At 45.4% G+C, this 277,685-nt stretch overlaps 16 protein-coding genes, 2 non-coding genes and 2 pseudogenes across 56 annotated transcripts; 12 read left to right on the top strand and 8 right to left on the bottom strand.

Moving 5' to 3' along the window:
* Nucleotides 1-14,045: 14,045 nt before the first annotated feature.
* On the bottom strand, nt 14,046-15,746 carry PVRIG (PVR related immunoglobulin domain containing). Its single transcript, XM_036310905.1, is given in 6 exon segments — nt 14,046-14,610; nt 14,712-14,769; nt 14,861-14,984; nt 15,068-15,415; nt 15,499-15,565; nt 15,567-15,746. Coding segments are annotated over 6 exon segments (972 nt in total). The 5' UTR covers nt 15,627-15,746; the 3' UTR covers nt 14,046-14,295.
* Nucleotides 15,747-23,175: 7,429 nt separating this feature from the next.
* Nucleotides 23,176-48,188, bottom strand: STAG3 (stromal antigen 3). Its single transcript, XM_036309564.1, has 33 exons — nt 47,973-48,188; nt 46,306-46,408; nt 45,593-45,709; nt 41,656-41,752; nt 40,631-40,707; nt 39,903-40,107; nt 39,329-39,480; nt 36,682-36,755; nt 35,742-35,865; nt 35,163-35,261; nt 34,870-34,949; nt 34,435-34,542; nt 34,059-34,173; nt 33,800-33,905; nt 33,507-33,610; nt 33,170-33,262; nt 32,955-33,044; nt 32,304-32,504; nt 32,114-32,184; nt 31,923-32,010; nt 31,335-31,415; nt 31,160-31,252; nt 30,849-31,017; nt 30,589-30,725; nt 29,740-29,841; nt 28,881-29,029; nt 28,506-28,634; nt 28,249-28,406; nt 25,722-25,896; nt 25,341-25,442; nt 24,947-25,031; nt 23,812-23,871; nt 23,176-23,569 (listed from the first exon to the last, which is right to left on the bottom strand). The coding sequence occupies exons 1-33, from the start codon at nt 48,143-48,145 to the stop codon at nt 23,561-23,563; spliced, it is 3,726 nt and encodes a 1,241-aa protein (XP_036165457.1). The 5' UTR covers nt 48,146-48,188; the 3' UTR covers nt 23,176-23,560.
* Nucleotides 48,189-49,645: 1,457 nt separating this feature from the next.
* GPC2 (glypican 2) lies at nt 49,646-56,086 on the top strand. The gene is made up of 10 exons (XM_036311047.1): nt 49,646-49,955; nt 50,607-50,765; nt 51,078-51,400; nt 52,433-52,513; nt 53,208-53,370; nt 53,608-53,738; nt 53,969-54,121; nt 54,211-54,350; nt 54,447-54,622; nt 55,262-56,086. The coding sequence occupies exons 1-10, from the start codon at nt 49,790-49,792 to the stop codon at nt 55,492-55,494; spliced, it is 1,725 nt and encodes a 574-aa protein (XP_036166940.1). The 5' UTR covers nt 49,646-49,789; the 3' UTR covers nt 55,495-56,086.
* A 630-nt stretch (nt 56,087-56,716) lies between these two features.
* On the top strand, nt 56,717-62,363 carry GAL3ST4 (galactose-3-O-sulfotransferase 4). 3 transcript variants are annotated; one of them, XM_036309364.1, is made up of 4 exons: nt 56,717-56,841; nt 57,930-58,218; nt 58,406-58,709; nt 60,910-62,363. In XM_036309364.1, the coding sequence occupies exons 2-4, from the start codon at nt 58,094-58,096 to the stop codon at nt 61,939-61,941; spliced, it is 1,461 nt and encodes a 486-aa protein (XP_036165257.1). In that variant the 5' UTR covers nt 56,717-56,841; nt 57,930-58,093; the 3' UTR covers nt 61,942-62,363. The 3 variants fall into 3 exon arrangements, with proteins under 3 accessions (XP_036165257.1, XP_036165255.1, XP_036165258.1); XM_036309362.1 differs by having other exon boundaries at nt 56,729-56,841; nt 57,590-58,218; XM_036309365.1 differs by having other exon boundaries at nt 56,741-56,841; nt 58,117-58,218.
* Nucleotides 62,364-62,573: 210 nt separating this feature from the next.
* Nucleotides 62,574-67,259, top strand: TRAPPC14 (trafficking protein particle complex 14). Its single transcript, XM_036309361.1, has 11 exons — nt 62,574-63,123; nt 63,300-63,395; nt 63,499-63,628; nt 63,755-63,841; nt 63,995-64,115; nt 64,221-64,368; nt 64,965-65,047; nt 65,135-65,298; nt 65,821-65,975; nt 66,221-66,414; nt 66,527-67,259. The coding sequence occupies exons 1-11, from the start codon at nt 62,731-62,733 to the stop codon at nt 66,678-66,680; spliced, it is 1,725 nt and encodes a 574-aa protein (XP_036165254.1). The 5' UTR covers nt 62,574-62,730; the 3' UTR covers nt 66,681-67,259.
* A 245-nt stretch (nt 67,260-67,504) lies between these two features.
* Nucleotides 67,505-71,227, bottom strand: LAMTOR4 (late endosomal/lysosomal adaptor, MAPK and MTOR activator 4). 2 transcript variants are annotated; one of them, XM_036309367.1, is made up of 4 exons: nt 71,079-71,227; nt 70,071-70,151; nt 68,184-68,301; nt 67,505-67,836 (listed from the first exon to the last, which is right to left on the bottom strand). In XM_036309367.1, exons 1-4 carry the CDS (start codon nt 71,079-71,081, stop codon nt 67,790-67,792), a joined length of 249 nt encoding a protein of 82 aa, XP_036165260.1. In that variant the 5' UTR covers nt 71,082-71,227; the 3' UTR covers nt 67,505-67,789. The 2 variants fall into 2 exon arrangements, with proteins under 2 accessions (XP_036165260.1, XP_036165259.1); XM_036309366.1 differs by having other exon boundaries at nt 67,505-67,819; nt 71,079-71,226.
* A 2,429-nt stretch (nt 71,228-73,656) lies between these two features.
* Nucleotides 73,657-78,469, top strand: LOC118656536 (annotated as a pseudogene).
* Nucleotides 78,470-93,658: 15,189 nt separating this feature from the next.
* LOC118656064 (NXPE family member 3-like) lies at nt 93,659-158,648 on the top strand. 8 transcript variants are annotated; one of them, XM_036308810.1, is made up of 7 exons: nt 117,736-117,929; nt 118,103-118,202; nt 118,363-118,527; nt 131,832-132,574; nt 139,110-139,189; nt 139,541-139,753; nt 157,941-158,648. In XM_036308810.1, exons 4-7 carry the CDS (start codon nt 131,847-131,849, stop codon nt 158,471-158,473), a joined length of 1,554 nt encoding a protein of 517 aa, XP_036164703.1. In that variant the 5' UTR covers nt 117,736-117,929; nt 118,103-118,202; nt 118,363-118,527; nt 131,832-131,846; the 3' UTR covers nt 158,474-158,648. The 8 variants fall into 8 exon arrangements, with proteins under 8 accessions (XP_036164701.1, XP_036164700.1, XP_036164702.1 ...); XM_036308811.1 differs by lacking the exon at nt 117,736-117,929 and adding an exon at nt 118,018-118,033; XM_036308808.1 differs by lacking the exons at nt 118,103-118,202; nt 118,363-118,527 and adding an exon at nt 93,659-93,806 and having other exon boundaries at nt 117,822-117,929.
* LOC118657137 lies at nt 96,114-96,217 on the bottom strand. Its single transcript, XR_004967875.1, has one exon. It is a non-coding gene; the product is annotated as a U6 spliceosomal RNA (small nuclear RNA).
* A 1,263-nt stretch (nt 158,649-159,911) lies between the features above and the next one.
* Nucleotides 159,912-186,201, top strand: LOC118656063 (NXPE family member 3-like). The gene is made up of 7 exons (XM_036308806.1): nt 159,912-160,295; nt 160,925-161,033; nt 169,076-169,190; nt 177,079-177,803; nt 182,836-182,909; nt 183,017-183,229; nt 185,267-186,201. Exons 2-7 carry the CDS (start codon nt 160,990-160,992, stop codon nt 185,797-185,799), a joined length of 1,704 nt encoding a protein of 567 aa, XP_036164699.1. The 5' UTR covers nt 159,912-160,295; nt 160,925-160,989; the 3' UTR covers nt 185,800-186,201.
* Nucleotides 186,202-188,908: 2,707 nt separating this feature from the next.
* LOC118657101 lies at nt 188,909-190,027 on the top strand (annotated as a pseudogene).
* A 5,279-nt stretch (nt 190,028-195,306) lies between these two features.
* On the top strand, nt 195,307-202,440 carry LOC118656894 (paired immunoglobulin-like type 2 receptor beta). Of its 8 annotated transcripts, none has more exons than XR_004967749.1 (7): nt 195,309-195,624; nt 195,911-196,318; nt 198,209-198,385; nt 199,684-199,809; nt 200,324-200,481; nt 201,538-201,587; nt 202,026-202,440. XR_004967749.1 is itself a non-coding variant. In XM_036310668.1 (6 exons), the coding sequence occupies exons 1-5, from the start codon at nt 195,561-195,563 to the stop codon at nt 200,457-200,459; spliced, it is 783 nt and encodes a 260-aa protein (XP_036166561.1). In that variant the 5' UTR covers nt 195,310-195,560; the 3' UTR covers nt 200,460-200,481; nt 202,026-202,044. The 8 variants fall into 8 exon arrangements, 3 of the variants coding, with proteins under 3 accessions (XP_036166561.1, XP_036166563.1, XP_036166564.1); XR_004967750.1 differs by having other exon boundaries at nt 195,310-195,624; nt 200,452-200,481; XM_036310668.1 differs by lacking the exon at nt 201,538-201,587 and having other exon boundaries at nt 195,310-195,624; nt 200,452-200,481; nt 202,026-202,044.
* A 12,331-nt stretch (nt 202,441-214,771) lies between these two features.
* MBLAC1 (metallo-beta-lactamase domain containing 1) lies at nt 214,772-216,661 on the bottom strand. Its single transcript, XM_036307858.1, has one exon. It carries the CDS (start codon nt 215,942-215,944, stop codon nt 215,036-215,038), a length of 909 nt encoding a protein of 302 aa, XP_036163751.1. The 5' UTR covers nt 215,945-216,661; the 3' UTR covers nt 214,772-215,035.
* Nucleotides 216,662-216,811: 150 nt separating this feature from the next.
* On the bottom strand, nt 216,812-221,213 carry CNPY4 (canopy FGF signaling regulator 4). The gene is made up of 6 exons (XM_036307859.1): nt 220,946-221,213; nt 218,630-218,756; nt 218,438-218,534; nt 218,092-218,214; nt 217,478-217,595; nt 216,812-217,385 (listed from the first exon to the last, which is right to left on the bottom strand). The coding sequence occupies exons 1-6, from the start codon at nt 221,061-221,063 to the stop codon at nt 217,234-217,236; spliced, it is 735 nt and encodes a 244-aa protein (XP_036163752.1). The 5' UTR covers nt 221,064-221,213; the 3' UTR covers nt 216,812-217,233.
* Nucleotides 221,214-221,217: 4 nt separating this feature from the next.
* On the top strand, nt 221,218-229,618 carry TAF6 (TATA-box binding protein associated factor 6). 7 transcript variants are annotated; one of them, XM_036307848.1, is made up of 16 exons: nt 221,479-221,493; nt 223,837-224,566; nt 224,695-224,910; nt 225,008-225,094; nt 225,201-225,354; nt 225,563-225,619; nt 225,720-225,839; nt 226,060-226,205; nt 226,312-226,389; nt 226,521-226,622; nt 226,729-226,911; nt 227,183-227,257; nt 227,377-227,502; nt 228,095-228,268; nt 228,535-228,732; nt 228,999-229,618. In XM_036307848.1, the coding sequence occupies exons 2-16, from the start codon at nt 224,495-224,497 to the stop codon at nt 229,380-229,382; spliced, it is 2,172 nt and encodes a 723-aa protein (XP_036163741.1). In that variant the 5' UTR covers nt 221,479-221,493; nt 223,837-224,494; the 3' UTR covers nt 229,383-229,618. The 7 variants fall into 7 exon arrangements, with proteins under 7 accessions (XP_036163744.1, XP_036163742.1, XP_036163745.1 ...); XM_036307851.1 differs by lacking the exons at nt 221,479-221,493; nt 223,837-224,566 and adding an exon at nt 221,218-221,361; XM_036307849.1 differs by lacking the exon at nt 223,837-224,566 and having other exon boundaries at nt 221,418-221,493.
* On the bottom strand, nt 229,595-233,625 carry AP4M1 (adaptor related protein complex 4 subunit mu 1). 2 transcript variants are annotated; one of them, XM_036307854.1, is made up of 15 exons: nt 233,426-233,625; nt 233,236-233,324; nt 232,761-232,867; nt 232,588-232,684; nt 232,347-232,457; nt 232,179-232,259; nt 231,899-231,961; nt 231,733-231,799; nt 231,573-231,626; nt 231,340-231,446; nt 231,145-231,239; nt 230,762-230,806; nt 230,468-230,518; nt 230,218-230,329; nt 229,595-230,038 (listed from the first exon to the last, which is right to left on the bottom strand). In XM_036307854.1, exons 1-15 carry the CDS (start codon nt 233,481-233,483, stop codon nt 229,814-229,816), a joined length of 1,362 nt encoding a protein of 453 aa, XP_036163747.1. In that variant the 5' UTR covers nt 233,484-233,625; the 3' UTR covers nt 229,595-229,813. The 2 variants fall into 2 exon arrangements, with proteins under 2 accessions (XP_036163747.1, XP_036163749.1); XM_036307856.1 differs by lacking the exon at nt 230,762-230,806.
* A 130-nt stretch (nt 233,626-233,755) lies between these two features.
* On the top strand, nt 233,756-241,461 carry MCM7 (minichromosome maintenance complex component 7). 5 transcript variants are annotated; one of them, XM_036307844.1, is made up of 15 exons: nt 233,756-233,909; nt 235,082-235,161; nt 235,483-235,647; nt 235,783-235,907; nt 235,982-236,162; nt 236,454-236,591; nt 236,904-237,053; nt 237,235-237,349; nt 237,423-237,554; nt 237,877-237,960; nt 238,243-238,636; nt 238,906-238,989; nt 239,892-240,060; nt 240,801-240,910; nt 241,079-241,461. In XM_036307844.1, exons 1-15 carry the CDS (start codon nt 233,879-233,881, stop codon nt 241,278-241,280), a joined length of 2,160 nt encoding a protein of 719 aa, XP_036163737.1. In that variant the 5' UTR covers nt 233,756-233,878; the 3' UTR covers nt 241,281-241,461. The 5 variants fall into 5 exon arrangements, with proteins under 5 accessions (XP_036163737.1, XP_036163735.1, XP_036163736.1 ...); XM_036307842.1 differs by lacking the exon at nt 233,756-233,909 and adding an exon at nt 234,406-234,424; XM_036307846.1 differs by lacking the exon at nt 233,756-233,909 and adding an exon at nt 234,437-234,497.
* LOC118657230 lies at nt 237,568-237,635 on the top strand. Its single transcript, XR_004967943.1, has one exon. It is a non-coding gene; the product is annotated as a small nucleolar RNA SNORD77 (small nucleolar RNA).
* A 631-nt stretch (nt 241,462-242,092) lies between the features above and the next one.
* Nucleotides 242,093-244,981, bottom strand: COPS6 (COP9 signalosome subunit 6). Its single transcript, XM_036307857.1, has 10 exons — nt 244,879-244,981; nt 244,546-244,671; nt 244,230-244,361; nt 243,818-243,906; nt 243,662-243,724; nt 243,323-243,370; nt 243,132-243,246; nt 242,949-243,041; nt 242,769-242,869; nt 242,093-242,630 (listed from the first exon to the last, which is right to left on the bottom strand). The coding sequence occupies exons 1-10, from the start codon at nt 244,943-244,945 to the stop codon at nt 242,490-242,492; spliced, it is 975 nt and encodes a 324-aa protein (XP_036163750.1). The 5' UTR covers nt 244,946-244,981; the 3' UTR covers nt 242,093-242,489.
* Nucleotides 244,982-252,623: 7,642 nt separating this feature from the next.
* On the top strand, nt 252,624-263,779 carry ZNF3 (zinc finger protein 3). Of its 11 annotated transcripts, none has more exons than XM_036309946.1 (7): nt 252,736-252,866; nt 253,267-253,381; nt 254,003-254,105; nt 258,457-258,574; nt 259,252-259,343; nt 259,615-259,741; nt 261,604-263,779. In XM_036309946.1, exons 4-7 carry the CDS (start codon nt 258,520-258,522, stop codon nt 262,671-262,673), a joined length of 1,344 nt encoding a protein of 447 aa, XP_036165839.1. In that variant the 5' UTR covers nt 252,736-252,866; nt 253,267-253,381; nt 254,003-254,105; nt 258,457-258,519; the 3' UTR covers nt 262,674-263,779. The 11 variants fall into 11 exon arrangements, with proteins under 11 accessions (XP_036165840.1, XP_036165834.1, XP_036165835.1 ...); XM_036309939.1 differs by having other exon boundaries at nt 258,436-258,574; XM_036309947.1 differs by lacking the exons at nt 252,736-252,866; nt 253,267-253,381 and adding an exon at nt 252,624-252,688.
* The last annotated feature ends 13,906 nt before the right edge of the window (nt 263,780-277,685 follow it).

Here is a 277,685-nt window from a genome sequence, read left to right as displayed (position 1 = left end):
TGTCATGTGCATATTATTTAATTTAATAATGGCTGTGTTTGACAACAGGCTCACCATAGTCTTCTATGTCAGCAAGGGCATATCCCCCAGAGCTTTATGGCAGTTGGGCCCAGTCCCCTTGGGGCAGGCTGTGGGGAAAAGCACTCCGTGGGGTCAGAAGGGTGTTAGTGATGAGATCCCTCATTACAGGTTAGGAGTGTCACTGGTGTTGAGTTGTATGAGTTATTTTTTAAAACATTTTTTTTTTTATTGATTTCAAAGGGAGAAAGGGAGAGGGAGAGAGATATAGACACATCAATGATGAGAGAGAATCATTGATCAGCTGCATCCTGCACTCCTTCCACCGGGGATTAAGCCCGCAACCCCGGCATGTGCTCTGACCAGGAATTGAACCATGACCTCCTGGTTCATGGGACTCTCAACCACTGAGCCACATTGACCAGGTTGTCTAAGTAAGTTTTTTATACATTTTGGATATTAACCCCTTGTTGGGGCTGCTGTTTGCAAAGATCTTCCATACAGTTGGTTGCCTTTTTGTTTTGATGGTGATTTTTTTGCTATGCAGAAACTTTTTAGTTTAATATAGTCCCATCCATTTGTTTTTGCCTTTACTTCCCTTGCCTTTAGTATCCTTCAATGGATGATTGGATAAGGAAGATGTTGTACATATCTATATATATAAAAGCCTAAGCGACCGAATGACCGAATGATTGGTCGACTGGTCGCTATGATGCACACTGACCACCAGGGGGCAGACACTCAATGCAGGAGCTGCCCCCTGGTGTTCAGTGCGCTCCCACAGCCAACCTCCCATGGCCGGCCAACCTCCTGCAGTCTCTCCCCACTGCCCCCCTGGCTGCCCCCTATTGGCCCCTATGGGGACTGGGCAAGACGGCCCCAATTGGCCCCCAATCGCCGGCCAAGCCAAGGAACCCCATCCATGCATGGATTCGTGCACCAGGCCTCTAGTATATACAATAGAATACTACTCAGCCATAAAAAAAGATGAAATGCTTCCCCTTGTGACAATATGGGTGGATCCTGAGAATATGCTAAACGAAACAAATCAGACAAAAAAGTAAAGAACTGTATGATTTCACACATATGTGGAATATAAAACTGAAAGCAACAAATGAACAAACAAGACAAACAAAAACTCATAGACACAGGCAACAGTATGGTGGTTACCAGAAGGAAAGGGAAGTGGGTAGGTAGCAAAGGGTAATGGGCTCAAATATATCGTGATGGGAGAAGATTTGACTTTGGGTGGTAGGCACACAATGCAATATATATGATGTATCATAGATGATATACACTTGAAATCTATATCATCTTACTAACCAATGACACCCTAATAAATTTAATGAACAACAACAACAAAAGACTTACTAGAGCCTAGGGTCAGGATAGGACCCCTCTTTCCTGACTCTAGGGATGGTGCAGATCCCAGTGCCTGTTAGGACCCCTCCCTGCACAGATCTCTCCCCTCCTCTGTGTCTGGATTCTGGTAACTACCCCCTAGGCCGTGAGGCGGAAGAGCAGACTTGTTGGACTGGTCTTGGGCCACCATAGTGTCTCTTCGAATGTTCCCGCACCCTGCCCACCCCTTCCTTTATAACGATCCCCCTTCTTAGGATGTCTTCTAATTGCCTTTGTCTGGGAGAGCCAGGCACACAGTCAGGGCCTGCCCTGCTTCCAGACTGGATAAAGGCCAGTGGAGTGTGAATTCGATGTTGGCAAAAGTGTGGTGGATACAAAGGGAAACGGGTTCAGCGGCCCTTTGTTTTTTTTTTTATTCCAGAAAACCCAGCTATAGGAGAGGAGAGCCACCATGCAGCCTGGGAAATTAGACAGGAAGAAAAGGGGTTTATAGTCAACCGGAGAAATTGTGTATTATATTTTTTCACTCTTGGACCTGAGGTGCATGGGATAAAATAATCTGCTGTAACAAACAACCACCCATGCCCGTGTTTAATACGATGCAAGTTCAGTCCTGGGTTGTACAACATTCCAGTGTGGCTTTCCTGGTCCAGGGCTTCTTGAGCATCTCTCTTCCAATTGGTGATTCAAGGACCCAGGCTCCTTCTGCTTTGCAGCTTCATGTCCTTTAGTTCCGTAGGGAAATGGGGATACAGATAGCGTGGAGGATTGCACACAGGGGCTAGGTCACTTCCTCTGGAGGTAAAATGGATCACTTCCTCTCACACTGCACTGGCCGAAAATCCATTGTCCGACCCCACCTATCTGTAAGAGAGGCTAGGAAATGTATTTAGATGTGGAACCAGGAACAGGGTGAGGCAAGGGAGGCACTCACCTCAGACTGAAGCCATAAAACAGTGGTCGGCAAACTCATTAGTCAACAGAGCCAAATATCAACAGTACAACGATCGAAATTTCTTTTGAGAGCCAAATTTTTTAAACTTAGACTATATAGGTAGGTACATTGTTATTAACTTAATTAGGGTACTCCTAAGCTGGCCTTTGCTAAAAATGTCCTCAATCTGAGGTGTCGACCTCATCGAACGTACCCCCACTTCTTCTAACACCACTTCTTCAAAATAGACTCACCCAGGCCGAAAACCAACTTCTGTGCGTGGGCCACGAAGTTTCAATTGCACTGTACGTGCCCGCCTGCATGTGGTATTTTGGGGAAGAGCCACACTCAAGGGGCCAAAGAGCCACATGTGGCTCGTGAGCCGCGGTTTGCCGACCACTGCCATAAGGGGAAGGCAAAAACTCAGTAGATTATTTTAAAGTATTATTAACAAGTTTGCCCTTTTTAAAGCCAGCAAGGTAAAATTATAATAAATTCTGATTTTGTTATAAATAAAATATTTAAACTTAAAATAGTGTTGTGAGTTTTAACTTCCTTTTCAATTTTCAACACTTTTTTCCAGCTCTTTAATGTTCTGTTAAAAATTAACCATTAGCCCTAGCTGGTTTGGCTCAGTGGATAGAGTATCACCCTGCGGACTGAAGGGTCCTGGATTTGATTCCGGTCAAGGACACATGCCTGGGTTGCAGGCTGGATCCCCAGTAGGGGATGTGCAGGGGCAGCTGATCAATGATTCTCTCTCATCATTGATGTTTCTATCTCTCTTTCCCTCTTCCTTCCTCTCTGAAATCAATAAACATATATATTTTTAAAAATTAGCCATTAAAGAATACATGAAAGCATGGACATAGGGGAACCACACTTTTGTGTGTCTGGTAGAAAAAGAATCCAGGCTTTGAGGAACACATAACAGTCTCTGCCAAATCCCCACACTTTGTTGTTCATCATTTTTTGTTTGTTTGTTTTGTTAATCCTCACCCAAGAATTGATTTTTTTAGAGAGAGTGAAGGGAGGGAGGGAGAGTGTGAAACATCCGTGTGAGAAATGTGAGAGAGGCACATCGATTGGTTGCCTCCTGCATGTGCTGCAACTCAGATGGGCAATCAAACCTGCAATCCAGGTACGTGCCCTTGACTGAACCCACAACCCTTCCATGCATGGGCGGATGCTTTAACTACTGAGAAAAACTGGCCAGAACCTTTCTTCTTTAAAAATTAATGCCTTTAAGACAGGACATTTTTCTCTGCATACAGCTTTCTTTGTGTCCCAAGATTTTGGTATGATATGTTTTCCTTCTTATTAAGTGGTTTATTACTTCCCTTTTAATTATTTTTTTGACTCAAGAGTTATTTAAGAATGTGTCTCCACCCCGGCCAGTGTGGCTCAGTGATTGAGTGTTGACCCCCAAAGGGGTCACAACCCACAGGTTGAGAACCGCTGCTCTATGCTGTCTCAAAGGGTAAGTGAGTCTTCTTTTTTACTGCTGCATAGTATCCCACGGTATAAATGTATCACAGCTTTTTTATCCACTCATCTACTGATGGGCACTTGGGCTGTTTCCAGATCTTAGCTATGGTAAATTGTGCTGCTATGAAGATAGGGGTGCGTACATTCTTTCTGATTGGTGTCAAACTTCCTCCTTTTAAATACAGAAAGTCAGGGTTTTAGTTTTCTCACCTACTTCTTATTATGCACTTCCTGTGACTGCATCGTCCTCTTGGGGGGAAGCAGTGGGAGGAAAGGCAGTGAGGGGATTTCCCCTACTTTTTCAACCATAAGCGCTCCCTTTGCCAGTTCTTATGGTCAGAGAGAAGGATTTTTTCTTTCTCCTAGTTTTTCTGTCACTGTGGTCATGCCTGTTGCTGATACTGCTATGCTGCCACTATTGTTGTTACATGGAGTTCGGGGTGTAGACTCTCCCTGTGGGTTCTTGTCCTACGAAGTTTGAAGAATAAAATTCGCGGACTAAAAGATTTTTAAGCAACCATTGCAGAAGTTTATTGTAAGTTTATACAGACTCTCCCTGGGGACCTGGCTGGTTTGGCACAGTGAATGGAGCAGCGGCCTGTGGACCAAACGGTCCCGGATTTGATTCTGGTCAAGGACACGTACCTTGGTTGCAGGCTCCTCCCCAGCCTGGGCCCTGGTCAAGGCACATGCAGGAGGCAACCAGTAGATGTATTTTTCTCACATTGATGTTTCTGTCTTTTCCTCTCTTCCACTCCCTAAAAATCAATGGGAAAATATCCTCAGGTAAGGATTGACATCAGAAAACCAGACTCTCCCTGGGGAGGTGTCCCAAAGGAGACACCCCCCCCCCAGGGAGGGGTCCTCAAATGGGAAAAATCTGCTCTCTCTCTCTAATGCGAAAAGAATCAGTTCAATTCCGAGTTTGTTCTTCCAATATCTTCTTTTATTTCTTTAAACATATTTCTTTAAACATATTATTTTGTGATATATGCCACATAATTTTAACATCTGCAGTTAATTGTTTCTGCTATTCTCTTGCCTATGATCACTTGTTTTATTGTGCTTGATAATTATTTAATTGCTATTTCATCTTGCTTGGAATTTAAACTGTGAAATTCTTTGCAGCCTAGATTTAAGTGCCTTTCTCCAGAGGGGATCTGTGTTTATGTATATTTTCCAGGTGCAGGTGTGATATCCTTTGAGAATCACATTAAATGACATTGTTGGCTTTGTATTTTTCAAGCCTGATAGGCACTGTGAATTCTGGCCTAAACCCTTGAGAGTGTGTTGACTGGTTAGGGATGCTCTTGGGATATATTTTTCATTCTTTCAATTCTATTACCTCCTCTTCTTTTTCTTCTAGCTCCCTATCTGAGGGTCTAGTGTTTTAAGGGTCCTGGCTTTGTGCAGAGGTCTCATCTGATCTACAGCTTGCTCTGGCCTGGTTTGCCTTTTATCACTGAGGATTTTGAGGCCCATTAAAATCTTTATGTTTTGGACAGCCACTTGGCTGGAGGTCAAACCCTCCCTGGTATTAGCTACAACAATCAAGGCTTAACTACAAGACTGCGCACAAAGACCACTAGGGGGTGCACCAAGAAAGCATAACAAAATGCGGAGACAAAGAAACAGGACAAAATTGTCAATGGAAGATATAGAGTTCAGAACCACACTTTTAAGGTCTCTCAAGAACTGTTTAGAAGCCGCCGATAAACTTAATGAGATCTACAAGAAAACTAATGAGATCCTCGATGTTATGATGGGGAACCAACTAGAAATTAAGCATACACGGACTGAAATAACGAATATTATACAGACTCCCAACAGCAGACCAGAGGAGCGCAAGAATCAAGTCAATGATTTGAAATTCGAGGAAGCAAAAAACACCCAACCGGAAAAGCAAAATGAAAAAAGAATCCAAAAATGCGAGGATAGTGTAAGGAGCCTCTGGGACAGCTTCAAGCGTACCAACATCAGAATTATAGGGGTGCCAGAAGATGAGAGAGAGCAAGATATTGAAAACCTATTTGAAGAAATAATGACAGAAAACTTCCCCCACCTGGTGAAAGAAATGGACTTACAGGTCCAAGAAGCGCGGAGAACCCCAAACAAAAGGAATCCAAAGAGGACCACACCAAGACACATCATAATTAAAATGCCAAGAGCAAAAGACAAAGAGAGAATCTTAAAAGCAGCAAGAGAAAGAAACTCAGTTACCTACAAGGGAATACCCATATGACTGTCAGCTGATTTCTCAACAGAAACTTTGCAGGCCAGAAGGGAGTGGCAAGAAATATTCAAAGTGATGAATACCAAGAACCTACAACCAAGATTACTTTATCCAGCAAAGCTATCATTCAGAATTGAAGGTCAGATAAAGAGCTTCACAGATAAGGAAAAGCTAAAGGAGTTCATCACCACCAAACCAGGATTATATGAAATGCTGAAAGGTATCCTTTAAGAGGAGGAAGAGGAAGAAAAAGGTAAAGATACAAATTATGAACAACAAATATGCATCTATCAACAAGTGAATCTAAGAATCAAGTGAATAAATAATCTGATGAACAGAATGAACTGGTGATTATAATAGAATCAGGGACATAGAAAGGGAATGGACTGACTATTCTTGGGGGGGAAAGGGGTGTGGGAGATGCGGGAAGAGACTGGACAAAAATCGTGCACCTATGGATGAGGACAGTGGGTGGGGAGTGAGGGCGGAGGGTGGGGCGGGAACTGGGAGGAGGGTAGTTATGGGGGGAAAAAAGAGGAACAAATGTAACAATCTGAACAATAAAGATTTAATTTAAAAAAATTGAAAAAAAATAAAAAATAAATAAAATCTTTATGTTTTGGTTCCTAGGGATTGGTTGATGGATGCAAGGTATATTCCAGGATACATTTATTTGCAACTTGCCTTTTACTCTTGTGATATTGTGATTGACAAGAAATATAGATTCTGCCCATGAATGTGGCTTCTCCTGCATGCTGAAGGAGGTCAGCATCCTCAGTATATCAGGGAGAAGCATTGCAGTGAGTTTGGAACTACATGAGGCTGCATCAGCACTGACAGAAGTTTGGTTTCCTGAGGACCCACTAGGGAGGCACTACTAAGGGAGGAAAAGGTAACCAGGGAGACTCTGCCACTGGGCTCCACAGGACATCTACTACATAAAGCCACTCTACCGAGACTGGGAGACACAGCAGCTCTACCTAATACATAAAATAAAAACAGGAAGGCAGCCAGAATGAGGAGACAAAGAAACATGTCCCAACTGAAATAACAGAACAAAACTCCAGAAAAAGAACTAAATAAAATGAATACAAGCAATCTATCAGATGCAGAGTTCAAAACACTGGTATTAAGAATGCTCAATTAACTTAAGGAGAGAATAGATGAACTCATTTATGATCTATTAATATAGATAGAAAGCACAAAATGGAGATAGAAAGCATAAAAAAGAGCCAGTCAGAAATGAAGAATATATTAGAGGAAGTCAATAGTAGATTAGATTAAGCAGAGGATTGAATCAGCAAGTTGGAAGACAAACACCCAATGCAAACTGCAAAAAGAAAAAAATAATCCAAAAAATGAGTATAGTTTAAGAGGCCTCTGGGGCAACATGGAGCATACCAACATCTGCATCATAGGGGTACTGGAAAGGGAAGAGCAAGGGACTGAAAACCTGTTTGAAGAAATAATGACAGAACACTTCCCTAACCTGGCGAAGGACATTGACAGAAAAGTCCATGAAATGAAGATAGTTCCAAACAAGATGAACCCAAAGAGGCCCATACCAAGACACATCATAATTAAAATGCCAAAGACTAAAGGCAAAGAGAGAATCTTAAAAGCAGCAAGAGAAAAGCAGGTAGTTGCTTACAAGGAAGCTCCCATAAAACTGTCAGCTGATTTCTCAACAGAAACATTTCAGGCCAGAAAGTATTGGCATGAAATGTCCAAAGTGATGAAAAGCAAGGACTTACAACCAAGATTACTCTACCAGCAAATATACCATTAATAATCAAAGGATAGATAAAGAGCTTCCTAGCAAAAAAAAAAAAAAAAAAAAAAAAAAAAAGCTAAAGGAGTTTATTACCATCAAACTAGTATTACAAGCAATGTTAATGGGCCTGTTTTAAGAAAGAAAAAAAAAAAGATAAAAATGGCAACAACTACATACCTATCAATAATTACTTTGAATGTAAATGGATTAAATGCTCCAATCGAAAGACACAGGATGGCTGAATGGGTAACAAAACAAGACTCATACATATGCTGCCTATAAGAGACCCACTTCAGAGCATTTGAGATCTTGCTCCCTGGCATATATCCTCAGTTTGGCTGAAATAAATTCATAAAAATTCAGAGAGAGAGAGAGAGAGAGAGAGAGAGAGAGAGAGAGAGAGAGACTGACTCACTTCAGAATGAAAGATACACATAGACTGAAAGTAAAGGGATGGAAAGATTTTTCATGCAAGTGGAAACAAAAAAATAGCTGTGGTAGCAATACTTATATCAGACAAAATAGACTTTAAAACAAAGGCTATAAGAAGAGACAAAGAAGGACCCAGCAATTCCACTTCTGGGTATTTATCCAAAGAAATCCAAAACACTAATTAAAAAAAATATATGCATCTCTATGTTCATTGCACCATTGTTTTTACCATGGCCAAGATATGGAAACAATCTAAGTATCCAATGATAGATGAATGGATAAAGAAGAGGTGGCACATATATATAATGGAATATTAGCCATAAAAAAGAATGACATGCTGCCATCAGCAACAACATGAATGGACCCGGAGGGTATTATAAGTGAAATGGGTCTGAGAGGGAAGGACAATGCCATGTGATTTCACTTATATGTGGAATCTAAAAAACAAAACAAATTAACAAACAGAAACATTTCATTCATATATTCAAAAAGCATTTTGATGATTACCATATGGAAGGGGGTTAGAAGAATGGGTGATAAAAGGGAAGGGATTAAGATGTGAAAGTTGCCTGTACTCTTAATAAAACACTAACGAGGATGTAAGGTACAGCTTGGGGAATATAGTCAATAATATTGGCATAACTACATATGGTGTCAGATGGGTATGAGATTTACCAGGGTGGTCACTTCATAAGTTACATAAATGTCTAATCAATGTGTTGTACCCCTGAAACTAATATAATATTGTATATCAACTGTAATTGAAAAATAAAATTTTATTTTAAAAAATAAGTTTAAAAAGTATGCATTTGGTCATTCAAACAAGCAAAATATATTTGGTCTTCATCCACAGTTCTTGGCTCACATCTCCTCAAACCCTTGGAATTCTTTACCTGTATATAAATTTTGAATCCAATAGTATGAGTCCTCCAACTTTGCTCTTTTTCAAAATTGTTTTAGTATTTTTAGGTACTCTTGTTTTTCCTGTGAGTTTTACAATCTGCTGGTCAATTTCTACAAAGAAACCTACTTAAATTTTGATTAAGAAGCCTTTGATTCTGTAGATATATTTGGGGATAATTGGCCTCTTAACAATGAGCCTTATAATCTATAAACATGATATAGCTCTCTATTTATGTGTAACTTTTGACTTCTCTTATCAATATCCTATATAATAAAAGCCTAATATGCTAAGTATCTGGTCGTCTGGTCGTCTGTTCAACCAATCAAAGCATAGTATGATAATGATATGCTATGGCCTCTCAACTGCTTGCTATGATGTGCCCTGACCACCAGAGGGCAGACACTCCAACTGATAGGTTAGCTTGCTGCTGGGGTCTGGCCAATCGGGACTGAGCAAGACAGGCTGGACATGCCCAGGAGCCCTCCCGTGGTCCCTCCCGAGCTGGCCAACCTCCCATATCCCTCCCAGTCCCCTATTGTGCACCGGTGGGGTCCCTCGGCCTGGCCTGCGTCCTCTAGAAATCCAGGACCCTTTGGGGGATGTCAGAGAGCCAGTTTTGGCCTGATCCCGCAGGTCAGGCTGAGGGATCCCACTGGTGCACGAATTCATACACTGGGCCTCTAGTTTCATATAAATATCTTGCACCTTCCTAAGACAAGGCCTGAGCTCTGAGGAGACATCGACATGCCCCCACCTCATCTGTATCTCAGGCATCTCGACTTAAGCTGTCTCTTAATTGGCTCCTTGATTGTCACCCATTCCCTGGAATATGCCCCTATCAATCTTCCATTTCAGTGAATTTCTTCTACCTAAATGTTCAAGCTGAAAAACTGGGCATCACCCTTGAGAGCATCCTGATCCCTCTCCCAGCAGCCAGGAACAACTCTGCCTCCAAAACATATTTTGAATTCACCCACTTCTTTCCATCTATACATTCTACCATCCTTGACTCGGGTACCATCTCCCACCTGGATGATTGCAGTAGCTTCCCAATTGTTCCTCCTCCCACTTTTCTGCCCTGCCTCCCACACAGGCATTTCCTACCCAGATTGGTCTTAAAAAAAAAGTAATTAATAATAATAATAATAATAATAATAATAATAATAATAATGTAAATTGATCATTTTACTGCTCTGTTTAAAACCCACCCAGGTTTTTATAATAATGCTCTTACAATAAAATCATGATCCCTTCCGTAGGCTTTGCCTGCTGCTCGCACTCACCTTGTGTCAAACGCACTGAGCTGCTTTGGGTCCTGCAATGCTGAGCTCTTTTCAGCTTCGGGGCCTTTGCTCGTCTTTCCCTGCCTGGAATGGTCTCCTCACAATCTTTGCCTAGACAGCTCCCACTTACCCTCAGGTTTTATTTTAAATGTCTACACGGAGAGGTCCCATTATTCCTTTTCATAGCACCCTGATCTTCTGCCAATTGTAATGTTTGTCTGTTTATTTACCAAACAGCGCAGTTTCCAGGTGAGCTAGCCGACCCATTTCACAGATGCCGAATGAAGCTGTTGAAGGGCCCAGCTGTGGGAATTCCAGATGGCACAGCTGCATCACCAGATTTGAAATTGGAGGGTCTCCCCTGACCAGCCTGGACCCACAGATCTAGAATCTTGTGTATTTGTGTGTCTCCTCCCGTAAGAACTGGCATTGGGGCCACCGCCTGTGGTTTCTCTCCGGGGTCTGGGAGAGGTCCAAACCAGGCGACTCTGAGCTCAACTCTGTCCCTTTTAGCCCCGACCTCCTCCTAGCCGGGAAGTCTTCTCCTGCATTTTGCTGGCTGAGTCCTCAGACGCCCCTTTCTCTGATTTCTTCTCTCCAGGCCCCAGACCCATGCCATTCACTGTCGCAGTCTCCTGGCCACCTCAGCTCGAGCTGGATGGGCGCCCCGAAGGGGCAAGGGGTGAGGTCACCACGTGCCCAGGGTCTGCAGCGCACCCTGCACCACGAGGATCCGCCGACACACAGGGGCCTGAGGTCGCATCCCGGGCGGGTGGTCTTGGCATCCAGGTCCCAGCTCCCCTTCTGGGCCTGGGGCTCCCCCGCAGGTCTCCAGAGGGGCCTGTGGGCGGGGAAGGCGGCTGCTGGGCGCCACCTGGGGTTCCGGACCGGCGCTGGCAGCTGAGGGCTCAGAGCTGAGAGCAGCAGGGACCGCAGGGACCACACGAGCAGTGGGTGGGTGAACGGGGTGGGGGAGGGGGCACTAAAGGGAGCTGAGGCGAGGGGCAGGGGGTAAGCTCCCGGGACGGTGCCGGGACCTGGGGGAGGGCTGTGGCGGGGGGTGGGGTGGGGTGGGGGGAAGGAGCCCGAGAGCAGCTGGGGTTGGACCACGGAAAAAGGGCTCGGAGACCGCTGAGGGGCGGGGGCTCAGGGCCGCGCGGCTGGACCGCACTGAGGGCGCTGGGGTTGGAGGAGCAGCGGACCTCGGTGCGCACGGTCACCCGCTGCTGGGCAAGGGCGGGGCTGCGAGACCGGCTGCGGAGGGGGTGGGGATCGCGGTGGCCAGTGGGACACAGCTCTGCCAACCCCCAGACGCCTCCCAGGATCCCGTTCTCTTGGGCAGAGCGCGCATCTTCGCAGAAGGACCCCCCAGGTGCCCTCGAGGGCAGCCGCGCGGGTGGGCGCCTCCAGCGGTGCCAGCGGGGCCCGGCTCACATCCCGCAGGCCGGACTGCAAGGGTCCCTGTCAGTCGCTCTGCACAGCCCCGCGTCCCCCCGCCTCCCACCCCCCCCCCCAGCCCCCCGCAACCCCCGCCCCATCCCTCCTCAGCTGTCCAGGCTCCGTGTCTGCTGGGTTTATTGAAAATACCTACTACCCCTTGGGGCTGTGTAAGTCCTGAACCAGACACTCCGGGCCAAGTTGCTTGGTACTTGGCCCTGGTGTACAGTCTTCACTCCCGTCAGCCTTATCACCCTCATATGTGCCAGGGGAGCACAGTGAGCCTCCGGGAGGTTAGCTAAGCCCACAGGCCCTGGGGTTCAAACCCAGGTCAGTTCCAAGAGCGAGCCTTGGATTATGGCCGAGGGCACCTCCTGGATGCCTGTCTGTGGAGGCGCTGGGGCTGATCCAGGCCTGTCCCCTGGAGCCGGTCCTCTCTCTCTCTGGGGCCTTGATTTCCACATTTGTTCTCCCAGACTGGGTCTGAGAAGGGAGCCTGCGCTGCTGACCCCCGGCTGTGTCCAGCGACAGCCCCACGATGTAGGGCCACGTGGTTCTCCCAGCTGGTCCCTTCAGCGCCGCTGGGTCTGCACTTGGGGTGGACAGTGGGGGGCAAGCCAGCTGTGAAGACTTCCTGGGTCCGCAGGGTTTGGGTTCTACGTGCCACCGGGAGCAGGCTGGCTGTGGCCTCCTGAGCGTGTTTGTGGAAGTCAGGCTCAGGCTGAGGACCTCTCCCCCAACGCAATTTTAGGCAAGTGGTCTGGCTGGGAGCTGGGCTGGGGACTGGGGTCCCTCAGAGCTCCCCTGTTCCATGAACATTCCCTTCCTGCAAGCCTCACTGCCCCCCAAACCTCCGTCCCTGCTCCCAACATGATCCCGAGATTGCTGGGCCCTGAGCTACTCCCTCCCTCACTGACATCTCTCTCACCTCCTCGGGGACCTCTGCCGCAACCCCACCTTTCTCCCTCAAATCCCAGCCCTGCAGGGACCACTGAGCCGGCTAGACCAGTGCTGAGGGCTTCTCCGAGGAGGAGGAGGAGGAGGAGGAGGAGGAGGAGGAGGAGGAGGAGGACTTGCTGAGGGAGACAGGCCCAATGACCCCTTCCCACCCCCTCACTCTGTCAGGTCCATCCTCCTCCTAGTGCAGTGTGGAGCTGGTGGCTAGGCGGGCCTGGCTTCTGGGAAGGCCACTTCCCTGCATGTCTGGAAGAGTACGCTGGTTGCTAGAAAATTTCGTGGTTGGACACAGCCTCTGGGCAGGCTCCTCCCTGAGCCAGACAGGGGCAGAGGGGTGGCTCCTAGCCTGCCAGCGCGCACTACCTGGGATTCCCACATGCGAGACCAAGGAAGAGGCCGAGCGAGGTGTCCCCGCCGCCCTCGGAACTAGTATTCACCCTGGTTGGGGTGTAGGCTGAGCCTGGCTCCAGGACTACATTGTGCCCCTGCCTCCCAGGAATCTGCCACATTCCCGTGGAGCCTCTTGGCTTCCAGAGCTCTCGCACCACGTTGTCTCATGTGGCCAACGTGATGAGGCCAGGCTGCTGGGCCTGTTGACGGAAGGAGCGCCCCCTCCTGGATGGGAAGGTTAGTGGGTGGGGAGGGTGTGTTCAGTCCCTGTGTCGAAGGGGCCTGTCTGCCAGGGGCCAGTGGCGAGTAGTCCTGGTGCCCTAGTAGCAGGAGAGGAGCAAGAGGGAGCTACTGTGGGCAGATAGGAGATGAGCCCCTTGCCTCTGAGTATCAACTCTGGAGGGGGAGGAGAGGGGAGGAAAAGGGGGAAGGGGAGGGGAGGGCGGAGAGGGGAGGGTATCAGGGCTTCATCCCCAGGCCATCTCAGGGAGCCCTGTTGTAGGGACACCAGGTCAGACCACAGGGTCTTTTCGCAGGCTGAAGCCCCAGAGCCCTTGTGCTGTCCTAGGACATGGTGGGATGTGAACATGGACTGTCCTGGCTGGGCCATCAGACACCTCAGCAAGGTCTGCAGGGCCAGGAGCCACCAGCCTGACAGGGCTTCCCCAGCCCCAGGAAACTCCTATCTGGTGTGGGGGTGGGGGTAGGGGAGAGATCTCCCGTACCCAGGGCCTCCTCCCTCTGTTTCTAACCTGGCTCCTGCCTCCCAGGGGTTGAAACTGCCTCTAACCTCTTCTGCTCCCAAAGAAGAAAAGGCCCAACCAAGACCCCGGTCAAATAAACCATTTTTTGTTGACGTAGTTATTGACATCACCTGGGAGGGCTGGGGACTTGAAAGCAGGAAACAACCTGGGATGGGTTTTGTCACCTCTCATACACACACTGGCCACATCCGCAGCAAGTGGGCCCTGGCTGGGTATGTGTGGACTTATTAGAGGCTTAATAAGAGGCGCAAACACCAATGGAAGGGGCCCCAGAGGCCTGGGAGGGGAGGAAGGTGGAGTGAACTTGGGGGCCCTCTCATTAAATTCCTAAACGCCCCTCCATGGCTCTGGGCCCCAGAGGGTCAGGGAAAGGGATGAGGTTGGAACAGATGTGGGGGGGCCTCTCTTCTGCCTGAACATAGAGTCCATTCTCAACGGAGATGAAACTGTTGCGAGCAGAGGCTGGCAGAGGTGCCCAAGGGGCAGGATGCTGTGCAGTGTGGTTGGGGATCGGCTCCCACCTGGACAATGGCTGGGGTGGAAGGACCGTGTCCATAGCTGCCTGGCAGAAGTGGTTGGTGGAGATGGTGGCGTAGGGGATGTGGAGAGAGGCCAGGGAGGCTTGGCTGGCTGCCTGCAGGGATAGCAGAGAAAAAGGCCCAAGTGAGGTTTCACCCCAGGCCCCCAGCTCCAGCCCACTCAGGTCCCTGCTCCAAAGAGATCCCTGATCCTCACCGTTGCTTGTGTCTGTGTCGGGGGGCTGCTGAGGGCTGGCTGAAGCTTCGTGACAGACCTGGGAGAGAGTCAGGAGGGTCAGACACAAGCAGACGGCTAGCCCAATGATGTGAGGGTTTAGACTGGGCCCGGCGGGGGCTGGGTCTCACCAGTGCCTCTGCCGATGCAGCAGGTGGAGGAGGTAGACACAGCCAAAGAGGAGGACCCCTGAGATTCCCCAAATCCCGGCCAGGTCAGCCCGCAGAATAGGGGCTGAAGCAGGGGCAGGGAGCCCTGTGCACAAAGAGAGACATACCAGATCCCCGGCTGATGCCCCGAGTTCCTCCCTGCCCTCCCTGAGCCCTCATCAGCCCCACCTTGCTCTGTGACGAGGAGGTTCCCACAGGCCTCCTGGGAGCCCTCGGGGAAGGAAGTAAACTTGCAGCAGAAGGTAGTGTTGGGACCAAGGCTTCTCTCCTCAGACCCTCCCAGGGTAAGGGAGACGCTGGTTCTGGTTTCCCAGTGGGCCTGGTGGGCAGGAGGCCACTGCTGAGTGCCGAGTTCTGGGTGCAATACAGCCAGCTTGGTCCCTCCAGCACCATCAGCCCCCACGCAGCTCACAGTCACCAAAGAGATAGTGTCAGATCCCAGGAATCCACAGCGAACAGTGAGGGACAGGGGCTTGGTGGCCTCCATCTGAACTTGCACCCACACCTCCGGTGTCCCTGTGGAACACAGACATAGGAAGGCCCGGGCTGGGTCTCCACGGCATCCCCATGGCCGCTGCTTCTCTCCAGCCCCCACTCACCGGCAGTGATGCAGAGTGTCAGCAGTGCCAGGAGCAGGACCAGGGCCCGGGGCCTGCCCATGGCTCCCCTCTGGCCCAGGCTCAGGGGGCTGTCGTGTAGGGGACGGCACCTGTGCTTCCGCTCTCATGGCAGGAAGTTTTCATGTGTGAGCAGGCCCAGGAGCAGCTGGGCTCAGCGCTCTCCGCAACCCAACTCCACTTCCTTCTCTCGGTCCACCTCAGCTGGTGAACTCAGGGCCGTGGACCCCCTCCCTCGGGACAATTAAAGTGACAGTGACAAGGTTTTTTCTATCCCCATTCTGTGCTTCAGTATGAGCAGGGCAGGCGGCTCAGGTTCCTTTCACAGCCCTGGCTGTGGGTAACAACCTACTCCAGGCCTTGGGGAAGGGCACAGGCTGGGGTGGGGTGGGGGTGGGGGTGGTGTGGGGTGGGGGTGGGGAGGGGAGAACACTGCAAAGGGACCTGAAAAGAATCTCATTTCCTCAGAAGGGAGGGGCCCCAGTTTCTCCTTAGGAAGAAGGCTCTGACCCAGACCCTCCCCAGCTAAGGGGTAGGAATTGTGGAGGAAAATGGGAAGAGGAAGACCTTTAAGCAGGAAAGCCAGCCGGGGCTACCTAAGAGCCCAGCCCACCCAACCCATCGCTTATCCACTGAGGACACCCGAAGTGCGTTTCCACACTGTCTATATACCAACCCATCCCACGTTTAAATCTCCAGCCCAGACCTCCCTCTCCCCTAACTTCACAAACGAGCCCCAAACTGAACCCTGCTCCATTTGCAGCCTCCCCCACCCACAGCTGAGGATTACTGACTTCCAACTGCTCAAGTCAAAAGCATAGTCATCTGTGACTCCTCTTACTTCTCCAGCCCATCAGGAAATCCCGAGGGCTTCGACCACCTGACACACCACTCCTGCTGCCATCTCCCTGACTCAGGCCATCTTTTTCCACAGTGTCCCCCCCAAATTGCTTCTCTGTTTATGTTCATTTACAGAAATCTGCTGTATAAGCAGTGACAAGTGATAAAAATGATTGCATCCTGTCTTGTGCTGAGCTTGACTCTAGAATGAAAGTACTTTGGTGAGCACAGGGCTACAGCCAACAGGGTTGTTGAGGACTCTCTTGTCCAGTGTGTGGTAAGACGTGAGCTCAGCCGGTGTGACTCAGTGGTTGAACGTCAACCTATGAACCTATAAGTCACGGTTGATTCCTGGTCAGGGCACATGCCCACTTTGCAGGCTCCATCCCCAGTATGGGATGTGCAGGAGGCACCTGATCAATGATTCTCTCTCATCACTGATGTTTCTATCTCTCTCTCTCTCCCCCTTGCTCTCTAAAACCAATAATATATATATATATATATTTTAAAAGAAAGAAATGAGACGGCCATGCTCAGGGCTGTTGTCATCTTTCTGAGGCCTGGTTTGCCCACCTGCCTGATTCAGCATGTTTAATCCTGTGATGTTAGCCATAAATCAAGTCAGTCTTTTGGGTAAACTCTGTCACCCCATCCACACCTAAGCGCCTAGCTCAGGAGGGCCCCAGACTGCTCCCGGCCCCGTTAGCATTCTCTCAAACCTTTGACCTTCTCTCAGGCTCAGTCTCCTAACCTGACTTAGACCTGCTCTCACCACTTCCTCCACTACTGCTCCCTTGACCGGGTGGGAGACCTGTGCAAAGCTGATTCACTTTAAGGTGGCCCAGCCCAGTGTGGGTGCAGAGCACTGAGGCACCTGGCCTGCCAGCCTCAGCCTCCCTAGCCTGGAAGATTCTTGTCTCCCACCCTCTGAAATCCTCCCCATTTTGCAAGGCCCAACTCAAATTCTACCGCCTCCAGGAAGCTGTCCCTGAAGGAACATCTCTTTCTTGGACAAACATCTTTCAGATGGCAGGCTCTTGTGGTGGCTCCTTTATTCAACCCCACATAGTCTAAGAACATAAGGGGGGGTTGATACTTGGTGATCGATGGATTAAAAGCCATGGTACAAAGCTAACTACTCACCAACATTTTCCATTTTTTTCCATCTGTAAGCCACAATGTCCCCTCAGTAAGTTCTCATTGTGTAAGATTCAAACAATATAGACTAGAAAACATCAAAATTATCCATCAGCCTGTTCATTCCCATTCCCCTCTCCATTTTAATTTTCACGAAGTTAAAACTGTCAATCTTTTATCATTTCTAAATATTATGTACTACTTAGAAAGGCCAAATTGTAAAAATAATTTTAGCTTTTTTATTCTTGCCTGCGAGGGTTTATTTTTAGCCCATAAAGAAGTTTAACTTGGGGTGGTGGGGGGCTGTAAAATAGGGTAACATTTAGGCGGAAAGGCAGATGTCCCCAAACCACTTATTGAATAGTCTCTTGCCCCACTGTTTCTTAATGCTTATCTTGATCATAAATTCATTCAAGTGGACCTACTTCTGGATTCTCTTTCCAAGATATTCCCCCTTCTTATTCCTGCTTCATTATCACATGGCCCTGCTTCATTATCACATGGCCCTATGTAGAATGCTTTTATGTTGTGATATATGTTAGGGCCCTTGTCCTCTTCAGAACTTTCTTGGCTATCCCGAACACTCTTGAGTTTTGAGCTCTGGTGATGCAAAAGGTCATTAAGCCTAGCAACATAAGCCCTGAGTCATCAGCCTGCTTTGTTGGCCTCATCCCTCTTGGGCTGGAGACACAGCTTAGGTAACACAAGTCTGGTAGCCACTTCTTGCTCTAATCCTTCTTGGTGAAATCCCTTCAGCCACAACCCAAGTCCAGTTGCAGTGAAAACAGCCCTTGTGGTCAGTGTCTAGAATGAGGCTCAGGAGGGTTTGAATTAGAGCTACGATTTCCCAGCTCTGCAAGCTTAGACAAAGCGATTTAACCTCCCAGGAAAGTAATCTCCTCACAGGAAATCATACTGTGCTTCACAGTGTAACTGAGAGGAGTATGCAGTTAAGTAGGTGTAGCACTTTGTTCATGCCTGGCTGTAGCCCTGAGTATTGGTGACCATCTTTTCATATGAGACAATCCTCATTTGAGTTTGTACAGTGAGACTCATAGCTGCTCCATTTTATTTTTACATTATTTTAAATGTTGTGAAAAGGTCACTTATGTTCTTGCATCAAAGTAATATAAAAACTAAGAGGTAACATCTGAGTGTATATTATGTGCTAAATTTGTTGTGAGCGATTCACACTTACAATCATCTTATGAGGGAATAACTTGCCCAGGGCCACGAGGCTAATATACCATGAAGCTAGAACTCGACAAAAATTTTGGCTCCAGAACCCACAATATTAACAACCATGCTAAGCTGCCTTTCCCACACATAGTTTAAAAATTTTAACTGGATTACAAGGTTTTTGAAAAAAACAAAAACAAACAAACAAAAAGCAGTTCTCCTCCCCATCAGTGGGGAACCTATGCAAAGGTCCTAGATTTGGCAGCTTCCCCATCCTCTGATGTGAGAGGCTATTGCAACCACACAAATGCTTCATTTTTCGGCATTCCACTACACCACTCAGTCCAATTGCTGGCTCTAGTCTACCTTATCAAATTAAATATATCTTCCTTCAAGTTTCCCAGGATTCTAGGCTCATCTGCCCACTGGAGGTCTTCTTTAGTTTCCTGGAATTTATTTTTGGTGGGTTTGTCGCTCTTCTATTTCTCTGCTCCGTTCTGACCATTCTTTAGTGCCTATTTCTCCAGCTATTCCAACTCAACACACAGGGTGTTCTGTGCTTCAGACTCTTTTTGTGTATTCTGTCCAGGATTGCAATGTCCAACCCTATCCCCAGGGAAGCAACTATGGAGCTCAAGGAAGAATTGATGTCTATGTATGAAAATAAACGTTCCCCTATCCCACCACCTTATCCTCTTATGTCATCCAAACACATTCTTCTTTCATCCTGTAACCTCTGGAGTCAGTGTTGTTTGGAGTTCAAAGGATGGTAACTTACTGTTAGCTGAAGGCTTTTCTCAGCAATCTGGAAAAAAACAACCCTTCACTTTATAATTTAGGAGAGAATACCAACAACTCACCTTCTGGCAGAGTTCATGGTCACAATATGAGTTGAAAAAGCCTTTATTCAGTTGTAAGCTAACAGGCAATGCAGTAGTGATACTCTCCTGAAAAGCACTGCTTGGTGTCACTTATCAACCCAGACCAGCTTCAGCCTGTGCAGGGTCCTCCACCCCTGCTGCCTGAGCTGGCCTCAGCCCAGTTCCAGCCTGGCCTGGGCCTAACCAATTGGAGCTGCTGCTCATGAAGCCCACAGCTCTGCCTCTGCTGGCAAGGAGCTGACTGGCACAAAATCCTTCAAACTGTGGTCGTCAAGGTGGGGTGTGTTTACCTCGGGTGATATACAAAATACCCATCCACTGGTATCATGCAGAAAAAATGATCAACATTTCTAATTTTTTAAGATAAATGAAATTAACTTTTATTACTATTAAGTGACACCCTCACTGGGATCCAAATGTCATGGGTCACCTCTAATAAGATCAGCATTCTACAGTAAGAGAGGCAAACCCACAGCCTATTATGATGGACTGCAATTTATGTGCTATAGTATGTAGTGGTTCTGTGGTCCCAAACAATGTGTATCCCCTCTAAGAGCGCTGTTATTTGTACTTGGAAATCATTTTCTGACCTGTTACAAGTCTTCCAAATAAAGAATTTCAGTGGATTTTGGCTCATTTATTATTTCATTATTATTGTTTTTAATCCTCACCCAAGGTCATTTTTTCCATTACTTTTTTTTTTAGAGAGAGAGTGGAAGAGAGGTGGGGGGGGGGGGGGGTGGAGAAAGAGAGAGAAAGAGAGAGAGAGCGCGAAACATCAATGTGAGAGAGAGAATGTCCGAGGATTAAACCTACAACCCAGATATGTGCTCTTGAATGGGAATTGAAGCCATGAACCTTCAGTGCATGGGCTGATGCTCTAATCACTGAGCACTCTGGCCAGGGCTTGGCTCACCTATTAAAACAGTAAATGCAGCCAAAGAAGCACCAATTCCATTTGGATTTCCAAGTTTTTGAGATGTACTCTTCAGTTATGAAGGTCATTAAAACTATCAAAATAAACTTCAGCTAGAATCAGAAATGTTAAGCTATTATTTAAAAAATGTTTCTCACTTTGCTCTCACTATGATGTTTTTAGCACATAAAGGTATTTTGTACTGTTAACCAATAAAATATTTAGAAACATTTACTTCATCACTGAATCATCCATTATATTTTTAATCTATAAGTAAAACAAGTAGTAAATATTTATATAATATATACAAAATTTTAACTGATAAAGATGCCCAAATATTTGGATACTTAAGACTCTAAGGTTCTGTTTCAGTTACGAGCTCCACATAACAAACCACCCAAACTTAATGGTGTAAGCACCACCCTTTCATCATGCTCAAGGATTCTATGGGTCAGGAATTTGGAAAAGACAGAAAGGTGTCTTGTCTCTGGCCTGTGATGCCTGGGGCCTCAGCTCGAAGACAAAAGCTGGGTGTTGGAATCATTTGATTCACATGTGAACACCTCTGGTGCTTGATGCTGAAAGTGGTTTGGGACCTCAGCTAGAGCTGCTGATTTAACACTTACACGTGGCCTTTCCATGTGGCTGCTTGGGACTTTCTCACAGCACAGTAACCAAGTTCCAAGAGTGATTATCTCAAGAAATAGGGCGTGGAAGCTGCCTGTTTCTTTAAGGCCTGGGTTTGGAAATTGGCACAGCATCATCTACCACATTCTATTAAGCCAGGGGTGGGCAAACTTTTTGACTCGAGGGCCACAATTGATTCTTAAACTGGACCGGAGGGCCGGAACAAAAGCATGGATGGAGTGTTTGTGTGAACTAATATAAATTCAAAGTAAACATCATTACATAAAAGGGTACGGTCTTTTTTTTTTTTTTAGTTTTATTCATTTCAAACGGGCCGGATCCGGCCCGTGGGCCATAGTTTGCCCACGGCTGTATTAAGTAATCATGGATCCAATATTCAAGGGGAGAGGACCTAGAACCCTGCCTATCAATAGTGGTAAAGGATTTGGGGAGCATGGTATACCACACAGATCCAAAGGCTGGAGCTCAATCCATTACAGTGGGCTCTCTAGCTGTATACATATTTCCACATTTACAGAGCTTTCAAGTTACTCTTTTGATCTTGTGAAGTACCCTCAGCTTGGGTGGTATTTAAATAACTCAGGAATCTTTCCCCTCCTGGATCCTTAGTGATCTCTATATCATCAACTCAGTTTTCCCACTCTGTTCCCAGATCCCATAGAAAAGGCTCCTTTCCCTGGAGCTGTTCCAACTGAACACAGGCTAAAGATCTCTGAATGTGTCAAGTGCTCCCCCCACTCTGCCCTCAGGTTACTGGTAGGCTCTCTTTCCAAAGGAGACTCAAAAACCCAATTTCCAGCTTCTATCTGGGAGGGAGAGTAGGGGGAAGGAAAGGGGAAGATGGAAGAAATGGGTTTAGCTGAGTGACCTGATCACAGGAAGTCATGGTTCCTTTGCAGAGACCACTAGCTGGATGGCAGTCTTCAGCCTAGGAGACCACAGTGAGAACTTGAAATTAAAGCAGATGCCCAGGACAGGGAAGAACTGGAAATCATATCTAAAAGGGGAGATTGGCCCAACTGGCGTGGCTCAGTGGTTGAGCATCAACCTATGAACCAGGAGGTCACAGTTTGATTCCTGGTCAGGGCACATGCCTGGGGTTGCGGGCTCGATCCCCAGTGGAGCTGTGCAGGAGGCAGCCAATCAATGATTCTCTCTCACCACTGATGTTTCTCTCTCTCTCCCTCTCCCAACCTCTCTGAAATCAATAAAAGTATATTTTTAAAAATAAATAAATAAGCATAAAAATAAAAGCAGAGACTGAAGGGTTTCTTAAACCACAGAAGAAAATAGGCAAGTACAAAGTGACAGTGTCTTCATATATTTGATTGCTTGTCAGAGGGAAAAGAGAGACCAGAGGGCAAGAACAAACAAGTCAGAGTTTCAAGGAGGCCAATTTCCAAAGGTTATTTTATGGCAGTTTAGGAGAGAGATGATGGCTGCAATGAAAAAAGAAATAGATCAGAGATACATTTTAGAGAATGACTTGACAGGACTTGATGAGAACTACCTGGGGAAGGCAAGGATGAAGGCGAAGGTGATATCAAAGGCTTGGATTTTAGGGTTGGACATTTAGAATAACTTCTAAGTTACCTCCTATCTCTCAGTATTGAGTCTCTATAAAATTTCAAATTATTACAGGTGTTTTGGGGATGAGGACATGAAATTACCCCTGGAAAGAACGCTTACATGAAGGATGCCAAGATATGTGGGATGGGCTGGCCTGGCTTCAGAGTAGATGGGACAGAAAGGTCCACCCTCCAGCCTACCAGGGTACTTACTACCTTTCCTCTTCAGCCTAAACTGTTCTCAGTAGATAAATTTAGTCAAAGGCAGCCAGTCTCTCCCGAACTTCTCTGCCCCACCCAGTTTCTCGGTTACCAAGCAACAGATCCTTGAGAGCCAGTATACTACTACTGAGCACCTGGGGTGTGTGCAGTGTCATATTTACACATTGGGCCATGGGTCTGGGCAGGGCCATTTAAGACACTAGCAAAGACCTGATCTCCATCAGTTTAATAATCTCAAGCCACACCTGAGAACCAGCTGATGCAAACATGTTTATTGAGCTAATAATCAGGCACAAAAGAGGCTGGGAAAGATGTTCCAAAAATATAGGAAAACTGTTAGGCTCTCTCTAACTCAAATACCTTCACTGAGGTGAAGCCCCCACCCCTCTAAACACAGTAGGGAATAGGCACTCTGCTCAAACATAGAGGGACAGAGCCATGGTGCATTAGGAAGGATGGGACTTAAGGCTTCTCTATGACAACATCAGGGAAAGCATAGGTTAGAAAGGCAAAGCCCATCTCTTATTTCCCTCAGAGACCAGGGGCAGGGCCTGGAAGTAATGATTCCTTTTGCTTCCTTTTCCTGTTTGCCTTTTCCAAGTGGTTATATTGTTGAGGTGTCGGGTGGAGATGGAGAGGGGCGCAGAGTCATGTCAGAAATCCTGTAATGAGAAACAAGAAAGGCACAGGGCAAAGATATGACTGCATGGTCCTACAGATGACAACTGCCCTTCTGACTTCCTCCCAGGGCTACTCCTAAAGCTCTGGACACAGCTGAGCGGGCAGGCCATGGGCTGTGGCCTTTCCACCTATCTGACAGATACACAAGTTACCTGCCAGAATCTCCCAAGGACACACAACTCCTCTTACCCTGCCTTCCACAGTCTGTTTTGGGGCCACTCACCTCAATGTTCAGCTCTGTAGAATCTAAGAGGTCCAGCCCAGGCTCATGGGGGGAAGAGTGCTAGAGAGAATGTGGTCAAAAGTCAGAAAGGTCCTTCCCTACTCCCATCACATTGCAAACAATCACAAGGTTTCCTGTCCAGTAACAAGTGTAAGGGCTGCAATAGGTCTCTGAAGCAGCCAGGAAGGGAAGATTAGCAAAAGCAGGGTGGGCAGGAGGTTCAAACCTAGACTTCCCAAAGTCATCAGAGAAGTGCCTCTTCTTCTGACCTGCAGACTAAGTCCCTTAAATTCATCCCATTTTGGAACCTGAGAATGGAATTTTCCCTGAGGGGATTTTAGGAAAGACTACAGAATTTTAATAGACACCTTGCTCTCTAGTCTCTGGTTTAAATATGTCATTGTCTATTTCTTCCTCCTGAGCATAAGACCTCCGTTCCTCTGCTTAATTCCATTCTTTCTCCCTCTTCAAAGAACAGATAAGAGAGCAGAATAATATCAGCAGTGGACACATAATCCTTTTCAGTTTATAATCCTTTCTGTATTTTTTCCATTTTGAATTTTGTGTAAAAGCTCCATTTTAAAGATGAGGAGGTTCAGAGGGGTTAAGGAGCTAACTTGATAAAGTGGTGAAACCATGCTTTTCCTACTAGACTGGCAGCATTTCCTCCTGGGGAAGCAATCAGGCTGGGGTAAAAAGGGAGTGAGTGGAGGAACAGACCGGGGCAGCCCTCTACGAAGACAGGAAGGAAGGCAGGATGCCCATGTTGCCGTGCCTGTGCTCATACATTATGAAGAGACTTATTGAATGGGCTGCAAGGTTGGACTAGATGACCTTCTATCTCTAGTTCTAGAACTCCTTTCACTTCTTAGATTCAGAGGAAGAATGCTTATTTGGAGATTGAGAGGGGGAATGCTATTCCAGTACTTTTTGGTATTTTAAAATTTATTTTCCCTATTTCTTTAATAAAGATAAAGTCCTAGCAAAATGCAAAGCAACTTACAAACCTCCCTCCTTTACTCTGTGATACTTTCAAAAAGTCCTAAGTAACGTTCAGAGACAAAGGCATCATTAGGACTGATAGAGCAGAATCACTCTAGTTTCTCTTTCTCATATTTGCCTCTAGTCCACTCACCTTGTCTAGATCTTGCCATTCTTCACCTGACTCATGCTGAGTTTCTACCTCTCCTCTGTCTTCGTCCTCTTCCATAAGGCTGAGTCTGAGGGCAATGGTATAAAGGTTTCCAAAGTGTTCTTTAAAGGGCCCGGAGAGTGTCTCAGAGGCACCCCAGGGGAGCAGCGGTAAGCAGTAAATAAAGCAGGGCTTTAGGTTCCCATTCCTGCTTTAATCAGCAGCCCTACCTTTATTAGTTTTACATATTAGGGTTCCACATTATATTAGAAGGAAATGTTCAGTGGCTAAAACAATTCCAAAAAGCATCAGCATAGAAGCATTGGATAAGGGGAGAATCCCTTCATTGTGGGTAACAGATCTGAAATGAAGATAGAAGATGAAAAGAAAAGCTCACCGAGTCAGTTGGTTACCCAGACCAGGACCTGAAGGGTTGAATGGAGTCTGGGAATGCCATGCACTCAAGAACCTTGACCTCTGGGTGCCTGAAAGGAGTTGGCTGTTGGGAATAATGTAGGATCAGTGACAGTAAATAAAAGTAAAGGTAAAAAGAGGAGGTAAGGTGGCCAGTACTAAAGAGGAGAAAAGCTCAGAGTATAGGGAAAAAGATAAAATGTAAAGCTAAAAAAAAAAAAAAAAAGGACAACGACGAGGAAAGAATTGCATAAGGACCCAAGAATGAGGGAGTGCTGTAGGGGAGAACAAAAACAGTAAGACAGAGATGGCAAGACACCAAAGTGGCAAATCAGACACCCAGATTCTCTCCCTCAGTCCTCACCGTTGGGTAAACTCTGATTCTGAGCTGCCTTCTTCTTCCATCTCTTCCAGCCCCTCCAAGGGCTGCCTATTCTTCACAGCTGTGGAGGTGAGGGTGGGTGTGGGGGGGATGCTGTTCAGTTGTAGGCTTTCCTCATGGGATGAAGAGATGTCCTCTCTGTGCTGCCTGGAGGAGCCTGAAAAAAGCAGATGTCCTTATATTAACTGTAGACCAGGTACTGCCACAAATGTTCTTACTTTTCAAGACCTGCCCAGGATTTGGTTAGAAAAAGTTAAGAAGGGAATGGAAAACCTATATGGCCTCATTATGTTATGACTAAAATATGAGTGTAGCCCTATGTACTAACAAGGCTTATAGAAGTACACGTATCTAGCTCTTTCCATCTCCAGCTGCCATCATGTAAATATTCACATCTCCATTACCTTCCCTTCATATGGCCATGCTTGCACAAAGAAACCAAGAACCTGGAAAGTGAACTGCTACTAGCTTAAGTGGAGGACAACAGGAAAGAGCCATACCCATGAGCTTGTAACCCCCGAGAGGAAAACTTGGGCCTCCAGGTGGGTTCTTCTAATCTCCCCAGCCTATTAATGGAGGCACTCAACCCTTGGGCACCTCCTCTGCTCCACCTTCACTGGCTTCCTTAGCCATTCAAGTTCACATCTTACATAGAAACTCCCAAATTCATTCCAGCTTTTGCCTCTCCCCTGATTTCCAGATTCCTATCCCCAGCTGACTGTCCAACATCTCCACCTGTAATAACATGGCTAATACCAAAGCCCTGATCTCACTCATGGCATTCCCATCTCACTTATTATCAATGCCATCCTTCCAACTGTTAGGCCAAAATTCTTGGGTGTCATCCTCAACTCCTCTGTCTTACATCACACATCCAGTTTGTCAGGAAGTCCTATTAGTGACATCTTAGAAATATATCCAGTATCGGGCCATTTCTCCTCCTTGCTCCAGTCTATCATTTCACGAAAATTAGTAACTTTTGTGTTTCAGAGGATACCATAAAGTAAATGAAAAGACAACCCACAGAATGGGAGAAAATTTTAGAATATCATATCTGATATGGGACTTGTATCTAAAATATATAAAGATCTCTTGCAACTCAACAATAAAAAGACAAATAAACCAATTTTAAAAGAAGCAAGGATTAGAATATTTCTCTAAATAATACAAATGGTCAGTAAACATATGAAAGATGCTTAATATCATTAGTTATTAGGGAAATGAAAATTAAACCGCAATTCATTACCACTGTGAGATAAGTAAAATAAAAAAGACAGATAATAACAAGTATTGGAAAGAATGCGGAGAAACTGGGGTTCTCATACATTGCTGTTGGGATTGTAAAATGATGAAGGCACTTTGGAAAACAGTTTGGTAGTTCCTCAAAACATTAAACATGGAGTAACCATATGACTGAGCAATCTCACTCCTAGGTATAGCTGAACACATATATCCATGTAAAAACTTGTACATGAATGTCCACAGCAACATTATGCATAAAAGTAAAGAAGTGAAAACCACCCAAATGTCAATCAACTGATGAATAAATAAAATGTGGCCTATCTATACAATGGAATGTTATTCAGCCATAAAGAAGTATGAGGTACTGATATATGCTAAAGCATGGATAAACCTTGAAAACATTATGCTAAGTGAAAGAAGTCAGGCACACGAGGCCACATGTTATATGATTCCATTTACATGAAATGTCTAAAACAGGAAAATTCAGAGATACAAAGTAGATTAGTGGTCTTGCCTAGGGTTGGGGGATGGGGAGAGTGAGGAATGACTATTTTTTTTAATATATATATTTTTTTATTAAGATATTACATATGTGTCCTTATCCCGTTACCCCCTATTCCCCCGCTCAAGCCCTCACCCCCCTGTTGTCCGTGTCCATTGGTTAGGCCTATATGCTTGCATGTATGTCCTTTGGTTGATCTCTCCCCGTTATCCCCACCCTCCCCTACCTTCCCACCAAGGCCTGACAGTCCAATCAATGATGACTAATATTTTTAAATGTACACTAGAAAACATACTAGCACACCAAACTTGTGATTTCTAGGATATCACTTAAGATCAGACTATATAAGAAAATCAGTTTAAAGAAAAAACCTTAGGTAAATTATATGATAGGTAGTGATCTGAAGGTAAAAAATCATGAAAGTTGTGTAAAAATATTTGAAATTTGTAAAATAACAGAATAAAAAATGTTAGGAAAGGGCACTGCAAATGTACAGATTTCTTAATTCAATCTTTGGTTTCATCATTACTTTCTAATTGATTTTTCATAGAGGTTTGCTATTTTCAGTTGGCTAAATAGACCCCGATAAAAATTAGTACCCTTAATGACAGTAGATGTTCAATGAAATATTTTTTTATTTAACCAAAAGCAATAGTTTGAAGGAGGCTAAAGACCATATGCTTCTTATCCAGGTAGTGGCAATAAAGGAAGTAGTGCTGGGGACCCTGATAACTATACACACAGCATACACACACTGCACTTTACCTTCAAGGCGCCTCTTCTTGGAGTGGGGGTAGCCCTGAGGGCTGCCCTCTGTTGTGTTCTCTACAGGGCTGAGGGAGTGGCAGTAAGTGGTGACTGAACCCCAGGGGTGGCTGGGTGCCTGGGAGACACGCTGCAGACACTTTTCCAGGTAGGACAGTCTAAGCAAGGGGTGGGATGAAGAAGCTGAAGTGACCACTGGGCCCTCACCATCCCCTTTTTCCCTAATCCACTTCTTTATCCACTCATCCATAACTTACAGTAGCTGCTTGTCCTGATGAAAAAGTCGGGGGGAAAACTCTGAAAGGAGCTCCAGGAATGCTAGATTTGGAGGCTGACCGGAGGAGCCAGATGGAGGAAGCTCAGACAAGGAAAACTTGATGCCTTCCCTTGGATGAGCAGAATTATTTTAGGAAGATAGTCCCTTCCCACTTCCATCGCAGAGCTGTCCAAGTATACCCTCCTCCTGTCCCCAGCTTGTCTCCCACAGCGACCCATCTACCAACTCGATTGCTCCTTCTCAACGTGCTTATCCTCCCCCCAGGACCTTATTCCCAGCTCTCCCTGATAAAGGCTTTGGGTTAGCCCTCTTAGGAATATTCAAGAGCACTGACTTCCAACTAATACGGGCTTACTTGTGTAGCATGACCACAAGGTCACGGTTCTGTAGCTGCTGGGGTCCAAAGCTCAAGGCAAACCTCCGTGCTAGGTCCCTCATCTCAATGAAGGCTGGAAGCTCATTCAGGCCCTGGGGCCCATGTTCCTGCAGCAGTTCTGTGTACAACTGTGTCCAGGAGACAGGATACATTTGGGGGAACAGGTGGAAATAGAGAAATAGAGCATCCCCTTCTTTGCCTAGAAATTCTAAAGGACTTTGGATGTTGTCATTTACATTTACTCTTTCTTTCCTCCCAGACACTATCCCTACTCCTGACCCCTGCAGCAGAGAGAGCCTTCACCCCTGCTCTATAACAATAAATAAAATTGTCTGTAGCAACCAAAGGAGGTTAAAGAGAACAGATTAAAAAAATTAGAAATTCCCTATCACTTTATTATTGGTACTCCTAAGTCCCAACTAATAGTTAAATTTCTATTGAGTTAGGGTGGAAGCTGCCTGTCGGTTAAAAAATACTTTCAGCTCTAGCCGAGTGGCTCAGTTAGTTGGAGCATTGTCCTTTGCAACAAAAGGTTTTGGGTTCGATCCCCCGTCGGGGTGCACTGTGGAGGCAATTGATCAATGTTTCTCTCTCACATTGATGTTTCTCTTTCTCTAAAAGCAATAAAATTATCCTTGGGTGAGGATTAAAAAAGAAAAACTTCCTATGTGTCTAGTAGTTATGAAGGAGACCTTCATGTAAAGCAATAGTGAAAATAAATCAGAAAGTTCCTGCTCTTAAGGATTTCATATCCTAAAGGGCTGGGGGTGGACAGAGAACCTGTATCCTATAGGAAGGGCATGTCATAGTTTTGGGCACTCTAGGCAGAAGGAAGTACCTGCTTCAGGCTCAGCAGCAGGATTCGGGAACAATGACTTCGGTCCATCTGCCTTGCTCTAGTTAATGTTTCCTTGATAATGTCACCATAGTCACTGTAAAACTGAGGGAGAGGAAATGGAGAAGATAGTGTTTGACTACAAGAGAAGACCGTTTCTTCTTCACATTCCTAATTATGTCTCCTTCCAAAAGTCAATCAGGTAGGGAAACAAATCTACGTATAAAACAACTTAGACTAGACCTTATCTCTAGCCAAGAGTGTAAAACCCCAAATAAATCAGAGTTTAGGCAAATAAATAAGGGAAGAAACTCTGCTCTGAGCCCCTTTCTTGGAGAATAGTAAGCCTGCTAGTGCGTACTCTTATCCAGCATTTAAGTTTTTACTAGTTTTCTCACACTACTAGACGAGAAGCTCCATGAACAAGGAACTTTGTCTATTTTGTTCACGACTTTGCTCTTAGTGTTTGGACTGGTGTTTGGCACATAGATACTCACTAAACAGAAATCAATGCAATGGTGGGTTGAGGAAACTTGAGATTCACATCTAGATATCAAGTGAAAATTGGTCCCTCTTCCATTCTTTGTTTTCCTTCCTAGATTACCCCATTCCATAGATTGGGTTCACAGAAATGGATATGTCCCCTCCAATGAATTTCTTCCTCCCAAATACCTTCCCCCCATAATTATTTACTATGAAATCTCTTTTCTTTGTTCCTTTATTCTAAACTCCTATTGCCCTTTCCCTCCTACTTCTCCCTTAACCGTGATACCACAATCTCTCCCACTCTCCTTTCTGTAATGCTACAGTGTCTGCATTCATGCCTGTGATCAGCTTGGTGCCTCATTGTACCTTGTTATAGTGTTTGAAAACATCTGAGGCTGCATCCATTTCCAACACCCCAAAAAGCAACAGCTTGCAGAACCCAGCCAGGAGGCGGCGCCGCTGATGCAGTTGCTCTATCTGTAAATGATCCTCCTGGGAATGACCTGGCTCATATCAAATACAGAATGGAAATATCAGAATCACAGATTTAGGCCTCTTTTCCTATTTGCCTGAGGCAGGCCCAAGCCCTAGACCCTTCCTGAGCCCCAAGTAAAGAATCCCTATACCCTTGACCATTTCTCCAGGCTGGATGAAGACGTGGTCCATGAGGAAGCTGGCTAGCTCAGACTGGAGAGTGGCTTCAGGAAGAAAGACAAGGGGCCTAAGGAAATCGCGTCCCCCCATAATCATCTGAGGGCTGAAGATGATGAGTATATCACTTAATAAGACAAAAGCCTGTTAGGGAGAAAAAAAGAATGCTTAAAAAGGACAAAACATTGATCAAGATCAAAATTACACAACTAATTTCTCCTTAGAAAGGGATTCCTCAAACCATAGAAAGACTTGTCTCCTTGGTCCCACTTGATTAAATGCTCACCTGTTCCTGGATCTCAGGATCCACATCTGAGAGGCAGCTCTGGCAGAGTTCACAGAAGGCTACCATCCTGCCCTTCAAAGTCAATAGCTGTTTCTGTGGAGACAGTGGCCTCAGGGGAAAGAATGAAGACACAGGCTCCTTCATTCCCATTCCCCCTACTCAGACCCATATTCACCTGGGAAGCACCTGATCCAGAAAGGTGGGTTAGTGTCCAGAGAATGGAAAAATAGACAAGAGTCAAGGCTGGCAGGATCACCTGTAACAACCAAATGTTACAAAAATGAGGGATGGGTCAGGAGAGTAAGGGGAAGGTAGGGAGGGGGAGAGATAGAGTAAGGAAGGGAGAGAGAGAAGGGAGAGGTACACACAAAGCAGTAAAAAGAGGCAAAAGGGGGAAGGAAGAGAAAAAATGAGGTTAGGGGAGATCTAATTCCTTTTTTTGGTAGAAAAGAAGTGGTTTCAGACAATCTTCAGATATTATTATCCTGAGTAAAAATGTCACCTCTCCCTAATTTATTTGAAGTCCTTTATAATCTCTCAGTTTTATTATCCTTGGCTCTCAGGAAACCGAAAGGATAGCTGTTTTTAGGCACTGGAAAGTACAGTACACCTTCCAAGAGTGAAATGGAAGGACAATGCACATGTGATCTTTCTCCTTTGTGGTCTAATCCACATCTCTGGAACTGGAATTTCCTGAGAGAGTTGAGAGATGGGGCCCTTAAAAATTCCTCTCTGCCTGCACATCTCCAACTTGTCTACTTGCCTGGCGAGGAACCGCTCCTGTGTCCACAGCCTTCTGGAGGAGTCGGTAGCATGGCTCATAGAGCTCCCATCGAGTTAGGTCATGAGCACTTGAGGGGGAAAGAAGGAAAGGGAAATGTTATACCAGAACAGAACAAGAAGAGTCAACTCCGTAGAAAACAGAAGAAATTGAAGAGGAAGGAAGAGGCTCACTTGTAGAAGGCAGAGAGGCGCTTCATAGTGGCTGCCAGACTGTATACCTCATCCTCATCTAGGAAGGACGACTGAGGACGAAAGAAGGTCCACAACTGGATTTTTCCCAGGAACTCACTGATCCAGTTTCCCTGCCTGTGGCCCGCTCCCACTTGAGTGTGGTGTGTTCTGTCATTCAGTCCACTCCTACCTGCAGCAGCTCTTCAAGTTCTTGCTGGAAACGGTCAGTGAGTAGATCCACTAGTTGGCTGCGGGCAAAGTCCACTCGGCCAAAGAATGTGAACTCAGGATTACAGAGCAGATAGAGGGCATGAGCTCCAGCCTCAAGCACTGCTGGGTCTGCATGCTTCACCATGACCTCCTGAAGTTGCTGTAAAAACAGCTCCAGGTGCTGAGAGAAAAAAGGGGGCAGAAGCTAGTGCTGTTAGAAAGTTGGGGAGGACCACTCTTCTGGAGGGGAGTATAGCTGAGGGAGGTAAGAAATTGGGTTGAATCAACCGAAGGACTTGTATACATGTATATAAGCCAAACTAATGGACATGGACAACAGGGGGATGGGAGCATGAGTGTGTGGGGCGGGGCGGGGGGGGGGGAGGTGGAGGTTAGGGGTTAGTGGGGGGGATGAGGACACATTTGTAATACCTTAACTAATAATAAAAAATAAATAAAAAAAGAAAGAAATTGGGTTGAAAGTATTAAACTTCAAAGACAAGATACCTAAGAAAGGGAAGACTGATTTTTCTGAAGCCCAGGCTTTTTGAAAAGAACCAGATACTAGCAGTAGAACCTTTGGCCCTAACAGGGAAGCAGCAAGGTAGAGGAAATACATCTTCCTCCTCACCTTCTCTAAGCGCCTGGTGCAATAGATGTTGAGGTCAAAGTAGTTAAGAAGCTGGAGCAGGGGAGCAACCTTCTCTGCATCAGCTGAGAACTGTGATTGAGAGGGAGACCAACTTATTAGCTAATATATTGTTAATTCTTACTCCTTTTCCTCGCGAGAGACCATTTTCTTTTCACCCCGTCATTCCCAGATGCTGAACAGTGGGGCAGTTCTACCTTGGCCAGGAGCTGAGGTAACAGGGGAATGAGGTGCTCAGTCAGCTTCACCTTGTCATCTGCTTGAATCTTACGTTCTTTAGGGGTTAAGCCCTGGAATTAGAGTCATTTGGGGGTGTGGGAAAGATGTGGAGAAACACTGGGTCCAGAGGGCATGTATGTGTCTCTCTCCTCCCCACAATCTTATCTATTTAGGAAGGAAAAGAGAATTCAGCTCCCTTCAGATTTTTTTCTCCTGGAAATGGAATTCTTTGAGGGGCAGAGAAAGGATAAAGATGGATAATACCTGTCTGGATGTAATATTGCCAATCAACCCACTCCACCCCTCATGCCATACCTTCCTCCCAGTGACCCGTCCCACAGGCGGGTGACCCTCTGAAGCTTGCCGAACACTGGACACAAGGATTTCTATCAGCGTGCTCTCCTGCACATCGCCCAGGTCTGGGTTGGCAGGAGGATGAAAACACAGAATCATAGATTAGCCACCTTCCATCTCCGTGTCTTCCCCCACCCTGTGCCGCCACTGCCCATTACATCTCTGCCTTTTACAATACAAGAAAGAAATATCACTTGATTTCCTACTAGGAGGTGAAAGGTACCTCCCACCCCTGGCTACCATATGATACGAACTCTGGTCCTTCTCCAGCAGCAAGCTTGTCAGACTCTCCCAGTCCTTCAGCTGAGACCCTGCACAGTCCCACAGGCTGTCTACTAAGTAAGCAGCATGGTCATGGAGCTGTGGAAGAAGGTATACATTAAGCTACTGAAGCTACATTATAAAACTCTAAGAAGTGGCACCATGTCCCTCCTTCCTATGGTGCCAGCTCCCATCCTTTTCTATCTGCAACTCTTATGGACAACAGCCAAACAACTCCTTCCTATACATCACCTCACTCTCCACAAAGAAGGACAGCAGGAGGTGGAAGAAAGTCCTCTGGGCGTGTGGACTTCGGCGCCGCTCTCTCCCACTCACTGTTCTTGTCTCATATTCAGGGTAGAAGAGCCTGGTTGAATGGACACAAGAAAAAGGCACAGCATGGGAAGAAATAATCACCATAGAGAGAAGAAATACTAGTAAACCAAGGAGAGGTATGAAAAGAAAAGAGGTGCAGACCTAAGGAAAGCCCTAAGGAGTTGAGAGGGAAAAAGACTCTGAGAGAGACTTTAATAGGTATGGGGCATTCTTAGCAAGAACAGCAGCAGGTGAGGGAGAGAAAACAACAGAGGATGGTGTTAAAGAAACACATGAAAGGAGCCCTACTCACTTCCAATACAGAAACTCCCCCGCAGCACAGGCCAGGGCTCGGTTAGAGGCGTACACAACAGGGTAGATGCTCTCACAGTCTGCATCTGTCAGCACCCCTTCCATGTTCCTGTCAAGAGCAAAGGAGAAAAAGCAGATGGATATGGATGTAGTCTTCTAGCACAACTAAGGATAGAAACAAAAAGATGCAAAAACAATGAGTATTAACTCACAAAGTACTTTTAAATGAAGTGTGGAAGTCAGAGGAGTATGGAGAGAGAGAAGATAGAAAAATTTCCCCCTGGAATTATTGCAACTTAGAAATGATCTATGTCTTTTAACTTGCACATAAGGAAGAGTCAACCTATGCTAGATGGAGGGACAGCACCCTGGAAAGACCTGTCTGATGGAAAGGTAAGAGTCTGAGATGCTTGCTTCCCCACTCCCCAGGACTCACTTAAGGATAAGTATTAGCAATCTGACAGCCTCCACTGCCACATCGTACTCTCGGTCCATGACCATGGAAACCATTCGGTCCTGCAAGAAGGAAAACATTGATAGAAACCTCACTGTATCCACCCCCCAAATCATGTTCTTTTAGAATTTGAGATTCCTAAAGAAAGAGAGTAGAAGCAGATGCTGGGATAGCTACAGATACTAGTATATCTAAGCAACAGAAATAGAAAGATGAGGTGGGGAAATGAGAGCCACAGGAAGGAATCAAGCACACAAGTACTGTCCCAATTTTACCTTGAAGCGGCTGGTAAAGAGCTCTAGGCGTGCAGTCAAGTCCCGGTTGCTGTACAACTCTTTCAGAGCCTTCAGGCATTTCAGACGAACCTCTCGATGCTATTGAGGAAAACGGAAGTAAGACTGACTACTCCTCTGCTCATCCTCACTGGGCCTCCGTATTTCCCCCTGCCTCAAATTACTCATTCTGAGCCTCAGTGTCCTCTATACCAAGGATTCTGAGGTACCTAAAAGACAATGAACAGCTATCTTATTATTTAAAAAATAAAAGGATCACAGCAGAACTCAGCAATCACAATGAGAAGGATCTCTGGTTATCACCCTAGCACCTGCATTACCAACCCATCAATAACGTTCTTTACTTTCTCCCCTTTACCCTGGCTTTGCGGTGTTTTATTCCCTGGATAGGTCTTTCTCCCTTCTTATCCTACTTCCGCAAGACAAGGTTCGGGGCCTTGATGGGTTGGTCACCGATGACTAGTGAGACACCTAAGTGGCAGGACTAGGAAAAGCTGAAGTGTCCTAGGGCAGGGAAAAGAATGAGGGGAATAGAGGAAAGGCAACTGACTCAATTCTCACCTTATCATGCAGGGTCCAGCCAATATATTTTAAATAGCTATCAGTGAGGAAAGAGCTACTGTAGCTTTGCATCCAAGACCCGAGCTCCTCGATACAGATAGCACGAATCTCAGGAAGGACATCCCTAGGCATAGAGAGATAAATTGTCCCTTATCACCTTCTCTCCAAATTCACTTTCCATCGTACCAGATAATCTCCCTGTCATAGAATTTCTTTTCTTGACTAAACACCATGTACCATGCCTTTCATTAACTCTTCCCGATGTAAATATGATAGATAAAAAAGTAAACATTTTCCTTCTGTTACCAGCCCATAAAATAGTTGATCTTATCCTCCCTGCCCCTTTTACAAACTGATTTTGGAAGTTAATTTAACCATTGGCCCAACAGTGTGTGTGTGTTTTACCTCCACTTCAAGAAAAGATTAAATTAGCTAAAGGGTTCTGAAAAGGTACAGGCTAAAATCTAGATAAGAGTGAGAAACAAATACAGATAATTTTTTTTTTTTTACTTAATTCTACCCGCCTTTAAACAGTATAAAACTCCCCACCTTTAGCATAGTGAAACAGCAGGCTGGGGTTGGAAGAGGCTTGCCAAGCTGTACACCCTCAGAAAATCCCTGCCTTTTCTCTCTCTGCTCTTATCCTCTCAAGTCTCTAGCCCCAGGACATGGGAGACAGGGAAGATATTGGATAAAGTTGGAGCAGAATATTCAGCAAAGCCCTATCCCCTTATTTTCTTTCCCAGAAGAGCTTATAAGATCCTTTGTAGATGGGGATAAACTAAACCTTACTAATTTAACATATTTGTTAGTTTTTGCTCTAGCTGCATTAGTTCTAAGACTAAACAAATAATTCTGAGTTAAGGAAGGGGCCTTGTTACTTCTACAGACTCTCTAACCAAGGACCAGCTGCTTCAACGAGAAGAGCCCATTAACCTACCTGTACCGATGTACAAAGACACCTCTGAAGAGGGCATTCATCATCCCCTCAATCTCCTCTTGGTGCTCTTGGAGCTGGAGGACAGGAAGGAACAGGTCAATTTCTCTTGTACGCCAGCAATACAAGGCCACAAAAATATTTTAAAAGTATGGCTTACACCTACTTTCTATTCATTACAGAACAGTCTGAACCTTGGTATTTTATGTTCCTTTTAAACCTAATTCTGGAAGAAACTGTATAGTCTACTGCTACCTCAGAGGTTTATGTTTGGATCAGCAGTGTCCCCCTCTGCACCTGGCTATTTTTACCATCTTTGGCTATTCAGAGGCCCTAGCTGGTAGTTACATTTTTTTGACTAACAACAAGTGAGAAAATGAAATTTTAGTAAATGTAGTCTGTTTGACAGAAGATGTGGAAGTAGCAAAAAATGAGAAGGAAGAGATTATATCAAGGGTGGGGAAAGTCCGGCCGTATAAGGCCAGGAAATCATTTGGTCTTGCCTACCAAGGCATTAGGGGTGAGTTAATTGTTTGACTAAATATAGCAAGCTAATTTTTAAGTTGATAATTCTGTATGGCTATGAATGATGTTATAAATATCCAAATGGCCCTTGGCAGAAAAATGGTTCCCCACCTGTAAATTTAAATCAATGGTTCTGAACTGAAGGCCCTCCCCAGGGGCATTTAGCAATATTGGAAGACATATTTGGTTGTCACAACTGGGGGTTACTATTGCCATCTAGTGCTAGAAATCAGGGATGCTGCTAAGCATCCTGCAATATCAGGACAGCCCCTGCAAATGTCAACAGTGCCACTATTAAGATACCAAAGAAAAAGAATTATAAGGAGAATTACAAGGATTACAGGGTATCAGAACTATAAAAGAACATCCTTTAAGATAACTAACACTAGCTCTTCAATAAGTCAATATGTATATTGTAGGAAAATGGGGAGAGGCAAAGGTTCTGTTTAAGATTAAAAGAGACTTAAGACACATAACAACCAAATGTAACACATAGTTCTTAATTAAATCATGGTTATAGCTAACCAAATATAAAAACCATTTGGGGAACACATGGGGGAATTTTAATATAAATTGGAATTAGAATCTATTAGGGAATCATTGTTAGTACTTTTGGATGTGAAAATGGTATTGGGATTATGTATAACTATGTCATCTTTTAGAAGATATATTTAAGTCTTTAGGTAGAAATACCAGTATGTCCACAATTTACATAAAATAGTAAAAAAAAACAAATGAGCAAATATTAGTTAAGTCTAGATAATTTGTATATAGTGTTTGTTCTAGCAGTGTCTCTATTTTTATGAATTTTTGAAAATTTCAAATTTAAAAGAAAAAGGAGAGGGAGGGGGGAAGGAGGAAAGGTAGATCATCAGTACCAAATTATACAGAAGTTTGGAAAAGGGAGATTGAGAAAAGCTCATTGGCTATAGGGATTAGAAAGTCACTGGTTTGAGAAAAATGAGAATGGAAGCTAGGCAGCAAAACGCATTTAGGTGGATATAAAGATAAAGTTAGGAAATACTTTCTCAAAAAGAGTAGAATAAAAGAATGATTCAAGGGCTACATATAAGTGGAGACAAGAAACAGTGGGGAGAAAGAGATTAAAGACAAAAAGGGGGATACCTGATGAAGCAAGAGCATAGAGAAGTAAAAAGAAAAAGACACTAGTGTATTCTTATAATACAACGTGCCTAAGATTTGAGATAGAACTAATACATACAAGATTTAAGAGCATACTCACAGTGAAAGCTGAAAGAAAGAATGAGGGAAATAAAAAGGTTCCTTCTCTAATGATTTAGCACAGATGAAATCTTTGGCAGGCTTGGGAAAATGATCAATTGGTATAGTTAGACTGGTGAGTTCTACCACCTCATGGTGGGGAAGTCTCAGATACCAAGGCAGTGTGTGTGTATGTGGCAGGGGATCAGTGTCTAACCTCATAATGGACACAGCTGTTTAAAGGTTTAATCAGTGTTAAAGATTCTGTTAGGGCTTATGTCCTCCAGTGGTCTTTTTTAAGTGCCAGGCTAGGCAACTTACTTATCTCATTTAATCTTCATTAAAAGGTAGAATTATACCCTTTTTAAAGAAAAGGAACTGAAACTTAGAGGTGTTACACAAGACCATGGAGCTAGTAACTAATTGGAACAGAATTTAAACTCAGGAGTTACTGAAAGGCCTGTACCCTTTCCATTCTTTAAAAACTTGGCTCCTCCACATCAGTGGTTGGCCTTAGTAATCTTGTGGTGATCTGTTTATTGTATACTTGACAAGAACTTAACTCCTTGCATGATATGTAGGCACAACACCCAAATACTTCTGATAATGAATGCAGACAAAGGAAACTGAGCAAAAGTGGAATTATAGAGAATTCTAAAATTTACTCTAAATTAGAAATTATAACAATTGAGCCCACATCCCAGAAACAAGATGAGCACGCAAAGACCTCTGACAGGATGGGTCTATTGAACTATTGCCAGTCTCCATTATTCATGATCTGAAAGGGTGCTTGGGGACCTGTGCCTTCCAAGAGAAAAGCGCTTGGGGACTGATAAGGCGGGCTGTGGCAACAGTGAATGAAAGATGGAAGAGAGGGAGGGAAAAGGCAGGGAACACTTCTCACCTCTTTGCGTTTCTCCCACAGGCTCTCCAGCCGCTCAGGTGCTCTCTGTGCTGGACCCTTATTTCGTTCAGCCTCATACTGACGCTGACTGTTGTCTTTGTGCAAACTCAGTTGGAGGGCTACTCTTACCAGAGAGGTCATTAGCTTCATGGCTTTGAGTCAGGAAAAACAAGATAAGGCAATCATTACTTAAGTCAGGGGAAAGAGGGTAGGTTAAAAAAAATAAGGGAATAAAAAGCAGTGAAAATGAAAAACTAGAGCAGTGTGGCCCTCAAATCCCAAGACTATTCTAGAGTGGACTTTTCTTTCTCCCTAACCCTATTTGGCTTTTTTAAACTCAGCATATTCCCAGTAGTGAGTTATGAGAAACATAGTAAAGCTGGAAATGGTCACTGTGTTCCACCCTTTTGTACAACTCCACTAGTGAGAAACTAAATTGGAATTGGGATAAAAGAAGCATGGCCTTGAAATAAAGAGCTAAGATGCAAGTACAAAAGAAGATCCAAGACTGGAGAACAGAAGAAAGTCCTAACAATCCACAGGAGAACATTTATAGAGTTAAATGAGTGCTCACCAGCTAGGGTACTAGTGTGACGAAAGGCGCGGACTTGGGAGTCTGACAGGCCAGTGAGCAGGGAGATGAGGTTATCCATAGGGAAGCCATCATAAAGCAGGCTGTATTGGCACTGATAGACCAATGTTCTCACAAATTCACAGAAACTACCCTGGAACTTCTTCCAGGAAGGACCTGGAGCTGTCAGAGGATAGTCTCCTGAGTCCTACAGAGGGTTTGAAAAGAATGGGAACTTTATTACCAGGTCTATGAAGCCATAGGGACGCTGGATGCCAAAACCCAATGTACAGTCAGGTCAGTGTAGCTTAGTGGTTGAGCAGCGACCCATGCACCAAGAGGTTCTAATTCGATTCTCAGGGCACATGCCTGGGGTTGTGGGTTCGATCCCCAGTAGGGGGCCCACAGGAAGCAGCTGATCAATGTTTCTCTCTCATTGATATTTCTTTCATTTTTTTTCCTTCTCATCAATATTTCTATCTCTCTCTCTTTAAAAATCAATAAAAGCATCTTTTAAAAATCCAATGTATAGTAAATATATTATCTCTGTTATACCTCATTTCTTGCTTTCTCAAATCTAGAGGCATATTCAGATAATATCTATGGATCCCTTTTGACCCCACAAGATTGAACTTCTAAAAGCTATCACATTTCCCAGAATCGAAAGAAGGGGATAATGAGTCTTGTGCTTTGAAATGAGTAGCATAATGATCTTGGTCTTCTCTTTCCACCTCATTAAACTGTTCTGTTAGGTGCCGGATGATCTCTGAGTTGGACATCTTCTTGAACATCTCAAGGGTCACAGTGCCTAAGGAATGGAAGAAATGAGGTATTTACAAGGAAAATAACTGAACACCATGACTATTTTTATATACATCTGAAGATGCGCTAGGGAATATATTGAAAAGAACTTAGGTGGGTAATCAGAAGACCCAAATCTGCTATCATCTAACTGTATATCTGCAACCATTCTAGAAAACCCAAAGGAATCAAGCAGTGGAAAACCGCAGTTATAAAAAATTTCCCCTCCGCTCCGCTCCCCCCCAAAAAACAGATTCTGGATTCTTATAATACAACATGCCTAAGACTACCTGGCCCAATAAATTAGGTCAAGGCCTCTGCTGGCCCATAGCTTCAGTGAAGAAATATGCTCTGAAGTGGCTGAGAAATAGGAATAAGAAAATAAGCCCTAGCCAGTTTGGCTTTGGATAGAGAGTCAGCCTGAGGACTGAAGGGTCCTGCGTTCGATCCGGTCAAGGGCATGTATTTTGTTTGCAAGCACAGGCCCTGGTCGGGGCTTGTGCAGGAGGCAACCAATTGATGTGTCTCTCACATGGATGTTTCTCTCTCTCTCTCTCTCTCTCTCTCTCTCTCTCTCTCTCTCTCTCTGTCTTTCGCTCTCTCTCCCACTCTCCCTAAAAATCAATGGAAAAATATCCTCTGGCAAGGATTAACAAAAATAAATAATATTTCATCTAGAGAGAGGAAGACTAAAAGATATCTGATGGGACCATTTTAATTTGTGAATATTATTAGTATGATTATTTTTCCACAAAAGGTCTTGTCTCCAAACCAATATAGTTCCCTACTGGATCTCTATTTACCAGTTACAAATATAGTTAAATAAGTGAAACTTTTCTTATGCTTTAACCTTCTTTCTTCATTTAGGAAATGCCTAATCCTACTCTTCTAAATGGAAGTTTCATAACACAGGAGCAGAAGACTAGAGACCAGAAACGGGTAGGAATTTCCTCACCTTTACAGCCACAAGATCGGATAAAAAAGTTAATGAGCTCCAGGAATCCTGAATCCTGGTTTTGCTTGTAGCTCTCCAGCCACTCATCCACCAAAGACTAGGAAAACAATATGGATGATTTATATTTTTGGCACTATGACAGACTATAAGTCCTGTGTGATCTTCCCAAGTGAAGCATCTAAATTTCTGATTAAATGTTTTAAAAGTCTTTTAAACTGGAATGAAAGGTGAAATTCCATATGGCTAAAAATAAAGTGAAGGTAGCAATCCTTAGAGATAAGCAAACTGACTGTTGTCCTGAAGGTTTCTATTAAACCCTGAGAATCCTGACTTTCTGTCCAGATGGCTACATGGAAATCAGAGCATAGGAGATTGAAACTAAGCATTTTCCAAGAAAAGTAGTTCAAAAAGGAGGCTCCTGCATAAAGCTAAGTCCTGCAAAGAGTCACATCCTTATGAAAGCAAGAATGAGAAATAAACCTACAGGTCAGAAGAAGACAAGAAAGCTAGCCAGCTATGACTTTAGTGTGAGGTGGAGAGAAAAAATAACTGTCCCTTGAGAATTCATAACCATAAACCAGCTCTCAGATCTAGATTTTCAGTCCATATTCATACTATCTATATTATCAGAATAATCTCAATTAGAGAATTTAATTAAAAGTGATTGTGGAGTATCCCCAGTTAAATGCAGATTACTCTCTTAAAAACCCAACTTTAGCCCTAACCGGTTTGGCTCAGTGGACAGAGCGTCGGCCTGTGGACTCAAGGGTCCCAGGTTCAATTTCGGTCAAGGGCATGGATACTATAATGGAGAAAATATAGAACATTTTCATCCTTACAAATTGTTGTAATAAGCCAGGGGTCCTCCAACTTTTTAAACAGGGGCCAGTTCATTGTCCCTCAGACCGTTGGAGGGCCAGACTATAGTTTAAAAAAAAAACTATGAACAAATTCCTATGCACACTGCACATATCTTATTTTGAAGTAAAAAAACAAAACGGGAACAAATACAATATTTGTATTTGCATGTGGCCTGCGGGCCGTAGTTTGAGGACCCCTGTAATAAGCAATGCCAACTTAGACTGATAGCTGACTTTCAATAGCAATAAGGGAAGTTAGAAGGCAGTGGAATAATATTTTTAATGTGCTAAGAGAAAAAATGTCATCTTAGAATTCTATACACATCAAAGAATCTTTGAAGAATAAAGTAAAGACAGTTTATACAAGCAAAGAAATAAGTTTGTTAACAAACTAAAAGAAAGTTTAAGGGATAAACATTAGAAAACAAGAGAACGATTTTGTATGAAAAATTTGAGATTTTAGAAGGAATGATGAACAAAGAAAATGATAAAAATGTAGGTAAATATAAACAAATATTGTATAAAATAGTAATGTCTCATTTTCTGGGAGAGGAAGAATAGATATAACTAAAACACTGTACACTAGCATGTAAATTGGAAGGGGCAATTGGAATTAAAATGTGCTTAAGTATTTGTAGAAGATGTAAATACAAAAACAAGCAAGGAAAGGGGAAAAAAGAGACGAAAGGCAGGATAAAGTGAAAGTATACAAAATGGTAGAAATAAATTCAAATATATCAGTAGGGACAATAAATAAAAATGAATTAAACTCTCTTGTGAAAGGAGAGATCGAAAGAATGGATTAAATCCAGATATATGCTGTATGCAGAAGACAATTCCAAACATACATAGAAAGTAAAGAGGTAGAAAAAACACTAGGCAAATATTTAAAAAAAAAATAAATAAATAAAGCTAGCCCTAGTTGGTCTGGCTCAGTGGATAGAGCATCGGCCTGCAGATTGAAAGGTCCTGGGTTCGATTCCAGTCAAGGGCACATGCCTGGGTTGTGGGCTTGGTCCCTAGTAGGGGGTATACAAGAAGCAGCTGATCAGTGATTCTTTCTCATCCTTGATGTTTCTATCTCTCTCTCCCACTCTCCCTTCCTCTCTGAAATCAATAAAAATATATTTTAAAATAAATAAAATAAAGCTAATGTAAACATGTTAATACAAAACAATTTTTTGTCTTAATGTTTACAGATAAAGGAATGTCAATATCTCTATATATAAAACCCTAATATGCAAATAGACTGAAAGGCATAACAACCAAACAACCGCTATGACGTGTACTGACCACCAGGAGGCGCATGCGGATCATGGTGGGCATCAGTCGCGGAGGGATGGTGGAACAGGTGAGCGGGGGCGCTGGCCCCACTCACAGCCATAGCCAGTGCCCAGTGCCGGTCCTGATCACTCGGGGCCATCAGCAGTTGTGAGAAGCAACTGCCAGCACTGAGGGGCAATTGGGATAGTAGCCGCAGCTCGCACCTGCCACCAGCACCGGCCCCGCTTGCACCTACTGCTGGCACCAGCCCCAAAGGCTCCGCACCGTCAACAGGTACAAGCGGGGCCAGCGTCGTCAGTGCATGGGAACGGCACTGGGAGCGAGGGCGTGGCGGGAGGGGCCAGGCAGGGGCACGGAGGATGGGCTGAGACCTACTCTTTGCCCACTACAGCCTCATGGCCCACAGTTCCTTTCAAGGTGCATGAATTCATGCACTGGGCCCCTAGTAATACAATAAAAGGTTTGATTTACCAGAAAACAAAGCCTCAAAATATTTAAGGTAAAGATGGGTATGAATACAAAGAGTGTAATTGAAAAAGTCACCTTTTTACAACTATCTCTGTAATTGATATATCAAACAGACAAAAAAAACACAAAACCCTCAAAACCCCCTTAAACTAATGGTGGAAATATCAAAACAGTATCACATTTAACACTTTGATCTCACCTAAGAGAACACTTGACCCAACAACTGGAGAACACACATCCTTCAAGCACATGTAAAATAGTTTCTGGAAAAGGACTAAATGCTGTCATAAAGCTAGTCCCCAAGTTTCAAAGACCTTATTTTCTAACTACAATGCAATAGCGTTAGAAATAAACAAAAATATAAATAGAAAAATGCAATGCTTGAAAATGTTAAGCTTCTAAAAACTAAAAATCTACATTACATATTAACATGGGTGAATCTCAAACAATTAAAATAATTAAGTCACAGAAGACTATATAAAGAATGATTCATTTGTTTAAATTACAGAACATTTACTGGTGATAAAACTTTAATGTAAAGACAAGGAAATGATTAATAGAAAATTCACTGTAGTGGTTATCTCTGGGTGGTGAGGGGACTGTGAGGGTAGGGTAGAAGGAAGATATATAAGGGTCTCTATAGCACTATTATTTCATTTCTTGAGCTAGGGCTGGAATTCTGGGTGATCATTTAAAATTTTTTACATACTTAAAAAATGTTTAATATACTTTCAGATGATAACAGAATTATAATCAGCTATAAAAAATGTGAGGAGGAGCCCTAACTGGTTTGGCTCAGTGGATAGAGGGTCGGCCTGCAGACTGAACGGTCCCAAGTTCCATTCCGGTCAAGGGCATGTACCTTGGTTGCGGCACATCCCCAGTAGGGAGTGTGCAGGAGGCAGCTGATCGATGTTGCTTTCACATTGATGTTTCTCTCTATCCCTCTCCCTTCCTCTCTGTAAAAAATCAATAAAATATATTTTTTTAAAAATGTGAGGAGGGGAAAACGGAATTAGGTATAATTGTCAGTGAAACTAAAAAGTGATAAGGGTGAACAAGTTGCCACCCATATCCAAGCTCTCTTTCTAGATTATCCAATGCCTCTCCCTGCTTCACTGCTCTGTGATAGTTAGGAAAGGAACAATCTCTCTCATCTAATAAGGTCTCCCTTATTTCACTTCATGATCTTATCTGTCTTTCCTGATACAGATTACGTTCACTAAAATGTCCACGTTAAATCAAGTTTGTAGACACTTGTCCTTATCTTTTCACCCTACAAAGGGTGTGATGGTATCAAGAAACAGAGTGAGACACTGTTTTACCTGCATGTCACTTTTGGCACCTTTCACAGCATCAAAGAGATCACTGGCTGGGGGCTCTGATTCTTTCTGGCTATGACCACGTATCATTTGAGACCCCTTCTTAGGATGTTTTGCCACCTAATAAGTATAAAGAAATAAGGAATATTTTTTAAAAGTGACGTTAACATGTGGTTTCATCATCACATAGGTAGGCTTAAGCTGCCAATTATACAGCAGAGTTTGAGTTACTGCTTAGATCTGAAATAATTTTTATATTGTGAAAATTTTCTCTTAAAAAGCCCCTTAGCCCTATTCTTGTTCCTCTGAATCCTAATAACCCTTCTCTTTTATTCTTTTCTTTTCAAAAGTTGCCTTCTTCCTACTCTGTCTCTTAAAACTCTTTTTTTTTAATGTTTTTATTTACTTCAGAGAGAGGACGGGAGAGGGAGAGAGAGATAAAAACATCAATGATGAGAGAGAATCACTGATCGGCTTGCCTCCTGAACACCCCCTATTGTGGAACAAGCCTGAAACCTGGGCATGTGCCCTGACCAGGAATCAAACCGTGACCTCCTGGTTCTTGGGTCCATGGTCTACCTCTGAACCACACTGGCCAGGCTCTTAAAAGTCTTTAACAAGTCGTCCTTTCATCAAACATATCTCCTGAGCCTCTTTGAGATTTTCTTTAGCTGCTTCCCAGACCAGATTTGAAAACAAAAAATTGACTGACTCACAGGGGTTGTTTTGAGTGGTCGTTTTGCTGCTCTCTTCTTCATATTGCGTCTCCTGCTGTCTTCAAAGTCACTGCCTTCATCAGCTGACAAAGAATCACTATCCCTATGAGGGAATGTGGTTCTCCTTAAATACAACACCCCAGTTCCTCCACAGGAAAGGGTAAATAAATTATAATTTCTTTTTATTTCTAACTGTACCCCCTTCTCCATGAGAAAAATATATTCAGATTTTCTTCAGGAAGACATGAGCTTACTGTTAACCAGTAAGGACAAATTCTTAAAGGAAAACTCACTTGAATAAAGCAATGGCGATGAAGAATGAGAACCTAAAACCCTTTACTAATAGTCTCTAAATCTATACCAGTATATATAAAAGCCTCAGCAACTGTTACGACTGAACGACAGTCAAGCAGTCGCTATGACGCACACTGACAATGCAGGAGCCAACCTCCCTCGGCTGGCAAACCTCCCGCCATCCCTCCCCCTGTCCGCAGGCCCGGTCAGACAGGCCCCACCAGGTGGCAGGCAGGCCCCCAGACCCTGGCCGCCCCGGCCCCGATGGGGACTGGGCGAGACAGCCCCGATAGGCTGGCCGGGGCCTAGGAACCCCACCTGCACACCCCCTACTGTGGAATTTTTATCCCATGTGCACAAATTTTGTGCACCGGGCCTCTAGTAAGAAAATAAACTGATATTTACTTAAGCAGGCAGAGGGATCACTGCTGTGTGGAGACAAGTGAGCATGGCTTGGGAAGTCATAGATTACTCATACATAAACAGGAGATTAACATGGGCCTGAAGTTAAATTCCACCCCTTGAAACAAATTCACATGTCTTACTGATTCCCATTAAGTTTATAACATAGATATAATCTGGTTCTCAATAGCAGTACTGTCAGAAACAGAAATGATGTGGAGGAGGTCAACTGAAATAACCAGGGGATAAATCAGATGTTTGCATAGGATTATTTTTTTCTGGAAAGATTAAAAAAATAACCTTCACAGGAAAAGCTCAAAAATGGCCGAAACCGGTTTGGCTCAGTGGATAGAGCGTCAGCCTGCGGACTGAAAGGTCCCAGGTTCGATTCCGGTCAAGGGCATGTACCTGGGTTGCGGGCACATCCCCAGTAGGAGATGTGCAGGAGGCAGCTGATTGATGTTTCTCTCTCATCGATGTTTCTAGCTCTCTATCTCTCTCCCTTCCTCTCTGTAAAAAATCAATAAAATATATTTAAAAAAAAAAAGAAAAGCTCAAAAATGGTCACAAGTAAGGATAATTGGACCTGTATATAAAATCCCCAAATAAAAGCACTGAAGGACACCAACTGCAAAGTGGTAGTTGCCTATTACACGTCAGGCAACAAAGAACTTGCGTCTTCCCCTTCCCCTGCGTCCCCGCTCCCACCAGAGGCTGCCCGCGGGGAATATACACACGTGTTCGAGAAAGGTTTGCCGAGCTGGGGGACAGATTCAGACCAGCATGTGTTACTCCTGATGCCTGCAACATGTAGGACAGATAAAAACTGCCAGCAGCGCTGGACCGAGGCCCTGCTGTGAACCAGCAGAGCACCTTCTACTATGGCGTCGGTAAAACGACAGAGGGAGAGCTGCCGACCGCGCAGGCGAAAGCCAGACAAGGTAACAATTTTTTGCGCCAACTCCACTCACCCCTCTGAAGTCTGGTCCGAGTCCCTGTCATCCCAGGGCACATTGACATACAAACTGGAGGCAGACAGGCTCCTCTGTCCACCTCCCAGGGCTCGCTGCAGTGGGGAGGACATACTGCCTGAGGAGGAGGAGGAGCTATGGCGCCGGGAGGAGGCAGGGCGAAGGGTAGGCATGGTGGTCCCGCTGGAGGAGGAGAGAGAGAAAATGGCTCCGATCCTCCCAGCCACCCCTTTTCTTTCCAAGGGAACCGCTCGGAACTGGGGGGGCGGGGGGTGGGGTGGGCGGCACACACAAATAGACAGTCTTGACCTAAGGCACCAGGGCAGTAAAGGCTACAGATGCAGACCGGGGGCCGGAGCTGCTTCCCAAGGGCAGAGCAAGGAACGCGCCAGAGCAGCTGAAAGCGGACCCCACTTCCGATTTGGAAGCGCAAACTGCCTGGTGCAAGTGAACCAGCAAACACGCAACAAACAAACATAAAAATCGAAAAGCACCCAGACGTTCAATTTCTAGAAAGTTAGTACTACTTGATTCCACATGGAATGGAATGGGACATTTTTAACGAATTGGGGGGGGGGGGGCGGGGAGGCGCCATTAGAATAGGGCCAGAAATGCTGAAGGAATAAAGGAAAGTCCGCGTTCTCTACTTTCCCAGATGATGGTACTTCTGACCCTCCCTGGGATAAGTTTCTTTGGGCTGAGGAACCTTCTAAACGCTCACGAGACTATCAGTCTTTCAGGTACGGAAATGGGAGAGGCCACTAAGGCATGGAGGAGGAAGGGGACAGGAGGGCGGGCGGGGAGTGAGGGTGGGGGCAGGGGAGGACCGCGAGGTAGGGGGCGTATTCTCAGGCCAAAGAGGAACCTCACTGCCTGGGCCCGTACAGCGACTTCTGGCCGAGTGGGGCTGAGGAAAAGTCACCGCCTGGGGTCCGTCCCTCTGACCGCTGGAATCACCCCACCTGCGACACAGGCGCCCGCCGCTTCCCTTCCGGAGGCAGAAGAATCCAGAAAAACGCGGGAAGGCGCGAGGTGCGTTGTGCGCAGGCGCGAGCCCAACGGTAATTGTCGCGAGGCTTGGCCGTGTGCGAGCTCGTGCTCACCACGTTCCTGTCACGCCGCTCTGGCAGCCTCGAGCGGCCACCAGCTCTCCCACGTGCTGCCCAGTCACGTGGGCTTAGGCGCTCCAGCGGCTCAATTCAACCGTGCTCCACCCCGGCCCCAGCCCCTCTGCTTCCACTATCGCCCCCCCCGCCCCCCACCACACACACACACACACACACACACACACACACACGCACACGCACACACAAACGCACGCACGCACGCACACGCACCCGCCACACACACCATTGGCCGGGCTTTGCAGTACACCAGTAGTAGCCCCTTCATTCTGGCTTATCAACTACCATAGGCTGGGGGTCTGCCCTGGCCCCGCCTTTCGAACCGGATAGTCACGCCCCCGAGAAAGACCACGCCCCCCACCAACCTTCGTAGTTCAGCCTAATCCCGCCCCTCTGCCGAGTTCCCCCAACTACATTGGCTTAGTTTCTCCCTTGGTCCCGCCCCTGAGGCCGGCTCCTTGCCATCATTGGTAAGGCCCCGCCTTGGGCCCCTCCCGCTGTCCGACTCGCCTCTCCCATTGTCTCGGTTGATGCTGCCCGACCCAGCAATCCTCCTCGGTGTTCAGTTTCCCGAGGTCGCGCTCTTTCTCTGGCCGGCGGGACGGTCCTGCAGCGGAGAACCGGCTTCCCGAGTTCGGGCAGCTCTTCTTCCCTCCGTAGGACCCCCTGTGCTGTTCCAGGGTCGCAGCAGCTATGTCCGCACTGCGAACTCTTCTGCTGCTGCTGCTACCTCTGTGTCCCGGTCCTGGTCCTGGACCCGGGAGCGAGGCAAAGGTCATCCGGAGTTGCACGGAGACCCGGCAAATTCTGGGGGCCCGGGGATATAGCTTAAGCCTACTCCCTCCCGCCCTGATCTCAGGTGAGGAGAATAGAGGAAGACTAGAGAATTGGGGGCGAGGGAGGGGTCGAGGGTGGGTCCTCCCCGCCCCACAATAACTCTTCCCTTTCAGAGTGACCTTTGTAATCTTTTTATCCCATAGTAATATCGCCTCTCCTCCTGAACTTCCTTACCAGGAGCACAATAACCCTCCTGTTCACATAGTAGCTCTTTTACGCCACCCCCACCCCAAATCCCTTTCTAGTAAGTAGCACCCATCTCTCTGGTTCTTTCTTTACAGCCCAATTTGTTCTCCTCGCTGTTTCTAAGAGCACTTCTATAATACTTTCTTGTTTACCAAGTAACCCCACCTCTGCAAACCCCATTCTTCCTATAGAAGCTGTCCTGTAAGTCCTTAGAGGCCTGGGGGGTGCCATGCTGGGGACGGTGGCCTGAGGACCCTCTGATCACTAATTTTGCCCGTTACTGTTTGATCCCATGCCCAATGGCAGTGGACCGGGGAAGGGTGAGGGGACAATAGGGTGGGAATAGGGTCAAGTAGGAATGTGTGTACAGACAATAGAAAAGAAACCAGACAGGTGAAAGAGGAGGGATGGCCCCCAGAGATAGGCAGGAAAAGGAAGGAATTTTACCACATCACTTCCCACCATTCCTTGTGTCTCCTCTGTCTAGGTGAGCACCTCCGGATCTGTCCCCAAGAATATACTTGCTGTTCCAGTGAAATAGAGGAGAGGCTGACCTGGGACACTGAGGCTACTTTCCGAGGCCTGGTGGAGGAGAGTGGCTCCTTCCTGGTTCACACATTGGCTTCCCGGCTTAGAACATTTGATGGTGAGGACTTGGGGTCCCCAAACCTGGCCACACAGCTCCTCGCTGTGCTCATGATCCCAGCAAGTATCCTGTCCTCACTTCCTACTCCATCCCTAAGGCACCCCTGCCCTGCCTTAGCCCCCCCAACCCCACCCAGGCTCTCTCCAGGGTCCTGCCCCACCCCATTCTCAATCTGCTCAAGCCTGAGAGTTGCTCAGTTTCTAACTCACTTGTCTTTTCTCTCCCCACTTTCTTCTTGCCTTTGCTCTTTCACTTTTTCATCCTTCTCTGGCCTCATCCCACCTCACTCTGCTTTCTTTGCATTTGCCACAGAGGTTTTTCGGGAGATGCTCTCATCAGCTGAGCACTCCCTGGCCCTGCTCTTCCACCGCTCCTATGGCCGCCTGTATTCCCAGCATACCCCCTTATTCAGCGGCCTGTTCTCTCGGCTGCGGGACTACTATGAGAAGTCTGGTGAGGGGTTAGATGACGCCTTGGTGGATTTCTGGACGCAGGTCCTGGAGAGAATGTTCCCCCTGCTGCACCCACAGTACATCTTCTCCCCTGAATACCTGTTCTGCCTCACTCGCCTTGCCTCCTCTGCTGATGACTCCCTGAAGCCTTTCGGGGACTCACCCCGTCGCCTCCGCCTGCAGGTGAGGGGTCTCAAGGCCTGAGCTTCAGCCATCTCTGACCTAGTGACCTCTAAACTGTGCATTCACCTCCAACTGAATGACTGCCCCTTCATGCTCCAGTCACCCCTGACCTGGTGATCCCCACATCCTGCATGTCAGCCATCTCTGACCTTGTGGTCACTATCTAGGCCAGGGGTGGGCAAACTTTTTGACTCGAGGGCCACAATGGGTTCTTAAACTGGACCGGAGGGCCGGAACAAAAGCATGGATGGAGTGTTTGTGGGAACTAATATAAATTCAAAGTAAACATCATTACATAAAAGGGTACGGTCTTTTTTTTTTTTTAGTTTTATTCATTTCAAACGGGCTGGATCCGGCCCGCGGGCCGTAGTTTGCCCACGGCTGATCTAGAGCCCCAGTGACCCCTGCCTGACCCAGTGCTCCTTGGTTTCCTTTAATTGTATGTCTCCCACTCTCATCCTGTGCTGAAATTTCACACACATCCCTGACCCACTCACCTACTCTTGCCCCCCAGCCACTTTCTGCCAACTCTTTCCTCATTCTAATATCTTGACTTCCTCCGGTTCAACTGAATGTGAATTAGGCACTTAGTATTTGAGAAGGATTTTCATTTTATAGTATCTCATTTAATTGCCATTGTAACTCTGGGAGGTAGATGGTAGTATTCCTGTTTTACAGATGAGAAAACAACCTCCCAGAAGTTAAGGTCTCACAGCCAGTAAATGGTAGAGCTGTGTCTCACACCCAGGTCTTCTGGCTGTAAGTTCAGTGTTTGTCCTGATGCACAGTCCCATTATCTCCAAGCCCTGTAAAACAGTCCCTCCCATCTCTTCCCAAGCCCAGCTCACCTTGACTATAATTCCTTTGAGCCTCTTGTACCTGCTTTACTGTACCACCTGATAATCCTAACCACCCCAAGATAACTCCACAAACTATCCCCCACTGCTCAGCCCGGAGGTATAGTCTCTTGGTCCCGATCTTGACTGACAAGACAACCCTATGGTTTTTCTCACCTTCTTTCTTCTCCCCCAGATAACCCGGGCCATGGTGGCTGCCCGGGCCTTTATCCAGGGCTTGGAGACTGGAAGAGATGTGGTCAGTGAAGCACTTAAGGTTAGAGGGTGCTTGAGTGTGGGTGGGGCTCAGGGAGGGAAAAGGAGATGCCCCATGAGGAAGAGTCAGATGCCAGCTGGCAGGAGAGACGTGGAGCTTTCCCACATTAGCCTTGAGGCCCTGGAACCCCAGGGTGAACCAGGAAGGAGGTGGGCCAGAGGGAAGTCTCCCTGGTGTCATGATTCATGATCTGCTCTCACCTCTGACCCTCTCCTGCCCTCTGATGACTCATATTCCTGTCAGCCTCTGGGGTTCTGCTCATCTCCATAACATTCTGCAATGGGAGTACTGGTCCCCCCAGTTTCCTCCAGATGCCTCAGTGATGACTCATCTGGCTCTTCCTTTCCTGCTCTCTTTCTACCACCCATTCTCTCCCTGACCTCCAGCCTTACCTCTTCCATCCTCAGTTTCATCCTTCCCCAGTCTTGTCCTTAAACCTTTTCTCAGACCCCACTGTCCCATCCTTCCCAAAAAGAAGTATCTACAACCTGGCCCCGAGGAACTTCCCTCCACAGTCTTTTGGGGTCTCACCTGCTGCTACATGGGGTCACCGACCGTAGCCATTCACAGCGGTTCTCTATATGGGGCATGGGAAGGTAGGGTGGGGTATCTGGTTTCTCCATGCGCAGCACTAAGCGTGGCTGAGGGCAGCCTCGGTGTCTGTGGATCACATAGCCCAGCTCTCTGCCCCCAGGTCCCCATGTCCGAAGGCTGTAGGCGGGCTGTAATGCGTCTGACTGGCTGCCCCTTTTGTCGCGGGGTCCCCCTGCTGCCGCCTTGCCGGGGCTTCTGCCTCAACGTGGCCCATGGCTGCCTCAGCAGCCGGGGACTGGACCCTGACTGGGGGGCCTATCTGGGTGAGGACTCAGGAAAGCCTGAGAAGCTGGTCCCTGTAAGGGTGAGTGGGATGGACTGGGAGGGATTTTTAAGCCATATTGAGGGGGGAGGGAGTGGTAGAGATCTTGAGTCTCCCCATCTAACACTTTGCTGTCCGGGTCAGGATTTGTGGGAACTTCCTAGTTTAATGAGTACCTCCCTGCTGTTCCACCCCCTTCCCCCCCATTTCACCCTTGGCTTTCTCCCTCTCCTTCAAGATGGTCTCCTGTTCCTGGCTGAGAAGATCCAGGGCCCCTTTTCCTTTGAGCTGGCAGCTCAGGCCATTGGGGTGAAGATCTCAGAAGGTTTGATGTACCTGCAGGAAAACAGTGTAGGGGTGTCCACCCAGGTACAGGAAACTCGAGGAGCGTGGGAGTGTCCGCCTGGGGGCTGGCAGGGGTGGTATGGGGGTCAGCTCTAGTACAGGGGAAAGAAGGATGGAGGCAATGGCTTGGGATTGTGAGACAGGGTTGGGGGTCAGAGAGGCACTGTAGATGAGAACAGGGCTATTGGGAGATTTAGGTGTTGGAATGGAGATTCAGTGCCGGTTTCATCCTGTGGGGCATCCCTGTGCCACAGGTGTTTCAGGAATGTGGGGTCCCCCCGAAGGCGATGGCCCGTGCCCACCGAGCCCTGGCACCCATGGAAGAAGTGGGCCGGCGCTGGACCGGGGCTGCAGGGGCGGAGGAGGAGCAGCCCACGACAGCTGCGGGCAACAGCCTGCCCCGGATGGTGAGCTGGGGGGTGTGGACAGGCGTGTGGGTGTGGGGTGGGTGGGTGGGCACGCGCTGCAGCTCCACCTGCTCTCCCTGCACGCCCAGGTGTGGGAGCTCCGCGAGCGGCTGGACCGGGCCCGGGGCTTCTGGGCCGGGCTGCCCCTGGCGGTGTGCGGGGACCCCCGCATGGCATTGGACATCACCCAGGAAGCGGCGCCCTGCTGGACCGGAACCGGGCGGGGCCGGTGAGAGCGGTTTGGTGGGCGGGCCAAAGCCCAAATCCGGGGGCGGGGGCGGACCCACAGGGCCGGCGGGAGCCTTTAGGGCTGCTCTGCTCGCAGGTACTTGTTGCCGGTAGTCGGAGGCCCCCTGACCCAGCAGCTCAACAATCCCGAGCTGGATGCGGAAACCTCAAACCCCGACCTCCGGACTCGGATGCAGCGGCTGCAACTCCGGTCAGCTACAGTGAGGATGAGGGCAGCCGCCCAGGGACGCGACCTAGATCTGGAGGACTGGGGTGAGACCTGATACCCCGGGGATGGGGGGTGGGGGGTGGGGAGGAGGGCGCTGATGGGCTCCCTCCTCTGGCTGCTTGGGATTGGACCTTGGACCCGCCCACTGCTTTCTGAGTCCCTCCCCTCCCATCTTGTTATCATTCATTCACGCATTCATTTTACAATCACGTATGGAACCCTTACCTCAAAGGTTAGGGATAGAAGACCAGTATGAGAGAAGGTCTCTGTCTGTGAGTTCACATTCCAGTTGGGGAGTCTCCAAAACATTCTTACAGAACAGTGGGCAAAGGACTGTGGGAGATTGGGGAGGGTAGGCACCCCCCCCCCGCCCCCCCTCCCCCCAGGAAGCAGGGTTGGGTGGCTTCCCAAAGTAGAATTTGCCAGAGAAGCAAGGCAAGAACATTAATTTTCTCTCCTCCCATCTGCCTGTCTCTCTTTTCTGTCTCATTGTCTTTTTTTTTCTGTCTCCCATTGCCTTTACTCATTCTCATGTCTACCTGACTTCTCTATCCTCGCCTTCCTGTCATTGTCTGTCTCCCTCCTCCTATCTACCTACCTATATCTCTCTCCTCCCTCTTTGTGTCTGTTTCATACTGCCCCTTTTACCCATCCCTGTCTGTCTCTGACCCCCCACCCCGCAGATGAGGATGCCAGTGGCTCTGGAGAAGGACCGCACTATGCAGATGACTGGATGGCCGGGGCAGCAGCTGTGGGCCCCCCAGCCCGGCCTCCTCGTCCTCCTGGCCGCAAAGGAGGTTTCATCGTCCGCCAAAACCAGGGCAGGAGCAGGACTGGGGGGACATCTGTTGGTTTTCACACCCAACCCGTTCTCATTCTCTCCCTCTCAGCCCTGGCCCTGCTTGGACCTCGATAACAGGGGAAGGGTGCCCTGGCATCAGAGGGGCTCATGGCCCTTCCTCTCCTCCCCTCTCAGCTGGATCTGGGGAGGAGTTGAAGGGGGCTGCAGAGAGGGTTGAGAAGGGACTTTTTGGGTGAATGGCTAGGGCCCCAAATCCAGGAGATTCCCATTGGAATTGGGTGGGTGTTCACATATTTATTTTTTCGTTTGGTATCCGGGTCGGGAGGCGGGGGGTATTTATTTAGGCTGTGGTCTCTCCAACTGAGCCTCTAAGTTTGGGCTCTGGTGGTCAGCCCCAAGGAGAAGAAAGGGAAGATTTTTAGAGTGACGGTTGGGGGGTAGGGTTTGAAGGAAGTTGGAAGTGGGGAGTGGTGGGTTCACCTGGTCTCTGGAATGGACAAAGCTGGGTGCTGATAGGGTGCAGGGCAGGGAACTTGGGTATGTGTATCAGGATCTCTGGTCCTTGGTTCTATGTGGTTTTTTTTTCAGTACCAATTTCTTAAACTAAAACGCAAAAAAAAAAAAAAAAAAAAAAAAAATCATGACCTCTGCCATCCACATCCTTCACAAGTTTTGCATTTTACAAATAAACAACTAATTTATTGGACCCCGAGTGTGACTTTCTGTAACTCCAGCCGCCCTCCCCGAGCCCTGGCTCCTTGCAGAGGCGCCAGAGCCTCTCTAAGGGCTCGTTTCTGCTTGTTCTCGCCTCTCTTGGATCCCGCCCCCGATACTGAATTTGGGCAAGTGCTTCACCCTCTGGATCTGAGAACCTTCCTTTGTAAGATGGGGAGGAACGTGAGGACCAGATAGGAGCTGTGTGAGGAAGCACCTTGTTACGGGCAGAATTCCTGGAAAACGAAGCATCATTAATAGACCAACCACACTGCTGCCCTCTGCCTTCAGAACGGGGCTCCTGTTCTCTGCCCGCGTCAGCCTCTGGCTGCCTTGTCACAAGTTCTTGCCAATGTCTGCTTTCAGCTCTTGTCTGTTCCTTTCTCCTTTCTGTCTCCTGAATGAGTAGTTTGTTCTGCAGAAAGCAGAGAAAGAAAAGGTATAAATGATTCTTAAGTGTGAAAGGAGGGCAGAAATTGTGTCTTCCAAGGGCAGGCTATGTGCCCTGACCCAAAAAAAAAAAAAAAAAAAAAAAAAAAAAAGAAAGAAAGAAAGATGCAGGGAGGGAGAGACCCAGAGACTTGATCAAAGTTGAAGCAGCTGCCGGGACTGGCCAGACAAAGGGAGGGAGAGGGGAGGAGCTTGGGCGCTGAGAAAGTTTATGGGGAAAGTTTAGCAGAGTGAGGAACCGGGCGGTGGCTGGGGAAGGCCCGATCCTGATTACCCTGCTGCTCCTCAGGAGGCTTGGTGAGTGGGCAAGTGACATCGAGGCTGCAGCCAGGGGAAGGACTCCAGAATTTATGGGAGGAGTCTTGGGGGAGGGGGGTTATCGCCAAAGCTGGAGGGGACAGAGGGCTGGAATTGAGGGTAATAGGAGGAGACAGGGATGGGTGGAAGGGATAGAAGGAATCTGGACACAGAAACCTAGTGCAAGGCTAGATCCTGGGGGCTGTGTTGGGGGAAGGATGCCAGAGGGGGCAGGTCTTTAAGTAGCAAATATGGGTTTCTCTGTCTGGAGTTACTCCTGGCTGTCCTGGAAGGGGGCTGTCCGGGCTTGTTGGAAGGGCTGTGGCCCGTGGTTGTGGGTTGTAATCTGAAGGGGTGGGTCAGACTCCCAGCTGATTAGGGAACTGGGGCCTGGGAAGCAATTCCAAACTGAATGCTCGTCTATCAGTATCTTTATCTCTTTCTCCAGCCCCACCCACTCAGTCTCCTCTGGGTGCACGATGAGGTTGAAAGTGGGGATGGGGTTGGGGTGGGTGGGTTGTGTGTGTGTGTGTCGGGGGGGTGTTTGGGAATCTGGGTTTTGTAAATAACCCTACATCTCCCCCAGCCCCTCCCACACTGGGGTGGGCCCTGTGCTGAGAGGGAAAAGAGATGCTTGAATTTAGACCAGATGACTGACTCTTACTCATTACAAAGTCACTCCTGTGGCCTCACCTCTCTGGGTTCATCTGCCTGACCCACATTCCCTCCTTATGGCTTTCCCTCTCAGCCTCCAAATGGGACTCTTCATCCCGACAGAAGCTCAGGAAGGAGCCAGGGCCTGGCGATGTCCACCTCACTGTCCTGAACAGATTGGTCTGATCTTTCTTGCAGGGTCTCTCTCTTTCCCTCCTTTCCTTCCAAATCCCGGAGGCTCGGGGAGAAACTATAGGCGGTTGGAGAAGCTGGAGGCAGACGGCAGAGGAGTAGTTGTGGGGCCACCTAGATCTGGGTGTAGAGAGCACACACCCTCACCAACACCCTCCTCTGAATTAGTCCTCGCTGTAACAGCAGGAGAGAAGGCTCTACCCTCTCCTTAGACTCCCTCCTTCCCCTCATTTCCCTTCTAGACGCTGACAGAGGCAAAAATCTGCTAACTCAGGGGGCAGACTCAACCAGGGCTGCAAACAGGCCTGGGGAATGACCCCCAATCTCGAATCTGCACCTTCTGTGGCTGCACAGCTGTCTCTGCCTCTTTGCCTGGCCCTCGCTCTGTCACCCTTCCCTGTGCCACATGGGCCCTCTGTCTCCTACCAGGACCATGCGCCTCTGGGGGCCTCGGAGCCTGGGGGTGGCTTTGGGAGTCTTCATGACCATCGGATTTGCCCTCCAGCTCTGGGGTGGGCCCTTCCAAAGGAGGTGAGTTTCATCTTGTCCCAATGCCTGATAGATTCCCCCCCCCCCCCCACTTGCTCCTCCCAATCCTATCTGGGGCTGTGACTCCTGGGAACTTGGAGGAGGCTCTGCACCCTCTGTCCTTGCTCCACAAGACGCCCATCCACCTGCTGGTGAGGGACAGGGTACTTTCCCTCCCATCTCTCCCCAGGTTACCTGGGCTGCAGCTCCGACAGCCCTGGGCCCCAACCCCAGGACCAGCTGTTCCAACCTGTCCTCCCCGGCAGCGACTAGTATTCCTGAAGACGCATAAATCTGGGAGCAGCTCTGTGCTAAGCCTGCTTCACCGCTACGGGGACCAACGTGGGCTGCGCTTCGCCCTCCCTGCCCGCTACCAGTTTGGCTACCCAAGGCTTTTCCAGGCCTCTTGGGTCAAAGGCTACCACCCTCAGGGTGGAGGCACCCAGTCCCCCTTCCACATCCTCTGTCATCACATGAGGTTCAACCTGAAAGAGGTGAGAGGTGTCGAGGGTGTGGGTGGGACTGGAGAGAGATGGGATCAGGCCTGTGGCCAAGACCATCAGTGGAGAAGGCCCTAGGCATGGGGGGCCACCAGGAGTCACCTCACCCAAAAGGTGGACAGGGGGCCACAAAGGTGAAGTTTCCTATTCTCCCCTCAGCTATCCCTTCCCCAATAGTTTCTGAGAGCTGAAGTCCTGCCCCCTCCCATCTGGTGCATACTCCAGTCTCCCTCCTTGACCAATTTATCTAGCTGGTGTCAGCACTCTGCCAAGTCTGAATCCCACCCCCAAACTCTCCCTCTAGGTGTCCCTTTCCCTTCTTAGCCCCTTCCATTGATACCACCAGGACCTCTGCTTAGCCACTGCCCTCTGACCTATCTTCCTCTCACTCCCCTCACCATGTCTGCCAGATTTCGAGAATCGGGTATATGCCAAGCCATAGCCCAGCCCTGACACCCTCAGCCTCAGTTCTAAAGGGGGAGACAGGTACATGGACTCACGTGTTCATCTGAACACACAGAAACCTGAGAGTTCTTGGAGGAAGAAAGTCAATGTGCAAATGAAAACGTAAGGGAAGGGACTAACTTTTATTGAATACTTCCTGAATTCTGGGTACTAATCTTATCATCGCCTTGCCAGGAAGACATTATGAGTGCCTCCATTATACAGAAGAGGAGGTCGAGACTCTGAGAAGCTAAGTGATTGATCTCTTAGCCGGATTTGAACCCAGGCCCATCTGCTCCAAAGTCAGAGTGCCTTCCGTGACATATGTGCTAATACATGTTTGTATTTGGAATTGTGAGAATATTCATCAGAAAGAGGTGGGGATTTCTGGAGAGGCAGGTTTTAAAGGAAAGGGTGGACATGATTTTGTAGTAAGAAGAACACTAGGCATTCTTAGAGGGAGTAAAATATCAGCAAAGACGTGGTGGTGTGGATGTGTGTGTAAGGGGTGTGTGTGTGGGGGGGGGGTGTGGTAGAACTTCAGTGAGGGTTGCAGACCCACTGCTGATTAAGTAGGAGCTGGAGAAAGCAGCTGAGGAACATGAGTGTGATCGAATGGGCAAGGAGGGCCCGTTACCGGGAGCGAGGCAATGACAATGACCTTTGAGGCAGGTTTTTCCAAAGGTTAGGATGAGGCTCTTCATTGTCACCATCATTCATCTGAATAGCTATCGTGTTCCATATATTTCCACATTCTTCAAGGTAAGTGTTAACCCCAATTTATAGATGGCGGAAGTTCAATAAACTGCCCAAAATTACATAACTGGTAAATGGCTGAATTGGGATTTTATTCTAGGTCCACCTGATGCCACAGATTATTCTCTGCACTGTTCTCTTCTTCCTTCAAAGAGACACAGTTCACTGGCTCTGCCCTGCAGACTTGACCATAATAGCAGAGCAGATTGGAGGACATCATGTCAGAGAGTCAGGTTCAATGACAGTCACATTCAGAGGCAGAAACCCTTCAGGGAGCCCGGGAGCTGGTTTCTAATGTGCACCTGCCTGGCTCAACCTATTTCCCACCTTCCTTCTTGCTGAGAAGTGAAGTCCAATGTTCCAGGCCTCAGGGCAACTCCCTACGAGGTGACCATGGCTCCCCGGTGTCCAGTCCAGAAGTGTCTTTTGCTCTCCAAGATGCCCAGGAGCCCCAGGAGTGCCCTGTCCTTCAGCCATCCTGGGCTTGTCTGCCCACCTGACACCTATACCTGAGACAGCATTATGGTTGCCCCTTTCTTCCCTTTGCTGCCAGTGATCCCCACCCCCACTGAAGAGGCCTGAGCCCAGTTTCTTTCTTGGAGCAGGGACCAAGAGTCCCAGGGTAGACTCTTAATAGTTTTTTTGTTGGAGAAGTGAACACAAAGTTTGCTTCTTAGAGATTTTACTGACCAAGGAAGACAGTAATGCCAAAGAAAATACATGTTCTCCAGGAGCTTCCCACGTTCCAGGTTCCTTCATATTCTTTAATCCATAATGAGCTCGGAAGGAAGAGAGAAGTATCCCCATTTTGTAGATGAGCAAATTGAGTCTCAGAGACATTAGTAACTTGCCCAAGATCTGTCAGCTAGTGAAAAAAGTTGGGGGTTCCTATTAGAGCTGTCAGGAGGCTGGGAGATCTTCGGGCATTGGGCTTACACTTCTTTTCTTCCTGGTCCACTTCTTTCTCCCCATGACTGTTTTCTCTCCTCTGCAGGTACTTCAGGTCATGCCTTCTGACAGCTTCTTCTTTTCCATTGTCCGAGACCCAGCGGCTCTGGCCCGCTCTGCCTTCTCCTACTATAAATCCACCTCATCAGCCTTCCGCAAGGCACCTTCCTTGGCTGCCTTCCTAGCTAATCCTCGAGCCTTCTACCGACCTGGGGCCCGTGGAGACCATTATGCGCGCAACTTGCTATGGTTTGACTTTGGCCTCCCATTCCCCCCAGAGATGAGGACCAAGAGAGGATATCCTCATCTCCCCAGAGACCCCAACCCCCCAGAGCTGCACGTCCTGCCTTCTGGCACTGGCTCTCGAGCCCACACCCTGGATCCCAATGCTCTCTTCCATCCTGCTCCCACCACTGCTGATGGTCACAGCCAGACGTCCAGCCCCGCTGCTTTAGATTTGGGGTCTTCATCCTTCGTCCAGTGGAGTCTGGCCTGGTTGGACTCTGTCTTTGACTTGGTCTTGGTGGCCGAGTACTTTGATGAGTCATTGGTTCTGCTGGCAGATGCCCTGTGCTGGGGTCTAGATGATGTGGTGGGCTTCATGCACAATGCCCAGGCTGGAAGTGAACAGGGCGGAAATGCTGTCAGCAATGGTGGACTGACCACTGAGGACAGGCAACTAACTGCACGGGCTCGAGTCTGGAACAATCTGGACTGGGCTCTTTATGTTCACTTCAACCGCAGTCTGTGGACACGAATAAAACAATACGGCCAGGGTCGGCTGGAGAGTGCAGTGGCAGAGCTCAGGGCTCGCCGAGAGGCCCTGGCTAAACATTGTCTGCTGGGTGGTGAGGCTTTAGACCCCAAATACATCACTGACCGTCGGTTCCGCCCTTTCCAGTTTGGGTCAGGTAAGGTTTTGGGCTATGCACTTCGGAGCGGACTGAGCCTCCAAGACCAGGAGGAGTGTGAGCGCCTGGCTACCCCAGAGCTACAGTACAAGGACAAGCTAGATGCCAAGCAGTTCCCTCCAAAAGTCTCTCTGCCCTTCAAGACTTCAAAGCTACTCACCCCCTAGGCGTTAGACCACTGAGTCTTAGGTTAAACAGCAGCTAAGCTACCGGACACACGTGACCAGTGTGGGACAGCCAGAGGACATTTCTGCTTCCCTGAGAAAGCAAGTCTGCTCCCTGCAGGACGACTGGAACCTGGCATGGGTGTGGGCCCAGAGTCCTCCAGGCTGTGCCAAGGACTCGAGCTGTTCAGCTCCCAGCAGCACTCCTCCACCCCCCTTTGCCCCTTCCCCTGTCCAGCCCCCTGGCAGGTCCATGTAGCACTCAAAGGCTCCCTGGAGGAGCAAACCATGACTTAAGCCAGAGGACGGTTGGGACACGGTGGACTGGAATAATCCGTCCATGTCTCTATGAAATGTTTGTCACTGAGCTACGCTCATTTCACTATGAAATGTTTGTTGAATGAATAAATAATTTGAAACTTGGACTTGCTTTATGTAGTGCAGAAAGGGAAGGGGATGCTCATCTTCATGCGAGACGCGGGGGGTGGAGAGGGTTCTTTTTCATATTCTCCAAAAAGCCCGTCTAGAGTCTCTCCTGAATCCTTCTTGCTGCAATCTAGCCGCCGCCGCACCCCGCCCCTCTCCTCCAGGGTCCCGTCACTCACCGCTTCCGGGGCCTCAGGCCACGCCCCTTCCCTTCCGCTTCCGGCTTTTCTCCAGTCATTCTCCGGGCGCCCGGCTCCGGCCCCGCGGGGTCTCGGTTCCGGGTTCGTGGTCCCGGTTCCCGGCCCCGGGGGGTCTCTGGGCCGGCGGGTGCCGGGACTCCCCGCCGGCCGTGCAGCCCTCGCCCCCATGGAGTCCCAGTGCGACTACTCGATGTACTTCCCGGCCGTGCCGCTGCCGCCGCGCGCGGAGCTGGCGGGGGACCCGGGCCGGTACCGGGCGCTGCCCCGGCGCAACCACCTCTACCTGGGGGAGACTGTCCGCTTCCTGCTGGTGCTTCGCTGCCGGGGGGGCGCGGGCTCCGGCGCCGGGGGCGGCCCGGGCTTGGGCTCCCGAGGGGCCTGGGCAGAACTGGCCACCGCCCTGGCAGCCCTGGCCTCGGTCAGCGCCGGCGGCGGCCCCGGCGACCAGGATCCCGAACCCCCAGGGGGCGGGGATCCGGGCGGTGGGGGGCTGTTTCGAGGCTGCAGCCCCCTTCTCACCCACGGCCCGGGCCCTGCTACCTCAGGGGGAGTGACCACGGTGAGGACCCGGGGTGACAGGCGCAGGACCAGGGGTGATTTGCTGGGCTCCAGAGACCGGAGAGGAGGGAGACATCGGGGGGTAGTTGGGGGCAGATGATGGATGAGGAGGGAACTGGGCACCTCTTAAGGGGAACTGCCCCTCTGCTGACCTCTCCACCTCTTTCACACCCCTAGCTGCCTGTGGAAGAGCCAATTGTGTCCACAGATGAGGTCATCTTCCCACTCACTGTTTCACTGGATAGACTGCCCCCCGGGACACCTAAGGCCAAGGTAAGAGTGGCAAGGGGTGAAGCTCTTCTCCTCCTTCAGATGTCCTCTCTAAGGCTGGCTGGCTACCTCTCCTCTTGACTGTGGCCGTGTCCCTTTTGCTCAGATTGTAGTGACTGTGTGGAAGCGGGAGGTGGAGGCACCAGAGGTCAGAGACCAAGGCTACCTGCGCTTGCTGCAGACCCGATTTCCTGGGGAGACCTTCCGGGGAGAGCAGAGTGCTTTCAAGGCCCAAGGTGGGGAGAACGCAGGGAGAAAATGCCGGAGCGGCATTAAGAGAAATGTTCGAGCTGTGGGTTGGGTGAGGTCTGTGCCCAGGCCCAGCGATCAATTCTTGCTCTTGCCCCTGCCCTCTCCCGCAGTGAGTACCCTGCTGACTCTGCTGCCCCCTCCAGTTCTGAAATGCCGGCAGTTCACTGTGGCTGGAAAACACTTGACTGTTCTCAAGGGTGAGCAGATTGGTGGCTAAGGTCTTGGGTAGCAGCAAGGGCAATGACTGGCTGGCAGGTACCCTGTGCAGACTCGGGGGAAAGGTTCATTTTGGGGGATTAAGGTGGGATCTGAGGGGTCCAGATAATCACTGCGCTGGTTACCTTCGACAGTGCTGAACAGCTCTTCCCAAGAGGAAATTTCCATCTGGGATATTCGTATTCTCCCAAACTTCAATGCCAGTTATCTACCTGTCATGCCCGATGGCTCTGTGCTGCTGGTGGACAATGTCTGGTGAGGTCCTGGGAAGGGGCAGGGCTGCAAAGTGGTGGGGCTGGGGGCAGGGCTGAGAGCTCTGGCCTGGAAAGACCCAGCTCTGTCCCCTTTCTTCTGAACTAGTCACCAATCTGGGGAGGTCTCCATGGGCTCCTTCTGTCGGCTTCCTGGTACCTCTGGCTGCTTCCCCTGCCCACTCAGTGCCCTAGAGGAACACAACTTCCTGTTTCAGCTGCGAGTGGGTGAGCAGCCACCTCCAGGGGCCAAGGAGGTGAGTATAAGGGGCTGGTGATTTCAAGGAAACAGGTTAAGAAAAAGCAGTGGGGCCTGACCGGTTTGGCTCAGCAGATGGAGCGTTGGCCTGTGGACTGAAAGGTCCCAGGCTCGATTCCGGTCAAGGGCATGTACCTGGGTTGCGGGCGCATCCCCAGTGGGGGGCGTGCAGGAGGCAGCTGAATCGATGTTTCTCTCTCATCGATGTTTCTGGCTCTGTATCCCTCTCCCTTCCTCTCTGTGAAAAATCAATAAAATATTTTTTAAAAAAGAAAAAGAAAAAGCAGTGGGCCCTAGCTGGTTTAGCTTGGTGGACTGACGGGTCCTGAGTTCGATTCCGGGCAAAGGCACATACTTTGTTTGCAGTCTCAATCCCCGGCCCTGGTCGGGGCTCATGTGGGAAACAACCCACATCGATGTTTCTCTCTCTCTTTCCCCCTCCCTTCCAGTCTCTCTAAAAATTAATGGAAAAATATCCTCGGGTGAGGATTAACAAAAAAATGAAAAAGCAGTGGGAGGGAAAGGCTAGGGTGTTACCTGAAGATGAGAGGGGTTCTCTGTTACCCATGATGGTTCCCTCTGCTCCTCCCACAGGGCCTAGAAGTCCCCTTGATTGCTGTGGTTCAGTGGTCCACCCCAAAGCTGCCCTTCACCCAGAGCATCTACACCCACTACCGGTGAGTGTGTGGGAACCTTTGGTGGGACCACCCTGTTCACCTTTGTTTCAAAACACATACATCCTGCTTTCCTCTCACTGCTTCCAGCCTGCCCAGCATTCGCCTGGACCGCCCGTGCTTTGTGATGACTGCTTCTTGTGAGTCCCCAGTTCGGACCTATGAGCGTTTCACGGTGACTTACACGCTGCTCAACAATCTCCAAGACTTCCTTGCTGTGAGGCTCGTGTGGACCCCGGAGCACGCACAGGCTGGTAGGGTGCCGCCAGGCTGGGCCTTTGTCCCGAAGGAGGGGAGGGGAAAGGAAGAAGCCATGGAGGTGGGTGACACGTGGCAGGCTGCTCTGGCTCGTGCCACAGACAGAAATGGAGAGAGGCAGCGAGGCAGGATGATTTAAGAGCACGGGCACCGATGCTAGCTCCTGGTATGTTTGATTTCTACCTCCATCATTTACAAGCTGTGTGACCCTGGGTGGTCACTTACCCTCTCTGAACCTCAGCTCCCTCATCCCTAAAAAGGAGAAAATAATACTGCTCTTCCCCCCGCCCCCACCATGAGGACGTTATGGTGATTTTTAAAGAGTTAATGAATATGAAGTGGTTAGAATAGATCTCAGCACACAATAAATATCAGCTGTTATTTATAACATTTGGCAAAAGATATACTCAGTTTACTCCACAGGGTGACTTTGAAGATCAATCAAGACGGTGCTCATGGAAGCCCCTTGCTGAGGAACACTATACAGATGCTTACTGGTCGCTGTTTCTGCCCCCCAGGAAAGCAGCTGTGTGAGGAGGACCGGCGGGCCATGCAGGCTGCCCTAGACTCCATTGTCTGCCACACGCCCCTCAACAACCTTGGCTTTTCCCGGAAGGGCAGTGCCCTCACCTTCAGTGTAGCCTTCCAGGCTCTAAGGACAGGGCTCTTTGAGGTGGGTTGGGGAGGTGCCCACTAGAGAGGGGGTGGACGGTGTGGTGGGTGATGCAGAATGTTGGGATAGGAGGCATCAGGGCTGCTAGCTGCTGGAGAGGAAATACAATGGATGGCACTAAAGCCAGGCCAAAGGAAGGTGGGATTTAGATCCAATATTGGTCTGCCAAGGGGAAAGGTGATTTGAAAGGAGGTCTGGGGCCTGGAAGCCAAGTGGGAATGCTGATCTGTGTCTTTCCACCCCAGCTGAGCCAGCACATGAAACTGAAGCTACAATTCACTGCTAGTGTGTCCCACCCTCCACCCGAGGCCCGGCCCCTCTCTCGAAAGAGCAGTCCCAGCAGCCCAGCTGTCCGCGACTTGGTGGAGAGGCACCAGGCTAGCCTGGGCCGCTCTCAGTCCTTCTCTCACCAACAGCCTTCCCGCAGCCACCTCATGAGGTATGGAACCGAGGGAGGGGAGCCACTGGACTCAGTAGAGGCCGGCATTGGAGCGGGAGCAGGAAGCGGTCCTGAGGTCTAACTGGAGCCCACGTTCTCTGCCTTCCTCCAGGTCCGGCAGTGTGATGGAGCGCAGGGCCATCACACCCCCTGTGGCCTCCCCAGTCGGCCGCCCCCTCTACCTGCCCCCAGAAAAGGCCGTGCTCTCTCTGGACAAGATTGCCAAGCGCGAGTGCAAAGTCCTGGTGGTGGAGCCTGTAAAGTAGCACTTTGGCGGCTCTTCTACTCCCAGAAATCGAATGCCTCTGGAGGGGGTCCTTGTTCCAGACTGTGCCTCCTTAGGGATGCCTCCCACTGTGGGTGAGGAGGCCGCAGCCTGTCTGTGTCTGCTGAGGGAAAAGCTGTGAAATGGGCGGGTATGGCTGCAGCACTAAACCAACAGTATTTCCCTGACTTCCTGGGAGGGCTGGTCCCACCCCTTGGTCAGGGCAAGGGTTCCAAGAGCTCCCTTGATTCCCCGCCTTGCTCCCTGGTTCTAAGTTTACAAAGTGTTTTCTCATTCCTATTAAGTTGTCTTTCGTGCCTCTGAAATCCCCCCCCCCCCCCTCCTGAGGGCTGAGATTAGAGGGTGGTGATGGTAAAGGGACCCAGACAATGACCCTCCTGTCTCAGAGGGGAGGGGAGATAGCTAGGTGGCCTCCTCCTGCCCCTCATGTTTACGTTTGCAGCCTGAAGCACTTTAAGTTGTGTGGGTTTTGTTTTTGTTTTTTGTCTGTCCCTGTAACTTATTCTCCAACTACTGCTTCCAACTGAAATAAGTCTATTAAATGCCTGTTCAGGAGGGAGAATGACTGTTGTTTGTGTGTTGGTGGAAGGAGCAGAGCCCAGAGCTCAGAATGATTCCCTTCAGCATGCATACCAAATAGCTCCTGTCTGCTCCCTTCCCCCATTTTTTTTCTTTTGATTCTCAGTTTGATATGCTCAGAGATAGCCTAGCTCCACCAGTTTGGGCTGAATTACATGACTTTCCTCTTAAAAGGCAGAAGACATGGGTGTAGCACCTCCCAACCCCCATACACACATCCCTGGGTCTGGGAACATCAGACATGTTTATTAGGAGAGAGGGAGGCCCCCTTGTCCTCCCTCTTCTTAACACAGCACAGAGTCACCAAGCCTCTGCCCTTTCAGGTGATGGGGTGTGGGGGAGAGGATGAGCAGAAAGCCTTAGGTCTGGCCTCAGGCCGAGAAAGAGGAGGTTGCATCTTCCTCATCACAGAGGTTCACGGACCCAATCACCCTTGGCAGGCTCAGACATCAATGGGCTCCCGGCCTCGGTTCTGCCTCTTCACCACAAACACCCTCTGTCCTGACACGGTCACCAGCAGCGTGTGTTCTCCAAAGACCACTGGAGGGGAGACACACCTTCCCAAACCCCGAGAGAGGGAAGGGAACACAGAGTTAGTGGGGTGTAATGGCCTCCACGGGGTCATACACAAACTGGCTGGAATCAAGAGCCAAAGAAATGAGATGGTTTGATGCTCAGAGATCTGAAGATGGGGCGTCTGCATTCAATACCCTTCTCTTACTTTCTCATACTTCTAATGCAGGGGTGAATCCCAAAGAGAAGAAAGTGGCCAGAACCAGGGACCCCAGGGGGAGATGGTGGGAGGTTGATAGGAGACCAGTGCTTTTTCCCTGAGGACAGCACCCCACCTCTGGGAGCACCCTACTTCCTATCACCACCAGTAGGGGCAGGGGATGGGGCTCACCCGACAGGCGCTTGAAGGGTATGTTCATGCCGTGGTGTAGCCGGAAACCGCAGGCTGTGCTGACCAGCTCAGAGATGGCGCTGGCTGCCTGCTCATCATTCTCTAGATCCCCAGATGACTGCATGCAGACGGGGAGGGAGGATGGCAGAAATTAGGGAATAGAATTGGGAAAGAATTTCAGGAACCACTTTGGCTCTGGCATTGGTACCCTCTTCCTCTCCATTTCCTAGTACCCTCGAGGTCAGCCGTTTTGGAAACAAACCTAAAACTTTCCTATGATGTTGTTGCCCTTCTAGATGTCATACTGGTTCTCATGCTTATACTGGGCTTCCCCCGGTAAGCTGGGACTCATCCATTTCTTTACTGACCATTCTTTTCGAATCCCTTGAAACTTGATTTCTCTCCCTGTTGCCATTTATTTGATAAAACCACATTCTCAAACATCACTGACTTTCAAGGCTCTATCTTTTCCTGGCTTCCCACTTGCTGCCTTGTCTGCAGAATCTGAAACAAATATCCCTTTTGTCCTTGACACAAACACATCCCCCCCCCGCCCCCCCCATCCCCCCCCCCCCCCCCCCCCCCGGCCATTACATTGCCCTTGGGTAATCATATCACAGTGGCCTGGGCTTCCTCTTTTCAGGTGACTGTCACAACTTCTCTCTACCTCCTTGAGATGAGCCTCCCACTAGGTTAAGTTCAGTGCCCTTTGCTCTCTTAGACACTCTGTACCTCAGTTTCCTTATCAGTAAATTAGAGACAACAGCATCTATCATATGGGCTCTTGAGGGTTATGTGAGATAATATTGGTGAGGTGCTTAAAACAGCTCTTAGCAATACATATTAACTGCGGTTGTTTTATGTCAAACTTGATGTCTAAAGTTAAGTCATCAAAATTCCCCTTACCGCTCCCATTCCCCAGTAAACTTCCTTTAGTAATTTCCTGTTAAAGGAACTATCATTGTTAGCTTGAGTTCAAAGTCATACTAAATAGAGAAGTATCTCCTCTGTTACCTATCTCTAGTCATTATGAAGATATATTGATTCTTCCTTTAAATTCTCTTCTCTCCTTGCTCCTTCTCAGTGCCACCAGTCCATACTCATACACAGATTTCCTTCTGCAACAGCCTTCCTGCTTCTGGATTCCTCCCCTTCCAGCCCACCTTCACACCTAATAGAACAGTCTTGCTCAACTATTTTATAAGCTCATGTTTCTGTTAAAAAACCCTTCAAAACTCCTATTGCCCCAGCCTTGAAAGGCCTCCACAATCAGATCTTTTCTTACACATCCTTTTCTTACCCCAAACCTTTCCAAACTTTTCAACATAAACCCACTATCAAAACAGCCATCACTCCTGCAAATATATCCATCTCAGCCCTCTCCTTTTCTGCCTGTTCACACCATTCTTCCTTTAAGCCCAGCTGAATTTTTTGTCCTTCAAGGATTCCTTGTCACAACACAAGTTATAACCTTAAGGGTTGAATCCTTCATTTTCTGAACTCTTTCAGTTGTCTTGACCACTGGCATTGCTTTAAGTTTTTGACCTTAAGCCTGTCTCTCTAGCTAGACTGAAAATTTCTAGCGAGCTAACACTACATTGTACTATGGAACAAAATACAAAGCCTCTTCAATAAATTCTTGGGTAATACAAGTTATCAACAAACCTGTAACTGGTTGTCTGACTTCGGTAAAGTTAGTAAACCCTTTTACCTCAGAATAATTACCATTCTGAGATTCCAGAGATTTAATTATTAAAAACTTACTTTACCAATTATGACCAAGAATAGCGGGAAATTAGTCTCAACTGGGCAATGTTAGAAGGAATCACCCGGCCATGTGTACTTGGGGGGACTCCCCCCCCCCCACCCCCTTTGCCCAGAACGCACCGCCAGCACTGCGCCTTCGCTCAGCACCAGGTAGCCGAGCTGATCAGGAATACGCTCCAGCCCGTGGGTCAGTGCAGAAGTCTGGTGGGTAAAGATGCAATCAGAAGCACTGCTAGGAGGATGGCCTCGATTCTCTTCACTTGCAACCCAAGTCTCTCATGACCTGCCCCAGAGGTTCTTTTTCCCAAGCCAGGGCCATTCCAGACCCTTTTCCCATTCCCTTTACATGGCCTTCAACACGGATTTTTTTTTTTTTTAAAGAATGGTATTTTCTTGCCCTAGCTGGTTTGGTTCAATGGATAGAGCGTCCGCCTGCAGACTGAAGGGTCCCAGGTGCGATTTCGGTCAAGGGCACATGCCTGAACCAATGGTTCTCTCTCATCATGGATATTTCTCTCCCTTCCGCTCTGAAATCAATAAATATATATATTTTAAAAGAATGGCATTTTTTATTTTTAAAAATATATTTTTATTGATTTCAGAGAGGGAGAGGGAGCGATAGACACATCCATGCTGAGAGAGAATCATTGATTGGCTGCCTCCTGCACGCCCCCTACTGGGGCTCCGGCCCGCAACCCGCAACCCGCAACCCGGGCATGTGCCCTCGACCCCAACCGAATCTAGGAGGACCCTTCAGTCCGCGGGCCTACACTCTATCCACTGAGCCAGACCAGGTAGGGCAGCACTGATCTTGAACCTCGATGTGTCCTCACCCCTGCTCTTGGGCTCCCTTGTTCTTTCACATCCCACCGTTGCTACCCCCGACGCGTTCGCAGCCCCACTGGCCTCTCTCTCCTGCCCCCTTTCCAATTCTCCATGTGGCCAGCTCCTCCTCCGCAGACCACAACCTCCCATAGATCCCTCCTCAGCCCTCAACAATCCCTCTCCGTCCAGGGGCAAAGAGGAGGTGACGACAGACTGCCGGCCAAGGAAGGGGCAACTAAAGAGATTGGGGGACAGGGACAAGGAACCCCCAGCGCGTCCTCCGGCGCATGCGCCCTCACTCACCATCGCTGCCTTAGGTGATGGGGGGCGCTCCCTACCAGATAGGAAGCTTCCGGCTCCAGACCCAGGTCACGTGCTTCCACCAGGGTGTCTCCTCCTCCTGCCTTGCGTGGCGCCCGTCGGACTTCAGCCCCACCCCCAGAATGCGGATTGGAGCTTGGCTACGTCATCGGGCTTTCCCAGACGCACGCGGATTGGTCGCAGAGCCCCTTTAACACCCATGTCCCCGCCCCTCTGATCCTGAGCGCGAGTAGGAGGGTGAAGTGTTGGCGAAGGAGTGGACCTGGAGGGGCGGGGCCGGAGGGAGGAGAATGGGACCCGGTGTGCTGAGCGATAGAGATATTTTGCCCTCGCTAGACTGTACACGAGGGTGCCCACAGCAAGAGAATAAAGTGAAAGGACGTGACATGCATGTGAAAAGCTATTCAACTACTACCCTTACCCTTACTCCAGACAGCTCTCTGTTTAATACAAGGATTTGTTCCCAAAACTGTTTTTTTAAAAAAATATATTTTATTGATATTTTACAGAGAGGAAGGGAAAGGGATAGAGAGTTAGAAACATCGACCAGCTGCCTCCTGCACACTCCCTACTGGGGATGTGCCCGCAACCAAGGTACATGCCCCTGACTGGAATCAAACCTGGGACCCCTGAGTCCGCAGGCTGACGCTCTATCCACTGAGCCAAACCGGTTAGGGCCCAAAACTGTTTCTTCCTGGGATTCTGTGAGGAGCCCTGTGATGGTGAATTGAATCCCCCGCTGGGCAACACAGCTTCAATACTGAATACTCTCTGCCAGAAAAAATTAGAAACAGTACTTTGGAGTGTTTTTAAAAATATATATACATTTTTATTTATTTCAGAGAGGAAGGAAGGAGAGAGAAACATCAATGATGAAAGGTAGTCATTGATCAGCTACTTCCTGTACAGCCCACAGTGGGGATAGAGCTGGTAGCCCAGGCATGTGCCCTGACCGGGAATAGAACCGTGATCTCCTGGTTCACAGGTCGATGCTCAACCACTGAGGCATGCTGGCCAGGTTGGAGTCCTTTTTTTTTTTCTTTTTCTTTTTTTATCCTCACCCGAAGATATTTTTCCATTCATTTTTAGAGAGAGTGGAAGAGAGAGGGAAAGGCAGAGAGAAATATTGACGTGACACATGGATTGGTTGCCTACTGCAGGAGCCCCGACCAGGGCCCCAGGCCAGGGATGAAGCCTGCAACCGAGGTACCTGCTCTTGACCGGAATTGAACCCCAGACCTTTCCTTCTGCAGGCTGAGCCAAACAGGCTAGGGCTGGACCACTTTTTAAATATATGGGTGTCACGTAGGAATGTTGTGTTTTAATTTAAATAGTTTCTAGACTTGTTGCAATACTAATGTGACTGAGGCAGTGTTGGTAGGTAAAGTGAAGGATGATGCTAGAAATAAAACAAGTACTTGTTGGGAGGGGGTGTGGAGAAATTGGAGCCCTCATACATTGCTGGTGGGGTTGTAAATTGGTGCTGCTGTTGTGGAAAACATCAGCTGTTCCTGGAAAAATAAAATACAGAGTTATTGTATGACTTAGCAGTTCCACTCCTAGACAGCCACCTATGAGAACTGAAAACATATGTTCACACAAAAACTTATACTCAAATGTTTATAGCAGCATCATTTATAATACCATCCAAATGGAAACTATATAAATATCCCTAAACATAAGAATAGATAAATAAGCCCTAACTGTTTGGCTCAGTGGATAGAGCATTGGCCTGCGGACTCAAGGGTCCAGGGTTCGATTCCAGTCAGGGGCATGTACCTTGGTTTCGGGCACATACCCAGTGGGGAGTGCGCAGGAGGCAGCTGATCGATGTTTCTCTCTCATCGATGTTTCTAACTCTCTGTCCCTCTCCCTTCCTCTCCGTAAAAAATCAATAAAATATATTTTAAAAAAGAACAGATACATTAAAAATGACATATCCATAAGTGCAAATTATCACTGTAAAAAAGGAACAAAGTACTGATACATGTCACAACATGAATAAACATTGAAAACATTATGCTAAGTTAAAGAAATCAGACACTCCGAAACCGGTTTGGCTCAGTGGATAGAGCGTCGGCCTGCGGACTGAAAGGTCCCAGGTTCGATTCCGGTCAAGGGCATGTACCTGGGTTGCAGGCACATCCCCAGTAGGAGATGTGCAGGAGGCAGCTGATCGATGTTTCTCTCTCATCGATGTTTCTAGCTCTATCTCTCTCCCTTCCTCTCTGTAAAAAATCAATAAAAAAAAAAAAAAAGAAATCAGACACATACAAGGCCACATATTGTGTGATTCTTTTTACATCTACATTAGACAGAAAACAAATTAGTGGTTGCCAGGGGCTGGGAAAAGGGGATAATCGAGAGTGACTGCTAATAAGCATGGGGTTTCTTTTGGGTGATGAAAATGTTCTGGAATTACATAGTGATGATGATTGCACAACCTTGTGAACATAATAACAACTGAATTATACAATTTGTTGTATAATAAAGTACTATTGCTTGAGGAGACAGTTAATTAGAGAAGTTGCCTTTTTAAAAAGAAGGTATGTTTATAATATAAAATTTAAACTGGAGGAAGATGTAAAGAGAGAGTTTTGTGGAGATGTTTATTTCGCAAAGCCTTTCCTGGTCTTAGTATTGATGACAGTTTATAGTATAATTTATTTTTCAGAGCATTTGATCCATGAACTCATCTAACCTTCACATTACATATTCTGTAATAGTATTTTCGTTTTGCAATCCAGGAAATGGAAACTCCAGAGAAGTTGAGCCTTGCTCTAAGGGACATTGCTGGCAAGTGTCAGAGCCAGATTCCAGTCTAACTTTGCTGACGTTGAGGCTGATGCTTTTTCCATCGCTCCACGGGCCAACTATGTTTCCTATTATTTTAATCTACATTTACTATTACTGAATTTCCTGCACTCATTTTTCTTGCCCTTAGCAGGACAGTGCTTATTAGCCATCATTCGAATTGTTTCATTTTCACAAAGAGCTTGAATCATACTAGTCATATAGAAAGCAAAATTTCTCATTATTTCATTCACCAAATGTTCATTGAGCACCTTCTATGTACCACACACTCTTCTTGGAACTGGACATACAATAGTAAGAACAAGACATATTTTTGTTTGTTTTCAAGGAGCTGTGAGGGAGAAGGTGACCAAGACAATAAATAAATAAGAAAATAAATGTTAATTGGTGAGAAGTGCTATGAAGAACAATCAAGCAGAGTTCCATTTACACCAAGTTCAAAAACATAAAAAACTAAATAATGTATCATTTAGGGAGATCATACACATACACACACATACTCACAATAGGGAAATATATCTCAAAATGATAATGATCAAGGGAATAATAAAATTTGGAATAATAGTTACTATTAGCATAGAGAGGGGGATGAGATAGAGAGAAGTACAAAAAGTTTAAAAATATTGATAATTGCTGTGGACTGAATGTTTGTGTTTCCCTTCAAATTCATATGTTGAAACCTAATCCCTAATATGATGGCGTTTGGAGGTGGGGACTTTTGAAGGTCCTTAGGTCATAAGGATAAAGCCCTAATGAATGGTATTAATGCTCTTATAAAAGAGACCCCACAGTCTCTTTTCCCCTATCATCACGTAAGGACACAGCAAAAAGATGGCAATCCATGAGCCTGAAAGTGAGCTCTCCCACTGAATCTGTTGGTGCCTTGATCTTGGACTTCCCAGCTTCCCTAAATGTGAGAAATAAATGCTTGCTGTTTATAAGCCCCTTATCTCTGGTATTCTGTTGTAGCCACCTGAATGGACGATAGCAGTAATATTCTATTTCTTAAGTTCTAAGTCTGTACCTATGAGTACACATCTACACACTGTTTTTAATACATGAAAGATTTAATAATTTCTTAAAATCTTTTTAAAAAAATGTAAGTCTGTGACCCAGCAATTTCACTCCAAGGTCTATACCCAACAGAAATGTTCACCCAAAGATATGTACTGGAATGTTCATAGAAGCTTTATTCCTAATAACTCAACATTGAAAACTACCCAAATGCCTATCAATGATTGAATGGACAAATAAGTTGTGTCATATTCACGCAACAGAACACTATTAAGCAATGAGAATGAATGAATGAAAATGATACACAATCACCTGAATGAATTGCACAAACTTGATGTTGAGTGAAAGAAGTCTATCCCCAAAGAGTACATTCTGTGTGATTCCATTTATGTAAAGTACAAAAATAGGCAAAACTAATTTATTGTGTTAGAAATCAGGATGGTGTTTATCCATGGGGGAAGGGTTGAGACTGGACAAGATGGGTATTTCTGGGCATTGCTAATGCTGTTCCTTGATTTGGATGCTGGAGTTTTGTGTGCATTCAGTTTGTGAAAATTTAGTGAACTATACTTATAATATAAACTTGAATAAAAAGGTTAAAAATAAAAGGTGGAGTGGGAGGATATGAAAGGTTGGGGGGAGTGTGTGGGTGCTATTTTATATCAAGCGAGAGGATCAGCCTCTCTGATGAGGTGACAGCTAAACAGAGACCCGAGGGAGTACATCGTGCCCTTATTTTCTCCCTGGGGGAAGAACATTCTGGTGAGTGCTCATACGACTTGTCTTAGACTATGCGTTCTTTGAACATAGGACCTCGTGTGCCTTTGAAATTCCAGCATCTAGCACATTGCTAAACTGAAAGTAGACTCCTTTTGTGTTGTTTTTTTCTGTATTGTCCCAGTCATTTCCAGGACTTCATTCTGGTTTCAGAGACTCTTTTTCTTTGGCTTCATGGTCTCTAACTCTGCTCTTTGCCCTTCCATGACACTTTCTTCTTTTGAAAAGGAGGGAACAAATTCTGATATGTGAAATAATGTGCTTACATCCATCCTAGTGGCAGAGTTGGCCTTCTTGTCCAAGCCCTTTCCACATGATCTCAATACTCCCTCTCTCAGCCTACTAGAGCATCCTGATTGGAAACCACACAGGCCTTCATTTACCCACAACTTGGCCCCCTTTCAACACACTCACCTTGTCCCACCAGTACCTAAGAGGCTCATATATCTAGTGTAACACTTACTATACGTTACTGCAATTCTTTGTTTGCCTGCTTAGCTCACTTACACCTTGAGAGGCATGGAGGCCAGGGCTGTGATGTTTTCAACATTTCATGCCCAAAGCGCGTGACTATTCCCCTGTAGTCTTTGAAAAGCGCTGGTTGAATGGATATGTCAGGGTTGAGAGAACTAAGAGAGGCATAGTTGGGGTTGGGAAGTCTTTTGATGGCTGTTTGATAGTAGTAACTAGTACTAGGGAAAAGAAAGGAGCTTGTATGTGAGAGACAAAGAGGTCTAGTTTCAAAGCAAAAACCAAGCAAACAAAAAACCTGGAGTGACAGCAGCAATCAAGGAATGGCAAAAGCAACAACAATCGAAGAAGCCCTAGCCAGATAGGAAGAGAAAACCAGTTAGAAGCCATCTGAAGCCAAAGAGATAAAGCTTTATGCCCAGCTTCCCCCTACAGAGACGATGAATGTGCATCCTTCTCCATGCTTGTTATTGACCTCCTACAATTTTATTGAGAAGTTGGAAGGAATCCATGTAATGAAGAATCCCTTCATTATTCCCTACATATCTAATAACCTGGCGAAAGACTGGGCCGAGTTAGTGAGACTGGCAGAACTGTCATACCTGTTGTTTGTAGGCAATCCTTTGGAAGAGAAGCACCCTGCTAGGGGAACTGGATTAAAGAGGCAACCAAGAGCATGCCCAAACTGAAAAATCTCTGTGGTACCCTAGTAATCACAGAGAAAGAGGAAGAAGAAAACAAACACCACATTTTCTGCTTTGTGTTAACTTATTTCAATAAGAACAATAGATACGTTTTGTATACTTGTCTATTTTATAATCCTCCTCATCTCTGATATTCTGTTATAGCAACCTGAATGGGCTATGGCAATAATAATTCTATTTCTTAAAGATTCTGTGTGGAGCAAAAGTTTTTTTTAAGATAAAACAAACCTTTGATTCCTGCTTTTTTTTCTTAACCTTTTTAGTGTTTCTCTTCCCAAATGGTAACACTAACTTTATATATTGCAGCCCTCTTTTTAGAAACTGTAAATTTTTTATTTATGGCAAATAAGAGGGCTTCAGGCAGGGGCTTATTAGCTAGATACCCCCTGTGTTCCATTGTTTCTGAGTTGCCTAGCAAGAATTTTCCTGCCATGTATGTTCACTCTTTCTCAACTTCTCGTTAATTGCTCATTCTCATTTCTAAAATCTAATACTCTGTCCCTCCACCCTATTTTCTCTTTTGTCCAAAATTTCTTATATATCCAATGTTGCCTCACTGTCTGGAATTTTCATGCCTATATGTATTCTCCATGTGCATATATTAAAAACTTTAATTTTCTCCTGTGGGAAAAAAAATCTGTATTGAAGAGAAGGAGAATGCTAAAGGAGGCAGTAAAGACACAAAACCAACAGAAATTAGCCATAAGTTAACCATTGTACTAGTCAGGGTTCTACAGAGAGTGAGAGAGAAATAAAGAGCTATTTTAAGGAATTAGCTCATGCACTTGTGGGGGCTGGCAAGTCCAAAATTTGTGGGGTAGGCTGGCAGGCTAGAAATTCAGGGAAGAGTTCATGTGTGATTTTGAGTGAATTCTGCAGGGCAGCAGGCTGGAACTCAGCCAGGGTTTCTATGTTATTACAGTTTAGAGGAGAATTCCTTTTTCTCTGGAAAACCTCTGTCTTTTCTCTTAAGATCTTTTACCAATTGGATGGGGCCCACCTATAGTACGTAAGCTAATCTGCTTCATTTAAAATTAAGTATTCATCATATCTTTTTTTTAAGACCTTCACAGTGTATGGGAGGCAAAATTTTACCTCTACCCTCTTAGGGTTTTCTGCTGGACCTGAGGATTAAATTGACATAAGTCAGATTAACAGGAGAAAAGGATACAAATTTAATATAAATTTTATGTGACACAGGGGCCTTCATAAGGAAATGAAAGCCCAAAGAAGTGGCAAAACCCAAAGACTTTTATACTAGGTTGAACAAGGGGAAGCGCTTGTGGAAATGTGGCTAAACTATGTGGGGAGGACAAAGAAGGTAAGAATTATTTTAATAAGGCCTATTTAACAGGATTCTCTAGGTTTCAACTTTCTGTCCTTGATGATAAGAATATTACTTTCCTCCTGATATAAGGAGGACATCGTCCACATGAGAGTTTGATCTGCTTTCAGGAAGAAAAGGGGGGTGACCAGAGTGTCCCTCCTGCACCTACTATTTAAAAAAACTACCTTTTAGCTCAAAATGAATTTTTTGTTAAAGAGGGTTATTTTGTGTGACACATTCTGATTTTCTTTAACAGCAACATCTAGACTGCTGTTTGACCAAACAGCTGGGTACCGTAGCCTAGCCAAATGGACTCATAAAACAAACCATCACAGCCACAAAAACTAGAGAGAGTGGGCGTCCCCTTCCTATAATGGTTCATGGCAGCATTCTGACCTGGGCCAATACTCCTGAGTAATTCTCCCCCCTGGTTTTCCCTCTTTTACTTCCACCCTAACCCAGGAGTATTATGGGATAATGAAGCACAGGGGAAGGAATGCTTTGTAAGTACATATTTTGGGGAATCGCTGGTGAGCCAGAAGGGAAGGAGGCATTTGAGTGTCTGGGCCTGGTAACCTCTGAGCACCAGGAGCTCATGTAATAATGTGCTGTCTACTCCCTTGCTTCTCTCTGGCAAGAGGAGACAAAGTCTATTAAAGCCCAGGCCACTCCCATTGCTCAAATTTAGCAGCATGTGAAAAACCAAAGAGAAGCAAACACAGAATTCCAAAATTGTGGCATAATTAAAATAGTTACATTTAACAAATGAATGCTTTTAACACAAAGGTTTATGATTTTGACAGTCATGCAATAATTACAAGTTTTCCAAGTTAATCCACACAACAGAATGCTATATTGAGACATTAGTGAAGTTGTAAACTGAAAGTCTCCTTCCTTTCTTGTGTGTGTGTCTCAGGCTGAATATATAACCAACCCCTTTTAGAGAGAACGTTCAAAACCTACATTTGAGGCTCTTTGTGAATGTGAGGCCCAGGCAAGAAGTCCTCGTCCTAGGCTAAACTCCGGAGACAGCTTTAACATGCCTTAATTTCTAGTTATTTTTATGACCCTAAAGAGGGGGAGTCCCAGACAGAATTAATAACGTGGCCATGTGTCATATCTTCAGCCATAGTCTCTTTTTTTTTCCAGTTATAGAATTTAACTCAACTGAATGTATAGCTCCTTTTAGGACCTAGGTTTTTCTCTATTTTTTCATTATTGAGAGTTACTCTGTGCCCAGCACTGTCACTGTTCTAGGAGTTGTGGATGGAACAAAGATCTCTACCCTCATGGAGTTTATATTCTAGTGGATGAAGACAGAAAACAAGCAACACACATAAAAGGAAAATGAAGTGGTATGTTAGAAGATAATAAGTGCTAGAGGGGAAAAGCAGAAGCAGGTCAGGGTAAATGAAATCTAGAGTGTAGAAGGAAGGGGGGCATGCCACAGTATTAAATAGGGTGGTCATGGTAGGTTTCTCTGAGGCGACATTGAGTCAAGCAAAGACTGGAAGGAGGTGAGGGAATCATCCTGGAGGAAACCCGAGAGAGAGTGTCCATGGCAAAGATAACAGAGAATGCAAAAGCTTAGATAGTGTGTGGGGGTGGGGGGTGGGGGTGGAGTGGGAGTGTGTGTGTGTGTGTGTGTGTGTGCATGCATGATGTGCTTAAGAATCAGCAAAGAGCTCAATGTGGTTGGAGCTAAATGATCAAGGGGGAAAAGTAGTAGGAGACAAGCTCAGGTAAGTAATGGGGGCCAGATTATGTAGTGCCCTATAGGAATTGGATTTTGCCTCTGAATTAATGGTTGTTAACCTTTTTAAAATTACTATGCCCCTTGGGAGGCTTTTAAGATTTTATTTACCTAACTAGAGGCCCAGTGCACGAATTCATGCATGGGTAGGGTCCTGCTGGCTTGGACCCAATCAGGGCAAATCAAGGCTGGGCCTGTTGGGAGGAGGAGATGGCGGGAGGCTGGCCAGCCAGCCTGCCCTGATCAGGGCCCAATCAGTGCCGGGCCGGCTGGGGGGAGGGGCTGCAGGCAATTGGCCAGTGGGCCCCACCCCCTAATGGGGTAGGGGGGCTGATTGGGGGTTGGGCTGGGGGAGGTTGGCCAACCAGCCCCACCCCTGATTTGTGTGGCAGGGGCCAATCGGGAGCATAGCTGGCTGGGGGGAGGGGCTGTGGCCCGATGGGGTGGTGGGGGCTCATCAGGGGTGGGGCTGCCCGGGAGAGGGGCTGCAGGAGGTTGACTGGCAGGCCCGCCCCCTATTAGGGTGGGGGGGGGCAATCAGGGGCAGGGCCGGCCAGGGGGAGGGGCTGTGGGCTGATCGGTGTGGGGCCAGCCAGAGGGAAGGGCCATGGGGGCAGGGGGTGTTGGCTGGCTGGGCCCACCCTCTGATCTGGCTGGTTCACTGGCCACAGTGGGCATCATATCAACTGGTCAATCCAGTCATTGTGGCATTATGGTCGATGGATTTTTATATATATAGATTGCTACCCTTCCATAAAATTTTAATACTATAGATATAGCATATTTGTTTATATACCTTGGCCTTTTGGAAGGCCACAAACCATTCTAATATGAGAGAGAGAGAGAGAGAGAGAGAGAGAGAGAGAGAGAGAGAGAGAAAGGGAGTAAGGAGAACTTCTGGGGCAATGGCTTTGTGAAGGTGAGAGAGGATGAGGTCCAGTGAAGGGCTGGATATGAGTATAGACAGTTCATCCATGGTAACAGAGAGGCAGACTGATTATATGAATGCAGATGCTGAAAGGTGGATAGATTATGAATGAGGGAGTCTGTGAAATTTTTTAAGAAGTGGGAACCATGCTCCTTGCCTGAAAGAGGGGATGAGATGGGGTATTTGGAGTTTAAAGACGGAGACTCAAGTGTGAGCCTAGAGCAGCGGTTCTCAACCTGTGGGTCACCAACCTGTGAGTCACGACCCCTTTGGCGGTTGAACGACCCTTTCACAGGGGTCGCCTAAGACTATCAGAAAACACATATATAATTACATATTGTTTTTGGGATTAATCACTATGCTTTAATTGTGTTCAATTTGTAGCAATGAAAATACATCCTGCATATCAGATATTTACATTACGATTCATAACAGTAGCAAAATTACAGTTATGAAGTAGCAACGAACATAATTTATGGTTGGGGGCCACCACAACATGAGGAACTGTATTAAAGGGTCGCAGCATTAGGAAGGTTGAGAACCACTGGCCTAGAGTGAGTGGCTGATAAAGAATGGATGACAAGATCATTGGTGGAGAGCAGCTCACAGAACTTAAAAGCCATAGTGTTGAAAGGTTCACCTACATGTATTTTGAAATCGCTGAGTGTTAGGACAGGTAGTGAATTTAAGAGATTGATACTAAGCCAGGAGCTAACATTGTTTAGAAGTGAAAAGAAGGGCATGGTGGCTGGCAGATAGCAGGAGCAATTTGCAGTGGGATCTGAAAGGCCCTGAAAAAAATATTGGCTTCATTCCTATTTCTAGTTAAAAAAAAAAAAAGAAAAGAAAAGAAAAAGTGAATCTTGGAGTGAGATAGGTGAGGATGGGAAAATGTGACTTCAGAGGAAGAATAGCATTGTGAGCAGGAGGGCCATTGCCCAGAGCCAGCCAGTTAGTGACACTAAGTGACGAGGCAGATTGAGAGCTGGGGTAAAGAAGGGCTCCTGAGGACTCCTTGAGCTCCCGCCCTATCACAAAGGTCTGCAGGCCCCAGGCACTTGGTGGCTGGCCTTCCTTGGTGTACCTTGAGACTTCTGCTCAGTGGCCACAGACCCAGCCCTGGCACTGAGTTTGAATCTATATCAACCTAGTGACTCACTGAAAGCCTTCAAGCAACTCACATACTGCCGGAGGCTCTTTCAGTGACTGAGCCTAACAAGCAGCTGACAGGCAGAGGTGAATCTCAAGGTTCCTAGGGCGTTTTGCTGACCTGCCTCCTGGCTCAGTATTTATGGAATCTGGCCTTGGTACACAGGTTGGCCCCTCCTACATGCATCCAGTCCTGAAGAGGCAGCCACAAACTGTGGATCACTTTGTAGCTCATAGCAGGTAGGCCAGAACTAGTCATAAGCAGTGTCTGACATTAACCTGCACCAAAGTCCCTCCCTAGAAGTCCCAGTACCAACAAACTCAGTGGCAAGCTTCAGACCACAACTGAGCATGATCCAATTAGCTCCACAAGCAGTACACCCAAAGGGAAATCTCAGCAGGCACCGGACCCTGCCGGGGCAAATTCCACTTCAAGAGGTCAGCTCTGACATAGCAGCTTGTGCACTGTGGTTGGGGTCAATCCTCATAGTGAGCCAGCCTGAGGGTTAACCCTACCCATGGACAGACCAACAGCAATCAAGAATCAACGACAACAGGAGGACTTACATAACCCACAAAGGAACATCCTGGTGCACCAAACTCAGGTGATCAGGATGACTGTGCCATTAAGTCCCACAGGACACTGCTACATAAGCCCACCATACCAAGACTGGGAGACATAGAAGATCCACCTAATACACAGAAACAAATAAAGAGAGGCAGTTAAAATAGGGAGACAAAGAAACATATCCCAAATGAAATAACAGGAGAAATCCCCAGAAAAGAAATGGAGGCAAGCAATCTATCAGATACAGAGTTCAAAACAATGGTTTGAACTTAGGGGAAGAATGAATGAACTCAGTGAGAACTTCAACAAAGAGATAGTAAGCATAAAAAAGGACATAGAAGTGGTACATCTACACCATGGAATACTACGCTGCTGTAAAAAAGAAGGAACTTTTACCATTTGCAACAGCATGGATGGACCTGGAAAGCATTATGCTAAGTGAAATAAGCCAGTCAGAGAAAGATAAATATTACATGATCTCACTCATTTGTGGAATATAATGAACAACATAAACTGGTGAACAAAATGAGAGCTAGAAGCATCGAACAGAACATTCAACCTACGAGGGAAGGTGGGAGGGGAGGGTAAGGCGGGTAATAGATCAACCAAAGGACTTGTATGCATGCATATGAGCATAATCAATGGACACAGACAGTAGGGGGGTGAGGGCATGTGCTGGGGGATGGGAGCAGCCAGGGAGAGGTCAATGGGAGAAAAAGGAGACTTGTATAATATTTTAAATAATAAAGAACTTAAATTAAAAAATTTAAATAAAAACTAAGCTTTAATATAAAAAAAGGACACAGAAACCATAGTAAGTATAAAAAAGAACCAGTCATGCCCTAGCCACTTTGGCTCAGTGGATAGAGCATTGGTCTGAGGATTGAAGGGTCTTGAGTTCGATTCCAGTCAAGGGCATGTTCCTCAGTTGCAGGCTCAATCCCTGGCCCAAGTCCAGGCAAATGTGGAATGTAACCAATCAATGTGTCTCTTTCACATTGTGACGTTTCTCTCTCTATCCTTCCATTCTCTCTGAAAATCAATGGAGAAAATATCTTTGGGTGAGGATTAATAAAAACAACAACAAAACAAAAACAAAAATGAACCAGTCAGAAATAAAGAATGCAACATCTTAAATGAATAATACACTAGAAGGAATCAGCAGCAGATTAGATGAAGCAGAGGATCAAATCAGTGATTTGGAAGACAAGGTAACAGAAAACACCCAATCAAAGCAACAAAAAGGAAAATTTCTTAAAATGAGGATAGTTTAAGGGATCTCTATGACAACACCTAGCAAAACAACATCTGCATTGTAGGATATAACAGATGGATAATAAAGAAAGCAAGAGATTGAGAAACTATTTGAAGAAATAATGACTGAAAATTTCTCTAGAAAAAAATACACACAGGTCCATGAAACACAGAGGCCCAAACAAGATGAACTCAAGGAGACTTATACCAAGACACATCATAATTAAAATGCCAAAGGTTAAAGACAAAGGGAGACTCTTAAAAGCAGCAAGACAAAAGCAGTTAGTTACTTACAAGGGATCTCCCATAAGACTGTCAGCTGATATCTCAACAGAAACATTTCAGGCCAGAAGAGACTGACATGAAATATTCAAAGTGATGAAAAGCTAGAACCTACAGCTAAGACTACTCTCCCTAGCAAGGTTATCATTTAAAATGGCAGGAGCCCTAGCCAGTTTGGCTCAGTGGATAGAATGTCAGCCTATGGATTGGAAGGTCCCAGGTTCGATTCCAGTTAAGGGCATGTACCTAGGTTTCAGGCTCCTCCCTGGCCCGGTCTCTGGTTGGGGTGTATGCAGGAGGCAACCAATAGATGTGTTTCTCTCACATCAATATTTCTCTGTCTTTCACTCTCTCTTCCATTCTTTCTAAAAACCAATGGAAAAATATCTTTGGGTAAGGATTAAAAATAAATAAATAAATAAATAAATAAATAAATAAATAAATAAATAAATAAAATACAATGAGTGACCTCATCCTATGTAATAAAAGGCTAATTTGCAAATAGACCAAACAGCAGAGCAACTGAACTGGTTGCTATGATGTGCACTGACCACCAGGGGGCACACGCAGAACATGGCAGGTTTTGGCAGCAGGCAGCAGAGTGCAGAACATGGTGGGCATTGGCTGTGGTGGGATGGTGGAGCAGGTGAGCGGGGGTGCCAGACTAAGGCGGGGCGCCAGTCACTGTCATCAGGGCAAGCCTCTGGTGGTTACTGAAAATTCTTTGTTCCTGTGCACTGTAGTCCCGCCCGGTGCTCACACCTGCAGCTGGTGCCGAAGCCACTGCTCATATCCACTGCCCGCACCAGCACCACTCGCACCCACTACTGGCGCTGGCCCCAATCTCTCTGTGCCATCAGGGGTTGTGAGCAGTGGCTGCCAGCCCTGATTGCTCCTGAGGGCTTCTCCACCTCCCCCTGCTCCTGAGGAGTGATCAGGGCAGCAGCCACTGCTCGCACCCACTGACAGCACTGGCCCTAATAGCTCTGTGCCATCAGTGGGTGCAAGCAGGGCCAGTGCCTTCAGCATGTAGGAGCAGCAGCGGTGGGAGCAGAGCTGCAGGCAGACAGAGGACCAGGGACCGCAGCAGGAGGGGCTGCGCAGGAGGGGCTGAGAACTGCCCCTGTGCCTACCGCAGCCTCGTGGCCCACAGTTCCTTTCAAGGTGCACAAATTTGTGACGGGGCCCCTAGTTAAAAAAAATAAAATAAAATAAAATGGACAGAAAGATAAAGAGCTCTCCAGACAAGAAAAAGCTCAAGGAATTCATTACTACCAAACTAGTATTATACAAAATGTTAAAGGGACTTCAGCCAGAAGAGGAGAGAAAGCTGTCTGTAGCAGGGGCTCCCTTCAGCCAGGAGGAAAAGAGCCTTGGTCAGTACTCCTTTAGGAGTGAGTGGTGCGAGATTTGGCTGAGCCAGCCAGACACCTGGGCAAGGACACAGTGCAGAGGCTCTGCTGCAGCTGTCTGCTGCCAGGTAGTCAGTGTTCCAAACAAAAAAATGGAGCCACAGACTCCCAAAACTCTCTTCCTATCACTCTCAGCATCAATTTCATGCACTGGGCCTCTAGTAATATATAGATGCCTACACAGAGAAGGAGTCCAGCAAATACCATGAATAACCACTGCAGTGAGGCAGTTCAAAAAGGAAATGAAAAATCTCCAGAAAGCAAACTGGGACACATGGAAATATGTGATATGAAAGACAGAATTCAAGATTTCAATTCTCAAAATACTCAACAAGATGTGAGAAAATATAGACAGACAATTTAAAGCACTCAGAAAACAAATTAATGAACAAAATGATTACTTTACCAAAGAGATTGAAGCTTTAAAAAAGAACCAGAAGACATCCTAAAGATGAAGCATTCAATTAAGGAGATCAAGAAATAAACATAGGAAACAGAGCCAATCAGATGAAGTAATATCAAAGATATAAATCTAGAAATGACATAGAAGGAAGAAGAGAGAGACCCGAGCATTAAATTAAAAAGAAAAAAAGAAAGAGCTCTATGAGAACTATCTGACTCCATCAGAAAAAGCAATCTATACTAATAAAAGGGTAATATACTAATTAGACTGGACAGCCAAACGACCTACCAGATGTCCTTCTGGATGACCTTCCAGATGAAGCTATTGATGCGAGGGCCGAGACCCTTGCACAAATTTCGTGCATCAGGCCTCTAGTCTGTATATATAAAAGCCAAGTGACCAGAAAGACCAGAATGACTGTAACGACCGGAACAACCAGTCGCTATGACACATGCTGTGGCCAGCCAACCGGCCCTCCCTCCAGCCAGCCAATTTCCCGTGGCCCCTCCCCCCGGCTGGCCCTACCCCTGGGTCAGCCCCCCCCAACCCCAATTGGGGGCGGGGCCCACCAGCCAACCTCCTGTGGCTGACTGGACCCCACCTGTGCACGAATTTGTGCACTGGGCCTCTAGTATAAGAATAATAGGCATACCAGAAGACAGGGAGAAACAAATGGAGAGCCTATTCAAACAAATACAGTGGGGCCTTGACTTATGAGTGTCCCGACTAACGAGTTTTTTGAGATACCAGCTGTCTCTCGGCCGATTTTTTGCATTGAGTTGATAGAGTAATTTGAGTTAATGAGCTCCTTAACGAGTTCGGTCTTGGAACGAATTAAACTCGTAAGTCAATGCCCCACTGTAGTGGATGGTAATTTTCCAAACCTACAGAACGAACTAGATCCTTAAATCCAAGAAGGAAACAGAACACAGTTACTTTAATCCAAAGAGGCCCTCTTCAAGTGGAGTTCATTCCAGGGGCACAAGGATGGCTCAACATATGTAAATCAATCAATGTAATACACCATATTAACAGAAGAAAGGATAAAAATCAAATAATCTTATCAATAGCTGCAGAAAAGGCATTTGATAAGCTACAAAATCCAGTTATGATTAAAATACTCAAGACAATAGGAATAGAAGGAAAGTACTTCAATAAAATAAAGGCCATATATGACAAACCCTCAACCAATATTATACTCAATGGTGAAAAACTGAAAGCTTTTCCTCTAAAATCCGGAACAAGGATGCCTACTCTTACCACTTTTATTCAACATAGTTCTGGAAGTTCTAGCCAGAGCAGTAAGGCAAGAGAAACAAATAAAATGCATCTAAATCAGGAAGGAAGACAAAAGGAAAGACTAAAGGTGTCAAAAGAAGCAAAAGCATATAGATGTCACAATCCACAAGGTGAAAAGGTTACAAAAGCCAGAAATGGTAGCTAAGAGTGGAAATGATGGCATATGACAAAGAGCTCAGACTTACAACAGGTTGTCTCAGAGTGTGTACCATGGAATGTCTTCTGAGAGATTCCTATCCCCAAATAGTAGGTTTCACACATTGGATGTTACAGATCACTCATTTTTTTCTTAGATCACTCTTATTTGGCCACTCCCAACCATTCTCTACACCCACAGCTCATCACCCCTTCATATGTAGAGAATGAGGCACCACCACATGGGTCAGTTAACCAGGCCCTAGAGCATGAGTTTCCACCCCCTAACCCCAGGCTGTCACTTATAATCTGGAAATGTACTTTTACTTTATTTTTTCAATATATTTTTATTGATTTCAGAGAGGAAGGGAGAGGGAGAGAGAGATAGAAACGTCAATGATAAGAGAGAATCATTGATTGGCTGCCTCCTGCATGCCCCGACTGGGGATCAAGTCCACAATCTGGGCATGTGCCCTTGACCAGAATCAAACCCAGTACTCTTCAGTCCACAGGCTGACACTCTACCCACTTAGCCAAACTGGCTAGGGCTGTACTTTTACTTTTACCTTCGTTTTAAGAATGGCATAGATAAGAGTCCTGAACAAAGGTATTTAGATGCAAATATAGACAGTACAAATGGGCCCAAGGAGTGGTTCGAATTTGTGATTTAACATGAACATATTTCAGCAACAAAACTTGTTTTCAAAGGGAACTAACTATGTGAAGGAAAGTAGTTTAATATAACTTCACATTTTCTTTTTCTTTTTTAATTGTTTTATTGCTTAAAGTATTACAAAGAGTATTACATATGTCTCCTTTTTTTCCCCGCCCTTAACAATCCCCCGGCCCCCCCTACCCGCCAGTGTCTTATGTCCATTGGCTATGCTTATATGCATGCATACAAGTCCTTCGGTTGATCTCTTACCCCCCTCCCCCACCCCCCTGCCCCTCAACCCTCCCTGGCTTTCCCGCTGTAGTTTGACAGTCTGTTTGAGGCAGCTCTCCCTCTGTATCTATTTTTGTTCATAAGTTTATAATGGTCTTTATTATCCATGAATGAGTGAGATCATGTGGTGTTTTTCCTTCATTGACTGGCTTATTTCACTTAGCATAATGCTCTCCAGTTCCATCCATGACGTTGCAAATGGTAAGAGTTCCTTCTTTTTTACAGCAGCATAGTATTCCATCATGTAGATGTACCACAGTTTTCTAATCCATTCATCTACTGATGGGCACTTAGGCTGTTTCCAGATCTTAACTATGGTGAATTGTGCTGCTATGAACATATGGGTGCATATATCCTTCCTGATTGGTGTTTCTGGTTTCTTGGGATATATTCCTAGAAGTGGGATCACAGGGTCAAATGGGAGTTCCATTTTCAGTTTTTTGAGGAAACTCCATACTGTCTTCCATAGTGGCTGCACCAGTCTGCATTCCCACCTGCAGTGCACAAGTGTTCCTTTTTCTCCACATCCTCTCCAGCACTTGTCGTTTGTTGATTTGTTGATGATAGCCAGTCTGACAGGTGTGAGATGGTACCTCATTGTTGTTTTGATTTGCATCTCTCGGATGATTAGTGACTTTGAGCATGTTTTCATATGTCTCTTGGCTTTCTGAATGTCCTCTTTTGAAAGGTGTCTATTTAGGTCCTTTGCCCATTTTTTGATTGGATTGTTTATCTTCCTTTTGTTAAGTTGTATGAGTTCCCTATAAATTTTGGAGATTAAGCCCTTATCAGATATGACATTAGCAAATATGTTTTCCCACGCAGTGGGCTTTCTTGTTGTTTTGTTAACTTCACATTTTCTATTTGTCATAATAGACTTTAAATATCAGGATTTCAAAGTATGGCCTGCTTTAAACAATAGTGCAAACTATAAAGTAGATTTAGGAAAATAAAGCTGAGATGTGTATTATTACTAGAAAACCAAACAAATTTACATTTTAACATCAAAGTCAACATTTTTAAAAGGCCATTTTAGTGCATTTTAAAAATATCTTCTTGCCCAGCCGGTGTGGCTCAGTGATTGAATGTCGACCTATGTATGAATCATGAGGTCACAGTTCAATTCCTGGGCAGGGCACATGCCTGGGTTACAGGCTCGATCCCATGTGGGGGGCATGCAGGAGGCAGCTGACCCATGATTCTCTCTCATCATTGATGTTTCTGTCTCTCTCTCCCTCCTTTTTCCTCTCTGAAATCAATAAAAAAAATATTTAAAAAAATAAAAATATCTTCTTAAATAAAAAATAATATTATCTTCCAAAAATATTATTTATGGAAGAGTTTATTCTGATAAAAACTGTTTAAATTTTGGCTTTTTTTTTCTTTAAGCATTTCTTGGCCTCTTGGGAAAAAACGATTATTAATACAATGAATTTTTATTGTGAAGCAGTGTAATTAAAACATGTCACAAAATTTATGTTGCTTTTATGAAATATATCTGAGTTCTATACTATTTTTCTATATTCAGTTTACATACCTCATGGTTTCATATTCTTCTTCTTACAATTTTATGACACATATAGCCATAACTACAGCCTCAAATTGTCTAGAGATAATTTTTTTAAATATATATTTTTATTGATTTCAGAGAGAGGAAGGGAGAGGGAGAGAATCATAAATGATGAGAGAGCATTATCGATCAGCTGCCTTCTGTATGCCCCCTACTGGGAATCAAATCCACAACCCAGGCATGTGCCCTGACTGGGAATCTAACCGTGAGCTCCTGGTTCATGGGTTGATGCTTAACTATTGAGCCACACTGGCCGGGCTAGAGATAATTTTTTAAGTATCAAAATAAGTTTTGTTCTTAATTTTTTTCATTTTATAATTATATGTAACTAGAGGCCCAGTGCATGAATTCGTGCATGGGTGGGGTCCCTTGGCCTGGCCAGCGATTGGGGCCAATCGGGGCCATCTCGCCCAGTCCCAATCAGGGCCAATCAGGGACTGCAGGAGGGCTCCAGGGCATGTCCAGCCCTCTCACCCAGTCCCAATTGGCCAGACCCCAGCAGCAAGCTAACCTACCAGTCTGAGTGTCTGCCCCCTGGTGGTCAGTGCACGTCATAGTGACTGGTCAAGCAGCTGACCAAATGGTCATCCAGTCAGACACTTAGCATATTACACTTTTATTATATAGGATTGTATAATTTATAATTGCATCAGCTTAGCTGATTAATAGTCTCAAGGTACTGTAGAGCAAATGTGCATTATCTCAAGGGGTAAATATACTTCATAGGCAATCACAAGTTCTCCTGAAGCCATGAATGGTTGCATTCATAAACCAGCAGCATCACTACACCACTGGTCAAAGTCTCATAATCCTGGGAAGCAGGCCTTTGTACAAAGCTAAAATCCTTTCTTCCTGATAGACTGCTGCCATTGTTTTAAAACAGGCTCTGTATTGATCTCTCTATTAACTGGCTGAAGCCCTTGAATTCTACTTTTGGCAACAAAAAATGGGATGTTAATGATTGAGGCTATTGTGCCCACTAGAAGACCAATCCCAAATTTTCTCAAAAACTCCAAGGTTGGAACCTTATAGATAGGAACAATGCTTTTGACGTAGTAGAAACCAAAATAAGCCATGTTGAAATCTCCATCACATCCCAAAGTTGCTGTAAATCCTTTGTTGAGGCCCTGTAGTCCCAAGTCTTCCTTCTTAATGGTGTATCTTGCTTAACTCATAGAGGATGGTTGCTCCTCAGGCTGACAAAATAGGAAAAACCATAATTACTGTACAATAACCAGGGTGTTACGTCTGGGGGTGGGGAGTGGGGGAAAGACATGTTGCCTAAGAACCTCACAGTAGTGGCAGAGTTACTACCTGCAGCCCGGCCAGCATGACTCAGTGGTTGAGTGCCGACCTATGAACCAGGAGGACACAATTCAATTCCCGGCCAGGGCACATGCCAGGGATGCGGGCTCAATCCCCAGTGTGGGGCATGCAGGAGGCAGCTGATCAATGAGCTCTCTCATCATTGATGTTTCTATCTCTCCCTTCCTCTCTGAAATCAATAAAAATATTGTTAGGTTTCATCAGATAATTGAACCAATACCCCCTCCCCTGGGAACTGACCTTTAGGCCATTTCACAATGGACATTCCACTTGCTTAGAACACATTCCACTTGCTAAGATTATTATCTCTCCCCTCCAGAGTTTCCCAGAATCCAGGCCTGAACAGAGAATTCTCCGCCCAGAAAAAAAACCTGCCTAGAGTCCTTTAAAAACCTCTGACACCCTGTCTTTGGGGGCTGGCGCTATTTTGGGGCTCAGCCCATTTGGTATTCAGATGACCTAATCCTATATAATAAAACCCTAATATGCAAGTCGACTGAATGGCAGAACAACCGGTCGCTATGACATGCACTGACCACCAGGGGGCAGACGCTCAACCAGGGAGGCTCCTGCACTGAGTGTCTTCCCCCTGAGAGGGAAGTGACTGGTGGCGGTGATCAGGGGGGTGGGGCAGGCCAGAAGGCTGCACCAGGACACCAGCCAAGGTGGGTGCCAGCAGGGGCCCCACGATTGCCTGCCCACTGGTCACCCCATAGATGGCCAGGCCTAGGGACCCTACCCTATATATTGGAAACAATCTCTTAGATTTAAAAATTAAAACCTGTAAGGTTTTACCCTACCCTACTCTAACACTGAAAAAAACAGGATGATGCAGTGATGACATGCATGGACTCTGTCTTGTACATTTTGTGGTTAGCCCTGATTCTGACACTTATAACTGTGTAACACAGCCAATTACTTAACTTCTCTCTGCTTCAGTTTTCCACCCATAAGATGGGGAAAATGGTACTACTGCCTCAGAAGGATCATGTTATGTACTACTTTTTATAATCAGGGCAAAAAAATGTAGCTGCCCATACAGCAGCAAGATGCCTTTCACCTGTATGAAAACTATGGTCATTGGTGCATGCAGCGTCCCGGATTGTGAGAGGATGCAGGCCGGGCTGAGAGACTCTCTCCTCCCCCACCCCCATGCACAAATTTCATGCACAGGGCCTCTAGTAAATTTATAATCCCTTACTTCTTTGGCCTCATGCGATCCTCCTTCAAATATATATTTTTTTTAAAGAAAGAAAACTTGGACCTCAGCAGGTGTCTTCCCTAAAGTCAGGGGTAAGTGGATTCTCCTTTTACAAGGAGGTCCCTTGGCCTTGTGGGGGCTTTATGTGCTGTGGGGACTTGATAAACAAGTTTCCAGTTAACATTAGTTTCTCCTTGTCAATAACTGCAAATGTTCTGGGTGGTTATTTTGAGAATTAGTTTCCTAGACATCTGATTGGACCCTGTAGCTTAGTGGACACCAGTGTGTCAGATTGGGGGTACAGGAAACATTGTTAGAAGAAGTGTTTGGATATATCAGAGATAGGACAGAATTATTTTGTTCAAGTTTATTGATATATTTGTTGGATGTAATATAATGACAGCAGAGTTCTGTAAGGGTCTTGCATAAGAGCCTCAAAACTGACCAGTTATTAGTCTGATTAACAAATAGGATGAGGTTGGTGCAAGAAAAGTTGCTAGAAACGGAAAGGAAGCTTACTAAAAAAGTACTAGCTTTTTCAAAATTATTTTGGGACCCTGCTAGTAGAGTTAGATTTAACTTGAGGGCTGTAGATTGAAAAATAAGGAGGGAGGGTTCCTGTGGTCGGCTGTTTATGGCAGATCCAGCAATCAGAAAGTTCATTTCCATCAGCAACGATATTGGGAACGTTTAGTAGTGTATTACTCTTCCATTCTTTTCATAGGGGTCTTGAGTAGGGTAGGGATATGAAAACAAGAAGGATAAATATTGTTGGTTAAAATGTGAATAATTTGAGTGGAGTGGAGGACTTGGGACTTTATTTGATAAGGATTAAATCCAACAAGGACAGTTCCTTATTGGATTTAATCCTTATCAAATAAAGTCCCAAGTCCTCTTCCTGGGGGATGGAGGCTGGGCGTACCGACAGGCTGGGAGAACGAGTGTTAGAAATATGAGGAAGACAATTACACTAAGGCCCAGCCATTACATGACTTATTTGTAACAGGTTCTTGTTTCTTGAAAAGGAGTTTGAGGTCCCCGATGGGTTCATAAGAGTAGGTCTCAGAAAAAAAAACACACACACAAAACAAAACAAAACAAGAGTAGGTCTGAGGTTGTGGTTTCTGTGGGGACTCACCGGAAGCATGTTTAATTTGAGATCTGTGAACGGAACTGGCTATGTCCCTGGGAGATTTGCTGCAGTTGGGGTGCTCAGTCGGACTTGATGTGAGCCCTTCCATCTGGGCTGTAGCTGGGACTTAGGACAGTCGTCCCTCCCGGTTTTTAACTAGACCTTGTCCCCCGGTTGAACTTATCTGTCCTAGATGAATGGTGTAAGACACCAGCTGGAAGACCTGAGAAAGGCCTCTGCCACAGGTGAGTGCAAAAGGGCTAGCTTGCCATTTTTCTTTAGGAGTTCACGTTTCTTGGCATAGCTTGGCTAGAGTCCTTTTTAGGGTTTGATCAGCTTTTTTCTACCTTATTTGAGGATTGAGGTCTCCATGATGAGTATAAGCGATAGTTGATTCGTACGCTTGAGCTAGCTGTTATGTAATTTGGCTACTACAGAGGGTCCATTGTCACTCTGGAAGCTTCTTGGTAGTCCAAACCTAGGTAAGATTTTTCGAAGTAAGTACTTGGCTATTTTAGTAGCTTTTTGTGTGCTGGTAGAAAGGCTTTAATCGACCCAGTAAAAGTGTTGACAAATACTAGCAAATATTTACATCTAGCTTTAGGAGGCATCTGAGTGCAATTGATTTGCCACCCTTTCCCAGAGTATGTACCCTGGTTTGTATTGGTGCCAGGAGGGGAGGAGGAGGAAGGCAACTCGAGTTTATTTTGGAGCAAAGTACATCCTTGGGTCACATCCTGTACTGCTTTGTAACGCTCTCATATCATAACCAGCTGGGAGACAAGGATAGCAAGAACACCTCTCCTTATGTGAGTGCCATCATGGAGCATTTTAAGGTTTGAGGTAACAAATGTTTATTATCCCTTGATATCCAGCCTGCCCGTCTGTAGAGAATCCATTCTTTAAGGCCAAAGAGATTTCCTCGTGATGTAGAAGGGGCCTTCTGGTGGCTGAGGGAGGTCAGGGGGCAGAGCTGCCTTTAGGGTGATTGAGGAAGACCATGTTGTTATATTAGCTGCCTGATCTACCAATGTAATGCCTTTGATTATATCTGTGTTTCCTTTTGGCGGCCCTGGCAGTGTATCGTTGCTATTTCTTGGGGAAGTGTTACAGTTGCCAGGAGTTCTAAATTCCTATATCAGTGATGGCGAACCTTTTGAGCTCGGTGTGTCAGCATTTTGAAAAACCCTAATTTAACTCTGGTGCCATGTCACATATAGAAATTTTTTTTAAAATATATTTTATTGATTTTTTACAGAGAGGAAGGGAGAGGGACAGAGAGTTAGAAACATTGATGAGAGAGAAACATCGATCAGCTGCCTCCCTCACACCCCCCACTGGGGATGTGCCCGCAACCAAGGCACATGCCCTTGAGGGGAATTGAACCTGGGACCCTTGAGTCCGCAGGCCGACGCTCTATCCACTGAGCCAAACCGGTCAGAGCTAGAAATTTTTTGATATTTGCAACCATAGTAAAACAAAGACTTATTTTTTGATATTTATTTGATATATTTAAATGTCATTTAACAAAGAAAAATCAACCAAAAAAATGAGTTCGCGTGTCACCTCTGACACGTGTGTCATAGGTTTGCCATCACTGTCCTATATGATGATTTATGGTGGAATTTTTAGCTGTTCAAGGTGCTCTTTCTTTCCAAATAGCAGCATGGGCATGTAATATGAGAAACCCATACTTTGAGTCAGTGTAGATATTAACTCAGATGTTTTCCCCTAGTTGTAAGGCCTTAGTGCAGTGGTTCTCAACCTGTGGGTCACGAACCCCTTTGGCGGTCGCCTAAGACCATCCTGCATATCAGATATTTACATTACGATTCATAACAGTAGCAAAATTACAGTTATGAAGTAGCAACGAAAATAATTTTATGGTTGGGTCACAACATGAGGAACTGTATTTAAAGGGCCATGAGGAACTGTATTTAAAGGGCCACTGCCTTAGTGAGTGCTGTGAGTTCAGCTTTTTGGGCCGAAGTCGTAGGGGGCAGGCTTTTGCTTTTACTGTTTCTTGAAGACTGACAATGGCATACCTGCCTTTTTGACCCCATTTTGTGTAAAATGATTGCCATACGGAAACTATTCTGCTTCAGATTTAGGTAAAGGTTCATCTTTTAGGTCAGGCCTGCTGGACTTGTTCAATAGTTTCTATGCATTGGTGTGTGACCTGGTGGGCTAGCCTCCTATTACTAGGAGGGTAGTAGGATTGAGAGTTTGGCAAGGCTTTAGGGTTAATTCAGGAGAGTCAAGGAGAGCCTGCTATTTATTTAAGCCTTCCTCCCGGGAGCCATTGATAACCCTTTATTTACTTGATGGGGGGCTTTCAGTGCCTGCCCTAGGTAAGTTTATCGACCTCTCCTACCAGGAGAGCAGTGGCAGCTACAGCTGGTTACCAATGAGGCCAGCTGGCTACTATAGCAACATCCAGCGTTTTGAAAAGTAAGCTAGGAGTCCAATTGAAATTTTGGGTGGGGACTCCACATGTTATTTCCTGTCTTTCCGCTATATGCAAAGTAACCCATTTTTCTTTCCTTTTTGTTTTAAATATAAAATGCTTCACAAATTTGCGCGTCATCCTTGCGCAAGGGCCATCCTAATCTCTGTATCGTTTGAATTTTAGTATATGTGCTGCGGAAGTGAGCACAGTAATCTGTTTTTCTTAATTTGGCATGACTAAACAGATCCACTGCTCAATTTCACTTTTAATTTCTCAAGGGCACGTTGGCCTTCAGGGGTCCAGTCTACTGGCCCTTTGTCGTCTTCTTTTAAAGCCTTATATAGAGGGTTAGCACTGAGCCCCAAACCTGGGATCCACAGGTGGCAGAAGCCAGCGATTCCTAAAAATTCTCCAAGCTGTTGGCTACTTTTTGGGATGCTGAGAGCCAGTATGGCTTGTTTCCTTTGAGGTGACAGTCTGGGCTTCTGAGGTAAGCAGGTACCCCAGATATGGGACCCGTGGAAGGTTATTTGGGCCTTTTGGGGAGATACTTTATATCCTCTATTTACGAGGAAGTAAATACCAGGATGGAATTTTTATCTGAGTTTTCTGCGTTAGTACTAGAAATTAGTATCATCACCATATTGTGGGAGGGTCCTGTTGGTCAACTGGGGTTCTCTTAATTTCTTGGCTTAAGAATTTCCAAACAAATGGGGACTGTCCCTAAAGCCCTGAGGGAGTACAGTCCATGAATATTGGCAGGTCTCCCTAGTTTGGGGGTTAGGCCATTCAAATGTGAACAAGTACTGGGAATCAGGATGAAGGGGGATGCAGAAAAAGGCATCCTTTAAATTCAATACAGTAAAATATTTGGCTTCTCCTGGGATTTAAGATAGTGTATGGGTTCGGAACTATAGGATGTACCGGCATTACAATCTTATTTACAGCCCTTAGGTCTTTCACAAACTGGTATTTGCCATTTGGCTTTTGTACTAGGAGAAGAGGGGTATTGCTTGGGGACTGGCAGGGCCTGAGAAGCCCATGCTTTATATATACACTGAGTGGCCAGATTATTATGACCACCCCATCAGTACTTCATTGACACTTCCAAAAATACTGAATATTGAAAACTTCCTAAGCAAATACCCTCAAGGTTTTATTATTATTATTATTATTATTATTATTTGCATAACTAATTCACTTCATTGTACTGATGCGGTGGTCATAATAATCTGGCCACTCAGTGTATATTTAATGAGAGGGTCGATCCCTTTTATGGCCTTAGGTCTTAAAGGGTGCTGTCTTTTTTTAGGGTAGGGTGCCCCTGGTTTTGCTCCTATTGCCCTGCCCGGTATTCCAGTTTTCCATACCTCAGGATTGACTTAGAAGAGGACAGATTCTAGAACAAGCATGTCAAACTCATGGCCCACAATGAATATTTTTGCAGCCCGACCAATATAATGGTCTGTAAGAAACGTTTTAATAAAAATTTCGTAACTTCATTTTTACAATATCCTGTTATACATAATTATTAATAACGAACTACAATGTTTGCTAATGACTGATTACTATAATCGTGTTGCATTCATTTTCCTTACGTGGCTTACACGCAGGCGCACCATTTCTCTCCACTAATACTAGCGGCAAATATCTTAGCAGCCGATTGCCACATCAGTCTTGTACTGACTTGTTTGGTGTGGGCAACAGGAAATATTTCGCTTTCGGAAAACAAGGAAAATAGGCTTATTTGAGTTAAGCTTATTCATTTGTGCAGTTATTCGGTGTCTGGTAAGTTGATGCTCAAGAAAAAATATTAATTTTTATTAAAATGTTCTATTATTTTATGTTGACGATTACTTGTTTATTTTAGCCCTTTGTATTCAGCATGTCTCTATTGAAATAAACCTACGTTTCTATGAAAATTGAAGCTTTTGTTTTTTTGCGGCTCACGTAAACTTAAACCTTGTTTATTTGGCCCGTGTTAGCCTTTGAGTTTGATAAGCTTGTTCTAGAATATTATTAATTTTTGGTTCAGGGTGAGAAGTTAGGTTGGCCATCAGGAGTAACAATGAGAGTTTATTATCGTCTATGGTCATTTCTAGACTAGACAAGCTGTCCCTCCCTAACTAATAAGAGAATCGAGCACCCTGGAACTGCAAGAAAAGTATGACTACAAGTGAGATTCCCAAGGCAGCAGCCGAGGGGTTGAATGAAATGGATGCCCATTCACCCCAGTGATCCAATGGGTTTTGGAAGAAAGAGGCCCTGGTGAGTGAGTCAGCAGAGTAAGCAGTCCCTGTGTCTAATACAAATGAATGGGCTTACCTGTCACATCAGTCACAGGAGACTCCTCTGGTGTGATGGTTTCAGATGGTTGGTGGGGGCAGTAGGAGGCCTCAGGCACCATCAGTTCTCAGGTGTTTTAAACATCATTGGTTTGAGGCACTAAGCTCCCTTAGAAGCCTAGGACACTCACTTTTCCAAAGGCCTTTCCTGGTGCAGATAGGGCATGGTCCTGGAGGTAGTCGGTCCTGAGTTAGTTGTAGGCACTCCTTTAGGTGTCCTTCTTGTCTACAGGACGAGCAAAGGATTTAAAGCTGCGGCTATCAAGTAATTATGCCTTTTGTTTCCATCTGGTGGCTTTTTTGCTCTTCCTCTTCCCTGTCTTGGTTGCTAAAAACACTGAAAGCTATCTCTATCCGTTGCTCAGTGCAGATCTGCAGTCCCAAGGCTAGTTTATGTAACTTTCTCAGGCTGACTGGGCTTGCCTCCTGGATAAAAGGCATTTCCTGAAGTGCTGGGCCCTTAACAGACTCAGGGTGGATTTTGTGTACTTTCCTAATGCTTTTGTTAATCATACCGGGAAAAGGGTGGAGTTCAATCTTTTCTTTTTAAAGTAATCTCTTTTCCAGTCAATGAAGGAAAAATACCACATGATCTCACTCATTCATGGATAATAGAGACCATTATAAACTTTTGAACAATAATAGATACAGAGGCAGAGCTGCCTCAAACAGATTGTCAAACTGCAGCGGGAAGGCCAGGGAGGGTTGGGGGGCAGGAGGTAGGGGGGTAAGAGATCAACTAAAGGACTTGTATGCATGCATATAAGCATAACCAATGGACATAAGACACTGGGGGATAGGGGAGGCTGGGGGACTGTCTAGGGCGGGGGGATAAAATGGACACATATGTAATACCCTTTGTAATACTTTAAGCAATAAATTTAAAAAAAAATAAAAAATAAATAAAAAATAAAGTAATCTCTTTTATTTTGTCATAATTAACAGGCTTAATAGTATATTTTGTCATCCCTTCTATGAGATGAGATAAGTAACTACTAGTATATAGGTCCAGCGGTCCTTGTCCTCTGGTTTTTCATCTGTCCCAGTTTGATAGACTTAATTAGGGTCCTGATCTGTGTGTGCATCTCCCCCAGTCTGTATATGCAATGTTGATTTAGCATGATGACTGGCAAATTTATCAGAATAAGCCCTAGCATCTTCTATTATGACTGCTTTTCATTTACAGTGCAGCAGTGGAAGAGAACAGTCTGTAAATCACTCCATTAGTTCATAATGTTACCGATGAGTTTGGGTTCTTGTCTCCTGATATAAAAGAATTTAGACCAGGGACACTGATAAAAGCAAAGGCAGATTTATTGAGGTTCTTCAGAGGGTGAGAGCACTGAGATAGGGCCTCAGGATCTATGCCCCAAAGGTGGGGTTTAAATCAGGGTGTCGGTTGGCTGGCTCTAAACTTGTTTGGAATACGGCTGTCCCAGTATACTCAGCAACTCGAATCGTTCTGGGATTATGCAGCACTTATTATGAGATGCAGGAAGGGACTTTCCCAGCTAGTTCCTGAAACTCTCAAAGCTTTTAAGGTCATTAATGAGCTGTGATTGATGGCTTGACTTTGGATTTAAAAAAAAAAAAATTTAGCCCTAGTCGGTTTGGCTCAGTGGATTCCAGTCAAGGGCATGTAGCTTGCTTGGAGGCTCCCTGGCCCTGGTCCGGGTGCGTACAGGAGGCAACCAATCGGGGTATCTCTCACATCAATGTTTCTCTCTGTCTCTCCCTCTCCTTTCCACTCTCTCTACAAATCAATGGAAAAATATCCTCAAGTGTGGATTAATAATAATAAAAAATAATGCTTATAAAAAATATTTAAAAGAAGTCAGGGTAGTTCCTAGACCACTGTTTTAGAACTACCAGTTGATAACTGCCATAATTCTGGCAGCGTTTAACTTGATAGAGCAATTTGTTCTGGTAGGGCTTGACTCGGTGCAATTTTGGGGAACATTTTATTCTACCTGTTTCAGTAAATCAGTGTGATTAAACCCCTGTGTGAATTTGCTAGTATCTTTGGAAAACCAACCGAGTTTTTGTTTGCAAGGGGCCAGATCAGACATAAAAAAGGGAACATGTATCCAAATAGTTTCTTTACCAGGCTTCCTGTTAGCTACTTCCCTCAGAGACAACATGCTAGGGTTTGGATGATTTTGAGTTCCCCTCCTGGTAGTGACAGGGCTACAAGTTAGGGTGAGCGCTAGCAGTTCTGTAGTGGAGGAGGGGTTATATGGAGCAGCTGTACTTTGAGTGAAGGCAGTGAAGTGAGCTGGGAAGCAGGCTGTTCCACCCTCTGGATGGATTCTGTTTTATCTATGAGAGACAGAAGCCAGCTTCTTGCAGGGGCTGTGAGGAAGGTGAGCTTTAACTCATAAGACATTGTGACAATTAAGGAATATCCTAGAAGACTTCCTTAAATCCTTATCTTGGTAAAGGGCCATAAATATCTGAATATAAGGGTTTTCACTCCATTTGTCTTCATTTTTGCAAAAACAAATCTAATTGGAGAATAGTGTCATAATTCAGTGTTCCATTTACAGGCGAGACTTCCCTGTCCCTGAGATTGTATTGAGGTCTGGTGACATTACAACAGAAAAGGATGATTTTTTTTTCTTTTGATCATTGCCCTTAAAGGTCAATCAATTGTTAAGGAGCCACCCTAGCGGGTAATCTTGGGGAATGCTGCTGGCACAACCCATTTTGTCTCTTTTTTACCTGGTCAATACAGCTGATGACTGATTATGAAGCTTCCAGTACCAGGAGGTTGGTCATGAGATAAAGTGTAAATTCAGTTATTCCTTAGAGTTCTGTAAATGTTTGTCTAATTTGAAGGGATCATTTAAAAATTTACTTTTCAGAAATCTATAATTTAGAAGCATCAGAATAAGGCAATGACTGTAGATTTGATTATAATGCAATTGACAAAAACTTCAGACTTTTTATATAATCTCTAGAACATCTACTTTAATAGTAAAAATATATGTATACAAATAGAACATAGTTATTATTTCTTTATTTGACAAAGCTTCCCATGTACTTCAAACATATCAAATAGGCCTGATTAGTCTAAAATTTCTCTTTTGTAAGGAGAAAGAACAAATCCTTGAGGTATTCCAGGGGCACATTGGAATAACTTAAAGCTATTTCTAGGTTAAGAAAAAGTCTCCTGTTAAAACTTCAACCCTGGGAAGTTTGTCAAACACATTTGACCAAAAAGATTATATCATTATGAAATAACACTAAATTATTTATTACCCAAAGTGACAATAAAAGGTATGAACATAAATACTGGCTAGTAAAACTATAGTTTTTAGAATGGAGAAAGATAAACTCAAAAGTTTCAAGTTACCAATAGACTTTAGAAAACTATGTCTAGGCATATATATAACTAGAGGCCCAGTGCACAAAATTTGTGCATGGGGGGGGATTGCCCCCATCCTGATGCCCCCCTCCGGGTCAGGTGGCATGGTGGGCCTGTGCGCCCCTCTGTCGGGGGGGCCACCCCCCGCAGTAGCCTCATGTCCCAGTGATGCAAGTCCCCACCCCTGTCCCCGCCCACCAGCTCCTGTGTACGCGCAGCCTGTTAAACGGTCGTGACTGGGACACTGTTAGGACCAATTAGCATATTACCTCTTTATATATATATAGATTGTTACTAAAAAGCTTACCAAAAACTTTTCATTTCAGTTACATTTATTTATTAGTTCTTAACAACTACATGAGATTTTAAAGTCAATTATTACCCAAACCATTTTATTGACAAATTTTGTAGCAGAGATAACTAACATGAACTTATTTTTGTAATCCCAGGTAAAACAAACATATATCATGTTAATCACTCTAAAAGACATTAACTAAACTTAAACTAGCTTTAGTATCAAATATTTTTGTTCAGACCATAGAATCCTGAAAAAATATTTGGGATAGTTTTTCTTTTTTACCATACACATAAACAGTATCTATCTATATATAAAAGGCTAATATGCTAATTGTCCCTCCAACCATCCAACCAGTTGCTATGATGTACACTGACCACCATGGGGCAGACGCTCAATGTAGGAGCTGCCATGATATGCACTGGCCATTTACAAAGAAATGGCACTGTGGACCTGGCGCCAACAAAGCAACACTCAGCTTCCTCCAAGTGGGACAGGCCCCCCCACCACCCCGGAGCCACAGCCCACCAAATTAGAGCCAACACTGCCAAGATCCCCTGGCACAAAATGCAGCCCACAGCCCAGCCCAACCCAGAAATAGTCTCTGTGGGTGCCAGGTAATGATGTCATGTAGCAACACCCAGCTTCCTCTCCCTAGTGCAGTGGTTCTCAACCTTGGCTGCACATTAGAATCACCTGGGAATCTTTTTAAAATCCTGATTTCTGGGCCTCATCCTCCAGAAATTCTGTTTCTTTGTTATGGGGTGGGGCCACAACATTAATAACAAAGAAACAGAATTTCCGGAGGATGAGGCCCAGAAATCAGGATTTTAAAAAGATTCCCAGGTGATTCTAATGTGCAGCCAAGGTTGAGAACCACTGCTCTAGTGACTAGCCTCCTTGCAGTTTCTTCAGCCCAGGAACACAATGAGCTTTATACCAGGTGCAAACATTTACACCGTAACCAAATATCTGTGAAGCATTTTCCTGTGCCTCATCTCATTTGATCCTCACAGAAGTTCTGAAGTAGGTAGATAGGAGACTCAGTGGAATCCTATTTTCTTTTCATTAGCTGGAAAATGGAGATTTAAAAAGTTTAAAAACTTGACCTGACTGAAAAGAAGTAAGAAATGGTGGACCTTGAAAATGACTTCAGGTTTTCTCACTGTGCAGAATATAGTCAAATACTGCTGCAGTTAAATATTTTACCCTTTATTCTCCCTGTGTGATCTACAATAATAACATGGTTCATGTTGATATTTACTGCTGTGTTGCTGACAATTACCTGAAAGAGAAGTTGGAGTGCTTCATTGGGCTGAAAAAAGTTTAGCTATATCAGAAAGCAGGTCTAATTAAGCAACTGTATTCTATATATATAAAAGGCTACATTGACTCATGCATGTCCCATACTGAACCATGTCCAGCACGACCAGGGCTGAACCTGAGGAGGGTGGTGAAGGATTAAAGAAGACAGACAAGAGAATAGAGTTAGGGCCAGGTAGGATCACTGTGCTAGATGAGGAAACAGTGACACAGCCTGTAAGCTGAAGCTTTATTTTATAGTCATATCACACAAAGCAAAACAAGTGGAGTGATTAACATGTTTACAATGTTCTTGTGAGTTCCAAATCTATTTTGTTACTCAAGCCTTGTTTTGGCAGCACTTGCTGTACTTCCCACAGCCCAGGGAGGACTATAAGGTCAAACTTTATTGTGCTTGGAGGGCAGAGCTCTGCCACAGGTCAGTCCGAGGCTTGACCCTATAGCCGCTCCCTACACATAAAGTTCTCGCTGATGCCAACTGCACGCATGTGTTTCAATCTGTCATTGTTGATTATGAATTTGGTTGACAATTCTATTATAGAGAAAGGAAGAATAGCGATATTAAAATATTTCTTCTAATTAATTTCCTTTCAGTGTGCATGAATCCGTGTACCAGGCCACTAGTTGCTAATAATTGTGGAGAAGACAAGATTTTTTATTTGTCCTTGACAACTTTTAAAGAGTCTGGAGAAGAGTGAGGGGAGATATTAAGCTTTGGTGACTTCAGCTGTTATTTTTTAAAGTGGCTTTTTTTTTTTTCTTTCAATTACCTTACCCTTGTTTACACTCCTAATTACCCAACAGGAAAATCTGTTGAGACTCTCAAAACTTTAAAGGTTATGAATGAACTGTAGAAACAAATATAGTGTCAGCCCCAGTTCAAGGAATTACGTATATAATATCCCAAAGAGTTGTTTAAATGGGAGAAAGATAAACCAGTGACAGAAGATAAGATGTACCATGACAAGAATGAAGTTGTCACAATCAGTGTAATAAATGATCCAGCTAGAGGACCAGGAGTTATAGTATGAAGCACAATAGTAGCATTTTTGGGGAGCCTGATTAATATACCTTGAACCAGGTAAAGGAAGTCAGGTCCCTAATAGATAAGTGTCCTATGGACATGTTTACCCTGTGTTCTGAGGGTGGCTTTACCAATGATCTTGGAAGTAGATGCCCTGAGGATGGATTTAATCTGCTCAGATAGGGGACTCAACTCCATACTTGCAAAATGGGGTCCAGTGAGTCAGGGATCATCGGGTCCTGACTCACTGGACCCCATCACCCAGGTGTCACCTGAAGACGGTCATGTGGGCAGATTACTCTGTATCCAGGGGACAGGCTTACCTTCTATCTCAGGGTTGATGAGGCACGTTTTAATGAAACACTTATTTTGCAGTTGACATGTAAGTTTCCACCACACCAAGGATGAGAAGTGACAGGAAAGGTGAATTAGAGAGAGAGAGTAAAGAGAACAAAACTCCAGGTCCCATCTGGGACAGCAAAGAATGCCACAGGACAGGGACCAGGCCCAGAGCAGGTCTGCCTCAGGCTGCCCAGTAGTGTGTGGGTTTTTTACTTTGTGCCGGAAAGATTTCACAATACGAGTTTAGGTGATTTTAGAGTACATTTATTAAAGCTGGGGACAGTGAAACAAGGGGAGGGCTTAGGGTAGAAGAAGCAACGGGAGAGAGCCTAGGACCTCGGTGGTGTTGTTTTGGCTCTCGAGGAACATCGTAGGAAAGAAGTGGGCCACACGGGGCTGCATGGAGTCACTGAGAAACAGGAGTCACAGGGACAGATGTATGAGCCAAGGCAGGGCTGCATTGGGCTAACTGAAAGGTTTAGGATAGAAGAAGCAACAGGAGAGAGCCTGGCCCTAGGCAGTGCTCTTCTCTGGCTCTCTAGGAATGTTATAGGGAAGAAGTGGGCCACGCTGAGCTGCTGTTAGCTCACTGAAAAGTTAGAGGAAAGGGCCCTTGGAGACAGGTTCAGGGGCTTAGTCCAGGACAAGCTGCTGCTGTCGCTTGTTCCCCTGGTTGGAAGTCTTATGGGGGCCCTGAGAATTCAGGAGAGAAGAGTAAATATGCATACCGGAGGGAGAAGCGTGCTCCTGAGAGAGCCAGCGCTGGCATCCTTTGCCTGGAGGGTTTTTATCTCTCTTACGCAGGGCAGCGGGTGGGGGGGAGGGTGTGGAAGGTGGGAGGATCTTAGGGAAGGTCACAGGGGAGGCTTTCAGCAGAATATTCTTCAGCTTTCCAGGTGAGCTCTTTAATATGCTGATGCATCAAAATGAGTGTACTGGGGAGTTTGGGATTGTTCTTTGGTCAGCTTTACTGCCTTGCCACCTTGGGTATGTCTGGCTCTGATTGTTTGTTGTTGTTGTTGTTGTTGTTGGTTCCCCTGACCTCATCTGTCCTTGGGTTTGGCTGGCACAAATGGCATTCATTGGGTCTCTGTTATCTATCTCCTGGACTAGGGCAATTTTAGCTATGTATTCTCTGCTTAAGGAGGAGAGGTATAAACCATTTGCTCTCAAGTGGTTTTTTTTTGCTAAGGAAGATGAGGTCTTGTGATTCACTAGTTGCCTGTTTGGCCTTATTTAATTATTTTATCTTCATTTTCTGATTCCACTCACCTAGGAATTTTCCTAGATTCTTACTCTCTTGCCTCAGTTATTCGTTGTCTTCCTATAGTTTAATCAAAAAGTTGTTTTCAACTTGACTTTATGACTAAAGAAAAAAACTTTTGCTCTAATGTGTTATGTAACCTTTAAAAGAATGCTAAAGAACTAAAATCCTATTTAGAATGTTTTTGCAGTATTTTTCTCAAAATTTAATTCTAAATTTTAAACCTAGGCATTTTCTAATTAGTTGTTACATAAAAAAAGGAAAAGTGAATATTTTGGATTTTCAGTTTTTATTTTCAAAAAGTATTTACCAGAACAAATGGAGAAAATAATTAATATAATTTTATGTTTATGAATTCTAAATTTTATTTTTTTTATTTTTTTTTTATATTTTATTTTTTTTTTTAAATATATTTTATTGATTTTTCACAGAGAGGAAGGGAGAGAGATAGAAAGCCAGAAACATCGATGAGAGAGAAACATCGATCAGCTGCCTCCTGCACATCTCCCACTGGGGATGTGCCCGCAACCCAGGTACATGCCCTTGACCGGAATCGAACCTGGGACCTTTCAGTCCGCAGGCTGACGCTCTATCCACTGAGCCAAACCGGTTTCGGCTATGAATTCTAAATTTTAAAGTAGTATATTGTGAGGTTATTATAAATTGTCCCTAGTGTTTCCCCCATATGTATTTTAGTATAATTTGTGTTAGTTTCACTGTGCTTCACTTTAATGTACTTTACAGATATTGCATTTTTTTTTTTACAAATTCAAGTTTAGTGACAACCCTGCATTGAGCAAGTCTATCAGCACCATTTTTCCAATACCATTTGCTCACTTTGTTTTTCTGTTTCATATTTTGGTAATTCTTGTAATATTTCAAATATTTTATTATTATATATACTAGAGGCCCCATGCACGAAATTCATGCAAGAGTAGGCCTTCCTTCCTTCCTTCCCCTGGCTGCTGGCCCCAGCTTCCCTCTGGCACCGGGGACCTGGGCTTCCCTCCAGCCACAGGTAGGCACCTGAGACCCGAGCTTCTCTTGCAGCCCCAGCTTCATCTGGAAGGTTGTCTGGAAGAATGTCCAGTCTAATTAGCATATTATGCTTTTAATATAGATGTTATGGTGATCTGTGATCAGTGATCTCTATTGTCCTATATAATAAAAACCTAATATCTAAGTGTCCAGTCATCCAGTCATCCGTTCAACCAATCAAAGCATAATATGCTAATGTTATGCTAAGGTAGCTCAACCGCTCACTATGACATGCACTGACCACCAGGGGGCAGACACTCTGACTGGTAGGTTAGCTTGCTGCTGGGGTCCGGCCGATTGGGACTGAGCGAGACGGGCCAGACATACCCTGGAGCCCTCCTGCAGTCCCTCCCCAGCTGGCCAACCTCCTGCATCGCTTGCTGGCTCTGATCATGCACTGGTGGGGTCCCTCGGCCTGATCTGCAGTGTCTTGTAATCTGGGACCCCTCGGGGGATGTTGGAGAGCCAGTTTTGGCCCAATCCCACAGGACAGGCTGAGGGACCCCACTGGTACACAAATTCATGCACTGGGCCTCTAGTTACTATTATAATTGTTTTAGGGTCCCATAAACTGTAACCATATAAGATGGTGAACTTAATCGATAAATGTATATATTACCTGCTCCATTAACTAGCCATTCCCCCATCTCTTTCTTTATCTTCAGGACTCCCTATTTCTTGAGACACAACAATATTGAAATTAGGCCAGTTAATACCCCTACAATGGTCAATAAGTATTTAAGTGAAAGGAAGATTTACACATTTCTCATCTATACTAATAAAAGGGTAATATGCTAATTAGACCGGATAGACTGAACGTCTTCCAGATGTCCTTCCTGACAAAGCTGGGGCCCAGGTGGTGCCTCCTGGGGTCCTGGGTGCCTGCGGCCAGCCAGAGGGAGGGAAGCCCAGGTCCTGGTTGCCTGCAGCCAGCCGGAGGACGAAGCCTGGGTCCCGAGTGCGGGGGCCGAAGCAGAGGTGGTTAGAGGCATCAGGCAGGCAGGTAGAGTGGTTAGGGGCGATCAGACAGGCAGGCGAGCAGTTAGGGGTGATCAGACAGGCAGGCAGGCAAGCGGTTAGGAGACAGTGGTCCCGGATTGCGAGAGGGATGTCCGACTGCTGGTTTGGGGGGATTGGGCCTAAACCGGCAGTTGGACATCCCCCAAGGGGTTCTGGATTGTGAGAGGGTGCAGGCTGGGCTGAGGGACTCTGCGCCCCCCCTCCGTGCACGAATTTTGTGTACCAGGCCTCTAGTTATAAATAAAAAGCTAGAAATGATTAAGCTTCTCAAAAGTTAAGACAGGCCAAAAGCTAAGCTTCATCCACCAAACAGCCAATTTGTGAATGGGAAGGAAAAGTTTTTGAAGAAAATTAAAAATGCTACTCCAGTGAGCACATGAATGATAAGAAACTAAAACAGCCTTATTGCTGATATGGAGAACTTTTTAGTGGCCTGGATAGAAGATTAAACCAGCTACAGCATTCCCTTAAGCCAAAGCATATCCAGAGCAAGTCCCTAACTCTCTCAAATTCTATGAAGGCTGAGAGAGTTAAGGAAGCTGTAGAAGAAAAGTTTGAAGCTAGCAGAAGTTCGTTCATGAGATTTAAGAAGCTGTTTCCATAATATAAAAGTACAAGGTGAAGCAGCAAGTATTGAGGTAGCAAGTTATTCAGAAGATCTTGCTAAGATAATTAATGAAGGTGGCTACACCAAAAAACAGATTTTTAATGTAGATGAAGGTCTTGGATTAGAAGAAGATGCCGATTTTCATAGCTAGAGAAAAGTCAATGCCTGGCGTTGGAACTTCAAAGGACAGAATGGCTTTCTTGTTGTGGGCTAATGCAGCTGGTGACTTTAAGTTGAAGCCAGTGCTCATTTATCATTCCAAAATTCCCAGGGCCTTTAAGAATTATGCTAAATCTACTCTACCTGTACTCCATAAATGGCACAATAAAGGCTGGTGACAGCACATCTGTTTATAACATGATTTACTGAATATTTTAAGACCACTGTTGAGATCTTAATTTAATTTTTTATAAACTTTTTTCTCATATAAATGAGGCAGAGGAGATGAGAGGATCACTCAGTATCACACATTAGCAACACAAACATGATATGGTTGATTTTCTATTGATAGCTCCAAACCAAATCATAATATTGGTATGCTTATATTTTTCTTTTAGTAAAAGTATATTGTTAAGGAATTAACATTTTCATTTCAGTTTTTAGAATATCAAAATCTTTTCTGAGCACCAAATGGCTAGGTTGTGAATCCTAGCCACTTTTAATCCACTAAAGACTAGTGGGAATGTATCAGCCAGAGTAGCAAGTACTTTTTTTTCTAAACCAGAGTGCTATATCTGTCACCCTGCAGTATTACCAATGCTGTTGTAAACAGAATTTAAAGTGGTATTAAAAAACCTCCTATTAAGCAATTTTTATCTGTTTGTATATTTTACTATAGATTAGGTACAAGCAACATCTAAATAAAATTATGCTTTTAACTCTAAAAAAAGACATAGGGTATCTGAATGAATAAATAAACAAGACCCATATATATACGGTCTACAAGAGATCCACCTCAGAACGAAAGACACATACGGACTGAAAGTAAAGAGATGGAAAAATATATTTTATGCAAACAGATATGAAAAAAATCTGGAGTAGCAATATTTCTATCACATAAAATAGACTAGGACAAAGGCTATAATAAGAGACAATGAAGAATACGTATTACATAATTGTAAAGGGATCCATCTAGCAAGAGGATATAATCCTTGTAAACATTTATGCACCCTACATAGGAGCACCTAAATATATAAAGCAAATCTTAATGGACATAAAGGGAGAGATCAGCAGAAATACAGTCATAGTAGGAGACTTTAATTACCCTCGACATTACTGGATATATCTTCCAGACAGAAAATCAACAAGGAAACAGTGGCCTTAAATGACACATTAGACCAGATGGATTTAATTGATATTTTTCAGAGCATTTTACCCCAAAGCAGTAGAATATACATTCTTTTCAAGTGGACATAGAATATTTTCCAGGATAGACCACATGTTAGGACACAAAATAAGTATCAATAAATTTAATAAGGTAGAAATCATATCAACCATCTTTTGTGACCACAATGGTATGAAACTAGAAATCAATTACAAGAAAAAACTGAAAACACACAAAGACATGGAGGCTAAATAACATGTTACTATACAATGAATGGGTTAATAAAATCAAGAAAAAAAATCAAAGATACCTTGAGACAAATGAAAATGAAAACAACAACCCCAAATCTATGGGACACAGTGAAAACAGTTCTAAGAGGGAAACTCATAACAATACAGGCTTACACCAGGAAACAAGAAAAATATAATGTTATTTCACCTTACACATAAAGGCACTAGAAAACGGACAACAAACAAAACCCAAAGTGAGTAGAAGTAAGACAATAATGAAGATAAGAGTGGAAATAAATGAAATAGAGTCTAAAAATATACAAGAGATCAATGAAACCAAGAGCTGGTTCTTTCAAAAGGTGAAAAAGATTGATAAACCTAAACCAGACTCATAAGAGAGAAAGAGAGAGAGAGAGAGAGAGAGAGAGAGAGAGAGAGAGAGAGAGAGAATCCAAATAAATAAAATCAGAATTGAAAGAGAAGTAATAACTGACACTACAGAAATACAAAAGATCATGAAAAAATATTATGAACAACTATATGTCAGTAAATTGGACACTCTGAAAGAAATGAATAAATTCCTAGAAATATACAATCTTTCCAAACTGAACCAAGAAGAAACAGAAAATCTGAACAGACCAATTATAACCAACAAAATTGAAACAGTAATTTAAAAAAAAACTCCAAACAAACAAAAAGTCTGGACCAGATGGCTTCACAGGTGAATTTTACCAAACACTCAAAGAATTAACACCTATCCTTCTCAAACTAGTCCAAAAAAGTCAAGAGAGGGGAAGACTCCCAAACTCATTTTACAAGGCCAGCATTATCCTCATTCCAAAACCAGATAAATACACTACAAAGAAAGTAAATTCTGCCCTGCCAATGTGCTCAGTAGTTGAGTATTGACCTATGAATCAGAAGGTCGTGGTTCAATTCCTGGTCAGGGCACATGCCCAGGTTGCGGACTCCATCCCTGGTGTGGGGTGTGCAGGAGGCAGCTAATCAGTGATTCTCTCTCACCATTAATGCTTCTATCTCTCACTCCCTCTCCCCTCCTCTCTGAAATAAATAAAAATATATTTTAAAAAAAAGAAAGTAAATTCTGATGAATATAGATACAAACATCCTCAATAAAATATTAGCAAGCTGAATTCAGCAGTACGTTAAAAAGATCATACACTTTGATTAAGTGGGATTTATTCCTGGGATGTATGGTTGATACAATATCTGCAAATCAATTTACATGGTACACCACATACACAAAATTTAGGATAAAAATCATATGATTATATCAATAGGTGCAAAAAAAGCATTTGACAAAATCCAGCACCCATTTATGATAAAAACTCTCAGCAAAATGGGAATAGAAGGAATATACCTCAACATAATAAAGGCCACATATGACAAACCCCCAGTTAACATCATATTCAATGGAGAGAAACACTAAAGGTGTTTCCCTTAAAATCAGGAATAAGACTGGGACGTCCACTTTCATCACTCTTATTCAACATAGCACAGAAGTCCTAGCCACAGCAATCAGGCAAGAAGAAGAAATAAAAGGCATCCAAATTGAAAAGGAAGAAGTAAAACTGTCATTATTTGCAGATGACATGATACAGTATATAGAGAACCCTAAAGATTTCACACACACACACACACACACACACACACACACACACACAAACTATTAGAACTGATAAATGAATTCAGAAAAGTAGCAGAAGACAAAATAAATATTCAGATTAAAATATCATAAAAAGAAGGAAATCTTACTATTTGCAACAACAAAGATAGACTTAGAGAGTATTATGCTAAGTGAAATAAATCACTTAGAGAAAGACAAATACCATATACTTCCACTTATATCTAGAATCTAAAGAACAAAATAAATGAACAAACAAAATAGAAACAGACTCATAGATACAAAGAACAAATTGATGGTTGCCAAATGGGAGAGCTCTGGGGATGAAAAGATGAAGGGTTTTAGAAGTACAAATTGGTAGTTATAAAACAGTCAACTGGATAGGAAATATAGTCAACTAGAGGCCTGGTGCATGAAATTCATGGGGTGGGGGGGGGGCGGGGGGGAGAGCCCTCAGCCCAGCCTGCTCCCTCTCCGGGACCCCTTGGAGGATGTCTGATTGACGATTTAGGCCCAATCCCCAGGATCAGGCCTAAACCAGCAGTTGGACATTCCTCTCACAATCCTGGACCACTGGCTCCTAATTGCTCACCTCCCTGCCTACCTGGTCGCCCTTAACTCCCCCCCCCCCCCACTAGCCTGATTGCCCCTCACTGCCTTTGCCTGCTGGCCTGATTGCCTCTAACTGCCCACCCCCTGCTGGCCTGGTTGCCCTCAACTGCTCCCCTCTGCCAGCCTAGTCACCCCTCACTGCCCCCCCCTGCCAGCCTAATTGCCCCCAACTGCCCCCCCCCCCCTTGCCGGCCTGGTTGCCCCACGTAGCCTGCTGTTCAGTCGTTTGGTCGTCCCTCACTAACCCCCCTGCCAGCCTGGTCATTGGCAACCATCTTGTGAGGGTGTGAGAGTTAATTTGCATATTACCTCTTTATTATATAGGATAATATTGTAATAAGTATGTATGGTGCCAGGTGGGTACTGGAAAAATTGGGGGGAACACTTTGTAAAATATATGATTGTCTAAACCAGTGGTTCTCAACCTTCTGGCCCTTTAAATACAGTTCCTCATGTTGTGACCCAACCATAAAATTATTTTCGTTGCTACTTCATAACTGTAATGTTGCTACTGTTATGAATCGTAATGTAAATATCTGATATGCAGGATGGTCTTAGGCGACCCCTGTGAAAGGGTCGTTCGACCGCCAAAGGGGTCGCGACTCACAGTTTGAATACCGCTGATCTAAACACTATGCTGTACATCTGAAACTGACACAAATAAAAAAAACTCGCAAAAAAATTAATAAGACACAAAGAACAGAAAAATAATTAAAACATGAGAAGGAAAGTTGAAAGAAAATGGGGTATCAGGAAACTTTTGGTCTGTTTGTAGGCTCTGGAACATTTCAGAGTGTTTTTGAAGAGGTCATAACCTTTCTGGGTCTTGTATCTTTATCTGTAAAATAAAGAGGTTGAGGGAAAAAAAAAAAAAAAAGAAACTTGCAAACTAAGAACACATGGCTAAACTGGGATCATATTGCCTCAACATTACCCAAAACCCAAGTGCTATGATGTGATAGAGCTGAGTGGTGGGAATTTTGTTATTTCCTTATACTCCTCTGTAATTTGAAATTTTCATAAATAGCATACATACACACACCTTTACTTTTTAAAAAATTGAGAGAGAGAGAGAGAGAGAGAGAGAAACATAGATGTGAGAAACATCATTCTGTTGCCTCTTGCACATTCCCAACCAGGTATTGAACCTATGTATGTGCCCTGACCAAGAATAGAACCTGCCGCCACCTTTTGGTGTATGGGACAATGTAGGGAACGGCTCTAGGGTCAAGTCTCGGGCTGACCTGTGGCAGGGCCACAAGCAAGTCCCAGCCTGGAGGGCAGAACTCTCCTAGCATAATTAAGCCTGACCTTGTAGCCCTCCCTAATTCCTTCCTAAGTAGCTAATGGGCTGTGGGAGGTGCAGCAAGTGTTGCCAAAACAAGCACATTTGTATACATGTTAATCTACCCTTGTTGTTTAGGTTTTTTTTAATTAAAATCTTTATTGTTCAGATTATTACAGTTGCTCCTTTTTTTTCCCACAATAGCTCCCCTCCACCCGGTTCCCACCCCACCCTCTGCCCTTACCCCCCCCCCCCCACTGTCCTCATCCATAGGTGTACAATTTTTGTCCAGTCTCTTCATGCACCCCCCCACACTCCTTTTCCCCCCAAGAATAGTCGGTCCACTCCCTTTCTATGCCCCTGATTCTATTATAATCACCAGTTTATTCTGTTCATCAGATTATTTATTCCCTTGATTTTTAGATTCACTTGTTGATAGATGTGTATTTGTTGTTCATAATTTGTATCTTTACCTTTTTCTTCTTCTTCCTCTTCTTAAAGGATACCTTTCAGCCTTTCATACAATACTGGTTTGGTGGTGATGAACTCCTTTAGTTTTTTCTTATCTGTGAAGCTCTTTACCTGACCTTCAATTCTGAATGATAGCTTTGCTGGGTAAAGTAATCTTGGTTGTAGGTTCTTGGTATTCATCACTTTGAATATTTCTTGTCACTCCTTTCTGGCCTGCATAGTTTCTGTTGAGAAATCAGCTGACAGTCATATGGGTACTCCCTTGCAGGTAACTGTCTTTCTCTTGCTGCTTTTAAGATTCTCTCTTTGTCTTTTGCTCTTGGCATTTTAATTATGATGTATCTTGGTGTGGTCCTCTTTGGATTCCTTTTGTTTGGGGTTCTCTGTGCTTCCTGGACTTGTAAGTCTATTTCTTTCACCAGGTAGGGGAAGTTTTCTGTCATTATTTCTTCAAATAGGTTTTCAATATCTTGCTCTCTCTCTTCTTCTGGCACCCCCATAATTCGGATGTTGGTACGTTTGAAATTGTCCCAGAAGCTCCTTACACTATCTTCATATTTTTGGATTTTTTTTTCTTTTTGTTTTTCCGGTTGGGTGTTTTTTGCTTCTTCGTATTTCAAATCTTTGACTTGATTCTTGGGATCCTCTAGTCTGCTGTTGGAACTCTGTATAATATTCTTTATTTCAGTCAGTGTATGCTTAATTTCTAGTTGGTCCTTTTCATAACCTCGAGGGTCTCACTAGATTTCTTGAGGGTCTCACTAAGTTTATCAGCAGTTTCTAGAGAATTCTTGAAAAACCTTAAAAGTGTGGTTTTGAACTCTATATCCAGTAGTTTGCTTTCCTCCATTTGTGTCATTTGTGACCTGTTTCTTTGTCTCCGCATTTTTTATGCTTCCCTGTGTTGATAGAGTGGCTTTCTGTGCTAGGTGTCCTATAGGGCCCAGTGGCTCAGCCTCCCCAATTACCTGAGGTGGATGCTCTTGGTGCACCCCTTTGTGGGCTTTGTGCACAGTCTTGTTGTAGTTAAGCCTTGATTTTTGTAGGTATCACTGGGAGGAATTGACCTCCAGGCCAATTGGCTGTGAGAATCAGCTGTGTCTGCAGTGGGAGAACTTCTGTGCTGGAGACACCCTTCTGGGGCAAGACTTGCTTCAGTGGGGCTTTGGTGCTCACTGAGTCTGCCCCCTGAGTGTGTCCCCTATGGATCTGAGGAATTGTAATCTGGATGGTCCCACTCTGACCACTGGGTACACTGGTACTTGGATCTCTAAGGAGGTGCTAATCTAGCCTCTTCCTGAGGCTACCCATCAGGAACCCAGCTGTGAAGCAATGCAAGCTGATGTGGGGCCTTGGGCCTTCTTTTGTAAGTTCTGGGTTTCTCTGACCCAGCTGCAGTTTGTTAGGTAATTTTCAGATTGCAAAGGGCCAGGCCTTTCATATGCAAAAGCCTCTGCGCACGGCTTGGGTGGGACAGAGTCTTTGGGGATCAACAGGGCAGAGCAAGCAGCTATGGCTGATCCTCAGTCCTACCCTAAGAGGCTCCATGTCTCAGTGTCCCGTTAATCACTGCAAGTACCTCTAAGAGAAAGCCGCCTTCACGTTCTGACTGATGCCAGACAGTCCAGTTTCTCCTGTATGAGTCTGGGTCCCCAGAGACTCGCCCTGAACTGGAGTTCAGAGAAGTCAGGAGCTTGAGACTCCCTCCCGATTGAAAAAGACAACCGTGTCCTCAGCTGCCAGCCCTTTTCACGTGCACCTCCATACCTCTGCTCTTTACTTCCACACTGCACCTCCTCTGAGTCTCAGTGTGCTTTTCTCTTTCCTTCTAGTTGTAGAATTTCCACTCAGCCAGCCTTCCTGTGGTTCTGGATGATGTCCGTTTTGTCTTTTAGTTGTATTTTTGAAGTGGTTGTGCGAGGCAGCAATTTCCGGTGTTTACCTATGCCGCCATCTTGGGTTTTTTTCCTACCCTTGTTTTAATCAGACTATAAAATAAAGCATCCGCTTGCAGGCTGGGTCTTTCATGTCCTCATCCAGGCATGGGAGATCCACCGAGCCCCAGCTGTGTTCTCTTGTCTGTCTTTTCTTCAATCCTTCACCACCCCTCCTCAGGTTCACTGTTGGCCGTGCTGGCGCAACACAGGACAACACTCCAACCCACTGGACCACACTAGCCAGGGCCCACACCTATCTTTTGTAGGTATTATTGCTTCTCTCTTCAAAATGAATGTCTGAATTTTTATAATGAGTAAGTTTAAAGGAAAATGTTAAGTAAAAATAGTGTAGACAGGGTATGGATATTGCAAAATCATATGAAATTCCTAGTGTGTGACTGGAGGTTAGGAAATTCTTATATGGTTTGTACTGCTCTTTTTACTCCAGCTGATTCAGTCTTAGAATCTAATTTGCACAAATAACAATGATCACTGTTGTTGTTTTATTTCTTTTTTATGGTTTAAGGTATTACATATGTCTCCTTTTCCCCCCGATCGACCCCTCCCTGGCCACTCCCACCTCCCATTGATCATTGTTTTGGCATATTTGTATTTCTCTTCAGATTTGATATTCCAGCTCTTTATTTAACCTTATATTATTTCATCGTATGTATTTCAGGGCGGTGGGCATCGACACGCTGAAATCCACTCTGACTCAGACCTGTCACCTCTCCGTCACCCTCTGGAATAACCCATGCTGACACTCTCAGATAGATAGATGCCCTCTTCTTCCTCATGCTAAAGTCCTCCTATTATGCAGGGGTGGGAAATCTCTGAGCCTCTGGTGGGCCACATAAGGCCCATGAAACCATTTGGTCTAGCTCTGCTAAGGCACTAAGAATGAGTTAATTAAATGTTTGACCAAAGCCATGACCAGTTTGGCTCAGTGGATAGAGCATCAGCCTGTGGACTGAGGGGTCCCAGATTCGATTCCAGTCAAGGGCATGTACCTTGGTTGCGGGCACATACCCAGTGGGGGGTGTGCAGGAGGCAGCTGAATTGATGTTTCTCTCTCATCGATATTTCTAACTATCTCTCTTCCTCTCCTTTCCTCTCTGTAAAAAATCAATAAAATGTATCAAAAAAAAATGTTTGACCAAATATTGTAGGCTCATTTTTAATTTGATAATTTCGTATGGCCCCCAAATGATGTTATAAATACCCAAATGGCCCTTGGCAGATAAAAAGGTTCCCCATCCCTGCTTCTGGAGATATTATATATCAATAGAAGAACTACAATTAACACCAAATATATTTTATGAAAATTTACAAGTGAATGACAATGTATGTTCTCTCACTGATGTTTTTGGCGGTGTGGTGAAGTATTAGCTAACCCAATTGTGAAAGAGGTCATTAGTGCAAAGACCAAGAGGCACACGTGACAACCCAGAATGGAATGTTACTAGACACTGCTCACTGGAAGCTGCAATTGTTTCAAAGTCCAGAAAAAGAGACTTTAAATTCTGGGGGAAACCTAGGACTTAGAAAGGTGGATTTTGAAAGACACAGGGTCTGGAATAGTTTATAGTATCAGGCAGAACATGTACCTCTCTTGGAAAGTTACAAGAAGTAACTCAGTAACTTAACAAGCCTATTAAATTTTTATTTTATATTCCACCTAGATCCATGGTTCATACTGGTTACTTGGGAGAAAAATCTACACCGCCATGGGTTCATTCATGGGGCAACCCAAGATTCTTCTGACTGTGGTGTTGGTCGTCCTGGCTTGGGTGAGTACAACCCAAGATTCTTCTGACTGTGGTGTTGGTCGTCCTGGCTTGGGTGAGTACTACCCAAGATTCTTCTGACTGTGGTGTTGGTCGTCCTGGCTTGGGTGAGTACTCCCCTTGCTCCACTACCTCTTGTCGCTGGCTCATTTGTTCTCCCCTTGTGCAACCTCCAGTTTGAATTGATTACTGCCTGACGTCCGGGAGAGGGGGCTGAGGGAGCTCTCAGTTTCCTTCCGTCTGCCTCAGAGGAACTCCAGTGGCAGCAATTGCAAGGTGAAGCCTTACCCTTAGGAGAAGGGTGGGTGGTTGGGTGTTGGGGTCTATTAAGGAGTTAGAAACACAAACCCAGAAGAGATTGTTCCAGGGAAATCCCAGTGGAGGGGAAGGGGAGCAATTCACATTGTTTTTAGCTCTCTAACCCTTTCTGTCACAGTGTATGAGATAGAAGTCTGTGGTGTCCAGTCCTGCTTTTTAAGCACAGAAAAAGTCAGGGATTCAAGAAAAAAATCCCTGTCCAAAAGGCGAGTGGGCAGTTGGCTGGAGTGACCTTTGTGGTGTTTTGGAAGAACTTGGCTGTGACAAGAAGCTATGAATACCTGTAAGAGAAGGCATTTCCCTGTTTGCCCATAGATCATAACTGGAGTTTGTTTAATGTAGCTATAGGTACATTTTGTTTGGCCTGTTTTAACTTATGCTTAAAATAATTGAATGGGTTATTGATATTTAAACAGTATGATATTTCACATAAAAATATGAATTTCTGGTTTCTCTTAAAAGTGGTTTAACCTCAGGACAGCAAGTTCACAAATTGGTCTTTATTCTAATAGCACGGAGGGGTTTGGTATGGAAACCCTAATTTTTTTAATGTTGACAAAAGAAACGTCCAATCCTGTAGAGAATTTTTCTGAATTTATTTGAGCCAAACTGACAATTGCAGGAAGCAAAATCTCAATGGATTGAGAAAATGCTCCAGAGAATGGCCGTTTTATAGCTTACTTTATACATTAGAATCAAAGGAGGAGATGTTACATGAAAGGGGGGTGGGATTTACATGAAATTCATTGGTGGTAAACTAGGGAGGTGGAAGAAATCAGAGCAGGGAAATCTCTGAGATTGGATAAAGAGTACAACAGAGCTCAGCTGGCGTGGCTCAGTGCTTGAGCATCAACCTCTGAACCAGGAGGTCACAGTTTGATTCTTGGTCAGGGCATATGTCCAGGTTGCGGGCTCGATCCCCAGTAGGGGTTGTGCAGGACGAAGCCAATCAATGATTCTCTCTCATTGATGTTTTTATCTCTCTCTCTCCCTCTTCCTCCCTCCCTCTGTGAAATCAATAAAAAAAATATTTTTTAAAAAAGAATAAAATGGAGAGACAGATACTTCTTTTAAATTGGAGGATACAGGATGGTTAACAATGAACAGTTATAGCATGTAGAACATGGTATTTGGGGAACAAGATAACAATGAGGGGTTCTGCCTGGCTGGTGTGGCTCAGTGGTTGAGCATTGACCCATGAACCAGGAGGTCACGGTTGGATTCCCATTCAGGGCACATGCCTAGGTTAAGGGAGGGCAGTGAGCAGGAGGCAGCCAATCAATGATTCTCTCTCATCATTGCTGTTTCTATCTCTCTCTTCCTCTCTCTGAAGTTAATAAAAATATATACAAATATATTTTTTAAAAACAACAACAAAATGACAATGAGGGGTTCTGTGGTCTCAGTGGTATGAGGTTGTACTCTGAGGGTCTGGAAAAAGGGGGTTGCTTAAACTTTCAAAGGGTATGCTATTTTAATTTTATTTCCCATTAATCCTCATCTGAGGATATTTTCCCATTGGTTTTAGAGAGAGTGGAAGAGAGAGGAAAAGAAAGAGAGAAACATCAATGTGAGAGAAACACATCAATTGGTTGCCTCCTGCACATGTCCTGACCAGGCCCTGGGCCAGGGAGGAGCCTGCAACTGAGGTACATGCCCTTGACTGGAATCAACCCAGGACCCTTGGGTCCGCAGGTCCATGCTCTATCCACTGAGCCAAACCGGCTAGGGCTCAAAGGGTATGTTATTTTAGATGCAAAAAGACAATAGACTTGCATGCATATTAGCATAACCAATGGACACAGACACTGGGGCAGTGGGAGCTTATCCTGGAGGGTGTGGGATAGACAGGCTTACTTCAAGTAAATACTGACCTTTGTCAAGGAAACTATAGGCCTAGGATGTCACCACCTGCCACGGCTCGCTTTTAGTTAGGACTTCTTGAGTTCAGATCATCCTGTTGTTATTGGTGCTGGAGTTCTTGAGTTCCCCAACAAGAGGAAACCCCAGAGAAATTTCCAGACAGATTTTTTTTATTAGGCTTATGTTTGAGCACAAAAGAGGCAGCACAAAAGGAAGGACGGTTCTCTGAATTGGCTTGGGGACTGAGTTTGCTTGGCTGTTTTTATAAGCTGGGGACAAAGTGGGTGTGTGCAGACCAATCAGTAGAAACCACCAATCCTGAAAGGACATGAAAAAAGAAACAATAGGCTTTTGGGAAAAGGAAGTTTTGTGGAATTTTCCATGTCAGGGCAGGAAAAGCAAGCTATTAGAAGGGAGACAAAATTCTGCAATTGCTTTGAGCAGAGTGTGAAGGGGTAGTGACATTCAGATCTGATATTCCTTCTAGCTACCGCATCTTACTGGCTTCCTGGTCACTGAGTATTTTTCCACTCTTGGGCCCAAGTCCTTATACTGTCTCACTCTGTGGTTACTTTCAGTCTTTGAGTTTGTAAGGCCCACCATGCAGGCCTCCCTGATCTAGTCAGGTTTAGTAAGTGGCCCCTTTTTGTCCCCATTAAAAATCAGATCCAGCCGAAACCGGTTTGGCTCAGTGGATAGAGCGTCAGCCTGCGGACTGAAAGGTCCCAGGTTCGATTCCGGTCAAGGGCATGTACCTGGGTTGCGGGCACACCCCCCGTGGGAGATGTGCAGGAGGCAGCTGATCGATGTTTCTCTCTCATCGATGTTTCTAACTCTCTATCTCTCTCCCTTCCTCTCTGTAAAAAATCAATAAAATATATTTTTTAAAAAAATTTAAAAAAAAAGAAAAATAAATCAGATCCAAATAAAGTATTGATTTCATTTCCAGAGTAAACTTTCACTGTGAGAGAGTGAGACATCTTGGTGCAGCAGCCAAAACTTTCCACTTTTTAAAAAGTTGAATTATAACATACATGAGAATATATAAATCATAAGTGCTCCATTAAATAAAAGATAACACAGCTGTGTAATCATCACAAGTCAAGAAATAAAAATTACCAGTACCCCAGAAGCTTCCGTTTTTGCCTTCTTCTCTATCACTATCACCCTCTCTTCTTTCCAACTATAAACATTATAGGTTATTTTTGCCTGATTTTGCATTTTATGGAAATGTAATCGTAAACTATGTATTCTTTTATGTGTGTGTTCTTTCATTCTAAAGGCAGGAGAGTAAGAAGCTAGGAAAATTCTTTGGCAGGTAGAATGGGGAAAGTGAAACAGATTGCTAAGTCACACTGGCCTCATCCAGCACCCTGCCTCACCTGCTGCCTTCTCCCTTGTGTGACCACCTCCTTAAGCATTAAGCCCTCAGGACAATGAGGTTCTCATCAGCATCAAATAATCTTAGAACAAAGCCTCTGGTCTGTTGATCATCAACACAGAGTTTTGGTCAAACTAGAGATAACACCCAGGCCTCAGTTGTGTTTCAGCTCCGAACCCAGAAATAGCAAAACCAGAAGAAGCAATGCCTTCGCTGACATCAGGACCAGATGCAATGACTAATGACCTCCTACCATAGTGCAGACCAATCAGTAGAAACCACCAATCCTGAAAGGACACAACTAAAAGCTGATGAATATTCTATTGAGATCCTTCCCTGAGTCCTCCCCTAAAGTCCCTGTCTTTAGAAAACAGGTAAAAAATCCTCAAGACAAGGGACCCAGTGCACTTGCACTCTCTCTATCTCCCTCTGTTGGTACCTTCCTCCTGTCCCCTTATTTCCTCAAGGCATGTACTAGTATCTTCACTTTCCATCTCCTAAACTCCAATAGCACTTTGGCTTCTGTAACTTGTCTCCTGAGTCCCTGCAGCCCAGCTGGCTCACTTCTTCTACCTCTGTGACTTTCTAAATAAACTTCTTGCACTAGAGTTCTTGGCTCTGAATTCTTTCTTTGCTGAACTCAAGAACTGAGGTCAAATACCGCCACTAACAATTCTGTTTTTATGAGAGTCATCCATGTTGTAGTGTAAACCCATGATTTGCTCATTTTATGTTAGTACTCTAGTGCTTTTAGTACTCTAGTGTATATGAATATATGACAATTTACTTATCCATTCTACTATTGACGGCCATTTGGATTGTATTCAATTTTGAACTATTCAAAATATTGCCTGGTGCACATATGCATGCCTTTCTGTTGAGTATATACCAACCAGCTAAATTGCTTGGTTCTAAGATATGCAAACATTAACCTTTAGTACAGTGCTTCTCGGCCTTCCTAATGCCGCGACCCTTTAATACAGTTCCTCATGTTGTGGTGACCCCCAACCATAAAATTATTTTTGTTGCTACTTCATAACTGTAATTTTGCTACTGTTATGAATCATAATGTAAATATCTGATATGCAGGATGTATTTTCATTGTTACAAATTGAACATAATTAAAGCATAGTGATTAATCACAAAAACAATATGTAATTATATATTATGAAATATTTCTAATTACAAATAAATGAAATTTTGTCTTGAAGCATGGTGTAGCATGGGTAACAGTCTTAATATAACAACAGTAAACTACATTGCTACATTTTGCGACAGTATGCGTAAAAAGCCAACGTCAGTGTGAAGGTTGAGATAGCGTCTTTCTCACCAGATCAGAAATTCTCGAGGCAGTCTTTGCAAGAGCACAACGAAAATCATCTTCCACAACAAGTCTACTTCTGTATTTAGACTTGATAACCAACAAGCTGGAAAATGTTTCACAAAGATATGTTGTTGGAAATGGAAGAAGAAGGCGCAACACAGTCTCAGACAGAACAGGATATGACTGCAAACACTTGATCCAGAATTCTGTAACTGGCATTGTAGGGAAATCAGTTCTCGCTGCATCGTTGTTAATAAGTTCAATGAACTCCCCTTGTGCTGTCTCAGGAACATCTTCAGCTTTGACTGCGAACGGGCTTCTGGCAAGTGCAAATGGGGTGTCAGGCAGATTTGGAAAGTATGATGAAATTTCGTCGGCAAGCTTGTGCAAGTGTTCTTTCATAGAAATTATCATCATAATCCTTTTGTCTTGTTCAATGTCATGTTCCTCAAAGAAAGCAGATAAGGTAGGCAACGTGTAAATTTTATTTTCTCCAATTTTTTTTTTTTGCCAAAGCTGAAGTTTCATTTGGAATGATCAGATCTTTTCAGACAAATCGAGGCATGTTGCATTTGGTCCTTGCAGTGATAAATTTAACTCAACCAAGTAAGCTATTTTCTGCAGTTCACTTTTATCACCGAAAAGTGCTTCGAACTGCTGTCTTGCTTTCTGATTAAAAAACGTTTTGAGTTCATCACAAAGCTCAAAAACACATTTTAAAATTTTTCCTCTCGACAACCATCTCATTTCAGTGTGAAATAGCAGAGCATTGTTCAGTGCATCCAACTCATTGCAGTTGCGAAAACAGTCGACTGTTTAAAGTGCTCGCCTTGCCCTGGCTGGTTTGGCTCACTGGATAGAGTGTCGGCCTGGGGACTGAAGGGTCCCAGTGGATTCCCGTCAAGAGCATGTACCTTGGTTGCGGTCACATCCCCAGTAGGGGGTGTGCAGGAGGCAGCTGATCGATGCTTCTCTCTCATCGATGTTTCTAACTCTCTCTCTCCCTTCCTCTCTGTAAAAAATCAATAAAATATATTTTTTAAAAAATACAAATAAAGTGTTCGCCTTTACAAAATTGACACAACTTATGATGCTTTTCATTACTTCTTATAACTCTTGTGGCAGCGTCTTCATTGTTAATATTTGCCGATGAATCATACAGTGAATTCCGATGACTTTTGGTGACTCATTCAGTACCAAACGTTGAAATCCAGATTGACATCCTAGCATAGCTGGAGCACCATCTGTGCCAACACCACAAACCTTTTCCCAAGAGATCTTATGCTCTTTCTGAAATGAACCAACTGTGTCAAATACATCACGTGCAGTAGTTGTCATTTCAAGAGGTTTGCAAAAAAGAAACTCATCTTTAAAGTCGCCATCATTAATATACCTCACGTAAACCAGTAACTGTGAACAGTTTGCAACGCCTGTAGACTCATCAAGCTGGATACTAAATATTGGAAGTGGAGCAGATTTAATTTCCTGGATTACCTGATCAAGAATATCAGCAGACATGTCATCTATTCTTCTGCGGACGGTGTCATTAGATAAGGAAATTGCACTCAATTTCGTAACAAATTCGTCTCCAATCATAACTCGAACAATGTCTTTGGCCGCTGGCAACAGTAATGATGTGAGGTTTCATAGCTCTGGCGATTCTGAGTGCCACCAAATATGAAGCTTCAACGGCTGCTACGTTTTGTTTGTGGTGCTTGCCACCAGTGTCAAGTCTGGTTTTCTTGAGTCCACCAGCTTTGCTTCTAAAATAGTTGGTATCCTTGCCGGCAAAGCTCGGGTGCTTGCTATCAAAACTGCGTTTTAGTTTGTTTGGCTCCATAGATTCGGCTGATAGAACTTCACAACAAATAACACATTGTGGTTTCTCAATTCCTGCTGTAGTTACTGAGGTAAAACCATACTGTAAAAAATCCTCACTATATTTTCTTTTCTTAACATTCTTCTCTACACGATCCATTGTCATGGGATGGTTTGCTAATGAAAATAATACATAACAATAGCTTTAATAATACAAAAGATGATCCATGGCATAGTTCAGTCAATTCAGTTCATTAAAGTTTCCTATGATTTACCATTCTCTGTGTTGTTGTTTTTACATACCTGTTACTATCACAAGGGGGCAGTATTCACATCAACCACAGCTGAATGTAAAAAGACCGATCAGCATCCAGATTAAGTTCCCATGGTACAGATACCTTTTTTTGCAGTAGTTGATGATTTTACAGTACATGATTTTACATTTACCCAGTAATTATAATTCATGAAGTGTTTTACCTCCAATACTGCTGCTTTCAACACAGCAGCTGCTCTCTACACATGTGTGCTGGTCCGCATAAGTACATTATGGCACCAACCCTGTCACATACACCTGTATTTGTACGGGGTGTATGTGATGGGGTTGGTGCGATGATGTCATCACGCTGGGTACTCGTATGTGGGAGTATCTGCATGTGGGCGGACCGCCTGGAGATGGATAAAGGAGCTGTGTCTCAGTTCCTAAGATGATCGAAAATGTGTTTTCCGATGGTCTTGGCGACCCCTGTGAAAGGGTCAATCGACCCCCAAAGGGGTCGTGACCCACAGGTTGAGAACCACTGCTTTAGTACCTACTGACAAACAGTGTTGCAAAGTGGTTTTCCCAATTTATGTTCTCACCAGCACAATGAGAGATTCAGTGCTTAACATCCTCACTAACATTGGTATTGTCTTTTAGTTGTAACTTTTCTTTGAATATGTAAAGGTATTTCATTGTGGTTTTAGTTTGCAATCCTTTTCTTACTAATCCAGCTAAGCACCTATTCATATATTTATTGGTCATTGACTTTCCTCTGTGAAACAATTAAGTTGTTTGTCTTTTCTTATTAATCTACTAGGGGCCCGGTGCACGAAATTCGTGCACTGGGGTGGGGGTGTCCCTCAGCCCAGCCTGCCCCCTCTCACATACTGGGAGCCCTCAGGGGATGTCCTAGTGATGGCTTAGGCCCGATCCCTGCTCCCCTTGGGAATAGAGCCTAAGCTACAGTCTGGCCTCCCTTTGTGGGAGGTGACAGAGATGATCAGGGGAAGGCACCAGCCCCATCACCCCGCTGCTGCACCCACTGCCAGTCACCACAGCCAGCAAGGTTTTTTCATAAACACAGACTTCAGTCCCTTCACCATAAAAAAAATAAATAAATAAATAACTTTCTTTAAGCATTTTCAAGATGTGTCTTTCATATAATAATAATTTCTTTATTATTTTTTTAATCCTCACCTGAGGATATGTTTCCATTGATTTTTAGAGAATGTGGAAGAGAAAGGGAAAGACAGAGAGAAACATCAAAGTGAGAGGAACACACCCTAACCAGTTTGGCTCAGTGGATAGAGCGTCAGCCTGCGGACTCAAGGGTCCCAGGTTCAATTCTGGTCAAGGGCATGTACCTTGGTTATGGGAAAACCCCAGTAGGGAGTGTGCGGGAGGCAGCTGATCAATGTTTCTCTCTATTCAATGTTTCTAACTCTCTATCCCTCTCCCTTCCTCTCTGTAAAAAATCAATAAAATATATATATTTTTTAAAAAGTGAGAGGAACACTTTGATTGGTTGCCTCCTGCATGAGCCCTGACCTGGGCCCCAGCCAGGGAGGAGCCTGCAACCTAGGTACATGCCCTTGGTCAGAATTGAACTCAGACCCTGCCATCGGCAGGCCAAAGCATTATCCACTGAGCCAAACTAGCTAGGGCAGGATATGACATTTCTTAGCCCTCCAGCAGCGGACCTTCATTTTTTTCACCAGGAGTGTGGTAAAAAACACAGGATCACTTTTTGGATTCTTATTACCCAAGTTACTAAGACTATTACCAGTGGCATACAGGGAGCTTAACCAATGAGCGGTCAGAAAAGGTGTTTCCTCTGTAGTTCACACCAATCGCCGGTTTGGCCCCCCACCTGCACCCCAGGCCTGATGCCTCTGGCCCAGGCTTCAGGCCTGGGCAGGAGACCCCCATCTCCCCCTGATCACCGGCTCTGCTCTTGCCCAGGCCTGATGCCTCAGCCAGAGGCGTTGACCCCCATCACCCTCCAATTGTCAGATCGGCCCCTTGCCCAGGCCTGACGCCTCCACCAGAGGTGTCAGGCCTGGGCAGGAGACCCCCATCTCACTTCGATCACTGGCTTCGGGGCAGCTTCTGGGGCCAGCCTGTGGCATGGGATGGTGGCTCGCGCTGGCAGCTGCGTTGTCCTGCACTGCCTGCAGTATGCAAATTAGCCACCATATTTGTTGGCGGTTAATTTGCATATCACACTGATTAGCTGATGGGAAGCGTAGCGAAGGTACGGTCAATTACCATGTTTGTCTATTATTAGACAGAATAGGAATTCTTTAGAGATTCTGAATACAAGCTCCTTCATTTGTTGTGCATGGTACAAATATCTTCTCCAGCTCTGTGTCATGCCTGCTTTTCATTCTAATAGTGTCTTTTGAGTAAAAGAAATATATTTTTTTAAAAATATATTTTATTGATTTTTTACAGAGCGGAAGGAGAGGGATAGAGAGTTAGAAACATCGATGAGAGAGAAACATCGATCAGCTGCCTCCTGCACATCCCCCACTGGGGATGTGCCCACAACCGAGGTACATGCCCTTGACTGGAATCGAACCTGGGACCCTTGAGTCTGCAGGCCAACGCTCTATCCACTGAGCCAAACCGGTCAGGGCTAAAAGAAATATTTTTAATTTTATTTTATTATTATAAGATTTATTATCTCTTAACATGAGATCTGCCTGCTTAACAATTTTTAAAGTATACAATACAGTATTTTAGATACAATGTTGTACAACAGACCTGTAGAGTTTATCTTGCTTAACTAAAATGTTACGCTTGTTAACTAATAACTGTGAGAACAGTTGGGAGCCAAAAACCAGGATTACAGGCCTTATTAAGGCAAAGAGACCTGCCGGGCTATCTCCCAATTGGAGGACAGCAGCATGTGCAGAGGTGAGCATGCCTTTTGCAGGACAGAATGGGAAGGAATGGGGGCTTAGTGTACTCGGCGCACGCTGATTGGTGGCTTAATGTATGGTCCTTATAGGAACAACGGCTTAGGGTATTTGGCAGGTGTGGATTGGTGGTCCAATGTATAGTGCATATAAGGTACATGGTTAGTCTCTCAGGTATTTCTAGGCTGCAGGTTACATCATACTCCGCCCACCAGTTGGGGCGAAGGGAGGATCTATCAATAACTCCCCATTTATTCCTCTCCCTGCCATCTGGCAAACACCATTCTTCAGTTCCATAAATTTTACAATTTTAGATTCTTCTTATAAAAGGAATCATGCAATAGTTGTCTTTCTGTGACTGGCTTCTTCCACCAGCATAGAGAGCCATGCTGAGCCAGGGGGAAGGAGCTATGGTGACTACCAGCTTAAGCTAGTAGTCCTTGTTCTCTCCCAGGCAGCTAGGTTGTGCTGGTCTAATCAGCATTGCAAACTGGCAGGCCAGAAACCAGTTCACTGAAGACCCTTACAGAAAAGTTGGGACACTAGAGCTGATAGAAGCTGGGAGCTGGGGTTCTCTTCCTGACCATATTACAGTATACCAGGGGTGTCCTGAATCTCCTTACCACTTTTGGTAAGTTTGTTTTCCTGTTCACCTGGTATAAAAGCCTTTCAGTGACTGAATTGTTGCTGAATCTGTGAATTCATGGGAGAAAGAGGATTCAGGGTTTTCTAGTCGCCACCTTAAAGATGTTACTTCTGAAGATTTCTCTTTTATTTCTACCTAGACAGATTGTATTTTTATTTTTATAGTTCCTTTTTGGTTAAAAAGAAATTAAGCAGAGAATTTTTTACAATTTTTGTTTTTATTATGAAATATTTTTCACATGCCAAAGAATATATATAATGTGCATATGACATAGGAATAACAAAACAAGCAACTAATCATTCTTTTCATGTAACCTCCCCCAACTAATAATTCTTTTCATGTTGAATTGATACTTTTGGTCTTTCTCAACTCTGTTCAAATTTGCCGTAACAGAACGCTTGGCCACTCTTGCTGGTCAGTTCAGATTTTCAGGACACTTTGTGTGGTGGCAAAGCTGCAAGCAACAGGAGGCAAAACAGTCTCTGCCTCTGAGAATATAAGACATGTTCACCGGCACGTTTTCTGCCCTTTGTTAAGATGGACAAGAAGCCATTCTGACTTGTGATCTGCCAATTCAGTGCTCCCCTGATATTCTCCCAGCCCAGGATGAGGGTCTGTAAACAGGCCCCATCAGGACCAGACACCTTGCCAGGTATACTTTCCTCCAAGGCACCACTGGCCTGTGTGGGCTAAGCATTCCAAGAAACCACATAATACTGCATCTGAGCCCAGATTCTATGATGTTGAACCCTGCTTCTCTCCAGCCCGGCGAGGAGCCAGTCCTGTGAGTGTTTTCTCCTCCAGCAATCAAAACAGAGATTTCAGCCTCAAACACACCCTCCATATGCTGCCATGGAATTTGAGATGTGTCACTGATTGCTTCTTTTCTGAATCACACTTGCTTGAATAGAAGGGACTATTGGTGGGTGTAGGTAAGTATCTGATAGGTCAGGCATATAGGCCCACTCTCATATCCACCACACAACACAAGGCCTCCCTCTACTGCTCTTCCTGGTCTGTATTTGTGACTTTGTGTTTCATGGGATATGATACCAGAGAGCGCTGGGCCCCCGGAGGAGACTCTTTTGTCATAGCAAACACCATGTCTTCCTAGAAAAGAACCTGCCATATATCGGTTCTTTTTCCAGCCATCACCTCTGTCTCTGCCTTTCTACAGCCTCTTACTTTTCCAATAGTTTCTGAGGTCAAATTGCTTCTTTTGTCCACTGAGCCCAATTAGAGCGGGAGCTCCCTAAGAAATGGTCTAACCAGGGGTGGGCAAACTTTTTGACTCGAGGGCCACAATGGGTTCTTAAACTGGACCGGAGGGCCGGAACAAAAGCATGGATGGAGTGTTTGTGTGAACTAATATAAATTCAAAGTAAACATCCTATCTAATAAAAGAGAAACATGGTAATTGGCGTACGACCGCTACCCTTCCCATTGGCTAATCAGGGCAATATGCAAATTAACTGCCAGCCAAGATGGCAGCAGGCAGCCAGGCAGCTTGAAACTAACATGAGGCTTGCTTGCTTCAGTGACGGAGGAAACCAACGTTCCCCGCCTGCCTTGCAGGCCTCTGAGCCTTCAGTTTGAAACATTTTAACAAATATAGAAGCTAAAAAAAACCCCCAGAAACCAGCTTTCAGTGAGCTGGGATCTCAGAGCTGGAGTCAGAGCTGGATTTATACATTGTTTCGAACCGAAACAAACCAGATACCTACTTTCAGCAGCGGAGGCCTAAGAGCTGGAGCCTCAGAGCTAAAGCTGGCCCAGAATTAAAAAAAGAAAAAAGAGAAAAAGGAGCAGTTGGGAGCTTCCGTCACCCACCAGCCTGAAAACAGCCCTCAGCCCCTCACCCAGACTGGCCAGGCACCCCAGTGGAGACCCTCACACTGAAGGGTCTGTGACCAGCTGCAAACAGCCATCATCCCCTCACCCAGGCTGGCCAGGCATCCCAGTGGGGACCCCCACCCTGATCCAGGACACCCTTCAGGGCAAACCAGCCAGCCCCACCCATGCACCAGGCCTCTACCCTATATAGTAAAAGGGTAATATGCCTCCCAGCACCAGGATCAGCGGAGCTGAGAGGCCTCCTGGCACCGGGATCAGCATGACAGGGGGCAGCGCCCAAACCCCCTGATCGCCCTGCAGCTCTGTGTGTGACAGGGGGTGGGGCCACAACCTCCTGACCAGCCCTGCTCTGTGCCTGATACGGGGGAGCTCCCCAACCTCTGATCCGCCCTGCTCTGTGTGTGACAGGGCGCGGCGCCCCAACTCCCCTATCGGCCCTACTCTCTGAGTGACAGGGGGGAGCTCCTCAACCCCCTGATGGGCCCTGCTCTGTGCATGACAGGGGGGAGCTCCCCAACCCCCTGATGGGCCCTGCTCTGTGCGTGACAGGGGGGAGCTCCCCAACCCCCCTGATGGGCACTGCTCCGTGCGTGACAGGGTAAGGAGCCCCAACCCCCCTGATTGGCCCTGCTCTGTGTGTGACAGGGGGCAGCGCCCCAACCCCCTGATTGGCCCTGCTCTGTGCATGACAGGGGGTGGCGCCGCAACCACCCCATCGACCCTGCCTTGAGTGTGACAGGGGGCGGCGCCCCAACTCCCCAATCAGCCCTGCTCTGAGCCCGACCAGGGGCTGCACCTAGGGATTGGGCCTGCCCTCTGCCACCCGGGAGCAGGCCTAAGCCAGCAGGTCGTTATCTCCCGAGGGGTCCCAGACTGCGAGAGGGCACAGGCCAGGCTGAGGGACCCCCGTTCCCCCCGAGTGCACAAATTTTTGTGCACCGGGCCTCTAGTCATTACATAAAAGGGTACAGCCTTTTTTTTCAATAGTTTTATTCATTTCAAACGGGCCGTAGTTTGCCCACAGCTAGTCTAACCTCATGCTTTTTAAACCCTCAACAGCACTGAGTAATGGACTTGCCCACCCCCAGTTCTCTGTTGGAAATCTAGTTTGGAGATGGTGGGGGTGAGATGGTAGAGAGAGGGAATAGGAAGAAAAAAGAGGACACTTCATCAGAATGCCAGGTTCTGGGTGGTAAACAAGAGATACGACAATTAGATGTAGGCCTGCACGTATCTCTGTGCATGTTGCGTGGGGATGAGGGTGGTAGTGGAGGGAATAAGGCTGAGATAAGGATACAGTTGAGATCCAGGGATATAACTTCATCTTCACAGGAGGTGCTCCTTTTAACTAACTGGATAATGACTCAGACACTGACGAGGCTAGTGAATGACAGACAGCTTGGCGCAGGCAGGATAGGACTCCTGGCAGAGGGGACTGGTTTTGCTGAGTGGAAATCTCCTTCCTGAAGGAAAGTGAAGAAAACATAAACCATTGATAGATTCTCCTTTCTCCACCCACAGATCTTCTACTTCAAGATGCCCTGGCCTGACAGCACCATCCCTCGGCCCCCAGCACCTTGCTGTGCCTCTAAACCTGTCCCCAAGCCCTCCCTCTTGGAGTCTGTCTCCCAGGAGTTTGGCAACCTGACCCATCTTTTGTACTGGCCTTCAAGCCCAGGAGAAGAAAAGGACCTATTGGCTTCCACCAGCCCCCAGAACTCCACCTACTACCTGAGGGGTCCTGCGCAGGCCAGCTATGCCCTGGGAGGCTACCTGGAGGCCATCCTTGTGGCCAGAGACCATAGGGGCAGGCCCAAGACCCACGGTGGGGATCTGTTTCGGGCACAGCTGCTGGGTCCTGACTTGAAGGCAGGGGCCCCCGGGGATGTCCAGGATCTGGAGAACGGCACATACCTGCTGTCCTTCCCCCTTCTTTGGGCTGGGCAGGCCCAGGTGCAAGTGCGGCTGATCCATTCCAGCGAGGCAGTCGGGGTTCTGCGAAGAATCTGGAGAGAGAAAAGAGCCACTGTTGATTTTAGAGGGTATTTCCGGGGACCCACAGGCATTGAAGAGACTGTGATTTGCAATGTTGACCCTCTGTCCATTGGAACAAGAGGGCCTACCTGCCAGTACAGAAATACGGATTCGGGGGAAGTCTGGTTCTGTGCTCAGCCCTCTACACTGCCCTGCAGCTCTTTAGTTGGGCACTCAAGTGGAAGTTACCTGAATGTAACTACTCTACGTGATGAGGCCCTGCTGGCACGGTAAGGAAAGAAAGGGTAGGGAAGCTTGTACCAACAGGAAGCCACATCCTTCTTTCTAAATATTGTCCCTGGGACACAATGACCCTCCCCAGTTTACTAGTATACCACTCCTTTATTTATACTCTCATTCAACAGCTGCCTGTTGCGCGCCTATTATATGACAGACATTTCTAAACAGATATGTACCACAAGGAACTGGTCAGGCTATCCATTTAAGGAAGGTTACAATTGATCTGGGGTTTAAAGAAAAAAATAGGAATTCTCCAGAAAGATAAGAGATAAGATGTTCAAGGCAGAGCAAATGACCTCAGGGCAAAAGTGTCTTGAGTGCCTCATTTATTTATTTAAATTCCTGCCTGCACTTAGATTTTCATCTAAAAATAAATAAATACATAAAAATTCCTTCTTTTGTTAGATCTTCAATTATTTAAAAATCTATTTTTTTTAAACATTAAAAATTTTTTTTTTGTTCAGAATTTTTAGTGGTTCTCAGTGTAAGGGTTCGTGTGAATATTTGGTTCTGCCATATTATCAGAAAAATGAATCTCCATTCTATTTTATTTGTTCCTACTATATCTTTGATATGTGTTCCTTTGATTTATTTCAGGATTTATTTCTTTTTTATTTTATACAATTACATTTATTAATATGAAAAGATACTCCTATCAGTGGTAATAACCAACAGAGACAGTATTATGCCTATTGAAATCGTAGATTTTTAGGCAAGCAGCCCTGTGTTAAGCAGAAAATTGAGGCAGGCCTGCTGGAGCATCCAGCAGCCTCGAGCAGAGTGGGATGGAATCTGGTGAGGAGTAACTGTGATAGCGCCCAGTGGGAACAGCCTCTTATGCAAGCATATGTGGAATACCTCATTATAAGCCCTTATTTCTTTTTTTTCTAATTTCATGATTCAGAACAATTCACAAATCTATCAATCTTCCTTATATGGGATAAAAATAGTTAAGGTTATAAATTTCCTTCAGGGTACAGCTTTAGCCTATATTCTTCAAATTTTTATATATGGAAACTTCATTTTTATTCATGTTCACATGTATTGTAATTTACACAGTAATTTTCTCTTTAATTCATGAATTACTTAGGAATTATGTTTAGTTTCTTTTCTTAATATATTTTATTGATTTTTTTTTTTTTTACAGAGAGGAAGGGAGAAGGATAGAGAGTTAGAAACATCGATGAGAGAGAAACATCGATCAGCTGCCTCCTGCACACCCTCCATTGGGGATGTGCCGCAACCAAGGTACATGCCCTTGACCGGAATCAAACCTGGGACCCTTCAGTCCGTAGGCCGATGCTCTATCCACTGAGCCAAACCGGTTAGGGCTATATTTTCTTAAAAAATAGTTTGTATTCTCGCCCAGCCAGTGTGGCTCAGTGATTGGGCATCGATCTATGAACCAGAAGGCTACAGTTCAATTCCCGGTCAGGGCACATGCCTAGGTTGTGGGATGCAGGAGGTGGCCGATCAATGGTTCTCGCTCATCATTGATGTTACTATCTCTCTCTCCCTCTTCCTTCCTCTCTGAAATCAATACAAATATATTTTTAAAAATAAATAAAATAATTTGTATTCTCTATTTCTCCAGAATGGAATTCTGAACCTATTTGATTTAGATTGTTGACATTTTTATTCCAAACATGTATATCTTCACTAATTTTTCTGCGTGCTCAATCTATTAGCTTAGACATAAGTGTATCATACTGTGTTTGTAGATTTGACTGTTTCTCTGTGATTCAGGCTGTTTTCAATCTATACTTTTCAAGGTTATGTTGTTAAGTATATTCAACTTTGTGATTGTCTTATGTTAATGGTAAATTACTCATGTTACTTTCTTGCTTTTAGTCTTAAGTTCTAATTTTGATACTCTGAATATTATAACAATTCTCATTTGTTTAGTGTTTTCATAGTATATATTTTTTCTTCTCTTTATATTTTAACATTTTGTGTGAAATAATTGTAGGTAGGTCTCTTGACATGAAATGTGGCACAGTTTCATTTGTTTAGGCACAGTTAAATAAATCATAAAATAGACTAAATCCATGAAGATAACTAACTTTACCTAAACATAATAGGTATTCAAACCAATGGAGAATATGTTGAATAGTAAATAAATAGAAAAGAATATAATTCTATTTGAACTCTAGAGTATATACATAAAAATCAATGTTAGGAAAATTAAAGACCTAAATGTAAAAAAAAAAAAAAAAGGAAAACTTCAAAAAGAAAATATTGTTTTTATTTTGGGTCAGGAAAATATTATTTAAGATATAATAAAAGGCACAAATCATAAAAAATATTTATAAATTAGGTGTTATATAAATCAAAAATTTCTCCATTACAAAATGTCCCATAAACATAGTTTAAGTCAAGATATAGACTGGACGATTATATCTGTAACATACATAATTAATACAGAATTAGTACTTACAATAGAAAATAGTTGTTATATGTATCAATAACTCATTCATTTTCCTTGCTGCCTAGTATTCCATTGTATACGTTTGTTTAACCATTCTCCCATTGTAGGACATTTGGGTTATTTCCAGTTTTTTACTATTATGAGTAAAGTTTCCATGAATATTCATACATAGGTTTTTATTCATTTCTCTGGAATAGCTGCCTGTATGTGATTGCTGGGTTGTACAATTAGTGGATATTTAGTTTTATAAGAAACTACCAAATTATTGTCCAGAGTGGCCTTACCATTTACAATCCCGTCAGCAATGTCTGAGAGGTCCAGTTTCTCTGCACCCTCCCCAACATTTAGTTTTAACATTATTTCTAATTTTATCTGTTGATCTATTCATTTCTAAAGAAAGATCTAATTCAAACCTGGCAAAACGTTAAGATCCTGTAGAGCTGGATGTTGTGTACACAAAAAAGGAAATTTTAAAATGTGCATAGGAGGTAGGAAAATAAGGCAGATAACAAGGGCAGATGAGTCGTTCAAGAAGTTGTCCTGTGAAGGAAAGGAACCTGACAGAGTTGTAGCTATAGGAAGAGGTCATGGAAGAGGCAGTTTACTCAGTGGAGCAGATGTGATTATGTTTATATTCTGAGAGAGAAAAGGGGGCACAATCTAAAAGATGCGGAAGGAGGTAGCAGTAGAGATAGATGTGTCAGATCTCCAGAGTAGAGAGAGCAGGAAGTGAGGATGGGTGCAGAGACTGACATATCTCCTGACAAAGAAGTGAATATTAAGAAGGCTCCTGTTGATTAGGAGGTGCTGCCCCATCCCTCTCTCCCGGGCCTGGGAAGTGAAGGAAGAAAGATGCTCCTCCCAATCTCAAATGTCCTACACTTGGGGAATGGTGGAAACACACAAAAAGATTGCCCAATAGCATTTCCAGCCTCACTGGAACTGTCGTCCATCAGTTCATACACTCAAATATTTACTCTTATTGAATAGCTACTTATTTCATTATTGCCTCCTCAGCAACTTATATTCCTACTAGCGGCCCAGTGCATGAATTTCATGCACCGGGAAGGGGGGGGGGGTGCAGCCTGGCCTGCACCCTCTCTAATCTGGGACCCCTCGGGGTATGTCGGACTGCCTCTCGAAATCTGGGACCCGCTGGCTCCTAACTGCTTGCCTGCCTGCCTGCCTGATCCCCCCTAACCCCTCTGCCTGCCTGCCTGATCACCCCTAACCCCTCTGCCTGCCTGCCTGATTATATCCCTAACCCCTCTGCCTGCCTGCCTGATCGCCTCTAACCCCTCTGCCTGTCTGATTGCCTTTAACCACCTCTGCCTGCCTGATCGCCCCTAACCGCCTCTGCCTTGCCCTGCACCTGGGACCCAAGATTCCCTCCACCAGCTAGTCGCAGGCACCCAGGACCCAGGCCAGCTTCGCCTGGGCCCACTGCAGCCACAGGGGACCATGGGCGCTTGGCTTCGCCCGACCCGCAGCTGCAGGTGCCCAGGACAGCAGGGCAGGCGGCTTGTCCCTCTCCGGGGCCGCAGCCTGGCTGGACCCATTCCTCTCTCTCCAGTGTTGAGTGTCTGAGCAGTTCCGGCACAAGGGTGTGAGGGTGTGATGGCCATTTGCATATTAGCTCTTTATTATACAGGATTGTCTGAGTTTTTGTTTTGGTGAAAATTTTTTAAAACTTTAATCTGCTTTATTACAGTATAATTTATATACAATGAAATAGTCTTGTTTGGCCCTAGCCGGCGTGGCTCAGTGGATAGAGCGTCAGCCTGCGGACTGAAGGGTCCCAGGTTCGATTCTGGCCAAGGGCACATGCCTGGGTTGCAGGCTCAATCCTCAGTAGGGGGCATGCAGGAGGCAGCCAATCAATGATTCTCTCTCATCATGGATGTTTCTCTCTCTCCCCTCTCCCTTCCTCTCTGAAATCAATAAAGAAATATATTTTTTTTAAAAAAGAAATAGTCTTGTTTGAAATGTGCAGGTCAATGAGATTTTTTGTTTTGTTCTGTTTTTAATCCTCAACCAAGGATTTTTTCTATTGATTTTTAAAGAGAGTGGAAGAGAGGGGGAAAGACAGAGAGAAATATTGATGTGAGAGAAACACATCAATTGATTACCTCCTGCCTAAGCCCCGACCAGGGCCCCGGGCCAGGGAGGAGCCTGCATCCTACACTCTATCCACTGAGTTTTAATAAATGTTTATACCCATTAACTGTCACCACAATCAAGAAATAGAACATTTCCACCACTTCTAAAGATTCCCTGTGTCCCTTTACAGTCAATTCTCCTCATCCACCTCCAGCCCCAGGCAAGCACTGATTTGCTTTCTGAAAAAAAAAAGTTTTGCCTTTTCTAGAATTGCATAAAAATGTAATCATACAGTTTGTACTCTTGTATCTGGCTTCTTTCACTCAGTAACATGCTTTTGAGATTCATCCATGTTGTTGCATATCAGTAATTTTCTCTTTTTTAGTGATGAACGGTGTTCTATTGTACAGATATACTACAGTTTATTTATCCATTCACCTCTTGAACATTTGGGTTGTTTCCACTTTTAGCAATTATGAATCAAACTGCTGTTAATATTGGGGCATAAGACTTTTGTAGACAAATATTTTTGTTTCTCTGTGGAATTTTTTTACTACTAGACTTTATGAATTATAACTGTTTTAGATTTACAAAGAAATAGAGCAGATAATACAGAGATTCCCCTATCTGCTTTCCCCCATAATTTCTCCTATTATTAACATTTTATATTAGTGTGGTATGTTTGTTGCAATTCATGAACCAATATTGATACATTATTATTAAGTCCATAGTCTATTTAGGTTTCTTTAGTTTTAACCCAGTGATTTTTCAATGGTGAATGAATCAAAATTATACCTTTTTTTTTTTTTTTTGTCAGACCAGCAAAAAAAAAAATAGCATTTTTTGGTGTGTCACAGAATTGTAGTAATTAATTTGTGTCTGTCATGAGATGAAAGAAGTTTAAACATTGCTATTTTATTTTATTTTTTAAATATATTTTTATTGATTTCAGAGAGGAAGGGAGAGGGAGGGAGGGAGGGAGAGAGTTAGAAACATCATCAATGAAAGAGAATCATGGATCAGCCGCCTCCTGCACATCCCCTAGTGGGGATCGAGCCTGCGTCCCAGGCATGTGCCCTTGACTGGAATCGATCCTGGGACCCTTCAGTCCACAGGCTGACGCTCTATCCACTGAGCCAAACCGGCCAGGGAAAACATTGCTATTTTAATCTAATGTCCTTTTTCTGTTCCAGAATCCCATCCAGAATCCTGCATTACATTTAGTCGTCAAGGTTCTTGGTTGTGACAGATTCTTATACTTTTCTTATTTTTGATGACTTTGACAGTTTTGAGGAGTATCGGTTAATTATATTGTAGTATTCCTCTCTATTGAGATTTGTCTGATGTTTTTCTTATGATTAGAGGTGGGTTATGGTTTTGAGGAAGAAGGTCACAGAGATCAGGTTGCATTTTCATCACATTATATCAAGTGTACATGCTACCCAAGTGATTTGTGAGTGTTGATTTTAACCTGGCTGGGCAGTGTTTTCCACCACAAAACTACTCTCGCACACCCCCTCCTTCCACACTGTGTCCTTCGGGCAACGCTAGGAACAGCCCACACTTAAGCAGTGAGGGATTATGATCTCCACTGTCTGAGTTTTTTGTAACAAAAATTATTCTGCTCATGTTCCTTCCAGAATGTAGTGCTAGGAAGAGAGAGTTTCTTTCTCCTGGCTGTGTACCCTTCTTTATCAGAGAAGAACTACAGCTTGGATGTTCTTTTATTGCCTGGCCTGTTAGTAAACAGAGCTCATGGGTAGGTTGATTGCAGGAAGTCCAGGTTCCTGATAAGATTTTCTCTTTCTTCCATCCCTTTTTTCTGATTCTTGATTGTAATTGCTTCATTATAAAAGCGCTCATTGTATTGTAGCTACCTCAAACTCTTTTAGGACTTAGGCAGAGTAGAAATTATAAGTCAACCATCATATCCCTATACTGGATTCCAGTGTTCACCTGCTCAGCCCCCTCAATGCTCACTCTTGGTGTTTCTCCAGGCAAGTGACAGACAAGGTGCTCCCTCGGGGCATTTCTCCAATCCAAATCAGAAGGGCAGCCCCAGGAAACAGCAGCCTGGGTGAGTGGGGCTGGCATTTGCTGGGGACCGGGCAGGTGTCGGGTGGGGAATAGACGTAGGGGGTTTTAGTCCTTGACTGGGAGTTGAGCCCCAGTCCTCCTGCCAGGGCAGTATGCATAATGGTTAGTAATCTGTGCTGTAAAGTCAGACTTCTTGGGTAAAAATCTAGCTCTGCCCGTCACTATTCTTGACCATAGGTAAATTGCTTAACAATTCAGGGCCTCCGTGAATAGTACTTCATGGACTTTTGCAAAAAAGTAAATGGAATGATGTATGTAAAGCACATAGAAGAGAGCCCAGAATTTTATAATAATAAATGTTAGTTGTGTTCTGGTTTTTCCTTTTCTATAGCCCTCCCCTCTCGACCCCCATGCAGTCCTGGGCTCCCTGCCACCAAGCCCTCTGGCTTCTACCACGGGCATGTGTGGCACTCGCTGTCCTGCGCCAGCCGCTCCTTTCCCACTGTTGACAGCATCCTGGGCTGCCTGGCTGGTCACGTCATCCACATGATGGGGGACTCCACGCTGCGGCAGTGGTGGGAGTATCTGCGTGACACCGTGCCCTGTGAGTGGCCCTGCGGGGACAGGGTAGGACTCCTGGTAAAGCTGTGGTTCTCCTATTACCTAAAACCCAAGTGACTTCTGTGGAATGTGTGTTGTTTCCTCAGCCTCTCCCGAGTTAAATTAACACAAGCCCAAACCTTCCATGTGCACCGTTTCTCTAAACAGTCAAGATGAATGGAGAACAGAAGATTGTCACAGGATGTGTGAATAACCTCCCATTTAGAAAAGAAAAACAAACACAACATCTCTATCAGTTATTTTAAATGAAATTATTTCCAAGCAGCCAGTAGCTAATACGAAGTTACTACAAGTCTCGAAGATGCCTGAGGAGTGGGAAGGTAGAACCGAAAAGCTAGCCTGAATGACAGCTGGACTGGGCCCACTATTCAGTGGTCATATTCTCTGTGAGCCCAATTGTAAAGTTAGCAACAGACTAGTTGCGGCTCCTGCTTACCATGTTTTTTGAGGACAGTCCACCTAAGCATATTATCTCTGATCTCAGGTAGTTCAGATGCATTCTTGTCTTCCTAGAAGTTTAGACATTTTTAAAAAGTTTAGAAATTTGCCATAGTGTCATCCCCAGTCACTAGAACGAATTTGAGGTTCTTTATTTTAAACATTGAGGTGTAATTGACAAGTCATAAATAGAATATATTTAAAGTGTACAATTTAGTAAGTTATAACATATATGTACACCTGGAAAACAACCTCCACAGAAAAGATAATTAACATATCCATGTGGCAGAAAACTTTTCTGGTGGCCCTTGCTAATCCTTGCCTTCTACCCTTCCTCTTCCCCAGGCAACCACACACCTGCTTTCTGACTTTTCAGCTTAGTTTGCATTTGCTAGAACTTAATTTAAGTAGAGCCATACAATGTATACCCTTTTTTGTGTGTGGCTCCTTTCATACAACATAATTAATTTTGATATTGATCCACATTTCTGAGTGTGGCAATAGTTTGTTCCTTATTTAGTGCTATGAAGTATTCCATTATATGCATATACCATTATTTGTTTATCCATTCATCTGTTAATGGACGTTTGGGTTGTTTCCAATTTTTAGCTATTACAAGTAAAAGTGGCTATGAATATTTGAGCACAAGTCTTTATTATTATTATTATTTCAGAGAGGGAGAGGGAGAGAGATAGAAATGCCAATGATGAGAGAGAATCATTGATTGGATGCATCCTGCACGCCCCCTACAGGGGTTCAAGCCCGCAACCCAGGCATGTGCCCTTGACTGGAATTGAACCCCGGACCCTTCAGTCTACAGGCCGTTGTTGCTCTCTCCACTGAGCCAAACCAGCAAAGGCTGTGCACAAGTCTTTATATGGGGATATGCTTTCATTTCTCTTGAGTAAATAATACCTTAATGCAGTGGTTCTCAACCTTCCTAATGCCGCGACCCTTTAATACACTTCCTCATGTTGTGGTGACCCCCAATTTCATTGTTACAAATTGAACATAATTAAAGCATAGTGATTAATCACAAAAACAATATGTAATTATATATGTGTTTTCCGATGGTCTTAGGCGACCCCTGTGAAAGAGCCGTTCGACCCCCAAAGGTTGAGAACCGCTGCCTTAATGTGAAATGGCTAGATCAGATGGCAGGTGAATACATATGAGTAACTTGTTAAGAAACTGCCAAACTACTCTCCAAACTAACTGTATCATTTTATATTCCCACCATCACTGGATAGGACTTCTAGTTCCTATATATTCTCACCCACACTTGGGAATGTCAATCTTTTATATTTTAGCTTTACTAATAAGTATTAGTGTTCATAATGGCCCATTGAAGCATTTTGTACAATGGCTGCTTTTAAAATCCTTATCAGATAATTCCAACATCTGAGTAATCTTGTTGGCATGATTGTCTTTTCTCATTCAACTTGTGATTGTGTGGTTCTTGGGATGATATGTAATTTTCTATTGTTTCCTGGACAGTTTGGGTATTCTGGTGTGAGACTGTGGGTCTTTGTTCTTTTTAACAAGCATTCACACCATTTGGGTGTAGCATGCAGGTCCAGGGGGAGTGTATGTTCAGCTCGCTTTGGGGCTCTGTTGCTACCACCCCAGTGAAAATGGAGAACCAGCTCCATGGCCTTGTTGCCACTGGGTGAAGGCGTCATTTCAGCTCCACACCAAGGACAGGCGGGTACAGTGCCAACTAGCATTTCTTCGCTCCACCTTTTGCTGCCATGTTGCTGCCAGGTGGCAATGGAAACTCAGATCCCTCTTGGAGTAATTTTATTTTAATCAATGTATACGTTACTTTGAATTCTTTTTTTTCATATTTCTATTGCATAATCTATTACTTTTATTATCTGTAAGTATAAATTTTTCATGGCATTCTAAAAACAAATTACTTTCTGACTAAAATGACAGATACTACATGCCTACAGCAAATTCCCCTCATGTTCCACAATATAGCAGAAACACTCCACGCACCAGCAAGCACAAAAACACCATCCTCGGCCAAAAGGCAGAGCCAGCCGCCCTCCAGCCCCCGGCCACAGATTGCCCATCCATCAGTCAGTACCTCATCCCGCTCTATGTGTGTTTCTATTTAAAGACATCCCAGTTAATATATATTGTTTATTTATTAACATTGAATTCATTGCCAATAGCAATAGAGCTCATTCCTTAAGGAAGCTTATCTAACGGATACATTATCTCCATAAAGCATAGCTAGTGATTTGGCACTAAGGCTGTGGGCTATTTTAAACAGCAGGGGCCACAGGCTCCTGGGAAGGCGTCTTCAGAGACAAATGGGGACTGTTCTCATTCCTCACGGGGATCTGAAGAAAAGAAGGAACATGGGGGAAAGCCAGAAAGCAGCAGCTCCTCAGACTCCAGCAGTAGCAATGAAGATGCCAGCAGCTCCTCAGACTCCAGCAGTAGCAATGAAGATGCCAGCAGCTCCAGCTCATCTTCCTCGGGGACACCTCTGACTCAAGACTCCAGCTGAGCTTTGTTCATTCCTAGGTGGCAGGACAGAGTACTTCTCAACAGAAGTCTTTGGCATCAATGTACATTGAAGGGCTCTTCTCCTTGACCCTTTTTATTGCTTTACTTCTTCCTTCCTTCCCCCTCCTCCTCCTCAATACAGAGTAGGACGGGTTGGGAAGCGGGGAATTGGGACAGAACTCTCAATATCAGGTGCACACACCTGGGAAGAGAGGTTCCTGCTGGGAGAAGAAATATACCTGAGCTTTTTTGGGTCCCCCTACACCAGTGATGGCGAATCTTTTGAGCTCGGCGTGCCAGCATTTTGAAAAACCCTAACTTAACCCTGGTGCCGTGTCATATATAGAATTTTTTGATATTTGCAACCATAGTAAAATAAAGACTTCTATTTTGATATTTATTTGATTTTCGAGAGCATCTCCAGGAAGTCCTGTGGAGATGGTGCCTCCACATTCTGGAAGGTGTTCTGGACTCTGCCAAACAGGATTAAGTTTTTCATCTCCAGATCGATGAACCCCAAGTGGTTCTCATCGAACAGGATGAAGACTCCAGGGAAGCGCCTGGGGTAGGTGAAGGGATCTAAGGTACCAATGTAAACGCCATAGAAACACATCCTGTAGGTTTGGGGGTAGTTGTGGAGTCTTGAGTGCACGCCCACTGGCAGAACAAACGGAACAGGCTGCTCCTCCGAAGCTTCAGCCCTGGACTCCCCGACGCTGGACTGGGCAGGGCTCTGCCAGCCATGGCCCTCGCTTTCCTCAGTCCCTTTTTCTTGCTGCTGCTGCTCCCAGATCACCTGCTCGTCAATCTCCTGGACCACGCGGGAGAGCTCGTTGAAGTTGGGGAAGATCTCGCCAGCTGGCAGCTGGATGCGGCGCTTGAGGTGGATCTCTAACGTCCCCATGGAGTCTCCCGTGATCTTGGTGACCCTGGCATACTTCCCATGGAAGCTGAGCATGGCAATCATAGGGCCGAAGCCATCGTATTTGCCGTGGAAGAGGCCTGGCCTGATGAGGTCGTCCCGGTGGCTCGGCGGGAGGTAGATGCGGCGGTAGGTCAGGCAGCGATGTGGCTGTCTGTCCTCCTGCGACAGCATCACGCGGCGGTATGAGGTCAGGCAGTCATACAGCCGTCTGTCCTTCTCCAACAGCACCAGAACCCGTTCTCCCCTAAGCCGCGTTGGTGAATCCTTTTGGTGGTCTCTCTTGATCCACTGGATGCTGAACCTGTCCTTCTGAATCTGCATGTGGCGGCTGTAGTAAAAGCTATAGATGTTATCCATGTAATCCACCGTGGCTGATTTCCTCTCGGTCAGGCGAATTCTAAACGAGGGCTCGGATTGCAGTGGGCCATACACATGGGTGTTCTTGGAAGGCCTGCACGTCCAACCAGTAATGCCTAAGCCGTCCACCACTACATTCAGCAGTCTTCCATAGCTATCATCTAGCTGCCACAATCCCAAAATGTTTCTGTATGAGAACATCTTCGCATAGACTTCTCGATAAGACATACCGATCATCCCCAGGTTCTGCAAGTTTTCACAAACGCCAAACTCCTCCCGGCAGCGGCGTCTCCAGATGCTGTCGGTGTGCAGGATGTGGTGGAATTTGGTGCAGGCCTGGGCCAGGCTGGCCAGGTCGGTGCCGGGGAGCGAGGCGAAGATCTCCACCAGCATCTCCACAGGCAGGTCCTGCAGCGAGCAGTGCGGGGGGCGGCATGGGGCTCGCGATTCCTCCACTCCTCGCACAGCACCCCGCTGCGGAGTCCGCCTCGAGGTGCTTTTCTGCTGTGGCCGGCTTGCCCTCGGGCGTGGCCTTCTCAGCTGGGCCCTGGCACTCCTGAAGACACTGCTTGCCTTCCGCCGCTGCCATCTCAGCTGGGCGCTGGCACTTCTGAGGACACCGACATCCCCGCGAAGAGCCCAGGCCGCAGAGGCAAGCACACTCCTCCATGCTCCGCGCTTAACAGCCACTACAGAGCAGGCCGCCGCCACTCAGCAGAGTTTTAAGCTGGCTGGGTCCGCCCTAGAGTCCAGCCACGCCCCCCAGGGCCTAGCCACGCCCCTCAGAGAAGAGCCAATTGTAGGACTTTAAACCCATACCCATTAACAGTTGCCTCCCTTTCCCGGTGCCCCTCCCTGTCCTCCCACCCTAGCCCCAGGCAGTCACTGATCTGCTTTCTGTAGGGAGATACCTCCAGGGATATGGCTATGGGGGGTGGGGGGGAGAACAGTTCACAGAAATGCAGTAAAAAAAAAAAACACAACTGTGGTACATCTACACAATAAAATACTACGCTGCAGTAAAAAAGAAGGAACTCTTGCCATTTGCAACAGCATGGATGGAACTGGAGAGCATTAAGCTAAGTTAAATTAGCCAGTCAGAGAAAGATAAATACCACATGATCTCACTCATTTGTGGAATATAGACTGATGAACAGGGACAGATCCAAAGGCAGAGAAACACGATCAGACTATCAATCCCCAGAGGGAAAGTAGGGGAGGGTGGGGGTAAGGGGAAGAGATCAATCAAAGGACTTGTATGCATGCATATAGGCCTAACCAATGGACATGGACAACAGGGGGATGAGAACATGAGTGGGGGGGTGTGGAGGTTGGGGGTTAATGGGGGGATGAGGACACATTTGTAATACTTTAACCAATAAAGAAATTAAAGATTAAAAAAATAAAATAAAATAAAAAACATTCATGAGAATGTTTTTATTTATTGCTTAAAGTATTACAAAGGGTATTACATATGTGTCCTTTTTTCCCCCCTGCCCTTGACAGTCCCCTAGCCTCCTCTATCCCCCAGTGTCTTATGTCCATTGGTTATGCTTATATGCATGCATATAAGTCCTTTGGTTGATCTCTTACCCCCCTCCCTCCTGCCCCCCAACCCTCCCTGGCCTTCCCGCTGCAGTTTGACAATCTGTTTGAGGCAGCTCTGCCTCTGTATCTATTATTGTTCAAAAGTTTATAATGGTCTCTATTATCCATGAATGAGTGAGATCATGTGGTATTTTTCCTTCATTGACTGGCTTATTTCACTTAGCATAATGCTCTCCAGTTCCATCCATGCCGTTGCAAATGGTAAGAGTTCCTTTCTTTTTACAGCAGCATAGTATTCCATCGTGTAGATGTACCACAGTTTTCTAATCCATTCATCTACTGATGGGTACTTAGGCTGTTTCCAGATCTTAGCTATGGTGAATTGTGCTGCTATGAACATAGGGGTGCATATATCCTTTCTGATTGGTGTTTCTGGTTTCTTGGGATATATTCCTAGAAGTGGGATCACAGGGTCAAATGGGAGTTCCATTTTCAGTTTTTTGAGGAAACTCCATACTGTCTTCAATAGTGGCTGCACCAGTCTGCATTCCCACCTGCAGTGCACGAGTGTTCCTTTTTCTCCACATCCTCTCCAGCACTTGTCGTTTGTTGTTTTGTTGATGATAGCCAGTCTGACAGGTGTGAGATGGTACCTCATTGTTGTTTTGATTTGCATCTCTCGGATGATTAGTGACTTTGAGCATGTTTTCATATGTCTCTTGGCTTTCTGAATGTCCTCTTTTGAAAGGTGTCTATTTAGGTCCTTTGCCCATTTTTTGATTGGATTGTTTATCTTCCTTTTGTTCAGTTGTATGAGTTCCCTATAAATTTTGGAGAATAGGCCCTTATCAGATATGACATTGGCAAATATGTTTTCCCACACAGTGGGTTTTCTTGTTGTTTTGTTGATGGTTTCTTTTGCTGTGCAGAAGCTTTTTATTTTGATGTAGTCCCATTTGTTCATTTTCTCTTTAGTTTCAAGTGCCCTAGGAGCTGTATCAGTGAAGAAATTGCTTCGGCATATATCTGAGATTTTGTTGCCTTTGGATTCTTCTAGAATTTTTATGGTTTCCTTTCGTACATTTAAGTCCTTTATCCATTTTGAGTTTATTTTTGTGTATGATGTAAGTTGGTGGTCTAGTTTCATTTTCTTGCATATATCTGTCCAATTTTCCCAACACCATTTATTGAAGAGACTATCTTGACTCCATTGTATGTTCTTGCCTCCTTTGTCAAATATTAATTGAGCATATTGGTTCGGGCCAATTTCTGGGCTCTTTATTCTATTCCATTGATCTATATGCCTGTTCTTGTGCCAGTACCAGGCAGTTTTGAGAACAGTGGCTTTGTAATACATCTTGATATCTGGTATTGAGATCCCACCTACTTTGTTCTTTTTCAGGATTGCTGCAGCTATTCAGGGTCTTTTTTTATTCCAGATGAATTTTTGGAGAGTTTGTTCTAGATCTGTGAAGTATGCCGTTGGTATTTTAAAGGGAAGTGCGTTGAATTTATAGATTGCTTTGGGTAGTATGGACATTTTAATGATGTTGATTCTACCAATCCATGAACACGGTATGTTCTTCCATCTGTTTATGTCTTCCTCTATATCTTTTTTCAACGTCCTGTAGTTTTCTGAGTAGAGGTTTAAAAGTCGGACCCCTCGTACATTGCTGGTGGAGATGTAAAATGGCGGGGCCACGTTGGAAAACGAGAGTCACCAGATCGCCCAGAAGTTCCACTTGTAGGTACATATCCAAAAGAAATGGAAACATGTTCATACAAAAAAACGTGTACACAATGTTCATAGCGGCGTTATTCATAAGAGCCTCAAACCGGATACAACTGAAATACTCATCAACTGATGAATGGGTAAACAAAATGTGGTATGCCCATACAGTAGAATATAGCATACATACAACTTTAAAATGTTATGCTAAGTGAGAAAAGCCAGTCACAACTAAGATGTCTTTAAATAGAATCACACCCAAAACAAGATGATGCACCAACTGATGGATGGGCAAGCCACGACCAGAGGCTGGAAGGAGACCGGCTCTGCCCCCAGCCAACAACAATGTTCTCGCACTTGCCAGTGCGCAGCGGGTCCCTGCCATACCACAGGCCGTGAAGGGAATTCACCACGAGCATGCAACATCTGTCATTTTAGTCAGAAAGTAATTTGTAAATTGAAGGTATTTGTATAATAGAAAGTAGGTATGAAGGTATTTACTCTAAATGCCATACTCACCAGTGTCTCCTATGAGTGGTTCCACTTCTGGAAGTTCTGTGGATATCAGGGTCAGTAGGAAATCTCTGTGCTCAACTGGCAGCTCCAACCTCAGTCAGTCTACCCTGGAGAAGTGAAGTGTTGAATTCTTTATATCAAAGACCCAATTAGATATTTTATAAATGGAAATATTCTTTAAAAACCCTCAGTAGATGGAATAAACAGCAGAATGAATACCATAGTAGAACAAATTAGTAAGCTAAAAAATTACCCCAGAATTCAGGTCCTCTCCCTCGTCACTATAGTATTCTTTAGAATTTTCTTTCACCTGTTATTGTTAATAATTCTTTATATTCACTTTCCCTGTTCAAACGAATGTATGATTTTTTTCTTTCTCCTGGTTGGACCCTAACTGATACACCAGGAATTCCTAATAAATCCATTTTTATATTCCTCTTATTTTGCTATAATAAAAAAGCCCTAGAATTTCAGTGGCTTGACACAATACAAGTTTATTTTGAATGCGCCTAAAGTCCATTGTTTGAGGGCAGCCTTCCACACTGCTATCCTCAAAGCTGGGACTCTGGACCCAGGGTCCTTTCATCCTATGTCTCCACTGCCCCTAGGGCCTCCCAGAAGGCACTGCTGGATCCTTTGCACCCAAGCCAGTGGTGAGGAGAGAGAGAGAAAGAGGAAGAGGGGAAGGGAGGGAAAGTGAGAATGGAGGGTTGTACAGGGTGTTTTGTGTCCAGGCATGGAAGTGGTATTTACTGCTCTAGCTAGCCTCCCCTTCCCATCTTTCCAAAGTATTTATTTTAGCCATATCAGTGAACGGTGTTTATGTTTTTATAATTATGTAAATATTTTTCTCTTCATAGTCAAACTAATATTATGATTTAGTTTCTTGTGTGGTAATTTGTTTTTCTGTCTCTTTCTCTCCTTTCCTGCCTTCCTTGTTTTTCATCAATAAATATTTATTGGGCACCTATGATATCCAGTTTACTATTATGTTCCTAGAACAGTGTTCTAGGTTCTAGGAACATAATAGTAAACAAGAACTAAAATATCCAGAACAAAAATATCAAGATTCCTGTTTTGTTGTGCATAAACTGGTAGAAAGACTCCGACACTGTGACACAATAAATATACAGGCGTTTCAGATATTAAAAGGCTTGTGAGAAAAAGTAATGTGAAGGTTAAAGATGGTGAAGAGGAGGAAGCGAGATTAAATGGTCAGGGAAAGTGCTTTTGAGGCAGTTTCATTTGAACTGAGTCCAGAATGATAAGGAGCCAGATATGTGATGATCTTGCTACAACCCTCTGCCTCTTTTGCATCTATACCTGTGTCCCTGAACACACCTGGAGAAAAACTGTCCCATCGTGCTGTTCTCATTGATCAATGCATGACCATGAATGTCTAGGGAGGTACTAATGCTGCACAATAATCACAGTAGTTCTCAAAATGTGGCCCCAGGCTGGCTGCATTGGCAGCACCAGGGAGCTTGTGAGAACTGGAGTCTCTGGCCCCATCCCAGACCTCCTGAATCGGAAATTCCGGGGAGGAGCTCAGTCTGTTTCAACCAGTCTCCAGGTGATTCTGCTGGGCTCCGACGTCTGCGAGCCTCTGCCCTAGGACCACTGGACCACTCTCCTCAGTGAGATTTCAGTTTCTTCATCCTCACACTCAGCTGCTAACCTTGTATATTTTCTTGAACAAAACAAAGCAATCGGAAGTGAAATTCCAGGCTCCCACCACATCTCCTCTCCTACCGGCATCGGTACTAGTATCCTCTGTTTTCCTACATGTTTTTGAAAGTGAATTCTCCATGCTCCTATCCTTCTACTTCACTTCTAGATCTATTCAAGGACATCTTGCCTACCAATTTCCCCCCTCCCTCCTACATCACCTTCCCCAACAGCATTATTTCCATCACATTCCCATCAGCATATACATGTTACTTTTTACTTTAATATTCTAAGCGTTTGAGTCGATTACAGACATCTTGACATTCTACCGCCAAATATTCCAATGTCTTTTAAAAACAGAATCTTTTTAAACATTACCCAAATAAGATTATCACAATTAAAAAAAAATGAATAATACTTTCTGAAATCTAATATCCAGTTTATAATCAAATTTCCTCCGTTGTCCTTCAAATTCTATACAATCGTTTTTTCAAAGCCAAGATCCATTCCTGGATGTGGTTGTTTTGTCCCTTAATTTCTTTACATCTAGGCCAGTCCTTCCTTTCGTCACTTTCCTTTATGGAAAAGTCAGGGCCAGCTGCCCTGTCAAATGTTCCACCTTCTGGATATTTTTGATTGCTTCACTATGGTGACATTTAGTTTGTCCTCTATTTCTTGCATTTCCTATAAACTAGAATTGAAAGTTCAAGGCTGGATAGATTGAACTTAATATTTCTTGCATTTCTTATAAACTAGAATTGAAAGTTCAAGGCTGGATAGATTGAACTTAATATTTCTTGCATTTCCTATAAACTAGAATTGAAAGTTCAAGGCTGGATAGATTGAACTTAATATTTCTTGCATTTCCTATAAACTAGAATTGAAAGTTCAAGGCTGGATAGATTGAACTTAATATTTCTTGCATTTCCTATAAACTAGAATTGAAAGTTCAGGCTGGATAGATTGAACTTAAGCATGTACATAAATGGTGTAAATTCTGTTTGCATAGTGTCTGACTGTTTATCATTAGTGATGAGAAGAATGAGCACTGGATAAGGGGATCAAGGCTGATCCCTCACAGTGCAGTGTGTTTTCCCCTTGGGACCAGAAAGGAAGCTAGTGGTGTTATTTTGGCATTGTATGAATTCCAGAAATTCCCATTAATCATTCTCATTACGATTTTAACACAACAAACAATTATTGCCTTTATCATTCATCGTATAAGTGTTACCAAAGGGTGGTTTTCTAACTCTTATTGTTCTTTGTATACATATTGGCTGGTCTTTTATTTATTTATTTTTAATTATATTTTATTGATTTTTTACAGAGAGGAAGGGAGAGGGATAAAGAGTTAGAAACATCGATGAGAGAAACATCGATCAGCTGCCTCCTGCACACTCCTTACTGAGGATGTGCCCACAACCAAGGCACACGCCCTTGACCAGAATTGAACCTGGGACCCTTCAAGTCTGCAGGCCGACGCTCCATTCACTGAGCCAAAATGGTTAGGGATGGTCTTTTATTTAAAAAAAAAAATGCTTTCTCACATTAACTGGAGCTAATAGGCTAGTTTGAAAGATAACTTCTCCCAAAAAGGCAAGAAAAAATTAAACTATCTTTAATTACCAATTTACAAAGAAGAGATCTGGTTTAAAATGGTGACAAATGACTATTTTTTGAGTATCATTATAGATACATGGATTTTTATAAATTTGGTTTGTAATTGGCCAATATTTTACTATAAAATCATTCTTTTCTCTAAATACTTTCTTTCATCATTTTCTCTAATATTCAAATTTTCACAATCTCTACCAAGGTGGCTCCTATGTCCTTTTTGATATACCTCCAACATTAGAAAATTTCCTTGATTTCTGGCATGAGGTATTCCAAGTTCGCTATGTACTATTCTGCCCAGACTTGGAATTTGTTGATTCTTTAAGGATTCATGGTAAATGAAAAATTAATATCTGGGTACTGTAAGTATTCATTATTATTGGGGTAACATTGTTTCTAGGCCATTTAACATTCAGAAGATGTAGATATATGATTGATAGATGATAGATAGCTACACTAAAAATCATGAATTCATATTGATATTTCAAATTTATTATTTTTTAATATATTTTATTGATTTTAGAAAGGAAAGAAGAGGAAGAGAGAGAGATAGAAACATCAATGATGAGAGGAATAATTGATTGGCTGCCCCCTACATGTTCTCTACTAGGAATCGAACCTGCAACCCAGGCATGTGTCCTGACTAGAATCGAACAATGACCTCCTGGTTCATAGGTCGACGCTCAACCACTGACCCACACTGGCTGAGCTATGCCTTTGGTTTTTATAGTTTTGTCAGCTTATTAGGCACTTCTAAACAATATATGTGAATCTTGCCTGATTTTCAACTTCATATAAAAGAAAAGGTATGCTGTAAATCCTGTTATCACTGGTTTCATTTGCTTAATATTATGTATTTAAGATTCACCCATATACTTTCATATAATTATAGTTCCTTCATTTTCACTGTTATATGGTATTTCATTGTATGTTTACCTCATATACACTACATTTTTACATTCTATTGTTGATGGGACTATCATGAAAAATGCTGCTATAAATATTTTTTGTTCAAGTAACTACAGTCCACATGAGCATGTGTTTCTGTAGGATGTCACCTCGCAGTGGTTTTGCTAATCAGAGAGTAGGTGTGCTTGGAGACTTTTTGGATTCTGCCAATCTTTAAAAAGTGGTTTTACTGGTTTACTCTTTCACAGGCGGTTCTTGTTGTTCCACATTCTTGCCAGCATTTGATACGATCAAATTTTAGCATTTGGAAAAAATTATGGGTATGAAGCAGTGGCTCCGTGGTTTTCATTTGAATTTCTCTGATTAGGGATGAGAGAACACCTTTTCTATTTTTTAAAGTTTTTGGTATTTGGATATATGATTGGCTTGGCACCACTGACGGAGAAGTTCATCCTTTCCCCATAGCTGTGCAGTGCATCTTCATTATAAATTGGGTGTCCATATGTCTCTGTGGGGGCTCTCAATTCTGTTTAAGGAATCCATTTGTCTATACCAGTACCAATACCACCCAGTCTTCAATACTATAGTGTGGTAATAATTTTGGACTTCTGGTGAACAAAACCTACATTTTTGTTGTTTTTTTAAAGAGTCTTGGTGCTTTTCCCCCTCCTTTGTGCTTCCATATGGATCTTTTAATCAACTTGTGGAACTGCAAAACAAAAATTCTGTTGGGGTTTTCATTGTGATTATATTGAATCTGTAGTTCAATTTGGTTTCTGCTGAGATATTTAAAAATGATATATCCTTTCTACTAATACTATTTTAGTTATTAATTCTAATATAATGGCATTGTGACCAGAGAACATATTTTTTTAAATTTTAAATATTTTGAGATTTGATGAGACTCACTTTGTGGCTCAGTAAACAATCAGTTTTGTAAATGTTACACATATGTAATCTGCAATTGATAGCTTTATTGTCTAAACAGGACTGGTTTTAAAATCATGTCATTCAAATATTTACATCATTATTAATCATTTGTCTACTTATTTTACCAATTACTGAGAGACAGATATAAAAAACCTTCCAGAATGATTGTGAATTTGTTTTCCCAGGTAGTTTATTTTGAAATTTGCTATATTTACTTAATGCCATATTATTAGATGTATAGCTATTTAGAATCATTACAAATTCCTGGCAAATTGAACTTTTTATCATGAGGAAGAAACCTTCCTTATTTCTAAAAATGATGTTTCCTTAAGGTCTGTATCAACTTTCTTTGCTTACTATATGTGTTGTTTATCATTTTGTACTAGATTTGGTTTGAATCAGAATTCAAACAAGGTGAACACACTGTATTTGGTTAAGTTGCTTACATTCCTCTTAATGATTATAGAGCTATCCAAATTATCTATTACATATGAGGTGAGTTGTAATAGTTTGTAATTTTCAATAAATTGGTTAGTTTCATCTAAGATGTCAAATGTATGTGTGGAAAGTTGTTTGTTGTATTTCCTTATTATACTTTTGATATTTGTAGTGATAGCCTCTATTTCATTCCTGGCATTGGTAATTTTGTCTTCTCTTACTTTATAAAAAAATTTCTTTATTGATTTCAGAGAGGAAGGGAGAAGGAGAGAGATAGAAACATCAATGATAAGAGAGAATCATTGATTGGCTGCCTCCTGCATGCCCCCTACTGGGGATCGAGCCCGCAACCCGGGCATGTGACCGTGGCTGGAATCAAACCTGGGACCCTTCAGTCTGCAGGACAATGCTCTATCCACTGAGCCAAACCGGCTAGGGCTCTTCTCTTACTTTTCATTTAATTTCTTATATCTTCAATCAAGTGTGATTAGATAAGGATTTATTTATTTATTTATTTATTTATTTATTTTACCAAATTCTACTTTGGCTTTGTTGGGATCTTTGAAACAATAGGTTGATGCCCTTCATTTCATCTTTAAATATTTCTGGGAAATTCTCAGCCATTCCTAAATATCACCTCTTCCTATTTTTCCCCCTTCTCTCTGGGTTTCCAATTACATTATGTTTTATTTTTGTCATTCTGTTCTCTGTGTCATCTCTCCTGTGCTTTTCATATTTCCCCTCTTTACTTATTCTGGGCTTTTCTTCCCAATCTGTGTATCAATTCACTACTTTTCTCTTCAGTTGTGTCAAATCTGCTATTAAATCCAATCATTGATTCTAAATTTTCGTTACTGTATTTTTTACTTCCATAATTTTTAGATGACTCTTTTTAAAATCTCCAATATCTCTTTTTTAGTTTCTGGTTTATTACTGAGATTTTAAAATTAGACTTTTGGTTCCTTGAACATAGTAAGGATAATTGCTTTTTACAATCTGTAACTGATAATTACAGTATCTGGAGGTCCCATAGGCTCACTCCCTACCCCCCATTTTCTCTTGTCCCTGCTGTGTTTTGTTTTGCCTCATCATATGTTTTGTGATATTTGATGGTTTTTCTGGATGTTTATTTGACAAAATACTTTTATGTATAACGTAAGACCTAAGGCAATGTTATCTTATTCTGAAAAAGAGTTTTCTGGCAGATAGCTAAGAGTGCTTACAGTTCAGGAATAAGGTTTGAAGTTTTGTGGGCCATCTAAATAATCCTTGGAAGTACAATACATATCCACACCCAGAGTATAGTTCTTCAGTTTCTAGCCCGGTACATGGAATATTACACTAGGTTCTCTCCCTTGGTGAATATTAAGTTCCAATCCCCATTGCTCCAGCTTATGAAGCCACCAAAAATACATATCTGCCTTTCAGTGAACTTCTATGGATCGGTAAATGATCCAAGTCAATTTTTTAAAATATTTTTTTATTAATTTCAGAGAGGAAGGGAGAGGAGAAGAGAGATAGTAACATCAATGATGAGAGTAAATCATTGATCAGCTGCCTCTTGCACCCACCCGGCTTGAAGTGCCCTTGACCAGAATCGAACTTGGGACCCTTCAGTCCACAGGCGATGCTCTATCCACTGAGCCAAACCAGCTTGGGCTCCAAGTCAGTTTTTAGAGCCTCAGCCAAAAGCAGAAAGTATTTCACTAAAGTTTTCCTCCTTGAGTGCCAAAGGACTTTGACCCATGTTCACACCAACTCTCTCTTTCTAAACAGGAGAAAATAAAAGTTTAATAATTGTGCAAGGGGAATTCACATAGACATGACAAATTCATGACATGACAATCTCCAAAGACAGCACACCACCAATTCTTGAGAATGGCAAAAGCAGAGCTTCATATCTCTGCTATCTTTACTCACAAATAACCACAGTCCAGAATCAGTCCTAATCTATCTCTTTAATCTCCTATGCTTTCCTTCTTCTCTCATGATAATTTTTTAAACTTTTTTTTCATTATTTTTTCAGTTGTTTTCATCAGGGTATGATGGGTATCACAATGCATCATTAGCAAAAGGTAACACATAGCATAGCATATTTTGCACCTCTCCCCCCTCTTGGTATATCTCTTTATCAGTACATTCTGTTTTATTGCTGTATAAGACTCATTGTATGAACGTTCCTTATTTCTAGACACCTGGTCCTTTTCAAATTTTTGCTATTATAAACAATGCTACTATGAATTACTCATCATACGGTGTTTGTTATTTGTTGAAGTAGTTCTATAGGATAGACTCCTAGTAGTTGTATGTGTCAAATAGTAAATACAAAGTAAATTATTTGATATTGCCAAAAGTCCCCATCTTATATGCCCAACAACAATGAACAAATTAACCTCATAGCTTCAACAGCCTGTGTTGTTTGGTTTGGATTTTTGTCTTAATTGAATAAATGAGAAATATTACCTATTCAACTAGAAGCATTTTATTATGTTGACTTTCCTATCACTACTTGTAATTGTTTTCCTTTTATTTTTCTGGTCTTTCCTTCTCAATCTCCTCCTCCTCTACCCATTATCTAAATAATAAAATTTTTTGAAATTATTCTTGGACCCTCTTCTTTTGTTCCTTGTTATCATCTTCTTAAATGATTTTGCCCATTCCTATGGCTCCAATGCCATATGTAATTATAATGAATTACAAATTTACCTTTCTGGTCCATACCTCCCTTCTGAACTCCAAATACCAATTTGATATCTCCATGTTAATGCTCTCAAGCATACAAAAATTCAATATAGCACTAACTTTTGGATCACCGTCCTCCTTCCCCAGTTACTAAAATATAATTCAGACTTCCTAAAGCATAGTAAGTATCATTATCTCCCAATTGCTAAAACCAGAAATTAGTATTCAATTAATTTTCTAATCCTGTCTACATAAAAAAATATATGTTTCAATGATTCAGGATGAATAAGTTCTGGAGAGCTAATGTACAACACCCTCTTGCCTCATCTTTACTTCTCTCCATCGTGGCCTGTTAAAAAGTCCTTTAAACTGGGCTTCCCATTTCACTTCTTAGTACCCCTGCCTCCATTCCAGGTTTTCACAAAAGAGCAAGCATGAGCTTTTTAAAATGTAAGTTGCATCATGCTACTCGCCTTCAATGGACTCTAATTTTCCTTGGTACAAAGATAAAAATCATTGACATGATGGTAAGGGACTATATGACCAGACTGCACCTATATCTCTAACCTCACCTCATGCCATACATTCTGCTCCAGGAGCACCATCCTTCTTTAAGTTCCTCAAAATCTCCATCCTCCCTTCTACACAGGAAATCTCTCTCTCTCTCTGTCTCTCTCTGTCTCTCTCTGTCTCTCTCTCTCTCTCTCTCTCTCTCTCTCTCTCTCTCCAGTAAGCTCCATGAGAGCAAGGACATTGGTCTCTTTTTCACATTGTATACAAAGGTGCCAGAACAGTGTCAATTTGTACTTGTAAAGATTTGTGTAGCCAAGCTTTATTAAGAGCCTGAGCTGCCGAAACCGGTTTGGCTCAGTGGATAGAGCGTTGGCCTGCGGACTGAAAGGTCCCAGGTTCGATTCCGGTCAAGGGCATGTACCTGGGTTGCGGGCATATCCCCAGTAGGAGATGTGCAGGAGGCAGCTGATCGATGATTCTCTCTCATCGATGTTTCTAACTCTCTATCTCTCTCCCTTTCTCTCTGTAAAAAATCAATAAAATATATTTAAAAAAAAAAAAAAAAAAGAGCCTGAGCTAAAAGTTGGATGCAGGAGTTAGACATATGAAACCTTAAAAATGAATAATAAATAGGATTTGATGAGTTATTTGACTTCAGATTGAGACACAGAGAGGTATCAGCTATGACTAAAGGCCTCCCCATGGAAAGCTAAGGAAAAAAAATAAAACATTAGAAAGTCACCAACAACAATAGCTGACAGGTGTGGGGCAGTAGGGGGAGGTTCAGGATGTGGAGAGAGATTTGTGCAGAAATGGTAGATTCATTTGTCAAGGCAATGTACAAAGTTCAGGCCCATGGCGGATCATTAGAGAGAAAACATTGATTGGGAAATTGGAAGTGTGGAATCGAGGCTCAGCAAGCCATTAGCTCTTAGTCAAAAACTGAAGAGGTAGAAATGAATGAATTCCCTAAGATACAGAGTAAGGGAAAGTGGATGATAATGACAGAATTTTAGGGAATGCCTCATGTACACAGTGCAAGGAAAACATGAAGCAAATAGTTGAGCAAAGAGTGACCAGAAGGGGGGGGGGGGGAGAATGGGGTGATGTAGTGTTACAGAAGGCAAGCAGAGGTTTGTAAAAGAGGTCACCCAGCAGAGGGAAGTCAAATACTGTAGAGAAATAAAAGCACACTGCAGAGGTGTTTGGAAGGACAGTAATGAGATCCTTGGCAACCTTGAAACTTGGGGTCAGGGGTGCATTAGGTTTCAAAGACAGAATGCTTCTGTCCTGGGAGGTGGGGACTAATATTTTCATTTGTACAAGAGGATGGTACACAATCCCATATTAACCCGTAAACGTCCTCTCTTGTCCTCCGTACAGCCCTGAAGCCGGTGGATCTGCACGTCACATATCAGACAGGGCCCCTGATGGCCGTAGAGACCACTCGGAACATAGTGCTGCACTGGCGGGCCCACGGCTGGCCCCTGCGCTCCCTCCGCACACCAGTGGCCTCCCTGCACTCTGTGGTCCAGGAGCTGGGAGGCCTGGCTGGGGGCCCCCACACCGTGGTGGTGCTGGGGCTGGGCGCACACTTCACCACCTTCCCTCCATCCGTCTTTGTGCAGCGACTGGCAGGGATCCGGGCAGCTGTGGCTGCGCTGCTGGCCCGGGAGCCCCGCACTCTGGTGGTCATCAAACTGGCCAACACTGGCTACAAGTCCGTGTATGGCAGTGACTGGTTCACCCTCCAGGTGAACCGGCTCCTCCGAGCTGCCTTTGCTGACCTCCGTGTGGCCTTTGTGGATGCCTGGGAAATGACCTCCAGCCTGGCCCTGCCTGACAGCATCCACCCAGTGCGGCTCATTGTCCAAAACGAGGTGGACTCCCTCCTCTCCTTCATCTGCCCCACCTGAGCGCTGCTGTGGATTCTGGGGCTTTGTGAATGGAAGCCATAGGAATTGTGAAGAGCGCCAAAGGGACTCCGGACTAACAATGATCCAGAGAAGAGGGGCTACCCCAATGTTTAATTACTGTTAGCCCTGGAGACAATCCTTGTGTACATTAATGAAAGATTTTACATAGATGAAATATTTTACATCCCTTCTTTTAAGTTCACTTCGGGGGACATTTTCACTGGTGTGACTGCAGATTACGCAGTTGTAAGTAATAACACAGAAATCGCTCATGCACTTGACTCAGTTTCTCCCAATGGCAACATCTTACAACACTATATAGTGCAGCACCGTATCCTGCCCAGGATATTAACATTGACACAATCCACCAATCTTACATACATGCCCCTCGTTTTACGGTACTCATTTGTATGTTTTTAGTTTTATGAAAGTTTGTCATTTGTGTGGGTTTGTGTCTAATTCATTAGCATCTGTTTTGTAGCCTTGCAAAGGAGATAAGACATGGTCAAGGGTTTATACGACGTGGCAAATCTAATAGGAGAGCCCTGGATAAACTAGAGTCTCAATGGACTCTACCCTCAGGCTAAAGAGAATACAAAAATAGTACCTCACACCCTTTCACTTCTCAATCCACTCTTCCTTTAATCAAGCAAAGGTGAACTATTCTCACCAAGGTAAATAAGATCCTCTTGGAGGTAAATCCCATGAACAATTTTCAATTCCTACCTTTTGATTTTTTCCCCCCTTCATCATTGGGCCACTCCTTCCTTGCTGAAACCACCTCTTCTCTTGGCTTCATAATATCAGATCCCTTGATTCAGACATGAGTAACTTGATAAAAGAGGTCCACCAGAATCCATTTTGCTGGTGAGGGTGGTCACAGAGGCACCTAGTTTTATTTTTTACTTATTTTTAATATATTTTTATTCATTTCAGAGAGGAAGGGAGTGGAAAGAGAGATGGAAACATCAATGATAAGAGAGAATCATTGAATGGCTGCCTCCTGCATGCCTCGTACTGGGGATCAAGCCCAAAACCTGGGCATATGCCCTTGACAGGAATCGAACCTGGGACACTTCAGTCCACAGGCCAACGCTCTATCTACTGAGCAAAACCATCTAGGACAGCACCTAATTTTCAATAGTGGTGGTGGTTGCAAGAACCGGCTCCTGGCATAGAAAGGGCATCCTTGGTAGAATGTAAACCACAGCAGGAATTTCTCCTGCTGCTCAGCTGGACATCAGTGGTGCTGGTGGCATAAAGTACAGTTCCTGGAAGCTTAGCATTTGGGCCTGCTTCTCCAGTCTCCCAGTAGTATGTGCGCTACTCAAGGTCCTTTTATTAATACCCCTTACTCATTAATCAGCCAGAATTGGCTTCCATTTCTTGGAAGAACTTGGATTAATCAGAGTCTGTGATTATGTGCCTGGTAATTACAGGTTCATACGTTAGATGCTATCATAGAAGTGAGCTATGGGAATGTACAAGGCAGACACGTAACTCAGCCTTTGTGGTCTAGGGAAGAATCCCACAAAGATACCTGAGTTGAGTTTGAGAAGAAGACCGTGGATTACCTAGGCACAGAGTCGCAGAAGGGCACTCCAAGCGGAGAAACAGTTATGCTCAAAACTACACAATATTCTCAAGTCGGTAGTGGGCTGAGGCAAGAGGTCGGATGGCAGAGTTGAACAAGAAGATCCCTGAGGACTTTATATACCATGCTCAAAGTTGTTCCCTGGACTAGTAGCAGGGCTAGAGCCAGGCCTTTCAGTGTATACTCTGGACAAGGTAGATGCCGGAAATCACCTGGATATGGCTTTAGGTGAGTACTTATTTTGTATTGGCACCCAGCCTTGCCTGAACACTCAGGGAAGAGTCAGCTGCAAGTGACCATAGCCTGTCATGGAACCTGCTGACCTGAAAAGAAACCAGCAGGCCGGACCCCTACCTTGCAGTCTCCTGAGCCTCACTCCCTTCCCTTAGCCCTTGCAACTCTGATCCTACTCAGCCAAACTCCCATTCCCCTCAGGGACCTTGTTATCTCAAGTTCTCCCCAAAACAACTCAACTCCCGTCCCTGTGTCTTCTACCGTGTAGTTAACAGGGAGTTAACAAAGTTGTGTCTTACTTTCCTGGGAAAGAAAACATTTTGTATCCTTTAGCTTTGACCTTGCTGCTAGAAAACTTAAGGCTAAATTTACTGCTCACATGGTAAGTGGGAAGAGGAAGTTATTATTCTTCGTCTGGGGGTTTGGACCAAACTGTTCTACAGTCATTAAGCTCCTCTTGCCTACAGCCTTATTCCCACATTTCTTCTTTGCTGTTGTGTTCTCTGCCTCTAAGTTTATTCTGCTAAGAAGTGTGGTTCTCTCTTTCTTACTGCAGCTGCCCTTTCCCCACATTTGACCTTATTCTGGGCACTTGAGTGGCCACATCATCCATGTGTTTGCAGGTACCATCAGCAGGATGTTACCCTGTGAATTGCTATGAAGAGAAGAATCACGACTTTATAGAGGAATGAGAGAAAGAACAGGAAGTGTTGAGAAGTATCCTGCAATGAGGTAAGAAGGCTTAGATTTCAGAAAGAAAATGAGAGCAAAATAGGATGAAAGGGTGGATGCAGGTTTAGGGAACAGGGCATTTAGTGTAATGATCAAGCAACCAGTATTGATTAAAGTCACAGTCTGGCCCTAGCCGGCTTGGCTCAGTGGATAAAGCGTCGACCTGCAGACTGAAGGGCCACAGGTTTGATTCCAGTCAAGGGCACATCCTGGGTTGCAGGCTTGAACCCTAGTAGGGGACGTGCAGGAGGCAGCCCATCAATGATTCTCATCATTGATATTTCTATCTCTCTTTCCCTCTCTCTTCCTCTCTGAAATCAATAAAAATATCTTTAAAAAAAGAAAGAATATAGTATCCTACCCCTACGTAAAAAACAAAACTTTAAAAATAAAATAAAAATAAAATCACAATCTGGGCAAATTACTGTTTTTAATGTGTGGAATACAATAAGGGCATGAGATATGAGGTCTGGCTTTGAGAAAGAGATGTGTGCAGGGCTTAACAAATAGAATGTTGAGTATGAGTGGTGAGGAAGGTAGGAGACTCAGGCAGTTATAAAAAAGAACAATATTGGATAGGACTTCAAGGAGGAGAAAGTGGTCAACAGTTTAAATACTGCTGAGAACTTAAGAAATATAATGAATAAAGAGACCTCAGAGATGACAATTAGCACAGGAAATCTTGAAGGAGAACTGGGAGTAGATTCATGGCTGAGAGGGGATGAAATGAATCTTTTATTCTGAGAATATTTGGAGTATCTCTAGGATAGGATATTGTATGTCCACCTTCCAAAAGCCAGTAACCAGTGTCCAAATGGGCAGATCCAAGAATCAGGGTTAAGGTATCTTGGATCACAGTGCTGTAGCAATAGGCCCAACACTGGCCCTGTGGTTCTGTAGCCCAAATTCATGCTTTTCCTGAATATTCATTTTCATTCATGTACTGCGCCAAAGGAGAGAGGGAGGTGACAGTGGGCAGTGGCAGGGCCCCAGCCACTATGGTGCCCACTCCCTTTTTGCCTCAATGGACCACTGCCTGATGCAAGGTAATCATCTAGATGGCCCTGAATACATTGTTGGTTGGGGAATCATGTACACTGATTGCCACCCAAATTCCAAAAGTAAGTTCAAGTGTATCTACAGTAGTAACTTATTCACCCATCAGCTGAACAAACTTCCCTGCGGAGGCTTTGCTGGCATCCCTTTGGGATTTGAGTTATGATATAACTCTGCCTGGTGCATCATTTACGATTAGGTTGATTCCTCTTCTTGATCTTCTCTAGCTGAATGTATCTTCTTAGGTCCTAAGGCTGCGTTGGAGAGTATATGGATCCTGTAACCTAGTCCCAGGAGTGAAAAGGATCAACTGAGTGGTAGGATGTCTGGATTTCTAAGGAAGAGTGGCTGGGTTCTTGGGTTTTCCATCAGCCACAAGAAGTAAGTGCTGAAGAGGAAATAAGCTCCCTACTAAATGATAGCGAGGAATAAAAGCGTAGGCAGCAGCTGCTGTATGAAGTCAGAGAGGTGATCACTGTCTCTGCCCTAAGTTAAGTTCTCTTATTATTTGCCTTTGGTTTAAGATGTTGAATAAACATGATGTGGTATTCATGCTGGAAGCAGATGCCTAAGAGTGCAGGATGACTGGGTTTATTAGAGCCGTGTTGGTGACTTTTATTTTTATTATTAAAATATATTTTTTATTGATTTCAAGAGAGAGGGAGAGAGAGATAGAAACATCAATGATGAGAGAGAATCCTTGTCCTGCATGCCCCACACTGGAGATCAAGCTCACAGCCCGGGCATGTGACCTGACCAGGAATCAAACTTTGACTTCCTGGTTCATAGGTCCACACTCAACCAACGCCAGCCAGGTTGTTGGTGGCTTTTAGATTTTAAGGATGTCTGTACAACATTATAGATACAAGAAGGTAAGGGTGAAATTTCTAGGTGCTTAATAGAGGTGAGAAGGGTGAGAAGGTAGGTAGAATTGGAGGCTAAGATCCCACCAACAGTGTTTCAAGAAAAGAAATAGTCCTGCCTGCAATTCCCAGTAGGGGGCATGCAGGAGGCAGCTGATCAATGATTCTCTTCAATCATTGATGTTTCTCTCTCTCCCTCTCCCTTCCTTTCTGAAATCAATAAAAAAAATTTTTTTTGTTTTAAAAGAAGAAATAACATGGAGTGTATCTGGAGTTTGCTAATAGCAGATGGGGGATGGAATCTCTTTCATACATTTATTCCTGCCTTCCATCCTCATTTGGGTGGATCTTAAACATGTCACCAGCCACCAAGTTTGCCCAGGTGACCTGTGTTGCTACTATACTGTATTCCTGCGTTGTTACTGCTTCGCATTTTTATAGTGCCTCATAATTTTTTAAAAAAAATACGTTGTATTGATTTGTAGAGAGAGAGAGGAAGGGAGAGGGAGAAAGATAAAAACATTGATTGGCTGCCTTCTACATGCCCCCTACCGGGGATCAAGCCTGCAACCTGGGCATGTGCCCTGACTGGGAATCGAACCAGCAACCTCTTGGTGCATGGGACAAGACTCAACCAACTGAGCCACACTGGCCAGGGTGGGGGGGGCCTCATAATTTAAATTACACTTGCATATCATATCTTACTCAATCCCTGCACGGATGCTATTGGTGACAATAATAAGGAAAAGTACAATGATACTGGTGACACCACTCATTTGCTATACTGTCCCCTAGCCCAGGGCTCTTTGCAGCTCTACAGTAGAGAACAGGCAGAAGTTAATGCAGAGGGTCAAAAGCAGTTTCAGTTTATCCTCAGCTTGATAGTCCCCCAAACTGGAGCCAGGTTGTCACTGAGTCAAGTGGCATTAGCTCTTTGCCACTCCCAGGATTCATGCTGGACAGTGGAAAGCCTGCTTCTCAAGCTCCAGGCCAGGTTTCCAGGGAATACATACATCTCTCTCTGACTGTAGGCAACCTGAATAAGCCCCTGAGCCTCGGTGCCCCATAAAGTAGTCCCCTGGGCCCTCCTGGGATTTGCTCCTGGGCCACCTGGTCCTTCTTCAATCTTGTTGTACTTAAACAGGTCACCAGCCACCAAAGCACACCTAGGAGTATGCCTGCCTTTGCCCCCACGTAATCTTGCCCTTGCCCTTCTCTGAGGTCCAGCCTCAAAGGAGGAGGAAGATAATTTCTCCATAAAAGTACACTTTTAGTTTGGGAGAGGTTGGGTGTGGTAAACACAGTCCCTTCTTCTCAGTGAGATGTCCACCGAGACCAGATGCTCTTGATTGTACTCCTTTGTCTATTTACATTTTTTGCCATGATCACGTATAAATTAGGACTCGTTTCTTCCAACTTATTTCACATTTCTCATTCATTATACTTTATTTCTCTTTCCCTGCTTTCCAATGAATGAATCAATTTTTTTCTGATGATTTGAACATTTTACATTCTATTTTAGTCTTTTTTTAATTTATTTTTTTATTGTTGGCAGTATTACAGATTTCTCCCACTTTGCCCCCTCCATCCAGCCCCCACCCCAACCCAGGCCTTTGCCACACTATTGTCTGTGTCCATGGGCTGTACACATATGAGTGTATGTTTTTTGGTTAATCTCTTCCCGTCCCTCCAATCTGCTCCCCTCTGAGATCTGTCAATCTGTTCCTTGCATTCTTGCCTCTGGACCTATTTTGTTTGTCAGTTTATTTTGTTGTGTTCCACATATAAGTGGGGTCGTGTGATATTTGTCTTTCTCTGACTGGCTTATTTTGCTTAGCATAATAACATCCAGGTCCATCTATGTAAGAGATCCTTCTTCTTATAGCAGCATAGTATTGCATTATGTAAATGTACTACAGCATTTTTATTCACTAATCTACTTATAGGCACTTGGGCTGTTTCCAGATCTTAGCTATTGTAAATAACACTGCTCTCTCTGAACATAGGGATGCATACATTATTTCTGATTGGTGTTTCAGGGTTCCTAGATGTATTCCCAGAAGTGGAGTCACTGGGTCAAAAGGCATTCCATTTTTAATTTTTTGAGAAAACTCCATACTGTTTCCACAGCGGCTGCACCAGCCTGCATTTCTACCAGCAGTGTAGTAGGGTTCCCTTTTCTCTACATCTTCGCCAGCACTTGCTCTTTGTTGATTTCTTGATGGTAGCCATTCTGGCAGGTGTGAAATGATACCACATTGTCATTTTAATTTGCATCTCTCTGATGATTAGTGACTTCGAGCATTCTTTCATATGTCTATTGGCCATCTGTATATCCTCTTTGGAGAAGTGTCTATTCAGGTTCTTTGCGCAATTTTTGTTGAGTTGTTTGTCTTCATGGTGTTGAGTTGTATACATTCTTTATATATTTTGGAAATTACCTCTTATCAGATGTATCATTGGCAAATATGTTCTCCCATACAGTGGGTCACTTTTCATTTTGTTGATGATTTCTTTTGCTGTGCAGAAGTTTTTTAGTTCAATGTAGTCCCATTTGTTTATTTTTTCCTTTGTTTCTCTTGCCCTAGGTCAGTGATGGTGAATCTTTTGAGCTCGGTGTGTCAGCATTTTGAAAAACCCTAACTTAACTCTGGTGCCGTGTCACATATAGAAATTTTTTGATATTTGCAACCATAGTAAAACAAAGACTTATATTTTTGATATTTATTTTATATATTTAAATGCCATTTAACAAAGAAAAATCAACCAAAAAAATGAGTCCACGTATCACCTCTGACACACGTGTCATAGGTTCGCCAACACTGCCCTAGGTGATATATTGGTGAAAATACTGCTTTGTGAGATGTCTGAGATTTTACTGCCTATGTTTTCTTCTAGGATTTTTATGATTTTTTTCAACTTATATTTGTCTTTTATTCATTTTGAGTTTGTTCTTGTGTATGGTGTAAATTGGTGGTCTAGTTTCTTCCTTCCTTCCTTCCTTCCTTCCTTCCTTCCTTCCGTCCTTGCTTTCCTTCTTTCTTTCTTTCTTTCTTTCTTTCTTTCTTTCTTTCTTTCTTTTTCTTTCTTTCTTTCTTTCTTTCTTTCTTTCTTTCTTTCTTTCTTTCTTTCTTTCTTTCTTTCTTTCTTTCTTCTTCCTTTCTTCTTTTGCATGTATCTGTCCAATTTTCCTAACACCATTTGTTGAAGAGACTGTCTTTACTCAATTGTATGCTCTTGCCTCCTTTGTCAAATATTAATTGACCATAATAGCATGGATTGATTTCTGGGGTCTCTATTCTGTATAATTGATCTATATGCCTGTTCTTGTGCCAGTACTGGGCTGGGGTTTTTTTGGTGTGGGTTGTGTGTGTGTGTGTGTGTGTGTGTGTGTGTGTGTGTGTGTGTGTTTTGTTTGTTTTGTTTTTGTTTTTGTTTATGTTTGTGGTTGTTTTTTTGTTAATCTTTACCCAAGGATATTTTTTCCATTGATTTTTTTTTTAAGAGAGGGGGGTAGAAACAGAGAGAGAAACATTGATGTGAGAGAGGCACATCTATTGGTTCCCTTCACACAGGCCCTGACCCCGACCAGGGATCAAGCCTGCAACCAAGGTATGTGCCCCTGACCAGAATCAAATCCGAGACCCTTCAGTCCATGAGCCAACACTCTAACCACTAAGCTAAACTGGCTAGGGACAAGCTGTTTTGATTACAATGGGTTTGTAGTATATTTTGATATCTGATATTGCAATCCTTCCAACTTTGTTCTTCTTTTTCAAGATTGCTGAGGCTATTCGAGGCCTTTTTGGTTCCATGCAAATTTTTGAAATGTTTGTTCTGTGAAATATGGCATTGGTATTTTAATAGAGTCTATAGATTGCTTTGAGTAGTATGGACATTTTAATGATGTTAATTCTTCCAATCCATGAACACAGTATATGATTCCACTTGTTTGTATCTCCCTCTATTTCTTTTTTCAGTATCCTATAGTTTTTTGAGTACAGGTCTTTTACCTCCTTGGTTAAGTTTATTCCCAGATATCTTATATTTTATTGCAATAGTAAATAAGATAATTTTTTTAGTTTCTCTGAGAGTTCATTATTGCTGTATAAAAACACCATCAATTTCTGGATATAAATTTTGTATCCTACTACCTTGCCAAATTTACTTATTAAATCTAATCATTTTTGGTGGAGTCTGTAGGGTTTTATATGTATAGTATCATGTCATCTGTGAATAATGACAGTTTTACTTCCTCCTTCCCAATTTGGATGCTTTTTATTTTTTCTTCTTGTCTGATTGCTGTGGCTAGGACTTCTAGTGCTATGCTGAATAAGAGTGGTGAAAGTGGAAATCGCTGTCTTGTTCCTGATCTTAAGGGAAATGCTTTTAGTTTTTGTCCATTGAGTATAATGTTGGCTGTAGGTGTGTCATATATGGTTTTAATTATGTTGAGGGATGATCCCTCTATTCCAACTTTGCTGAGAATTTTTTTAAAAATAGGAGCTGGATTTTGTCGAGTGCTTTTTCCATGTCTATTGATAGGATCAAATAATTTTTTTAAATATTTTTTTATTGATTTTTTACAGAGAGGAAGGGAGAGGGATAGAGAGAGAAGCATCAATCAGCCACCTCCTGCATACCCACTACTGGGGATGTGCCTGCAACCAAGGTACATGCCCTTGACCAGAATCGAACCCGGGACTCTTCAGTCCCAAGGCCGACGCTCTATCCAGTGAGCCAAACCAGCCAGGGCTAATTTTTATCCTTCATTTTGTTTATGGTAATATTTGCAAATATTGTACCAACCTTGCATCCCTGGAATAAATCCCACTTGGTCATGGTGTATGATCTTTTTATTTTTGCTGGGTCTGATTTGCTAATATTTTGTTGAGGATTTTAGTATCTATGTTCATCAGGGATATTGGTCTATAATTTTCTTTCTTTATAGAGTATCTGTTTTTGGAATTAGGATAATGGTGGCCTTGTAAAAAGAGCTTGGAAGTCTTCCTTCCTCTTGATTTTTTGGAATACTTTGAGGAGGCTCTAATTTTAGTCTTATGTTGTTACACTTATGTTTACTTACCCCTGTTTTCTTAAGTCTATCAATATCTGTATACTCACTCCTGAACAATACAAATACTATCACATCCCTTAATCTTACCCCATGCACCACCTCCATTATGTTAATATTGTCCAGAAGTTAGTTATGAGTTATATGAATACACATATTTTCCTTCTCTAATCTTTGTTTTTCCTCATTTTTACTGAGATATAATTTATATATAGTCAAATTCACAGACCTTAAGTGTATAATTAATTTGGACAAATGTAAGTATTCATACAATCATCACCCAATTCAAGATAAAGGACATTACAGAACACTATAAATTTTATTTATGCACCCTTCCAGTCAACTCTTTTCACTAGAGCCAACTGCTATTCTGATTTCTATCATCATAGATTAGTTTGTTGCTTCTAGAATTCTTATTAAGAGAATCATGTAATATCTACCTTTTGTGTTTGTTGTTGCATTTATCAGTTGTTTTATTTTACTTTAAATATTTTTATTGATTTTAGAGAGAGGGGAAGGAGAGGGAGAGAGAGACAGAAACATCAATGGGAGAGAAACAAGGCTGCCTTCTTCATGCCCCCCACCCAGGATCCAGCCTGTATGTGCCCTGGGCATGTGACCTGACCGGGAATCAAACCGACGACCTCTCAGTGCCTGGGATAATGTTTAATCAACTGAGCCACACAGGCCAGACACTTGTTTTATTTTATTGCTGAGTGCTATTTATTTTATGAATCTATCAAAACTTGCTTATCTATTTTTCCATTGGTGGATATTTACTTTTTTTTCAATTTGGGAATATTATGAATATGGCAGCTATCAACATTCTCACATAAGATTTTTGTGGACATGACTAGAATTGCTGGATCATAATTGCTCTAAGGGTGTGATGCAACTTCTCCACTGGCTACCTGAACTTCTACAAAAGCCTTCTCATCCATGGATGATTACCAGAGTTGATGTTCTTTGAGTAGGTAAGTGGTAGGAAACTCTTATTTCATCATGTTTATGATGTCATTCCTCCTGGTTTTACACTTTTATCTACCTAGTGTCTTGGTCACATACCAGATGTCTAGCAAACAAGTCCAGGCTTCTACAGACCTATTTATCAAGCAGCTCAAGGGGCACAAGATTGTGGTTGTGGGATCAGTCATTGCAATTTGGGTAAGTACGCCTCTTTCCACTTGTCTCTGTCTATCCATAGAGCATGAACCAGTTACTTTCTGGGCAAAAGAGGCTCTCCATTTCGACATTCCATTTTCCTGTTTCTAATCCATGAACAGAAGTGTCATGGAGGGACTAGTTCATAGAGAGAGAATGAGCACATAGTATCAGGTAGAAGCAGCTGTAAGAGTATCCAAAACACTAGCCCAAAAGAGTTATTGGAGGGGAAAGTAGAAACCTAAGCTATTTATGCTTTCTATATCCCTGAATTGTTATATTTCTGTCCTAATTCTCCTGGCTCTTTCCAGTTCTTAAAACTAAGAAGGCCACTATTACCTCCATACCTTGTCTAAGGATACCCTCTTCCCTCTTCCTACCTGGTGCACATGTAAAAGGTTCCTTTTCCTTTTGCTTCTGCTTTGTAAAAAAAAGTTGAATTCTTTAAAAAAAAAAAAAAAAAGGAGCTTTACCAGAAATAATTAAGGGAAACAAGTAAAAGAAAACTCAAACACATAAATCTATGTGTTTACAAAGGAAAACCATTTGAACAAAGGACAAAATATCCTTTCTTATTTTTAGTCCAACTCAGGTCTGTATCAGAGAACAGGAAACAGGAATTCAGTAGAGAAGTGATATATCAGAATAGAGTTTCTATCTTAAGAGAAAGAGGAAAAGGTTGCCCCAAGATATGACTGACTTCCTGATATGACTATAGACCAATAAGTTTTTGGACTACCCTGTCCTCTTGTAGCCCAGAACCTCTTTACTTTCTACCATAAATCAGACAGTTCATACTAAGGAAATTCAGTTCCTTCATCTACTGTCTTATATATATTGAAATCCAGGCCTAACCTGGTTATGGTCACTAATATTGTGCTCCTTAACAAATGAATTCCTCTCTCTCTCTCTCTCTCTCTCTCTCCCTCTCTTCAAATGTTTTAAATAATAAAAAGTTGTGTCCTCTGATCACTACTGAAATACATTAGAAATCAATAACAAAAAGGTTTCTAGAAAATTCCCAAATATTTAGAAACTAAATAACATACTTCTTAATAACCCAATGGGTCAAAGGAGAACTCTGAAAGGAAATTAGAAAGTATTTTGAATGGAAGGAAAATGAAAACAGGCTTATAAAATTTTGTGAAATACTCAGAGGGAAATTTATGGTATTAAATGTCTTTGTCAGAAAAGAAGTAAGATCTCAAATCAATTAATTCAGTTTCCATCTCAAGAAACTAGAAAAAAGAAGAGCAAATTAAAACCTATGAAATTAGAAGAAAGGAAAAAAATATCCTAGCAGAAATAAATAAAATAAAAAACAGAAAGTCAATATAAAAAATCAATTCATTGTAAGTTGGTTCTATGAGATCAATAAAATTGATTAGCTTCTAGTCAAACTAATCAGGAAAAAATAATAGACACAAATGATCAATAGTAGGAATGCAAAAGGTATTTTCAATACATATTCTACAGATATCCTATATAATAAAAGGCCAGCGACCATAATGACCAGAACAACCACTCAACCAGTCACTATGAGGTGCATTGACCACCTCTTGGTCCCTCCCCTTCGGCCCGTAGGCTCTGATCGCAGAATGGCAAATGGGGAACCACGGGGAAACAGGTGGGTGGCAGCAGCGGCCAGAGTAAAGCAGCCCAGGTCCTGGGTGTCCGGCGGCAGTGGCCGGAGCAAAGCCTGGAGGGAAGCCAATGCCAGCAGCTGGGGGAAGGAAGGCCTACTCTTGCATGAATTTTTGTACATCAAGCCTCTAGTCCTATATGATAAAAGGCTAATATGCAAATCCACCAAACAGCAGAAGGACTGGTTGCTATGACACACACTAACTACCAGGAGGCAGACGCTCAACACAGGAGCTGCCCCCAGCCCACAGGCCCCAGGCCAGCCACGGCAGGAAAGAGTGGGGGACCCCCAATCACCCCACCAGTCACCCCGCAGAGGGAGGCGACCAGTGGTGGTGGGGAGGGGTGGGGCCAGCGAGCAGGCAGCTCCAGGCCAGCCAAGTCGAGTGCCAGCAGGGGCCCCCCCTGATCACCCCACCAGTCACCCCACAGATTGGCCCTGATTGCCAGCCAGGCCTAGGGATCCTACCTGTGCATGAATTTCATGCACCGGCCCTCTAGTGTAATATAAGCAGAGGAGGCCTAAGATGGCTGTAGTGTAGGAGGACACTGAACTTTCCCTCTCCCATAAGCAAAATTTAAGTGGAAGACTCCTGGATGGAGATTTTGGAAAAATGTGTGGTTTTCCCCCCTAATTAAACGGGGAAAATTCACCAAGCACAATTTGCCATTCCCTATGTTCTTGCTGGTACATGAACATGAGCACTGGAGGTACAACCATCTTGCACTATGGGCAACAAGTAACATGATAAAGATAGTAGATAGTCTGGATTCTGAATGATGTTGTTGAGCCACTAACCATCCCTTGATGTCCTACTCCTGGACCTGGTGTTATGTGAGAAAAATAAGACCATCATTCTTAAGCCATTATGTGTTGGGTTTTCTGTAATTGGCAGCTAAACCATTCCTAACTTACATAACTAAATTAGTTGAGCTTTTTTTTTTTCTGACATTTATTTTCTTTTTAAAGTTTCCCTTCTATAAATTGCCTTTTTAGGCCATCTGGCATAGCTTAGTGGTTAAGCATTGACCTATGAACCAGGAGATCGCGGTTTGATTCCTGGTCAGGGCACATGCCTAGATTTCTGGTTTTATCCCCAGTAGGGGGTGTGTAGGATGCAGCTGGTCAATGATTCTCTCATTATTGATGTTTCTATCTCTCTCTCTCTCTCCCTTTCTCTCTGAAATTAACAATTATATATACACTGAGTGGCCAGATTACTATGACTGGCCAGATTATTATGACCAACCCATCAATACAATGAAGTGAATTAGTTATGCAAATAATAATAATAATAATAAAACCTTGAGAGTATTTGCTTAGGAAGTTTTCAATATTCAGTATTTTTGGAAGTGTCAATGAAGTACTGATGGGGTGGTCATAATAATCTGGCCAGTCATAATAATCTGGCCACTCAGTGTAGTATAGATTGCCTGTTTATATACTTTGCCCATTTTTGTATTGAATTATTTATCTTTTTCATGTTGATTTGTGTTCATTCCTCCTGTTTTCTGGGTTTAATCCTTTGTCTATTATATATGTTGCAAATACCATATTTTGTCAATTCTAAGATGTTTATTTTTTCATACTTGAACATTTCTGAAATTGAGATGTGTCTTATAAATTATGGTATCTCATATTGCAGTCAACTGGGGGCAGAGTTGGCTTTGCAATAGTCATAACCTGAGGTATATTTGCCAGGAAGCCAAGTTTCAGAGTCCTTCATTTATATAGATCTCTTCCAAGACCTTGGGAAGGATGCTAACACTGTCATGTGTTTTTGTAAAATTTACATAGTAAAATATTTTAATCTCAACGTGGTAAGGTCAGTATCTTTCTATTACAGCTTCCTTCATGTCAGGTGATGTTGGAGTGGTCAGAGGCTCTCTTTTTCTTTTCTTTTTTTTTCTTTTTTTTTTTTTTTTAGAGCCCACTAAAGTAAGTTTGAATTGAGGAACATTTAGTTTTTATGTAATGTGATTTTCCGTCATTCCTGCGTATAGTTAAGTTATAGCTAAATGTCTTGGAATAGGAATGGCTTCCAAGAACACTCCTATCCCACACTGTGCCAGCTCAGCATCATGACACAAAGAAAGAGCCAGAGATCCTATCATGATATTAGTGTTTCCTGTGACACTCAGCACCAGGATTATGTGGGGAGTGGAAGACAAACAAGGTTTGAAATGGCCTTTCCTTTCTTATTGCAAGATGTTTGATGCATCTCCAGGCACCGAATCCACATCCCAGGTGGAAATAAAATAGGGCAGCAAGCTGGTCCCTTTTATTAGGTGAGTGGAAGCTGTCTCTGATACCTCTCTTCAGATCTCTCCTCATATCTTACTAACCAGAGCTGGGAAACTCTAGAGAAAATTGAAAAAAAATGTGGAATGTGAACGTTATTATTGGCTTGGACCAATAATAATGTATTGCATGATGATAATGTATCACATGTAGCTTTATTCTACCCCAAATAAAAATGGGATATTGGCTAGGCAACCAACAGTGTCAGTCAGAAACACTCTCCCCAAATCTAGACAGTTGGAAACCTGCCTTTAGGAGAGCTGGATCTGCACAAAAGACACACATATGCAGAATCAGTGTCTCACATATGCAGGTCCTGAGAGTTCAGAAATGGGGGAAGAGAGAAAAGAAGCAAGAAGGGCCTCCATGTCAATAGGACTCATATTATCCCCACACAAAACTCACACCCACTTGCTTTAGAAAATGATGGTAAATTCCCCCTCTTCTGAGCAGCAAACCAGAAAACAAAGTTCCTAGAGCCCTGTACGTAATATAATCCAACCTCTGGTTTTGCCGAAGACCAAAGCTGAGCTTCAGAGGTATCTGAAGATAAGTCAATAGGCAAAGAAGAGAAAAGTTTCTTGGTTTTAGCTCCACCAGACTACTAGTTGCTCTGCATAGAACAACTTATGAGCTTAAATTTTATTGGGAAACTTCTCCCACTGGGAGTGATGGATGGTGTCCTGCGCGTACAACAGCAGCAGGGGACATTCACCTCTGCATGTTGCTTCCTCTTGCAGAGGAAGCGGTGTGGGCTATTGCTTTCCTTTCAAGAAATGTGAAAATCTGCAATAACCAATTTAAAAAGCATGTGAAAATGTGCAGTAACAAGACCCTCAGCATCAGCTCTTACTTGAAGGGTCCATCTTCCCCCTATCATGTATGTTTAAAACTTCTTAATTTCCTGTTCCCCACTAAGTTCCATGGTCCTGATATCCAATTGCTGCATACACTGTGGGTTCTGCAAGTGGCACGATGGAACAAAATCCATCACCATATCTTTGTCTTCTGTGGTCTGTGCAAAGGCTATGGCCACTGCCTCTTGCATGGAAATCGCTTTGTCCCATGAAACATGTCTCCAGGGAGGTAGTTTCTGTCTCAGCCCATGTTGGTTTCATCTTCAGCAGATTCCTGAACTACATCTGGTGGCTCTGAAGCTTTTGCCTCATTCTAGAAATATTCTCCTATTCTTCCCTACTAACCCAAACCTGTGCCCAGTAAGGAAAAGGGGGAAGACTGTATGTCCAGACTCCACTACAGGCAAGAGTGGTCAATGAAACATAAACAAAAGTTGTAGTATGGGACTTTTAAAGCTATTTTGGTGCTATATCATTCCTCCTTCCTGCTGATCCCAAAGTAAACATGATGGCTGGCGCTCCAGCAGCCTTCTTGGGACCAGGAGAGAACTGTCAAGAGATCACAAAGACCTTGCCCTTACATCCTTAAGACACTGAACTAAGGCCACCAATTGTCTATTTCCAGACAGTTATTTTGAGAAAAATAAACCTTCCTTTGTTTATGCCACTGAAGGTAGTGTCTGTTACTACCAGCCCAAAGCAATTCCTACCTAACACATTTGCCTTTCTCCTATTTTTGCATTTTTCAGTATTTGAGTAACCTGTGTTACTCAATATCGGCAAAAATATTTCAGTGTCACATCATTCTTTGTAGAAGAGGGTTTGTTTCTGGCATGATATTTCTCTCCATTGTTCGCTAGTCACTTCAGAAGGTTTCAACTATGCTTTTAATATTTTAACATGCTTTTTAAATTAGTCCATTTTCCTGTCCTTCATATGGCCTTTATATGTCACCTTTTTCTTTGCATTCCCCCCCCTTTTTTTTTAACCAACTCTTATCTACCCCTGGAGAGATGAGCCCCCTCAACCTGACCTAGGGTGGAGGTGATATACTTTGGAATACAACACAAACAAACCCCTATGCTCTCTTGTCTTGGTAATCTAACTCTAGTTTTAGGAACAGATCGTTAGATCAAAGTCAATAGCAGATGCCCAGTTTTTGCTTGTTGAAGCCCAAGCAGTTAAAATATAGCTTCAAGACAGTTGCTATAAACCACGATGTGCCTGCAGGGACCAGAAGCCGGTGCTTACTAAAGAACATGCAACCAGTTTAGGGAGGACCTAGTTGGAGTATAAACTTGAAATAATTTTAATTCTTCCCATTGTTGCCATCAACTGTCTGTTAAATGCTATCCTTCCCTTGAGCTCCCTTAACCACATCTCAGTCTAATTCCATACATTTTAAGTCAATTTCAATTCTTATATCAGTCGAGTTTGTTTGTCTAAGACTCAGTGCTATTCATTTGCAACTTCGACCTTATGTCCTATTTAAAGCTCCTTCCCTTCTCCTTCCTCCCCTCTTGCCAAGTTCAGCTAAGGCGCCCGCTGATTTGAGTTGGAGAGAGAGGCATGCTCTGCTCACACATACCTTTCTCATTCTTCTTCCCTCTATTCTCCCTTCGATATTGGGAAGAAAAACCAAGAAACTGAAAGTAAACAGGTTCCTTCCTATCACCAACCTGCGTGAAGCGGACATTGCTTCTTGATCACAGTTGCTGACCATCTCATTGGCTATTGGCTTGAAGAAGGGGTGGTGGCTCCAATAGGTCCTGTGGATAAAGGGCTTAATCCCAAGCCACTCCCAGAGTCATCAGTGGTCTCTTGTGGTTCTCCATCATATCATGTCTCATTCCCCAATTGCATATGTCTTTTGACCGCATGGTACATTGGTCTCTGGTCAGACAGTGGCCACCCCAGTTCTCGGTCACAAACTGCACCAGCAACTCCTGTGATATGACACAGAAAAATTCAAATTCCAGGGACTTAATTAAGGGCCTCTAGGATAGGTCTCAATACTTTGCATGAAGGAAATTTCTCCTTCTGCCCCTTCCCTTCTGTACCAGTTCTCCCTTCCTGATGTACTTCCAAAGTATTTTTTTTCCTGCTTATGTTGATTTTATCCAGGAGAAATGTAAGGAGAGGTGTTTGGGCATCCCTAGTGCCCTGACCCGTGTGAGACCTGCTAATATCAAATGGCCAGGAGTGTGTTTATATAACTTAATGTCTATGCTGTGAGGAAACTCTGAGAAAGAGGGTCAAGATCCTTGATGCTAAGGTGTAGTCAGAAAATAAATCAGACGCAGGGTAGATAAATGCTAGAGACCACCAAATGCTGATGGGCCTTCTAACTGGATTAACTTCCTTCCCTGGGAGGAATTGCTAGGCACTTGTACTATGATTTTGAGCCGTATGGGTGTTTCCTGTGAAGCAAGGCCAACTTAGGTTTGTGCTTACCTGGGACTTGGATTTTTGTTGGGGGCTGAAGAGAACTGGAGCCCCAGCCTACTCCCTCCCCCAAACCCCATTTGTTCTGCACATGGCTCACCTTTGTGCCTCAGGACCCTTCATATCCACTCCATCAACTGTTCCTCCTTCTAAGTCCAGGTTGGACATGCCTAGTAGAGACAGGGGTTGTGGAAAGAGAAATAGAAGGGGGAGGTGGATTTACTCTGGTTTTGGAGTCCAGAGAGAAGATGGACTTGTAAGGAGTGGGGAGGGCTAGAAATGAGGGGTGGGGGTGGGTCCAAGCCTGGACCCCCTCTGGTGGCAGTGGAATGTGTGTCAGAGGTAAGCAGGTGGTCAGCAGAAGCCAGTAGGGACCAGCAGACAGAGATGTTATTTATTCTCTGGGATTTAGCAAAACTCACAGAAATATGGTTTTAAACATGAGATGGTATTTACAGATGTGTGTGGTGGTGGCTCAGACAACAGCTTTGGGTCAGAAGCAGCAAAAAGAAAGGCAGATAGGATCCCTGTCTGAGACCCACCAAGCAGAGGAGGACTAAGTTTGGTGAATTGAAAACTTCTTTACAGAAAAAAATATGAAGAGGCAAAAATCACTGACTGGTTCCTCTTTTTCTCCCCACAGATCTTGTATACCAGGGTTTCCTGGCCTGATAGTGCTGTCCCTCTGTCCCCAAGGCCTCGCCCTGCCCGCAAATCCTCTGGCTCTCTCCCCCCGAAGCTCTCAGACTTAACCCACCTTCTGCACTGGCCTCTGACTCCAGGAGATGGGGGGGACTTTTTGACCTCCACCAGCCCTGAGACCTCCACCTACCACCTGAAGGGTCCTGCACAGGCCAGCTATGCCCTGGGAGGCTACTTGGAGGCCATCCTTATTGCCAGAGACCATAGGGGCAAGCCCAAGACCCACGGTGGGGATCTGTTTAGGACAAAGCTGTTGGGTCCTGACTTGAAGGCAGGGGTCCCTGGGGATGTCCAGGATCTGGAGAACGGCACATACCTGCTGTCCTTCCCCCTTTTCTGGTCTGGGCAGGCCCAGGTGCAAGTTCGGCTAATCCACTCCAGTGAGGCAGTTGGGGTTCTTCGAAGAATCTGGAGGGACCAATGGGCCACAGTCGATTTCATGGGCTATTTTCGGGGACCCACAGGATATGAAGAAACTGTGACTTGCAATATTAACCCCCTGTTAACTGGAGAGGAAGAGTCTGCCTGTCACTATAGGGATGAAGATTCGGGGGAGCTCTGGTTCTGCGCTCGACCACCCACCCTGCCCTGCGACTCACTGGTGGGACATTCAAGTGGACGTTACTGGAATGTGACCACACCACAAGAGGAGGCCCTGCTGCTGAGGTAAGAAACCCAGCATTCTTGGAAACTGCCCCAACTCCTAAATCCTTGTCCCTACGAGTCTTCTGCCTGAGTCCCTGCCCTTATCATTCTCTATTCACTCCTACTATGTACACCTCCTGAGCACCTATTATATGCCCATGCCAAGTGCTGACTACTTATGCATAATCATCAGCTTCCCTGCCTTCTACACATTTTCAATGAAGAGATGCATGCCTTTTTAAAACATGAAGTGTAATAGGTGCTTAACTGTATGCACTGCGTGGTTTGAAGACATGGAGAAAGGGCACCCCATCTGGTCTATGACGGTAAGGGCAGGTGACAATTTAGCTGAAACTTAAGGAGGAACCACAGACCCCTGGCAAAGGAGAAGTGTCCTAATCCCCTCCCCCCTTCTGATGGCCCCTGCAAGGAGAGATGTAGATTTAGAAGTCACCGGCATGTATGGTCAGAGAGTAGAGAGGATGGATATGATTTCACTGAGTGAGACAGAAACAGAGGCTGCAGCCTGTAAGCCAAGCAAAAGAGGCTGAGAATTGTCCTCAGTCTCAGGGAGCAAGCCTCCTGGGTGGACAGAGAATGGGATTGAGGGAGAGGAGACCATGAAAAGAGACTTGCTCACAGTGAGTCCTTCTGGCCTTGAGATCAGAGGCAGGTGCTGGAGAGACCCCAGGGATGAGGGAAGCATTTTTTAAAATGGAACACCTAGGCGTCTGGTCTCCAGTAGAGAGACAGTAGGGGAAGGAAGCAAAAACAGGGTCCCAGAAGATGGCTGGGGGTGGGGGTGGGATGAGGAAGAGAAGAAGTGGCGGGACACCCCCTCTGAGAGGAAAAAAGAGAAGAGGCTAGAGCCAGAGGCAGAGATGTTTTAGGTGGGAGGACTGACAGGTGAGGTGTCTGGTGCTCTGTGACCCCAAAAAGCATGGAAGTTATCACTGCTGCTAGGAGGATAAAGCACCAAGGCAAGCTGAGCTGGAGACACCCGAGGTGCCAGCTCCACCAGACACCCATCTCTGGAGGCTCTCAGCCACTCTTCTTGTCTGGCGAATTCCCACTAACATTTACCTCCTGACATAAAAATTTAGCACCAGGACCAATTTTCATGCTCCCTTTGGTCAGAAAGGGAGAACCACCTATCTCATTTGCATTAGTCAACTGGAAATAAATCTAAGATTCAATACTGACATCCTAGTCTCAGGATGTTGCTTGGAGGAAAACCCAAGAGTCTCCAGAGTGAGACTGTGAGGTTTGAATCCCTTCTCCAACTGTCACTGTTTGCCAGCTTGTATTCATGTGACCTCTAGCAAGTTACTTATCCTTTCTGTACCTCTGTTCTCTAATTTGTAAAGGGGATAATAATAATACCACTGTCATAGACTTGTGGAAGAAACTAATAAATTAATGTGTGTAAAGGGCTTAGAACTTTTATCATCTGATTTCAGATGTTTGCTTCTCTTGAGTCTTATCCCACCCCCAACTCTGTGCTAGATACCATCCAAAGTCCTGGAGGTGCTGGGGAGAGGAGAACAGGGCAGGATGGCCTCATCCTGCAGGAGCTGACAGTGTACTGATGGAATACAGGCATTAAACAGATAATCACACATGCGACAAATGTGCAGTGGGCATGAATTTGCAACCCAAGCTCAAGTGTTTTCTTTACATCAACTTTAGTCGAATCTTGAGGACCGCTGCAACAGGGCTGGTGAGGAGTGTTCTCCTTGTCTAGGGCTCTGCCAAGGAACTGACACTTGATCATGGGGGATCTTTCCTTCTTTAGTCAACTGCCCACACTGGTCACTTCAAAGTGTCCATTGTCCAAGCCTGTGTGGTCTTGAGCTCTGCTAGGACAGGCATCTCCAACTGGGTCCAGAGCCCCTGGAATAATCCCACACCTGCTTCCTGAAATTTTATACCTCTATGGGCCACCAGGGCCCTAACACTCTTAGGATAGGCCATGCTTGCACATCTTTTCAAAATTCCAGGAATATTTTCTTGCACTCCTCCTCCTCCTCTCTGAAAGTAAATTCCCTCTCCTCTATGACACAACCTCTTCAATCAGTCTATCCCTTCTTTTAGCAAATGCTTACTGCACACCCGTTATGAGTATGGCTCTGCAGTAGACACTTGGAAAGCAGCAGTGAACAAACAGACAAGGACCCTGCCCTGGTAAAGCTTACATATGACTGAAGAAAGAGATGATAAACAATAAACATAACAATAAGTACATTACATAGGATGTTAGAAGAAGATCCGTACTATGGGAAATTTTAAATATGGAGGAGGTGAGGATTAGGAGTATGTCCAGGGCAGGTTGCAATGTTAAATAGGGGGATCAGGGTAGACCTCGTTAAGAAGATGACATCTGCCCTGGCCGGTGTTGCTCAGAGGATAGAGTGTCGGCTCGGACACTAAAGGGTCTCGGGTTCGATTCCAGGTCAAGGGCATGTACCTAGGATGTACCTGGGTTGCAAGTTCCATCCCTAGCCCTGGATGGGGCACATGTGGGAAGCAACCAATCAATATATTTCTCTCACATCAATGTTTCTCTCTCTCCCCCCCCCCTTTCTCCCTCTCTTCACTCTCTCTAAATATTAATGAAAAAAAAAGGGGAGACTGGGGGAAGGTCAATGGGGGGGGGGAGAAGATATATGTACTACTATGTGTAATATTTTAAACAATAAAAATTTATATATAAATAAAAATTAATGAAAAAATATCCTCAGGTGAGGATTACAAAAAAAAAAAAAAGGAAAGAAAAAAAGAAGAAGAAGACACCTGAGCAAAGACTCAAGGGGGATGAGAGAGTTGGCCAAGGATATACCTGGAAGAAGAGGGTTCCAGGCAGAGAGTGTGCAGCAGTATGACTAGTAGTGTCTGAGGAACATTAAGGAAGACAGACAGGTAGATGGAGTAAAGAATAGGGAGGTGGACCCAGCTGGCGTGACTCAGTGGTTGAGCATTGACCTATAAACCAAGAGGGCACAGTTTGATTCCCAGTCATGTGCAACCCTGCACATGCCAGGGTTGCAGGCTCGATCCCTATTGTGGGCATTCAGGAAACAGCCAATCAGTGATTCTCTCTCATCACTGATGTTTCTGTCTCTCTCTCCCTCTCCCTTCCTCTCTGAAATCAATAAAAATACATTAAAAACAAAAAAGAATAGGGAGGTGGTGGGTGAAAAGACCAGCGAGATTACGGGAAGGACGTGGCATAATTAAGGAAGGGCTCTCTAAATATGTTAGGTTTTGCTGTATAAGATAAAAGGGATCACTGCAGGAGTTTGAGCAGAAGATGGACTTGATGTGATTTACATTTTTAAAGCGTGTCTTGGCCCACCGTGTTGAGAATGGATTACAGAAGGTTAAGGGAGAAGCAGGGAGAACGAAAAATAGGAGGCCTTGACCTCAGGTTGCAGTGGTGGTGTCAAAGGGATTCACTTCTAGATATATTCTGAAGCAGCACCCATAGGATTTCCTGAGAGATACGACATGGGATGTACTAAAAAGTGAGAACTCTCAGATGGCACAGGGTTTGGGGCCTGCTCACCTGGAATGACAGAGTTGCCATCTGCTGAAGTGGGGAAAACTCTGGGTGAGGCAGGTGGTCACATGTGTCAGACATCAGGTGGAGTCATTGGACAGATGGGCAGATACACAAATCTGGACTTGACAGAGAAACTGGGCTGGAGATCTAAATGTGAAAGTTAAAGTCAGGAAGTGGAGTGGGACCACCAAGGGAGGGAATGTGACTGCAATAGAGGAGTGAGGTTGAGGAGAAGGGGGCTAGCAAAAGGGGCTACCAGGAGAGGGAGGTGTCCTGATAACCAAGAGGAAAACAAGCCTCAAGGAGGAGGGAGCTACTGCTGGGCTGACAAAGGTCAGGAATGACAAGGGCTGAGAACTGATAATGAATTTTGCCATTTCTGAGAGTGAGTGTGAGAGGGAAAGCCCAACTGGAGTGAGTTCAGTGAGACCAACAGGAGAGTTAAGACTTCTTGTCAAATGCCCCAATCACCTTCTCCTATAAGTCATGTTTTTAGAGTTCTATATTTTGTGATGCTTTGACATTTGGGGCCTTGTACGACTGCCCCTCCAGGATTAGCTGACTCCTAGAGATATCAAACAACTTGTCTTGAGCACACCTTTGATACGCAACCCACCCCTCCTGAGTCCACACCACCACTCCTCTTCCTTTTATCAGGCTCTGGCAGCCAGACACCATCTCCCTGCCTGAAGTCCCTCAGGACCAAGTACCAGACAACTAGAGATTACCCCTATAGCCCAGAGCCCACTGAAATTACTCAAACTATTCACTCCTAAACCTACTCAGCTGTTAACCTTTCCTCACCCATTCCTTCCTGCAAAAAACACAATAAAGACTTTTGCCCACATTTTCTCCTGCTCCTTATGCCTCTTGACCAACCCTGGTGCTTCCCCCATGTGGCCCTGCATGGAGCATCATGTCCTCGCGTCTCAGGACTGTACCACTATTTTTTCCATGGCGATCATCTCCTGATCTATTGACCTTACCATATCTAAATAAAACCAAAATACTAGGTACATTTTTTAAAATATTTTTTTATTGATTTCAGAGAGGAAGGGAGAAAGAGAAATGTCAATGATGAGAGAGAATCATTGATCGGCTGCCTCCTGCATGCTCCCTACTAGGGATAGAGCCAGGACTTGGGCATGTGCCCTGACTGGGAATAAAACCATGATCTCCTGGTTCATAGGTCGATGCTCAATCACTGAGTCACACCAGACTCCTAGGTACATTTTAAAACATCTGCTTTCCACACTGATGAAATCCTGAGGCCAGGAAAGTCAAAAAGCCTGGATCCCTGAACTCTAGTTTCTAGCCCCTCTCTAGTCCTAGAGCCCTCACTGTCTCCCAAAAGCCCTGACTCTGGACAGATGCCCTTGACTCTGAGAACTTCCTTTTCCCCAAGAACCTCCATTTCACCTTAGCCCAAGATTCCTTCCTATAACACATTTCCATTAAGGATTCCTTTCTTGCCAATTGGTTTCTCTTCAGGAATGTGACAGACAAGGTCCTCCCTCAGGGTATTTCTCCAATCTGGGTGGCCAAGGAGAGCGATAGGAGCCTGGGTAAGTAGCACTGGGGCCTACAGAAAAGGCAGCACTTACCCCGTGCCTGTAGCTTTAGTTTTCTTCTGTGCCCACTGATTGTTTTGCTTACAAACAACTGCTTCCAGTGCTGTCCCCCAAACAACTGTGCCATCCTGGGATCCTGGGCCCAAAGCCCTCTGGCTTCTTCCACCGAGGAGTGTGGCACTCTCTTTCCTGCTCTGGCCGCTCCTTCTCCACCGTTGACAGCATCCTGGGCTGCCTGGCTGGTCACGTCGTCCACATGATGGGGGACTCCACGCTGCGGCAGTGGTGGGAGTATCTGCGTGACACTGTGCCTTGTGAGTGGCCGTGAGGGGAGAGGGCACAACTCCTAAGAGAAAAAGAGCAGAACCAGGGCTTTGAGAAGGCATAAAGCATCTACCTGGATTCAGGAGAGTGATATAAAAGGACAGGACGCCTGATTCCCTTAAGGAAGGGATGGGAAACAATGCCCAGATTATGCATAATCTCAATAATTAATCAGAAGCTCTAACAGGAGAGTAGATATGTTTGATGAGCCATGAATAGATAGCCTTGGCCGGAACTAATTAGTTGCTTGGGGGATCCTGGAGGAATAGAGTTGGAATTGAAGAAAATAATTGTAGAGAAACCAGGGGTTTTGTCTTGTGACATTTGGGAGACACCAACTGTTTTTAAGCAGTTTTTGGTTTGTTGGATAGACTGGGTTGAAAAAGAAAGATCAAAGACAAGTCATAAGACAATTGCATGGTCAACATGTGAGGTGAAGAGAGGCTAAATTGGAACAAGAAACAGAGTAACAGCAGTAAAGGAAGTAATATGCTGGAAAAACTCACAGTCTTGTTAACTGATTGGCTCTGCAATGAAGGGAGGTGGTCAGATCACTATGGATAACCATAAAATGAACTCAGAATAAAAGTCACTGGCATGCTTACTAGATACGGGAGCAAGAGACAGGAGTGAGAGAAGATGACATATTTATTTTATACCTTTTCATATTGGATTAAAAAGTGGGGGGAGGGGTTTCTGTGGAGCATGTGGATGAGGCATTTGAAGACATGGGATTGGAAGTGCATTTAGATGTCTGAGCTTCAGACAGACTTTGGTATTTATTCCTCTGAAGATAGATGTTCAAGGAGGTGAGAGTGTCACACGGGGTCTCTGCCTTTCAGGCACAAACTCCATAATATAACATAACAGGAATTAAGGGATAAGCTTTATTGGAGAAAGGGGCAACCTGAGAGTCAAGGAGAGGAAGAGCATCAGCTCCCAGCCCCGTCCCCCACTTGTCCTCCCACCATCCTACAGAGAGGTGCGTGGGGCCCACAGGGTGGGTCTATGTGCTCTAGTGGAGGAGACCCCCCCACACACACACACACACACACAAACCATAGTTCTTCCTTCTTACCTACAAACTTCTTGGCACAAGATACATGTGGGCTGCCATTTGCTCACAGAAGTTAGAAAACACCTGCTGCCTCCCCCTGGAGACCTTGAGGCCTGTGGGACATTGACTCCTGCTTGAAGGGTTGAAGCTCCCACCGCCCTGGAGGGTGAGCCTGGATGCAGCCCCTCCCTTTAGGAAAAAAGGGAGCTCTAACTCGAAACTAATTCGATGTCTCATCAACGTTGAGTGACTTCCCAGGATCATTTTGGGACAATTCTGCTCATGGCCGGGTGGAGTGGGTGAGTTCTCTAGCCAAAAGCTGTTTTTAAAGATGAATGGAAGCTTATGACAGAGGCTGGGAAAACCAGAGACTGTGCTAGTTGATCTGGCACCTTTCTGTGGACTAGAGAAAGGTGCCCCTCTGTGCCCACACAGCCATGGAGCACACGGTGGGGCGAGCAGGTAGAGACTTCGTGCAAAGAAAGTAAGGGCCTTTTCCTGTAGGTGTGTATAGCTCTCTGCCAGGGCACATGACAAAGCAGACAGACTGTATCTCAGGAGTCTCAGGCCCCCTAGGCTGGCCGCCATTCTGCAAAGACATAAGCTGGGCAACCCTGAAACTCTAGCCTGACTCAAGCCTTTATACAGGGGTGGAACCAGTGAATGAATCTGAGTTGAAGTGTTAGATCTGCAAGGAGACTGTAGAGAGTGACAACACACTGCTAAGAAAGGGAAGGGATTCCAAAGGAAAATCAATAAGACAAAATGCTCAAGGAGCCAGGGAGATGAAGGACTGAGAACTGGGTCTTCAGACTTGGTAACTAAGTGGTCACTGACAATATTATAGATTAAGGAGAGCAAAATCAATGGTTGGGCCATAGAATGATAGAGGAAAATGGTGCTAGATTTTTAAACCAGGAAATACAGTCCTATATTAACCCCTAAGCCTTTTCTCTTGTCCTCCGTACAGCCCTGAAGCCGGTGGATCTGCACGTCACATATCAGACAGGGCCCCTGATGGCCGTAGAGACCACTCGGAACATAGTGCTGCACTGGCGGGCCCACGGCTGGCCCCTGCGCTCCCTCCGCACACCAGTGGCCTCCCTGCACTCTGTGGTCCAGGAGCTGGGAGGCCTGGCTGGGGGCCCCCACACCGTGGTGGTGCTGGGGCTGGGCGCACACTTCACCACCTTCCCTCCATCCGTCTTTGTGCAGCGACTGGCAGGGATCCGGGCAGCTGTGGCTGCGCTGCTGGCCCGGGAGCCCCGCACTCTGGTGGTCATCAAACTGGCCAACACTGGCTACAAGTCCGTGTATGGCAGTGACTGGTTCACCCTCCAGGTGAACCGGCTCCTCCGAGCTGCCTTTGCTGACCTCCGTGTGGCCTTTGTGGATGCCTGGGAAATGACCTCCAGCCTGGCCCTGCCTGACAGCATCCACCCAGTGCGGCTCATTGTCCAAAACGAGGTGGACTCCCTCCTCTCCTTCATCTGCCCCACCTGAATGCTTCTGCCTTGGGCTGTGTGGACAGAGAAGCTAGTGTGATGATTAAGCCTGCAAGCTCTGCCTCTCAGCCCGTTATTCCCCTTGTCTGACCTTTCTAATGCACTGAATCCATGTCATAATTCACACAATTGTGGATTTTTCAACTTGTTATTTAGACCATTTCTTTTACATGTTTGAAGTCCATGTTATTATGCATTACCAGGAAATCTGAGACAAAACAGCCAGCATCAAGGCATCACTTGTAAAATCACTGGTTTTTTAAAGATAAAGAAATAATCCTTTAAGCATTTAAGCAAAAAAGGCTTAAGTCACTTACAAGAGGAAAACTTAGATTGACTTAAATCAGTGGTTCTCAACCTTGGCTGCACATTAGAATCACCTGGGAATCTTTTTTTAAAATCCTGATTTCTGGGCCTCATCCTCCAGAAATTCTGTTTCTTTGTTATGGTGTGGGGCCACAACATGAGTAACAAAGAAACAGAATTTCCGGTTGATGAGGCCCAGAAATCAGGATTTTAAAAAGATTCCCAGGTGATTCCAATGTGCAGCCAAGGTTCAAAACCACTGACTCAAATTAATCAAAAACAACATTAAGCCCTAACTGGTGTGGCTCAGTGGATAGAGCATTGGCCCAAGAAGTGAAGGGTCCCGGGTTTGATTCCGGTCAAGAACATATGCCTGGGTTGGTGGGCTCAATCCTCAGTAGAGGGCATGCAGGAGGCAGCTAACCAATGATTCTCTCTCATCATTGATGTTTCTCTCTCTCTCTCCCTCTCCCTTCTTCTCTGAAATCATTAAAAAAATATTTACAAAAACAAAACACACCAAAAAACAAACAACAACAAAAACATTCAACACTAGAAGCCAGTGGAACAATGCTTGCAAAGCTGACAAACTAAAAAACTTAAGAATTTTGCACTTAGCTAAAGTATTATTCAGCTACAAAGGCAACAGACAAACATTTCAAATATGTAATAACTCAGGAAATATAGTTGATGTCCTAAAAGAATAACAAAAGTCAAACTTCAGTCAAACAAAATATTACTGATATGGCCTAGCAATTTCACTTCTGGGTATTTATCCAAAGGAAAGGAAAACACTAAGTTAAAAAGATATCTGGGCCCACAATGTTCATTGCAGCATTATTTACAATAGCCAAGACATAGAAACAAGCTAAGTGTCCATCAATGGGTTAATAGATAAAGAAAATATGGCATGTATAGGCAATAGAATAGTATTCAGCCATAGAAAAAGAGAAATATTGCCATTTGCGACAACCTAGATGGACTTTGAAGATGTTATGCAGGTGAAGTAAGTTAGACAGAGGAAGGCAATTACCATATGATCTCACCTATACCTTAAATCTGAAAAAAACAAGACAAAAATTAGATCACTGATACAGGTTATCAGAGGTGAGGGAGGGGCATGAGTAACATAAATAAAGGGGGTCAAAAGGTACAAACTTCCAGTTATAAAATAAATAAGTCCTGGGATGTAATGACTGCATGGTGACTATCTATACTAATAAAAACATAATATGCTAATTAGACCGGGAGACCTTCTGGACGTCCTTTCAGACAAAGCCATGGTGATGGGGCTGAGGCGGAGGCGGTTAGGGGCGATCAGGTCAGGAGGGGGCGATCAGGCCAGCAGAGAAAGGCAGTTGGGGGCAATCAGGCAGGCAGGCAGGGATCGGGCCTAAACTGGCAGTTGGGCATCCCCCGAGGGGTCCCAGATTGGAGAGGGTGCAGGCTGGGCTGAGGGACAACCCCCCTCCCCCCATGCACAAATTTCATGTACCAGGCCACTAGTCTACTATAATAAAAATGTAATATGCTAGTTAGACCAGACGTCTTTCCAGACATCCTTCTGGATGAAGCTGGGGCTGCGAGGGAAGCCCGGGTCCTAAGTGCTGGAGGGAAGCCAGTGCCAGCAGCCAGGGGAAGGAAGGCCTACTCTTGCACAAATTTTGTGCATTGAGCCTCTAGTAGTAAAGAATACAGTATTGCATGAGAACTTTACCAGCACCTCGTTTCTGGAGGAGTCAGATGAAGGCAACTGAATGGGGTCCACTGGAGAATCTTGGGACTCAGGAGGATTGCTCTATTCAGAGCTAGTTGGTCAACCTTCAACTTTTACCACATTCAAATCAATGAACTAACTGAAAAACTGTGATTAATAATTCATCATTGTCTTGTACTACGCCACTTGCTGGAGTGTGGTTTGAACATCTAGAAGTAGAATTTTAATAATCATTTTAGTCATACTGATTTTCCCACCTATAGAATTTAGTACCTACAAATAGTTCTCCTATGTTGAGTAACAGAAATGTTTAGAGAGTGAGGTGTCATCATTACAAGTATATTGTAATTAAATATGAGTTAAAAATCCTTAAAAATGTTGTATTGTATATTTTAAAGTTGCTAAGAAAGTAAATCTTAAAAGTTCTCATCACAAGAAAAAAATTTGTAACTATGTGTGATGATGGATGTTAGCTAGTTATTGTAGTCATCATTTCGCAATATTTGTATACACTGGGTCATTGTGCGGTGGACCTGGAACTAACAATGTTATTTGATAATTGTTAATTCAATTTAAAAAATAAAAGAGGGTCTTTCTTGGGTTAGTCATTTGATACACTTTCCCAATGATATATTTCTGTTTTTGCTTAAAAAATAAATAAATAAATAAATTCAAATGTAAAAGGAAAAAAAACCAAAACACTGCGTTATAGCGATTTGTAAAGTTTTAGCCTCGCTGGTGAAATAATGCTAAAGAATAAAGGTGAGATACAGACGTACCAGCTTACCTTCCCACTCTCCCTGCCCTCCTTATGGGAGTTATTTTACCTTAATATGGCACAATGTGTCTCAGTCACATCCACATCTTCACAGCTTGGGTCTTAAGAACTTGAACCTGCGTCAGCTTCCAGTTTTTACAGAGTTCTTTCATAAGAACAAAAGAAACCTTTTTGCTATTTATTCACAGTTTTTACCTTTCCATTTAAAAGGCAAAATGGGTCCTCTCTCTCTCTCTTTTTCTCTCCCTCTCCAGGGAGCACTCCAGTGCCATTCCCTTCCCTCTCTCCTTCTCCCACAGGCATGCATCCCCTAACCTCTAAGGGACTCTATGAGACTTGCAACCAAGGGAGCAATGGGCAGCAGCATCTTGTCCAGGGCTAACCCCTTGGACCTGTCTCCAAGGCCCCCATTCTCTACTTCCCAGTGAGCTAAGGCTGTCCAGCCTAGGCTCTCCTATTGCTTCTTCCATGCCCTTCCTTGTCTTGCTGTCCTAAATATACTTTTGCTGTGGTCAATAAATTCTTGGTTGCTTTTCAACACTTTGTCTCTTGATTGAAATCTTTCCCTCAAGAAGACAAGAGCCAAGGGCTCCTTGCCTCGCCGCTCCCCTGCCTGCTGCAGGACTTCAGTCCTTACCCGGCACAAGGACGCCAGACCAAAGCCACTTCAGACGTTCACAGCTTCCTGGTCAGAGTGAGCCATGACGAGGACTTCTACATGTGCATACCACTTCCTTGTCTTGATCTGGTATATTTTCCTCAATTATCACATCTCACAAAAAGAAAGGAATAAGCAGATGTCCAAAATCTTTCTAAATGGTGGACAGTAGAAGTACTTGACATTCCTTAATCTGTTTTTGCAGGCCATTTTCTATGGAGTCGCCTGCCTGGAAGATGTGCTGAAGAGAATTAAAGGGAAAAAAGACATTAAGTTAATAACTGCCTTCAGAGACCTGCTTTTCACCGCACTGGCTTTTCCTGTATCCACATTTGTATTTTTGTCCTTCTGGATCCTCTTTCTCTACGATGGAGAACTCATTTACCCTACGGCCCTAGATGATATCTTTCCAGTGTGGCTCAATCATGCCATGCACACGTTCACACTCCCCTTCTCCCTGGTTGAAGTCATCTTCAGGCCACACTGCTATCCATTGAAGAAGAAAGGCCTCACCTTCTTGGCTGTTGCTAGTTTTCCTTACATTAGCAGGGTCCTATGGATCTACTCTGAGACTGGTACATAGGTGTATCCTGTGTTTGCCAAACTCAGCCCAGTGGGTCTAGCAGCCTTCTCTCTCAACTATATCTTTACTGCCTGCATCTACCTACTTGGAGAAAAGCTCAAACAGTGGAAATGGGGTGACAAGAGGCAGCCAAAGAAAAACATGTGATTATATGCTGTCTTTTAAGAATTCAAAAGGAAGAAAACACAAGAGGGTGGGGGTTTTTTCTGGGGTTTTTTGTTTGTTTGGGGGTTTGGGTGTGTGTGTGTGTGTGTGTGTGTGTGTGTGTGTGTGTGTGTGTGTAGGGAGGTGGTGGAGACACATAAGAAAGTAGAAAGGACAGGAAACAATATTTAAATTTAAGAAGAGGGTTATGAAGGTAGCTCAATTTGAAGACTCGGGTTTTAAAAGGCTTACTGGCCATGCAAAAATAACTCCTGCTATCTTAAAATTTGTTACCTTAGTCTGAACTCTGTAGAGTTCTGACCATAATCCAAAGAAACTCATAAACTCAGTGTTAGAGAATGTTTAGACAGAGAAAGGAATGTAAGATCATTCAAATTCTTCACTTTACAGAGGAGGTTGCTGAAGACCTAGATGAGAAGTTACCTGCATGAGGCCAAAGAGTTAGTGTCAAAACTGAGCCAAGAGCTTTTGTCTCCCAGATATTTTAACTCCCAATCCTGTGCCATTTTTTAATAATCCCAACTTTCCTAAAAACAAGCATTTTCATAAGCTAGTTATTTTCACGAATTTCTTATGTATTTTTCTCCCCTCAATTGAGATAGGAGTGTAGGGAGATTCTACCTCATATGGTATAATAGCAAATTATTTGGGATAATGAGAAGATAAGTTATAAAAATATTAGGAACTCTTTCCCCCTTGTGAACAAGCACTCAAGGCAGGTATAAACACTGAACATAATGACATTGTCAAAATGTCTTCCGTTCAAGTATTGATTAACTTGTTAAATAAATGTACATTTTACTTGGGGAACAGTTTAAGTGGGAAGTGATATAATTATGAGGACTGCTGAGATTGCTTTGGTACAAAATACTTTGCTGAGCTAGTTTATGATTTAACAAAACTGATTGTCAGCAAGCACATTCATGAACCCTGCTTCGATTTTCCTAATGGAATTTTCCAGGTCTGTTTTTGTAAAGAAATATGTGGTGGGTAAAAATATCAAATCTGCCCTGACCGGTTTGGCTCAGTGGATAGAGCGCTGGCCTATGGACTGAAGGGTCCCAAGTTCCATTCCGGTCAAGGGCATGTACCTTGGTTGTGGGCACATCCCCATTAGGGGGTGTGTAGGAGGCAGCTGATTGATGTTTCTCTCTCATCGATGTTTCCAACTCTCTATCTATCCCTCTCCCTTCCTCTCTGTAAAAAAATCAATAACATATATTTTACAAAATAAATAAATAAAAAGAGTCACATGAGAAAAAAAGGGTTTAAAAAAAATAGTCAAATCTATTGGTGTGTCATAAAGCCCAGGGGAGTTGGGCACCAAAATAAATTGTACTTGGGCTTCCCAACCAAACATGATACAAGAGAAATTTGGTGAAAATGAGTAAAACCTGATAACACTGTGTCTGGAACTAAATTAAATCTTGATTGCTACATTAAAAAATTAATTAAAATAAAAACAAATAAAAGGCAAAAATGCACTTTTTAAAAAATCCTCACCCAAGGATATTTTCCCATTGATTTTTAGAGAAAGGGAAAGATAGAGAGAAATATTGATGTGAGAGAAACACATCAATTGATTGCCTCCTGCACAAGCAGGGCCCAGGCTAAGGAGGAGCCTGCAACCGAGGTACCTGCCATTGACCAGAATTGAACCTGGGACCCTTCGGTCTGCAGGCTGACACTAGCCACTGAGCCAAACCGGCTAGGGTGATTTTTTTTAAAACTTGTAAAGCAAAGCTCCCAATTCTCAGGACATAGAGAGTCTCATAGGTTTCCATTCTTCTGGCTATCTCTCTGGCTTATATTCATTTATTAAAAAAATATTTACTGCCGAAACCGGTTTGGCTCAGTGGGTAGAGCGTCGGCCTGCGGACTGAAAGGTCCCAGGTTCGATTCCGGTCAAGGGCATGTACCTTGGTTGCGGGCATATCCCCAGTAGGAGATGTGCAGGAGGCAGCTGATCGATGTTTCTCTCTCGTCGATGTTTCTAACTATCTCTCTCCCTTCCTCTCTGTAAAAAATCAATAAAATATATTTAAAAATAAAAATAAAAAAATATTTACTGACCTTTCCCCAAAATAATTATTTACTGAGAACCTGTTACGTGCCAGGCTCTGTGCAATGTACAGGGGATGGCACAGGAAGCAAAAGCAAGCACAGTCTGCTCTCGTGGAGCTTCTGCAGGGAGAGAGCATTCAATGAAATAAACATGAAGGGTAACTTGTGATTAACGTTAGGAAGAAACAGCACCAGGTACCCCAAAGCTGCATCACAAGTTACATTGATCTGGTTTGCGGGTCAGGAAAACTTCCCTGAGGAAGCAATGTTTGTACTGAGGTCTAACAAAGTCATATAAGTTAATTGAAGGGTGGAAGTAGAATTGGGGAGCAGAAGCATTTCAGGTAATACAAACATCAGACTAGTGCAGGGGTGGGCAACCTTTTTGTGAGTGCGTGTCAAAACCAGCAAAATCTCTGATTCAGAATTCTTCCGTGTGCCAACCCTAATTTTTTGAGAACATGTTACACCTACTTGATATCTCTTAAGGTATACATATGTGAAGAACCTTGAAGAAATAATAAAATTCATTCGAGCGACAAAAACACAGGATATGATGATGAAAAATACATTTATTTTTTAATGTATACATGTACACTGATAGTCCGACAGAAAACTTTTTGACTCCGCTTGATACTATCAGTGGGGCTTTTGCTGCTGCATCACTGATGACAGAGATTTTACATCAGGTTTATATTTCGTGACCTTCAGAGATATGCACGAGCTACTACTTTCATCCGTCAGGCTACTCCTATTATGAGACTTAACAAAATTCATCACTGAGAACAAAGATTCACAATTGTAAATGGAAGATTATAAGAGAGGGTTTCACGTGCCAGCAAAAGTTACTGGTGTGCCATGTTTGGCACGCGTGCCAGGGGTTGCCCACCCCTGGACTAGTGTCTGGTAGTGGAAAGCTGTGTGAGGAGTGTGAGGAAATGGAAGAAGAGCAGGATGGTTGCACCTAGAGAGCAAGGGGAAGGGTGGAGAGAGAGGTCAGGGAAAGTGGAACAAGCATGACATTGAAGGCCATGGCTTCAAAAGTGTTACATAATAGGACACCATGAAAGAGCTTTTATCAGGGCAAGTTAATTCTCCTACTCAAAGCTTACTATACTTTCAGTTCAACCTAAAACTTGTCATTAAAAGTTTATTAATTTTTTTAATGACGGAGAATGCAACGAATGGGATGTTAGATTATCCACTTGTTCCTCGTCCCCCTAAATCCACTCTTCCACCTTCTCCACCCTGCATGACAGCTGATTCCTATTGACCACATAACCCAGGGCCTTCGCCCTCTGGTTGCCCACTGGGACCTGCCCATGGGAGACATCTGCTGACCAAGGGGAGGAGATCCTCTCCCTATTGAATTACCCTGAGTTGCTATTTGCCTCCACCAGAGGCCCTCTTCCTGCACCTAGGGGCATTTATTCTAGGTCCTGATAACTGTTCCCTCTCTTTGCCCCTTCAGGCATATGGGTGACAAGAGAAAAGTTTCGAGATGGACTAAATTAAATTACAGCAGGTAGAAGGAACAAGGAAGAAGAGACAAGGAGTTCGTCAACAGAGTGAAGATGCTTCAACATCCCTGTGGGTAAAGTGAAGATAGCAGTACACCCACCACAGAATGCTGCAAAGCTGAAATGAGGCAATGAATGTTTACTGCCTGACTCAGATAAGAGGATGTTTAGTGCCTGACTCAAAAACCAGAAACATTTCTTCTCAGGCCTTGGGGAGGGGGTAAAGGAAAGCAGATACAGAGATAGGCGGGGACTGCCTTGCTGACTGTGGAGAAATGTAGAAGAAACCAGTTAGGATTGGGGAAGAAACTGATTAAAAAGGAAGTCAGGCCTGGCCCCCGTGGCTCAGTGGTTGAGCATCGACCTACGAACCAGGAGGTCATGGTTCATTTCCCAGTCAGGGCACATGCCCGGGTTGCAGGCTCTATCTCCAGTGTGGGGCATGCAGGAGGCAGCCAATCAATGATTCTCTCTCATCATTGATGTATCTCTCTCTCTCTCCCTCTCCCTTCCCCTCTGCAATCAATAAAAACATTTAAAATAAATAAATAAATAAATAAATAAATAAATAAATAAATAAATGCAGGCAGGAAGGAAGTCTGTCTGCTGCTTCCATCTCCAGAAGACCAAGGCCACTTCCTCTGATAAAATCATGTCCACCCACTCCCACAGTCTACTCAGTAAGTTGATGGCAACCTCATTCTGGGGAGGCAATGGGCAGAGCCTCCTGTGAGTCACCAAAGGTCCCAGTTCCCAACCTCTCACCCCGTTCACCACGTCACAGGCTGGCAGTGCCCTCCATTAGGGATGGTCCCAGGACTGTCACTGGGGTGACCCATTACTGCTCTGAGCCTTAAGCCCCTCTGTCCAGGGAAGACTCTGGATTAGCCAGGGCTCCCACCGCGGTGGATGGGACCATCTAAGGAGCATTATAAAAATACAGCCTCCTGCGGCTCACCCCAGAGCTCTGCACTCTGGTGCTGAGGCCTGGAGACTCTGTGGTGCAGCCAGGTGGAAGCATCCAGAAGGCTCTGTGGATTCAGCAAGAGTGGAGTTCCAGTCCTGGACCCATCACTTGAGAGTCACGGACTTGGGCACACCCTCTCCGAGCCTTGGTTGTCTCATAAGTGAAGGGGTGAGAACAGAGGGCCCTGCAGATCCACACTTGAATTCTGTGGGTAAAGGCATGGCCTCCAGAAAGCCACTCTCTGGGGAGATGGAAGGGTCAGACCACACTCACCTCTTAATCCCAGCGCGGGTGTGAGATGCAGAGGGAACAGAATGGGGCCTGTGGGTCTTGTTTCTGTCTGTGAACTACAGGAGAGGGCGGGGGGCCAAGAGCCAGCTGGATGCACCTGGGCTGGGGCTGGGGCTGGGGCTGGGGCTGGGGCTGGGGACATCTCCACCAGCACCTCCTGCCTCCTTTTCCAGGGGCTGTAGCTGGACAGACTCCTGGCTGCCTTTCCTCTCTTGAAAGAGCCTGAGCTGGTCCTGCTGCTGCCCCTTCCCCTGCAATGAGAGAAACAGAGGCTGAGAGGCACTCAGAGAAGCAGAGAAAAGGAGAGCGAGTGAGAGACAGAGACGGGACTGACTCCTAAGGAGATGGGAAAGCCCCTGGCAGAGACAGGGCGTTGAGGTGGGAGGGGAGAGGCCCCAGGCAGCCCAGGTCAGGACCACACCCATCAGCATGAAGGTGGGGACTGGGGGGCCGATATCATGGCTCTTGGTCACTGACCACAGGGGAAGCTCTTTGGCAATATCAGAAAAGAAGAAGCCAGATTGTAAACGGAAGTGCTGCCCATCCTGGGCAGGCATGTTTGGGGAGGGCTCCCACCTCCCAAGTCCTCGGAAGGAGCCTGGTCCTGCCTCTCCGGGTGGTCAGATTAGCCTGAGGCAGCCCCTCCACAGAGCCTCCCCTCTGGCCTAGAGGCTCTGCTTGTTTTCTCATCCTCCAAGGAGAGCGAGGCGATGGGTCTGCCCCTGCTGCTGCTCCTGCTGCTGCCCCTGCTGCCGCCAGCAGCTCTGCAGGCTGGTGAGTGGCCAGGACACCCTGGCTCTGACCAGGGCCCCAGGGGAGGGGCTGTGGCCAGCCAGGCTTCCCACCTGCCACAGCAGCGGGCTGGGCTGGTCCCACAGTGCTGGGTCCCCCACATCCCTCACCCTCCTTTCTACCCGCCCTGGAGAGGGGACGCCCAGCCAGAGGGCCAGTCCTATTCTCTGCCACACTTCCGCCCGTAGGTGAGGGTGCCAGATGGTCCGGGGTTATCTTCTCGGTCCGTCCAAGTGGCTTCAAAGTCCCTCCCTCTCCCCCCCTCCAGGTGGCTCAGCAGAATGCACTTCAAACCTTAATTATGAAGTCCACCAACCAGAGCACCTCTCAGCCCCTGAGGGTGGCTCCATCGACATCCCCTTCTCCTTCTGTTACCCCTGGGAGTTAGCCCGTCATCCCAACGTGCGTATATCCTGGAGATGGAAACAGTACCATGGAGAGTTCATCTACAGCACAACCCCGCCGTTCACCACAACCTCACCGTTCATCCATAAGGATTTTAAAAACCGCCTCTCCCTGAACTGGACAAAGGGCCAGAGGAACGGCTCCCTCCGGATCTCCAACCTGCGGAGAGAGGATGGACGTAGCTACTTCTGCCGAGTCCAGTTGACCACACGGAACGAAGGCGAGAAGGTGTGGCAGTCCATCACAGGGACCAAACTCATCATCACCAGAGGTGAGTCCCACTGCCCCGGCCACTGGTGCCCTCGTCCCCCAGGACCGGTCCAGGCGCCTCTCTTCCTGACCTTTCTCTCAAACACCTCTCCCTGCCCCTGGCTGCTTCCCAGCCTCTGCCAGCTTTACCTTTTTCACCGTGATCTCCCCAAACGTGGGCTGCCTTCCTTGCCCCTCCCTCACTGCCCCATAGATCCAGCCCACCCCATCCCCAGGCTTCAGACCTTCCAGGCTCCCCGGTTATCCTCCTTCTTGCTCCAAGTTGGGGCTCCAGCCCTGCCTCCTGCCTTCACCCCATGTCCTCCAGGCGGACTTGACTTTTACAGGATGTGGCCTGGCTTTCCTTTGTCCTGTGTCTGCAGGGGAGCCCCAGCTAATCCCATGTCTGTGTCCCCCCACAGCCATGAGCTCAGCCTGGCACACACAGGAGGGACCCCATAGCGGCCCAAGGAATTCCCTCCCTCCCTCCACCCCTGGTAACACCCTCCCTCCCTCCACCCCTGGTAACACCCCAGCACCTGTTGTCCCAATCTCCCTGCTTTCTTTTCTCACTCTGCTCCCCAGAACGTGGCCCTCAATGCTCCCTCCCCAGTTTCATCTCTTTATTCTCCTCCATCTCCCTCTTTCTGTCTTAATCCTCTTTACCTTCCTTGCCTCTCTCAGGGCTCCACCCACCCCCCGCCCCCCAACATGGGAGCCTCTATGTTATCCCCTTCTCCATCCTGCTCCTGCTCTTCTGTCCTGGTTGTTAGAGGCCCCTCTGCAACAGCAATGAGGGCAGTTCCTGCTTACTGTGCACTGTGGCTGAATCCTTGGTATGCATTGCCCTAGTGAGTCTGCACCACGACCCCACAATAACAGTAGGTACTGCTGTCATCTTTATGTTACAGATGAGGAAACTGAGGCTTGCAGAGCCTAAACACTGGCCCAAATTCCCACTAGTGCCGATGGGATTTGAACCCAATGTAACCTCAGAGCCTACTCTCTGAGCCACTAGCCTCTCACCTCACCTATTGACTGAATCATCTTGTTATCCTGACCTATTTTTAACCCAATATGGGGTGTGTTGCATTAATAGTTCTTCCTATATTACTTAGTGGGGCATGGAATGTTAAACATGGGTTTTCCTGTCTCCAGGGCAAATACTGGGAAATTCCACTTATATGAGGTGTCTAGAATAGTCAAATTCATAAAAACAGGAAGTGGAATAGTGGTTGTCAGAGGTTGAGGAAGGAGAGAATGGGGATTGTTCAAATGGGATGAGTTTTTTTTTTTTTATGTTTTATTGATTTTTTACAGAGAGGAAGGGAGAGAGATAGAGAGTTAGAAACATCAATGAGAGAGAAACATCGATCAGCTGCCTCCTGCACATCTCCCACTGGGGATGTGCCCGCAACCCAGGTACATGCCCTTGACCGGAATCGAACCCGGGACCCTTGAGTCCACAGGCCGACGCTCTATCCACTGAGCCAAACCGGTTTCGGCGGGATGAGTTTTATTTTGGAAAGAAGTGTATGGTGGTGAGAGTTACACAACAATGTAAATGTACTTACTGCCACTACATTGACTTAAATATGGTTAAAATGGTAAATGTTATGTTATGTGTCTTTGGCCACAATAAATGGGTTTTTTTAAGTCCTGTGATCTAGTTATTCCTATTTGTAGGTAATGAAATACACCACGGATCGGTGGTAGATTCAGGATTTGAACCGAATGATGTATGTGATAAGCCTTCAGCATTTCACCTGTTACTCCCCTACTGGTGTGAGAGCTTCAGAGGGTTGCTCCCCACCCCCAGTGTTCCCCAAACTAGGGAACAGGATGTGACAGTTTCACTCAGATATTTCCAGTCCCCTAAGGAAGAATTTACTTATTTCTCATGTCTTCTCAGCCACCAAACCCACCAACACCACCACCACAGATGGCCTCAGTATCTCGGGGAACAAAGGGAGATCAGGGTTTTGGCCCTTGAGTAAGGAAGTTGTGGTAAGCATGGCAGTGGCCAGCACTGTGCTCAAAATTGCAATTTTGGGACTGATGGTCTACCTCAGGTGGAAGAGAAGCAAAGGTGAGTGGTCCAGCACCCTGCCCTCTCCCCAGGCTTCCCAACTGGGTGTTTCTCCTAATCACCTGCACCAGGATGATTGCAGATCCCTGCTGGGATGAGGTCTAGTCTTGGGAACCGTCATTGTTAATGATCTCCTCAAGTGCTGTCTGGGAGTGATCAAGTTTGAAAATCATGGCTCTAAACCAGCCCCTCTCCACAACTTTTCTTGACTTAATCATTTCTCATCAGTCCTCACCTTTTTGTTCATGGAGAGGGGAGGGTCTGCCATGAAAAATTAAGAAGAAGAAACAGGAAGTTGACTGAGCTCAGCAAGCATTGGTGGGGTACCTGTTTTCTAGGGCCTGACTTGTAATTAGAGATAAAAAGTAAACAAAGCAGAGACCCTTTCATGGAACTAATTGGGGAGGGGAAGGGTGGGGCCAGTTGCCTGAAGGGCTTATTGCTTCATTTGGAAAGAGCTAAAGTAGTTGCGATAAAGGAGGGGGTAACCAAGGAGGACTTCTCAGAGGAAGTGACACCTGCAAAAAAATCTCAAAGAATAAAAAAGAATTAGCCAGGCAAGTGGCAAGGATGGTGTAGAGGTCACTGTTCTTTCAGGAGAAGGAAACCATTTGTGGAACTGTAAGTAGCTCAGTGCTATGGAGGAGGCAGGAGATGGGGAAAGAGGACCTTGTAAATCACATCCAAGAGCCTTAGATCCCAAAGGAAATGTGAAGCAGCCAGATGGCAACCTCACTTGGTATTGCAGATACATCCAGCCTGCAGTGGAGGGACCAGGACATTAGACTTACCCATCCAGTCCAATGCAGTGCCAGCTTGAGTGGAAAGAGAGCGACAGGTCTTGGAAAAGGTTAAGAAGGAACAAGTAAGATATGGGGGTTGGATTGATGTAGGTGTGAGGGAGCCAGAAGTCCCATGTTTACAACTTGGGTGAACAGGCTGTGATGAAACTACCAAGTGAATTAGGGAACATAAACGGTCAAAGACCATGGTTCAGGGAGAAAAATGATTCTTCAACTAGATGAGCATCAGCACTTATAATTATTAAGCTACAATAATTAAAGTGATGCAATGCTAGCATATAAAAGATAAAGTAATGGAAGAAAAGAAAAAATTCAAATATAAGCAGGATAAAAATACTAGTAGACCCAAATATATGCAGAAATTTAGTAGGTTAAAAGGTAACATGTATAATCAATACATATTATTAGAACAATTGCATAGCCATTTGAGAAAAATAACATTATCTCCTTACCTTATCATTTGCACCAAAATAATACTAGCATTTAATATTTCAGAGTTTTCATTCCCAGTGATTAAAAAATATAATGTCCAGAGTGGAGTGGAGGTCACTGGAGTTGGGGGATGGGTGAGTCCAGTGCCTGAGAGGATTGTCCCTGTGGATGATGAGACCTCACAGGAAGGTGGGCAGTGGTGGAGAGGATGTATGAGAACCGGGGCCAAATGCTTGGGAATTGCTGTGGAGAGACTTGAGAAGGAGGTGGAGGGGGAGAGTGCAGGGAGGTGGGGAGGAACAACAGAGTCCTCGGTGGAAGAGAGGAACAGGCTGCAGTGTAAACACTGATCCCAGCCCTGAGGTTCAGAGGTAGGAGAGAGCAACAGCCACCACTCAAAGGAAAGCAGAAGAAGCTGGTTTGTCACAGCAGGAGGAGCGATGGTGCCTGAGGCGGGGAAGGGGAGGGGAGGGAAGGTGGGCCAGGCTCAGCAGTGGAAGGAGAAGGTTGAGGGATTGCAAGGAGTTGAAGGAAAGAGGAAGGAAGCAGAGGGAAAGTTAGGGAGCGAGGGCAGGGTGAAGGGGGCACAGGGTGCAGAGAAGAGCTGCTCTCCTGACTTGGTGTTGAGGACAAAAGCAGGAGAGGTGTGGGCAGCCTCAGGATGCCAGCTGGTGCCACTCTGAGTCCTAGGCCCTTCCAACAGGAGTTTCAGCAGAGCTGCTTTGCTGCCCTGGTTTATCCAAGGATGGTCTCAGAGTAGGATGAAGCAGAAAAGCAGGAGGAGATGCTGTTCATGGAAGGCACACTGACATGCTGTTGGTTCCTCTACAGGTCTATGAACTAAACCAGAGCCCCCGCTAGGTGAGTGTTTGTCTTCAAAGTGAGACATAGGGGTTTCGGGGGGCGGGGGGTGACTTAGGAAACAGGAAGCTCCTTAAGAGAACAGCACTAGGATGCCTTTCACAGCTGCTCTCATCCTCGACTTTCCCATCCACGTTTTCTTATGTTCCATAACAGGTCAGCACTTCTCTTACTAAGAACAGAGGATCTAATTACTTTCTCTGATTCTTTCCCAGAATGTCTCCCTTTTCTCTTTCCCTGGTATCCTCTTTTCACCTTCTTTGTCCCTCTTCCTAAGTTTTTCCTTCTGTTCATCCTATTTTCTTTCCATCTTGGACATCATCCTTCTGGAACACATCTACCTTTCCCACATTTTTCCTCTTTCTTGCTCATTGTCCAATCTACCTTTCCCCTGGTGATGCACCCATAGTGGCCACAGAATCATCTGCCTCCATCACCTCTGCCGTCTGCCTTTTCTCAGAGCACCTTTCCCCCTCAGCTCCCAGCCTGGCCTCCTCTCCTCTGTGCTGGGATCTCCTTCCTGCCCTGAGCCCTGGTCCTCCTCACCCTCCCACCAGTTTCCTTTTCTCCATCCTTCTTCCCATTTCTACACTTTCCCTTCCCTAAATCCCCTCCCACCCTCTCTCCCTCCCTGACTTTTGCCAGCTGCCTTACTCACCCATCCCAGGATGGCGTCTCCTCCTGGGGACCAAGGCCTGAGCACCCACCCAGAGGCTGTGAGATGAGCGTCGCTGGTTTTCCTTCTCGGTTTTAACCGAGGCAGTGAGGACAGAAATTCACCCCTCTGGTTTCTCCTCCTGTGCCCCTTCCTACAACAGCGGTTCCCTAGAACAGCCCTCCTTCAGGTGCACTCAGGGGCCTCTCCTGGGCTACACCACACACTGCCTCTCAAAGCTCTTCCAGGCAGCCTCCTTCTGAGAGCCTCAAACCATTCCCTACATCTTCTGAGTAGGTCCAAGCAGGTCGCAGAGCCCCGAAGAGAACCAGCCTGATGCAGGTTTTGACTCCTTTCTGCCCAGCCTCTGACACAATTCCCACTCTTTCCTTCCCACGCAGGGGATCCTTCCATAACACTGAGGAGAAGCACGAGAACATGGGGCATAAAGGTCAGTCCTACCACCATCACTTCCCACTCTCCACCTTGGCCCTTCCTTCTTCCTTACACACTCTCTCCCCACACATGTGCCCCTCAGCGTTTTCCTCTTTCCCATGCCTCACCCATCCCTCCCACATGACCCTAGTCCGGACCTAGCAGATGACCGCACTACTGAGCCCTCTGCCCGTTTCTCTACCTTGGCTGCCATGCCTCTGATCCTGGCACATTTTTATTTTTTTTCTGGGACTACATAGAGACTCCAAGCCGGACCCAAAAGTAAGTAGCTCAGACTAGAGCCTGAAAGAATTAGAGAAGCTTGGAGAAATAGGGGTGGAAAGAATAGAGGGACTGTGGTATCAGCAGGGCACTCAGGTATGAGATCACTGATGTAAGATGAGGTCAGCTCCCCCTCCACTTCTAACCCCCTTCTCTTTCTGTTCTCACACAGGTTGATGGCATCCTCTATGCCTCCCTTACCCTCTCCAACTCAACCTCACCCTCACCGACAGCACCTCCTAGCCACCTTCTCTACGAGAGCCCCCAGGAAGAGACCCTATACTCTATGTTACAGACCTAAGGAGTGTGACTGAGTGATGACCTCCTTAGAGTAAGCTGCACAGAAGGATCACTACTTCCCATAACAATCCCAGCCAGACACCGATGACTCAGAAGCCAGCAGGGGTCAAAGACCACCAAGGACCTAAGAAAAATAGCCATCTGCTCCAGTTCCCTCTTCGTCTCGTTCCCTTGCCCACAAAAATAAAAGTACCTGTAGGATTTGCCTGCATGCATCTAGGAAAAAAATTGATGTCACCTTCAACTTCTGTCCTTCTTGCCAAAAATAAACTACAATACATAGCTCATGCCCAAGACCCCTCCTCTAGTGCTTCTGCTCAATGACTGCAAGTCCCTGAACACTGTTAGGCAGCCTGTAACCCAAGGTCTGCCCTCCAGCCTAACCACTCTACTTCCCTTACAATTTAAGCCTTTACATGCATCACCTCACTTAAACATAAGCAACCTTATATGGCATAGGATGTACTCATTTGAGACATGAAATGAAGAACCAGAATGGTTTCAGTGCTTTTCTCAAGGCCACACAGCTAGCAAATGGCGAGCCAGGATTTGAACTTACTCCTTCTCTTCTCGATGTCCTTCACCCAGGACTAGGATGTCATTGCCTTCCCAGATTCCTATACTGTACAGGCCTCCCACAGAAACAATGATGTTAGTGACATGGAGGAGGAGGGAGAGAAGCCAAAAGGAAGCATCTACTTACGGATGACCAAACCAAGTAAACCAGTAACCGGTTTAGTTAACATATAAACTGGTTTAATTTAGTCAATTCACCTTGTAGCCAGTGACTAACCCCAACACTTCCCAGCTCTATGTACCTTCTGAGAGGCTCTCCTCCTGTTCCGGAGGAAGAGAGGAAGAGAGCAAAGGAGCACAAAAGGACTCCTCAAAGAAGCCATGTTGAACTCTGATCATGTCTATGCTGTGGCTTCACCCTCTGTTCCAACTCTTCCCCCAACATCTTCCATGAGTTGCTACAGGTTCAGTTCACTGGAGGTTTCATCGTCAGCGGGTACACTACCAGCCTCCTGAGGCAGTGGCTCCTGGGATCCAGGTCCTTCTGTCCCCACCAGGAGCTGGCCCTTTGGCACCATTCTAGCCTCTTTTTCCTCAGACTTTTTTTGCAAATGACATGATAGTCCACATAGAAAACTTGAAAGAATTAACACACATACAAAAAAAATACCCTTATGAACAACAACACACAAAAAGACCCTCATGGACCTATTCAATGACGATAGCAAAGTTTCAGGTTACAAGATTAATATATAAAAGTCAATTGATTTCTCACATACCAACAATGAACAAGTAGAACTTGAAATTTAAAGCATAATACCGTTGACATTAGCATCCTCCTCAAAAATGAAATACTTAGGTATAACGCTAACAAACTATATACAGATCTATATGAGAAAAATTATAAAACTCTGATGAACAAAATCAAGAACTAAATAAATCAAGTGATATTTCATATTTGTGGATAGTAAGACTTAATATTGTCATGATGTCAGTTTTTCCCTACTTTATCTATAGATTCAATGCAATTCTAATTAAAAATTTCAGCAAATTATTTTATGGACATTGACAAACTTATTTTAAAGTTTATATGAGTAGGCAAGATGCAGAGAAGCCAACACAATATTGAAGGAGAAAAACAAAGTTGGAGGACTGACCCCAGTCTACTTCAATGCTTACTATAAAGCTTCAGTATTTCAAAACAGTATTGTATTGGTGAAAGAACAGACAAATAAGTCAATGGAACAAAATGGAGAGCCCAGCCCTGGCTGGGTAGCTCAGTTGGTTAGAGCATCATCCCAATATGCCAAGATTCTGGGTTTGATCTCCAGTCAGGGCACATACAAAAATCAACCAATGAATGCATAAATGGGTAGAACAACAAATTGATGTTTCCTCTCTTTTTCTCTCTCTCCCCTCCCTTCCTCTAAATAAATAAATAAATAAATAAATAAATAAATAAATAAATAATTTTTAAATGGAGAACCCAGAAATGGATCCCCACAAATATAGTTAACTGAGCTTTGATGAAGGAGCAAAAGAATACTATGGAATAAAGATAATCTCTAACCCATGGACACAGACAGTAGGGGGTTGAGGGCATGTGTTGTGGGGTGGGAGCAGCCGGGGAGAGGTCAATGGGGGAAAAAGGAGACATATGTAATACTTGAAAACAATAAAGAAAAAAGAAAAAAGACAATCTTGCCCAACTGGTGTGGCTCAGTGGTTGAGCGCCGACCTATGAACCAGGAGATCAAGGTTGGATTCCTGGTAAGGGCACGTGCCCAGGTTGTGGGCTCAATATCCAGTATGGGGAGTACAGAAGGCAGCTGATAAATGAATCTCTCTCATCATTGATGTTTCTATCTCTCCCTCTCCCTTCCTCTCTGAAATAAATAAAAATATTTTTAATAGTCTCTTCAACCAACAATGGTGCTAGAACAATGGGGCAGTCATATGCAAAGAAGAATCATCTAGACACAGACCTTACACTCTTAAAAAAAATTAACTCAAAATGGATCATAGACCTAAATGTAAACCACAAAACTACAGATAGAAGATAACAGGAGAAAACCTCGGGTGTGGTGATGCCTTCCCCCATACACACACACTTTATTTTTATTGTTGACACTATTACAGATGTCCCCACTTCCCCACATACACACTTTGTCCGCTTCCACCCAGCCCCTGCCCCTCTTCCCCTCTGGCCCTCACCACACTGCAGTCTGTGTCTGTGGGTTATGCATATGTATTCTTTGGCTAATCCCTTCACTTTCTTTCATCTAGTTCCCCCCTTCTCCCTCCCCTCTGATAGCTGTCAGTCTGTTCCATGCATCTATGCCTCTGGACCTATTTTGTTTCTCAGTTTATTTTGTTTATTAGATTCCTCATGTGAAATCATATGGTATTTGTCTTTCTCTGACTGGCTTATTTCACTTAGCATAATACTCTCCAGGTCCGTCCATGCTGTTGCAAAAGGTAAGATTTCCTTCTTTGTATGGCTGCATAGTATTCCATTGTATAAATATACTACTGCCTTTTTAAAATATTTTTTTATTTTTGAAAATATATTTTTATTGATTTCAGAGAGGAAGGGAGATGGAGAGGGGGGGAGAGAAGGAGGAGAGAGAGAGAGAGAGAGAGAGAGAGAGAGAGAGAGAGAGAGAGAGAGAGATGATGATGATGATGAGAGAGAATCATTGATCAGCTGCCTTCTGCATGCCCTCTACTGGGGATCTTGTCCACAATCCTGGTTTGTGCCCTGATTGGGAATCAAATCCTGACCTCCTGGTTCATAGGTCGACACCCAACCACTGAACAACACTGGCTGGGCTATTCCATAGCTTTTTTATCCACTCATCTACTGATGGACACTTGACTGTTTCCAGATCTTGGCTATTGCAAATAATGCTGCTATGAACATAAGGATGCATATATCCTTTCTGATTGGTGTTTCAGGATTCTTAGGATATATTCCCAGAAGTGGGATCACTGGGTCAAAAGACAGGTTCATTTTTTTTAAATATATATTTTATTGATTTTTTACAGAGAGGAAAGGAGAGGGATAGAGAGTCAGAAACATCGATGAGAGAGAAACATCGATCAGCCACCTCCTGTACATCTCCTACTGGGGATGTGCCCGCAACCAAGGTACATGTCCTTGACCAGAATCGAACCTGGGACCTTTCAGTCCGCAGGCCGACGCTCTATCCACTGAGCCAAACTGGTTACGGCAGGTTCATTTTTAAAAATAAAAATGTACCATCCATGTTGTCACAAATGGAAGGATTTTCTTCTTTTTTTAAAGGTTGAGTAATATTCCTGTGTGTATTTATATGTATGTACACATACACATTCTTTAGCAATTTATCTGTCAATGGACACCTAGGTTGTTTCCATATCTTGGCTATTGTGAATAATGCTTCATTGAGCATCAGAGTGCAGATATCTCTTTGAGATACTTATTTCATTTCCTTTGAATAGATAACCAGAAGTGGGATTATTGGATCATATGGTAGTTCTATTTTATTTTTTGAGGAAGCTCCATACTGATTCCATAGTGGCTGCACCAATTTATTTTGCCACTAACAATGCACAAGGGTTCTCTTTTCTCCACACCCTTGCCAATACCTGCTATCTCTTGTCTTTTTTATAATAGCCATCCTAGCAGGTATGAAGTGATATCTCATTGTGGTTTTGATTTGTATTTTCCTGATTATTAGTGATGTTGAGCATCTTTTCATATATCTGTTAACCATTTGTATACCTTCTTTGGAAAAATGTCTATTCGCATTATTTGTCAATTTTTTAAAAATATATTCTTATTGATTTCAGAGGGTGAGAGGGAGAGACAGATAGAAACATCAATGATGAGAGAGAATCATCGATCAGCTGCCTCCTGCACGCCCCACACTGGGGATTGAGTCCACAACCCTGGCATGTGTCCTTGACTGAAATAGAACCCAGGACCATTCAGTCCGCAGGCTGACACTCTATATACTGAGCCAAACCAGCTAGGCCATTTGTCAATTTTTAAATCGGTTTTTTTTTTTTTGGGGGGGGGGTGTTTTTTGGCTATTGAATTGTATGAGTTCCTTATATATTTTGAATATTAAATGCTTATCAGATATATAGTTTGCAAGTACTTTCTGCCATTTCATGCATTATTTCTTCATTTTGATTGTTTCCTTTGCTGTGCAGAAACTTTTTGGCTTGATGTAGTCACACTTATTTATGTTTGCTTATATTGCATTTGCTTTTGGTATCATATCCAAAAAATCATGACCAAGATCAATGTCAAGGAGTTTTGTCTCTTTATTTTCTTCTAGGAGTTTTATGTTTTTTAAGTCTTTAATTCATTTTAAATTAATTTTTTATTGATTAAGTTATTACATATGTGTCCGTATCCCCACATTACCCCCCACCCCCCCACTCATGCCCTCACCCCCCTGTTGTCTGTGTCCATTGGTTAGGCCTATATGCTAGTATATAAGTCCTTTGGTTGATCTCTCCCCCTTACCCCCACCCTCCCCTACCTTCCCTCTGAGGTTTGACAGTCTGATTGATGCCTCTCTGTCTCTGGATCTGTTTTTGTTCATCAGTTTATGTTATTCATTATATTCCACAAATAAGTGAGATCATGTGATAGTTATCTTTCTCTGACTGGCTTATTTCACTTAACATAATGCTCTCCAGTTCCATCCATGCTGTTTCAAATGGTAAGAATTCCTTCTTTTTTTACCACAGCATAGTATTCCATTGTGTAGATGCACCACAGTTTTTTAATCCACTCATCTATTGATGGGCACTTAGGCTGTTTCCAAATCTTAGCTATGGTAAATTGTGCTGCTATGAACATAGGGGTGCATATATCCTTTCTGATTGGTGTTTCTAGTTTCTTGGGATATATTCCTAGAAGTGGGACCACAAAAAATAAAACTACACCACCAACTTACACCATACACAAAAATAAACTCAAAATGGATAAAGGACTTAAACATAAGACAGGAAACCATAAAAATACTAGAGGAATCCACAGGCAGCAAAATCTCAGACATATGCCGAAGCAATTTCTTCACTGATACTGTTCCTAGGGCAATGGAAACTAAAGAGAAAATAAACAAATGGGACTACATCAAAATTAAATTAATTTTTTATGTATGGTTTAAGGTAAGGATCCAATTTCATTCTTTTGCATGTGGATATTTAGTTTTTCCAACATTATGTAGTTTTCCATAAAATTAATTACTACACATTATTGCAGCTACCCACAATAAATGAATAAATCTCAGGATCATAATATTGATGAAAAAAGCAAGTTGTGGAAGGATATTTACAATATGATTTATTTACATAAAGTATAAAATTAATCCTTCATTTATATAAAGTATAAAATTGTGTAGAAATGCAATTGTGGTAAAACTACCAAAAAAATCAAGAAAATGTTAAACAGCCCATTCAAGATAGTGGCTTTGCCCAGCCAGTGTGCTCAGTGGTTGAGCATCAACCCATGAACCAGGAGGTCAGGGTTCAATTCCCAGTCATTGCCTGGGTTTCGGGCTTGATCCCCAGTGGGAGGCATGCAGGAGGCAGCTGATCAATGATTCTCTCTATTCATTGATGTTTCTATCCCTTTCTCCTTCTCCCTCCTTCTCTCTGAAATCAATAAAAACATATTTTAAAATAAAAAATAGTGGTTGCCTCTGAAGGGCCAAGAAATGGATAGAACTAGAGAAAAACATAAGGGGACTTCAAAGTAATGACAAAGCATCTTTCTTATACTGGGTGGTGAGGACACAGGTATTTGTTGCATTATTGTTCCTTGTACCTTTTATTTTTTATGTATTTTTATTGATTTTAGAGAGAGAGGAAGGAAGAGGGAGAGAGAGAGAGAAACATGGATGCAAAAGAGAAATATCGATCGGTTGCCTCCCGTACACACCCTGACTGGGGACTAAATCTGCAACCTGGGCACGTGCCCTAACTGGAAATCGAACCAGTGACCTTTCAGTGCATGGGATGACACTCAACCAACGGAGCCAAACTGGCCAGGTTGTACTTTTTTTTGTTCTCATAAATTTTCTCATAACCAATGACATTTGACCAAAAAAAAAATTTTTTTTTGTTTAGATTAATAAAGGAGCATGAGGAGAAAGAAGAGCCCTCAAAGGGGACTGTGAGGGAAGGAGGCATTAAGTAGAGAACAGAGCTATGCGTGGTCTAGGAACCCAAGGGAGAGGGTATGGAATGCAAGTTTCAAGAAGGAATGTCAAGTGCTTCTGGATGCTCAAGTAAAATGAGCACTAAGTGTCTTTTGCATTTGCCAGTTAGGACATTCATGAGCCATGTCATCCAGAGTCATTTTAGTGGAGTGGTCAGAGTGGAAGCCAGACTGAGATACTGAATGAAAACATATGAAAAGGCATCAGCAAAAAGATATAAAGGAAATGTCTGGTAAGAGTGGGCAAGGGACTGCTCCTCTTCTGGAGGTGGCTCTGGGTGCAGATGCTGACGAGTTCTCAGGTATCTTGAAGCAGAGATAGCTGAACAATGGTCTTTGCTTTCTCTGTGAATAAATGCTGCCCCCTTCTGGGAGTGAGGAGGGAATGGTGTGGTGTGATTAGCAGCTGCTTCTGGAAAAGGCAGAAAGTATAAAAAGGACTTAACCAAACAAAGAAGTTGGTGAACTTTTAGCCTCACCAATTCATGCACACACCCATCGTAGTACATTTACAACAACAACAAAAAAGTCAGAAATTCTTTGCAGCTTCTTCTATCAGGAAGTGGAGGGTATTTCCTCATCCCTGCATCTGGACTGGCCTTATGACTTGCTTTGAAGGTGATGTAAGCGATATTGTGCATTTTCTAAACCTCAACCCGAACTGCAAGTGTCCTTGGAGCTTTTGCCCTAACACTGGGAATCCCTCTTCCACCCTGTGAACAAGCCTGGGCTGGCCATCAGAGATGGAGAAGCCATAGAGAGAGAGGCGCCACCATCCACCAATTCCAGCTGAAGCACCGATGAGTGATGAGGCTATCCTGGATCATTCAGCTCCGGCCAAGGTAGTCCAGATGACTCATGGAATTGTAAGAAATAATCTTTGTGGTTTTAAGCCACTACTTTTTGGGGTGGTTTGTTGTACAATAAAAGCTAATTCATTCATTCTTTAGATGATTTTTAAAGCATATTCATAACTCTCTGGTTGTTTCCAATCATGCTTTTGTCTAAGTTTTCATCCACTCCTTGATCCTTTTGGAATGTAAACACAAGAAAAAATTTCTCTCCAAACAAGCTCTTATATTTTCTATTACTACAAAAGGAAAAATACAAAATCCAGTGTGTGTGTGTGTGTGTGTGTGTTGCTAGGAAGTTTGGATTTGTCAATTATGACATTCATGAGTAATGCCATCCAGAGCCATTTTAGTGGAGTGGTTAGAGTGGAAGCGAGACTGAGATAGTGAATGCAGTGTTCAGTTTCAGGAAGTATCCTGATACAATTTTCAAGTTCCTGATAAAATTATCTTCACCTTCTACCTGGTTTCTAACTTCCTTTTTATCTTTATGTTAATTACTAGAGGCCCGATGCACAAAATTCGTGCACTGGGGGTGAAGGGAGTTCCTCAGCCCGGTCTGTGCCCTCTCACAGTCCAGGAGCCCTCGGGGGATGTCCAACTGACGGCGTAGGCCCACTCCCCACAGCAGTCAGACATCCTTAGCACTGCTGCGGAGGCAGGAGAGGCTCCCGCCACCACCGCTGCTCCACTTGCCAGCCATGAGCTTCTGGCTGAGCAGGACTCCCCCTGTGGGAGCACACTGACCACCAGAGGGAAGCTCCTGCACTAAACATCTGTCCCCTGGTGGTCAGTGCGCATCATAGCAACTGGTCATTCTGCTATTAGGTCGATTTGCATATTATCCTTTTATTATATAGGATACTATACTAGAGGCCCGATGCACAGATTCGTGCACCAATGGGGTCCCTCAGTCTGGCCTGTGGGGATCAAGCTGAAATCGGCTCTCCGACATTTCCTGAGGGGTCCTGGTGCACAATTGGGGTCCATCTCAGCCAGTCCTGATCAGCCCGACCCCAGCAGCAAGCTAACCAACTGGTCAAAGCGTCTACCCCCGGTGGTCAGTGTGCATCATAGCGACTGATCGAACAGTTGAACAGTTGGAGGGACAATTAGCATATTAGGCTTTTATATATATAGATTGTATACATACATCTATGGTAGCCACTTAGAATCCTTTTTTTTTAATTTTTTTTAAAATATATTTTATTGATTGTTTACAGAGAGGAAGGGAGAGAGATAGAGAGTCAGAAACATCGATGAGAGAAACATCAATCAGGTGTCTCCTGCACATCTCCTACTGGGGATGTGCCCACAACCCAGGTACATGCTCTTGACCGGAATCGAACCTGAGACCCCTCAGTCCGCAGGCCAACGCTCTATCCACTGAGCCAAACCGGTTTCGGCTAGAATCCTTTTTGAAAATAGACATAGTTAAAATTATGAATAGTCTCCTACTTAAAATCAAGCTTTTAGCCCTCAGCATGCCTTCATTCTTATCACAGACATTTGTCTCTCCAGGAATGTGACCAACAAAGCTCTCCTTCAGGGTCTTTCTCTGACACACAGCCAAATGGCAGCCAAGAGAAGGAACAGCTGGAATGAGTGCATCTGGGATAGTTTGGAGTAGAAGCTAGCTGACCTAGAGAGTTATGTTCATAACTTGGATTAACCTCTCCCTAGAGTAATTAAGGAATGGGCATTGGAGTCTGGAAGCCTTCATTCACATGCTTGCTCTGACATTTACCAACTCACTTCACTTAATTTCCCTATTTTAAGAGGATGGTTATAGTACATGCATGTGGCACAGAGTAAACACTCAAAAAATGTTAGCTTTTTACTAGTTACCCTGTTATATTCTTCTTCCCATGACCCCCATACCATGCTGGACTTCTAGCTCCCAAACTCTCTGGCTTCTACCACTGAGATATGGAGCACTTGGTGTCCTGCTCCGGATGTTCCTTCTGCACTGTTGATAGAACCTTGGGCTGCCTAATGGGCCATGTCATCCACATGATGAGGGACTCCATCCCATGGCAGTGATGGAGTATCTGTGTGTCACTGCTGTGAATGGCCATGACAGGAGATGCCAAGATGCCTGGAGCCTTGTGAAGAAAGGTGAATAGGGAGGGCTTTGAGAGACACCCCCTTTTTTGTGTAAGTGGACATGATGTTGGAACTTCTCAGAGGCTGGGCAGGGATTGACATCTAAATCCTAGACAAGGAGTTAGAGCTGGGCAACAGGTAACAGCTAACCAGGTAGATCAGAAAAATAGTATGTATTTATTTCATAGCATTTATAGACAAAATACTGAGCTCTATAGCATTCAAAGAAATATCTTGCATAGTTTCTGCTCTCAAGGGGAACCATGGGGAGAGGACATTTCCAGAAAAAAATGACCAACACCAGGCTAAGTGAATAATATGGAGACTGCATTACAAGAGTTTAAAGTAGGGTTGGGAACATCAGGGAGGGTTTCTGTAGGTGACCTTGTGAAGGAAAACCCCTATTCTGTAAAACTACTGTTTGGAATTCTCTGCTATTCTTTGGACGGCCTCTTATTCTGAAAAAGTAACTTTGCTTTGTAGCCTGCTTGAATAGTGGGGGAGATAAACTTAGCTATCTGACCTTGTAGGCCAGAGACTAGATACACCCAATGCCATGCCAGGTGCATTTTTTAATTGGATAGAACTGTATAGTTTTCAAGGCTACCGCCAGCAATCACACAAAGGGCTGGCTCTTCTATAAAAAGGGAAGTTCTGCTTGTAGCTGTGCTTAGATTTGGATTCATTTCCCTGAGCCCGCCGCGGTGAATAAAGTGTAACTCCAAACTCTCAGAGCGTTGTTTGGTTCTGGTCCGGTTTTTTCTGTAACAACCTGAATTGAGCCTGGAAAGTAGAGAAGAGAGGGAAGACAACAGGGAAAGAACAAAATCAAAAGCCTGCAGGAGAAAAAGGGGATGTGGACTTGTCTGGAAGGAAGCAGGCAGTGTAGCCAAACTGGACAAACTTTGACTTGAAAAGGACCAGAAGAGAAAGTTTGGATTGTCCTGCAGGTGATGTGGAGCAATTGAATATTTATGAGCAGAGGAACCTAATCATATAGGTCAAGTGTTCCTGAGAGTTTTCACAAAAAGGAAGCTGTAGAGAAACTTCTAAGCGTACACTCTGGGCCCAACTTCCTAATATCTTAAGCACTGCTTTCCCTCTGTTAACCCTCTCTCCACACTATCCTCACTGCCTGTAATGGCTCATTTCACCCGTGTCTGTATCCATTCAGAACTCCTCTTGCTGCAAGCAACTGAAAACAAAGAAGCTTAGGCAGGGAAAGGAGTTGATTAGTCAGCCCAGGTGACTGATGAGTTCGAGGCAGAGGCTCTGACTTTCAGCACTCAAACTTGTCATCAGGTCTGTTTCTCTTAACTGCTCACTTCTGGCCCTACTGATTAGCTTCCTTTTTAGTGTCCATTTGGTGGCCCCAGCAGCAGTGGGCTGTCTGGACAAATGACAAGATGATGCATCCTCCTATGTCAGTCTTGTAGAAAAAAACTAGATTTTTCCACTAGCTCTAGCGAAAACCTTAATATTACCAAGACTGGACTTGTTTAGGTGACCTGTCCATCCTGAAGACAATCAGTGTGGCCAAAGTGATGTGTTGCCCTGAATGGCCAGGCCTGAGTAATGAGCAGAATACCTATGTTCTGGAAAGTGAGGGCAGGAATTTGTTTGTCCAAGGTAGGAGTGCATAGCTCTAAATAACCCGACTTCCCCACAGTCCTGCAACCAGAGGATCTACCTACATGCCACATGTTAGACAGGGTCCCTGATGGCTATGGAGACCACCCAGAGCATAGTGCTGCATTAGAAGGCCTACAGCGGTCCCTGCACACCCTTTACACACCAGTGGCTTCTCTGCACTCCATGGTCCGGCACCTGGCCAGGACCCCCACACCGTGGTAGTGCTGGGGTCTACTTTACCACCTTTCCTGGGGCCATCTTTATCTGATGCCTGACAGGATCTGGGCCGCTGTGGTTGCACTCTTGTGGTCATCAAGCTGGTCAACACCCTACAAGTCCATGTATGGCTGTGACTGGTTCACTCTCCAGGTGAACTAGCTTCTCTGAGCTGTCTTTGCTGACCTCTGCGTGGCCTTTGTAGACACCTGGGAAATGACCTCCAGTTTGGCACTGCCTGATCACATCCACCCAGGGAGGCTCATCATCCACAAGGTGGACTTCCTCCTCTCCATCTGCCACACCTGTGGATAGGGGACTGGGACAGTTGTGAAGAGGACCACAGCCCTAATAGGACTTCTGGGATATGGGCCAGGTGCCATCAACTTCTCTCGCCTGGAAGACTGCAAAAGCTTCCCAACCACAGCCCATTCAATCCTTGCTCCACTCTAACCCCTTTTCCATTCAGAACAAGAGTGTTTGTTTTAAAACATAAATGAGCCCAGGTCATTGGCCTGCTCAAAAGCCAAGGCTTCAATCTCAGTAACTCTGCAGTTTCATTTATCGCCAGTCTTCCAACTCCATGGATTCCTGCTGCTCAAGCAGATCAAGGGGTCCAGCTTTCTCCTCATTCTGTTCTCTGATCAAACATCATCTCCTCAGAGGCTTTCCCTGACTACCCACCCCTCAGAACCATATCCCCTTCTCAGCCTGATTTTTTCTCCTATCACTAACCACAACCTGTAGTTATTTGATTTAGTACTATTATTGTTGTTTGCTTGTCTGTTTCAATAGAATGTAATATCCATGAGGGACAGGGAGTTTGCCTGACGCGTTCACAGTTGTATCCTGGTGCTTGAGACATAGCAGGAGTTAAATAACTATTCATTGAATAAATTCATGAATAAGTCAGATGACTGTGGTGTTACTTCCATGCCCTGCACCTTCTCTCAGCAACCTGCTACCTCTTGAGAAATAAGCAACTAGCCAAAAGGTGTCCCGTTTGCTGTTGATTACATTTGCGTAACTGTCACTGTTAATACCTCATCTCCTTACATTTACATTAAGGCACTATGATTTTCAATGTAGTTTCCAATTTTTATTTACATTAAGGCACTATGATTTTCAACGTAGTTTCCAATTTTTATTTGGGACAACTCTCCCAATCGTCTCCCATTTTGTTAATGAAACCCTCAGAGGTGGCACACAGCTGGTCCGTCCTTGGTCCGAGTTTGGCTGCTAAAATGGTGATATTGGTGACAGCGGTGGCAGAAGCGCTCTGTCCTCGCTGGGAGTGACCACCTGGCCCCTCCGGCTCTGGCTGGCTGGTCCTCTCCCAACCTAGACTTCAGTTCCCAGGCCGGGGGCTGGGGCGGGAGGGCTGCCCTCACAGGCGTCCGGCGTCTCCTGGGGCTCCTCGTCTCCTGGGGCGTCCGGCGTCTCCTGGGGCTCCTCGTCTCCTGGGGCGTCCGGCGTCTCCTGGGGCTCCTCGTCTCTGGCCTCGGGGCCCTCTGCCTCTGGATTCCAGGCCTCCCTGACCACCAGGAAGGGGGCTCCGTGGCCAGGCACGACCACGTCGGCTGTGCCCAGGACCCTCTTCCGGCTCCGCTCCTGAGCCACCGGGTCTTCGCTCAGGGCCTGCCAGAAGCCCTCGTCCCCATCGCGTTCGAACACGTCGCCCACCACGGCCACGGTGCCCAGGGCCGTGCCCGCCACCACCACGCTCACGTCCCGCTGGCCCCCGTGGCCCGGCGTGGCCCACACCTCGAGCCCCGGCCCCAGCCGCAGGGGCCGCTCCTCCCCGAGCTCGTGGGGAAGGAAGCAGCCCCCGGGGAGGCAGAAGTCGTGCGAGACTAACAGAGCGGCCCTTGGGAACAGCCCCAGGTTCCCGATGTGATCCGAGTGTCCGTGGGTTCCCACCACCAGAGTCACGTCTACGGGGGCCACGCCCTGCCCCGCCAGGGCCTCCAGGAGCCTCTCCCGAGCCCAGGGGCCCCCGGTGTCCACGAGGATGGGACCCCGGGCTGCCTCCTCCAGGGCGGTCTTCGCCTCGCCGCCCTCGGACGGAGGCTCTCGGTGGCGGGAGGCGCGGGGCAGGATGAGGGTCACAGAGCCGTCGGCGCGCACGGCGCCGCCCGCCCCCTCGGGCTCCGCGTAGCCCCGAAGTAGAACCACCACGGAGAAGGGGTCGCCAGGCAGCCGCACGGGGGGCTCCCCGCGCAGCGGCTCGGTCCGCACCACACGGCTCATGACCGGAGAAAGCGGGGCTGTGGGCCAACGTCCGGGCCCTCCGGGTTCCCACACTCGCCGGAGCCTCCGCTAAGTGGCACCTCCAAGCCTCAGTCCTTCCGCCCCCTCACTCTTAAAGTGGTATCGCCTCAGCCCCCTTCCGAGGATGGTCTCGCCCAACCTTTTCTTCCACGTGAAGCAGCGCGTCTTTCAGTGTCTTCGGGGCCCCCGCCTAGTCACTCTGTCGTGGTAGGTCCACACTCGTCACCCTCCCAAGGAGGTCCTTTTTAGTTCCCTCTCTATAACCTACGCCGCTCTCTGCCTTGGACCCAGTTTTACGCCTCTAAGGTTCTAAGGGAAGAATGGAAAGCGGAAAAACGCGAAGGATTTTGTCCGCTGCGACCTCCCATAAGCCCAAATATGGCGGCCGAGACAGCACCGCCCGCGGCATTCTAACGCGGCCGCGTTCTCCGGCGTGCGCGGACCCGGACCCCGGCCCAAACGCCGTCCTCGGCCTGGGATCCCTGCCACCTGCCTTGGGCTGCAGCATTACCGAGCACCATTAGCTTCTAACGGGACGGCAGCCAGCAGCCCTGTTCTCTGGGCGGGGCGCTGCCACATCAGCCAGCTAGGATGTGTGCACAGGAGTTGCGAAATGTTGGTTGCAGCCGATACTTTTAAAAAAAGAAAGCTTCCTAGCGATATAGAAAATTTGGCACCTGTGAAATTATGTGGCGGGCCATCGGTGGAATTAATATAAAGCAGACTAAGTGCCTACTCCGCCTAACTTATCAGCATCGCCCCATCCCCATCCAGCGCCCCCTCCGCGGTCACAGTCAGTTGGCACGTAGCCTTCGGCGGTGTATGTAAGTCGCAGAGAATGCCCTCTGGCTTCATCCTTGTAAGGGTCTAAACAAGGCCAAGTGACGTCCCCAAGGCCCCCAACTCCTATGCCACTGCTGACCTCTGGGTGGGGGTTGAAGTAGAGATAATTAAAGGGGAAAGCCTTCAATGTGGTCTCCACACCTACAGCTGAGGGAGCTAGATGGCAGACAGAGGGCTCATCCGTTGGGGTAGGGCTTCCACCTTCTGCTCACACCTTTCTCCCCACAGCTATGCCATGCTGTACCATCAGGATTCTGCCGGAGACCAGGTGGGAGAGAACAACTACAAGCTTAGGGGGTGAGACACACACACACACACACACACACACACACACACACACACCGTTAAAGCTGTGGGGCAGAGGGAGCTCAGGCTTCAGAGCCTCTCCATGACCCCTGCCCTCCCTGGGGACTCAAAAACAAGGGTCAGAGGTCCTCTGGGTCATGTGTGGGGTGGCCTGGTGTGCTAGTCATCTCTTCTTCGTTTTCCTTCTCCTCCTGATCTTGCTCCTCCTCCCCTTCTGTCTTCTCTTGCCCTTCTGTGATCTCCTTTCCAGTCCAAGTTTCCTGTAGACATGCTAAGTTGGGTGATAGAAAACAAGTTAGATGTTGGTCCTGGGGGTAGGGGATGTTGTGGCCTGGCAGGGAAGGGACCAGCCCACGCACTTACCAGTTTCAGAAGCTGGGAGCACATGACCTTCACAGAGAAAACGCTGCAGGGGCTGCTCCTGATGGTGGAAGTACCAGTCTTCCACGACTTCTTCAAACTCCTCCAGCATTTTCTCACACTGGTCAAGTGGAAGGGTCAGAAGAGTACCTGCTCTGCTGGGCTTTGGGAACCTTCCTCTTTGCTCTTTACTACCTGTCTCCCCACCCCACCTTGGAGAGGCAGATAGCCAGGAGTTTAAACGTGGCTTACTAGCTGTGTGATCCCCATTCATTCAACAAACATTTACTAACACCTCCTCTACTGAGTAGGTTATTAAACTCTTAAGTTTCGGTTCCTTGTCTGTAAGATGGGAAATGGTAATCAGGTGGTTGTGAGGGCAAAATGAGGCAGCAGCTGAAGCGTATATGGCTCCAAACTTGCACAAAGTTGGTACTCAGTAAGTGGTAATGCATATTATTAGTCTCCATTATTACTTCTTGATATGCTCCGGGTGCATGTCAATCAATGACAGTCCTCACTCTGCCCCCTTCTCCCTGCTCAGAGGTAGACCTCCCTAGGACCTAGTTCCCCTTTCAGGTTCCCTTCTCACCTCCCTGGGCGGTATCCTAACCTACCTGCTTCTTGAGGAATGTGACCTCCACACTGGGCTCGTCCCACAGCTCCAGAGGGATCCCCAGATCCACCTTTACCCCCTTCTGCACCAGGCCTTTCAGCGTTGCCATGGTCTGACTCTGCCCCTGTGAGATGGGAATTTGGGATCAGCCCAGCCCACTACCTCAGCTTCTTCCTTTCCCTTCCCACCATATCAGTTTTGTCAAGCACCAGAGTCTGAAGGGTAAGTTCCATGAGGGTGAGATGTGGGAGTCTAAAGATGAGGAGGGGACACTGAAAGGCTAGAGAAGGGAGGCTCCAGAGGATATAGGCCTGAGCAGTGGGATCCTGCCCCAGGAGGAGTCTGACCTTGGCATATCTCAGTGAGCCCTTGCGCTCGGCATGAACACTGTAATCCAGAACTTGCTCACATAAATTCTCCAAGGCCTCTTCTAGCCTTGTCTCTCTGTGGGAAGAGGGGAAACAAAGATTCCTTGAATACTGTATGAGCTCCCAGAGCTCTTTCGGGGGTTGAAAGGTGGAGGAGCATCAAGGACTCACGAAACGCTGTAAGGGATGTGTCTTTTCCTCTTGCCCGTGTCCAGCACCTGCCCCAGCTCCAGCACCTCTCGAGATCGTCCAGTGCGACTCAGCTGTTCCTGTAGCTCCAGACTCAGCAGCTTACACACTAGATGTCCAAAGGGACATGAGAGATAAACAAACATGCCAGCAACTCATTCTGCAGATGAGCAAAAGCAGCAGAGCATGATGGTTTCAAATGCAGACTCTGGAGCCAGCCTGATTTACAATCCTGACTCAGCCACTGAGTAAGCTGTGTAGCAATCTGCTGTGCCTTGGTTTCTTCACCTCTAAAATGGAGATAATAATAGTACCTCCTCATAGGGGTGTGGTGAGGATTAAATCAATCCATGTAAAGCCTTTACAATAGTGCCAGCACGAAGTGAGCAGTGTATACGTCTTTGCTGTTGTTAGGCAGTCATTTATTGGGCTCCTTCTGGATGCACAATAGCAATAGAGAGCAATTAAGACCCACCATCCCTATCCATGAAACACTGCCAATGCAGTCGGGGATAGAAAAAAAGATGGCAAGATGGTGTGATGGTTCCAACCCTAGGTATTAAGACCCTAGCTGGCTTGGCTCAGTGGATAGAGCATCAGCCCACGGACTGAAGGGTCCCAGGTTCGATTCCAGTCAAGGGAACATGCCCAGGTTGTGGGCTTGATTGGGCTGGGGCGCCGAAGGAGGAGGTGTGCAGGAGGGGGTGTGCAGGAGGCAGCTGATCAATGATTCTCTCTCATCACTGATGTTTCTTTCTCCCTTTCCCTCTCTAAAATCAATAAAAATATTTTTTTTTAAAAAAAAAAAAGACCAAGAGACTTAATCTCATTAGGAAATGCAAAATTCATTCAATGGTTACATATTGACTTCCTTCTAGCCTGGGATTTCCTTAAGGGTGAGCATTGTATCTATTCCACCACTGTCTTTCCAGCACCTAGCATGTGACTTGGCACATTATGGGTCCCAAGAAAGGGAGTGGCCTATACAGAAGTGCCAAGTGAACTAAACACAGGAGCAAGTAACAAAAGTGCCTAAAATATGCCAGGTACTACTCTAAGATCTGGGAGACACAGGTACTCTCTTTCCCTCCAAGGGTACAATGCAGTGAGAGGAGACAGATATGAAAAGAAGGCTTCCAAAGGAGGTGACATTTAAATTGGATCTTGGAGAACAACCTGCAGAAGTGAGAGGGTTATTCCAGGCAAAGGGAGAAGCAGAGGTGGGAAAAGATAAGGCAGGCTCACTAGCTGCTGAGTACAGTGTGGCTTCAGCATGGGCATTTTGGGGGTGGGAGTTTGTGGAAAAGAAAGAAAGGGGGGGCATAAAACAAAGAAATGTGTGTTCTGCCCTAACAACAATCTTGGCTGTACTCTAATCGCTGCAGGAAGCCTGCCCAGGTGTTAAAGCAAGGACTGACAAGATTGGGTCTGTGTTTAGAAATTCTGACAGAGGAGTAGGGGCACAAGTGAAAGGGGAGTAGAGATTAGGTCCAAGTGTTGAGGAACAGCGATACTGAAATGCAGGTTAAAAGAATAAGAATCCAGGAAAGAAATTAGAGTCAGGAAGGCAACAAACTAGGGAACCAGAGCACGCAATGGCCCAGTTCTGAAATGCCTTCTCCCTATTATTGCTCTCTATTGCTATTGTGCATCCAGAAGGAGCCCAATAAATAACTGCCTAACACCAGCTGGGACCCACAAATAGTGCAACCACAGAAGATACTGCTTGCTGTAAAATCCATACAGCACACACACACCCTTTGGAAAGCCTCACACCTATGGGGAACCTCTGTGTGGCCTCCTCTTTCATTTATGAGCGTCAAGGGCTGATTTACTCATCCCCAAGCCCCTTCAGGAGAACGCGGGACCTGTAATTTGGGAGTGTCTCTGCCGAGGTGGAGCAGAGGATATCCACAAGGTAAGCCTAACATCCCGCTCCTGCAGGACCTCCAGAATGAGGTCTAGTGGCTTGGGAAAAACACACAGAAGACGCTCAGTAGCGTGGTGGTCCTGGGCGGATAGTCTCTGAACTACAATTCCCACAAACCATTGGGGCCCAAACCAGCCAGAAAAAGCGTGCTCTCTCTGGATGTCTCATGGGAATTGTAGTGCCGTAGATTTTGGAACCCACTATAGGTTCCCTCCCTTGATCCCATTCGACTTCCGCGAAACTCCACCAAAACCTCCCTCAGGTCTTTAAGGAGGTTGAGCGACCCACCCATCACGGTCCATTTGGTCCGGCCCAAACAAAGGAGGTGGGGCAGAGGGATGCCAAAAGGGGCTATTCCTTTCAGATACCTTCGCATTTGCTGGGCAAGCGTTCTGTGTCATCGTCCTCCTCCTTCGGCGCCCCAGCCCAAGCTGGGACGCATGCAGTCAAAATGAAAAGCAATATTCCCAACGGCACAGGTCCCATGACAAAGTGCTGTCCACAACTTAAAACCCCTTGCCTTCTAACCAACTTCGGGAAGGCAGCGGGCCCTTTTAATTCCGAGGCAACTTTAAGAGTCGAGCCTAGCACTGAGGCGCACGCGCAGTGCCGACCCGAAAGGGGGCGGGGCCCCGTCGCTCCGGCTTTCCCCGCCTGGGATTTGTGGCGCCTCCGGAAGGTCCTGGCCGCCGGGTAGTGAGGGGATACGCAGAAGTCATCACCACAGAAGTGTTTGCTCCTGCCATGTAGCTGTAGACACAGAGTTTTTACATAATTTCAGGCCGTGAGTCTAGAGAACTTATTCCTGCTCAGAGAAGGGGTAGGGACTGGCTCCTTTTCTCTGCCAGGACCGGCTCCTGGGAGGGGGCGGGGCCAACATGGCGCCGAGCGCCGGCTGAGCGGCGCTTTGGCGGCGGTGAGAGCTCTTCGTTCCTGGGGCGCTCGGCTGGCGGGAGGGGGTCGAGGGGTACCCCGGCCTAGACCCCTTGTCGGGCCTGTGCGGGGACCAGGAAGAGGACGGTTGGTGGCGTGTCCGTGCGCGTGGGGACTCTATGTGTTTGCATTGGAGGGATGATGGGGGATGAGGTGGGCTCCCGGCTCCTTCGAGCTGGACCCCCGGCCGGGGGACCGCGGGCCCGTTTTCCTGTTGGCTCTCGCTCAGGTTAGTCCTCGGTGAAGGCTTTCCGCCGACTCCACCGGCCTGAGGGGCTGTCGAGCGCTGTGAGCTCTTCCTGGCAGAGACCGCCGGGTGTTGAAGGATTCGTAGTTCGCCTGGACGCTGGGGCACGACCACTTCCTGTACCCCGGCTCCAGGCGCAGAGTATGTGTGAATAAGTGTGTTCCCGGCAAATGAGACCAGAGTGGAGGAGGAGAGCTGGATGTGTAGGGAAGAACCAAATTCTCTTTGGTCTCCATCTTCTCACGCCCTCCGCGCGTCCGCCCCAGCCCCACCGACGTCCCGCAGTCGCAGTCGGTCCTGAACACTTTTGCATCCGTTTTCCCAATGCCAGCTTTACGCGAGCCCCCTTCCTGCTGGCCAGACAGTAGATTCCAAGCTTGGGCCTGTACTTGCTCCTCTGGATAACACCGGTACCGAGTGTGTATTGAGCGCTTAGATCTCTAATCCTCACAGTTCGTTCATTTACTCAGCAGATATGTATTGAATATTTACAGTGTCTCGGGCAACAGTCTGCTGACTTGGAACACATCAGTGAACACAATAGACAAAGCTCTCTGTCCATACGGCGCGGGAGGAGGAGGTGTGGTGATCTTCGATAAGAAATGATACAATATGGATTGGATGTTAGATGCCACGGGGAGGAAGAGGGTGGGTGGAGTGTGGTGTTAAATAGGGCGGTGGAAGTAGGCAGTCAGGCTGTCATCTGGGGAAGAGCATTCCAGGCAGAAGGAATAGCAAAGGCCATGAAGCAAGAGCATGTCTCTCAGGTTTGAACAGCAAGGAGGGCAGTGGAGCTGGAAGAAGGAAGGAAAGGAGGTCAGAGATGTCATGCAGAGAGGGCCTTGTGGACCATAATAAGAATTTTGGGTTTTTCTGGATGGTAAATGGGGAGCCATTACAGAGTTTGAACAGTGACCCAATCTGACTTAGAATTTGACAGAATCACTCTGGCAGCTGTGTTGGGAGTAGAAGTCAAGAGCCAGGTGAAAGCCGGAAGAGCTTCTCCGGGGGCTATTGAAGTTCTCCAGGTGATAGATGATGGGCACCTGCAGTGGGAAAGGAGGAATCTGGTTGGATCACCTAGTGCCATGGTCGGCAAACTGCGGCTCGCGAGCCACATGCAGCTCTTTGGCCCCTTGAGTGTGGCTCTTCCTAAGCCTTAGGAGTGCCCTAATTAAGTTAATAACAATGTACCTACCTACATAGTTTAAGAAATTTGGCTCTCAAAAGAAATTTCAGTCGTCGTCCTGTTGATATTTGGCTCTGTTGACTAATGAGTCTGCCGACCACTGGCCTAGGACATTCTAACATTAAGCAGGTGAGGAGGAAGAACCAGAAAAGGAAACTGAGGGTAATGGCCAGTGAGGTAGGAGGAAAACCAGAAGTTGGTGCCACAGTGGAGTAAAAAAAAGTTTTCAGAAAGTAGTAGTCAGCTATGCTATGAACTGCTTTTGAGGTGAAAGAAGATGAGGACAGTGGGCCTTGGATTTGGCAATGTGAAGTCATCCATGACCTTGAGAGTTTCAGGGACCTAGAGGGACAAAGGCCTGATTGGAGTAGGTTCAAGAGAGGAGAGGAGAATTAGAAACAAAGTTAAGACAACTTTTTGAGGGAGTTGTATTGCAAGGAGGAGAAAAAATGGGGTATATCATATAGAGAAAGTGAAATAAAAGATTTGTCTTAATGTTTAATTTGGTAAAATATACAGAAAGCCCACCATCTTAACCATTTTTAAGTGTAGTTTAGTGGCATTAAATACATTCACATTGTTGTGTAACCATCACGACAATCCATTTCCAGAACTCTTCACATTGTAAAACTGAAATTCTGTCCCTATTAAACAATAACTTCCCATTCCCCCTCCGCCAGCCCCTAGCAACCACCGTTCTACTTTCTGACTCTGAGTTTGACTACTTAAAGACCCTCACACGAGTGGAATCATACCATATTTGTCCTTTTGTGACTGGCTTATTTCAATCAGCATAATGTCCTCGGGGTTCATTCATGTTGTAGCATGTGTCAGAATTTCCTTCTTTTTAAGGCTGTTTTTAAGCTAGGAAAAATAACTGTATTTTGTAGGCCGATGGAAATGATCTGGTAGGTTGAGAAATTGATGACAGAGGAGATGGGACAAACACTGGAACAATGCTGGAGGTGGTGTCGGGCATGACCAGTTTCTCTGTAGTAACAGGTGGGAAGGCAGGTATGTGGGCACAGTGCTACTCGGTGGGTAGACATGGTGAAAGCCTGGAGGTCCCTTCTGATGGTCAGAAGTGGGGAAGGAGACAGAGGGAGAGGGACACAGGACAGAAGGAGACTGAGTCAGTGAGTTACAGTATGCTTGTCTGGCAGGATTAAGGGCCCATTTGAAGTTTGTGGCCATGAATTTAAAGTGGTAATTAGCCATGATGGTTGTGTATTTTTCTCATCATATTGAATTGTACAAGAATATAGGGTCAGGGTGTGAGAAGTTGTATTTAACCAGAACTGTATTTGTGTCAAGTAATAATGCAAGAAGGGACAAGAGAGAGGAAAGTATGCGTAAAACAACCTTAGGAAAAAAGGGTCTTCCCTATTTTATGGAAATATGGAAACCCAAAGCAGGGACAGTTGAAGTAACCTGCCCTAGTAACACAGCACAGTAATGCTAGGGCTGGTATTTAAATTGAGGGTCAAGATCATTCCTACTGTGCCTCACTTGTATAGTGCCTGGCATAGAGTCAGAGCTCAATAAATTATGTTGAACTGGATCAAATTGCTACCTCCTTCTGTTACACCCAATGCTGACTCATGCGGGGATGGACAGAAGGTACCACGAGTTCTTCCCTCCTCACATCCTCATTGTCCTCCGTTTGTTGTGGCCTCTCCTGAGCAGACAGCCCTCTACTTTGGGTCTCACATTTCTTTTTATCTCTTCTGCCCACCCCTTCCCCCCAGGATCTCCCATCTCTCCACCCTGGGGCATCACCCTTCAGGGGAGGGAGGAAGAGCTCCAGAATGGCTGAGGAGAAGAAGCTGAAGCTCAGCAACACTGTGCTGCCTTCGGAGTCCATGAAGGTGGTGGCCGAATCAATGGGCATCGCCCAGATTCAGGAGGAAACCTGTCAGCTGCTGACAGATGAAGTCAGTTACCGCATCAAGGAGATTGCACAGGTAATCCGGCCCCTCCACCCAGCCCTGCATTGTATTGAGGAGGATGCCCAGGCCCCCTTCCTCGGGGTCTCAGGCTGACATTTGTTCTCCCACCCAGGATGCCTTAAAATTCATGCACATGGGGAAGCGGCAGAAGCTCACCACCAGTGACATTGACTATGCACTGAAGCTAAAGAACGTGGAGGTGATTGGGACACACAGGACTGAGATGGGCAGGGGCGTGAGAACAGGCCTCCCATGGGCCCCCTTCTCATCCTGCTGTCTTTCTCTCTCTCTCTCTCCTGAGATAGCCACTGTATGGCTTCCATGCTCAAGAGTTCATTCCTTTCCGGTTCGCCTCTGGTGGGGGCCGGGAACTCTACTTCTATGAGGAGAAGGAGGTTGACCTGAGTGACATCATCAATACCCCTCTGCCCCGGGTGCCCCTGGATGTCTGCCTCAAAGGTTGGGGGAAAGGAGAGCGGGGGGCAGGGGAAGGAAAGGAGGGGCAATGCTTATGGGTTTAAGGAGACTCACAAGGATGAAACACTCAGTGTGAGATCCCTGGTGAGTGGCAGGAAGTGGGAACAGGAATGAAAACACACGTTTCTTAGTGTGGAGTGACTCCCTAGTATTCCTCTGCAGTTCAACTTGATACCTTCCTTCCTCACAGCTCATTGGTTGAGCATTGAAGGCTGCCAGCCAGCTATCCCAGAGAATCCACCTCCAGGTAACCTCCCTGCCCAGAGCCCATCCCTCTGTCTCCCCCCCCCGACCCCGCCCCTCCTTCTACCTCTCAACAGTCTTGCAACTGACTGCTTTCCCACCAGCTCCCAAAGAGCAGCAGAAGGCTGAGGCCACAGAACCCCTGAAGTCAGCAAAGCCAGGCCAGGAGGAAGATGGACCCTTGAAAAGCAAAGGTCAAGGGGCTGCTCCAGCTGATGGCAAAGGTCAGTACTGCTAGGCCAGGCCTCTTCGGCTGTTTCCCCAAAGCCAGATAGTCACTGTGAATTGGGTGAGGTCAGCCAGAAAGCCCCAGAAGGGACCAAGCAGCGTAAGGGAAGCCAGGTCTCCCTGGGTAGGTGAGTAGAGTAGAGGGTCAAGGTTTCTCTGATACTGAGGCCGCTTCTGGAGCTTTCTTTTTCAAGCCCATCTTCCCAATTTACACAGGGAAAGAGAAGAAGGCACCACCCCTCCTGGAGGGGGGCCCTTTTCGATTAAAGCCCCGAAGTATCCATGAGTTGTCTGTGGAGCAGCAACTGTACTACAAGGAGATCACTGAAGCCTGTGTGGGGTCATGTGAAGCCAAGAGAGCGGTGAGGCCCCACCACCCTGCCTTTACCGCAGACCCTTCTCTTGGAGGCCTCACAGGTTCTCCCCGTGGTATCTGCCCCCACCTCACTCATTCCCCTCCTCCCACAGGAAGCCCTTCAGAGCATCGCAACAGACCCAGGGCTCTATCAGATGCTGCCACGATTCAGCACCTTCATCTCAGAGGGGGTGAGAGGATTCAGACCCCTCCTCTGCTCCCATGTGGTCAAGGCCCTAGAATGAGGTTCCAAGGGGTGAGGAGTTGGCAGGGGAAGCTCATCTAAAGTGTCTCCCTGCCCTGTCACTTCTCCCTCATATAGGTCCGTGTGAACGTGGTGCAGAACAACCTGGCCCTGCTCATCTATTTGATGCGCATGGTGAAGGCACTGATGGACAACCCTACGCTGTATCTAGAAAAATACGTGAGTGGTCCTGCCTACCCACCTCTTATCCCAGGCTTTGGAGACCTCACCGCCACCAACAGTAAGCCAGTAACCATAATTAGCTGCCTTATCACTTTTCTCTCAGGTGCATGAATTGATTCCAGCTGTGATGACCTGCATCGTGAGCAGACAGTTGTGTCTGAGGCCAGATGTGGACAATCACTGGGCACTCCGGGACTTTGCTGCCCGCCTGGTGGCCCAGATCTGCAAGCATTTCAGCACAACCACTAACAACATCCAGTCCCGGATCACCAAGACCTTCACCAAGGTGAGCCAGAATAAGGATCATAAGCCCTTTCACATCTCTACCTCAGGGTTGTCACCAGGACAATGAGAGCAGTGGTGGTGGGTCAATTGTGGGTGGAAATTGAAAACAAGGGGCAGAGGGCAGAGGGATTGGGAATGGGACTTGAGCCGTATGCCATATATATCTGTAATGTCTTAATGATCTACAAGGAAAGTGTGTTTATGAGACTTGGGTCCTTACCAATTAGGCTTTCAGGCCCATTTACCTGGATTTATTTTCCATCCCCTCACAGAGCTGGGTGGATGAGAAGACTCCATGGACTACACGTTACGGCTCCATTGCAGGCCTGGCCGAGCTGGGACATGATGTCAGTGGGGAAGCACTTGGGAGGGAGGCATCAAGAAGTCATAGTGGGCAATTAGCCCACCACCTGGGAGACTCCGTGGTAACCCCAGGGCCCTGGCTTCTCCCCTTCCTTTCCAACAGGTGATTAAAACTCTGATTCTGCCACGGCTGCAGCAGGAGGGGGAGCGGATCCGAAGTGTCCTGGATGGCCCTGTGCTAAGCAACATTGACCGAATTGGAGCTGACCACGTGCAGAGCCTCCTCCTGGTGACCAGAGCCCCCTGCCCGCCCCCTGCTTCTTCCCACTGATCCTCCCTCCCCCCCTCACACTCTCACACGCGTGTGCGCGCGCGCGCACACACGCGCGCACACACACACACACACACAGGTACAATGTTTAGCAAGAATGTGGTCTTTTATTCATTTATCCCATCTTTGCCTCATATATTCAGAGCAACCTCAGAGTCCAATACTATTTAGCAGATGGAAAAGACTGAGGCACAAAGGAGTTAAATAAGAAATAAGAGGTCTTAAATCTCAAGGCTTCCAGACTGCACTACCCTTCATGCTTCTGCATCACTTTGGCCCATTCTGTGTACAGCAAATGCGCTATGGACCAGAACTACCTCTCAGATATTACCAGGGTATTTAGCATGTTCTCTGTTCACACCAATTGGTGCCTATGTTTTCTTATTAAGAAAAACCACAGCATTCCTTATACACACTGCTATGCCAGCAGTTTGGCCTTCAACAAGAACATACTGAAATGGTAATAGCCTTTTTCATGCCTTCACCACGTTTCTGAGAATCCCAACCCTCTTCCTACCTGCTTTTTTTTTTTTTTGCTTTATCTCTACAGAAGCACTGTGCCCCTGTTCTGGCAAAGCTGCGCCCACCACCTGACAATCAGGATGCCTATCGGGCAGAATTTGGGTCCCTTGGGCCCCTCCTCTGCTCCCATGTGGTCAAGGCCCGGGCACAAGCTGCTCTGCAGGCTCAACAGGTCAACAGGACCACTCTGACCATCACTCAGGTCAGTGACAGTCCAGGGAGGAGGAAGGGTGACCCGATGGAGAGGAGGAATGAAGAATAACGGGGGCGGGACAGAGCCCCAGTTTGCGTTGGGATGTGGAATTACAGGCATGCCCATGCTGAGCATGAATTTTTTAAAACCCGGGGCCCTCCAAGTCAAAAGTTTTGGAGGCAGCTAAACCCCCACCCCAGTGAGACCAACTCAGGAGCAAGATGAGCCCTTTTTCTTAGATGTTGATAGTTTCTTCTTGCCTCTTCCTCCTACAGCCCCGACCCACGCTGACCCTTTCTCAGGCCCCTCAACCTGGCCCTCGGACCCCTGGCTTGCTGAAGGTCCCTGGCTCCATTGCACTGCCCGTCCAGACACTGGTGTCTGCACGAGCTGCTGCTCCACCTCAGCCTTCCCCTCCTCCCACCAAGTTTATTGTAATGTCATCGTCCTCTAGTGCCTCATCCACCCAACAGGTATGTAGAGCCCTATGGTACCAGGGATGATGGGAAGCATGTCACCATGCTGTCCTGAGAGACCCCAGAGTAGAGCCCAGTCACCTCTGGGCCCAAAACAGGAGCTAGAAGGAGCACTTCCCAGGGGCCCCGAAGGCCATAGCTTCTCCCCCAGAGGATGAATCAGAGGATTGATTATTTGGTTGGAGCAAGTGAGGTATTCCCCCAGGCCTGGGGAGTGGTGAGGATGCAAGATAACAGACACTGACTTTACGTTCTTCTCCCAGGTCCTGTCCCTCAGCACCTCAGCCCCTGGCTCAGGCTCTACCACCACCTCTCCTGTCACTACCACGGTCCCCAGTGTGCAGCCCATTGTCAAGCTGGTCTCCACTGCCACAGCTGCACCCCCCAGCACTGCCCCCTCTGGCCCCGGCAGTGTCCAGAAGTACATAGTGGTCTCTCTTCCCCCAACAGGGGACGGCAAAGGAGGCCCCCCCACCTCCCACCCTTCCCCAGTCCCTCCCCAGTCCTCAGCCCCTTCCCCACTTGGGGGCAGTGCCCTCTGTGGGGGAAAACAGGAAGCTGGAGATAGTCCTCCTCCAGCTCCAGGGACTCCAAAGGCTAATGGCTCCCAGCCCCCTGGATCTGGCTCGCCTCAGCCTGCCCCTTGATGCTGTCACACATCTGCCAACCTTCTCTTCCCAAGAGTCTCTCTCTCTCTCTCTCTGCACACACACACGCACGCGCGCGCGCGCACACATACACATACACACACACACACACACACACACACACACACACACACACACACGCTGGGTGGAAGGAAGTAGTCATCTGCTTCCTTCACCTTAACTTTCTTTTTAGATATTGTACAGCCAGCTCCTCATAATAAAAGTTTGATTTATAAGTTCTGTTTCACCTGTCCTTCCTGTGTCCGATACAATGGAAGGATCTAACCTGTTGAGCCCTCGTGGTCTCTAGGACTTGGGTCTCTTCCAGCCAGATCCATAACCACAGGCCAGAAGGATGGAGAAGACAGTATCCTCCTCCTCCTGAACCACAGGCCACCGTCTTTTCTGCCCATGTCCTTGTTTGGGGAGCCTCAGATCCGAATGACATAAGCATCACTGTGGCTTAGGTGTCGCACCCACTTGTGGGGGTTGGCATTGCTGCAGTGTCTGAATGCCAACCTGAGGAAGCGAACCTGGAGGCCGGAGCACGTGTGCCGGGGAAGTTCAAAGGAGAGGCTCGCAGGGCCCAGCCCCAGAGGAGGGGCTGAGGTGGAATGTCCTTGACCAGGAGGCCCGGGCAGACCTGGGACTTCCATCTGTGAGGGATAGAGGCAGAGGGATGAGTGCCGAAGACAGAGAGGAAGGTGGGCAGGGGAGCCGTGGGGCCAGGAAGGTGATTATATTAGTGGGAACAACGCAGCAACTATATTAGGAGACATGAGTTGGGGCTGAAAATGGAGGGAGAAGTGGGCCTTAGAGAATCAGCAGCTGATACCTGGAAAAGGCCTGAGAGCTGAGAGCCTCCTTGCACCCGAGGCAGGTCCCAGCGAAGGGCTCCATCCCACAGCTCTGCCTTCTGCTCTGGGCTACTCAGCTCCTGGGACAGGCTGGAGTTTGGAAAGTGCTAGGCTCAGCCCGACTGCCTCAGGGGCAGACCACTTCCACCCCCGCAGTATATACTCTCCTCCCCAGTGCCATCCTGTTGTCCAGGGAAGCTGGTAAAACCATAATGCACACACACTAACCTGACCACCCCTCGAGGCAGGGGAAGATGAAGCCTGATATTGAGAGCCTGGCTGCAAACATGAAAGGAACAGAGTCAGCCCCAGAAAGGTAGTGACTTGTCTCCACGCTTCATTAATGTCACAGCTGGAATTCAGCACAAGTTCCACCCCACCCCCTTCCCAAACTCTCCAGCCTCTAACTAAACTGATTCCTAGGCTGGTGGCTGCATCTGAAAGCCATAGCGACAGGTATCTATCTGGGCCCTTTCTCCTACTCCCTATAGCTGAACTAGTCTTGGCTACCCCCACTCATACCTCTTTGGGGGCAAGTCACATCGTAACTTCAGATAAACCTGGAGCCTGGATGAGAGAATACGACACCGTTACTCTAGCCCAAGCATGTCAAACTCGTGGCCGGCATGCAAACGAGGCATGCGGCCCACTGGCCGCGGGTTTGACATGCTTGCTCTAGCCATATCCTACTGGCATCTCACCAGCCCCCATTCATGTACTGAAGGAAGGAGAGAGAAGGGCTGAAATCTACTCTGTTAGTCACTAGTGTTCATGGGGCTGAGTCCACGTGGAGGGAGGGTGCCTTTTCTAATTTGTAACCTATACCACTAACCACCGTGCCTCCACAATAAATCTACCTATTGACGTGGGTTCCAGAGAAATTCTAGAACTGGAAATGGTCTCACCTGCCTGAGCCTCGATCCCACTGCACAGAGGGAAAGAGCCGGAAGGGAAGCGGGGAGGGGAGGTCATCTGAGAGTTGGTACCGCATCACAGTCAGCTAAGATGAGGGAGAAACGGAGATCAGTTTGGTCCCCTCACACCTGAACTGCCTCCCTTCCCTTGGGTAGATGGAATATGCTAGGCCAGCCCATCCTGACCTCGCCCTGAGGTGGCTGCAAGCGGAGTATTCGATGAGACTCAAATTCATCCAGTTGCACCGAGCTGTGAAATGAGACTTCATCCACCCGAATTCCTGGCCCATAACCTAGAAGGAAAGACTCCTCTGCTAAGCCGTATTTTGGGAGAGAAGAGCAGGGATGGGATAGGGATCTGTCTCTAACTTCTCTGCATGAAGCTTCTGGTAGGAGAGAAAGACCCACTTTTTTCTCACCTCTCAGTTCCGACTTCCCCACACAAAATTCTTCGGTCAAGCCAATGCGCATCTCTGCCAGAGAAAAAGGACATCAGAAAAGGCCACCAAATACCACCACAAACCCCACCAAGAAGTCTGTCCCACACCCAACCCTAGGCCCACCCTGCAGACTTCTCACCAGAGCCACTGGGAAGAAAGCTCTTGAGTCGGATCTCCCCCTGCACATCCACCTTCAGCAGTGAGCCCTGAGAGTGGCAGAGACGTTAGTGCCCAGAGATGACCTCCCCAAATGTGTTTGCCAGATACTACCTGTCCCCAGCTCCAGGGCGGGGGCCCAAACTTACATTAGATGCTATCAGTACGGACAGTCTCTCAACCACATCCAAAAACACTTCATTCTTTTGGCTCTGAGGAAGAGAGGGCATTTGGGTAGTTGGAGGCTGAACAGCCTGTATTCTAAAACGGACAGAGCGGTGGACGCTAGGGCCAGGGTGGGGGACACGAGGTATGGGAAGGGACTGGATTATCCAAATCTAGGAGAGGTGGAAAGATATGCAGGCATCTTGGACTCTGGGATCCCCTAAAACAGAATCAGAGGGTCTGAACCTGTTTAGCGTCCCTCACCTGGTCAGAACGGCTGGACAGGACGGGGCGGCTGGCTGCACTGCTGGGGGCCACTTTGCTCTGTTGTGTCTCAGCCCCAAACTGCAAAGCACCCGAAGCAATCAGTCCTCCAGGTCTGACACTCCCGGCCGAACCTTCTCCCTCCTGGTCCTCTGTCTCTCTACTCACCAAGCCCACGCTGCTGAGATCGAAGAGGCTGAAGGGTTTGCTGACCACAGCCTCGGTCTGGATGAAGTTCCTCAGCATCTCTGTGGATGTGGTCTGCACATAGCCATAATCCTACCGACGGGGAAGAGCCGTTTTAGGGGGGCCCGTGGAGCAAAGAGGTGAGATGGAGTGGCCTTGGCCTCACCATCAAGGAACAGCTCTTTAGGGAACAGGGCCAACCAAGGACATCTCGGAGCCTTACCAACACCTCATCCAGGAGTTCATAGACAAGGGCCACGTTGCGGGAGATGGTCCCCTCTCCCAGGGAGCCACAGTAATCGCCCAGGAGGGTGGCCAACCTGAGAAAAAGGATGGCGTGTGCCTCTCTTCCTCCTCTCACCCCAACACCCAGCTGCCCCGCCCCGCCCTCCTCACCGAGAGAGCAGCTCTAGGAGGCTGAAGGGAGAAATGTTTTCTGAAGTCGTGGCCACCAAATAGAGACCACTGTGTCTGATGTGAACAAAATGCCGGTCATCGTGGTGCTGAGGCAGAAAGGGGGGGGGGGGGGGCGGTAGAAAGCGTCAGGAAGGGAGTTGTGCCTAAGGGCCCACGAGATTTTGTCTGGTACCCCGATTCCCCAACTGCCCAGCAGTGCGACCTCGGGCGAATCAGAAACCTCCCAAGGGCCCAGTCTCCCCAAGTGTAAAGTGGGGTTCATGAGAGTTCCTTCCTCATGCGAGGAGCTGTGCCTGCTATATCGTTAGCGCTCAATAAACTTTCCTCAATATTATTTGGAGGAATGCACGGCCCCCACCCCAATGGGAAGCTCTCAAGGACACAGCCCCGAGGGGGAGGAAGCGTCCCCTCCACCCGAACCTGCCAGAATAGCACTCCAACCCCCTGTGGTTACCATGACAACCGGGGACTCTTCTCCAGGCAGTCCCGTCAGCTTCCGGTAGAAGAGCTCGGCCACATCCCGGCCTCCACTGTCCCCGCGGACTGACCGGTTGAAGGACAGCTAAGGAGCCGGAGACACAAGCTAGCTCTGGGACACTACTCCCACCCCAGCCTCCCCCCGTGGACTCGTGGGTCAAGGATACAGTCCTTGTAGATGAGTGGGTCGCCCTTGGAGGACAGGATGAAGAACTGGGAAATCATGGCCGTTCTGCAGAGTGGACAAGGAGAGGAAAGGGACCGCAGCCCCGAACAAAGGGACGCGTGTAGGCTGGCCCTTTAAGACCGACTCTCCTCTGACGCGGGAAATCCGGCGCCTGCCCCACCCCGCCCAACCTGTCTCTTTCATCACCCACGTCGCTTCCCCGTCACTCAGCCCAGGTTCGCCTGGTGATTGGTCGAGGCTGGGCCCGCGGCGAGAGGGCGGGACAGAGGACCTCTTATCGGATTGGCCCATACGCGGCTGCGCCGGTCACGTGTTGGGCGACGTTTCGCGCCAATTTCGGTTGGTCAGCCACAGTCTGCAGCGGGAACGTTCGCTGCTACGGGAGAGTGAGAACCCGAGCGCGCCAACTGCTGCTGCACGGTCCTCAGCAGCGATGGCTCTTAAGGACTACGCGCTGGAGAAAGGTGAGGGTCTGCAAGCTTGGGAGGGACGTCCGGCGCGGGAACTCTCCCGGCCAGCACCTGTTGATGTGAGTTAGGGTCCTGGGGCCGCTCGGCGCGCGAGGCCAGAGCCGGGGTCCAGAAGCGGCGTGGCTAAGGCACACGGTGCCTGGGAGGCACGTGAAGACCCGAGGTCGGAGAAGAGCTAGTGATGGTGTCCGGGAAAGGAGTGGGGGCGGCGGATAGTCCCGCTGGGAGTTCGAGTGGAGACAGTCGCGCCTGGGCGAGACCGGGACCTCGGAAGGTCTTATCTAGGGCGTAGAGTCGGGCCCCGCTCGCCCCGCTACCTTCCGCGCGCTTCGGCACTCCCAAGCCGCCGCCTTCTCCCGGGATGTCGAAGCCCCGGGGGCGGGCTGACGCGGGCCGCTGCGCGCGGGGATTGGCCATGTTAGTCCATCCTACAAGCGGAAGTGAAGGCGGGCGGAAGTTGCGCGACGCCTCGGAGGGAGCTCCGTGTGTAAACAGTGTCCTTCCGCGCGGTAGCCTCCGAGAGGGCTGCCGAGAGCGGGGGCGTGCCTGGAATTAAGGGTTTTAGTGCGAATCTTAGAGGAGGTAGTATGGGACCAAGAGGGGGACGACGAGTGCCCTGGACCAGCTGGCCAGTGGCCGGACCGGCTCCCCCGGCGGAGGAATCCCGCGCTGTGAGGCGGCGGCATCTGGGCCCATGTGCTTCTTTGTTTACTAAGAGCGGAAGCAGTGGCGGCCGAGGGGGTGGGGTGGAGGATGGGACTCGTAGTGGCAAAGGTTTAGGGCACCGAAAGAAAACGGGGAATGATAGTTATGGAAGAAAAGCTGAGAACCTTGAGACTTGAGTTTACTGCTGGGAGTTGGGAGGCCTTTGGGAACGGGCACCGAGATTTCTAACGAAGGCAGACACTGAAATTACCCCAGGGGGAGGGTGTTGGGCAATTTTTCAACTGCCAAGTGCCCCCTTATTCTTTAGATAAAAACAGACTTGTGAAAAGGAGTTCTGCCCAGTTTGGGGAAAATTACGTGGGGTGGGGTGATTTGAATGTTCATATAACTAATTAGTCACTTAAACAAGAGTGGGTTTCTTAGATTTCTGTCAGGGGTTTGCATAAAGGTACCTCAAAGAAAGGAAGGTTGATCATCATGATTTTATATTTACATTATAGAAAAAGTGAAGAAATTCCTACAAGAGTTTTACCAGGATGACGAGTTTGGCAAGAAGCAGTTCAAGTATGGGAACCAGTTGGTAAGTCTAAGATTGGAGGGAATGGTACCTTGAGCTGTAAGGTGGCCTGGCTTATTTCAACACGTCCATCTGTCTGTAAATGACGTATGTTTAGTGCGGTACCTGGCACTTGGTAAGTGATATGGTCCTACATTTGTGATAATTGAGGTGTTTCTAGGAGTTGGGAAGCTGTCTTTTGGGGGGTTAAGAAGTGAGTACTGCTGTCCCACACTATTTCTCCCCTGGGGAGACCTGGAATCTGTCCTGAGCTCACAGTGAAGGGTCCTTGCATGAGCACAGTAAACTTGACTCTGGGGTCTTCCCAACTCTTCCCCACCCCAGGTTCGACTGGCTCATCGGGAACAAGTGGCAATGTACATAGACCTAGATGATGTGGCCGAGGAGGACCCTGAGCTGGTAGACTCAATTTGTGAGAACACCAAGCGCTATGCGAGGCTCTTTGCTGATTCTGTTCAAGAGCTGCTGCCTCAGTACAAGGAGAGGGAGGTGAGTGCAAGAAAATTCAGGGCGAAGAACTTTTCTGTTTTCTGAGCTAGCAGGAAGGAGGGGTGATTTCTGCCTGCTGGCCTTTATGCCCCATCCTGCCCCTCATTCTTCCCATGCTCCTTCCTTTGCCTGTAGGTGGTAAATAAAGATGTCCTGGATGTTTACATTGAGCACCGGCTGATGATGGAGCAGCGGAGCCGGGACCCTGGGGCAGCCCGAAGCCCCCAGAACCAGTACCCTCCTGAACTCATGCGTAGATTGTGAGTGATCGCAGTGGGGAAAGGTGTGGGAATTTGTTCTTCAGGACCTTGCTAATGACTATTTTCTCTCTCAGTGAACTGTACTTTCAAGGCCCAAGTAGTAATAAGCCTCGTGTGATCCGGGAAGTGCGGGCTGACTCTGTAGGGAAATTGGTAACTGTACGTGGAATTGTCACTCGTGTCTCTGAAGTTAAACCCAGAATGGTGGTGGCCACTTACACTTGTGACCAGTGTGGGGCAGAGACCTACCAGCCGGTATGTATGAAGTAGGGACGGGAATGCACTTGTTAGTGTTTTTCGTAAGAATTTCTGTCTATGAGGTTTATCCTTTTCTCCGTTTACTGTAAAATAACATCTGTGTTTTCACCTTTCATTCTTTTTCTGATATGTAGACCATCCATTTGTGTTTTTGATCCCTGTCAGCTGTTATCCCAGAATAGTTCAAGATATTCTTGACAGTTCTGTGATGATAAAACATGATGCAAGTGACTGACTCTGAGTGGTTCATTTTCTTCTGACTTCCTTTGATGCTTTCTTACATCCTAGATCCAGTCTCCCACTTTCATGCCTCTGATTATGTGCCCGAGCCAAGAGTGCCAGACCAACCGTTCAGGAGGGCGACTATATTTACAGACACGTGGCTCCAAATTCATAAAATTCCAGGAGATGAAGATGCAAGAACATGTGAGTTTTGGGGGTGTTGCCCAGGGGAGATGGAGCTTGGGCGTCGATTTGAATACTATAGTCACTCACAAGTGGAAGAAAGAAAGAAGAGGAGGAGGAGGTGAGGCAGAGAAGTCACCTAGAGCAGGAGGGATATTTAACTGAAACTTTGAGCTGGGGAGAGGTAAAGGAGATCTCTGCTTTCGTATTCCTGTTGCCTGGTCTGAAGCTAGGGTGGGTCAAGAAGTAGGAGAGTGGGATTCCTAGGCAGGAGCTTAGATCCTAAAGGGCCTTATGTTTCTTTTTCCCTGCCTGTGCACCCTTATCCCCCAGAGTGACCAAGTGCCCGTGGGAAATATCCCTCGTAGCATCACGGTGTTGGTAGAAGGAGAGAATACACGGATTGCCCAGCCTGGGGACCACATCAGTGTCACTGGTATCTTCTTGCCAATCTTGCGCTCTGGGTTCCGGCAGGTGGTACAGGTAAGAAAGGGAGTTTGAAGGGAGGGAATGTTCCCTTTTCCCCCTTGCCCACTCACCCTCACCACACCCACAGAGAAAACTATTAACCGCAAAACAAAATAGAACAAAGGGTTTTATCGGGAACTCCTTCCTGAAGGAATAATGTGGACTTCTTTCATATCATGGTCTTTTCCTGTTCAAGGGTTTACTCTCAGAAACTTACTTGGAAGCCCATCGGATTGTGAAGATGAGTAAGAGTGAGGATGATGAGTCTGGGTCTGGAGAACTGAGCAAGGAGGAGCTGAGGCAAATTGCAGGTGAAGAGCTGGGGGAAAGACCAGGAATGTTTCTTCGTAGCACTGTTTTTCCTAATTTTCACTTTGCCCTCAGAGGAGGATTTCTACGAAAAGCTGGCAGCCTCCATTGCTCCAGAAATATATGGGCATGAAGATGTAAAGAAGGCGCTGCTGCTCCTTCTGGTGGGAGGTGTGGACCAGTCTCCTCGGGGCATGAAAATCAGGGGTAAGAGGAAATGATACTGTGATGCTTGCATAGTTCAGCAGATTGAATTCTGAAGAGATGTCCCACTTGTCTGATGTATCTGCTATAAAACGTTGCTGGTAATAGCATAAGCAAAGTGCCACTACTAGTTTACTTTAAAAAAAAAAAAAAAAAGGAGGAGGAAATTGAGGGGGAGGCTCTGACGAGGGAAGGCAAGACTTGGCATCTTGGCTTCATGGGCACCAGAATGGACCAGAAGAAACGATCCTGAGTATGGGAGTGGGGTAGGCTCTGTTGGACAACTTGCATTAAGAGAACAGTCGCAGGGGCTTTCTTTTTCCAGGCAACATCAACATCTGCCTGATGGGGGATCCTGGTGTGGCTAAGTCTCAGCTCCTGTCTTACATTGACCGCCTGGCCCCCCGCAGTGAGTAATCAGACTCGGGGAGGGAGGTAAATGTAGAAACAAGAATAGGATCACCACATTTATTCTCTTCTTTGGGGATTTGAAAGGTGGGAGAGGGTTGGGGAAGGGAGATAGATCTTTACCCAGGAAGGCCTGGTTGAGCAAGTAGATTAGATCAGTGCAGGCCTCATTTCATTGTCCCCATTACTTGTGTCCTTGCCTTATTCTTGCTCTTTTCCTTGTTCCTTTCCCTTTTGCTAAACATGTCTGCTTGTTTCCTGTCTTCCTGACCCTGCCATTTAGGCCAGTACACAACAGGTCGCGGCTCCTCTGGAGTGGGGCTTACAGCAGCTGTGCTGAGAGACTCTGTAACTGGAGAACTGACCTTAGAGGGTGGGGCCCTCGTACTGGCTGACCAGGGTGTGTGCTGCATCGATGAGTTTGACAAGATGGCTGAGGCCGACCGCACAGCCATCCATGAGGTCATGGAGCAACAGACTATCTCCATTGCCAAGGCAGGCATTCTAACCACCCTCAATGCCCGTTGCTCCATCTTGGCTGCTGCCAACCCTGCCTATGGGCGCTACAACCCTCGCCGCAGCCTGGAACAGAACATACAGCTTCCTGCCGCACTCCTCTCTCGATTTGACCTTCTCTGGCTAATCCAGGACCGCCCTGACCGAGACAATGACCTACGGTGAATTAAGCTCAACACTCAAGGAGACATATCTTAGAGATGATTGGGAGGGAGGAGAAATTGGAAAGCCCTCAAATGCTCATGAAAATGGTTCCACAATTCTTAGGGAAATGGTGGGTCTGGGCTGAAATGCTGGTAAGGATTTCTTGGTAATGTTTTTCCCTACCACACTGTGAGGCAATGGAGCCCGGGGAAGAGGAAGATAAGAGTTGGGGCACAGGGTGCATAGCATCAAAAAGAGTGTTCCTCCTTGCCTCCACTATTCCCAGGTTGGCCCAGCATATCACCTATGTACACCAGCACAGTCGGCAGCCTCCCGCCCAGTTTGAACCTTTGGACATGAAGCTTATGAGGTAGGAGAGCTGAGTAAGGAAGGACAGGTCTGCTTCACCTTGTGTGGCAGTATCTTGGGCCTTGTGTGTCTCTTGAAAAAAGTTTTCAGTCTTACTACCACCCTGCCCATCCCTTTCTATGTTATGGGTCTGAGAACATTGAATCTAGTCGTCTCGTCCCCCCCCCCCCCCCCCCGAGGCTGGCCACAGAAGAACACACATCAGAACTAATCTTGCACATCACTGGCCTGTCTTGGATGAGGCAGGTTCAGATTCTAGGCAAGGCTGGGTCCTGCTCCAAGGATACTTTGTCATGATGTTCTCCACAGGTCTGTGCAAGGGCTCCTAATAGTCCCTCAAGTTTTTCTTCCCTGTTACCTAGTCTCTTCAAGTAAACAGTTGTCTTAAAGCAAACAAAATATGTTTGTCCCCTTTAGCCATAATCATGTTCAGGAGAGGACTTGACCATCTCTAGTTACAAGTGGATTTGTCTTACTCATGCATAAGCCATTTTCCTTAAAAATCGAAATAATTTTAAATGTACCAAGAAATCTATCTGATATTCAAGCCACACAGATAATCCACTATTTTTTTTTCCTTCTACTTAAAAATTCCTCCCTAACCCCAAGAGTTTTGTTTGTTTGTTTTTTTCGGGGTTTTTTATTTATTTTTGTTGATTTCAGAGAGGAAGGGAGAGAGATACAGAAATATCACTGATGAGAATTATTGATTGGCTGCCTCCAGCACGTCCCCAAGCCCACAACCCGGGCATATGCCCTTGACCGGAATTGAACCCAGGACCTTTCCGTCTGCAGGCTGATCCTCTATCCACTGAGCTAAACCAGCAAGGGCAAGAGTTTTCCTAAATGGGAAATTTACACGGAAAAAGCGTACTCTCCCAAATCTCTCTTGCTTTCTCACAGACGATACATAGCTATGTGCCGGGAGAAACAGCCCACGGTGCCAGAGTCTCTGGCCGACTATATCACAGCAGCATACGTGGAGATGAGGCGAGAGGCTTGGGCTAGTAAGGACGCCACCTATACTTCTGCCAGGACTCTGCTGGCTATTCTGCGACTATCCACTGCTCTGGTGAGTGCCCCAGTTCCTATTCTGCTGGAGGGTTATCTGTTTTGACTATTACTGGGCAGCCTGCAGTAACATTGTCCTTTCTCATTGCCTCCTCCCTTCCACTCAGGCCCTGCTGGGGCTAAAGTGCTGACAGTGCAGATAGTGGTCCTCTCGTGCTACCGCACTGTGGGTACTTGCTGCTCCAGCAGGGCATGCACAGCGTCCATGGAGGGAAAGGCCTTTCTGCTCAAACCTCACTATGGGGGTGGGTGGGGTGAATTTCATTATGTCCTAGATCCTGTGCTAGAAATCTTCATTTCTGTCCTCACATCTTGGACCTTAGTCCTGGGGGCTCCAAAGTGCTGTTCGTGCAGGTAGTGTGATTACCTGACCTACTGCTGAGCTAGCACTTCCCGAGCCCCAGGGATACCTCTCTGCCAATCGCTTTCTTGGCTGAGCTCCCCAAGCTCCATCTGTCATGGTGGGGAGCCCACTGGAATTCAGAAGGGTCTAGTCTCCCTCGCAGGACAGCTGAACACCGGGACTGGCCAGTGTTGAGAGGCGGAGACTTGGGCAATTGCTGGACGCTGCCCTGGGCATTGCACTTGTCTCGGTCTGACAGTGCCGGCCCCACACTGCGGATGTTTATAGGGGAGGGGAGGGGGCCTCCACTGGTTTTCTGAGTAGGCAACACAGAAGGGAGTTCCCTGACTGTTCCACTCCCCTCCTCCTGTTCCCATCTGTCCCTACCTTCCCCTTAGGCACGTCTGCGAATGGTGGACACAGTAGAAAAGGAAGATGTGAATGAAGCCATAAGGCTAATGGAGATGTCAAAGGACTCACTACTGAGTGACAAGGGACAAACAGCTAGGTGAGTGGTTTAATGGAAGAGGAAAACTTAAGCAGACCACTTAACCTGTGGCTTCTGCAATGACACATGTATGATGGTGGCTTCAGAATTGTAATACCACTATTCTCTGACATGTTGGGTGCTCTTGTTTGTACCCTGACCTTACACACCAACACTTGTTGCCTTCAGGACCCAAAGACCAGCAGATGTGATATTTGCCACTGTCCGGGAGTTGGTCTCAGAAGGCCGAAGTGTCCGGTTTTCTGAGGCGGAGCAGCGCTGCATATCTCGTGGTTTCACACCTGCCCAGTTCCAGGCAGCTCTAGATGAGTATGAGGAATTAAATGTCTGGCAGGTCAATACTGCCCGGACTCGGATCACTTTTGTCTGATTCCAACCTACTTGTGACGCTAGGGTCTGCTCTGCAGGGTGCGCGCAAACGTCCCTCCCCCTTCCTTTAAAGGCCTAAATTGCCCTTGAGGGGAAAAGAGAATCCCTTCTTTTTTCTGAGCTGCACTTGTTTTATTCCTTTAGCTAATAAAGTGTTTGTAGATTGCTGCCTTTTGTTAAAATGAGGTATTGTGTGTGTTCTAGATGCATATCCTGTTTGCTTTATACTTGTCTTCCTTCATCCACTCCATAAATGCACTGAGTATAAAGTACCTGCCAGGCATCCATATAGACATGGGATGCAGTGAGATGAGAATCCACTGTACAGAGACTGTTTTCCCCAGATCTCCTTTGGGCTCAAGTGTATACTGAGGTGCCACTCAGGTTCAGAGGATACAGTAGCAATGAAACAGCCTCTCCATTTCTTTCTGAAATGCCTCTACACCTCATTACACCTCCTTAATCCCCAATTCCTACTTGAAAGTCTTATTCAGGGGGTAATGGAAATCAGGGACCTAAAGGAAGGTATGTGAAATGTAATGTCTGGCACAAGTAATTACACAGGACAATACCCATGTTTATATCACCTGGCCTCATCTCTAAAGTATAAACACTAGCACCTCTGCCTCGTCAGGCTGAGGTGCCTATAGGTCAGGCAAATATGTACCCAGTGTAGCAAGCATTCAGTAAACGAGCAACAATTGGGAAGCCTCGGTAATATTCACTGCCCATAGGATCAAGGCTTTCAGTTGTCCTTGATAGAAATGTGCTTAATATCCCTCATCCTCCCACTCTGTGAAAAAATGAATTAAGTTTGGGAAAGTAGTCCTTTATAGGAAGACATTAAACAACAGATTGCGTAGATGGAAGCAGGCAGCATTCTGCTCAACATAGTCCACCTGACCAGACATGGAGTCACTTCAGGTGGCAGTGAACTCCCCAATCACTGAAGAGTATGGAGAAGAGCTGATGATAAAAAGGGACTCCTGCCTTTGCACAAGGCTGGAACCAAGGGTCTCCTTTAAGATGGTTGAGAAACCTGTGGGGTACCTAACAGAGGACAGAGCCACTGAAAGGGGTGCTGAGGAGCTGCTCCCCTTTTATTAACAACAGGTTTCTCTAAAGGGAGTGTAGCACCCCTCCCCTCTGCAACAGCTGTGGCCTGCGGAGCACATAGGGACCCCTGTGCATCACCTCTTCAAGTACCCTCTCAGAAGAAGAGCCCCCGCATCCGCCTGCCGATGCCTTGTCGATCATAGAGGACGTTGAACTTGTTCACGAACTGGTTCATGGTGTTGCACGTTTTGGTGATGGTGCCAAGGTAGGCCATGAGCCCCACATCATTGCATTGCTGAGGGAACAGAAAGAACCAGTTCCCCAGGGGATCTAGGTCCCTCACAGCATGCCCAGGGAACAGTTGAGTCCCAAGTCCTGCATGCAGTAATGACAGCATTAAGCCCTACCTCCCCATCCTGGGATTTACACTCACATCATAAAAGTCTGTCTTGAACTTGTCTGTGCTGAGTACTGGGAGGCAGTGACACAGAGCATAGGCCTCCCGAAGGATCTCATGGTTAAAGGGGACCTCTCCTAAAGGCACAAAAAGTGGCTGCATTAATATATTGTCACTTCACCAGGAAAGAAGAGTGCCAGGGAGACCCCGTCCTACCTGCTTCAGAGGCCTTGACGTACTCCAAGATGAGCTTGACGCGGCTGTGCAGCATCTTGATAGCACTGTGCTGTGCTATCAGGTGTTCAGCTACTGCAGGGGGATAAGGACAGGCCATGGTTGAGAAGGCTTGTGACCATACCTTCCACCCCCACTTCCAAGGACACCCTCCACCTCAGTTACCAGTAGAGTTCTCTCCACTCCCTGTTGCTGTCATTCGGGCCACATGGTCTACACCAATGCGTTCAGCTTCCTCTGTGGCCAGAGTATAGGTCAGTTCAGCAAACAGCATTGTGGCCTATGGAGCATACAGGGGAAGTCAAAAGCAGGAAACACCAGGGGCAGGATCTGAGGGTTGAAAGGTAGGGCATTACCTCTCCATTGATTATATCGATGACCGACTCAAAAACACTGACGGGAAGCTGTAAAGAGATGGAGAACAGCTCTCACATTAAATGCACCTGAACCTATACTATGTGCCAAAAAATGGGCTTGGCCCTTTCACTTTAGATTTTCTCATCAAACCCAATGATGGAGGGATTATTCCCATTTACACATGAGAAAATGCAGGTTAGAGGTTAAATGACTAACCCAAAGTCACACAGCTCTTAAGTGGCAGAATGGAGATTCAACTCAATAGAGATGTCACACAATAAAAGAGGCGATGAGGGTAGACAAGCATGACAAAGTGAGCATGGAGTCAGTGTACTCACATCTGTGTGCTTGGTCATGGGGTTCAACTTAAGGAAGAGGGGGCTCTCGATTATCTCGCACACCTGGAAGAGGAAGACGACAGACAAGAGTGGCAATGCCCATCTCCCCCTCATCCTCTCTTCTGGCCCAGCATGCACATGGGTGGGGATGTGTACCTGCTTGTGGACGTGGATGTCGGATGGGTCAGGTGGTCCCCCTGTGGTGTACCAACCCAGAAACTCCAGCTCCTTGAATACCTGTTTAACTGGAGAGGAAGGGGCCAGAGCACAAAGCATTTCTTTAAACCTTGCTTCCTTACTTTGAAACTCCTGGTGTATTTTCACCAGCTTCTCTCCCCCCTCAAATCGTGGCTCACTTCAGAATAATTAACCCCTTTTATGCTTTCATCCTTTACTTTCTTTGGGCAGAATACCTGAGTGTGTCCTTTTTCTAAGATCTCTTCAATTACTCTGTCTTCACTTCTCCATAGTACTCGCCCCATGTCCTGTGTATCTCTTCCCAACCTCCTCCATCTTCCCCACTTCACTTTTCTTCCTCCCACTCTGCCCACTTGCATTCCCCTCTCACACTGCTCCTCCTTGGTGTAATAATACTCCTTGTCAATGATAATCTTCTCTTCCACGGTGTGGGACAGCAGCTCAAAGGAGTTCATCACCTCGATGTTCCGGCCCTCCTGCTTCCCGATGAGAGCCCCGATCACTGGGAAGAGAAGGACACGGGGAGGGTCAGGAATCCTCAAGCTCCCGAGTCACCTCTGAGGGCCTGGGGTCAGAGTGAACCAAGTCCTGGGCGAGGGGGAACTGGCTTCAGGAAAGGAAGGAAAATAGGCCATTATCTGGGGGAGACGACCAGAGGAGGCTGTAGAATTCGGCTTAACGCTCACCCTGCACCGGCCGCCCTTCCTGGGAGCGCATGCGAATCCAATGGTCTGAGATGTTGAGGATCACGAGGGGATGAAGAGCGACCGAAACACTCCCTGTCACTCCGGAGGCCATCACGCTGGGGACCACTAAGGGGGGAGGAGGAGGAGAGAAGGTGAGTATCCAGGCCCATGTCCTTCCGCGGAGACGGCAGAGCCCGGGCCAGACATCCCTCCCGCCGGTTCCCTCAGGGGCCGATGTCCCGTCCGCCCTCCTGACTTCTCCCAGGACCCAGGAAGGCGGCCTTCACAACCTCGAAGGCCGTCTGTAGGGGCCGCCCCCGCGGGGCCCGTTACCTGCTGCATCCACCTCCATCCCGCTGCTCCCACCCGTCCCGTTCGCCGCAGCCGCCGCCGCCGCCATTTTCCCCCGCGCCCGCCGGCCTCGGCCCCGGTCCCGGCCCCGCCCCCTCCCGGCTTCCGTCCGGCAGCGGCGCATGCGCAGTGCCCCGAGCGCGCGCCTGGTCTGGCGGGGCTGCAGCGGCTCTTCCCCGCCAGGCCTCGGCGGGCCTCGCTCGCAGCTGCGGGAGCCCGAGGCCCGCTTGGCCCCGCAGCCGACGGGTTTTCGTAGACTTCGACTCCACCTCTCGGCTACGGCTGGCCCTGAGCTAATTGCTGGACCCCACCCCACCCGCTTCTTCTTCGTCAGTGACATTGTAACAATACTGCCGAGCTCCCAAGCCTACTGCGGAATGGATGGAATGTCATGTAATTGCCTCCGAATGAGACTCAAGCTGCTGGCTGCGCCTTGCAAGCCCCTATGTCATCTGGCTCCTGCCTGCCAGCCAGCCGACCCTAGCCTTTACCTTTCTGCCCCCTGGTCCCATGTTTCAGCCACAGGAGCCCTCACATGTGTTCCTTTCACCGCCCCGCTCCCACTGAAGGGCCTTCTGCTGCGTTAACCATTAAACTTGGGCACCTACATAAGTAATTTTTGAATAAATGGGTGAATAGTTTGGGGTGGAGTCTGCTCTTGAGGGGCTCCATCTGCATGTCCTATCTCCTTCTTCCAATCACTGGCATTACCTACCCTGCAAACATCCTCAGCATTTTTAACCCTTCCCACCCTCCCTGCACCCTCCATCCCATGAGTCTCCCCTCTGGCAAAGAGACCACTCCAACCCTCTCCCTGCTTCTACATGCAACCACGTTGTGTGCACGGCCTTTACCCGGCTCCTGCTGCCCCAACACATCCATCTGTCTGTACCTCACCCAAAGTGCAAGCCCTGTTCCTTAACCCTGCAGAGCCTACTCCAGTGCCCCAAACCAGCAGGTACAGGGAGATGTTTTCAAATGATAATAGTGACTTATGTGAATTAAGCAATCTTTCCATTTAGGAGCCTGGATAAAGGGAAGTTGAAGGGCCAGCGACCCTCAAAGGAAGGGGCCTGAGAAATCCTGCAGGGAGAGAGGTCTTCTGGCCAAGAGAAAGTGAAGGAAAAGTTTATCTCATTCTAATCCCCAGTGAAAAACCTCTCAGCCAACTAAGATACTTATGGAAGAAAAGCATATATGCCTTACTTCTCTTAGGAAAAATGAGGTCAGAAAAATATCTCTCTTTTACATGATAGGCAGCTTCTAAGGAGTATAATGTTTCTCAACTAGATTGAAGGCTAAAAGAAAGGCAAGAATTATTCTGGTGTTAATAAAGTTGATAATTTGTGTTGCTGTTTCACACATTAAAGTACTCCTTTGTCTTTTTATTGCTTCAAATGCTTTTAAAACACTGTGCAGGTAATTAAACAACTCATAAAACAGTGGTAATTGTGAAATTCATGGATGACTTTGAAATTGAATCATTGATTGGTTGGGGGCTGGAGATCGAGCCTACAAACGAGGTACAGGCCCTCGACCCGAATCGAATCTGGGACCCTTCAGTCTGCAGGCCTATGCTCTATCGGTTAGGTTAGGTGGCTCAGGAGGCAGCGTAGGAAATAAAGAGAGTCCAGTTAATCAGAAAAGAAAGAAAGGAAAGGCTTTATTCTGCGTCCCTGGGCTGTTGGATCTCTGTATATTATTCTTTATTTCAGTCAGTGTATGCTTAATTTCTAGTTGGTCTTTTTTCATATCCTCCAGGGGTCTCACTAAATTTATCGGCGGTTTCTAGAAAGTTCTTGAAAAACCTTATAAGTGTGGTTTTGAACTCTATATCCAGTAGTTTGCTTTCCTCCATTTCTGTCATTTGTGTCCTATTTCTTTGTCTCTGCATTTTTTATGCTTCACTGTGTCGATAGAGTGGCTTTCTGTGCTAGGTGTCCTATAGGGCCCAGTGGCTCAGCCTCCCCAATTACCTGAGGATGACACTCTTGGTGCACCCCCTTGTGGGCTTTGTGCACAGTCTTGTTGTAGTTAAGCCTTGATTGTTGTAGATAACACTGGGAGGGATTGACCTCCAGGCCAATTGGCTGTGAGAATCAGCTGTGTCTACAGTGGGAGAACTTCTGTGCCGGAGACACCCCTCTGGGGCAAGACTTGCTTCAGTGGGGCTTTGGTGCTCACTGAGTCTGCCCCCTGAGTGTGTCCCTTATGGATCTGAGGAGTTGTAATCTGGATGGTCCCACTCTGACCACCGGGCACACTGGCTCCTGGATCTCTAAGGAGGTGCTAATCTAGCCTCTTCCTGAGGCTATCCAGCAGGAGCCAGCTGTGAAGCAATGCAAGTTGCCCTGGGGCTTTGGGCCACTGCAGTTTGTTAGGTAATTATCAGATTTCAAAGGGCCAGGCCTTTCATATGCATGGCTTGGGCGGGGCGGGGTCCCAGGGGATCAACAGGGCGGAGTGAGCAGTTATGGCTGCTCTCAGTCCTGCCCTGAGAGGCCCCGCTTCTCAGTGTCCCAGCAATCGCTGCAAGCACCCCTGAGAGAAAGCTGCCCTTGAGTTCCGACCGATGCCAGACAGTCCAGTTTCTCCCATATGAGTCTGGGTCCCCAGAGACTCACCCGCGGAACTGGAGCTCAGAGCAGTCAGGAGCTTGAGACTCCCTCCCGATTGCAAAAGACAGCCGTGTCTTCAGCCACCAGCCCACTCCGCATGCGCCTCGGTACCTTACTTCTGCACCGCACCTACTCTGAGTCTCGGTATGCTTTTCTCTTTCCTTCTAGTTGTAGAATTTCCACTCAGCCAGCCTTCCTGTGGCTCTGGATGATGTCTGTTCTTTTAGTTGTATTTTTTTTTAATATATTTTATTGATTTTCTACAGAGAGGAAGGGAGATAGAGAGTCAGAAACATCGATGAGAGAGAAACATCGATCAGCTGCCTTCTGCACATCTCCCAATGGGGATGTGCCCGCAGCCAAGGTACATGCCCTTGACCGGAATCGAACCCGGGACCTTTCAGTTTGCAGGCTGACGCTCTATCCACTGAGCCAAACTGGTTTCGGCAGTTGTATTTTTGAAGTGGTTATGCGAGGCAGCAATCTCCGGTGTTTACCTATGCTGCCAACTTGGTTTTTCCCGGGGGGGGTGCTTTTTTTATACATCTGTTCAGTGAGGGCAGGGGAGCATGAGCTGTGGGAGTTCCCGCCGTGGGGGTCATCACAGTTTCCAGGTGTCGTCATCTGCCTGGTAGCTGACCTGTTAGGAATTCCAGGGCGGGACGGTATCTGTGTCACCATTTGACTGGTGCACTGGCCTGTTACGAATTCTAGGAAGGGCCCAGTATCTGTGTCACCATCTGCCTGGCGGAGGCATGCATCAGCTCCTGGACCCCCTTTCGACCTAACACTATCCACTGAGCCAAACCACCTAGGGCTTACTAAACATTTCTTAAAAGTGCATTATATTAAAAACCACCAAAAAAAAATTCAAGTTGTGATTGTGTTAAAACAACTATCTCACCATTCTCTTCCTACCTTCCAACAAAACTAAAATACAACGGATCACTTTGTTGTTAACTTTCCTTCCACAGGGTGGAGTTAATGACTGGTGGGGAGTATCTGTTCAGAGAATCTGCAAAGAAAAGATACTGAGGACTGAAGTGAGAGCCCTCCAGGAAATAATCTAGACTGGCTCACCAATTACTTTGAGTCAGTGGTGTTGTCAAATTATCCATCCATCCATCCATCGTTCATTTACTTAACAAAAACGGATATTTAGGAGTGCCTACTATGCAGCAGGCATGATTCCAGGTACTGGGGATACAGCAGTATATAAAACAAAGTTTTGACTTCATAAAGCTCACATTCTAGTTATAAGAAACAGACAATGAGCACATGCCAGGATATTAAGAGGGATTGGAGGGGTGGAATTTTACATGGAAGGGAAGACTGAAATGGAATTAGGGAGTAAGATATGAGGCTAAATGGAGGAAAACTATTCCAGAGGGAGTAATTGCAAAGGTCTTCAGGCAGGAAACTTCTTGGTGTGTTCCAAGAATAACAAAAAAGTCAATGACCAGAACTGAGTGAGGGAGAAAGTAATAAGAGATGAAATCTGAGAGGTGACAGAGTCTCCTGGGCCATTTATTATTGGGACTTAGGGTTTCAGACTGAATCAGAAGGATCTGCTTTGACTCAAGGATGTAGCAGCAGTTCTCAACCTGTGGGTCACGACCCCTGAAAATACATCCTGCATATCAGATATCTACATGACGATTCATAACAGTAGCAAAATTACAGTTATGAAGTAGCAACGAACATAATTTTATGGTTGGGGGTCACCACAACATGAGGAACTGTATTAAAGGGTCGAGGCATTAGGAAGGTTGAGAACCACTGCAAGGGTCACCCAGGCTGATGCATGGGGGTTAAGACGGTAGGAGGCATAGAAGCATGGAAGTGGAGCTATTGTCCTAATCCAGGTGAGAGATGACCACAGCTTGGACCTGAGCAGTAAGAGGTAGCAGTGGGAGATGGCTCAGCCCTGCAGCTACAGGTCCCCGTGCATGGTTAGAAAAAGAGTTTGTAGTCTGGCGACTATACGTAACGATGCTGTGTTGCATATTTGAAAGTTGATAAGAGAAAACAGAACAGGAGAACCAAGATGGCGGCATAGGTTAATGCCGGAGATTGCTGCCTTGAACAACCAAATCAAAACACACCTAAAAGACGGAACGGACATCATCCAGAACCACAGGAAGGCTGGCTGAGTGGAAATTCTATAACTAGGAGGAAAGAGAATATCATACCCAGACTCAGAGGAGGCGCAGTGCTGAAGTGAAATACTCAGGTACGGAGTGTGCGCGGAGCGGGCTGGCGGCAGAGGGCGCGGTTGGTGCTTTCAATCGGGAGGGAGTCTCAGATTCTGAGCTCCAGATCCAGGCAAGTCTCTAGGGACCCAGACTCAAACGGGAGAAGCAGGACTGTCTGGCTTCAGTCGGAACTTGAATGCAGCTTTCTCTCCGAGGTTTGCTGCGGTTGCTGGGACTCTGTGAGGCAGAGCCCCTGGGGACAGGACTGAGAGCCGCCATAACTGCTCCCTCCAGCCCGCCCTGTTGATCCCGAGCCCGAGCGACCCACCCGCCCCGCCCAAGCCCTGCGCAGAGCCATTTGCCAGATAGCCTCAGGCAAAGGCTAGATTAGCACCTCCCTAGAGGACAGAAGTTTTCCCACTGCAGACACAGCTGATTCTCACAGCCAGCTGGCCTGGAGGTCAAATCCCCCTAGTATTAACTACAACAATCAAGGCTTAACTACAGGAGGACTGCGCACAAAGACCACTAGGGGGTGCACCAAGAAAGCATAAAAAATGCGGAGACAAAGAAACAGGACAAAACTGTCAATGGAGGATATTCAGTTCAGAACCACACTTTTAAGGTCTCTCAAGAACTGTCTAGAAGCCGCTGATAAACTTAATGAGATCCTCAACAAATCTAATGAGACCCTCGATGTTATGATAAAGAACCAACTAGAAATTAAACATACACGGACTGAAATAATGAATATTATACAGACTCCCAACAGCAGGCCAGAGGACCGCAAGAATCAAGGCAAAGATTTGAAATGCAAAGAAGCTAAAAACACCCAACTGGAAAAGCAAAATGAAAAAAGAATCCGAAAATACGAAGATAGTGTAAGGAGCCTCTGGGACAGCTTCAAGCGTACCAACATCAGAATTATAGGGGTGCCAGAAGATGAGAGAGAGCAAGATATTGAAAACCTATTTGAAGAAATAATGACAGAAAACTTCCCCCACCTGGTGAAAGAAATAGACTTACAAGTCCAGGAAGCGCAGAGAACCCCAAACAAAAGGAACCCAAAGAGGACCACACCAAGACACATCATAATTAAAATGCCAAGAGCAAAAGACAAAGAGAGACTCTTAAGAGCAGCAAGAGAAAGAAACTCAGTTACCTACAAGGGAGTACCCATACGACTGTCAGCTGATTTCTCAACAGAAACTTTGCAGGCCAGAAGGGAATGGCAAGAAATATTCAAAGTGATGAATACCAAGAACCTACAACCAAGATTACTTTATCCAGCAAAGCTATCATTCAGAATTGAAGGTCAGATAAAGAGCTTCACAGATAAGGAAAAGCTAAAGAGTTCATCACCACCAAACCAGTATTATATGAAATGCTGAAAGGTATCCTTTAAGAAGAGGAAGAAGAAGAAAAAGATAAAGATACAAATTATGAAAAACAAACATGCATCTATCAATAAGTGAATCTAAGAATCAAGTGAATAAATAATCTGGTGATCATAATGGAATCAGGGACATAGAAAGGGAATGGACTGACTATTCTTGGGTGGGTAAGGGGTGTGGGAGATGCGGGAAGAGACTGGACAAAAATCGTGCACCTATGGATGAGGACAGTGGGTGGGGAGTGAGGGCGGATGGTGGGGCGGGAACTGGGAGGAGGGGAGTTGTGGGGGGAAAAAAGAGGAACAAATGTAATAATCTGAACAATAAAGATTTAATTAAGAAAAAAAAAAAGAAAGTTGATAAGAGAGTAAATCTTATAAATTCTCAAAGGAAAAAGGATGTCCCTTCTGGGGCTCAGGCTGACTTTCAGTTCCCACTTGCCCCCTCACCCAGCTGCCCTGGACAGGGAACAGCCTGTCCAGGATTCCTCCTGTGAGGGCATAGAAGTGAGTGAACACGAAGCCTTGCCCTCATTCCCTAAAGCATTTTACAACATGCAGTGGGTCCTCCTGTTTTCTTGGATCAGCAACTTCCCCAAGTCTTTTCTGCTGTCATCCCGTGTGCAGGTTTGTCTGCACCTGAACTCCCTGATGGGCTGGAATGTTTTCTTCAAATTTTAATATTTACGGGGGCATTTTTACATGGAACTGTTGGGGAGGGGGGATAGCATGTCCCCAACCCCCATACCACCCCTCTACCCTTCTTGAGTTTTTACGACTGGACTAACAATAAAATGAACATAAGGCCAGATTCACAGGAGAAAAACCAATTTAAAATGTGGGCATGGGAAATCATAGGTGATGGTCTAAGAAAGGATAGGCTGGTCATCCTTTTATACTTCTTAAACAAACAATACATTTGTGAAGAATCAACAGGACAGGTTTGGATGCTTGTTGGTGAGGAATCTAATCTAAACCAAGTTTGGGCTTGGACAGTTACCTAGTAACAAGGTTTTTACCTTAAGCTTCTCCCCCCTCCCCTGCCTCTGGGTTCCCTAACTCGAGCGATCAGAAGGGCACCTTTCACATGGGGGTCTTGATCTCCTGCTTTCTGGGGGACAGGAGAGAGGCCAGAAAGTTCTTGCACTGGCAGTTTCTTAAGTAACTTTAATTCAAAATAATATGTATTGTGGGATATTTTGCGGCGGCCTGCCCTGTTCCCATACAACACAAACGGAAAACTTTGGAAGCATCAACTTAATTTATTTGGAAATTGCAAATAAGGTTGACTTTTTCACATTGATGCATCCTTCCAAAGTTTACCACAGCTCCGCTGGGGACCCGGGTCGCTCAGAGGCACTGGGCGCTCTCCTCCGCCGATGGCCGCCCCTCGGGAGACCGTGCGTGGAGCGAAAGCTAATCCTCTCCGCTCCACCCTTCCCCGCCCTATCTCGCACCCTGAACCCGGCCAGCGGCACCTGGGCATGCGCGAGGCGTAGGCGCGCGGCGGGCGGGGGCGGAGGCCTGAACGCCCAGTCAGTAAACCACCGAGAGGCGGAGACATCCCAGTTTCCTAGAGGAGACAGGTGTGTACGGGGTGGGCAAAGGGTAGTGGGGGCAAAAAAAAAAAAAAAGGACCGACCCGGAAGCGAAACGGAGGCGCTTCCGTTCTTTGTTCTGTCCCTGGTGTGTGGGTCTGTGACAGTGTCCAGCGGGGCCTGGTCCGTGTCCGGACCCCCCAAGTCTTCCGTCCCTGCCTCCAGGGTGAGTCCGGCCGCCCTCGGGGCTCGCGGGGAGACGGAGGCGGTGGTCGCCGGGGAAGGGCGTGGTGTCCGCGCCGCTGCGGCCCGTGGGGTCCCCGAGCCCGCCGGGAGCAGGGTGCCGAGGGCGCCGGTCCCCGACGCCGCTTCCCCGGGGACGCCCTTCCCCTGGGCGGTACCCGGCGAGGGAGGGGAGAAAGGGGCTGCGGTTCTGGCTTTGTGACTTAGCGCCCCGCTCGAGCGCTTCAAGGTCCCCTGTGGCTGTAGAAGGGTCCCTGCCTTTAAATCGCTGATGACAGCGACGCTCACTTGGCAGTTCTCCGAGACGCTTTTCATGGAGGTCTGCACCGTTCTTCGCGCCTGCGGCCGGAGAGGAGGTCTGAGTTTACTTCCCTGGGTTTTAGGGTTAGAGAACGAGTTCTTCGAAGTGTGTACATCGTTAGAACTAGGTCTGGGAGGGAGTGCAGACTCCGATTATGGGCGTCATCCTCTGGCGTCCTGTAAGTCGAGTCTTTTATGGTGAGTCGTACCACTCTTTGGCCCCCATTTGCAACTGTATTGGATACGCTTTTGACGTGGGATGGAACAGAGATCCGGTGTTTACACTCGGAAGGGCATGTGTAAACTTCCAGAGGACGATCGATGCACGTGAAACTTAGGGACTAATTAGAGAAACTATAGGTTTTATCCCCAAGAAGAGATGTTTGTGGAGAGTGGGCATCATTCGGTTTTGAACAGTTGGGTGGAAGATTCTATCGCTGAAGCTCCACGGGGCACGAGGCCTCTGTAAGGTGAAGGTCCAAGGGCTTGGGTTTTCAGCTTACATCTGGTGGCTAAGCTGTGCAGCAGTGGAACAGAAGGCACCCTTGCTGAAGTATTGAGAGTATCTAGCAAGTTAGCTGACAACGTTAGGAACTTTAGGAGACGTTCCTCACACTGAATGGGAGGTAGACCTGGAGAACTTTCAGTTCCCTTTCCACTTTCTTTAGCCGTGCAACACAAATACCAGTTGTGGTCTTAATTAGTATATTTTTAGCATGCATCTCCCCCCCCGCCCTTATCTGTAAATACCTAGATTAGAAGTGGAGTTTATGTGAGTGTTTAAAATTCTTTTTTTCTTTTTTCCCCTTAATCGTACAGCGTTGGCATCAACTAAAGTCAGAATTCCCAGGAACTTGAGCAGAGGCTCCCAGTCGTTGCTGCGGAGAGATAACTCCAAAGAAGGTGGGAAAGAGTACAGCAGGTAAAGCTCCCCACGGCTCGTTTTCACCACCAAGTCATCTTTCTCAGCTCCCAGAAGCAGCTCCGGGGAGAGGAGTTGGCAGTGGAGCAGGGGAAGGGCCCTGCCTGCACCTGAAGCTGTGGGAGCACAATGGAGATTTCTTTTTTTTCTCTGTGAGAAGCATTGTTTACTGCTCTAGACACTGGGGACTTGTTCTCAACAATATGCCTTTGAGTTCCAGCTTTGGTTATCCCAGCTGTGGAAGGGAGCATTGCTTTTTCTGTCTGGAGTCAGAGCCCCTGATTTTCTTTCTAAGGAGGGTTTGGACAGAGAGCTGGTTTACTGGGGATGTGTGCTTATAAATAGTCCTGGAAATTGTAAAGTTGGTTGATAGGAACAAAGAGATGGCTGGCTCTGAGACATTGTTAAAAGGGACCTAGCTGGGAGAGTGTTAGTGGCAAGAGGGTAGTTATCCACCTTGAGCTGGTGGGCCTGGCTCATACCTGATGCAATGCTTTTCAGCCTGACTGGTGTGGATCAGTGGTTGAGCGTGGACCTATGAACTGGGAGGTCAGGACCCATGCCAGATTGTAGGGGCATGCAGGTTTCTCTCATCATTGATGTTTCTATATCTCCCTCTCCTTTCCTCTCTGAAATCAATAAAATAAATATATATATATTTTAAATATATTTTATTGATTTTTTACAGAGAGGAAGGGAGAAGGATAGAGAGCTAGAAACATCGATGAGAGAGAAACATCGATTAGCTGCCTCCTGCACACCCCCTACTGGGGATGTGCCCACAACCAAGGTACATGCCCTTGACTGGAATCAAACCTGGGACCCTTGAGTCCACAGGCTGATGCTCTATCCACTGAGCCAAACCAGTTAGGGCAAAATATATATTTTTTAAAAATGCTTTTCACTGTGTAATGGTGTTGGTAGTGAGCATTTTATACCCCTTTGTTGCCCCAAAACTAGAGTTCTCTGAACTCTCAGTGGCTCTCAGACCGGGCCCCTCCCCCCCTTTAAAAAAAAAATTTATTGATTTTTTTTTTTTACAGAGAGGAAGGGAGAGGGATAGAAAGTTAGAAGCATCAATGAGAGAGAAATATTGATCAGCTGCCTCCTGCACACCCCCTACTGGGGATGTGCCCACAACCAAGGTACATGCCCTCGACCAAAATCGAACCTGGGACCCTTCAGTCCGAAGGCCGATGCTCTATCCACTAATCCAAACCGGTTAGGGCGGGCCCCTCCTCTTTTTATGCCTATGTGAATGCAGCAGTCTGTGATGATACAGCAAATATTGTTCCTGGCTTTTTACTCCTTTTAGTAGAGCTTTGCAATATAGTTGGCACTCGGCTTTGTTGTTATATGAGCAAATAAGTAAAGGGGAGGGGGGTAAACAAAATCCAGAGTGTTGTGTGTTTTTTTTCCTTGCTTGAGGATAAGGATGCTCGGGTGGCTACTGCATCTATTCTAGATCTGTTTATTTATTTGAAAGAGACAGGGGAAGGGGGAAGGGGAGAAACATTGATTTGTTGTTCCACTTATTTATACATTCATTGGTTGCTTCTTGTATGTGCCCTGACTGTGGATCGAACCTGCAACCTTGGTGTATTAGGATGGCATTCTAACTAACTGAGCTACCCGGTCAGGGTCTAGATCTGTTGTTTCTTGCCACTGTATTCAGGGAAGTGGAAACTTTTACCTGAGATCACACCTTAGATTAGGTGTTAATGTTACATTTTATTCACTAGGGCCAGAGAAAATATCTATTTTGCTTGTTGTAGTAGCTGTGTATTGGGGACATTAGGAGGGATAAAAACAGAGTAATCAATAATCGTATTTTTAAAAAAGTATTGCTCCCTGCTTCAGGGATTTATATTCTGACCCAAGGAAATGTATTAGGAGAGAAGGGAGATAAAAAGAAAGTTGGCTGCTACCTTCTCAGTGAGAGGAAACAGCAACTAGGACTAGTCTTTTATTTACTTACTAGTGGCCCGGTGCACGGATTCGTGCACATTGAAAGGAAATTAATTAGAAGAAATATTTCAATATCGCTATTCACCCTTTCTCTATAATAGAAGTGTCAACCAGCCAAAACCGGTTTGGCTCAGTGGATAGAGCGTTGGCCTACGGACTGAAGGGTCCCAGGTTCGATTCCGGTCAAGGGCATGTACCTGGGTTGCGGGCACATCCCCAGTGGGAGATGTGCAGGAGGCAGCTGATCGATGTTTCTCTCTCATCGATGTTTCTAACTTTCTATCTCTCTCCCTTCCTCTCTGTGAAAAATCAATAAAATATATTAAAAAAAAAAAAAAAAGAAGTGTCAACCAAATTCACAATCGGCAATGACAGATCAAAACATGCATGTGATTGGTGCCAGCGAGAGCTTTATATGTATTGTGCATGCGTGAGTCACCTTAGCCTTTTACATATATAGAAAGTAAACTTGCTTAATTAGACCTGCTTTCTGATGTAGCTAAACTTTTTCCAGCCCAGTGAAGCACCCCAACTTCTCTTTCAGGTAATTGTCAGTAACACAGCAGTAAATATCACCTTGAAGCACATTATTATTATAGATCACACAGGGAGAACAAAGGGTAAAATATTTAGCTGCAGCAGTGTTTGACTATATTCTGCACAGTGAGAAAACCTGAAGTCATTTTCAAGGTTCACCATTTCTTCTTTTCAGTTGGGTCAAGTTTCTAAACTTTCTAGTTCTCCATTTTCTGACTAATGAAAAGAAAATAGGATTCCACCGAGTCTCCTATCTACCTACTCCAGGACTTCTGTGAGGATCAAATGAGATGAGGCATGGGAAAACACTTCACAGACATTTGGTTAAAGTGTGAAATGTTTGCACCTGGCTATAAAGCAAGTCGTGTTCCTGGGCTAAAGAAACTGTAAGGAGGCTAGTCGTCACTAGGGAGAGGAAGCCAGGCATTGCTATGTGATGCCATTACCTGGACAGTTTGACACTTAACATATTAGCCTTTTATATATGTAGATTTTTATTATTATCATTATTATTATTCTTTAATCCTCACTCAAGGGTATTTTTTTTCCAGATTTTCAGACAGAATGGAAGGGCAGGTGGAAGGGGTTAGGGGAGAGAGAAACATCCACGTGAGAGAGACACATTGATTGGTTGCCTCCCACATGCTCCCCGACTGGACAGGGGATCAATCCACAACTGAGGTACATACCCTTAGCCAGGAATTGAACCCTGAACCCATTGGTCCAATGCTCTAACCACTGAGCCAAAGCAACCAGGGCTGGGACTAGTCTTTTAGATCCGGGTGAATATATACACCCAGTCCCTGTAATGAGATTCAGGAAGGCCACAAAAAGGGCTCAAATTCTTCGACAGTATTCCACCTATGACTGGGACTGAAAGCAGAAAACCATTTTAGAAAGAAAGGGGAGGAAGAATTTACCTCATTTAATTTAATAGTGTTTGACCTAGTTCTGTGAAACAGGTGTTGTTTCCCCAGGTTTTTTAAAATGAGAGAGAGTACTCATTAAGCTTCTCTGATCTCTGTTATTTGGGTGCTCTTTCATGGTCCCTTTTCCTCTAATTATGACAGCTAAATTTAATATAACAGCTAGAAACCTAATAAAGTGTTTTTTTCTCCTGCCAATTCTAGTGTTTATGAGGGTTTTTTTTTTTCCTCTTTTATAAACAAATAGCTTTCTCCATTATCCCAAATATTTTTTTAAGTATATTTTTATTTCAGAGCGGAAGGGAGAGAGAAAGAAACATTGATGAGAGAGAATCATTGATCAGCTGCCTCTTGCATGCCCACACTGGGGAATCCAGCCAGCAACCTGGGCATGTGCCTGACTGGGATCGGGCTATGACCTTCTGGTTTATAGGTCCATGCTCAACCACTGAGCCATACCGGTTGGGCCCAAATATTCTTTTTCCCCCCAAGTATTCTTAAAATGTGTATGATGCTTACACATTTTGCAATCTGTATGTGTACTCTTTTTCTCACTTTACTCTGATATTTTTCATTTGGATAGTTGCTTAGTATTTCATTCCACTAATATCATTATTTGGCACTGGTATTCTCCATTTTTTGTTGTTATAAATATCCCTCACTTTTGTGCAGAGCCAAAGGTAGGATATTGTCAAGGTACTTTTAGTGATTCTCCTGTAATCTCAGTACAGGGAGTAGGAGTAAGTATATTCACCAAGGTCTTAAAGACTAGCCCCAGTTGCTGCATTTTCTCTCATTGTTCTTGGGTACTAACTAAAATGCTAGTTCCCCTCTCTGTATTCAGGAGGTGGGTTGTGTGTGTTTTTAAATCTTTTAACCTTGAACTTTTGCTTCTGCAGTGCTTCCTCTTTCTCATTCAGAAAACCTATTTCCTGCTGAGTCTGCAAATAGGAGACCAGAGACAGGAGCTTCTGGCCTTACCCATGGAAACTCAGGCTGATCATGCATCTCAGGAACCTCAGTCCCTGCTTGAGAGTGGTATGGAATAGGGGATTCATTTATTCTTTTATTCAGTCATTCAACAGTTATCTATTGAAATTTCAGGTACTAGGATAACTGCTAGAATCCTGATATGATTAAGGTCTGTGGGTTCCTTGTGCAAGATTAAGAAAACTGTGACAGTCACCAAATTCCATTTTCTAGGGGCTTTGTAGCAGCCAACAGTGTTTTGGGATTTGTAGATCCTGGGGGATGGAGTGTTATGTCTTCAGTCAGGGATGGGGTGGAGCTCCTAGTTTTCCTCTGGTCTAAGAGAACTTCATGCGATAGTTTGAATTCAGTGATGTGGCAAATGATGGAAAGGATATGAGCAGGACAGCCTGTGTTTCTGGCCAAGTTTGGGAGAATGGACAAGAACACATTCGTCAGTAATTATAGGACTGGGCAACTTTCATTGAGAGTAGGGTGACTGGAGAGGAGGAAGGGACTGAGGGCAGAGTAGAGAGCAAGAATCAATAAGGCTTTAGACATCTCTCTTTAGGATGTGCCTACACTAATTGTGCCTGTTATAAGCACCCTTAGCTGCAGAGGAAGTGAGCTTAAAAATGTCAGAGGAATGGGTCCTAGGTTGTCCCAGGACCCTATGCATTTTCTGTAAGTTGGGAGGCCAGACAGCAGCAGATAGACTCACTCATAGACCCTTTTATTGTCCTCAGGTCTTCCTTCCTCAAAAGTTCCCACATTTTCCAACAAGGACAGTCTGGGGGATGAGATGCTGGCAGCTGCACTCCTAAAGGCCAAGTCCCAGGTAAGCTGTGGTCCTCTTACCCTCTTTTCCGTCCCCATTTTATGGATATTTTTGGTATAGCAACATCCCAGGCAATGCCCCAACCACAATTCACTCCATCAGGACTGTGGTCCTTTCCTGCGAGTAAGATTTTCTTTCTTGGACTGTCATCGCTCTTCACCCTAATTACCTTTCCCCAGATTCCCAAATATTATTCAACCCCATCTCAAATTATTTTTTTGGTGCTGCCAGTCCTACTCCTGAAATTGCATGCAGGAATGTGTTGTTTCAGGAGTTGGTGACATTTGAGGATGTGGCTGTGTACTTTATCCGGAAGGAGTGGAAGCGTTTGGAGCCTGCTCAGAGGGATCTCTATAGAGATGTGATGCTGGAGAATTATGGGAATGTATTCTCATTGGGTAAGGAGTTAATGCTTTTTCAATAAAACTCCCTTGGCATTTCTTTGCTTCCTTATTTGCTAATAACAGTTGAGTCAGTGAAAATAATTAACTAAGGATTGACTTAGTCTCAGAAAATTCTAACAGTAATTATAGTAACTCCCATTTGTATAGTACTTTGCAGTTTATAAAGAGGTTTTGTATATATATTCTCTCACTTAATCTTCACAGTAATAGCCGTGGAAGTAGCAAGAATTATCCTCATTTTATAGGTGAAGAAAGGGAGGTCAGAGGTCGTAAGTGTTTTACACATGGTCCTATAGCTGGTTGGTGGCAGCTCAAGCCCTGGTCTTTTAAGTCCAAATATGATGCTTTTTCCCATGCTATTCTTAGAATTTAACATATAATCCAGAGACTTTTCCAAAAGATTAGCATATTGGGATCCTTGAACTTGTGAAGTACTGGTCTGTGCCCAAGTGAACGTTCTGGAACTCTGTCTATCTCCTTCCCTTGTCTGTTGAACTGCCTCTAGGGACTTGTTGGTTTGTTCATGATCTAATGCAACTGCTGCTCTGGTAGAAATTTAATTTGGTATAGGGAGCAATTATCTTTTTAACCTTTAGTCTGTAGACTGTTAATTCCTTGTCTCTTTCCTACTTTCAGTGAAAACACTTTCCTGAGCAGTGCCAGGTCTTCCCAACTCCTAATTGAGACCTCCCTGACATTTCCTTTCTGTGCCTGCAGATCCTAGGTCTGGGATTGAGCTCTGGGCCTGCTTGATATGAGCAGGATAAAACCTTGTTCCATGTTTTTTCCCATGAGCAGTATTCCCATTACTGTGTTGTTGTTTTTTTAATCTTCATCCGAGGAATGAGGATATTTTTTCCATTGATCTTTTTTTAGACCATATAGAAGGGAGGGGGAAAGGGAGGAGAGAGAGAAACAGCAATGTAAGAGAGACACATTGATTGGTTGCTTCCCAAACACGCCCTGATTGGGGCCGCGGATTGAACCTGCAACCCAGGTATGTGCCCTTAACTGGGCATCAAACCCGAGATCCTTTGGTGTGCAGGCTGATGCTCTAACCACTGAGCTTGCCAACCAGGGCTCCCGTTTCTGTATTTTGACATATCTAGGGTGAGGAAGAGCTGAGGGTCCTGGGTTTGAAGGGAATTAAGAACAGAGAGATTCTGAAAGGTATCTGTTCAGGTGAGGGAGGAATAGCTATTTCTGTTCCTAACACTTTTTTATTGACAGCCTAAAAATGCTAATATCTAGACCCTTTATAGTTATTTTCTGTGTGTGAAGTTCCCTTTATTTCTAAGACAGTGAAAATAGAGCAATCAAATATGGAAATTGTTTACATATTCTCACATCATAGCATAGCCTTCTAGGCCTAAGGCCCAGAAATGGACTTTTGCCTGTTTCCTGAATTTGACATATGTGGTACAGCTACAAACAAGTATTCTTTTCACCTAGGGCTGTAGGGGGTCACTAATGACGTCAGCCTTGGTGTTCCTTCCTGCTCTGCTACTGTTTCTCAACACCTTCCCCACTTTTCTTAAACAGTTCTGGTAGTCACCATCTCCCAAATTATATCTATAGTCTTTAACCCCTCCGAGGACTTTGTCACTTCATTAAACAACATGTTCCTCCCTGCCTCTGCCTGACCCATTCTCTCCTTACAACCCAATTTTCTCTATACGTCTAGCTGTTATCTCAGTTTTGCTCCCTGCCTTTCTCCTTCCTGTTTCCTCTTCTCTTATTTTGCCTTAGCTACACACAGCCTGGGCAGATAAGAGGCATGCCCATGATTAGTCCTGTCCTCTGGTTTTGATTTTTCCACAAGGAACCAGTGATGTTTGTATTTTGTATTGTGCCAGATGGTGAGACCAGAACTGAGCATGACCAAGAAATTTCTGAAGATACAGAATCAGATGGGGTGCTATTGGGAAGATTCCAAAAGGATATTTCTCAGGGTCTTAAGTTTGAAGAAGCCTATGAAAAAGAAGTCAGTCTCAAGAGGCAGCTGGGGAACGCTTCTGGAGAAAAACTGCATAGGAAGATACAAGATTTTGGTCAAGTGACAGTTGAGGAAAAGCTAACCCCCATGATAGAGAGAAGTGAGAAATATAATGATTTTGGGAACAGCTTCACTGTGAGTTCCAACCTTATTTCACATCAGAGACTTTCTGTGGGAGACAGACCCCATAAGTGTGATGAATGTAGCAAGAGCTTTAATCGAACTTCAGACCTTATTCAACATCAGAGAATTCACACTGGGGAAAAACCCTATGAATGTAGTGAATGTGGGAAGGCTTTCAGCCAGAGCTCACATCTGATTCAGCATCAGAGAATCCACACTGGAGAGAAACCTTATGAATGTAATGATTGTGGGAAGACCTTCAGTTGTAGCTCTGCTCTCATTCTACATAGAAGGATCCACACTGGAGAGAAACCTTATGAATGTAACGAGTGTGGGAAAACCTTTAGCTGGAGCTCCACCCTTACTCATCATCAGAGAATCCACACTGGAGAGAAACCGTATGCTTGTAATGAATGTGGGAAAGCCTTCAGTAGAAGCTCTACCCTCATTCATCACCAGAGAATCCACACTGGAGAGAAGCCCTATGAATGTAATGAGTGTGGGAAGGCCTTCAGCCAGAGCTCACACCTCTACCAGCACCAGAGAATCCACACTGGAGAGAAGCCCTATGAATGTATGGAATGTGGAGGAAAGTTTACCTATAGTTCAGGCCTTATTCAGCATCAAAGAATTCACACAGGGGAGAATCCCTATGAATGTAATGAGTGTGGGAAAGCCTTTAGGTATAGTTCAGCTCTTGTTCGCCATCAGAGAATTCACACTGGAGAGAAGCCTTTGAATGTAATGGGAATGAGCAAAAGTTCTCTCAGAGTTACTGCTGAATTAAATATCAGAGAGTCAACTTGAAAGAGAGCCACACACCTGTTTTTCTCACTTCCTCTGCGTCTGAAGACCCCCTGCCTTACTATAAAAGTATGAACAACTTAGGATGTGTCCCTTCTGATGCAAATCTTCCACTTTAGAGAATGGGGAAAATTGGGCAACTCATCCTGGCACAGTGATTAGCAACCTGGTCAGTTTCCCCAGGAACAATACCAGCCTTAAAAAATTAGGAGGCAAGCAGCAGATTAAGTGCTGGAAATGGAGAGAAGCTCTGGGACCAATCACCTTCCATTATGGAAGGGAGTTTGCACTAGACCGTATTTCTCATACCAAGGGAGCCTTTCTTACCAAGGTGAGGGTGGAAGCACAGTAGGAGTAAAATTCTAAGGATTCCTCTATTGGAGTCAGTATAGTCAGCACAGATGGCAGTGGAAAGAATGTTCTGGGTCCTGTTACTTACTGAGAAAGGGGAAAGGAATTTCAAATGCGTTGAAGTAACTGCAAGCTGTTAGAAAAAGAAAAAGAAAGGGGAAAGGATGCTGTACGTGGAAGCCACTGTTCCTAATCCAGCTTTAAGTTTTGATAAGGAAATAGGGTGATGAGGGATTTGTTATTTGATTGGGGGTGAGGAGTTTCTGAAAGCATTCTGGCAATTTTGTTGGAGAACCCAGGACTAATTGGGAAATATAACTAATCAGTGAGTCTAACATGAGGAAATGGATCAAAAGCATTTAGCATAGGTCTTTGTTTTCTTTCCTCTTCTCTCCCTCTTCCTCATCACTCCTGGGATAAAAAGTTATTTAATTAAAACCCTAGTGACTAAGGATGCTTTTAAGGAGCTTGCTCAGCCAGCTTGCCCTGCCCTCTGTCACCTATGACCTATGACATCTGGCCCAGCAGCCAAACTTCTGACCCCACTTCTGACTTCAACAGCAGAGTATGAATGCAAACAAAGAGCAAAGCCCAGAGAAGGAAGGCTCTGGCCTGTGCCTGGTGGCAGGGCTCCTTGCTGGGTTAAGATGGAGCTCCTGAATTTACCAGCTGAAGGGATGACCTCATGATGTTTTCCCAATCCTGCTCATCCTGTAGCATAAATGAAGTGCACTATTAAACAGAATAGTTTTTCAGAAGGAGGGCTTGAGTGTGTTTTTGTGTAGGGGCCAAGTTTATTTTAGTTTAAACAGTGACTGTAAATGGAATCTAAAAATTAACCTTAAAAAATTTTTATAGCCAACCATTTCTCTCTTAATCACAAACACGTGACCTCTTTCCCTCAGGACTCCCATTATATTCCTCTAGATCAGTGGTTCTCAACCTGTGGGCTGTGACCCCTTTGGGGATCAAACGAGCCTTTCACAGGGGTCGCCTAAGACCATTGGAAAACACATATATAATTACATATTGTTTTTGTGATTAATTACTATGCTTTAATTATGTTCAGTTTGTAACAATGAAAATACATTCTGCATATCAGATATTTACATTACGATTCATAACAGTAGCAAAATTACAGTTATGAAGTAGCAACGAAAATAATTTTATGGTTGGAGATCACCACAACATGAGGAACTGTATTAAAGGGTCACCGCATTAGGAAGGTTGAGAACCACTGCTCTAGATACTACTGTAGACTATTCCATCATTTACACAATCTCTCCCACCTTTATATCCACATACAGGTTTTCTTGTGCTGCATATCATTCTGTGTGGTATGATACTTAATATCAGCAACTAAAGCTAGAAGGGTTACTGGGCATGGGATCCCTGATAAGAACTTACTTGGATGTTGGATAGCAATGGGCATATTTAGATTTTAACTTTATTGTTGAAAGTATTGTAGATAGATGTCCCCTTTATTTCCCCCCATTGACCTCTTCCTCACTCCTTCCCCCTCTCTAAGCCTTCACTGCACTATGCATGGGTTTTGCATATATGCATATAAGTTCTTTGGTTAATCCCTTCCCACTCCACCCCCCCTCCCCTTCCCTCTGCGAATCCTCAGTCTGTTGCATGCTAACAAAAAAGTAATGGAGAGGATGAGGAAATGTCTGGAACTCTAGCCTATGAAAAATTTTGGATCATGTATTATGATCACCTAATGTGTTTTAAATTTCTTTCCCTTTCAGTGGGACCTGAGACTGATTGCGGGCCATTACATGAAAAATGTTTTTTAAAAATGTCTCGAACTAATTTCATAACATTTTATTCACCTCATTTCCCTGATTATTCCTATTCCCATCAATTCCTCTTAATCCTAACTGAGCAATCCTTAATGTATATGATACCCGTTTGTCTTGGTGAGCCCATTTATTTCCAAGGCCTCCACTGTTCGACACAAGTAAGTTTTAAATCTGCAGGTGTGGTACTGATCTTTCCCAAACTCCAGTCTTGGGTCTCCGGCAGACTGCAAGGCATTTACACTTGGATCTGTTAAAAGTTTCAAATGATGTGTTTCAAATTAGATATGTCTTCCCCATCAATGCCCCCTCTCAAAATTTCTGCAAACCTCTCAGAGTCATAACTTCTGAGTTTTTATTTTTAAATATATATTTTTACTGATTTCAGAGAGGGGGAAAGAGATAGAAACATCAATGATAAGAGAGAATCATTGATCGGCTGCCTCCTGCATGCCCCTTACTGGGGATGGAGCCCACAACCTGGGCATGTGGCCTTGACCATAATCGAACCCTGCACCCTTCAGTCCGAAGGCTGACGCTCTATCCACTGAGCCAAACCAGCTAGGGCACTCCTGTGTTTTTAAATTATTTGTATTCATCTAACCAACATCGATCCTGTGCAGGTTCAGTGAGCATGCAGTAGAAAGATAAGAGATTATCAGAGGGGAGGTTTTCAGAGTTGAGATCATGGAGGAAGTGGGATTTCCAAGTGATGGTAATAATAGATGACATATGCATATACTGTACCTGGCCCCTTTCCAAATGTTTTTCATGTATTAAATTATTTAATCCTCACTGTGACCTGTGTGTAAGGCAGTTGTTAGTATGATCCCATTTTACAGACGAGGAAACAATTGGACTTGCCCAGTGAGATATAACAATGAGCTCAGGGTTCTACTTAGTGGAGGCTGGGCCCCAGGTAGATGGCTTGCATGTGAGATGGGGAGGCACCCACCTCTGAAGAGAACCCTATCTAGGCAATGATCTTGTCCTGTCAGTTACGATTCTACAATCTCCATAGTTCGTCCTCTTCATTTCCATTGCTGTTAACTTGAGTTCAGGTCTTCATTCCCCCCTGAATTATATAGTCTCCTAATGGATTGATATCTTCATTTTCTCTCACTACAAATCACTCCCCAAAGCACTATACCCAGTTTTTCACTTCTTTATCAAAATGTTTCAGTGGCCTGCTCTTCTTACAAAATAAAATTCAAACCCTTTATGTAGCTTTATGTAGTCAAGGCTTTCCTTGAGCTGGTTGCCACATAAATGTATGGTCTTAATTCTTAGTGCTCCTCTTCACACATCTGAAAATCAAATGTGTGAAAAGCCAGAGCTGGCAGAGGAGTAAAAACAGATTTTATTCAGAACGATTGCAATAGGGGGAAAGAGACCTCAATAAGAATTGGGCCCTGCCCTCTCCAGGTGGCTCAGTTGGAACATCATCCTGTGCCCCAAAGGGTTTTGGGTTCGATCCCTATTCAGGGCAAGTAGGAGAGGTACCCGATCAATGTTTCTCCCCTGCTCCCCATTCCTCTCTCTAACATCAATTAGAAAAGACACAAAAACATGTCCTTGGGTGAGGATAAAAACAAAAGAACTGGCCTAATTCTGAATACAGCATGGCCAAGTGGGGATTTATAGCTAAGGAGCAAGGGTGGGGGTCAGTGGATAACAGTTTTCTAAGAGGAAACATTCAGGGGTGAGAGGGGTTTGGGCTAAACTGACCTAATAGGATCCTTGCTGAAGACAGGCCAGGTTGGTTAGATGTTGCTATGAAGTGATCTGGAGGATGGGGGACTTGCTAAAGTGGGCGTAGAAGGTTCAGGATCCTGAGTAAGATTTAGTCAAGCAAAGAATCTTGTCACATCAAATAGCAAGATTATAACAAGGCCACATACAAACTTACGTTCATGACCATGAACTTGTTTGCTCAACAGTGTACCCATATCTTGCTCCAGTTCCTCACATCCAATCAATAAAAATCGGAGTCCAATACCCTACCTGGTTTGGCTCAGTGGATAGAGCGTCGGCCTGCAGACTGAAGGGTCCCAGGTTCGATTCCGGTCAAGGGCATGTACCTTGGTTGCGGACACATCCCCAGTAGGGGCTGTGCAAAAGGCAGCTGATTGATGTTTCTCTCTCATCGATGTTTCTAACCCTCTATCCCTTTCCCTTCCTCTCTGTAAAAAATCAATAAAATATTTAAAAAAAAAATCGGAGTCCAAGAGGGCCCAAGAAACCATTTTCAATCTCCCACTCTGCAGAAACTTTCAACAGTACTGACAGATGACGATTCATTCTCTATTGTAATATTTTCAGGGAAAAGAGGCTCGTTGCCCCAGGCAAAAGCAGGCAATTCCACTGTTGAGCATTCTGGAAATTAAGTAAAACCGAATTCTGTCTTGTAAGCTTCTGCCTTACAGTTAGCTTGTGGTTTTGTATTATCTGTGAAATGAGGATGGGCAAGATTTCCAAGGACCCATCAGTCATAGCAAAAGCAATTTCATTCCTAACTACCCCCCACGCACCCCAAGTCATAACTGTTCTTTGAGATCCAACTCAGTAATTCTGAGAAAGGATATTATGTGATAAGTTTCCAAGTAAGGGAAAAGCCTGGTTTTATCTGAACATTCCAGCTGATAGAAGTGTAAGCTACTGAGTGTTGATGGAGAAAAACTTCTTAATTTTTTTAAATAATTTTATGTGGGGTATATTACATATACATACTTTAATATGTTATTTTTTGTTTAATCTTATATTCATGCCCTTGTTTCCATGACAAATACTCTTTTTAAAAATCTTTTATATTTATTTGTAAAATGTATTTTTATTGATTTCAGAGAGGAAGGGAGAAGGAGAGAGAGAGAGAGAAACATCAATGATGAGAGAGAATCATGGATCAGCTACCTCCTGCACACTCCCTACTGGGGATCAAGACCGCAACCCCAGCATGTGCCCTTGACCGAAATTGAACCTGGGACTTTTCAGTAAGCAGGCCCACACTCTATCCACTGAGCCAAACTGGCTAGGGCTTAACGAATTGTGTGGGGTTTTTAAAAATTAAATGATTGGGTTTTTTTAAAGCTCTCCAAAGATATTTTCTTTTTCTTTTAAGTTGTTTATAATAAAGTTTAAATTTTTTCTACTTTAAAAAATGAAATTTTTCAGTCAGGTGCACTATTTTAAATATATCAGCAAAGAACTGAAGATTTTGAAATGAATCAAAAATATATGGACTATATTCTTTTTTCCTTTTTTTAAAAAATATATTTTATTGATTTTTTACAGAGAGGAAGGGAGAGGGATAGAGAGTTAGAAACATCAATGAGAGAGAAACATCGATCAGCTGCCTCCTGCACACCTCCTACTAGGGATGTGCCCGCAACCAAGGTACATGCCCTTGGCCAGAATTGAACCTGGGACCTTTCAGTCCGCAGACCGACGCTCCATCCACTGAGCCAAACTGATTAGGGTGTGGACTATTTTCTACATACAAAGAGAAGAAATATGGTCAGAGAGTGGTTTCTCCAGGAATGATAAAGGATTCTTCCTCCACAGGCATATTTTTTTTCTTGTGTATTCTCTGCTTTGGTTGCTGACACCATCAACTTGTTAGTCAGCCAAGCCAGAAACCTGGGAATTGTTCTGGATGCATTGTTTCTCCATCTCTCACCTATACAGCTTATCTGTCAATATCCTGTCTTGCCCATTCTTGTGACTTATACTTTGGCCTAGGCCATCCTTAACTCCATGCAGGACTTGGACACCAGCCTGAGAGTAGGTCTTTTTGTTTCCAAAGTCTTCTCCAATCCATTCTTCATACCTATGCAGGATGACAGCACCTCAAAACCTTTCAGTGGCCCCTCCTTATCCCCTAGGTCAAAGTTCAAATTCTTTGTCATGACACAGGGCTTTTCATTTCCTAGCCCTGCCTACTTTCCCATCCTACCTCCCTTCTCATTCCAACTTCCCCACATGTTTTATGCTGGAGTGATGCAGAACTACAGTGACAGGCACAAATATTGTTACATACCTCTGTGCCTTTACACATACTATTTCTGAATGCCCTCTCCTCTTTGTTTACCTGACAACCTTTCAGTGCACTAACTGAGCCACTTCAGCTAAGCTGCAGGATAATTTTAAAAAATTTAAAAATGTCTGCCTCATGGATATGTCCAGTACAGGAAACAGTGCACTTGTGTCCTTGATGTTAATTGGTGTAGTTGCTTTGGTCAGACAGGAAAAAACTGTGGGCTATGGCTCAGAGAACATAGTGTGTTAAAGGCGGGGCTGATTGATCCGCAGGGAAGATGCTTTGGGGGTTCTCGGAGGGGCTGATCAGAAGGGAGATGAGCAGGTAACTAAGTCCTTGGGAGTCCACATATGACCCTGTGCTGAGATGGTTAATCTGGAAGGAGTCTGCAGCTCGACCCTGGCCTGGAGCCCTTGAACCCCTAGACATGACTCCCACTTACCTGCCACACCCGATCTGTGGACCCGTGATGGGCCCCTTAGGAGGGAGCCTGTATTCGGGTGCCCCTCGGAGTGGGCAATGAGCAACTCATTGGGAAAACCGCGGTGTCAGCTCCTCTGGCTCTGTCCAAACCCTGCCACACTGTGGCACCTGAACTTGCAGGTGTCCAGGTTTCCAGAGTGCGAGGACACCAACACTTCCTGAGTTAAGAATCAGGTAGTTGGGAGCAAGGTCTGCAGTGTGAACTTCCCAGGTGATTTAAGTGCATGGTCAGGTTTAGGAACCTGGGACTTAGATCTTCTTTCTGGGCAAATGGCAATGCTCTAGGTGGATGCCTGGATGGAAGTAGAAAGGAACAATCCCCTTACTTTCCTGGCCTGCAAATCCATGCCTTTCACATCATGCTTGCATGCTGGCTATAACATGCAGCCCCTTGTAGAACATACGAACTCCCTGAATCCCAGCAGCCAGAGACCCGGAGCTCCTGCTCTAAACCCATCACCTCCTCGCCAGACAAGCTGACTTAAGTGCAATTACTAGGCCAGGTGTGGGGGCACAGCTTAGGATAAGAGCATTCACTACCTAGAACAGTGGGACTTCCAGTACCTCCAACCACTGCAGTAAATTTACCAGAGCAGTAAGAATGGTTCTGGCCACGCTGGAAACCTCTCAGAGGAGATAGGGTTGAAGGGTGAAGAGAGATGAGGGATTCTGTTTCATGGTGGGAAACAGTCAGGTGTGCGTATCCCCGTTTGGAGAAGGGCAGCTGGAGCAGGTCTGGGAAAGAGGCTGGTGGGAGAGGAGAGGGTCTCCCAAGAAAAGAGGTAGATGGCCCTGTTGAAGGTCAGATTAGAAAAGGCCTTATATGGCAAGCTAAGAACTGGTCTCTTTCCTACAGTACCAGGAAGTCAAGGGAGGTTTTGTAAGCATGTTGATTCAGTGAAAAACCTGAGGGTGCTTAGTTGTAGCTGAGTCCCACCGTACAATGTGTCTGACAACAAAGCCACAGGAGTCTGAGAGTATAGATAGAAGGCAGGAGGAACACGTGGAGAGTCATGCTTGGTTTGACCACCAATCTCACAGGGCATTAGAGTTGGCAGTTAGCGGAGGCATGAGAGTGCTTAAGAAAAACTGGTAAAGGCTATGCCAGAAGAGAGTTGAGGGCTGGACAGGGTCGAGGACCAGGGAGGGGAAGCTTCAATGAGAGAGGTTTGGTCCAATGATCAGATTGAAGGTAAAGGCATGAATCCAGAGAGGTCAACCCTGTCATTGGGCCCTGGGGCTCAGGAGTCCAGGAATGTTGAAAAAGAGACTGGGTGTTAGACCAGACATTCAAGCATCATATGAAAGGTTGCACATTCACTTAATGAATATTTATTGAGCAGCTGTCCAGCTACCATTCTAGGCTTGCATGTACAGCAGGGAACAAAACAGTGTCTGACGCCTCTGTTCAAGTGGGAACAAAAATAATAGGTAAGCAAAGAGGAGGTGAAGTGGTAGGAAGTAAGGTCAAAGAGGTAAGGGGATGTGATGGTTTCATGTGTCAATCTGGCCAGACTACAATCCCTTGACATTCAAACACTAATATAGGTGTAGGAGAGACTTGACTTTAAGTCAATGAGATCATCCTAGGTAATCTGGGCGGGGCTGATTCAATCAATTGAAAGGCCTTAAGAGATCTTTCGCAGAAGAAAGTCTGTTGGTAACAGTTTCAGCTTGAGCAAGAGAGCTGCAGCCTGTCTTCCTGATGGCCTGCCGGATAATCAACTATGCTGCTTCCTTGCAATAAACCTCTTAGTCTATCTCTTTCCTCTGACGCAGTGGGGTGTGTTATGTAAGGCAAAGTCAGCCACTGTGGGGAGTGAGACCTGTTCCCTGAGTGAGCTGGGAGTCACGGGAGGGCTTGAGTAGAGTGGCCATGGTCTTACTTCCATTGACAAGGGCTCACTCTGGCACCAAGGAGTCATGCTGGAGAGCACAAGGGAAAGGTCTGGCCTAGGAATGGAATTGATGTGCCCTAAAGATGGTTGTTACTTAGCTGTGGCTGGAAAGGCAATAGGGACTCAGTGTTTGTAATTATTTGAGTCAGCCAATAGTATAATGAACTCAAAATGTGATCAGGTCCTAGTGCAGTGGTTCTCAACATTCTGGCCCTTTAAATACAGTTCCTCATGTTGTGACCCAACCATAAAATTATTTTCGTTGCTACTTCATAACTGTAATGTTGCTACTGTTATGAATCGTCATGTAAATATCTGATATGCAGGATGGTCTTAGGCGACCCCTGTGAAAGGGTTTAGACCGCCAAAGGGGTCGCAACCCACAGGTTGAGAACCGCTGTCCTAGTGGCACTGAGATGAACTAGTCAGATCAGATCCTTGATCTCACGGGCATTACCTATCAAGTCATTGCTTTCTCTTGACTTCACAGTCTGTTTTCAATTTGCTGTCTTACCACAAACCTAAAGAAACTCCTGATGGTTCCTAAACTGTTGTTGAAACTTGTTTTATAAAGAGACGGTCCATATATATGGAGCAAACATGGTGGGTTATAGACTCAGATGTTCTTAGCTTTGCCCTTGACTTGCTGTGAGTGACCCTTTGGCAAATTACTCACCTTCTCTAAGCCTCAGTTTTCACTTTTACAAACAGTAGTTGCTGTATAGAGAGTTGTGAAGCTTAACTGAGAGCTTGCCAGTAAAGTGCTTACAGAGACTGTGCAAGGGATATGCTCAGGAGACATTACTAATCATTTATGCCAGTAGGAGGACCCACCAGGAGCAATTCATGGGTTAGGGCAGTGGTTGGCAAACTGTGGCTCGCGAGCCACATGCGGCTCTTTGGCCCCTTGAGTGTGGCTCTTCCACAAAATACCACGTGCAGGCACGCACGTACAGTGCGATTGAAACTTCATGGCCCGGTCCGGGTATTTTGTGGAAGAGCCACACTCAAGGGTCCAAAGAGCCACATGTGGCTCGCGAGCCGCAGTTTGCTGGCCACTGGACTTAGGGAGATGCCATAGGGAGGTCTCATGGTGTCTTTTTTTTTATTTCAGAGAGGAAGGGAGGAGAGAGAGATAGAAACATCAATGATGAGAGTGAATCATTGATTGGCTGTCTCCTGCACATCCCCTATATGGGATCAAGCTGCAACCCAGGCATGTGCCCTTGACCAGAATCGAACCCGTGACCCTTATGTCCCAAACACTGAGTCCCTATTGCCTTTCCAGCCACAGCTCTAGCCACTGAGCCCAACTGGCTAGGGCATCCCATGGTGTCTTTCTAGACAGTACTGACAAACCTCAAATAATTTATTTGTTTTTTTTAATCCTCACCTAAGGATATATTTTTTTAATATATTTTATAGATTTTTTACAGACAGGAAGGGAGAGGGATAGAGAGTTAGAAACATCGATGAGAGAGAAACATCGATCGGCTGCCTCCTGCACACCTCCTACTGGGGATGTGCCTGCAACCAAGGTACATGCCCTTGACTGGATCGAACCCGGGACCCTTGAGTCCGCAGGCTGACGCTCTATCCACTGAGCCAAACCGGTTAGGGAGGATATTTTTCCATTGATTTTTAGAGAGTGGAAAAGAAAGGGAAAGACGAAGAGAAATATCAAGGAGAGAGAAACACATTGATTGGTTGCCTCCGTGCCCTTGACCAGAACCGAACCCAGGACCCTTCAGTTAGCAGGCCGATACTCTATCCACTGGGCCAAACCGGCTAGGGCCCTCAAATAATTTTTAAAGAGTGTTTACAAACTCTCAGACTAATATCCTGTTTATTATAAGAGCAATTTTGAGTTTAGATATATTTTTGAACTACCATAAAATATCTTCTGTCTTTAACATAGTGTGGAATCCAAATTTTCTCAAAAGATGGATTCCACAGTTACAGAATATGATTCAAGCCTTTTGTTTTTGTTTTTTTCTTTCTGGTAAAAAATAGTATTTATTGCATACACCAAGTATAGCATACTTTTTTGGTGATTTTAAAAATTATAGTAAAATGTACATAAATTTGACCATTTTTGACCATTTTAAGTATATAATTCAGTGGCATTAAGTACGTTTATAATGTTGGAGTCTTTTTGATACATCAAACTTACAAGGTTTTCCTGAAGTATGAGTTTGGATAACTGTATATGCATGATGTAGGAATCCTCCCATTTTATAACAATTATAGGGCCTCTCTCTGGTGCAGAGATTCTAAATGATAACAACCTGATATAGTCCTGGCCGGTGTGGCTCGATTGTTGAGCATCGTCCTGTGCACCTGAAGGGTTGCTGGTTTGATTCCCAGTCCGGACACATGCCTGGGTTGCATGCTCCATCCCTGGTAGGGGACAACTGATTGATGTTTTGCTCTCACATCAGTGTTTCTTTTTTCTCCTCCTCTCTCTATAAAAATGAATATTTTAATTTTAAAAAGCGGCCTGACATAACATATATACTATATATGAGATAAAATCCTCACAGTGCGTCTGGCTGGCGTGGCTCAATGGTTAAGCATCGGCCTATGAACCTGGAGGTCACAGTTTGATTCCCGGTCCGGGCACATTCCTGGGTTGTGGGCTCGATCCTCAGTGTGGGGCATGCAGGAGGCAGCTGATCAATGATTCTCATCATTGATATTTCTTTCACTCCCTTCTTCTCTGAAATCAATAAAAATATGTATATATATTTAAAATCCTAATTGTGCTTACAGGCTCTTTCAATGTTTCCCTTTAGATCCCTTCAGTGGTTCTCAACGTGGGGCACACACCCCACAGTGGGGCAATTTGATTTTTAAGGGGGGCAATTCGAAAAAGTTATTAACTGAATTTTTTGCACTTATTATGGTTCCAAGGGCCTCACATATCATATTTAAATATATATTGTGACATATTTATGCATTTCAGTTCTCTATTGTATGTTTTGAAACTTTATTTGCTATTTTTTTCTTTCAGAGAGGAAGGGAGAGGGAAAGAGAGATAGAAACATCAACGATGAGAAAGAATCATTGATTGGCTGCCTCCTGCACGTCCCCCACTGGGGAATCAAGCTCGCAACCCAGGCATGTGCCTTTGACTGGAATCTAACCTGGGACCCTTCAGTCTGCAGGCCGATGCTCTATCCACTGAGCCAAACCAGCCAGGGCTATTTGCTATTTTTATATCACTTTATATTATTACTAGTGGCCTGGTGAACGGATTCATGCACATTGAAAGGAAATTAATTAGAAGAAATATTTTAATATCGCTATTAACCCTTTCTCTATAATAGAAGTGTCAGAGACGAAAGAAAATTAGTAAAATGTATATGAAAATAATATATAAATTAATAAATGAACAATAACAATATAACAACAGAGACATGATATAAAAACATTGATAAAAACAATGACCAATAAATTGATTAAACGTATTCTAACATCTCCCTGCATATCACATTAAGAGTAAAAACAGTTTCAGAGTGCTTGACTAATTTCCCTTGTGATGAAGTATTTACAACTTTAACGTCACATGCTCTTTGAACTCGACAGAAAGCGACATATAACTGGCCATGTCTGAAAACGGGTTCAGGTAGGAATATTCCTACTCTGTCTAGAGTTTGTCCTTGTGATTTATTAATAGTCATTGCAAATGCTGGAATCACAGGAAACTATCTTCGAATTAATTTAAATGGGAGGCTAGTGTTAGACGGGGACAAATCAATTCTTGGAATCAGAACAACCTCTCCTTCCGCAGATCCTGTTAATACTTCAGCTTCAATTATGTTAGGTCGCAATCTTTTTTTTTTTTTATATATTTTATTGAGTTTTTTACAGAGAGGAAAGGAGAGAGATAGAGAGTTAGAAACATCGATGAGAGAGAAACATCGACCAGCTGCCTCCTGCACACCTCCTACTGGGGATGTGCCCGCAACCAAGGTACATGCCCTTGACCGGAATCGAACCTGGGACCCTTCAGTCCGCAGGCCGACGCTCTATCCACTGAGCCAAACCGGTCTCGGCTGGTCGCAATCTTTTGATAATAAATCTAGCACCATTACAAAGACCCCATTTACTATTAAGATTTCTTAGTAGCATGATGATTGCACCTATTTTTAATTTATGACATGGCATTCCCAAAGGAGTAATACTATTAAGAAATTCATCTAGAATCTTGTTTGAGTCATATACTTGAACTATTTTAAGTCATTGTGGCTAGACTAGATGGGATGAATTTAAGCCATTATTTAAAATTATGGAGACAGCTGTTTGCATTTTTTCCTGTCATCTCAAAATAGATCAGACCCCCCCTATCTCCGAGTAGCTGAGTCTCCACCAAAGAGAGTTCTGGAGGTGGCCTACAAGGAAAGTGCTGCTGCCCTCTTTAATCCTCACATTTCCAGTACTTCGAGGTTATTCTATAAGAACTTATAAAGTCACAGTGTGTTTCCTGGGATGCACAAAGCTGCTACCTCATCAGCAAATATATATTTTGCTGGAGTAACTAAGTTTCCTCAATTCATCAGACCACCATGTTTGGAAAGACAAAGGGGTGGAGGCATTGCTGCCCACTCATACTAGGGGTAGGATTGCCAGGTAAGGTACAGGATATCCAGTTAAATTTGAATTTCATATAAACATTGAATAACATTTTTAGTATAAGAAGTATGTTCCAAATATTGTTTACCTGGAATTCAAATGTAACTAAGTCTTGTGCTTTATTTGCTAAATCTGGCAGCCCTAGCCAGGGGTCCATATATGTGTGTGTGTGAATATGGGTGTCTGTATGTGATATGGGGGGGATGCTCACAAGCATCTTCAGACCAAGCCAACCTCAAATCCCCTGGGAACATGTCCTTTTCAGTCTACCAGGGATCCTCATTCACTCTTTTACTTTTTAAAAAATATTATTCTTTAATTGTTGAAAGTATTATATATGTCCCCCCCCATTGACACCCCTTTGCCCACCTCTCCTCAGATCTTCAGCACCCTGTTGTCTTGTCCATGGGTTATGCATATATGCATACAAGGTCTTTGGTTGATTACCTCCCACCCACCCACCCTCCCCTGTCTTTCCCTCTGAGATTCCACACTCTGTTCCATGCTTCGAGTGTCTGGATCCACTCTGATCATCAGTTTATTTTGTTACATAGATTCCACATATGAATGTGATCATGTGATGCTTGTCTTTCTCTGACTTATTTCACTTAGCATCATACTCTCCAGGTCCCTCCATGCTGTCTCAAAGGGTAAGAGATTCTTCTTTTTTACTGCTGTATAGTATTCCATGGTATAATGTACCAGTGTTTTTATCCACTCATCTGCTGATGGGCACTTGGACTGTTTTCAGATCTTAGCTATTGTCAATTGTGCTATGAACACAGGGGTGCATACGATCTTTCTGATTGGTGCTTTGGGTTTCTTAGGATATATTCCTAGAAGTGGGATTACTGGGTCAAGTGGCAAATCCAATATTAATTTTTTGAGGAAACTCCATACTGTTTTCCATAATTGATTGCATCAGTCTGCATTCCCACCAGCAGTGTACTAGGGTTCTCTTTTCTCCACATCCTCGTCAACACTTGTCATTTGTTGATTTGTTGATGGTAGCTATTCTGACAGGTTTGAGATGGTACCTCATTGTCATTTTATTTTGCATCTCCGAGATGATTAGTGACTTTGAGCATTTTTTCATGTCTCTTGGTCATTTGTATGTCCTCTTTAGAAAAGCGTCTAGGTCCTTAGCCCATTTTTTAATTGATTGTCTTTTGTTAAGTTGTATGAGTTCCTTATATATATACTAGAGGCCTGGTACACAAATTTGTGCACCAGTGGGGTCCCTCGGCCTGGCCTGCGGGATTGGGCCGAAACCGGCTCTCCGACATCCCCCAACAGGTCCCAGATTGCGAGAGGGTGCAGGCCAGCCCAAGGGACCCCACCAGTGTAAAAACAGGGCTGGGGAGGAGTGCAGGAGGTTAGCCAGCCAGGGAGGAACCATGGGAGGGCTCCAGGGCATGTCTGGCCCTTCTTGCTCAGTCCAGATCAGCTGGACCCAGCAGCAAGCTAACCTACCAGTTGGAGCATCTGCCCCCTGGTGGTCAGTGCACATCATAGTGACTGGTCTACTGGTTGACTATCTGCCCCCTGGTGGTCAGTGCACGTCATAGCGAGCGGTTGCACAGCCTTAGCATATCATGCTTTGATTCGTTGAATAGATGACCAGACACTTAGCATATTGGGTTTTTATTACATAGGATATATTTTAAAATATTTTTATTGATTTCAGAGAGGAAAGGAGAGAGATACAAACATCAATGATGAGAATCATTGATTGGCTGCCTCCTGCATGCCCCCTACTGGGGATCAAGCCCAAACCTGGGCATGTGCCCTTGACTGGAATTGAACC

The sequence above is a fragment of the Myotis myotis genome, unplaced genomic scaffold, assembly GCF_014108235.1.
Source record: "Myotis myotis isolate mMyoMyo1 unplaced genomic scaffold, mMyoMyo1.p scaffold_m19_p_5, whole genome shotgun sequence".
Lineage (NCBI taxonomy): Eukaryota > Metazoa > Chordata > Mammalia > Chiroptera > Vespertilionidae > Myotis > Myotis myotis.
Note: the sequence above shows the minus strand (reverse complement) of the source record. Positions and strands in the feature narration are given on the sequence as shown.

Bases quoted from the DNA above. Each gene is read 5' to 3' on its own strand.
- GPC2 (XM_036311047.1), top strand. From the start codon at position 49,790: ATGTCCGCACTGCGAACTCTTCTGCTGCTGCTGCTACCTCTGTGTCCC. The intron at 51,401-52,432 runs GTGAGGGGTCTC...CTTCTCCCCCAG, and splicing joins CCCGTCGCCTCCGCCTGCAG to ATAACCCGGGCCATGGTGGC. The intron at 54,122-54,210 runs GTGAGCTGGGGG...CTGCACGCCCAG, and splicing joins GCAACAGCCTGCCCCGGATG to GTGTGGGAGCTCCGCGAGCG.
- GAL3ST4 (XM_036309364.1), top strand. From the start codon at position 58,094: ATGGGCCCTCTGTCTCCTACCAGGACCATGCGCCTCTGGGGGCCTCGG. The intron at 58,219-58,405 runs GTGAGTTTCATC...ATCTCTCCCCAG, and splicing joins GGTGGGCCCTTCCAAAGGAG to GTTACCTGGGCTGCAGCTCC. The intron at 58,710-60,909 runs GTGAGAGGTGTC...TCTCCTCTGCAG, and splicing joins TGAGGTTCAACCTGAAAGAG to GTACTTCAGGTCATGCCTTC.
- MBLAC1 (XM_036307858.1), bottom strand. From the start codon at position 215,944: ATGAGCCGTGTGGTGCGGACCGAGCCGCTGCGCGGGGAGCCCCCCGTG.
- ZNF3 (XM_036309947.1), top strand. From the start codon at position 258,520: ATGGAAACTCAGGCTGATCATGCATCTCAGGAACCTCAGTCCCTGCTT. The intron at 258,575-259,251 runs GTATGGAATAGG...TATTGTCCTCAG, and splicing joins TCAGTCCCTGCTTGAGAGTG to GTCTTCCTTCCTCAAAAGTT. The intron at 259,742-261,603 runs GTAAGGAGTTAA...GTATTGTGCCAG, and splicing joins TGGGAATGTATTCTCATTGG to ATGGTGAGACCAGAACTGAG.
- LOC118656894 (XM_036310668.1), top strand. From the start codon at position 195,561: ATGGGTCTGCCCCTGCTGCTGCTCCTGCTGCTGCCCCTGCTGCCGCCA. The intron at 195,625-195,910 runs GTGAGTGGCCAG...CCCCCCCTCCAG, and splicing joins GCCAGCAGCTCTGCAGGCTG to GTGGCTCAGCAGAATGCACT. The intron at 196,319-198,208 runs GTGAGTCCCACT...ATGTCTTCTCAG, and splicing joins CAAACTCATCATCACCAGAG to CCACCAAACCCACCAACACC.
- LOC118656064 (XM_036308808.1), top strand. From the start codon at position 117,867: ATGGGTTCATTCATGGGGCAACCCAAGATTCTTCTGACTGTGGTGTTG. The intron at 139,190-139,540 runs GTGAGTGGGGCT...CCTTTTCTATAG, and splicing joins CCCAGGAAACAGCAGCCTGG to CCCTCCCCTCTCGACCCCCA. The intron at 139,754-157,940 runs GTGAGTGGCCCT...TCCTCCGTACAG, and splicing joins TCTGCGTGACACCGTGCCCT to CCCTGAAGCCGGTGGATCTG.
- TAF6 (XM_036307847.1), top strand. From the start codon at position 221,659: ATGAGGTGGGCTCCCGGCTCCTTCGAGCTGGACCCCCGGCCGGGGGAC. The intron at 225,840-226,059 runs GTCAGTACTGCT...CAATTTACACAG, and splicing joins TGCTCCAGCTGATGGCAAAG to GGAAAGAGAAGAAGGCACCA. The intron at 228,733-228,998 runs GTATGTAGAGCC...TTCTTCTCCCAG, and splicing joins GTGCCTCATCCACCCAACAG to GTCCTGTCCCTCAGCACCTC.
- LOC118656063 (XM_036308806.1), top strand. From the start codon at position 160,990: ATGAGAGAAAGAACAGGAAGTGTTGAGAAGTATCCTGCAATGAG. The intron at 161,034-169,075 runs GTAAGAAGGCTT...TTATCTACCTAG, and splicing joins GAGAAGTATCCTGCAATGAG to TGTCTTGGTCACATACCAGA. The intron at 182,910-183,016 runs GTAAGTAGCACT...AACTGCTTCCAG, and splicing joins GGAGAGCGATAGGAGCCTGG to TGCTGTCCCCCAAACAACTG.
- STAG3 (XM_036309564.1), bottom strand. From the start codon at position 48,145: ATGCCTACCCTTCGCCCTGCCTCCTCCCGGCGCCATAGCTCCTCCTCC. The intron at 33,906-34,058 runs GTGATGTATAGG...CTTCTTCCACAG, and splicing joins CCTTCTTTGTGGAGAGTGAG to CTCCATGACCATGCTGCTTA. The intron at 33,263-33,506 runs GTATGGCATGAG...CTCTAATTCCAG, and splicing joins GACGGGTCACTGGGAGGAAG to GGCTTAACCCCTAAAGAACG.
- LAMTOR4 (XM_036309366.1), bottom strand. The intron at 68,302-70,070 runs GTGCGTTCTGGG...GTCTGCATGCAG, and splicing joins GCGAAGGCGCAGTGCTGGCG to TCATCTGGGGATCTAGAGAA. The intron at 67,820-68,183 runs GTGAGCCCCATC...TCTCCCCTCCAG, and splicing joins ACCCTTCAAGCGCCTGTCGG to TGGTCTTTGGAGAACACACG.
- AP4M1 (XM_036307854.1), bottom strand. From the start codon at position 233,483: ATGATTTCCCAGTTCTTCATCCTGTCCTCCAAGGGCGACCCACTCATC. The intron at 231,627-231,732 runs GTGAGAAGTCTG...TTTCTCTGGCAG, and splicing joins CTTTCTTCCCAGTGGCTCTG to AGATGCGCATTGGCTTGACC. The intron at 230,330-230,467 runs GTTAGTGTGTGT...TCCAAACTCCAG, and splicing joins CTGCCTCGAGGGGTGGTCAG to CCTGTCCCAGGAGCTGAGTA.
- COPS6 (XM_036307857.1), bottom strand. From the start codon at position 244,945: ATGGCGGCGGCGGCGGCTGCGGCGAACGGGACGGGTGGGAGCAGCGGG. The intron at 243,371-243,661 runs GTGAGTACACTG...ATCTCTTTACAG, and splicing joins CCATGACCAAGCACACAGAT to CTTCCCGTCAGTGTTTTTGA. The intron at 243,042-243,131 runs GTAACTGAGGTG...ATCCCCCTGCAG, and splicing joins GAGTGGAGAGAACTCTACTG to TAGCTGAACACCTGATAGCA.
- MCM7 (XM_036307844.1), top strand. From the start codon at position 233,879: ATGGCTCTTAAGGACTACGCGCTGGAGAAAG. The intron at 238,990-239,891 runs GTAGGAGAGCTG...GCTTTCTCACAG, and splicing joins TTGGACATGAAGCTTATGAG to ACGATACATAGCTATGTGCC. The intron at 240,911-241,078 runs GTGAGTGGTTTA...TGTTGCCTTCAG, and splicing joins GACAAGGGACAAACAGCTAG to GACCCAAAGACCAGCAGATG.
- CNPY4 (XM_036307859.1), bottom strand. From the start codon at position 221,063: ATGGGACCTGTGCCGTTGGGAATATTGCTTTTCATTTTGACTGCATGC. The intron at 218,535-218,629 runs GTGAGTCCTTGA...CTCTTCCCACAG, and splicing joins CACATCCCTTACAGCGTTTC to AGAGACAAGGCTAGAAGAGG. The intron at 217,596-218,091 runs GTAGGTTAGGAT...CCACTTGACCAG, and splicing joins TCACATTCCTCAAGAAGCAG to TGTGAGAAAATGCTGGAGGA.
- TRAPPC14 (XM_036309361.1), top strand. From the start codon at position 62,731: ATGGAGTCCCAGTGCGACTACTCGATGTACTTCCCGGCCGTGCCGCTG. The intron at 63,396-63,498 runs GTAAGAGTGGCA...CCTTTTGCTCAG, and splicing joins CCGGGACACCTAAGGCCAAG to ATTGTAGTGACTGTGTGGAA. The intron at 65,976-66,220 runs GTGGGTTGGGGA...TTTCCACCCCAG, and splicing joins TAAGGACAGGGCTCTTTGAG to CTGAGCCAGCACATGAAACT.